This window comes from Rhynchophorus ferrugineus, unplaced genomic scaffold (genome assembly GCF_030347505.1).
Source record: "Rhynchophorus ferrugineus isolate W39M unplaced genomic scaffold, kcgeb_rfMv2 rfM8, whole genome shotgun sequence".
Lineage (NCBI taxonomy): Eukaryota > Metazoa > Arthropoda > Insecta > Coleoptera > Curculionidae > Rhynchophorus > Rhynchophorus ferrugineus.
The window spans coordinates 15,662,035-15,940,486 of NW_027472587.1; the positions used below are offsets into that span (position 1 = coordinate 15,662,035).

At 34.6% G+C, this 278,452-nt stretch overlaps 37 protein-coding genes and 1 long non-coding RNA gene across 68 annotated transcripts; 20 read left to right on the forward strand and 18 right to left on the reverse strand.

The window, feature by feature from the left end:
• The first annotated feature begins 7,997 nt into the window (after positions 1-7,997).
• LOC143201527 (uncharacterized) lies at positions 7,998-9,395 on the forward strand. The gene is made up of 5 exons (XM_076412654.1): positions 7,998-8,006; positions 8,074-8,122; positions 8,178-8,392; positions 8,451-8,766; positions 8,827-9,395. Exons 1-5 carry the CDS (start codon positions 7,998-8,000, stop codon positions 9,315-9,317), a joined length of 1,080 nt encoding a protein of 359 aa, XP_076268769.1. The 3' UTR covers positions 9,318-9,395.
• Positions 9,395-10,205, reverse strand: Trs33 (trafficking protein particle complex subunit Trs33). Its single transcript, XM_076412151.1, has 3 exons — positions 10,032-10,205; positions 9,916-9,977; positions 9,395-9,860 (listed from the first exon to the last, which is right to left on the reverse strand). Exons 1-3 carry the CDS (start codon positions 10,116-10,118, stop codon positions 9,533-9,535), a joined length of 477 nt encoding a protein of 158 aa, XP_076268266.1. The 5' UTR covers positions 10,119-10,205; the 3' UTR covers positions 9,395-9,532.
• A 65-nt stretch (positions 10,206-10,270) lies between these two features.
• On the forward strand, positions 10,271-22,638 carry Hph (HIF prolyl hydroxylase). Of its 3 annotated transcripts, none has more exons than XM_076412148.1 (5): positions 10,315-10,479; positions 10,592-11,544; positions 19,116-19,286; positions 20,972-21,134; positions 21,634-22,638. In XM_076412148.1, exons 2-5 carry the CDS (start codon positions 10,708-10,710, stop codon positions 21,666-21,668), a joined length of 1,206 nt encoding a protein of 401 aa, XP_076268263.1. In that variant the 5' UTR covers positions 10,315-10,479; positions 10,592-10,707; the 3' UTR covers positions 21,669-22,638. The 3 variants fall into 3 exon arrangements, with proteins under 3 accessions (XP_076268262.1, XP_076268263.1, XP_076268264.1); XM_076412149.1 differs by having other exon boundaries at positions 10,333-10,455; XM_076412147.1 differs by having other exon boundaries at positions 10,271-11,544.
• On the reverse strand, positions 22,498-24,723 carry LOC143201225 (DNA polymerase epsilon subunit 2). The gene is made up of 8 exons (XM_076412146.1): positions 24,586-24,723; positions 24,373-24,535; positions 23,925-24,316; positions 23,750-23,869; positions 23,316-23,696; positions 23,075-23,258; positions 22,841-23,017; positions 22,498-22,786 (listed from the first exon to the last, which is right to left on the reverse strand). The coding sequence occupies exons 1-8, from the start codon at positions 24,654-24,656 to the stop codon at positions 22,676-22,678; spliced, it is 1,599 nt and encodes a 532-aa protein (XP_076268261.1). The 5' UTR covers positions 24,657-24,723; the 3' UTR covers positions 22,498-22,675.
• A 66-nt stretch (positions 24,724-24,789) lies between these two features.
• LOC143201227 (putative cardiolipin synthase (CMP-forming)) lies at positions 24,790-26,036 on the forward strand. The gene is made up of 4 exons (XM_076412150.1): positions 24,790-25,193; positions 25,244-25,381; positions 25,438-25,653; positions 25,710-26,036. The coding sequence occupies exons 1-4, from the start codon at positions 24,822-24,824 to the stop codon at positions 25,965-25,967; spliced, it is 984 nt and encodes a 327-aa protein (XP_076268265.1). The 5' UTR covers positions 24,790-24,821; the 3' UTR covers positions 25,968-26,036.
• A 501-nt stretch (positions 26,037-26,537) lies between these two features.
• Positions 26,538-29,907, reverse strand: LOC143201229 (DNA excision repair protein ERCC-6-like). 2 transcript variants are annotated; one of them, XM_076412153.1, is made up of 3 exons: positions 29,617-29,769; positions 29,405-29,567; positions 26,538-29,353 (listed from the first exon to the last, which is right to left on the reverse strand). In XM_076412153.1, the coding sequence occupies exons 1-3, from the start codon at positions 29,626-29,628 to the stop codon at positions 26,601-26,603; spliced, it is 2,928 nt and encodes a 975-aa protein (XP_076268268.1). In that variant the 5' UTR covers positions 29,629-29,769; the 3' UTR covers positions 26,538-26,600. The 2 variants fall into 2 exon arrangements, with proteins under 2 accessions (XP_076268268.1, XP_076268267.1); XM_076412152.1 differs by having other exon boundaries at positions 26,538-29,567; positions 29,617-29,907.
• A 99-nt stretch (positions 29,908-30,006) lies between these two features.
• LOC143201232 (spastin-like) lies at positions 30,007-30,933 on the forward strand. Its single transcript, XM_076412156.1, has 2 exons — positions 30,007-30,582; positions 30,639-30,933. Exons 1-2 carry the CDS (start codon positions 30,147-30,149, stop codon positions 30,797-30,799), a joined length of 597 nt encoding a protein of 198 aa, XP_076268271.1. The 5' UTR covers positions 30,007-30,146; the 3' UTR covers positions 30,800-30,933.
• Positions 30,934-31,283: 350 nt separating this feature from the next.
• LOC143201234 (prolyl hydroxylase EGLN3-like) lies at positions 31,284-34,632 on the forward strand. The gene is made up of 3 exons (XM_076412157.1): positions 31,284-31,483; positions 33,204-33,366; positions 33,934-34,632. The coding sequence occupies exons 1-3, from the start codon at positions 31,316-31,318 to the stop codon at positions 33,966-33,968; spliced, it is 366 nt and encodes a 121-aa protein (XP_076268272.1). The 5' UTR covers positions 31,284-31,315; the 3' UTR covers positions 33,969-34,632.
• Positions 34,633-34,869: 237 nt separating this feature from the next.
• On the reverse strand, positions 34,870-37,027 carry LOC143201230 (DNA polymerase epsilon subunit 2-like). The gene is made up of 8 exons (XM_076412154.1): positions 36,890-37,027; positions 36,677-36,839; positions 36,229-36,620; positions 36,054-36,173; positions 35,618-35,998; positions 35,377-35,560; positions 35,143-35,319; positions 34,870-35,088 (listed from the first exon to the last, which is right to left on the reverse strand). The coding sequence occupies exons 1-8, from the start codon at positions 36,958-36,960 to the stop codon at positions 34,978-34,980; spliced, it is 1,599 nt and encodes a 532-aa protein (XP_076268269.1). The 5' UTR covers positions 36,961-37,027; the 3' UTR covers positions 34,870-34,977.
• A 70-nt stretch (positions 37,028-37,097) lies between these two features.
• Positions 37,098-38,340, forward strand: CLS (Cardiolipin synthase). The gene is made up of 4 exons (XM_076412155.1): positions 37,098-37,497; positions 37,548-37,685; positions 37,742-37,957; positions 38,014-38,340. The coding sequence occupies exons 1-4, from the start codon at positions 37,126-37,128 to the stop codon at positions 38,269-38,271; spliced, it is 984 nt and encodes a 327-aa protein (XP_076268270.1). The 5' UTR covers positions 37,098-37,125; the 3' UTR covers positions 38,272-38,340.
• Positions 38,341-38,842: 502 nt separating this feature from the next.
• LOC143201236 (DNA excision repair protein ERCC-6) lies at positions 38,843-42,213 on the reverse strand. 2 transcript variants are annotated; one of them, XM_076412162.1, is made up of 3 exons: positions 41,922-42,091; positions 41,710-41,872; positions 38,843-41,658 (listed from the first exon to the last, which is right to left on the reverse strand). In XM_076412162.1, the coding sequence occupies exons 1-3, from the start codon at positions 41,931-41,933 to the stop codon at positions 38,906-38,908; spliced, it is 2,928 nt and encodes a 975-aa protein (XP_076268277.1). In that variant the 5' UTR covers positions 41,934-42,091; the 3' UTR covers positions 38,843-38,905. The 2 variants fall into 2 exon arrangements, with proteins under 2 accessions (XP_076268277.1, XP_076268276.1); XM_076412161.1 differs by having other exon boundaries at positions 38,843-41,872; positions 41,922-42,213.
• Positions 42,214-42,259: 46 nt separating this feature from the next.
• spas (spastin) lies at positions 42,260-45,534 on the forward strand. 2 transcript variants are annotated; one of them, XM_076412164.1, is made up of 6 exons: positions 42,260-42,887; positions 42,944-43,114; positions 43,224-43,334; positions 43,636-44,153; positions 44,210-44,449; positions 44,503-45,534. In XM_076412164.1, exons 1-6 carry the CDS (start codon positions 42,452-42,454, stop codon positions 44,914-44,916), a joined length of 1,890 nt encoding a protein of 629 aa, XP_076268279.1. In that variant the 5' UTR covers positions 42,260-42,451; the 3' UTR covers positions 44,917-45,534. The 2 variants fall into 2 exon arrangements, with proteins under 2 accessions (XP_076268279.1, XP_076268278.1); XM_076412163.1 differs by lacking the exon at positions 43,224-43,334 and having other exon boundaries at positions 42,282-42,887.
• Positions 45,535-45,985: 451 nt separating this feature from the next.
• Positions 45,986-57,915, reverse strand: LOC143201235 (putative Rho GTPase-activating protein CG5521). 3 transcript variants are annotated; one of them, XM_076412158.1, is made up of 24 exons: positions 57,617-57,875; positions 57,443-57,553; positions 57,035-57,052; positions 56,586-56,979; positions 56,127-56,533; positions 55,723-56,072; positions 55,503-55,663; positions 55,212-55,446; positions 54,834-55,154; positions 53,683-54,262; positions 52,608-52,888; positions 52,384-52,551; positions 52,029-52,328; positions 49,868-50,018; positions 49,603-49,808; positions 49,361-49,549; positions 49,118-49,300; positions 48,800-49,064; positions 48,573-48,745; positions 48,249-48,512; positions 48,031-48,189; positions 47,843-47,970; positions 47,566-47,789; positions 45,986-47,031 (listed from the first exon to the last, which is right to left on the reverse strand). In XM_076412158.1, exons 1-24 carry the CDS (start codon positions 57,720-57,722, stop codon positions 46,841-46,843), a joined length of 5,565 nt encoding a protein of 1,854 aa, XP_076268273.1. In that variant the 5' UTR covers positions 57,723-57,875; the 3' UTR covers positions 45,986-46,840. The 3 variants fall into 3 exon arrangements, with proteins under 3 accessions (XP_076268273.1, XP_076268274.1, XP_076268275.1); XM_076412159.1 differs by lacking the exon at positions 57,035-57,052 and having other exon boundaries at positions 57,617-57,915; XM_076412160.1 differs by lacking the exons at positions 57,035-57,052; positions 57,443-57,553; positions 57,617-57,875 and having other exon boundaries at positions 56,586-56,733; positions 56,793-56,924.
• On the forward strand, positions 50,381-51,998 carry LOC143201239 (katanin p60 ATPase-containing subunit A-like 2). The gene is made up of 2 exons (XM_076412169.1): positions 50,381-51,284; positions 51,335-51,998. The coding sequence occupies exons 1-2, from the start codon at positions 50,506-50,508 to the stop codon at positions 51,951-51,953; spliced, it is 1,398 nt and encodes a 465-aa protein (XP_076268284.1). The 5' UTR covers positions 50,381-50,505; the 3' UTR covers positions 51,954-51,998.
• A 29-nt stretch (positions 57,916-57,944) lies between the features above and the next one.
• On the forward strand, positions 57,945-59,807 carry Zpr1 (zinc finger protein Zpr1). The gene is made up of 7 exons (XM_076412170.1): positions 57,945-58,144; positions 58,196-58,448; positions 58,505-58,662; positions 58,726-59,011; positions 59,103-59,263; positions 59,313-59,582; positions 59,633-59,807. Exons 1-7 carry the CDS (start codon positions 58,004-58,006, stop codon positions 59,753-59,755), a joined length of 1,392 nt encoding a protein of 463 aa, XP_076268285.1. The 5' UTR covers positions 57,945-58,003; the 3' UTR covers positions 59,756-59,807.
• Positions 59,808-59,812: 5 nt separating this feature from the next.
• Positions 59,813-62,554, reverse strand: Nop10 (Nop10 ribonucleoprotein). The gene is made up of 4 exons (XM_076412172.1): positions 62,414-62,554; positions 60,126-60,203; positions 60,032-60,074; positions 59,813-59,969 (listed from the first exon to the last, which is right to left on the reverse strand). The coding sequence occupies exons 2-4, from the start codon at positions 60,177-60,179 to the stop codon at positions 59,872-59,874; spliced, it is 195 nt and encodes a 64-aa protein (XP_076268287.1). The 5' UTR covers positions 60,180-60,203; positions 62,414-62,554; the 3' UTR covers positions 59,813-59,871.
• On the forward strand, positions 60,457-68,411 carry LOC143201242 (serine/threonine-protein phosphatase 2A 56 kDa regulatory subunit delta isoform-like). Its single transcript, XM_076412171.1, has 4 exons — positions 60,457-60,761; positions 60,848-60,898; positions 65,241-65,409; positions 68,282-68,411. The coding sequence occupies exons 1-4, from the start codon at positions 60,759-60,761 to the stop codon at positions 68,314-68,316; spliced, it is 258 nt and encodes an 85-aa protein (XP_076268286.1). The 5' UTR covers positions 60,457-60,758; the 3' UTR covers positions 68,317-68,411.
• Positions 68,378-76,969, forward strand: LOC143201238 (serine/threonine-protein phosphatase 2A 56 kDa regulatory subunit gamma isoform-like). Of its 4 annotated transcripts, none has more exons than XM_076412166.1 (9): positions 68,378-68,549; positions 68,608-68,797; positions 70,230-70,370; positions 71,086-71,285; positions 71,346-71,680; positions 71,738-72,074; positions 72,130-72,416; positions 72,472-72,605; positions 74,907-76,969. In XM_076412166.1, the coding sequence occupies exons 1-9, from the start codon at positions 68,520-68,522 to the stop codon at positions 74,921-74,923; spliced, it is 1,671 nt and encodes a 556-aa protein (XP_076268281.1). In that variant the 5' UTR covers positions 68,378-68,519; the 3' UTR covers positions 74,924-76,969. The 4 variants fall into 4 exon arrangements, with proteins under 4 accessions (XP_076268281.1, XP_076268280.1, XP_076268283.1 ...); XM_076412168.1 differs by having other exon boundaries at positions 68,417-68,549; positions 72,472-72,652; XM_076412165.1 differs by lacking the exon at positions 70,230-70,370 and having other exon boundaries at positions 68,390-68,549; positions 72,472-72,652.
• Positions 76,970-78,122: 1,153 nt separating this feature from the next.
• yata (N-terminal kinase-like protein yata) lies at positions 78,123-84,638 on the reverse strand. Its single transcript, XM_076412174.1, has 12 exons — positions 84,224-84,638; positions 83,906-84,169; positions 83,629-83,852; positions 83,487-83,577; positions 83,110-83,424; positions 82,832-83,053; positions 82,534-82,762; positions 81,732-81,923; positions 81,512-81,676; positions 81,299-81,450; positions 78,984-79,130; positions 78,123-78,933 (listed from the first exon to the last, which is right to left on the reverse strand). Exons 1-12 carry the CDS (start codon positions 84,335-84,337, stop codon positions 78,631-78,633), a joined length of 2,418 nt encoding a protein of 805 aa, XP_076268289.1. The 5' UTR covers positions 84,338-84,638; the 3' UTR covers positions 78,123-78,630.
• On the forward strand, positions 84,630-85,818 carry CIA30 (complex I intermediate-associated protein 30). The gene is made up of 4 exons (XM_076412179.1): positions 84,630-84,985; positions 85,046-85,290; positions 85,339-85,524; positions 85,580-85,818. Exons 1-4 carry the CDS (start codon positions 84,754-84,756, stop codon positions 85,802-85,804), a joined length of 888 nt encoding a protein of 295 aa, XP_076268294.1. The 5' UTR covers positions 84,630-84,753; the 3' UTR covers positions 85,805-85,818.
• A 42-nt stretch (positions 85,819-85,860) lies between these two features.
• Positions 85,861-94,024, reverse strand: pic (DNA damage-binding protein pic). The gene is made up of 17 exons (XM_076412173.1): positions 93,805-94,024; positions 93,500-93,648; positions 93,182-93,444; positions 92,837-93,125; positions 92,627-92,780; positions 92,235-92,570; positions 92,016-92,173; positions 91,784-91,962; positions 91,517-91,680; positions 91,140-91,455; positions 90,960-91,083; positions 89,158-89,323; positions 88,933-89,100; positions 87,717-88,058; positions 86,577-86,852; positions 86,283-86,509; positions 85,861-86,093 (listed from the first exon to the last, which is right to left on the reverse strand). The coding sequence occupies exons 1-17, from the start codon at positions 93,863-93,865 to the stop codon at positions 86,040-86,042; spliced, it is 3,426 nt and encodes a 1,141-aa protein (XP_076268288.1). The 5' UTR covers positions 93,866-94,024; the 3' UTR covers positions 85,861-86,039.
• Positions 94,025-95,108: 1,084 nt separating this feature from the next.
• On the forward strand, positions 95,109-98,376 carry DMAP1 (DNA methyltransferase 1 associated protein 1). Of its 3 annotated transcripts, XM_076412177.1 has the most exons (9): positions 95,109-95,179; positions 96,512-96,723; positions 96,782-96,948; positions 97,002-97,220; positions 97,273-97,368; positions 97,429-97,626; positions 97,710-97,851; positions 97,909-98,063; positions 98,127-98,376. In XM_076412177.1, the coding sequence occupies exons 2-9, from the start codon at positions 96,516-96,518 to the stop codon at positions 98,232-98,234; spliced, it is 1,293 nt and encodes a 430-aa protein (XP_076268292.1). In that variant the 5' UTR covers positions 95,109-95,179; positions 96,512-96,515; the 3' UTR covers positions 98,235-98,376. The 3 variants fall into 3 exon arrangements, with proteins under 3 accessions (XP_076268292.1, XP_076268291.1, XP_076268290.1); XM_076412176.1 differs by lacking the exon at positions 95,109-95,179 and having other exon boundaries at positions 96,383-96,723; positions 97,698-97,851; positions 97,909-98,071; XM_076412175.1 differs by lacking the exon at positions 95,109-95,179 and having other exon boundaries at positions 96,386-96,723; positions 97,698-97,851.
• LOC143201250 (DET1- and DDB1-associated protein 1) lies at positions 98,293-99,477 on the reverse strand. The gene is made up of 4 exons (XM_076412181.1): positions 99,304-99,477; positions 99,110-99,248; positions 98,993-99,054; positions 98,293-98,936 (listed from the first exon to the last, which is right to left on the reverse strand). Exons 1-4 carry the CDS (start codon positions 99,304-99,306, stop codon positions 98,847-98,849), a joined length of 294 nt encoding a protein of 97 aa, XP_076268296.1. The 5' UTR covers positions 99,307-99,477; the 3' UTR covers positions 98,293-98,846.
• A 229-nt stretch (positions 99,478-99,706) lies between these two features.
• Positions 99,707-101,060, reverse strand: LOC143201248 (supervillin). Its single transcript, XM_076412178.1, has 2 exons — positions 100,045-101,060; positions 99,707-99,987 (listed from the first exon to the last, which is right to left on the reverse strand). The coding sequence occupies exons 1-2, from the start codon at positions 100,949-100,951 to the stop codon at positions 99,761-99,763; spliced, it is 1,134 nt and encodes a 377-aa protein (XP_076268293.1). The 5' UTR covers positions 100,952-101,060; the 3' UTR covers positions 99,707-99,760.
• Positions 101,061-101,345: 285 nt separating this feature from the next.
• Positions 101,346-109,570, forward strand: LOC143201251 (protein mini spindles). 4 transcript variants are annotated; one of them, XM_076412184.1, is made up of 30 exons: positions 101,346-101,464; positions 101,529-101,597; positions 101,659-102,052; positions 102,114-102,340; positions 102,396-102,553; positions 102,611-102,837; positions 102,894-103,088; positions 103,145-103,325; positions 103,386-103,646; positions 103,705-103,900; positions 103,960-104,110; positions 104,165-104,412; positions 104,473-104,693; positions 104,748-104,914; positions 104,971-105,190; positions 105,248-105,427; positions 105,485-105,616; positions 105,670-105,866; positions 105,922-106,169; positions 106,238-106,475; positions 106,537-106,866; positions 106,919-107,112; positions 107,175-107,363; positions 107,423-107,558; positions 107,621-107,800; positions 107,862-108,043; positions 108,102-108,441; positions 108,501-108,777; positions 108,854-108,967; positions 109,021-109,570. In XM_076412184.1, the coding sequence occupies exons 3-30, from the start codon at positions 101,684-101,686 to the stop codon at positions 109,170-109,172; spliced, it is 5,910 nt and encodes a 1,969-aa protein (XP_076268299.1). In that variant the 5' UTR covers positions 101,346-101,464; positions 101,529-101,597; positions 101,659-101,683; the 3' UTR covers positions 109,173-109,570. The 4 variants fall into 4 exon arrangements, with proteins under 4 accessions (XP_076268299.1, XP_076268297.1, XP_076268300.1 ...); XM_076412182.1 differs by having other exon boundaries at positions 104,473-104,914; XM_076412185.1 differs by lacking the exon at positions 101,346-101,464 and having other exon boundaries at positions 101,534-101,565.
• A 529-nt stretch (positions 109,571-110,099) lies between these two features.
• On the forward strand, positions 110,100-112,269 carry calypso (ubiquitin carboxyl-terminal hydrolase calypso). 2 transcript variants are annotated; one of them, XM_076412634.1, is made up of 3 exons: positions 110,100-110,868; positions 110,940-111,844; positions 111,905-112,269. In XM_076412634.1, exons 1-3 carry the CDS (start codon positions 110,349-110,351, stop codon positions 112,118-112,120), a joined length of 1,641 nt encoding a protein of 546 aa, XP_076268749.1. In that variant the 5' UTR covers positions 110,100-110,348; the 3' UTR covers positions 112,121-112,269. The 2 variants fall into 2 exon arrangements, with proteins under 2 accessions (XP_076268749.1, XP_076268750.1); XM_076412635.1 differs by having other exon boundaries at positions 110,133-110,862.
• A 1,439-nt stretch (positions 112,270-113,708) lies between these two features.
• Positions 113,709-121,831, reverse strand: LOC143201252 (protein mini spindles). 3 transcript variants are annotated; one of them, XM_076412187.1, is made up of 29 exons: positions 121,767-121,829; positions 121,629-121,699; positions 121,176-121,566; positions 120,893-121,119; positions 120,680-120,837; positions 120,397-120,623; positions 120,145-120,339; positions 119,893-120,073; positions 119,572-119,832; positions 119,318-119,513; positions 119,108-119,258; positions 118,806-119,053; positions 118,521-118,741; positions 118,300-118,466; positions 118,024-118,243; positions 117,787-117,966; positions 117,598-117,729; positions 117,348-117,544; positions 117,045-117,292; positions 116,737-116,974; positions 116,348-116,677; positions 116,102-116,295; positions 115,851-116,039; positions 115,655-115,790; positions 115,417-115,596; positions 115,180-115,361; positions 114,782-115,121; positions 114,451-114,727; positions 113,709-114,377 (listed from the first exon to the last, which is right to left on the reverse strand). In XM_076412187.1, the coding sequence occupies exons 3-29, from the start codon at positions 121,542-121,544 to the stop codon at positions 114,217-114,219; spliced, it is 5,805 nt and encodes a 1,934-aa protein (XP_076268302.1). In that variant the 5' UTR covers positions 121,545-121,566; positions 121,629-121,699; positions 121,767-121,829; the 3' UTR covers positions 113,709-114,216. The 3 variants fall into 3 exon arrangements, with proteins under 3 accessions (XP_076268302.1, XP_076268301.1, XP_076268303.1); XM_076412186.1 differs by having other exon boundaries at positions 113,871-114,377; positions 118,300-118,741; positions 121,767-121,830; XM_076412188.1 differs by having other exon boundaries at positions 114,212-114,387; positions 118,300-118,741; positions 121,767-121,831.
• A 949-nt stretch (positions 121,832-122,780) lies between these two features.
• On the reverse strand, positions 122,781-124,392 carry LOC143201253 (uncharacterized). 2 transcript variants are annotated; one of them, XM_076412190.1, is made up of 4 exons: positions 124,265-124,392; positions 124,128-124,175; positions 123,800-124,077; positions 122,781-123,742 (listed from the first exon to the last, which is right to left on the reverse strand). In XM_076412190.1, exons 3-4 carry the CDS (start codon positions 123,950-123,952, stop codon positions 122,897-122,899), a joined length of 999 nt encoding a protein of 332 aa, XP_076268305.1. In that variant the 5' UTR covers positions 123,953-124,077; positions 124,128-124,175; positions 124,265-124,392; the 3' UTR covers positions 122,781-122,896. The 2 variants fall into 2 exon arrangements, with proteins under 2 accessions (XP_076268305.1, XP_076268304.1); XM_076412189.1 differs by lacking the exon at positions 124,265-124,392 and having other exon boundaries at positions 124,128-124,264.
• A 990-nt stretch (positions 124,393-125,382) lies between these two features.
• Positions 125,383-128,519, forward strand: Bdp1 (transcription factor TFIIIB component B'' homolog Bdp1). Its single transcript, XM_076412191.1, has 4 exons — positions 125,383-126,075; positions 126,197-126,390; positions 126,443-126,678; positions 126,742-128,519. The coding sequence occupies exons 1-4, from the start codon at positions 125,487-125,489 to the stop codon at positions 127,970-127,972; spliced, it is 2,250 nt and encodes a 749-aa protein (XP_076268306.1). The 5' UTR covers positions 125,383-125,486; the 3' UTR covers positions 127,973-128,519.
• Positions 128,431-129,782, reverse strand: Secp43 (tRNA Selenocysteine associated protein). Its single transcript, XM_076412192.1, has 5 exons — positions 129,623-129,782; positions 129,212-129,569; positions 128,883-129,157; positions 128,731-128,827; positions 128,431-128,674 (listed from the first exon to the last, which is right to left on the reverse strand). The coding sequence occupies exons 1-5, from the start codon at positions 129,659-129,661 to the stop codon at positions 128,553-128,555; spliced, it is 891 nt and encodes a 296-aa protein (XP_076268307.1). The 5' UTR covers positions 129,662-129,782; the 3' UTR covers positions 128,431-128,552.
• A 458-nt stretch (positions 129,783-130,240) lies between these two features.
• Positions 130,241-143,820, forward strand: Dab (DAB adaptor protein). Of its 4 annotated transcripts, none has more exons than XM_076412195.1 (14): positions 130,241-130,569; positions 130,628-130,990; positions 131,049-131,263; positions 131,319-131,462; positions 131,525-131,665; positions 131,718-131,930; positions 131,984-132,335; positions 134,288-136,117; positions 138,041-138,262; positions 138,309-138,612; positions 138,673-138,878; positions 138,937-139,182; positions 140,164-140,589; positions 142,157-143,820. In XM_076412195.1, the coding sequence occupies exons 2-14, from the start codon at positions 130,954-130,956 to the stop codon at positions 142,645-142,647; spliced, it is 4,827 nt and encodes a 1,608-aa protein (XP_076268310.1). In that variant the 5' UTR covers positions 130,241-130,569; positions 130,628-130,953; the 3' UTR covers positions 142,648-143,820. The 4 variants fall into 4 exon arrangements, with proteins under 4 accessions (XP_076268310.1, XP_076268311.1, XP_076268312.1 ...); XM_076412196.1 differs by having other exon boundaries at positions 138,324-138,612; XM_076412197.1 differs by having other exon boundaries at positions 134,336-136,117.
• A 508-nt stretch (positions 143,821-144,328) lies between these two features.
• On the forward strand, positions 144,329-146,711 carry LOC143201261 (putative RNA-binding protein CG14230). Of its 3 annotated transcripts, none has more exons than XM_076412207.1 (7): positions 144,329-144,575; positions 144,629-145,236; positions 145,291-145,485; positions 145,535-145,749; positions 145,801-146,063; positions 146,166-146,423; positions 146,479-146,711. In XM_076412207.1, exons 1-7 carry the CDS (start codon positions 144,377-144,379, stop codon positions 146,664-146,666), a joined length of 1,926 nt encoding a protein of 641 aa, XP_076268322.1. In that variant the 5' UTR covers positions 144,329-144,376; the 3' UTR covers positions 146,667-146,711. The 3 variants fall into 3 exon arrangements, with proteins under 3 accessions (XP_076268322.1, XP_076268325.1, XP_076268324.1); XM_076412210.1 differs by having other exon boundaries at positions 146,178-146,423; XM_076412209.1 differs by having other exon boundaries at positions 145,804-146,063.
• Mad1 (Mitotic arrest-deficient 1) lies at positions 146,705-152,432 on the reverse strand. The gene is made up of 8 exons (XM_076412206.1): positions 151,611-152,432; positions 151,338-151,554; positions 151,148-151,284; positions 150,911-151,093; positions 150,297-150,488; positions 149,908-150,241; positions 148,363-148,656; positions 146,705-147,206 (listed from the first exon to the last, which is right to left on the reverse strand). The coding sequence occupies exons 1-8, from the start codon at positions 152,055-152,057 to the stop codon at positions 146,818-146,820; spliced, it is 2,193 nt and encodes a 730-aa protein (XP_076268321.1). The 5' UTR covers positions 152,058-152,432; the 3' UTR covers positions 146,705-146,817.
• Positions 152,433-152,721: 289 nt separating this feature from the next.
• Sps1 (inactive selenide, water dikinase) lies at positions 152,722-155,095 on the forward strand. Its single transcript, XM_076412212.1, has 3 exons — positions 152,722-153,161; positions 153,410-153,814; positions 153,877-155,095. The coding sequence occupies exons 1-3, from the start codon at positions 152,859-152,861 to the stop codon at positions 154,387-154,389; spliced, it is 1,221 nt and encodes a 406-aa protein (XP_076268327.1). The 5' UTR covers positions 152,722-152,858; the 3' UTR covers positions 154,390-155,095.
• A 521-nt stretch (positions 155,096-155,616) lies between these two features.
• On the reverse strand, positions 155,617-156,359 carry LOC143201264 (uncharacterized protein C15orf61). Its single transcript, XM_076412213.1, has 3 exons — positions 156,083-156,359; positions 155,850-156,033; positions 155,617-155,800 (listed from the first exon to the last, which is right to left on the reverse strand). The coding sequence occupies exons 1-3, from the start codon at positions 156,212-156,214 to the stop codon at positions 155,673-155,675; spliced, it is 444 nt and encodes a 147-aa protein (XP_076268328.1). The 5' UTR covers positions 156,215-156,359; the 3' UTR covers positions 155,617-155,672.
• Positions 156,360-156,600: 241 nt separating this feature from the next.
• cyst (rho guanine nucleotide exchange factor 18 cysts) lies at positions 156,601-190,237 on the forward strand. 7 transcript variants are annotated; one of them, XM_076412199.1, is made up of 25 exons: positions 156,601-156,971; positions 173,094-173,369; positions 173,428-173,604; positions 173,862-173,967; positions 174,757-174,928; positions 174,980-175,140; positions 176,546-176,662; positions 177,372-177,438; positions 177,499-177,610; positions 177,669-177,748; positions 177,810-177,916; positions 181,097-181,153; positions 181,216-181,459; positions 181,517-181,727; positions 181,810-182,351; positions 182,408-182,565; positions 182,623-182,720; positions 183,210-183,230; positions 184,211-184,389; positions 184,456-184,716; positions 184,779-185,065; positions 185,120-185,300; positions 186,621-186,894; positions 186,947-187,218; positions 187,280-190,237. In XM_076412199.1, the coding sequence occupies exons 1-25, from the start codon at positions 156,932-156,934 to the stop codon at positions 187,484-187,486; spliced, it is 4,407 nt and encodes a 1,468-aa protein (XP_076268314.1). In that variant the 5' UTR covers positions 156,601-156,931; the 3' UTR covers positions 187,487-190,237. The 7 variants fall into 7 exon arrangements, with proteins under 7 accessions (XP_076268314.1, XP_076268315.1, XP_076268316.1 ...); XM_076412200.1 differs by having other exon boundaries at positions 176,558-176,662; XM_076412205.1 differs by lacking the exon at positions 156,601-156,971 and adding an exon at positions 158,097-158,224.
• A 24-nt stretch (positions 190,238-190,261) lies between these two features.
• LOC143201262 (tRNA (adenine(37)-N6)-methyltransferase) lies at positions 190,262-192,193 on the reverse strand. The gene is made up of 4 exons (XM_076412211.1): positions 192,033-192,193; positions 191,157-191,972; positions 190,869-191,100; positions 190,262-190,810 (listed from the first exon to the last, which is right to left on the reverse strand). Exons 1-4 carry the CDS (start codon positions 192,101-192,103, stop codon positions 190,610-190,612), a joined length of 1,320 nt encoding a protein of 439 aa, XP_076268326.1. The 5' UTR covers positions 192,104-192,193; the 3' UTR covers positions 190,262-190,609.
• A 24,516-nt stretch (positions 192,194-216,709) lies between these two features.
• Positions 216,710-218,344, reverse strand: LOC143201265 (uncharacterized). The gene is made up of 3 exons (XR_013006919.1): positions 217,930-218,344; positions 217,765-217,873; positions 216,710-217,670 (listed from the first exon to the last, which is right to left on the reverse strand). It is a non-coding gene; the product is annotated as an uncharacterized LOC143201265 (long non-coding RNA).
• Positions 218,345-278,452: the final 60,108 nt, after the last annotated feature.

The following is a 278,452-nucleotide window of genomic DNA, read 5'->3' on the forward strand; positions in this document are numbered from 1 at the left end:
TTTCTATATAAAATAATATAATATCTTTCCAAAAAACATTTTTTCCAAAATATGAATAAAGTTCTATTCTTATTTTACCTCTATATAAAATAATATCATATATTAACAAAAACATTTTTAACGAAATATGAAAAAAAAGTTCGATTCTTATTTTAGCTCTGTATAAAATAATATCATATATTTACAAAAACATTTTTCCCGAAATATTAAAGAAATTTCTATTATTATTTTATTTCTATATAAAATAATATAATATCTTTCCAAAAAACATTTTTTCCAAAATATGAATAAAGTTCTATTCTTATTTTACCTCTATATAAAATAATATGATATATTTACAAAAACATTTTTAACGAAATATGAAAAAAAAGTTCGATTCTTATTTTACCTCTATATAAAATAATATCATATATTTACAAAAACATGAAAAAAAAGTTCGATTCTTATTTTAGCTCTGTATAAAATAATATCATATATTTACAAAAACATTTTTCCCGAAATATTAAAGAAATTTCTATTATTATTTTATTTCTATATAAAATAATATAATATCTTTCCAAAAAACATTTTTTCCAAAATATGAATAAAGTTCTATTCTTATTTTACCTCTATATAAAATAATATGATATATTTACAAAAACATTTTTAACGAAACATGAAAAAAAAGTTCGATTCTTATTTTAGCTCTGTATAAAATAATATCATATATTTACAAAAACATTTTTCCCGAAATATTAAAGAAATTTCTATTATTATTTTATTTCTATATAAAATAATATAATATCTTTCCAAAAAACATTTTTTCCAAAATATGAATAAAGTTCTATTCTTATTTTACCCCTATATAAAATAATATCATATATTTACAAAAACATTTTTAACGAAATATGAAAAAAAAGTTCGATTCTTATTTTAGCTCTGTATAAAATAATATCATATATTTACAAAAACATTTTTAACGAAATATGAAAAAAAAGTTCGATTCTTATTTTAGCTCTGTATAAAATAATATCATATATTTACAAAAACATTTTTCCCGAAATATTAAAGAAATTTCTATTATTATTTTATTTCTGTATAAAATAATATAATATCTTTCCAAAAAACATTTTTTCCAAAATATGAATAAAGTTCTATTCTTATTTTACCTCTATATAAAATAATATCATTTATTTACACAACATTTATTCCAAAATTTTAAAGAAATTTCTATTCTTATTTTATCTCTCTATAAAATAATATTATATATTTTCAAAAACACTTTTTCCGAATTATTTAAGAATTAAATATATATTATATTATAGTATAATATAATGATTAGGTTTACTTGCATGTTTATAGTATCTTAATTGAAATACGGTATGGTATCAATTAAAAAACCCTTTGTGTAAAAAGAAAATGCTTTTATTATCCTACAGCTACCTGGTATTAAAGGAAATTATTTTATTATATTGTTATGACATATAAATATGGTGAGTTTTGGGACTAAGTTTCATTCTCTATTCAGAATTTTTCTCGAGATAGTTATACTAGTTAGTGTGAAAGTTCATTTGCAATAACAAAACAGGAAACATGGATATGGTAAGTTATCTATATCACCTACTACGTCTTCTTCAAATCTAACCCTTTATGATGGTGCAAATTTACTTCGGTTGAAAGAAATTAGAGCTAAACCCTTCGTGCTTTATTTCTAAAGTAATTGTTTCAATTTTAGTTAAAACTTGATGTTGTTTCTCCGCGAAAATGTGTTCCCGTACCATCAGTGAAAGAAAATCGGACAACTGGTAAGTAAATCGATCGTTATTCTAAGGAAATTAGAGTAACAGAAACCGTAAATTTTACAGAATCGGTAACTAAGATGACTCCGGATAAAAAACTGCTGGAGGTGTTCCCCCAGACCTCACCAGTTATCAGTAAGAATTCCAATATATGCAGTAGGAGATTCTTGAGGGAATTATTAGCGACCATCGCTAAAAAACCGATCTGTACGGTATTAGACCCCAGCAAACAATGCTCCTCTCGTGAGTATAACACTTCGCCTACGGGAAACATCAAGAAATCCCTCCAAAAACATGATGATTTGCTGGAGAAGTTGGTGAAGGACAGCCTCACCGAAGAACAAGAGAAATACAGAGCTGTAATTAGCGAAATGCAGCGTTCTTTCGAAAGTGGCTTGGATGACCCGACGTCTACAGTCACCGCCGCATCTGCACTTGATCCGAACGAATCGACAGGGGAGGAAATGTCATCCACTAGTGAAATATGCACCTTTATCGAAGGCGTGTTGCCGAAAGCGTGTTCCACTCAGATCGAGAGCTCATACTTCCACTTGGGCACTCTGGATTCTTCGAAGGTATCGTTCCAGACCGACATTTCCGAACAGAGCCATCCCGCGTCCTCCTTATTGTCATCGAAAAAGATGAGCTGCCCCAACTTCATGACTCTCTGCATGTCCAGCACGTCCATAACGAAAATGATTGAGGATATCTCGAATACCGACGCCAAGAACAAAGACCAGAGGCTGTACGTCGAGATCAAGATCGCTAAACAGCTTTTGGATTTCTTGAATTACGGCCAGGACCATATGCGAGATTTCATTGGGGGTGCCGCTCACCTGGAGGCAGAACGGATACTGGTTTTGACGGGTAAGTGCAACATTTCACGACAACGAGTCGGTAAATTAACGAAATCCGGTTACAGAAACCAAAATCGAGATTCTGCTGGCGTCTAAAAACTCCCAGAAATATATCCAGCACGACTACACGACAGAGGTGACCCTCACCAACCTAAAGTGTCATATCAATAGCTATGAGCCGGCTATTTCATCGAAAATCTATTACGTCTTGGTCATCAGCCACCACGAGACAGTTTACGCCACCAGAATCATGAGACCGGACAATGTGGGCTGCATTGAGTTCCCCGGGACCTACACCTACAAGTCCAACTCGATGGAAAGCATAAAAGCCGAGTTATTCTGCGTTCGACTGAATACGACCAGTAAAAGAACCCTCAAGAGGTTATTCGGGAAGAAACCTGCCCATAATTTCAAGGTCCCCCTCATGACATACTACGGAGAAGTGTCCATCGAAGTTAGGCCTACCAACAGGGGACATTACATCTTTAACAAGCCAGGCGATAGTGTCAAACCTGACATATTATCAGCTTCTGTCAGCGTTAAAGATAACCCAACCAGCAAGATAAGAAGATATTCTACGCTCACTTTCGAACAAACCACCGAAGAACACAGCCAAAATGACATGGAAACTGTAGGGGTATCTGTTCGGAAAGATCGAATGTATTATACTTATCCACCAAGAAAACTGAATTTCTGAGAGCCCCACCTAACAATCACCGGCCTGTTGTACTATATTATTTATTCTAAACAAAAATAAAACATTATTCTTTCGTTAAAAAATAAATTATGTTAACAAATTTACGTTTTTTGTTATCAACATTGATATATTTCCTATATAAAACCCCGAATGTTACGGTTTGACGCAATTAATCAACATGTCAAATCAAGTATGCCTTGCATAAATAAGCTGTATGACGCTCTATACCTCAACCTTCAAAAACAATTCATAATTATTTATGCGATTTAAAATAAAGCTTACTTTTTCATAGTTCGTTAATAGATAAATTCACTTTACCTATTAAAAATGCATTGATATAAAAATCCGAATATTATATATTAATGTATTTAACCGTCAAGTCAAATCAAGCAAGCTTTATGTGAATAAAGCACCTGAAGTTGCATACATCAACTTCAAAAAAAAAATTCTAAATCGAAAAAGCAAATATATAAATTGATTTAATTACCAACAAATATTATTTTATATGTTTTCTATTTGAGAAAACAATTCATTTATTAACCTACAAATAAAAGGGAGAAAATATAAATATATTTCATTAATCGACATGTTAAGAAATATTGATATATTTGGATACTTAATTATTACTTTTGGATAAAATTTAATTATTTATTTAAAATTAACTACCAAAATACTCTAAACCTTTAAACTTAAGTATCAATTTAAAAAAAAATAACATGTAACGAAACAATCTATAGAAATCGATTTGTGCTAATATTGGTCGACACTGTAGTAAATGTCAACAATACAAAATTATTCGAATCTTTTCTGATAACATTAGAGATTATAAACCGGCCAGAATTGTAAACCTAAAGTTTAATTTGGATGTTTTATTGTATCGGCTATTAATAGTTAATAAAAACTTCAACCTTCTAATATCTTCTTCTTAAAATGTATTTTTATGTTTTGTTTGAAGAAGAAATGTCGTAGGTTGACATTAAAATTGATAGATTGTAAACATAAATAGATCAAATAAAAAAAAAGCTTTTATATGGATTTTCAAAAGTAATTTAACACAAATATAAATATATTGAAAAATGTTCTATACTCCAAAGATCATTTTTATTAATTTTGTTTGTTTTTTTATGGTATTAGCACAGTTACTACAAATTTTCTTTCTCTATTTTTGAATGTCGTAACAGGTAAGAAACTATTAAACCAAATGCTATCAGACTGGCATTTCTTTAATGAGATATATTAATTAATCACAATTTCAAAAATAGTGTTGTACTTTGCTAAATTAATCTAATAATAATATTTTTAATTTAATAAATATATTTTAATAGCCAAATTGAGCTCTCTTAAACTATTTTTAAAATATATTTTTATATTTTGCTTGGAGATAGTACATTCAATATTGATAAAATGTAAAAATAAATAGATCAAATTTTGAAAAAAAAAAGATTTTGTACGGATTATTAATAATAATTTGGTACAAATGTAAAAATATCAAAAAATATTCATAGATCACTTCATAGATCATTTTTATTAAGTCTTTCTTATGGCATTAGTAAGAGGTCAATTGAAAAGTCCCCGGTCTATCATAGTAAAACACATTTTTTTGGCAAAATATTTTTTTTATTCAACAAAATTCCCTTCAATTGTGATACACTGATTATAGTGACCCTCCAACTTTTTGTTACCAGTTTTGTCATTTGCTTCAAAATATGCCTCAGTTTCGTGGATCACCTCTTCATTCGACGAAAATTTCTTCCCAGCGAGCATTCTTTTGAGATCTGAGAACAGGAAAATAGTCGCTGGGGGCCAAATCTGGAGAATACGGTGAATAAGGAAGCAATTCGAAGCCCGATTGATGAATTTTTGACACGGTGCATTGTCTTGGCGAAGCAGTACTTTCTTTTTCTTCAAATGCGGCCGTTTTTCGGCGATTCCGTCCTTCAAACGGTCCAATAACGCTATGTTATAGTCGCTGTTGATGGTCCTTCCTTTTTCAAGGCAGTCAATGAAAATTATTCCATGCGCATCCCAAAATACAGACGCCATAAACTTGCCAGCCGACTGTCGCATTTTCCCACGCTTTGGAGCGGGTTCATCATGTGCAGTCCACTCGGATGACTGTCGACTGGACTTCGAAGTGAAATGATGGAGCCATATTCCATCCATTGTCACATATCGACGCAAAAACTCGGGTTTATTACGCTTGATCATCTTCAAACACTGCTTCGAATCATCAACTCGTCATTGTTTTTAATCAAAAGTGAGCTCCCGCGGCACCCACTTTGCATAGAGCTTTTTCATACCCAAATATTCGAGAATGATATGATGGACACATTCAGTTGATATCTTTAGAGTGTCTGCTATTTCATTCAGTTTCATTTTACGGTAATTCAAAATCATTTTCTGGATTTTTGTAATGTTTTCATTTCACCACGTCTAAACTTAGCATACCAATCCTTGATGGTTAATTTTCCTTTCAACTGCATTTTTTCGCTTCAAAAAGCAATATTTTATCAACACACGAAATTCCTTTTTATCCATTTTTTCAACAATAACAAAAGTTGCTTCACTCAAAATGCTATAATTCACAAACTAATGATCCGACAGCTGCCAAATTTATACACTCATCTTTTGAGGGTTAGGGCTATCTAAAAAACATACGGATTTAATTCTAGTAGCGCCATCTATGTGTCAGACCGGGGACTTTTCAATTGACCTGTTACAGTTAATAAAAATATTATCTCTTCTATTTTGGGATTTTAAACAAAAATAATGAAGGATAATTTTTGGCTTGCTATTTATTCATTCGCAGTCTCGGTTTTATATAGACTAAAGCTCTTAATAAATAAATTATTTTCTCAGAGCAATTAATGAATAAAATTAATGTATTTTTCTATATATCAACTGTAACTAAACACTATATTAACAGGCAAGAAGTTGTAAATCCAAACCAAATCAATATAATGCTATCAGACTGTCATTTTTTAAATGTATTAATTAATAAGAATTTCGAAAATAAATTCCATAAAACTATAGAAAAAAAAAAGTTTTACTCTCTATTTTCATAATTACAATAGTTTTAAAATACTTGGTACCATCCTAAGCCAACACTATAACGGAATTTTAATTTGTTCTTGCATAATCCAACAGTTTTAAAATGTTATCGAGGATTGTTTTCCTCGAATTTGGATTCTCAGCCACGTAGGGTTACGTGACAAGTAGCATGGCTCAAGGAACTTGAACTCGAATGAATTACCCTACAGTTTTCTTATATATAGATAAGTATTTTTAACACTCTATAGCCCCAAAATAGTACATCTTTAAATATATTATTTCTGGTACTATATATCACTACATGTTATGTCAGAGTTATTCAAATATATATTATATTATTCAATATATATATAAATAATAAAATAAATATCAATCAGTAACAATTAACAAGTCAATTGAAAAGTCCCCAACCTATCATAATAAAACACATTTTTTTTTTGCAAAATTAGTTTTTTTTATTCAACATATCCCTCCAGGGATGATTATAGCGACCCTCCAACTTTTTGATACCATTTTTGTAGTACGATTTCTCCTTTGCTTCAAAATAGGCCTCAGTATCGGCGACCACTTCTTCATTCGACAAAAATTTCTTCCCAGCAAGCATTCTTTTGAGATCTGAAAACAGGAAATAGTCGCTGGGAGCCAGATCTGGAGAATGCGGTGGATGGATGGATTTTTGCCATCGTTTTCACTAACTTGTGACACGGTGCATTGTCTTGATGAAGCAACACTTTCTTTTCTTTTAAATGAGGCCGTTTTTCGGCGATTACGTCCTTCAAACGGTCCAATAACGCTATATAATAGTCGGTGTTGATGGTCCTTCCTTTTTCAAGATCATTTTGTGGATTTTTAAATCTTTTCGTTGGTAACAACTTTTCCTTTTGGGCGTCCACTGCGTTCACCGTCTTCGGTGGTCATTTCACCGCGTCTAAACTTAGCATACCAATTCTTTATGGTTGTTTTTCCTGCGGCAGTGTCCGGAAACTCGGCCTCAAGCTAGGTTTTTGCTTCAACTGATTTTTTCCCTTCAAAAAACAATATTTTATCAACACGCGAAATTCCTTTTTATCTATTTTTTTTTTCACACTAACAAAAGTTGCTTCACTCAAAATGCTATAATTCACAAACTAATGATCCGACAGCTGTCAAATTTACACAGGCATCTTTTGAGCATTAGCGCCAGCTAAAAAACATATAGATTTAATTTTAGTAGCGCCGTCTATGTTTCAGGCCGGCGACTTTTCAACTGACCTGTTATATATATTCATAAAATATCCAATAATACATTACTATTATATAAACATACAATTCTAATAATAACTGTAATAAACTAGTAATTAAGGATGTTTACTTTTCGACATTTTTGTACCCTAGCCTAAACTATTTATTGCATTAATATTGCAAGAAATAATGTATACTACATTGTAAAAAATGATTACTAAGATAGGAACCCTAATAAAACTGTTTTTATTCCCACCCCAGAGTACCTGTCATTAGATCTCTATATAAATGGTATTTTTGCAAAACTATCCCAAAAAAACTGTGTATTACCTCTTCTCATATTTTTAAAGTTTGCTTCAAGTTTTGTTAAGACACTTTTCATCCTAGCCAACCATGGAAACGGTAAGTTCAGTTTACCATTAATGAAACCTGTGTTTAAAACTTTTTTTAATTGAAATTAACCGTGCAGCTAAACGAGAAAAAACAATTGCTAGCTTCCAATCAAAATATCGATCATAGTAAGTCGTAGTAATTTTCGTGTTATTACAATTTAAATTATATTTAAAATTACAGGCCAATATTCACTTAATTGCCGGGAAAATAATAGGATAAGCCTATTAAAAGTTCTTCGTAGTTTTTTTGGTAACCTGTCGAGAAAGTCGACTCCCCCAGTTTTGAGAGCGAATGATGAATTTTATTACTCCTTCTCAAGAAAATCTCTTACCGCTCAAAGAAGGAAAACAGAAAAACATCATTTAAGTCAAGACAAGCCTCCATCATATGAACAGGTCTTACCCAGAAATTGACTAACAGGATTATTTAACTTGTTAAAATTTGTTTTATTAGGAATCTTGTGATCCGAATACCGTAGCTGTAAATAGTGTAAATATTTCTTATTTACTTGCTGCATCGAGAAAAAGTATCCATAAGTTCAAAAGAAAATCTCTCCGGGAAAAGCAATTCCAATTTGATAACCCTTGCTCGCCAGGCATGTGTAAGAATGAAGTGCCACCTATCGATCTGAGAGAAAGCGATAAAACAAAAGAACTAGAAATTATAGTGGACCAGCTTGTCAGTTTCCTCCACTATGGCAAAAATGGATTGACTAACTTCATCGGGAGTAACCTGCATTTGGAGACCGAAAAGATGCTAATACAAACGAGTGAGTATTAACAAGAATTATATTTCCAAGTTTAATTAAAATACGCCTTTTTAATTTTAGAAGTAAAACGCGAAGTAAATCAAAACACAAAAAAATATATCAATTGTCAAGATGTAACCGAATTGACTATAAGCGACGTTGCATGCCATACAAACTGTAAAATAAAAAAAAATTGCACAGCCTACTATGTGCTAATACTGTTACACAATAATACAATTTTCACAACAGAAATGTCTAAGCCAAACACGTCCGGGTGTATAATATTTGATGACTCATATACCTACAAGAGTCCTGATACATCTTTTGATATAAATGGGAAACTTTACAGTATTGAAATCAAAAAACCTTCGTCAAATAAATTTATGCTGTTTTTTACTAGAAAAAAGACTGTTGTATCTTATGATCTTCCCATGATGAAGCTTGTCAGAGAAATTTCATTCACTGTACAAGACGCAGGATATCAGGAATTTTCCTTTCAACCAACCACAAAATGCAAGAAGAAACCATATAAAATGGCAGCATGTTTTAAGATTAACAAGACCTTGTTATAACAAAACAATATTTTTGTAATTTATGTTCAAATACTTTTCAATAAATATATTTTTCTACTTGGAATAAAAATATATAATTTAAAACAAGGTTTTATTAAAAAAAAAAAGGATAACAGTATATAAATCATAACATGATTTGTTTTCTTACATGGAATTAAAGTGTTTATACTTAAATGTGTAATATATCCTATAGCTTCAGGTTTATATTAACTGATTCAAGTTCTTTGAACCTGAATATGGAATTTACATGATGGTAAGCTTTGAACTTCAGCAGTGACTAGACATTGAATACTTAAATTTGCCAAAGATCCCCTTATTACACCACAGGTAAAAGCTACATATCTAGGGGCGACCTCCAGATACTGTTTGCCGTTAGATAACCTGCTTAAAAACCTAAACATATTGTCTTGTAAAACATAGACACCCTGGTGATTAGTCCTTAAATTATCTATTTGTTTTTTATATATAACCGACCAAAAATCTGTACATATAAATTTCATAGTGTCCAATTCATCCTTAAACCGAGGCATTTCTTTCGTCAATCTAAAATGTGTTTTACAAATATTCATAAGCAAGACTAACATATGTATTACAGTACCGTTCAATTATACGATATCCTGTAGAAAACCCAATATACTCTAAGGTTGATAGGTCTTCGTCCTAAAAAAATAAAAAGTACAGTATGAAGATGACGAATATTATATAAATATCCACCTTTTTCTCCTTCTTATCATTATTTCCAAACGTGTAATTTACGATTTCCGAATGGAGTAAATCAAACAATATATCATCAGCCATCATACAAATATATACCTAAGTTTATGTTTTTGAAAATTAAAAAACAAATCGACAAACAGCAATTTTGACTTCTTCTTCATTTGCTTTTTGCGAAAAAAACAATTGGTACGAAAGCACCATAAAGTGGTCTTTTATGAAAAACTACGCCTAATCTTAGAAAAGAAGAGTGACATGTCGCATTTTGACATTTCTATTAATAGTGATAGAAATATTAAATTTTTTATAGCAATTATAAATTTGGTGCATTACTTAAAAAACGTATGAATGTGTAAACAAAAAATGTGATTTGTTAGGAAGAAAAAATCCAAGAAGATTGATGACTAAATCTGTTTTTTGTTAAGTAGGTGTATGTAAAGCAAAATAGGTCTGTAAAAATTGTGCTATTTACTGTGGTGTACATTGTAGCGATATTTATTGGAATACAGTTACTTCGTCGTATCACGCTATAAATATCTAAAATAAATATTTGTCATCAGCTGTTTCCCGGACAGTGGCTCCATCTATCCAGATAAGCGCAAGATAGCGAATTAAATGCCTGTGAACCGCATGTCAGAGGCGAACGGGTGGTACTTAAGGTGCAAGAATTTGAAAAATGAGCTCACAGTCAGACGCACGCTTGGTGGGTTGTAACGTTTGCGGGTTCGGAGAAAATTTACTTCGCTGTGCCCGTTGTAAAGTTACGTTGTATTGTTCAAAGGAGCATCAAAAAAAGGACTGGAAAAAACACAAGGTGAACTGCAACACACACATATCGAGTTCGTCGAATTTACTGAGTGAACCCGGTGGTAGCAGTTCCGTTGAACAGAGATACGGTCACACATATCACAGTAACAATTCGACATCTATACCCATCGAGGGCAGTTCAGAAAGTGAAATATTAAGTGCTGCAGGGGAAACCTTAACCCTGGCACTGAATAACAACTTCGACGAGAAGAGTTCGACTGAACGAGCCATTAAAAACGCGAATTCAGCCATGCCCATCGCGGGAGAAAACATTGTTCAGCCCAAACCCAAAGGTTTAAAATATTTCCCCGAAGTATCGCTGAACAACAGTTCAGCACCATTCCAACACAACATTGAAGACGATGTAGTAATGTGCACGAACATCATACAAGATTTAAGTGATTATGGTTTGTGTGTTTTGGACAATTTCCTAGGATATGAGGAAGGCAAGAAGGTGTTAGCCGAGGTGCTTCATATAAAAAACAAAGGCGCTTTAAGAGATGGTCAGTTGGTGTCCACGAAAGGGAAAGCGAAAGAAGACTTAAAGACAATACGTAGTGATAAAATCTGTTGGGTGGACGGAAAGGAAAAAGACTGCCAAAACATCGGATTCCTCATAGGAAGGGTTGATACGCTTATAACCAGAGCCAACAGGATGGTAAACAATGGAAAATTGAGGCAGTACAACATCAATGGACGGACAAAGGTAAGCCGTTTATTACTATAACTAGCACGACTCTACGGAGTGATCGGTTTTTCCATTTAAATCGTTCCTATGAATCAAAACCATATGTTTGTTTACAAACACACATTGTTCCGAGAAGTTTATTAATCAATTCCCTGCGATTATCGTCAAATTGCTAACGAATATTTCAAGTGCCGTGATTTAATATTTAATATCATTTAATAAGCCAGAATTTAAATGTTGTGTTTACTGTAGATGTTGACATAAAAGAAAACAAGTTTTTGCGAAGAAAAATACATTGCAAAAACGGTGGAAGGGATCGAATTGGCGGCGGGATACGGCTTCGTTCGCCCAATCCGGCAAAATCAAGCGCGTCTAACGGCCCCGTTATCAGTAAAATGTGTCAATCCGTGACCCAATTATTTATTTACATTCCTAGACAATCTGACCCTCCGGAACATCCATTCACCGAAACGATCTTACGTTTCTTCTTCTGGGCCCGTTCAATGGGAAAAAAATAAACGTGATCGAGTACCAGCGCACGTCGTCATTCGCCGCGTTTGCCAACTCCGGCTCCGCCCACATAGACATCTTCCATTTCACTTTCTCGCATTGGCGAAACGTCACTGACTTGGGCGGTCGCCTCAAGGGCATGTGAGGCCGGTCACGTACGCCGACGGCTGAGAGAAACTGATACGAGGCTTATTGAAAAAGTCAACGGAATAAATATTTATAACGGGCCGTTTCTCAAAACGAAACGTCGTCAGGGAATAACAATGCCGGGGAAAAACAACAATATCGGCCTCCACAGTTAAGCAACGCGTTCAATCTGTTTGACGTTTCGTTAGTTTGAATCTTTGCGATGTTAAAAATTCGCATTTTACATAACCTAAAACGTCATATGATTTGAATATGTAAATATTGACAATCGAGTAACCGTTGCAAACTGTTATATCAATTTGAGTTGGCGTCGTTATGTCTGTTGTTAATTCTCCTAATGTTCTGGATGATTATCATCAGTGTAAAGTCCCAAAAACGCATTATAACCAAAGCTATTTTAGTGTGAAACCTTGGAATTGATCGAGGTCATCGTGTACAAGGATTTTACTACAAGTTATATCCTCTATACACCGCGGACTATTTCCGAAATAAAATTATTGAAGACTAAAAATGTCAGCGAATATGACGTGAACATATTATACTGACCTCATTTGTTATAAATGTCAATGAACTACTAGATTTTCCGTACGTATCTGAAAATTTGCGGATTTTAGAAACGAATTCTATCCATATTCGAGCGAGTCCCTTTTTGTCAACCCGATCATGCATTACAAGGTTAAAAATCAAAATTATATCTCCATTATGGAACAATCATAATTATCAGGGCTCTAACGATCTGGTAAGCCATGCTATCTGAATGTGAACGTTCTCTAATTGCTATCATATGCGAAGAAAGTGATATCCTACGCGACCCATATTTCGTATCTTCAATAAAGCGGCGTTAACAATGAATTATGTAGTTTTTTTTCTCGTCGTAAACCTCGAGTCTTTACTTCCTGTTATTGAATCATCCGTCTGTAATGTTTTTACAAGGACTTTCGGAACCCAAAGTCCTTGGTATAACTACTCAAAACGCGAGAATTTATATTTTTAAAACGTTTCGAATAAAATCGCAACAAATGAATCCATAGCAAACTTTCATTATAGTTGAATGAGCGAAACAATCGACGTTTCAATTTAGAAAATTAGCGGAAGCGATAATACAATCGATTTTCTTTTTTTTTTAGATAACATTCATAGACGACGTGATCTCGCTATTCCTTATATCTTTTACAACGTTTTTAAGTAATATATTTACGATCATAAATAATAATACTTATGATCTGAAATGAGATTCATAGATTTCAGGATCTATTCAACGATCTGGTTTTTTCTGGTATCTGAGAGAATTACGAGTTTGCAGAATGACATAGCGTTTTACGAGTTTAGCCGCAAAATTATTGTAGTTTTTTAAAACCATTATTTATATCGATAATAGATTGGTACAATTTGAGAAATATCTTAAAACTATTTGGTTGTTTTGTACATAACAAATATTCGAGGGAAAAATAAATTCTTCTTCTTTCTACCATTCTAAGACTAACGCGTACATATTTGATTACTCGACTAGGAAGTTTTGATGCATCCACCGTATAGACCGGACCTTGCCCTGTCTGACTGTTATTTGTTCCGGTCTTTGGTCTGGTGTGAAGCAGGCTACAACAGAAGCGCGTGAAAAATACTTGTTTCAGTTTTTCGACCACACAAATTGCATAGTGATGGAATTATGGTTGTAGCAGGCAAATGGCAATAGGTCGTCGATCAAAACATTTTCAATTTCCATGAGAATAAGTGAAATTGCGTTAAAAAAAACATCGACGATTTGTAAAAGCCGAGTTCTTAAAATATATTTCACAAATTAATGACATTTTCATTGTTTTATTTTGCACACTACACGATATCTCCGGATTACGTGACAAACGATATATTACACGATAGATGAACAGAAAACCATTCAATTTACACCTGTCTTGATTGTTGTGTTTTGAGAAAAACCCAGATGAGTGGTCTGATAATAATCCGCGGTTTTATCAATACGTGTATTGACACTCGTAACGCGCTTTATTTATAATTTTTTAAGGTTATGTCCCGTCATCTTATCATCCTTCTTAATCTCGCCATTATTTTAATCTCCCTTTCGAGTGTATAACCTAGAAAAACGTATAAACTATGTTATGTTTAAACAAAAGGGTGTCTAGGCTTACGTGATCTCGTCGATAATTTTCGAAAATCGAGCAACAACGGTTGAAAAGCGATTTGTCATAGTTGCCTTTGGGTTTTGCGTGTGGAATATGTGGTTGGCAAGGTCGTTGTTGATTTTTTCGTCTCCGACATTGCAAAACTGTACGATGGCGTGTATTTTTGCATCTAATTAATTTTCCATGATAGCAGATTCGGTCCGATGATAGAATGAGGTCGTAGCGTCGGTTTTTGTGGCGGGAGAGACCGTTACGGCTATAGCGAAATTCGGACGATCTACGTGACTGAATGAACGCAGATACCTTACACCAAGTATATTTCGGCGCAGAATTATCCAATAGTGAGGCGATTGCAACACGTTTTTTTTCCGCATTAATCATTCCTCCATCAATCGGATTGTCATTGAAAACATTATTTACCTTTCATCTTTTTCTAGCGCTCTCACTCCGGCTAATTGCGATTATGAAATGGGCAGATGCACGAAAAACATCGATAGAAGTCCTAATTGAGAGCATTTTTTTAACACTATTGATATTTCTGGTTTAGTCAAATAAAATATCGATATAACAGGTCAATTGAAAAGTCCCTGGCCTACCATAGTAAAACACATTTTTTTGGCAAAATTAGTTCTTTTTTATTCAACAAAATTCCGTTCAAGGGTGATACACTGATTATAGGGACCTTCCAACTTTTCGATACCACTTTTGTAGTACGATTTGACCTTTGCTTCAAAATAGGCCTCAGTTTCGGCGATCGCCTCTCCATTCGACGAAAATTTCTTCCCAGCGAGCATTCTTTTCAGATCTGAGAACAGCAAATTCTCGCTGGGGGCCAGATCTAGAGAATACGGTGTATGAGGAAGCAATTCGAAGCCCAATTCATGGATTTTTGCCATCGTTTTCACTAACTTGTGACAGGATGCATTGTCTTGGTGAAGCAGCACTTTCTTTTTCTTCAAATTCGGCCGTTTTTCGGCGATTTCGTCCTTCGAACGGCCCAATAACGCTATGTATTGTCGCTGTTGATGGACCTTTCTTTTTTCAAGGTATGAACGAAATGAAAATTATTCCATGCGCGTCCCAAAATACGGATGTCATAACCTCGCCAGCCGAATATTGCGTTTTCCCACGCTTTGGAGTGGGTTCATCGTGTGCGGTTCACTCGGGTTTGTTACGCTTGATCATCTTCAAACACTGCTCCGAATCATCAACTCGCCGTTGTTTTTGGTCAAAAGTGAGCTCGCGCGGCACCTACTTTGCACAGAGCTTTCTTATATCCAAATATTCGTGAATTATATGATGTACATGTTCAGTTGATATCTTTACAGTGTCTGCTAGTTCATTCAATTTCAATTTACGATCATTCAAAATCATTTTGTGGATTTTTTAAATGTTTTCGTCGGTAACAACCTCTTTTGGGCGTCCACTGCGTTCACCGTCTTCGGTGCTCATTTCACCGCGTCTAAACTTAGCAGACTAGTCCTTGATGGTTGATTTTCCTGGGGCAGTGTCCGAAAACTCAGAATCAAGCCAAGTTTTTTCTTTAACTATATTTTTGCGCTTCAAAAAGCAATATTCGAAAAAACGCGAAATTCCTTTTTATCCATTTTTTTATTATATTTAATGTAAGATGTAATTAATTAAAATAATTAATTTTTTTTTCATGACTTTATTAGCAATTAGCCGAAAATATTCTCGGAAGAATAGAAAATATTTTTTACTTCTTACTATTGGAGTAACTCGCGTGTCACTATCAAAGTTATTCTGAATTAATCAATGATTTTGATGATTGTGATTAGAGTTTGAGATTGTTGCAGTTTTGCATTGCTTTTCTGGTTTAATTTCACCAACTTACATATTCCACATGAATCAAACGAAATCGTCGATACTTGGTCTTGGGATAGATTTTTGGTCGACGTGTGTCCATTTGCGTACGTGCGACTAGACAGCTCACGCAAGGCCCAAAAAATCGATCGATGTTGTTACGGCACTAGCGCGCACGAAACCAAGCAGGCCGTGGCCGACGTGATTTCATTAAAATTGCGTTTGTTACCCGACGTACGGTTGTTTCTTTCGTCGAAAAAGGCGAAATGTTCTTCGTTCTTTCCCCCATCGTCTCTATTGAGGCTGCATGATCTTTTATGGACGGAAACTGGCTGACGTTTTAAGGTCGAGGCTGCTGAACTTGTGCCTGAAGACCTTGCAGCCATGTTATTAATTCTATATTTAGTGTGATGTTTTAAAAAACCACATCGCATTCGATATTAAAAGAGAACTGGTTAGTTTTTTTTGTATTTCCTTGATATTTTGGTTTGCATGATGCAACTCCCTAAGTATCGCCGATATTTCCGTGCTAAATACCATGTAATCTTTTATTGATTCCCGTAAACTGAAATAATCTATGCGATTGATATATACAACCCAGATAAGTCGTTTCCCACCAGGTTAGTGTCACGACTGCACCGACGATGACACGTCCGGGAGTTCAGGGAGAGATGCGGAACGTCACGTAACCACAACCGTCGGAGATCGATGAAAGTAGCAACCCCGTCAAGGACCGTGATTCGGCCGAATGCAATTGTCAATATCGAGGTGTTTCTATGCTATTCGGAGATGATTTTTTGAATTGTTTCACTCGCGCTGTCTTTCCAACTTACATTAAAATAAACAAATTACTTTTGTTTATAACGTTTAAAATTAAGACGTGTTTGAAGACCTAACTTGAAAACAAAAACATAAATGTAAATAGAGTTAAGTAACAGTTGAAATAGGGATATCGACCGCGAAAAAAATATCATTACTAAAAAAAATTTATCCCAAAATCTTATTTTTAAATTATAGTTAATTTTTGGTAGTATATTATATTTTTATTGCATATTGATAGTAGCTATTGTTGACAACTGTGAGAAAAAAATGTCATCTGTAACGCCGGTATAACGTTGAGTTAGTTAAATTTAATTTAGTCGGGCATAGGTTATGTTTTGGTATTAGTTTCTTCTTCTTTTTATTTCAACACGTAACTGGCAATAGTACCAAGTGTCATCTGCGTCGGTTACGTCATTCTCATTAGGGGTGGTGGCCACCGAGAAAAAAATCGATATATTGTTTTCGATATTTTAAATCAAATATATCGGAGAAAAAAAATCGCAAAATATATTGATTTAAAAATTATTGAACCTTCAAAATTAAGTACCAATTAAACAGTATATATTATTAAAATTTTTTTAATGTTTAAGAAATATCGGCTTAAAAAAATATCAATATATTGGCCAAAAATATATCGATATTTTTTTCAAAAATATACTGATACCGATATTTTTCGGCATCCCTAGTTCGCATTATTAAATTAAAGTGACCAAACGCCTAAAATCAAAAAACAAAACAAGATGACGGAAACGAAATGACTGCTTTCCTTTAATGTAACTTCGACAATCTTGAAATGTTGGTGATTATGACAAAGGAATGACACTCCTGCCACTTGTTCGGGTGTTAACAATATTGAATATTTGATTTACGAATTATCGAATTTAAATCCAAATCGAGCCACTGCAGATTAACAAGTCCATTGAAAAGTCCCCGGTCTGACACATAGATGGCGCTACTAGAATTAATCCACATGTTTTTTAGTTAACCCTAACCCTCAAAATATGTGTGTATAAACTTAACAGCTGTAGGATCATTAGTTTGTGAATTATAGCATTTTGAGTGAAGCAACTTTTGTTATTGTGAAAAAAAAAAAGATAAAAAGGAATTTCGCGAGTTGATGATTCGGAGCAGTGTTTGAAGATGATCAAGCGTAATAAACCCGAGTTTTTGCATCGATATGTGACAATGGATGAAACATGGCTCCATCATTCCACTCTGAAGTTCAATCGACAGTAATCCGAGTGGACTGCACATGATGAACCCGCTCCAAAGCGCGGAAAAACGCAAGAGTCGACTGGCAAGGTTATGGCGTCTGTATTTTGGGATGCGCATGGAATAATTTTCATTGACTACCTTGAAAAAGGAAGGACCATCAACAGCGACTATTACATAGCGTTATTGGACCGTTTGAATGACGAAATCGCCAAAAAACGGCCGCATTTGAAGAAAAAGAAAGAGCTGCTTCATCAAGACAATGCACCGTGTCACAAGTTAGTGGAAACGATGGGAAAAATCCATCCATCCACCGCATTCTCCAGATCTGGACCACAGAGACTATTTCCTGTTCTCAGATCTCAAAAGAATGCTCGCTGGGGAGAAATTTTCGTCGAAAGAAGAGGTGATTGCCGAAACTGAGGCCTATTTTGAAGCAAAGGACAAATCGTACTACAAAAATGGTATCGAAGTTGAAGAGTCGCTATACTCAGTGTATCACCCTTGAAGGGAATTATGTTGAATAAAAAAAACTAGTTTTGCCAAAAAAAGTGTATTACTATGGTAGGCCGATGAGTTTTCAATTGACCTGTTAGGGATGTCTGCCGCAGAGAAATATTTTGTTAAATCGATATTTTTTAAAATAAATCTAGTACGGAGTATATATATATATATATATATATATATATATATATATATATATATATATATATCATATGTTTATATATTTAATTATTTATATTACTTTCTTTGAAAGAATATCGACCTAAAAAAATCGATATTATACCTTGCAACTAAAAGTTCGATACTCTGTACTATTATCGATATTTTTGAGCATCCCTATTTCAGATGACTTTTAAACTTGTAAAATTGATCAAACAATATGTAAAATCATCAATCAACAATCAATCAATTGTTTTTTCTCTTTTGTTTTAGGCGATGGTAGCGTGTTACCCGGGGTCGGGAGCACACTACGTGAAGCACGTAGACAACCCAAACCGGGACGGCAGGTGTATAACGGCCATCTATTATCTTAATCTTAACTGGGACGTGCACACATGCGGGGGACTGTTGAGGATATTCCCCGAAGGATGGCGCGAGGACAAGGTAAACGAACACTCGCGATAACCCGATTTATTTATTTATTTACTCGCTCTCGTATAACGACTTACGATTGTTTTGGTTTCGTTTGTTTACTGTTCGGAGCCCGTAGTTATCTGTTCGGTCGAAATCAGTCGGCGTACTTGACAATGCCGTGATTTTTTGTTGGGATCTTTATATTTTTCTATGTGATAGGATGTTAATCTAAGATATCGTCCAGTTTTATTTTTTCATTTGTGAATTAGAAATTATACTCGTGCGACGTATATCTTGTGATCGCACGTCTTCTCTTCCCATTTCCTAGCTGGCAACAGCACCGATTGCCGTTCTCGGTACTTATGCTTTCTCCGTCTCGTATAGGTGGTTGTATAATAACGGGTAATGAATGCAGCGACAACTTTTTCATTATATTTCCCATCTGTTAAGCAACCTCGTTCAGGAAGCGATAAAATGCCGTATCGCTATTTAGAGTTTCACTTTACCTATGTAGGAATTTGAATACAATCCCCATTAATTGATAACTAACTACCTGACTGTCGGTGAAATTAAATAAAACGTATTGATATGCTTAGAAATTTTAGTTATAATAGTATCTTCTTCTTTTTGTGATACAATAGCTAGCAATAGGACTGAGTGGCTCTCTGAACATTTATAGCCCATATAATAAAACAGTCCATGCACGTAATCGAAATGTATGACGTCAATACGTCACAATGTTGCCGCATGAACTTAGAATTTTGGTTTACTTTTGCTAGTTTATAACTTCTAATTATATAACTAACGTTTTAAAGAATTTTGTAGACATTTGGCAACATGATCCAATACTATTTGGACGTTCTGGTTTTAACAAGAATTTATAAATTTATACAAACTGCAGTTGGCAATATATTCGACATCATCTACGATGTGCATGAGCTGTTTTATTTTAGGAGCTATGAATTTCAAAATTTCAGTTTTTTCTTCCTTGTTCCAAGCTCTAGTTGGCAATATCAAGGATATTGATCCTGATTGAGATATTGATTATATTCTTTTTTTTTTTCGTTTCCTAGCTGGCAAATAGTACCAGATGTTATAAAATATAATGAAAAAAGTCTAATACGTAAATTTTTCTCATTATATTTTGTCATACTTGCTTCTCCATGTTAAGAATTTCATATCTAGTCATTATAATTTCTTTAAAGGATTCCTAGACTAAAAGTTTTCTAACTAAAATCTAACACTATGTAGAAAATTAAATTAGTAGAATAGTTCTTAGATTTTTTTTAAACCTCAGCTGGCCATAGTACTGTTTTCTCTAATGATGATCTATGAACAGAAAAATATATAGGAAATAATTTTTACATTTTTGCCTTTTTAAGTAAGTGATCACTTGTATGAAACTGTATCACTATCCAAATTACTCTTTTAAAACTTGTATTTATCTCACTTTCGTCAGGATTCATTCAGAAATAAACAAATAATTATTTTATTGTTGATGTCTGTGAAAAGCCAAATGGCGTCACGTCGACATCTAACATCGAGTTTGGCGATTAGATAAATTTAGTTTAATCATGCGTAAGTTATGATTTTTATTAGGTTGTTCTTCTGATTGAATTTTTCTTTATTTGATCATTTTCCAGCATCGATCTAATTAGCACTGCACCGCTGTAGCCTATTTAATATTAATTGGATTTTTTTTGTTTGTGTTTAAGGTTGCCGACATAGAGCCTCTTTTCGATCGGCTATTATTCTTCTGGTCAGACAGACGAAATCCCCACGAGGTACAACCAGCCTTCGATACGCGCTACGCCATCACGCTCTGGTACTTCGACGCCGCCGAGAGGGAGGAAGCAGTACGACGCTACGATAAGGAACGTAAGTATCAGCTAGCCTGTGTTTGGGATTTACACTTAAAAAAACAAAAAACACGCTTGGAATCTTATAGGAAACATAGTTTCAGCGATTTCTCAAGAAAGAAAGAGTTAATAAATGCTTAAACAAATTTATTTTAAATATTACAGTAAAACAATTGCGTATATATGTAATATCGTTATATTATGTATATATTACCGTACACGCAACTGCAATAACTCCCTATTAAAAAATAATACGAATATGTGTAGAGAACATGACTGAAAGAAAAAGAGATGACTTAAGTTACTAAATATTACATTATTACGCCCAAAGAAAACTTTTTTTTTATATTTATTCCTGTTTAGAAGATAGATAAGAACGAAACAGTCATAATGGACAAACAATTAACATAGTCCCACAGAACATGTACTGTGAGTTTTGCGTGATTTTTGTTTTTTGCTGTAGTTTCTGAACTATCCATCACTATTGGTAAATTGAACATTGCATTTATCATGTGCAGGGTTGAGTATGGAAAAATCGAGTACGTCGACCTGACTGGCGGCGCCCAAGCGTCAGAAACTGGTTTGACCTTGGAACTGACACTGGGGCGCGTACACGCAGTGTGATGGCCCCAGGGACTCACCGCTACATACTGTACATAATCTTTTCGTACTGAGAGCTGTTATATTTGTAAATTAGCGATTAGTGTAAGATATGTGTGATATTACAATACCGCTGTTTTTTCAGTCTTTAGATACGCACCTGTAAATACATTTTGCAAATAATCCGACAGGTATAAGTATATATAAATAAACAAATAACAAACGAATCCCGGCGCTTATTTTTTTCATTGCCGGGGCTCGGTGAGGTGAAGTGTGCGCGTGGATGTATGTGTGAGTGTGTGTATGTAATCAGTACAACACTAAATAGGGAGCCCTCCCTGTACGGTAATTTTGTTTTACCTATTAACGAGATCACGGCATTCAATTTTCCGAAGACCCGTGGCATGTCTGTTATTGAAATTAAAAAAAAACTGTAAACCTTATATTTATATATATTTACAATTGTATATGAAAAAGTACTTTAGACAAAACCGATATTTAGTATGCTCTTTTCACACAAATTCAATATATCGTAAGAGATATTTATTCAATTTGTGTATAAAGTATTAACTAATTTTTATTATTTTATCCTAATAAAACGATTTAGATCCAGTAGGCTTTTACTTCTCCCCTAATCCTTTGTACTTTTTTCATTTTCATAGAAAAATAATCAAGCGAATGCAAGCATTGGCACTTTATAGTTCTTTGCGTAACCCTACGGCATACCCCAATTTATTTGTCAACCAAAGGATTTTCTTATTTAAAGTAACAACAAAAAAAAACACGGTAAATCATACTTATATGTATTTACAGTTATATCTGAAACTGATATTTAATGCACTATGCTGGGTATTTAATGTGTGTAAAATATTGACTTTTATTTGTATTATACATTTTGTCTTAATAAAACAACTTCAGATCTGGTAGCCTTTTTTTACTCCTTTTTATCTCACCTCAAAATCAATCCTCCATCGCGTCGTTGACGTCAATACAACAATCGACTATGGCTTCTTCTATACTGTTAGTGGGATAATACATTTTAAAGGAGAAATCGCCGCTACAAAACTGGCCCTAACAATTGAGAATAAGTAGAATGTTAAAAGCCTATCAAACAAAAAAACTTACGGGATTCATGACAATGCTACTTTTATAATGGTCTTTAAAAGCCTCAGATCGATCGCCGACCACTACCAAATCTGGTAAAGGGTACAGAGAAAAGCAGTAATCGAAATCCCAGTGAACTGTGGAAGCGTTCAGACTCAGTGGTGTCAAGTGGCCTTGACTAATGATGGTTCTTGTTAACTAAATAGAAAAAAAATTCATTATCGCCTTTCTCGAAAATAAACAACCTATACTAACACATTTCGGGATTTCCTCACGTATAGGCTTGTGTAAACTTCCTTGTAGCATTTTTGCTAAAATATCTGACCTTAAAACAACGATCTCTTTAGTACAGTATTGTATTCTGCAAGGATTCGTGGCAAATGTTACATTAGGTAAAATTTTTTTCACATCCGCTGTTACATAATTAGGTAGTTCCAATCTACAACATACCGTTAAAGGACAAGGTAATCTTAATTTAAAAAAAAACACCAATTACCTAGGTAAAATATGAGGTGTACAAGGATCCGTCAAACCAGGAACAAAAACAAAATGACTTACATTGGATATCACTGAATATTTTACAATAATCTCTGCCAGTCTTTTAAATAATTTTTTTAGAATAGACATCATTTCACAGCCGTGGGATTCACATAAAAAATTTCCCATGAATACAAATGCTACTGGTGGCACAAAACTCTCCATTTGCTCAAAAAGCTTTTCCAATTTCTCAAAAACCTGTGGATGATCAAGCCACACATCTGACAAAAACACTAACATTTTATCCTTATTCTCTAACATTGTATTCTTCAATTTTTTGGAATCTTTTAAAGGGACATCTGAAGGACCTCCAAAATAATTCAAATTTCCAAATGTATGTCTGAAATTGTACTTGTAAACACCAAAAAAAACAAAACAATGTTCTTTATTTACCTTGAAGCCAAATGGTCCTCACCAGGAGGAAGGATCATAGTTGACACATGTAATATTTTGTCTTCATAAAAACCATTAACTAAGACAAAAATATTCTCTGCATAAAATCCTGGATGATATCTATAATAAACAATTATAATCAGAAATGAAATAATAAAAACAAGAAATCAATTACTTTGCATGAACTAAATCCAGCTCTACTATTCCTGTAGGATCTTCAATATAATATTTTCCTTCTGCAATTTGAAGCAAAGATCCTAAAATAAGTGTCCTATCTAATTGTACCTCAGATAGAGTTAATAAATAATCAACTGTCTGTAATTTAAGATGATTTTTTTCGTCATTCAACAAAGTCTGAGCAAATGTACGTTTAGTTCTTTGAAGAACAGAAGAATATCTATCCAGAAACATTTTTGCTTTGACATTAGCATCTGCCAACAATTTACTCTTTTTGGGATCAGGTAAGTATATCTTCCTATCTTGATTGTAATATAATTTTGGAAAATCAAACGCCCTTATTACACTAAATACTGTTTCATTATGTTCATAACCAGAATGTAAACAAACCTAAAATAAAGCAATACAAAACTATTCTTATCATTTTATCAAATCCTTAATTGTACCTCAATAGTTTTGTCTATATGTTCCTTTTCGATACTATGACCAGATAGACACTGTTGTTCTAAACTAGTACAAATATTTTTGATAGTTTCTTCAAAAACATCAGCAGAATTCAAGTCAATATTTGCTTCGAGAAATGTATCAATTAAATGGGAACAAAAAGCACTGAAAACATTATAATTACCATACATTTAAGAATTCCAACAGAACAATACCTTCTAACGTTAAATCCATTAAGTTTAAGAGCATTTTGTAATTTCTTTTTAATTCTATCTGCATTTGCCATTTTTGTTCGGATAAAATTAACCTTTAAAAATATATTATTTTCGCGCCATATCCTCTTACTTATAATATAGGAACGAATATACTACAGATTATAAAATATTCATTTATTGGAAGAAGATCCCATTTTAACCCTTATATTCAAAACTTTAATTTTTTAAAATGAATAATGGACATCCTTAAATATCGTTCAGTGTTGCTTAGGATTTTGTATACCAAAGATGTCAGTCAATTTAATAACTTTTTATGTAAAAGAAATATTATCCAAACGAAATTATACAGATGTATGCACGAAATTGTAAACGATAGACGATTGCCGAAACTATTAAGAACTTATAACTATAGAATATATTGTACAAGTTCCAGCCATGGACAAACTAAATTTTCAAAACATAAAGAAGAGCTTAAGGCCTATCTGGAACAAAATAAGGGTAAATTGCGTGACACTGAACAGAGGCTTAAGGAAAGGGGCAATATAATACTGCAGGATATTAAAGATACAAAAACTAAAGTTAAAGAAAAAGTAGAGGAAATAGTTGAGGTAATAATAAGTGGTTGTTTTTCTGCAAATCAACAAATAAATATTTTTAGAAAGAAAATATTTATACTATACCGAATTTGTTATGTGTTTCAAGAATGGTAGTGTCCCCCTATTTAGGATTCCTAATAGTTCAAGGTAACTTTCACTTTGCTCTTGGAGTTTTAGGATTTGCTGCAATAACAGACCTGGTATAATAATTACCAGTATAAATAGTATGTTTTAAATCACATATCTAATTTTTTAGTTGGACGGATGGATAGCTAGGACATGGGAAAGTCAGTCTTCAAAAATGGGAAGTTTCTTGGACCCCATGGCCGATAAAATTTTAATTGCAACATTGTTCCTAAGTTTAACTTATGCAGATCTGATTCCCATTGCTCTAACTGGATTGATCATTACAAGGGATGTGTTATTAGTTATAGCTGGTTTTGTGATAAGATATATATCACTGCCCCCTCCAGTTAGTATCTTGCGGTTTACTTAATATTAAATTTCCCCTATATATTATGTTTTTAGAGAACATTTGTTAGATATTTTGATGCAACCCATGCAACGGCTCAGTTGGCTCCTACATTCATCAGTAAAGTAAATACGGCTGTTCAGTTACTGTTAGTGGGAACTACACTTGCTGCTCCTGTTTTCAATTATATAGATCATCCAGCATTGCAAAGTCTGTGGTATATAACAGGTGGTACTACATTAGCTGCTGGCTTGAGTTATGTATTGTCAAAAAATACTTATAAGATGCTAAGGAAAACTTCCATTAAAAAATAAATTAATGGGCAAAAATTGTTATTTTGTTGAAAGGTGAAATATTTTTTCAATAAAGTTTTTCATCAGTTATATTGTTTGTTAAATTAATCATATTTTAATTTTTTTAACATTCAAAAAATAAAATATATAAATACAATAATTACACCTCCAATATTTAACTTAGATATTTTCAAAGGATCGAGCATCTGGTGTTTTGTTGGTACTTTATATGTGACACGGATTGTCTACACAAAAAAAAATTATTTATTTATTTGATATTCAATCTTGTCATACTACCTTTGGAATTTACCAAGGACGCAAAAAGTTAGTGCCTCAAACACACTTAAAAGTATATATCTATTTAAGGGCTGATATTTGAATAATTTTTTCCTTTAAGTATATGGCGATGATGAGGTGTTAGCTGTTTGCTCAAGTTGTATATTGTCAAAAAATACAAGGTGTGAGGAAAAACTTTGTTTGAGAAACCAAAATTAATGTTTTTTTAGAAATTAATGTTAAAAATAGTTTTTTTTTATTAAAGATCAAATAGTTTAAAAAAAAAGTTTTATTATTTAGTTAAAAGAAAAATAATTCTTTAACAGTTTTTTATTTAACGTACAAAAAAAATCACATATTTAAACAATAAATTAGTAACTACCATCTCCAACTATTCAATCTAGATTTTTTCAAAGCATCGAGCGCTTTTTGTGCTTTCTCGTCGGCTTGTGTGCGGTCTTTCAAACTGCTAGGTTTTTTCGAGCCATTTAATACTGATTCGTGTTCTAAAGCACCCGCAACTCCCTTTTTAGAAAACAAATGCTCCAAAATGAAATTATCATTGGTAACAGACTTTTCCGTTTTCAATTTTTTCTTCTCTCTTTTAACGAGACCCTCGACATCTTCACCGTCAATTCTCCCAGACGTGTCGACCGATTCCTTGTGTTTTCTTTTATTACACGTCTGTTGAGTTTCCGTTATTTCTTCTTTTATTTGCCCTGACGAACTCGAGCAATTAACGGGAGGTATTTTATTTTGTAATTTGTGATGATAAAGACTGGCTGTTTTTGAACTGTGTTCCAATGCTTTATCAAAACTGATGTTTGTAGTATTATCATCCAGTTTATTAGACTCTTCCTCTATTTTAGGTCGAGCTTTCAATCTATTGTACTCAATTAATTCCGGAGCTGATAAACTCTTCAATTTTTGTTTTTCTTTCAGTTTTTCCTGCCTTTCTTTCTCCAGTTCGATTTGTACATAAGTTTTCTTCACTTCCCCTTTCCCCATGTCGCTTTCGCCTGACATATTTCTGGCGATTCTTTGAGCTAACGCTTTCATTTGTTTGATTTTGTCTTGACTGAACTGGACTGCTTGATCCGCGTCTTCCGCTTCGCCGGATTTTGGTTTCCTCTTGCGCGGTTTCTTTTCCTTTATTTTTTCCTGGATTTTAACGCGCGACTCCCTGAAAATATTGGTCGTTTCCGGATTGGTTTCGGTGGAATCCGGCAAGGAGAACAGATCGAACAGGTCCGACGATTTGAAAAATTTATTAGTTGAAGGGTCCACCAGTACTTTATTGCTCAACAACTGTTTCCATACTTGTCTCTGGTACATCTTCTCTTCCACAGTACCGGCTGATATAAGCCGGTATACCGTCACCGATTTGTTCTGACCGATTCTCCAAGCTCTCTCTCGAGCTTGACTATCGGTTGCCGGGTTCCAGTCTGGGTCATAAATAATAACTCTGCTGGCGCCTGTTAGATTAACGCCCAAACCTCCAACCCGCGTGGTCAATAAAAACACGTCATAATCGTCGCTCTGGTTAAATTTATCGATAAGACTCTGCCTAGAACTGATACTGGTGGTACCATCCATTTTGAGATATCTATATCCAAAGTTTGAAAGGAACGACTCGAAAATTCTTATCATGGACCTTCCTTGAGAAAACAAAAGGGTCTTATGTCCCTGTTTCTTCCATATTTTCAACAATGCTGATACAACAACCATTTTACCTGACCGCTTATAATACCCAATGTTATTATCAATGTTTGTTTCATCACAGTCCGGGGATTGGAGCATATGTAAATCAGGATGATTGCATATTTTTCTCAGGGCAGTAATGGCAATCAACATGTTGGCTTTTATGGCATTGTCGCTTCTCCACAATCTTACACCTCTGTTCAAAATCGCGTTAACATGCTCACTCATCAAATAACTTAAATACAAGTCCCTTTGCTCCTTAGTCAGAGCACAAAATAACACTTGTTCACTCTTATGGGGTAACTGTATGTCATTTTTCACTTCACTTTTCATCCTACGCAGCAGGAAAGGTGTTATAACATTTTTTAAAGTTGACGCAACAGAAAGGGCAGTTGCTTCTTGCATCGGACTAGAATTGGCAAAACCACCTTGCACTATAGGATTGACAAAATGTTCTGTAAATGTAGCCAGAGAACCCAACATTCCTGGATTAGTAAAGTCAAACAGACTCCAGAGTTCTGACAAATTATTTTGCATAGGACTACCAGTCAGCATAATCCGGTGGGGTGTACGAATTTCCTTGACTGCCAGTGTTATTTTTGCCAAGGGATTTCGAATTTTATGACCTTCATCTAATATGAGATAATGCCAATTGTAATCGCATAGGTTACCTTTATATTTTAAGATACTGGCATATGTGGTTACAATAATACCCTTACTCTTATTTATTTCATTAATTAGTTTTATTTTATTGCCTTGATAAGTTCCAGATTGATGTAATATAGCTACTCTAAATTCTGGTGACCATTCATGAAAATGTGTTACCCACTGATTGATCACTGTCGCCGGACAAACAATAATTGTAGGACCAACACCAACAAATTTTCCATGTTTTGATATAATTTTACTAAATTGAAGTGCATGCAGAAAAACAATAATTTGCACAGTTTTTCCTAAACCCATCTCATCACCTAATATACCACCTGATGGTTTTTGATGAAGACCCCATAACCATTTTACAGCATCTTTTTGATACTCATACAATTTGTTCCATAATGTTTTAGGTACCTTGAAGCCACCTTTAATTTTTTTATAACCATTAATTTCTTCTAAATCATCTTCATTCTGAATTCTTTCCAAATCATTCTCTACCTTGTTATAATATTCATTAAGTCTAGCTTTGTAATTAGACTCTAAGGCATCATCTTTAATTTTTGATTTTTTGAATTGGCAAGTTTTGTCCTGACTTTTTCTCTTTATCGGTTTTTTGCTTGTTCTATTTTTTACAGAAAAGGGCTCATAATCTTCATCAGATAATTCGCCAGCACTAGGGATGTAATCACTTTCAGATCCATCTGTGTGGCCATTATAAGTAGGATGTTCTATAATACTACAGCCATCATTCTCCAAATTAGATTTATTTTCATTACCTGATGAAATATTTGCTACAAACTGATTATTATTTATTTGTTCATCTTTACCATGTTTTATTTCTAATTGGGATAATATCCTATCAGTTGCTTTGTTCTCATGACTTTCTTCAACAAATATCTCAAGTTCCTTTAAAGCTTGTTTTTCTAAAGTTTCCTGAGATCTGCCCCAAAGGGTGATTCCTTGTGAAACAAGATTTTGTAATTCCTCATTCTGAAACAGAGTATTTATTGAATGTACCTAAAAATGTACACATACGCACTTGCTGATCCATTCTGTTCAATTATAATGCACAAATAATCAAATATAGAAACAACATTATTAAAAATAAACGTATGGAAATGGAATTTAACATATAGGATCTTAAATGTTCAAAAACAATATTTTGAGAATATAATGACATTGACATTAATGTCCTCTTCTTTTTGTAATAAGACTACATTTTTGTATCATTTGATATTTTTGAAAACAATTCAATAATTATATTCCGGAATACGTTTTAAATACATGTGCTAATTAAATATTAAAACATTTACTTTATCAATTTGAATATACTGGAATTACTGGATACTAGTGGATGAGTCATAGTTAAAGACATAGGTTTTTGTATCAGATAAAAAAAGGAGTTAGAGTTTATCTGTCAGTTAAAGTTGGTGTATCAAGTTAGTTGTTATCAGTTAGTTGTTATCCCTCAGTTATATTTTGTGTAAAGCTGGCTCTTAGTGCTTAGAGCCCTATTTGCATTTGTGTAATCGCGCAAAATCGCGCTTTGTTAAATGGCATGGCCTCCGAATGGTACGAAAAAGTCAAAGTGGTAAATCTCCAAGTAAAAAATCAAGAAAAAGCGATCCCGATGCTACAAATGATGTGATGTTTACCACATATACCAGAGGCTCAGTTCACAAACGAAATCTATACATAGTTTCATTCCCGATCATATTCTTGTTTACGATTCTCCGTTCTTTGTTGTACCAGATCTTTCTTATACTTCGTTTCGTTTATTGTCGTTCGTCGAATTATTTCGTTCACACTCGGAATGATCAAATTAACTCGAATGACGAAATCGAACGAAACAGTTGTATTTTAGTCGAGGAAATATCAGAAATGGCACAGGTGCGAAACTCCGGACCTGGACCAGGAGACCCGCTTTTAGCGAAACAAAAACACCACCACCGAAGGGCTTTCGAATATATTTCTAAAGCGCTGAAAATCGACGAAGAAAATGAAGGTTAGTAGTGGGTATCTCCTTAATTAGCTTGCCACCTCTGAGATCGAATTTTTCAGGTCAAAAAGATTTGGCAATAGATTTATATAGAAAAGGCATCACAGAATTAGAACTGGGTATCGCCGTACAATGCTGGGGTGGACGTGACGTTCTCAGATCTCAAAAGAATGCTCGCTGGGGAGAAATTTTCGTCGAAAGAAGAGGTGATTGCCGAAACTGAGGCCTATTTTGAAGCAAAGGACAAATCGTACTACAAAAATGGTATCGAAGTTGAAGAGTCGCTATACTCAGTGTATCACCCTTGAAGGGAATTATGTTGAATAAAAAAAACTAGTTTTGCCAAAAAAAGTGTATTACTATGGTAGGCCGATGAGTTTTCAATTGACCTGTTAGGGATGTCTGCCGCAGAGAAATATTTTGTTAAATCGATATTTTTTAAAATAAATCTAGTACGGAGTATATATATATATATATATATATATATATATATATATATATATATATATATATCATATGTTTATATATTTAATTATTTATATTACTTTCTTTGAAAGAATATCGACCTAAAAAAATCGATATTATACCTTGCAACTAAAAGTTCGATACTCTGTACTATTATCGATATTTTTGAGCATCCCTATTTCAGATGACTTTTAAACTTGTAAAATTGATCAAACAATATGTAAAATCATCAATCAACAATCAATCAATTGTTTTTTCTCTTTTGTTTTAGGCGATGGTAGCGTGTTACCCGGGGTCGGGAGCACACTACGTGAAGCACGTAGACAACCCAAACCGGGACGGCAGGTGTATAACGGCCATCTATTATCTTAATCTTAACTGGGACGTGCACACATGCGGGGGACTGTTGAGGATATTCCCCGAAGGATGGCGCGAGGACAAGGTAAACGAACACTCGCGATAACCCGATTTATTTATTTATTTACTCGCTCTCGTATAACGACTTACGATTGTTTTGGTTTCGTTTGTTTACTGTTCGGAGCCCGTAGTTATCTGTTCGGTCGAAATCAGTCGGCGTACTTGACAATGCCGTGATTTTTTTTTGGGATCTTTATATTTTTCTATGTGATAGGATGTTAATCTAAGATATCGTCCAGTTTTATTTTTTCATTTGTGAATTAGAAATTATACTCGTGCGACGTATATCTTGTGATCGCACGTCTTCTCTTCCCATTTCCTAGCTGGCAACAGCACCGATTGCCGTTCTCGGTACTTATGCTTTCTCCGTCTCGTATAGGTGGTTGTATAATAACGGGTAATGAATGCAGCGACAACTTTTTCATTATATTTCCCATCTGTTAAGCAACCTCGTTCAGGAAGCGATAAAATGCCGTATCGCTATTTAGAGTTTCACTTTACCTATGTAGGAATTTGAATACAATCCCCATTAATTGATAACTACCTGACTGTCGGTGAAATAAAATAAAACGTATTGATATGCTTAGAAATTTTAGTTATAATAGTGTTATCTTCTTTTTGTGATACAATAGCTAGCAATAGGACTGAGTGGCTCCCTGAACATTTATAGCCCATATAATAAAACAGTCCATGCACGTAATCGAAATGTATGACGTCAATACGTCACAATGTTGTCGCATGAACTTTGGTTTACTTTTGCTAGTTTATAACCTCTAATTATATAACTAACGTTTTAAAGAATTTTGTAGACATTTGGCAACATGATCCAATACTATTTGGACGTTCTGGTTTTAACAAGAATTTATAAATTTATACAAACTGCAGTTGGCAATATATTCGACAGCATCTACGATGTGCATGAGCTGTTTTATTTTAGGAGCTATGAATTTCAAAATTTCAGTTTTTTCTTCTTTCTTTCAAACTCTAGCTGGCAACAATATATAGGATATTGATCCTGAGCTTATACCACTTTCACGATAATGATATATTGGTTCTATAATTTTCGGGAGTATCAAAACATTTTATTTTTAATATTATCTTCTTTTTTTTTTCGATTCCTAGCTGGCAAATAGTACCAGATGTTATAAAATATAATGAAAAAAGTCTAATACGTAAATTTTTCTCATTATATTTTGTCATGCTTCCTTCTCCATGTTAAGAATTTAATATCTAGTCATTATAATTTCTTTAAAGGATTCCTAAACTAAAAGTTTTCTAACTAAAATCTAACACTATGCAGAAAATTAAATTAGTAGAATAGTTCTTAAATCTTTTTTGAACCTCAGCTGGCCATAATACTGTTTTCTCTAATGATGATCTATGAACAGAAAAATATATAGGAAATAATTTTTACATTTTTGCCTTTTTAAGTAAGTGATCACTTGTATGAAACTGTATCACTATCCAAATTACTCTTTTAAAACTTGTATTTATCTCACTTTCGTCAGGATTCATTCAGAAATAAACAAATAATTATTTTATTGTTGATGTCTGTGAAAAGCCAAATGGCGTCACGTCGACATCTAACATCGAGTTTGGCGATTAGTTAAATTTAGTTTAATCATGCGTAAGTTATGATTTTTATTAGGTTGTTCTTCTGATTGAATTTTTCTTTATTTGATCATTTTCCAGCATCGATCTAATTATTTAATATTTTAATTGGATTTTTTTTGTTTGTGTTTAAGGTTGCCGACATAGAGCCTCTTTTCGATCGGCTATTATTCTTCTGGTCAGACAGACGAAATCCCCACGAGGTACAACCAGCCTTCGATACGCGCTACGCCATCACGCTCTGGTACTTCGACGCCGCCGAGAGGGAGGAAGCAGTACGACGCTACGATAAGGAACGTAAGTATCAGCTAGCCTGTGTTTGGGATTTACACTTAAAAAAAAAACAAAAACCACGCTTGGAATCTTATAGGAAACATAGTTTCAGCGATTTCTCAAGAAAGAAAGAGTTAATAAATGCTTAAACAAATTTATTTTAAATATTACAGTAAAACAATTGCGTATATATGTAATATCGTTATATTATGTATATATTACCGTACACGCAACTGCAATAACTCCCTATTATAAAAATAATACGAATATGTGTAGAGAACATGCCTGAAAGAAAAAAAAGATGACTTAAGTTACTAAATATTACATTATTACGCCCAAAGAAAACTTTTTTTTTATATTTATTCCTGTTTCCAAATCTCAAATTTGTAAATGATAAAACTAGTAATTTAGTACTTATTGCATATCATAACTATAGAAGATAGATAAGAACGAAACAGTCATAATGGACAAACAATTAACATAGTCCCACAGAACATATACTGTGAGTTTTGCGTGATTTTTGTTTTTTGCTGTAGTTTCTGAACTATCCATCACTATTGGTAAATTGAACATTGCATTTATCATGTGCAGGGTTGAGTATGGAAAAATCGAGTACGTCGACCTGACTGGCGGCGCCCAAGCGTCAGAAACTGGTTTGACCTTGGAACTGACACTGGGGCGCGTATACGCAGTGTGATGGCCCCAGGGACTCACCGCTACATACTGTACATAATCTTTTCGTACTGAGAGCTGTTATATTTGTAAATTAGCGATTAGTGTAAGATATGTGTGATATTACAATACCGCTGTTTTTTCAGTCTTTAGATACGCACCTGTAAATACATTTTGCAAATAATCCGACAGGTATATATAAGTATATATAAATAAACAAATAACAAACGAATCCCGGCGCTTATTTTTTTCATTGCCGGGGCTCGGTGAGGTGAAGTGTGCGCGTGGATGTATGTGTGAGTGTGTGTATGTAATCAGTACAACACTAAATAGGGAGCCCTCCCTGTACGGTAATTTTGTTTTACCTATTAACGAGATCACGGCATTCAATTTTCCGAAGACCCGTGGCATGTCTGTTATTGAAATTTAAAAAAAAACTGTAAACCTTATATTTATATATATTTACAATTGTATATGAAAAAGTACTTTAGACAAAACCGATATTTAGTATGCTCTTTTCACACAAATTCAATATATCGTAAGAGATATTTATTCAATTTGTGTATAAAGTATTAACTAATTTTTATTATTTTATCCTAATAAAACGATTTAGATCCAGTAGGCTTTTACTTCTCCCCTAATCCTTTGTACTTTTTTCATTTTCATAGAAAAATAATCAAGCGAATGCAAGCATTGGCACTTTACAGTTCTTTGCGTAACCCTACGGCATACCCCAATTTATTTGTCAACCAAAGGATTTTTTTATTTAAAATAACAAAAAAAAATACGGTAAATCATACTTATATGTATTTACAGTTATATCTGAAACTGATATTTAATGCACTATGCTGGGTATTTAATGTGTGTAAAATATTGACTTTTATTTGTATTATACATTTTGTCTTAATAAAACAACTTCAGATCTGGTAGCCTTTTTTTACTCCTTTTTATCTCACCTCAAAATCAATCCTCCATCGCGTCGTTGACGTCAATACAACAATCGACTATGGCTTCTTCTATACTGTTAGTGGGATAATACATTTTAAAGGAGAAATCGCCGCTACAAAACTGGCCCTAACAATTGAGAATAAGTAGAATGTTAAAAGCCTATCAAACAAAAAAACTTACGGGATTCATGACAATGCTACTTTTATAATGGTCTTTAAAAGCCTCAGATCGATCGCCGACCACTACCAAATCTGGTAAAGGGTACAGGGAAAAGCAGTAATCGAAATCCCAGTGAACTGTGGAAGCGTTCAGACTCAGTGGTGTCAAGTGGCCTTGACTAATGATGGTTCTTGTTAACTAAATAGAAAAAAAATTCATTATCGCCTTTCTCGAAAATAAACAACCTATACTAACACATTTCGGGATTTCCTCACGTATAGGCTTGTGTAAACTTCCTTGTAGCATTTTTGCTAAAATATCTGACCTTAAAACAACGATCTCTTTAGTACAGTATTGTATTCTGCAAGGATTCGTGGCAAATGTTACATTAGGTAAAATTTTTTTCACATCCGCTGTTACATAATTAGGTAGTTCCAATCTACAACATACCGTTAAAGGACAAGGTAATCTTAATTTAAAAAAAAACACCAATTACCTAGGTAAAATATGAGGTGTACAAGGATCCGTCAAACCAGGAACAAAAACAAAATGACTTACATTGGATATCACTGAATATTTTACAATAATCTCTGCCAGTCTTTTAAATAATTTTTTTAGAATAGACATCATTTCACAGCCGTGGGATTCGCATAAAAAATTTCCCATGAATACAAATGCTACTGGTGGCACAAAACTCTCCATTTGCTCAAAAAGCTTTTCCAATTTCTCAAAAACCTGTGGATGATCAAGCCACACATCTGACAAAAACACTAACATTTTATCCTTATTCTCTAACATTGTATTCTTCAATTTTTTGGAATCTTTTAAGGGGACATCTGAAGGACCTCCAAAATAATTCAAATTTCCAAATGTATGTCTGAAATTGTACTTGTAAACACCAAAAAAAAAACAAAACAATGTTCTTTATTTACCTTGAAGCCAAATGGTCCTCACCAGGAGGAAGGATCATAGTTGACACATGTAATATTTTGTCTTCATAAAAACCATTAACTAAGACAAAAATATTCTCTGCATAAAATCCTGGATGATATCTATAATAAACAATTATGATCAGAAATGAAATAATAAAAACAAGAAACCAATTACTTTGCATGAACTAAATCCAGCTCTACTATTCCTGTAGGATCTTCAATATAATATTTTCCCTCTGCAATTTGAAGCAAAGATCCTAAAATAAGTGTCCTATCTAATTGTACCTCAGATAGAGTTAATAAATAATCAACTGTCTGTAATTTAAGATGATTTTTTTCGTCATTCAACAAAGTCTGAGCAAATGTACGTTTAGTCCTTTGAAGAACAGAAGAATATCTATCCAGAAACATTTTTGCTTTGACATTAGCATCTGCCAACAATTTACTCTTTTTGGGATCAGGTAAGTATATCTTCCTATCTTGATTGTAATATAATTTTGGAAAATCAAACGCCCTTATTACACTAAATATTGTTTCATTATGTTCATAACCAGAATGTAAACAAACCTAAAATAAAGCAATACAAAACTATTCTTATCATTTTATCAAATCCTTAATTGTACCTCAATAGTTTTGTCTATATGTTCCTTTTCGATACTATGACCAGATAGACACTGTTGTTCTAAACTAGTACAAATATTTTTGATAGTTTCTTCAAAAACATCAGCAGAATTCAAGTCAATATTTGCTTCGAGAAATGTATCAATTAAATGGGAACAAAAAGCACTGAAAACATTATAATTACCATACATTTAAGAATTCCAACAGAACAATACCTTCTAACGTTAAATCCATTAAGTTTAAGAGCATTTTGTAATTTCTTTTTAATTCTATCTGCATTTGCCATTTTTGTTCGGATAAAATTAACCTTTAAAAATATATTATTTTCGCGCCATATCCTCTTACTTATAATATAGGAACGAATATACTACAGATTATAAAATATTCATTTATTGGAAGAAGATCCCATTTTAACCCTTATATTCAAAACTTTAATTTTTTAAAATGAATAATGGACATCCTTAAATATCGTTCAGTGTTGCTTAGGATTTTGTATACCAAAGATGTCAGTCAATTTAATAACTTTTTATGTAAAAGAAATATTATCCAAACGAAATTATACAGATGTATGCACGAAATTGTAAACGATAGACGATTGCCGAAACTATTAAGAACTTATAACTATAGAATATATTGTACAAGTTCCAGCCATGGACAAACTAAATTTTCAAAACATAAAGAAGAGCTTAAGGCCTATCTGGAACAAAATAAGGGTAAATTGCGTGACACTGAACAGAGGCTTAAGGAAAGGGGCAATATAATACTGCAGGATATTAAAGATACAAAAACTAAAGTTAAAGAAAAAGTAGAGGAAATAGTTGAGGTAATAATAAGTGGTTGTTTTTCTGCAAATCAACAAATAAATATTTTTAGAAAGAAAATATTTATACTATACCGAATTTGTTATGTGTTTCAAGAATGGTAGTGTCCCCCTATTTAGGATTCCTAATAGTTCAAGGTAACTTTCACTTTGCTCTTGGAGTTTTAGGATTTGCTGCAATAACAGACCTGGTATAATAATTACCAGTATAAATAGTATGTTTTAAATCACATATCTAATTTTTTAGTTGGACGGATGGATAGCTAGGACATGGGAAAGTCAGTCTTCAAAAATGGGAAGTTTCTTGGACCCCATGGCCGATAAAATTTTAATTGCAACATTGTTCCTAACTTTAACTTATGCAGATCTGATTCCCATTGCTCTAACTGGATTGATCATTACAAGGGATGTGTTATTAGTTATAGCTGGTTTTGTGATAAGATATATATCACTGCCCCCTCCAGTTAGTATCTTGTGGTTTACTTAATATTAAATTTCCCCTATATATTATGTTTTTAGAGAACATTTGTTAGATATTTTGATGCAACCCATGCAACGGCTCAGTTGGCTCCTACATTCATCAGTAAAGTAAATACGGCTGTTCAGTTACTGTTAGTGGGAACTACACTTGCTGCTCCTGTTTTCAATTATATAGATCATCCAGCATTGCAAAGTCTGTGGTATATAACAGGTGGTACTACATTAGCTGCTGGCTTGAGTTATGTATTGTCAAAAAATACTTATAAGATGCTAAGGAAAACTTCCATTAAAAAATAAATTAATGGACTAAAATTGTTATTTTGTTGAAAGGTGAAATATTTTTTCAATAAAGTTTTTCATCAGTTATATTGTGTATTAAATTAACCATATTTTAATTTTTTTTAACATTCAAAAAATAAAATATATAAATACAATAATTACACCTCCAATATTTAACCTAGATATTTTCAAAGGATCGAGCATCTGGTGTTTTGTTGGTACTTTATATGTGACACGGATTGTCTACACAAAAAAAAATTATTTATTTATTTGATATTCAATCTTGTCATACTACCTTTGGAATTTACCAAGGACGCAAAAAGTTAGTGCCTCAAACACACTTAAAAGTATATATCTATTTAAGGGCTGATATTTGAATAATTTTTTCCTTTAAGTATATGGCGATGATGAGGTGTTAGCTGTTTGCTCAAGTTGTATATTGTCAAAAAATACAAGGTGTGAGGAAAAACTTTGTTTGAGAAACCAAAATTAATGTTTTTTTAGAAATTAATGTTAAAAATAGTTTTTTTTTATTAAAGATCAAATAGTTTAAAAAAAAAGTTTTATTATTTAGTTAAAAGAAAAATAATTCTTTAACAGTTTTTTATTTAACGTACAAAAAAAATCACATATTTAAACAATAAATTAGTAACTACCATCTCCAACTATTCAATCTAGATTTTTTCAAAGCATCGAGCGCTTTTTGTGCTTTCTCGTCGGCTTGTGTGCGGTCTTTCAAACTGCTAGGTTTTTTCGAGCCATTTAATACTGATTCGTGTTCCAAAGCACCCGCAACTCCCTTTTTAGAAAACAAATGCTCCAAAATGAAATTATCATTGGTAACAGACTTTTCCGTTTTCAATTTTTTCTTCTCTCTTTTAACGAGACCCTCGACATCTTCACCGTCAATTCTCCCAGACGTGTCGACCGATTCCTTGTGTTTTCTTTTATTACACGTCTGTTGAGTTTCCGTTATTTCTTCTTTTATTTGCCCTGACGAACTCGAGCAATTAACGGGAGGTATTTTATTTTGTAATTTGTGATGATAAAGACTGGCTGTTTTTGAACTGTGTTCCAATGCTTTATCAAAACTGATGTTTGTAGTATTATCATCCAGTTTATTAGACTCTTCCTCTATTTTAGGTCGAGCTTTCAATCTATTGTACTCAATTAATTCCGGAGCTGATAAACTCTTCAATTTTTGTTTTTCTTTCAGTTTTTCCTGCCTTTCTTTCTCCAGTTCGATTTGTACGTAAGTTTTCTTCACTTCCCCTTTCCCCTTGTCGCTTTCGCCTGACATATTTCTGGCGATTCTTTGAGCTAACGCTTTCATTTGTTCGATTTTGTCTTGACTGAACTGGACTGCTTGATCCGCGTCTTCCGCTTCGCCGGATTTTGGTTTCCTCTTGCGCGGTTTCTTTTCCTTTATTTTTTCCTGGATTTTAACGCGCGACTCCCTGAAAATATTGGTCGTTTCCGGATTGGTTTCGGTGGAATCCGGCAAGGAGAACAGATCGAACAGGTCCGACGATTTGAAAAATTTATTAGTTGAAGGGTCCACCAGTACTTTATTGCTCAACAACTGTTTCCATACTTGTCTCTGGTACATCTTCTCTTCCACAGTACCGGCTGATATAAGCCGGTATACCGTCACCGATTTGTTCTGACCGATTCTCCAAGCTCTCTCTCGAGCTTGACTATCGGTTGCCGGGTTCCAGTCTGGGTCATAAATAATAACTCTGCTGGCGCCTGTTAGATTAACGCCCAAACCTCCAACCCGCGTGGTCAATAAAAACACGTCATAATCGTCGCTCTGGTTAAATTTATCGATAAGACTCTGCCTAGAACTGATACTGGTGGTACCATCCATTTTGAGATATCTATATCCAAAGTTTGAAAGGAACGACTCGAAAATTCTTATCATGGACCTTCCTTGAGAAAACAAAAGGGTCTTATGTCCCTGTTTCTTCCATATTTTCAACAATGCTGATACAACAACCATTTTACCTGACCGCTTATAATACCCAATGTTATTATCAATGTTTGTTTCATCACAGTCCGGGGATTGGAGCATATGTAAATCAGGATGATTGCATATTTTTCTCAGGGCAGTAATGGCAATCAACATGTTGGCTTTTATGGCATTGTCGCTTCTCCACAATCTTACACCTCTGTTCAAAATCGCGTTAACATGCTCACTCATCAAATAACTTAAATACAAGTCCCTTTGCTCCTTAGTCAGAGCACAAAATAACACTTGTTCACTCTTATGGGGTAACTGTATGTCATTTTTCACTTCACTTTTCATCCTACGCAGCAGGAAAGGTGTTATAACATTTTTTAAAGTTGACGCAACAGAAAGGGCAGTTGCTTCTTGCATCGGACTAGAATTGGCAAAACCACCTTGCACTATAGGATTGACAAAATGTTCTGTAAATGTAGCCAGAGAACCCAACATTCCTGGATTAGTAAAGTCAAACAGACTCCAGAGTTCTGACAAATTATTTTGCATAGGACTACCAGTCAGCATAATCCGGTGGGGTGTACGAATTTCCTTGACTGCCAGTGTTATTTTTGTCAAGGGATTTCGAATTTTATGACCTTCATCTAATATGAGATAATGCCAATTGTAATCGCATAGGTTACCTTTATATTTTAAGATACTGGCATATGTGGTTACAATAATACCCTTACTCTTATTTATTTCATTAATTAGTTTTATTTTATTGCCTTGATAAGTTCCAGATTGATGTAATATAGCTACTCTAAATTCTGGTGACCATTCATGAAAATGTGTTACCCACTGATTGATCACTGTCGCCGGACAAACAATAATTGTAGGACCAACACCAACAAATTTTCCATGTTTTGATATAATTTTACTAAATTGAAGTGCATGCAGAAAAACAATAATTTGCACAGTTTTTCCTAAACCCATCTCATCACCTAATATACCACCTGATGGTTTTTGATGAAGACCCCATAACCATTTTACAGCATCTTTTTGATACTCATACAATTTGTTCCATAATGTTTTAGGTACCTTGAAGCCACCTTTAATTTTTTTATAACCATTAATTTCTTCTAAATCATCTTCATTCTGAATTCTTTCCAAATCATTCTCTACCTTGTTATAATATTCATTAAGTCTAGCTTTGTAATTAGACTCTAAGGCATCATCTTTAATTTTTGATTTTTTGAATTGGCAAGTTTTGTCCTGACTTTTTCTCTTTATCGGTTTTTTGCTTGTTCTATTTTTTACAGAAAAGGGCTCATAATCTTCATCAGATAATTCGCCAGCACTAGGGATGTAATCACTTTCAGATCCATCTGTGTGGCCATTATAAGTAGGATGTTCTATAATACTACAGCCATCATTCTCCAAATTAGATTTATTTTCATTACCTGATGAAATATTTGCTACAAACTGATTATTATTTATTTGTTCATCTTTACCATGTTTTATTTCTAATTGGGATAATATCCTATCAGTTGCTTTGTTCTCATGACTTTCTTCAACAAATATCTCAAGTTCCTTTAAAGCTTGTTTTTCTAAAGTTTCCTGAGATCTGCCCCAAAGGGTGATTCCTTGTGAAACAAGATTTTGTAATTCCTCATTCTGAAACAGAGTATTTATTGAATGTACCTAAAAATGTACACATACGCACTTGCTGATCCATTCTGTTCAATTATAATGCACAAATAATCAAATATAGAAACAACATTATTAAAAATAAACGTATGGAAATGGAATTTAACATATAGGATCTTAAATGTTCAAAAACAATATTTTGAGAATATAATGACATTGACATTAATGTCCTCTTCTTTTTGTAATAAGACTACATTTTTGTATCATTTGATATTTTTGAAAACAATTCAATAATTATATTCCGGAATACGTTTTAAATACATGTGCTAATTAAATATTAAAACATTTACTTTATCAATTTGAATATACTGGAATTACTGGATACTAGTGGATGAGTCATAGTTAAAGACATAGGTTTTTGTATCAGATAAAAAAAGGAGTTAGAGTTTATCTGTCAGTTAAAGTTGGTGTATCAAGTTAGTTGTTATCAGTTAGTTGTTATCCCTCAGTTATATTTTGTGTAAAGCTGGCTCTTAGTGCTTAGAGCCCTATTTGCATTTGTGTAATCGCGCAAAATCGCGCTTTGTTAAATGGCATGGCCTCCGAATGGTACGAAAAAGTCAAAGTGGTAAATCTCCAAGTAAAAAATCAAGAAAAAGCGATCCCGATGCTACAAATGATGTGATGTTTACCACATATACCAGAGGCTCAGTTCACAAACGAAATCTATACATAGTTTCATTCCCGATCATATTCTTGTTTACGATTCTCCGTTCTTTGTTGTACCAGATCTTTCTTATACTTCGTTTCGTTTATTGTCGTTCGTCGAATTATTTCGTTCACACTCGGAATGATCAAATTAACTCGAATGACGAAATCGAACGAAACAGTTGTATTTTAGTCGAGGAAATATCAGAAATGGCACAGGTGCGAAACTCCGGACCTGGACCAGGAGACCCGCTTTTAGCGAAACAAAAACACCACCACCGAAGGGCTTTCGAATATATTTCTAAAGCGCTGAAAATCGACGAAGAAAATGAAGGTTAGTAGTGGGTATCTCCTTAATTAGCTTGCCACCTCTGAGATCGAATTTTTCAGGTCAAAAAGATTTGGCAATAGATTTATATAGAAAAGGCATCACAGAATTAGAACTGGGTATCGCCGTACAATGCTGGGGTGGACGTGGCGAGGTCTGGGAGAGAGCCCAGCGGTTACATGAGAAAATGAAAACAAACTTAGTTATGGCTAAGGATAGGCTGCAGTTTTTAGGTATTTATCATATGCCTTATATCACACTGTACATACATTCTGACACGATTTGTAATAATTTTGTCCCTTGTTATTTTATTTTTTGTTTTATGTAGTTGTTTATTTATAGAAAATATGGAAAATCTTCAACAATTGGAGTTTGAAGCTCAGTCAAAAGAACCCTCCCCTAAGTTATTTAGCAATATACCCACTCTCAAAGTTCATGTTCCTAAACCCTCAGGTACACTATAAATTTTCTTGTGCTTCGTACAAATCCTATTAACATGCCTTGTGTCTATAGCTTAACAGAAATTAATCCCCAAATATATTTTTTAATTGGAAAAGGGTTGATTAAGCTTCATGGTTTATAGTTGCATGTTGTATAATTATATTGCCTATGTAAATATATTGTTTATTTTTGTAAAATATCAAATAATATATTGGCATTTTTGAGATAAGATATTTTCGGTGGCGATACTGATTGAAATATTTGTCGTGCGTGTTTCATTGGTTTCATAAGATTATTTGATTTATATCTTTAGCTTCAGGTCGAAAATTGACGGTAGCTGGTAAGCGTCCCGCCAATTCCACTCTGTCAAAGAGTCAGACGCTTCCCAGGTCGATGGGTTCGCGTTCTGCACCCATTCAGCCAGTCAGGCCATTTAATAAAGTGTCATCAACACCGCCGGCTGTCAAGAAACAGCTGTCCATACCGGGCAATGTCGGTTCGCCGGCGAGGAGAATCAACAGTAACAGTATCAGTACCGGAGCGACCAGTAAATCGACAGTCCGTGGAAGATCGCCGACATTGAAAGGTGTGGACCCCAAATTAGCCCAATGCATTCTGGATGAAATCGTGGAGGGCGGACCTCAGATCCAGTGGGACGATATAGTAGGCCAGGAAACGGCGAAACAGGCTCTCCAGGAAATGGTTATCTTGCCATCGTTAAGACCGGAACTCTTTACCGGCTTGAGAACCCCGGCAAGAGGATTATTACTATTCGGACCACCGGGTAATGGGAAGACGCTGTTAGCAAGAGCAGTCGCTACCGAGTGTCAGGTAATATTGAGATCTCATTGTTTTATCAGCTCATGCGATCACTTGATAATTTTTAGGCTACGTTCTTCTCAATTAGCGCGGCTAGTTTAACATCAAAATACGTGGGGGACGGTGAGAAAATGGTGCGAGCCCTGTTTGCTATAGCCAGAGAACTTCAACCATCCATCATATTCATCGACGAAGTGGATTCTCTTCTGTCGGAAAGATCGAACAATGAACATGAGGCCAGCAGACGTTTGAAAACCGAGTTTTTGGTCGAGTTCGACGGGTTGCCGAGTAATCCCGAAAACGAAAGGGTAAAAATCGAGAAAAAAGTGGCTATTGTGGGAAATTAACCAGATGATTTTAGGTTTTGGTGATGGCGGCTACCAACAGACCACAGGAACTGGACGAAGCAGCTCTGCGGAGGTTCACGAAGAGGGTCTACGTGACTCTTCCCGATTTAGAAACTCGGATGCGGCTATTAAAGAAGCTACTGGCGAAACAGGGTTGCAGCTTGACGGCGCAAGAATTGAAAAGGCTTGCCACCCTCACTGAAGGATATTCCGCCAGCGACCTGACGGCCTTGGCCAAGGACGCGGCCCTAGGTCCGATAAGGGAGTTGCAACCCGAGCAAGTTAAGCAGCTGGATCCCAGTGCCGTGAGAAGTATTACGATGGGCGACTTTTTGGATTCGTTGAAGAGAATCCGCCGCAGCGTCTCGCCCCAAAGCCTCGTCGCGTACGAGAAATGGTCACTTCAATATGGCGACGTATCATTATAGGCATTCCACAGAATTTCTAGTTACCTTTTCCGTTTCGTTGTTTTTATCTGTGATAATATACTTTGTGTGTTTGGAAAATGTGGAAAGAATCAAAATCGATAACGTCGAGGCCATCATAGTTGGCTAGTTGCCGTACGTAGCGTGTATTTGGTTACCGTTTGCCCCCATATAGTAGCACATATATGTCAATTGTTTTTTTTTAAGTACGGTTGTGTTGCACTGTTACGATTTTTTATTAAGTTATGTTGTCAAGAATACGCAATCCAAGCTGCATCGTTAACGATTATTTAACTCGGAGATAGTGCCGACAATCAGTGAAGTTTATAACATGAGCTATTTACTTTCCGTTGATATTTTGTTAGGACGTTTTGGACCAATATTGTAACAATTGGCGGACTGCTTCTTTTCTATCAAATTTATATTTAATAAAGTACATTTTAATAAAACATTAACAAGCCCACTTGTTTTTTTCAAATGTCTACGTAAAGATTTAAAGATTACTAACCTGCGAGCTATTTTGTACAGGGTTATTAAATGGATATTTTAAATGAGCTTCTATGCTTTATTTTATTATATTTTATAAAGTTTTAAAAATACAAAAGGTACTTTGTTGAAAAAGTGTATTTCTTTCAATAAATTAATCCTGATACGCAAAATACTAGTTTCAGCACAAGCCAGGTAATTAGTACATGAATACATGCTTTTTTAATAAACTCATTTATTTCATCTTATTAACGTCTATAAGATGATTTAAAAATATATAGTGTATTATTGACAAATTGTAATTTCAATTGTCGAGAACAAACTATTTAATTTCGTTGCCAACGGGACGTCAACAAATGACACATGAGTGTTTACTTAAATACCTATGAAATAATTTAAACAATTACGAATCTGCTATACATATTTAATCAACAAAACAAGCTGTTCAATAATCGGCTATATTTCTAGACAAATAGATTTTTAAAACAATATTTTTTTAACAAGTGAACTGTCAACACGACGATAATAGATGCCCCAGGATGCTAGACTTAACCGAAGATAAAATTGTAATTAAAAAGAAATAAAATAAGGTGGATCTGTGAAGTATTTATTATATGATAATTATATAAAGCTTTCAAAATAAGTACTATACATCTTATGATTAATAAATCATAGACAAATATAACAAAAATAATTATTAATACTGTATAATATTCACAAATACGATTTCATAAACCTTAATTTTAGTATGAAAATTTTCCGAATCGAAGGTAACCAGATTAAGGTTAAAACATCGACTGATTTCCTGAAATGTTAAGATACGCGAACGGAAAAAACATATACAAGGAATGCCTGGAGAGTGTTTTAATAAAAAGTAAATAGCAGAGTTTCAGATATAAGACTGAATTGAGAACGAAGTATATTTAAAATGTCTTTTTGCGTTTTATCGAAGGGTTTTTCACCCGATTTTAAAATTGAAAACTGCCATCGTGCTGTAGCGGTTGCCGAATTAAAATTTGTCTATGGGTGTTCAGTCTTAATTCTGATATAAAAAATATATGTATATATAAAATCTATGTTATAAATGCACATAAGTTATAAATAAATAGTTAATAATAAATAATGATACATTTAAACAATATTACGGGAAAATTATAACAAATAACAGTCATTTTAAAAGTAGATATTAATGGAAACAAGTAATAGTTTATTAGCCTACAATTAGAAACGGTTGCAGTACCAATATAACACACTATTAGATAAATAATTTTACGGTGTACATACAAAACTGGGTTCTATCTGCATCAAAGACCTATCCAGCGCCGGGTTCACCATTCGAGCAACTCCATCAGTCTTTCGTAATACCCCACCTCCTATCTTCAACAAGGCTAAAAAAATACTAAGAACTTTTTTTTTCTTAAGTTATACAGGCGATTTAAATCTATTTCCTCCTAGTCATTTGTATGGGACTCTCGGGAGGCGAATCCGCAGAAGACTGGTCTTGCTTGGAGGTCTTCTTCGAGCTCTTCAGATTGGTGCCGAGCTTCTTCAACGGCCTGGGCGATATGTTAGACTCGACGTTTTGGGAATCGGCCTGGTACAGCCAAATGTTCCTGGTCGAGTCGAGGCCGCCTGCGATAAACATGTCGTTCGTGTATTTTGACGTAATGTTACCAGGAGTGTGAAAAAATAATCCCTGTATTTATTTAATTGATTATATAGTTATTATGTTGTTCGATAAGTTTTCTCAAGCAATTTCTTGATTTGAAATACATTATTTTATAAAAATAAATCGTATTGAATGAGTTGTTGACCTGATACGACATGAGAACTTGCTGCTGCCGCTTTTTTAAAGAAACTTGTTGATTTTATTTCTTATTTGTTCTCCTATTTAAATGCATTGAAAACATTTTTTGCGAAAACACACACATACTGAAATGATGCTACTTGGTGCCAAAAGTACTCGATGCTATTTAATACACAGTAACAAGACCTATTGTAAATCCTTTAAAATTAATTTACAGGCCCGATAAATAGGGCGAAAGATACAGGGGACTCTCAGTTGGAGGGCGTCACTGTCACACTTTGTTCAGTAAGCGATATTTTGATACGTGGATTACTTTTTTACATACCTAAAATATTACCACCGATAGTGTTGTTACTCACCTTTATGTGGATGGCTGTGAGAATCGAGGAGGGCAGCTGCCAGCATGGAGGAATTATTGCTGCACGAGATACCATCAAGACACGAGACGTTCGCAGTTCCGGGCGGGTAGAATGGGCTTGCCGACGGCACCGGGCTGTAAACCTTCGAAATGAACTCTTCGTACGTCGAACTATATTTATGTTTCGTTACTACGGTGTCTAGGGAATGAGCCCTTTCTTCGTAGCTAAAAAAAAATTGGATTTCCCATTTGGTATAATGCGTCGGGATGTTACTCACTATTGTTGGTAATATTGGTAAGTCGTCCTCTTTGCTCTGCTGGCGCATATCGCCGTCGCTCTTACCAACCCAGCCAGAATGTTGCTTTCCACTATAGCCTCGTTAAATAACACGCCAAAATATGAAACCTACAACAGCGATCTCAAAGTAGACAAGAGCGCACGGCGAAGATACCGAACTCAACTTACATCCGCTTTACAATTAACCGTTACTCTATTTAAATTATTTCCTAACGGATAAATTACTAAAAGTATATCACAGAATTCGGTGGGAATAATGTCTCTCCTATAATCTCTACTATGTTCTGACCAGACAATGTGAACCTCATCGTTTCCTAAGTGCCTTGTCTACAAACATTACCCATATTCAGGACACAATTGTTTATCCGAAAGGGAATAGTACTTACCTTACTAAGTACAGCTTCGGGACTATCCCCAGGCATTCGCGTGGCTACGTGAAATATAGCTTCCAGGAAACTGGTGGCGACGTAGGGGGCGGTCATACCTGTCGACCCTTGCTTTTGTAACCCCCCCAGGAAACCTGTATGGTACTCCAGCTCTATTTCCCACGCCAAAGCTGCCAAGAACTGCTCGTATGCGACGCTGCCCGACTGATTTGACAGAATAGAGTTTTTGTCTTCCTGACCCGGAGCTACATAAATTACGGCGAACTGAAACAATTCGATGAGATTAGACCGATTATCTTCGGGACCACCGATCGTCACCATTACTTTATGAGTTTCCCTGCAACTCTGACCGTCGAGATTTCTCAGTTCCCTCAGCAGCCTGTCATTTTTGTCTAGGAGGTGGACTTGCTTTCTCCTATCCCAACCGGACAGGCCCAGCTGGGAGAATAACAGACGACACTGTTGAAAGGAGTTTTCTTCAACGTTTTCAAACAAATCTAAAACATGATTGATATAGAACGGTGATATTTAAAACCCGACTGTAACTTTACTGTGTTGCAATGATGAGACTTCAGAATAAACGCTGTCTCGTCTCGTGCTCGCTTTAGATACCGGTTTGATGACGGGTTTCCCCATCATCGAGCTGGAGTGTTGGACTACGCGCGCCTCCTCTACCTCCACGTTCTTCTGACTCACTATGGAGGCTATGACTTCCTGTTCCAACACTGCGCAGATGGGCGGGGCGGCCGGTTCGTTCAGCTTGATATTGGGAAATTCCAAACACTCGGGGCTGGTATGTCCTAAATACTGGAGCAACTGCAAGCAGACGCGAACTGAGTGATTGCTTTCTTGGGAGAGGGGGTTCTTACGTCGTCCAATTGATCCAGGTCCGGAGCAGCGTTAGTTAAGTCTGGTAAGACATTGGGTGGTCGATGTCTCATCGCCCGCTGAGGTAAATTCTGAGGGCTCAGAGCTGCACACATTAAACTCTCGGGTTGGGTGTTGTTAGGCGTATTACTTGCGGACCAAGGGTCTGGTAACTCGTCTTCACTCTATATAATGAAACATAATTTACTATTACTGAATATAGGCAGGTAGTGAACACGACTAACCTGTTGACTACCTTCGGGCAGTCGGTACAAAATCGAGGCGTCCCAACAAGCTTTCCCCGATATATCCCTAAGAAGAACGCGTACTTGCTTGTCCGCCGTTACCAATCCAGCTGTTGCACCCCCTCCAGGGGAGTCCAGAGCGGGAAGTTCGATAAGACTGGCGATCACATTCTTGGACATTATAAACGACTAAAACCAAACAATAAACAAATTGCGTCGGTATGATTTTACACCATACTCACTTGGATGTTAGGTACGGAGAAAATGCTGTTGGACAGGTCATCCGAAGAAAGTTTGGGAACGTCATCGTTTTCAGCCACCATGGAACTGAGCCGGGCAGCCCCGATGGCCATAGGAAAATGACCCAGGTGATTGACCAGATGAGCTAATACGGTTTCCGCGCACAGTCTAACGGCTTTCTGACATTCCAGCGGCTTCGACTGACTTTCTGTAAACGATAAAACCTCATTGTCGGCGTGAATACTCGAAGAAGTGATTTTAAGTCACCTTTAGTTGGTGAACGTTCGACTAATGTTGGTGAACGGCCGTTATGAGTGTTGTCCGGTGATATATTCGGATCGAAATCATCACTGATGTTCGATTTTCTGTTAGTTGAACTGGTTTTATTCGGACCTCCTGTTATAATTTTATGCAACACCTAGAAAAACAATTATTAAATGCATGAATCTCTTTAAAATGAGCGACTGATTGGTCTAATACTCCATAAAAGGGTAAAGGTGAATTTAACGAAACTTTCAAATTTTAGTTCAGAATCGACGAATATCATTTCAACTCATATTATTCTCTACTGCCTTTTCTATTATTTGTTTTAAAGTATATATTGTAGCAGTTAGTGACTTTTCTTATACGAGTCCATCGCTGACCTGTTGCATTTCTCTGTAATTCTTGCATTTTTGTTGATTTCCCCTTTTATACGCATTCTATATTTTTCAGTCTGTTTAATTGACATTGTTTTTCCTTTTCGTTCTTGTTTTGTGTTTAAGGATTTAATTTCTTTAGAAACCAGTAAAAAAAAAGAAACTTCAAAAAATCAATTTACCATGGAGATGGCAAAATAACATTGCCATGGCAACCTGTTAAATCAATTGTTTGTGACATTAGCGCGGTCGTTGAGACAGGTGAAGATGGCAAACGTGTGTATTACTCCGAAAAACAGTTCCAGATTACACCAGACCAGTTTGGAGAAAATCAAAAACGAAGCCAGGGAAAGAAGAAGGGACGTTATATATTTGATACTGGGCTATCTGAAGGAGAACAATCTCGAAATAACGGCAGACTCGCTCGTTAAGGAAGCCAAGCTGGACGACAACTATCAAGCGTGCGAAAACGTGGACCTCGGCATCATCCTGCAAGAGTACCAGAGCTACTATTTCACCAAGTTCCAGAGATATCCGAAGATCGTCAGGAGACTGGACGAAAGCGAAACGCGAACCAACCAGCGAGTACCCAGGGGTAAAACGGCTAAAAAATCAACTCCACCTCCAGTTACAAAGAAAGAAGAACCCGCAGACAAGGATGCGGGATTTCAGTTCGAAATCACGTCGTATAACGGCAACGAAAATCCCATTAGACAGAACCGATCTACTTCGAAACTAAATCGCTCCTCTCCGATGATGTTAGAATCGGACCAGTCGGAAAGCAAGGATTCCATCAGGGACCAAATAACAAATCAAATAATAAGTACGGAAATCGGAGTAAAATGGGAAGATTGTTTAGGCTTAGAGAACACAGTGGAAACTCTCAAAGAAGCTGCGATATATCCTCTCTTTTATCCGGAGTTATTTCAAAATATTTCGCCATGGAGAGGAGTATTGCTTCACGGACCTCCAGGCACGGGGAAAACACTGTTAGCTAAAGCCCTGGCATCCGAATCACATACAACATTTTTCAACGTCACTAACAGGTAAACCTCCATATTTCCTTTCGACTATTATACTTAAAATACTATTTCAGCGCATTCATCAGTAAATGGCGAGGGGAATCAGAAAAAATGATAAAACACCTCTTCGATTTGGCCAAGTACCATGCTCCAAGCACCATATTTTTCGACGAAATCGATGCCTTGATACCAGGACCGCGGGACGTCCAACACGAAGCCGCCAAGAGGTTCAAGAGCGAGCTCTTGGTCAATTTGGATGGAATATCATCGAACGACGAGCACATCATCGTACTGGCATCGACGAACGCCCCGTGGGATTTAGACAACGCCCTGCTGAGAAGGTTCGATAAAAGGATCTTGATCAACATGCCGGATAGTTTGACGCGAATCGCCATACTCAAGGAATGTCTTAAATGTGTTGTGGTGGATATATCGGCGCAAGAATACGCCGAAATAGCCAATCTTACCGACTGTTATTCGGGATCCGACATAAAAACATTGTGCAAGGAAGTCACGATGTCTGTTATAAGAGAACGTATAAGAACTGGTCGAAAAAATAATGACGTCAACGACAAATGTCGGAAAATTAACTTCGCTGATGTTAAAACGGCACTACAAAAAGTACGACCTTCGGTCAACGCCTCGGTCTGTAGGAGGTATTTTCAATGGCAAAACGAACATGGCTCGACTTAAACTCACCCTAACACTATACCGTACGATTTAATATAAATATTTTTATATCACAACGATTCAGTTTTATTTACTCACCATAAAGACCTGCAACAACAAAGAACTGGCTCTATTTTCGCCATATTCCGAAGGTGCCAGCAATCTCTCAGGTCCCAGTTTCATGCACCATTCCCCCAAACAAAGCAGCAACGCGGTACACAGTGATCTATCGCTTTCCGTAGCGTTTGGACCTAACGGCGTGTTCCTCAGTAACGTAGAACACAGTTCCGTGATAACAGCATTAGCGGGCCTCGGATATCGGGTCCATAATAATCCCGCGTGATCGCAGAGCAAAAATAGTAGGTCGCTCGCCAACTGAGCGATGATTTTGTTGTTGAACTAAAAACGAAATGACATCGGTATCGTGTATTGGTCTAAAATTACAGGGAATCACCTTCAAAGCTGACAGTAGCACATTTATCGCCTCCACGACCTTAGGATGGAATGTATTGTTGGTCAGTTCCTTGTAAATAAAAATTCCCAGACCGGAAAGAGCTATGCACCTCGCTTTACCCGAGAGCTCCTTGCATCCTACCCTCAGTAAAATACTGACCACATGCTCCTAAATAAAGGTCGATGTTATTTATTTGATATATATTTGCGGTCGGACTAACTTACCTTTATGTCGGGACAGTTATTCATGATATTTATAGATGGCTCTATTTGTAGCACGGATATGGAACTAATGTCGTCAGGTAAACTCAGGAGATTGGTTAGTATTGATACGGCCTCTGTTCTCGGTATCGAGTCATCTTTATCCGAATTATTTAAAATCTCATTACAGGCGTGAACTACATCTAAAAATAGCAGCGATGATCCGGGCAGTTGCAACGACAGAAAACGGGGACCCAAGTACTTGATCGAGGTGTTTTTGGTCGCTTTTACTGGCCCTGTTAAAGCTAAAACAATAAAACACTCGTTAGTTTGGCACAATCCAAATCTGACCATGTTAATTTTGAGTTGCCGCCAAATGATGCCCGATTTCTCAAGCAGGATCAGCTAAATCCTCGGAATACAACTCGATGGTAGACTAAGTTGGAAACATCACGTTAGACAAAAAGCAGAGCAGATTAGACTCAAAGTCAAGCAACTGTACTGGTGGTCGGAAAATACTCTCAACTTGACCTAAAGTTAAAGAGATTGGTTTATGAGTCAATCACAAAGTCAATTTGGGCCTATGGGGTGCAAATATGTGGTTGCAGTAAGAGATCAAATCAACTAGTAATCCAACATATCCAAAAAAAGTTCTACGATTAATTACCAATGCTTATCGCTACCTAACCAACGAAGAGCTGCACGATGACCTCGAAATCAAGTGGATACACGAAATGATCCAAGATCTCGACTTAAAATATATAATAAGATTGCTAAATCCCAGCTACATGTAAACAATACAGCCACTGGACAACACGCAGGAAATTAGAAGATTGAAGCGAACCAAACCACACGAACTAGTTTAGTGAATAAGGGTATTTTTAACTTTAGCTGAAGTGGATTAGTTTTATTTTAATTTGGAAAATACATACTATCTATTAATCCCATACTCGCATTACTTGTGTATTAATGCCAGTACAACAGAACAGTAGTAATAAATTAATTCGTAAATTAAGATTGTAATAAGCATATCTAACGTAAGATGTAATTAATTTAAAAAAAGTTTGGTACAATCTTCCTTATGTCGATCAACACTCACCTGCGTGTAAGAAACAATAGAACTGCGATAAACAAGTTCGGTATTTCGGGTCACAATTCAATATGATCGTAATAAAGAGCCGGAGGGCGTTCAGTTTCCCCGCTTCGTACTTGTCGGGGAGGCACAGAGCCCCCGCGCACCACGGCAGCACCAAAGTTATCGGGGGCACGAGCTCGGGCGCCTGCGGGGTACTCAAGTTGTCCATGGAGATGCCCTGGTTCTGTTTGATCTTGATCAGGATGTCGGTCAGGTTGATCAGATACTGGAACACCTGCGCATGGTGTCTGGGATCGGATATTTGGTTGACGTCGCCCAGGGCGCCCAGCATACGCTTCCAGAGGATGACGGCCACGTCCGGGAGCCATCCCCTCACCGATCCGCCGCACACCACGCCCCTGTTCTCGCCCGAGGCCTCCATCGAGTTGTGTTCGGAGAGGACGTCCAGCTGGATCGGTGAATCCTTTATGGAGTTGCTCTCGATGCCGCTAGAGGGCGCGGGAGACGGAGACCTGGTTCTGTCCGTCGATTCGGTGTCTTGCGGCACCATCACTTCTAAGGATCTAGATCTCCTGTGTCTAGTCTAGGGTAATAATGACGATATATAAATTGTGTTTGATAAAGAAGTATCCAAAATAAACCGAACCTATTTTTTAATAATATATACCCTTAATTTTTAAACAAAGAACACTCGATAATCCATATTTATCACGATTTAATTTTCGGTATTTCTTGAAACCTCAACAACATTGGCAAATCACAGACTAATTCTGAATCACTTCAACTAAGTTTCAAGCGGTTCTCCAAGGATGACCTCCTTAATTTTTTAATTGGTTATGATTGTGGAAAAGAGAAGAGAGTTTGTTATCAATTCGCATTTGATATTGAATTTGAAACGGTAGAACCGATCAAATACCTGAGTTTTCTAGCATTATTGAAGTCTTAGCTAGCACTATGATTATCTAGCATTATGAGTTTTGAATCAAAACTTCCTAAGATCGGTTTCTTTTGGATATTCCCTCGTATCGAAGTAAAGTTAAATAGTAAACCTTTTTATATTTGCCTAATAACTTTGTTTTGCTTATAAATGTCAATATTTTAAAATGTAAATCAAGCCACATATGGTGTTTTAAAACTATAAAAATGGTACTTACATATTTATGTCTAACCACCGTCCGCCTCTTCAGATTTAAACTGGTCTCGCTGTAACTCCTGGTCAGTCCCGATTTATGCCTCTTGGATACGAACACGTTCCCGTCCGGCAACGAGGAATCCTGTCTGGTCACCGTCGGATGGGTGTCCGTTTGGGCGCTCGAAATCATCGACGGATTGTTGTTGCTGTTGCTCTCCGGTCGGGTCACCACCCTCCGTGTCCGTTTCGACTTTTGATCGTTCAACCTGTCCAGGGGCAGGTTGGTAAGGTCTAAATTGTAGACGTGCCTCGCCAGGACCCGCGTCAACGTCTCCATCGTTTTCTGAAACACGCGACGAATTCAGTCGCCTAAAATCGCGACGAAACGGCGAGAACTCACCGCCCATTCTTTGATGAGGTCATCCCAGCTGGTCAGAGACGTTAAGACATGCAAAAACCGGTCCCAGAGTTCTCTTGATATGGCCACATTCAAGTTGGCCTTGATCCAAGTCACGATGAGGGTTTGGAAAATGGCCGGAGCTAGTTTACCTCCTAGCGTGGCGATCTTTTTCTTGGGAGGCGTTTCGCCAAGGACTAACGACGTTATTTGCAGTAACACCAACAATAGTTGTTCCCTGAAGATATTAGTTAAAGTTGAAGTGATTATTCTCTTTTGTACTGTTATTGTTACCAAGTATTACTGTCCATCCTAACATTCATAACCATATAGCGATAAATATTAAGTACTCTTTTACACGCATCAGTTTGCTCCTCAAGCAATTTTGGAATGTTCGAATTTACCTCTAATAAAAACACATTGGCCGCATGCGTCATGAATAACTGGTATAGATTCTAAAATATGCAGCAGTGAACATCACTCCATGAAAAAGAAAAATCCATTTATCAATTACCTGCATTCCCGCTCTAACCAGCAAATTCTCCTTATGGATAGCACCCAAATAAGAATCATTCCTCAATCTACCAGTTCTGCCATTATCAGAGTCCTGCTGACTCCTGACCAAGTCGTCTGGCGGTTCAAGCACATAGAGCGGAAGTTCCGCCATATTGCCCTGTATCAAGTCCTTGTAAACCTGGATGATCTTCCTCACCGCCACGACGTGAGTGAAATTCAACAAGAGCGCTTGACGGTAGATTTCATGGATGAAATTTACATTGTCTCTGTTACAACACAACACATCTTGGACGATTTGGTGTATGAGTTCTTCATCAGTTGCAGTTTTGTTAGTTTGAATAGATATATCTAACAAAAAAAAGATATTTTACATTAATAAAATAAAATGATATTGGCGTTTACTTGAATCCAAGCTGGGATGAGATGATTCATTATTTTCGTCATCGTGATTTGATGATGGGTGAGGCGTAACCCCAGTGGGTGTATTCTGATTTTGTTGGTTCTGGGACCCTTGATGATCCACAGGTCTTTTTGGATGGTGCATATAATTTGTTAACCATAAAATCAATGACACTCGACAAAAGACGAAATCAGTTTCATTTTCCATTTTCCTTAAAACTGGCAATTCTAAATTAGGTCTATACAAAGAAGTCTCCATGTTAAAGCCAGGACATATCTTTGGTAAGTAGTACGCTTTGAACTGCTCTAACAGAAAACTGAAACATCTGTGATGATGGGAGCTTTTATCCTGCCATTCAAGCTTGATAACTGTGTGGATCATATTATCCAAGAGACATTCCAAATAAAATCTTCAAAAAGTATGCAATAAAAAAATAGTTTAATGAACAGATTTTAAAATACCTGCTAGGATGTTCTGGTAATTTTTCTCCACTGGATGGCAGTAATATTGGAAGCATTTCTGGTGCACTAACAGGCAACTGTGAGTCATGGAATATACTGCCAGATGTATGTGTTGTTGAAGTGATAATATGGTTATTGAAACCAGGTACTAAAGAAGCAAACATTTTATGGACATATTCTGGCGCATTATCATTCAGTGCTTGATACCACATCAGAAAATACTTGATCCCCTGTCTTCTCAATCTTAGTGAATTGCTGGTATGAAGCAATTTAGCCAACATACGTCCCAATGAATGTAGCTGCCATCTTCTATGAATTAATTCTGGCAAAAGGCATATAACATGTTCTAGAATCCAAAGGGTGCAATCCAGCTCCTCCTTATGAGCTTTGTGAACTAAAAAATCTAAAGTAAGCCCCAGTCTTCAGATTATTCATCTCCTACAACTTACCCAAGTGAAAAGATATTTCTGTAAGCCCAAAAGAAACAAAACATTTATATTAGTGACAACAATTACAAAATAATGTGATAAAGCATTACAAGTGCCTACTGAAATAATAGAATAAAAAGAAAACTGTAAAACATTTAGTAAAACCCACACCTAAAAACAACATAATATCTCTCATGTATTATGTTAATTAAAAACACCTCATGCAAAATTAACCACCACAAAAAAATTTTCATCATTAAAAATGATTAGCCTCTCAAAAATATAGAGTATTAAATGAAATTTTAATGAAACTACATTAATTCTGTCACATATAATTGTAATTAAATAAGTACAGAGCATTAAAATTATAAACATTGTATATACAGCATTAGATGTGAGTCATACAGCTAAAATCTCCAATTCACTTACCTCTTTGCCTAAGATTTGATTCCATTTGAAGGAAGCTTTCATAAAGTATACTATATATGTGGCTAAAATTGGCTTCAAATAACCCTTTGGCTTCAGATGTTTCCACATTATCTAATCAACAAGCAACAATTTTCTTAATATGAAATTGTCTTACTAATACTGAATAGTACATACCTAAAATTAATTTTAAATGTTTTATTCGTGTAGCTACGTCCTTTTTGGGATCCTGAAGTTTAATGGTCGATTTTTTTACATCTACAGGATTCTTTTTGCTAAACATTTTGACTTGATATTTAATGTAACATAAAACAAACGAACAGAACGACACCCTAATAACTGTTTGGTTTTAAATTGTATTCAGACATGATAACACTTAAATAACAGTGGATCCTACATTTTTTTAAATACTCTAATTTTAGTTGACGTCTTCTGTTTCCAAAACACCATAATGGAAATAATTTGACACATTTATTAACAGTTGTCAATATCTTCTTCTTTGTTTACTTATATGAATAACTTCACATGAACTAAAGTCAAACTTATTTTTTTTACTATATACACATGAATTTATTTCGGCTTTTTACTATTTTTGTTATCAACAGAATGGATGCGAATAAGCCATTATTTCGAGATTTAACAGCAGATGATCCAGATCCTGAAATTACTGTTATAGAATCTATGTGTATGCATTGTCATGGCAATGTATTTTATATTCAAATTCATGTTACATTATCTGTAACAATATGGTTTTAGGGCGAAACAAAACTTCTTTTAACCAAAATACCGTTTTACAAAGAGGTTGTTGTAATGTCATTCACCTGTAATGATTGTGGCTATCAAAATAATGAACTTCAATCTGGGAGTATTATACCTGAAAAAGGCATTAAAATTACTTTTACTGTGAGAAATAAACATGATTTATGTCGACAATTGGTTAAAAGTGATCATACGAGTATCAAAATACCAGAATTAGATTTTGAAATACCTGGACAAACACAAAAAGGAGGTAGCTACACATAAGTATTTTTATTGTAATACATTAATGTTAAATAAGCTTTATAGAGGTAACCACTGTAGAGGGTGTTATCAATAGATGTATTACTGGTTTAAGTCAGGATCAGGAGGCAAGAAAGGAACAACATCCAGAGGCTGCTGAACAGATTGATATTTTTATCAAAAAATTAGAGGATCTTAAAGAAGTGGAGAAACCTTTTACTTTAGTATGTCTAAGAATATTTTTAATTAAGAATGTTTTATAGATATCTTGTTTAAAAATATTGTAGATTTTAGAAGATGTGTCAGGTAATAGTTTCATAGAAAATCCCAATGCTCCAAAATTGGATCCATTCTGTGTGAATGAATATTTTGAAAGGACCAAGGAACAAAATCATGCCTTGAACATATTTACTGAGGAAGAGGTAACAGGAGATAAACCAATAGAACCATCCATCTTACATCCTATTAAGGAAGGAGAGTTCACCCTTGAAGATATAGAGGGTGAAGTATTACAGTTTCCAACTAACTGTTTTAATTGTGGTTCCCCTTGCCAGACAAATATGAAAATGACTAGTATCCTTTTGATGTATTTAAAATAATTTATTTTTTAAATTTGGATTATACTGATCAAAGTATCTATAGTTTAGTTCCTATTAAAATTTAGACATTCCCCATTTTAAATCAGTAATAATCATGGCTACCACATGTGAAGTATGTGGGTATAATACAAATGAAGTCAAATCAGGTGCTGGTATTGAACCAAAAGGTGTACTCATTGAGGTAAAAGTTAAAAACAAGTTGGATTTAACAAGAGACGTTTTAAAGGTAATCAATGCCCATCCTCATTTCAGTGCAATCAAATCTGTTTTTATAGTCTGAGACCTGCCATTTAGAGATTCCTGAACTTGAATTACAAGTAGGCCCACATGCACTAGGTGGGCGTTTCACAACTGTAGAAGGACTCCTTTTGGCAATAAAAGATCACCTAAATGACCCTTCACATTCACATATTTTTGGTGATTCTGAAGAAAAGAAAACCAAAGAACAATTTGAAGCATTTCTCAAGAAGTTTGACGATATAATTGGGAATAAATTGAGTGTTACATTAATTCTTGATGATCCATGTGGGAACAGCTACATACAGGTTAGTAAAAATAATTTACTCTGCTTATTCTAACATAATTCTGTTTGCAGAGCATGGAAGATGGTGATGAAGCCGATGATCAGTTGAAAATAACACATTATCAAAGAACATTTGAACAAAATGAAGAATTAGGTCTTAATGATATGAAAACAGAAAACTACGAAGAATCATAACAATAGTTTATAATAAAAAAAATTCATGAATAAAAAAATGTTTTAATATAAACACCATTATATTTTTTGTACAATTTTATTAACAAATTAAACATAATTACATTACTTAAAAGCTATTAATACACAGGCTCAGGAGTTTGTGTTTTTAGAATGCCATACCGGCTCTTTATAATTATTCTTTCTTTAGAATATTTATCCTCTGGAGAAAATCGAGCTATAAAATATGTTTATATTAATAAAACTTAGTTTATGAGAATAAAAATTGTTTTATTTTACCTGGATGTGCGGATTGAGTAGGTTTTCCATAAGGGTCAACTTTCTGTAATAAAATTTATGAAATAAAATATTTCCTAAAATATAATCAAGTTACCTTTAGTGTGTAAATTCTATTGCCACTCTCATCCAGATAGTACATTAAATACATTTTGAGTTATTTTGATAATACACGCTACAAAGCGAAAACAAAATTAAAAGGTTATGTGAAAATTCTACTTCTCTACTACTTTTAGATAAAATAAAAAACAACACTTAAAATATTTAAAGTTTTATGTACTTATATATACCAGTATGTATAATCAGTTAAAGTAAATAAATAAAATAAAACAATAAATCTATAAACAAAATATAATGTTGTTTGAAAATAAAAAATTTAGAAATGTATATGATGGGTGGCTACAGTCGCGATATCTATTGTTGAGTTTACGATTTAAAATACTTGTCAGTTCAATGGCAGTTATGTCTTTTACCTAATGAAAAAATGTTCAATGTTATAGTTAGTTCATTTTAGTATTTTTAGTGTTATATACATATTCGTTGTACATTTTTTGAGTATTTATATTGTCAAGTAACTTAGTTTTTACGTCCCATTATTAATGAGCTTTTAATTAAACTTGAGGGAGCAACTGAATGTTTGACGCCGTGGCTATTCATGTTTTGTTAATTTTTTATTATTCTTAGAGGAATTTGCATTTAATTTTTCGATTCGAAAAAGCGAATTTGAACAATGGTAAGTATATACCCAATAGATATACAATCAGAATACAATAGGTAGCTTTGTGTTAATTAAGATTTCTGATGGATGTGTGTTTGTAGGATTCTAAAGCCAAAAATGAAAAGGGACGTAATGGGGAAGGTGATGGCGAGGTATGTATTTCCCTGCATACTAATTGTTTGTTTTAATCGTGTTATGTGCATAGATGCTTAATATTACATTGTTCTTGTACATTATTAGATATACAGTTATTCTATTCTATTTATCATATTACACAATTGTAATGTTTATAAGAGTCTGTAAAAAATATAAACAGAACTGGAGATAAATATTAATAACCAGAAGGCTGCCAAAAGAGTGCTGACATTCTTAATTAGATGACATGCCATAAGATAATGAATATATTTTTATTAAAATTCAGAATACCACATAAGCACAGTTATTAATTATATGAATGTGTTTAAATTATGTAGATAGATTTCAATATCAGAGCAATATATTTACATAATTAAATATCAAATATAGAGTTGTTTATCTGTGTAATGTTTTGTGTGCGATTTATATAGCAGAGAATTTATTTTAGGGGCTAGAGTTGTTTTGATTTCAATTTTTATGTGATCTAATCTCTGGTTTTCCAAAACTGTTTCACTAGAGAGGCATTATAAAATAGATTTGTTTATGTTATGGAATGTAATTGGACTATCTAATGATCAGTTTTGTTCATTATATTTGAGTTCTGTAGTGATTTCAGTATGACATAACTGTGATAAAAAAGTCTATATGCGGTGGACCACGATACAGTCTCAAAGATTGTCACACTTTTAATTCATTGTCCAGTCTTATTAGACTTATCTGTAGTGCCTAAATAACTAGATTTAATGTTATGTGTAATTGATAACGCAGATTTTTTTTAGATTAATATTTAATTAAATACAAATGTTTTACTATAAGGAGGTATTAGGAGATCTGTTTATGATACGAAATATGTTGGAATTTCTTATAGACCGTCCAAAGATCAAATCTCGTTCATGGAATTCGCGGAATCGATATTAGCCCAAAATGTTTCCACTGTTTTCGCTCAGAGCCCGAGAGATTAAGACAAATATCGAGTGAGCCGGGGGACGGAGTGCCGTGGCGCCACCGACGCTGGCGAAAAATAAAAAAAGCGAATTCCGTTTTAAAAATAAATCGCGAAAAAACTCGCACGGACGATTTTCGGATTGCGTAATGGTGGCGGGTCCGATTTTTTCCTCTCTATTTACATTTGGATCGCGGACATTTTTGGCAACCGTCATTGTTTATGTTTTGGAATGCTCGTCGCCGAATGCAGCGCCGTCCCGATGGTCACGAGAATTTTAAAAAATAATAAAACCGTTTGACTCGGCGGCAGCGTTCGAATGCACCAGTCCGTCTTTTAATTTTAACCGAGTGCGAGATCGTAACGCGCGAAGCCAGACCTACCCGGCACCTTCGTTCGCTTGTTTATTGGATTAAGAGGAGGAAAAACCCCGTTCGCGATCCGCGCGCCCGTATCATGGATATCAGTGGTATCTTCAAACGTAGGAAAAAAAGCGTGTACGACAGAGTAAGTAAACAAAAACCCGCTTATTCTATCCAAAAAATACCTGTATCTATAAACACTTTCATCTCCATAACAACGAACATACCTTTCTTTTGTTTCGCGCGACTTGAATAGCCAGCGCGACGGTTCGGACAGTGGACGATGGTTCTTCGATTTTTGTTTTCGTCAAAGCCTCCATACTAACGAATCCAAATTAGCCCCCGGTAACATTTTTCTTAAAGGCGGCACCGCTAAATACGCGGATCATCGCCGCCTATTCTAAAAATAAACGAAAGGCAACACAACAAAAACAAAACGGAATCGCGGGGGTAGGGGAAGCGAGCAAGCGGTTCGCTTAAAAAACGCGGCTATTGATTTTTTTTCGAAGCCAAAATTTCTTTAATTAATCGTTTTGGATTGTAATTGCTCGGTGTCCCATGTTTTTTGTCCCGACGTGCCTTTTTTCGAAACCGTCCCAATAACAACGTTTCAGTTAACTAGCCGTTTTTGTATATACGTTTTTATCGCTTTAATTTTACATGTAATTACTGTTTTCATTGTCGTTTTAAAGGTTTTGCATTTACACTGCGCGACGTAAAGTTGGATATAAACACAAGAAAACTATATGGCTTATTTTATAATATTTTTGTTTTATATATCGGGATTTTTTTTTGTTAAATTTAAGTTTTATTGTAGTAAATCGGTACAATTATTTTATTCAAAGTATTGTACATCGATAGCTTCTACTTTTTTCCTAAATTACAGACTCTGTCTAAAAAAAAATTATTTATCTTTTGGGGATACCAATCGACCCATTTTTGCTATCTTCATAAGATCTGAAGCATTACTCAGACAGGTTACGACTCATATGTCAGAACTAGTAGTAGTCATAAGGGGTAAGGTCTGGAGAATATGGTAGCACTTTCCATTTTAATGTTTCCAAATATGTTTCATTTCATTCTTGGCTAAAACGCATCAATTATAGTCGATAGCCATCCGTCGAAACCAGTATTCACATGTCGAAATCGATGGAGCATAGTTGCCATAAGCTTCACACAGTTTTCACACAAATTTGACCTCGACGAAATAACATATTGAAAAGTGAGGCTTCAACGTGAAATTGACACACGATTCACTTCACAGAGAAATATATAGTAATATCTGTCCGCTGTAAATCCTTTAATATTAATCTATAGGCCTGATATTAGTTATGTGGAAAACTTTTTTAGAATTTGAAGGTAAACAATATGTCTTTTCAAAATAAATTTCAACGAAGTCTTTAAATGAGCAAAATCTCAGTTTTGGCCTCTTGGAATGGAAAATAAAAACAATACAATACAATTACATGAATGTATAATCTAGACATTTCTGCATCTACAAATATTTTTTCCAACAATTTTTTATTGATTTTTAATTTAGCAGCTTGGAAAGATATCTGGACCTTATCTTCTTGCAATAAATCTTATACCATTACACGGATAGTTCTGACATTGACATAAACAATTCTTCTTTCATTCCTTTCTTTCATTCAGAAGTTAAATCAGTTAAATTAATATATCAATCAAGGCATTCACAATTTTAATATGAATTGTATTCTTTTTTTGTGTTTAATTGGCCTGTTGGGTACTTATTAATTTTTTAAAAGCTGATATTTATTAAATTAATTATTAAAATTATAGCACATTATAGTATACCTCTAAAAGCCATTTATCAGACATAAATAAGTATAGAAATTAAAATAAAATCAAGTATATTATATTTAATAACGAGTTGAGTAAAACGGTGCATATTATATAATTTTAGACATATATTTGCGTTTTAAAGTTATTTATTACTATTTGTTTTATCTCTTACGACACAACGAAACAGATAGTACTTTATAGTATTGTGCATCTGCCCATATATTTGAATAAAAACGAAGTTGCCTGAATAATGCTGTGATATTTCGTTCTTCATGAGACGTTTTCACGGGGATGGCGAAATTTAAAATAGAAAATCGTCGAGATGCGGACAATTAGCGATCTGTCGCGCCTAATAACCCAAAACGCTTACGGCTACATGAGATAATAAAGAACCGAAAATATACCAGAAGACGTTCGTCATCAATTATACACGAACAATAACGGTTGATAGCCAGCTGTCGCCTCACGGAAAAACAACGATGCCATCTGCTGCTTAAATATTAGACGTGTATCAATAATGCCGGAAAATAACTTGTTTCGGCTCTGGAGAAATTTCATTTTTCAAGAAGGCGCCTCGGCATACACGAGACGCGACGCTAAATTTGATTTTTCCCACACTAACACTCCGGCCTTTACTGTTTAAAACAGACGTATTCGTGCTATTTATGCCGATTTTGTTTATATATTGCAATAAATCAGGAAAAATTTGTCTTCACCCGTCGTCTTCGCAATTTCCTTAATATTTCCTAATTATTTTTATCTCTTTTGGATACTATTTTAGTTAGCAAACAACCTATGGAACAAAAATGTCTTAATTTGGCCAATTTGCATTCATAATTTAACAATTATCATGTTCACTGCTTATTTAATTGTTAACAGTGTAAACAATTTTTAAATATTTTCTAAATGTCTAATGGTTCTTATCTGTGCGACAGTAATCCCGATGATTTTTTGATTCATTCTATTGTGTTGAAATCGTTTTTTATAAATAGACGCGAAAAACAATTCCAAGTCAATCCGGTCGGATATCATTTGCATCAAACCATAATTATTTTTGGAAATCGTGATATAATAGCACTAGAGACACTTAGCGTTTACATTTGTTCTTATCAATGATTTACAAGCCATTGATGACTTTAACTAATTTCTTCGAGTTTACGAGGATGGTTGTTATTAATGCTTTTTGGATAACACTGTTGCCAAATTTAACAATTTTTCATAAGATTTAATTAATCGATTGAATCGTTCCAGCCCAAGAATAACCACATCCAGGGTCCACCGCCGCCCACGCCTCTCAATAAGACCAAATTGACGGCCGGTACCATACAAGGACCCCTCATCAAGAAGGATAAACGCCACTCTAGTTCCCGCTTCAACATAACGAAAAACAGGGAACTGGAAATGCTGCCGCCTCTGAAAGGTACGTAGGTTTATTATTTCTTCGCCAGGAGTTGGTGTGTACTGTGTATATTAAAAAAAAAACATTTGACATGCTGGTAAACGAATTGCCGGTGGCATTTTTTTCGATCTATTGGCAGCGACCGTGCATTTTCGCTCAAAAAAAACGACTATTAACCTGTCACGTCAAGTGACAGCGATAACCTGTAATTAATCATACTATTGCGTACGAAGTTGGTTGTCAAAAAGGACACTTATTTCACACAATTCCTAGTGCAGCAGCAGGACAGTGTGAGTTTGTGTCCGTCTGAAGTCTGTGGCTTCTTTTTTATCGACTGTGAAAGGTAAAAGGAGACATTGTTCGAAACTCAAACAGGTGGCGCTTGCGCTTAACCGGCTGATACGAAATTGCGGGGTTGTCGGCTTGTGCAAAATTTAATGGAATGTCAGCTATTTCCGTACCAACAAATCTCACTGTAGACCGATTTTTTAATTTAGAAAATTAGGGAACAGGAAAGTAGAGATGTTTTAATCGTCGTCTTGGAAAAGGACCCGATAGTTTTACCGCTTATTCATCTATAAATTCGCGTGGGGTTGTCGGGATAAACCCGAAACTAGATCCGGCAACGCCGCCGGGGTAATAATCTATACCCTCTTTTCTAGTTTCTCCGGTTTTCCCGTTCCCTTTCGTTACAATTTGCGATTTGGGTAGATCAGGACCGGTGGGTAAATCCAACGAATCCGGGGCGTAACCTAAAGTTAGTGGTGGTGGTGCCGATTAGTAAAACGGGAGAGAAATAAGTCGAACGGGATTGAATCCCGTTTCGATCGCCGTGCCTAATCGCGACGACACCGGTTCAGCTGTCAAAACCTTATTTTGTTTTCCTTTCCTTGCCGGAATCAAGTAGGTCTTGTCGTGTTGTTTGATACTAGGTGGCTTTTTGTTTTATTTTGGCTTGACATTGTTAGGTGTACATTTAACGGTGATGAATGGTTTTAATCTAGTGTGCGGCAATGTTATAGACGCCATATTCAAATTTTTACAGTATATCTTAATTGACAATAATACTAAAATAATCAGAGAGGTGTTCACTCTTTCCCGAAGTTTCTTGTTTATTTTGACGCGTACTTTCGATATACTTAGACTTGGCGGACATGTAAAGTAACATCGCTTTTTCGGTCACCTTCATAACAACAACTTCATTTGACATGTTATTATTGCTGGAAGTTTCCAGAAATCAGCTAATATACTGTGTATCGTAGTTTTTTAGTTCTTAATTGCATTCGTATGTTATGTTATTGCAATTACAATAGCGACGTATGAGATAAATTGTCATAAAATTATTTCCACAGCACACTGAGCAATAGCACAATTTTTAAATGTTTTTGGTTACGTTGGGAGTATTTACGCGAATGTCATTAAATTTCAAAATACATTTTTTTTTGTAATTTTATGTTTATCAATGCTGTAGTATTTGCTTTGAAAGAGATTACATATTCATTTGAAAGATGTGAATGAGCCGTCGAGAATTAAGTAATTTCTGGATAATGATAACGAATCGATATGGCCATAAATTTGTCCGGGCTTATTTTTAGCTGCAGTTGACGAACCTAACTAACTGACCTTTAGACGTTATACCCCCGACGCGCTTTAAATATTTTAGGCTTTTTGTAGACTTTTTTCTTCTCCGAAGAACTGATTTTGTTTCAAGACATGTGGTCGCAGCCAACTACAATGGGATATATGGGAGGCTTTAGCCAGGAGGATTGTTTAAGGATTAGGAATTGTTGATAATAATTTTCGCAGCGATAACAGTCCCATTCGGTTTTTTGCCTTTGGCAAGACGGGTATAGAACCGAGGTACTTATTTTAAGCCCTGTGCGTGACATCATCTAGTTTTTTATTTGGGTCAGTGATGCACGCCAAAAGTAATGTGATATACGCATGGTATTACGGAAAACTGTGTAGTAAAAGACCAAATCATATGTTTTAATGAATTTTAAATCACCAATTCAATCAGGCCAAGATAATGATAATCCAGTGTAAATTTGGTATTTTTGAACTACTATTATCTATTTTACACTACGGTTTCTTTCAAATATATCCGTACAATCTAAAATTATTTTGATACTTACTGCTAGTTTCATTTATCTATCGTTTAAAACTCAACTTACATTCTGTCAAAAAAGCGCGTACTGAGAATTGATCATTACAAAACTTCGTTATGTTGTATGTTGGATACAAACATTGCAAATAAAGTTTCGCTTTTGATTGTTATAGTGCATTTAACAGATTTGAAGACATTTGACAGATTTGCCTTGCTCTAATCTGTTATCAGTGTCTTCAACAGAAGTTATAGCCACTACAGTGAAGCAAGTAACTACTAGAAAGCAAATTTTCGCAAAAAGAAACTTCTCGAAAGAAAACTCTCAAAACAATGCATTATTTCACAAGGCTATGGTTATGAGCGATTTACGCTCAAAAAAACTCAACGAAAACCACCATAACAGGTCAATTGAAAAATCCCCGGCCTACCATAGTAAAACACATTTTTTTTGGCAAAATTATTGTTTTTTTATAATTTTAACATATTTCTCTTCAAGGGTGATATACTGATTATAGCGACCCTCCAACTTTTCGATACCATTTTTGTAGTACTATTTGTCCTTTGCTTCAAAATAGGCCTTATTTTCGGCGATCACCTCTTCATTCGACGAAAATTTCTTCCCAGCGAGCATTCTTTTGAGATTTGAGAACAGGAAATCGAATTATTACTCTTCTCAAAATTAATTTTTATGGTGATTTTTTGACAGAATGTAGCTGTGAGCTTTGGCGAATCTGTGAAATCAAGAGCCGATTTCAACTTATGCGATTTACGATAATGTTTTTCCAGTACCGAAAGGAGATATTGATATTCGAAAAACGTAAACAAAGAGAGGGGCACTCACCAATCCCTTACCATTGCCAAGGAGATACTCGAGAGCTTATGTTATCCAAAGGCGGATGAATCCTCCCCCTTCGCACCCTCATTCCCTTATAGCACGAACCAGCCCCCACCGTCAGCCTATGTCCGATATCAGAGCCCCTCCTCCATCCACCGTACCCTCAACCGCTATGCCTTGGTGAACAGAATGGTTCATTCTTCTGCCATCTATCAACAGGTACGGTACTCTCACCAAGTTCACGGCCAGGGACGTTAAAAAATTATTCGTTTTGAAGGGTTGGCAGCCCTACCCGTACACGCAGGCAGCGGGAGGCATTCCCAAGTCTCCGTCGTTCCACAGCGGTCTCGATTTGTTGGTGGCCTCGGCCAGCGTAGACTCGCTCAAGGCCCAGACCCTAGACGACCGGAACATGGCGGACTCGCCAGGGTTCGCCCAGAACGGTCTGTCGCCGAATGATTTTTACGGTTAGTGACAGTTTTCACGAAAGAATTTCTGAAGGAAACACGTTCGAATTGGACCGAAAGGCCAAAATAAAGAGAACTTAGAAGGCGACCCTTACCATGATTGGCCGAGATATATTACTAAAAATAATTTAATTACCATTAATGATTCAATCTGAGATTTACAAAAATTTTATTGCACCTGTAAATTAGTAATTTAAAGCTTTTTTGTTCAAAATCGGTGCAAAATGTTTTATTCAAACTATTGTACGTCGATAGCCACTATTTTTTCCCATCTTTCAGGCAATTTACGTATTCTGTCTCGAAATCTTTTGAGGCTATCGACGAATCGACCCATTTTCTGCTATCTGAATGAAAAGTGAAGCGCCGCTTGGCGTTAACATTTAAGTCGGAACAAGTAGTAATCGGAAGGACCGAGATCTGCAGAATATGGTGGGTGGGGTAGCACTTTCCATTTTAACGTTTCAAAATATGTTTTCTCTAGTTTTGCAATATTGTCGAGCGAAGAATAACACTGTTGTGTCTTTGCTCGTATTCCGACCGTTTTTGGCTCATAATATACCACCAAATAGGGACCATTAGCTTGGAGTCATAAATAGACAGCTTTGTCGTTGAAGCATAACCAGGTGGTCCCCACGATTGTTTCCCTTTAGATTATACTAATGGATCCACTTTTCATCACTGGTAACAGTACGATACAAAATACCTTTCTGATTTTGTCGTTCAAGCAGCATTTTGATTTTGATAAAACTACCCGCAACGCTCTTTGTATTCGGCGTCAAAATAAACACTTTTGAAATTCACATGTTAAAATCGATGGCGACACGGCATTCGATGACCTTCAACCGCCTTTTTCTTCAAAATGAAGTGAAAAAGTTAAACTTCCCGCAAATGCGATTTACTCGGTACAAATTCATACAATTTCACACATACAGAAATGTGAACTTCCGGAATTAATTTAGTTACAAGTACCGTATGCGATTTATACACAGTAACACTGCTGTAAATCCTTTAAAATTAATTTATAGGCCTAGTACATTAAAAATACTTAATAACTATATAATTCTATATATATCATGATAACTATTAGATACTTGTATTCTCTTCTATATAGAAAACATTGACAGGCCAGGCACAAGAGTATAATTTCGGAAGACAATAGCCTACTTTGATTACAATAACGAACATTTTGTGCACCGTGACTTAATGCTGATTTCGTCCAGTCAAATTTCTACATTCTCTATATTTATAGACCGAAAAAAATCGTAAAAGTAAAGTCGTAAAGTCCGTAGTTCAAACGTGTTTCCAATCAGCTATCAATCCGGCTGATTAAATTAAGGAGTTAATTATCGTTGTGGTTCGTTTAAAATAAAACCAGCTCGAAAAATCGAGATATGCGCTGCGGCCTTGTTGTATCGTATGAACATGATTTAAGGACTGAACGGGAATGATCAGGTATCGCCGTCAGATGGCAGTAAAAACGGCTTAGACCGGAACATGACCCCGACGCCCGGATCTAGAGCCTCCAACGTCGAGAGAGCACAGACACCTATCAAACAGTTGCCCCTCTTGAAAGGTACTCCAACCAGTCATGTGTCAAGTGTTTTTTTTTAATTATCGACAAACGAAAAAAACTGCAGGATTTGAATAGATAATAACGTATTACGTCGATAAGACAGTAGTTTTGGCTTTGCCTAATTAATTTTATTAGTTTTGGCAATTGATATATCAGTTTGGCAATTAAGTTAGATTATGAGCGAATTTTATATGCGGCAGTTAAGGTCGTCTACACTGGGGCAGCATAATACAATAGCAACCGATTTCGATACAATAAAAAGTTTATCTTTGTTACGAAACGTTCTTGCTTGTTGCTTGCTTAAAAAACCAAACCAAAACTTGAAAGCCTTAGTGCTAATACAAGCTAATCTTTATTTAGATCACATAATAATTAATTTCATCTTTATTCTTCTTTAGTGCTTCAGATTTGTTTTCGTTATAGCAATATAATAGTCATTTAAAGTTATAAAACAAGCGACAGTCCTTAATAAGGTTTCTATTTATCACAATGAACAACTAAGACGAATAAAATTGGAAGTGCAAATATTTCTTGGCGTTAGTTGTTGGGAAATATTAGCCTAGTGTGGACGTTCCTTTACTTTCAAGTCATTATTCACAGTCAGAATTACTCTCTTAAAATCCGACGTACTTGATAAATATAGAACAAAATCTTGCAGTTATTATTGAAACAAGATACAAGTATATATTCACGTAACTCATGATATAATCTGCAGAAGCCGCACCGTCAGAACGCGAGGAACTTTTCATTCAGAAACTGAGGCAGTGCTGCGTACTGTTCGACTTCGCCTCGGATCCCCTATCCGATTTGAAATGGAAGGAGATCAAGAGAACCGCCTTGATCGAGATGGTGGAGTTCGTCACCCAGAACAAGGCCGTTATCACGGAGAGCGTCTACCCCGAGGCCGTCAACATGGTAAGTATGTCCTTACCGGTCTCCTCGACATCGTCGAACGTCACGTACTGTCTTCCGTAGTTCGCCATGAACCTGTTCCGGACTTTGCCACCGTCCTCCAATCCCAACGGTGCAGAATTCGATCCGGAAGAAGATGAGCCGACGCTAGAAGCCGCCTGGCCTCACCTCCAGCTGGTATACGAGCTGTTCCTGCGAGTATTGGAAGCGCCGGATTTCCAGGCTAACATCGCCAAACGGTATATCGATCAGAAATTCGTACTTCAGCTCCTGGACCTGTTCGACTCCGAGGATCCGCGCGAGAGAGACTTGTTGAAGACGACCTTGCATAGGATATACGGGAAATTCTTAGGGCTACGAGCGTTTATCAGGAAACAGATCAACAACGTCTTTTATAGGTTAGTAATACTTACCCTATACCCAAAACTCGAAATAATAACACCGCTTTTTTTTAGGTTCATTTATGAAACCGAACATCATAACGGTATAGCGGAATTACTGGAAATTTTAGGTTCCATCATCAATGGATTCGCGCTTCCCCTGAAAGAAGAACACAAGGTGTTTTTATTACGTGTCTTGATGCCACTACACAAGGTCAAGTCCCTATCGGTCTACCATCCCCAGTTAGCATACTGTGTTGTTCAATTCCTCGAGAAAGACCCGTCGCTCACCCAGCCGGTGATTAGGAGTCTATTGAAGTACTGGCCGAAAACCCATAGCCCCAAGGAGGTAATGTTCTTGAACGAGTTGGAAGAAATCTTGGATGTGATAGAACCTGCAGAGTTCCAGAAGGTAGTTGAGTTCCATCGGTGCGCGGAATGTGTTGTTTAAAATGCCGTTGTTTCAGATAATGGTTCCCCTGTTCCGTCAGTTGGCCAAGTGCGTGAGCTCCCCCCATTTCCAGGTAGCAGAGCGGGCTCTGTACTACTGGAATAACGAATATGTGATGTCTCTGGTTGCCGAGAACGCGACTGAAATTTTACCCTTAATGTTCCCGAGCTTGTACAAGAATTCGAAAACCCACTGGAACAAGACCATCCACGGTCTGATATACAATGCCCTCAAGTTATTCATGGAGATGAATCAGAAGTTGTTCGACGACTGTACCCAACAGTATCGACAAGAAAGACAGAAGTATTTTAATTGTGGGAATCGGGAAGTACTGGTTAAACATGGTGCTGTGTTACAGGGAGAAAGAGCGCCAGAACCACCGTTTGGAACAATGGGACCGGGTGGAGTCCCTAGCGATGTGCCGGCCGGAATACCAAATAGTGCTCCAGAAAACTGGCGGCGACTGTAATAATCTGATCACCAGTCCTGAAGGTGAAGACGATGTTAATTTAGATAATTTAGAGCAAGAAGCGCTAGAGGTAATTTTTTCAAAAGCATCCTGCTTACATTCTTATTCTATTTGTACATAGTTAATAATATATTTTACGTTTACGCGATGCGCGGCCTATTTTTAGACCATTTCTCTTTGGTCGTCATCGTCATATTATTAGATCTATTTGCTGAATGTTTTACATTTGATCGGTAAACCGAGGACATGCATAATTTTTAAAATATCCCACCTCTCAGCGCTAAATCGACGACGTCAAGTGGTGTGTTTGAACTCCACTACTGACTTCCTTCAAAATTTAACCCGTCCCATCCCACCTCGGCATCGATTAGTCACCAGAAATTCCTGTTTGATGTTCTGTTACGGCTAGAACATTTTCAATCTCTAGTTACGCATACTTTTTTTATTTTTATAACGAATAATCATACAAGTGCCGTACAATAAGTTCTCATATAAAGATAGGAACGCAAATGGCATAAAGCCATTGTCCGTACAGTCATCCTCTTGAAATTTCAGTGATTATGGCGGATGTTATAATATTTTAAAGTATAAATGGTTTTGTTACGGTGTAAATATGAATTTATTTGAATTACATATTCTCCATTACCGTTATGGTTGAAAGACTATGGTTTCTGTTTGAAAAACTGTTGGAGGTAGCTTAATTACAAGAGCGATCTCAAGGAAGTCACAACAAATAATGATCAGGGAACTCTGGACCACCCAATAGATTCATTAAAGAAGTTTGTAATTATAATATTTCAAATTGTCTTTGGAATCGAGAAAAAGTTAGAAACACAAATGTCATAAACCGCTGTAAATTGAACTTATATTTTTTTTGTCATCAAAACTGTACAGCTGTGTACCTGTATATCCCACTCTCTCAAGATTATTTTTCCATTTTCTCACCATTCCGTGTGAATCCCAAAAAAAAACGTCGTCGTTTCTTGACCGATTTCGCCGTGTTTGCTTTCGTTAGAATTCGTTGGACTTTAAAAAAACACTGTTTTGACTAGTATTTTATATTGGGACTGTTGTAGTACCTCTACACGGAAACTGATGATTTATATGAAAAAAGACAGAATTCTTGCAAAATTCAAGTTTATTTCATTAAACTTTTAACAAACAGCCTAGTGAGTCTTGTAAAACATTATACAGGGGCGGCATCTGTCGGATTTCTGAGGACATATTGGCCGACCCTCGTAACACATTTTAATATAAATTAAATGAAATTTTAGCTATAAAACCATAACTGTTTACTCGAAAATCTCCACTGGTTCTGGTTAATCTCCATCAATTAAACGACGCTATTTGTTTAATTAGAAACCCTGAAAACTTAGTCGTATTCGTTAATCCAGTGTTGATAGTTCTGACCCGAAAAGACACCGAGAGCAGAAATATTTAAGTCGATTAATTGATATTATTTATAAGAGTTGCTTAAACTTTCCATCGCCTATATTTGTTTCCTGGTTTCATGTGCGATTGCGGTGAAGTACCTCTGTAGAAACCATAAATCAGACATAACATTGAAACCTCTTTGCATCAGTTCCCTAAAGTATTACTATAGAAGCTCCTTATTCTCGGTTATTTATTTTTAATTCGGGAACCAGTCGATACATTAAAGTATTCAGTTAACTCATCTATCTTTTTATGCATTTTTCTTATAAAAAGCGTAACTGAATTGATATTAAATATTTTCTGGGTCTGCGCATACACATTTCAATCAGTTGTAAATTATAATTCAACGGTTTTTATATCGTTACCCTTTCAAAAACAAATTGGATTTTAAAAAACAGAGCCATATATGATTAAAGTTTAATTGACATATTACTTTTATATTGCACTTTCTTCTACGCCACCCATGATGTAGATTATATTAGGCATATTTTTTCCGGTGGTATTATTTATTCCACTTATTATAATGCATATTTATTGAAGGAATGAAGGAACAGCCGCAGCACTCTTTAGGTTAGAGTTGTTTAATTGTATTTACATTGACATATAACAACGGTGTCGACCAGTACCAACACAAATCGAATTTTATGGACCGATTTGGTTACATGTTCGGACGCATCATACATCATTCTGTCTTTTTAACTAGGGTCCGAATTTAAAAGGGATTTTACATTTTTATAAACTAAATTTGGCAATGCGTATTTACGAAACGAGAATAAAGAGCTTTTACGGTATTTCGATTGTTTATATATTTCAAATAGTTCGGCCATGTTTACGCCTATTCATTTGAGCTACTCTGAAACGAATATTACAAGAACACGTTTAATTTATAGGCGAAGAAAACTCGTAACAGCAACAAACCGTTGGTACGTCGCAAATCGGAGCTGCCCCAAGACCAGTGCACCATCAAGGCCCTGAACGATCACAAGAGAGCGGACGAGTACCTCACCACCCCTCCTGACGTCAACAAATGCTAGTCATACATTAATTTTAGCAAGCTTAGTGCCAATTACGATCACCAAATAATTCGGTCATAGCGTCACACAGTCGCCGTTTCAGTCACGACAGGTCTGATACGTTCGGAACGTTAGTGCCTAAACTGGAATCGAGTTTACGGTAACCGAGTACCGGAATTTTTGATGATCGTGGAGTACGTGTAGGTGTGGAGACATACAGGTATTTGGGAATAATCGGATAAATTAAAAATACCACCGCAACAAAAAAAAAACAAATTTGAGTACAACTTAAACAGTTGAAAAGGATTTTCTTGAGAAACCAACCAGAATTTTTTATATAGATAAGGGTATACAATTCCAATCATCGCTTCGTTCCCTTAGCCGTGACCCTAACATGATACTATCAATAATCATTTATACAAAAACAATAAAAGCTATTGTATATATGTGTCGTTGAAACGATTCCTTGCGAATTTGCGAAGTACAAAAACAAAAGTTACGGTCATGGCTAGATGGATTATGATTTTTTTTAACTCATAGTAATATTTAGACCTATTTTTTCTATATTTTAATCCCATTGGTTTATATTGAGCCAAAAAGAGTCTTATTACTAACAATAGGATATTTTTAATCAAAACTAGGTTAAGGGGTAGTTGTAAATGTTGATAAAGTTAATATTAAGAACCATGCTAGAGTAAGTTTTTTTCATTGTACTTCTCTAGAACTAATATAGATCTATAATTTTTCTAGTCTTGTCTAAATTAAAAGCGAAATATGAGAGATTCTTGTACAGGTACTAAAAACAGACATCAATACATTTTTTTTAACGGATACTATATTTTTGCTCGGTTATAATATTAAAAAAAGGGAAGAGATAATTTTTGGCTCAATAATCGCTGACGAGTTTCAGGCGTCGCTCTGTAATTTATTCTCTTCGCGTTATACAGTATCTAGCATGTAGTACAAGTATTTTCTCTCAGATAATATCTGTATTTCTATTTATTTCTATATACCGTATAAATTATTGTTAAACCGTCTTGTAACGATTTTGAAACTACTGTGTTTATTTTATTAAATATCGTTTAAGGAAGCTCAAATGTTTTACTGCATTAACTGTTGGCAGTGCAGGAGGGGGAGGACGTGTGCACGATAAGTACAGCCGTTTTACAGGGTGATCGACATTGACTGGGCCATATTAAAATTAGCATTGTTATAAAATTGGTGGATGCGCCGAAAATTGGTTTACTAGTAAAACACATTTTATATATTACCAAAAAACACGAAAAGGCTTCACTACTAGATTCAGAGCTGCCCTGTTTTCAAAGTGATTTAAACGATTGATTTATAAAAACCGATAATAGGATATACGTTTTATCTATAGCCGAACTACAGGGTGTTATATGCTGGACGTATGAGTTACAGTGTTAATTTACTCGAAACGCATTATTATTTATTATCACCGTTGTTTTTTTAAAGTATTGTTCTTGTCCGAAGTAACCTATACATACATATAAATATAAATAATTTTAATTTTGTATATCAGTTTGAATTTATGTATATTTTGATTGTAATTCGATTATTGGCGATTGATAATGATTCGAATTAGATCTGAGGAGAATCGGCAACGCGGGATGATGATGATTGATAAAAGAGAGACGGGGGAATCGTCGTTAGGAACGTAGAAAACGTTGCTTTAAGTGTTTCAACTGAATTTAAATGAGATACAATAAACTTAGGTCTAATATCTATTATGTGGAAGTACATTCAATAATTAGCATTTAAGGTGTACGAGTTACGCGGTAAGATCTAAAAAAAATGAAGAAACACTCTGTATAGTACCGTTAAGAAGTTGATAGTGTATTAGACAGTATTTTTTTAATGTACAGCTTTGCTTTATGATGAATATCTATTGAATATAAATAAAATTGTTTTAAAATGAAGTCGTATTTAATTTTCGAACATTATTTTTCATAGATACCCACCGTTTTCATCTAGAGAATCATAAGGTTTCCTTTAATGTTAAAGTTGATTAATTTTTCGACCCTGGTTGTTTTTACTCATACATATTCCCTTATTTATCCCACATTAATTAAATACAAATTATATTTGATCCATAAATCACGATGTACTGATAATAATTGAAAAAAATGGATGTTTTATTGATGTATTGGCATCTAGTACAACCAGTGCTGGTCGTTTAGATATGCCGCTCAATCCTACCACTTAAATGATTGTTTTATATAACACAAATATCGAAATGTTTTAAAATAAAATAGGTATTTAATCCTTCATTATCCCTTAGCAATTAAATGATATTCCTACCTCAATGATTTGTTTGATTTACTTTTTATATATTTGAGACTTGAGTAACACTAATGGTAATTTTTTGAAATGGAAAAATTTTAAACCTCATTCATTTTTACCTTGACCTAACCATGCTGGACCTTTGTTAAATTGCTGAATAATTTTGTGAATTATTTTCCTCCAAATATGTACTAGATCGTTCAAAAAAAAAACAAGATTTTTGAAATTCGACACAATATGGTACTATTTATGATGCGAGAATCAAAAAGGCTGTTAATATATAAAATATACCTATTCTTTCGATGAATAACTAGAAGTCAAAGGTAGCAAGCAATTCGATTCGGCTGGATGTTGTAAGGATTTACTGAATCTCTAAGTTGTCTTGGAGAATACGCTGTCATCTTTAATAGCTTAAAGAAAAAAAGGCCTGATATTTAACATTAAACCTTTATTTACAATCGATCTAAATAAATGTAGATAAAAACTGTATAAAACAAAATATATTAGGCTTATGTATGTTCAAAATACACCTCTTTCTTGGATGAAACTATTTTTGCACTTATAAATTTATGAAATGCATCCTATGAGAATAGTTCGTCCCTAGAATTAAACTTGGTAAATCGGCTGGATATTGCAACGATGTATATTAATCTACTTAATTTTTCAGTTGTTTTGAAGAATGAAAGTTAATTTTTTCTTCACAAGGTTTTTTGCTGTCACAAAAATAGTTTGTATAGAACCTCCATCTTTCAGCTTGAACACAGCTTGAAGAAAAAAAAAGGCTTGATCTTTAACATGAAACCTTTATTTACAATGAATCTAAATATATGTAGATAAAAACTGTATAAAATAAAATATATTAGGCTTATATAGTCTAGTGTATTTAAAAACAAATGGAAATATCCAATGGCGTAAAAAAATTACAAAAACCAATAATATTGTCATCGGTAAACTAAGAATATCTGCTTATAGAGTTAATAATGCCAATCAAGGTTAGAAGTGAGTCAAAAAAATGATTATGTACAATCTGAACGCGTCATCATTTTAGGCCTATATTGAAAAAAAAATATTTAAAATATAAATTGAACACGGATCATGTAATATTATATTGAATATTTTTTTTAATAGTAAATATGTAAAAGTGAAATATTATATCTCATATCATATCATCGCATATAACCCTGATTATTTGATTTATTCTCATATTAAATCGCTTTCGCACCCTTGATTATGTGGTATTCCTCTTATTTACATGTTAAATGGCGTAGGGAAGCAACGATAGGTGGCGCGCGAAGCATTAAATTTTTTTAGCTCCCAGTTTCATGGGTCCTCCGCCAGTCGATCTGTTCGCCCTGCGCGCCTCAAGCTCCTTTTGCCGCAGCAGCTTCTTTTCCTCGCGTTTCTTCCGAGCGTCCTCCAGCTTCTGGTTGCCCGTGCTGGAGTTTTCATCGATCGGCTCGAACTCGGTGTCGTCCCATCCGGATGGCGGTTTCCGATTGGTGACGACCGGCTTCTTGTTCTCGGTTTTGAGCGGTATTATCGGCGTGGTGTCGGTCGGGCTCCAGGCGCTGGATGGTGACGTCATGTCGGCTTCGACTTCCTGTAACAGAACCGATTTAGTAAGGGACTCACAGTGTCTCGCAGACATACATGTTCCTCTTCCAAACTACCCCATTCCTCGTTGTCCCAACCGTCTGTTACTTTGACACCGCCCGATCCGGACGGTGGGCTAGTGGGATCGCTCTGAGTTCCCGTAATACCTCCGCTGCCGCTGCTGCTTGCCATCTGACCACCGGTCTATTACATAATAATCAATATAACAGGCTCTACTCTGACAATCAATAGTATTAAATGTAAATAACTTAATAAGAGAATTAAACACAAGTAGATACTAATGCATGAGAGAGCTCAACAACTGTAACAATACAAGAAAATAAATCTATTGGGTGTTGCATATATTCTACTTCTTTTCATTGTATAAAAGCGTTTTTGAGAAAAATTAGTAAAATATACATCAATCAAAGTATTTTCCATAATTTTCTACAACTTTTTCCCATCCTTCTGGCAATAAGATACGGTATCGTCTTGTTCAAAATAATCTTCGATCATCGATCGATTTGTGCACCTCTTTAGCATTTCGAAAACGTGTTCTATCCAAGCCATGTTTCATAGATCTGAACAAGTAATAGTTAGACGACGCAATGTTCGGTGAGTACTTTGCGTACGTCAGAATGTGTAATGTTCGAATAGTCTATCCTACGCACCGTGGAGCCGAGCGTTATCATGCAAGATAATGACTTTGTCCGTCATTCGCCATTGCTGGTCCTTTTTTTGCAGTATTAACTCGTTCAATTCATTCAATTGATGTCTGTAGGTCCGCTACACCTTTCTGATGCTACTTCCTTTCTGCCATGAATATGATGATGAACTGATGGCTTTTTGCATTTGGAATTGTAGTAGAACCACTTATAATCCAACTAAACTCATCTTTTTTGCAATATCCTGAACATCTTTTCATATTCTCAGACGGTTCCAAGAGCAATGACTACGTGAGGGCAGCCTTTACATTGGAGATGTCGAAAGGACACGCTTCAAGCTTCCCGTTTCATCGAGTGTATTGACCGCTGAACTGTTTGTCACGTATAGGGCCCTGATCTCAGTACTAGATGTGCAAGACAAACGATTAGTTATCACCTCCGATTCAATGAGCTCCTTAAAGTGCCTCCAATCATATCTACCTCTACACCCGCTAGGAGTGCTTATCCATGAACGGCAAAACTATTACCTTTATGTGGCTCCCTTCTCACTCTGGGATCATTGAAAATGAAAGCGGATTACTTAGCCAAGAAAGGGGAGGGATCTTACTTTACTATTTTACTTTACTAGAATCTTTAGACATCTAGACCAACTCAGGATGGGAAGAAGACCACCACTGTGCGTCAAATGTGGTTCCTCACTGTCTATCAAACACATACTAATCGTATGCCGAAGATAAAACTTGCAAAGACGGTTGGTCAACCTGGAAGAGGCGATGGATCAGTGTCTTAGGCTGGACAGTCTGATTAACTTTCTAACCATAACAGGACTACTACTAGAAATATAATAATGTGCATCAATGTAAGATCATACATGTTCGTTTGAATTCTTTGTATCTTGTATCCTTATCACTGTCATGGGTTGTGCGAGAAACTCATGAGTCAACTGTAGCATAGTAGTACGATTTTACAAATTCTACTTGTCATATTGCAACATGTACCCTTTATTTTACACTATATCTGTAAATAGACACTAAATAGTCCCGGAGGCTGATGGGTTTATAATTGAATGAAACTGTTAGAACGGACATTTTCAGTCAATTGGTATGAAGCCATTTCCCCCTTTGGGATCTTTTCCATCGCATTTTTAGTATCAACATCAGATTCATCAACTGTTAAGCTGTCTGAAATCTTTGAAAGTTTCCTAGGTTTTCATCCAATAAGTGTTGCAATTCATTGTCTTCGAACTTTTTTGGTCCTTCAGAGCATTCTTTGTCACTGACATCAAAATCACCATTTTTAAATCGTTGGAACCATCATTAACAATCGGGACATACCGCCTAACAGAGACAGATAACAGATGACAGAAAAGCATAATTTTACAAAAGTGTTTAATGCTTATGATAAACAATGATTTGCTTAACAAATGATTAGCGTCTATATGCACTGAATAACAATACTTAATGGAAAGTTTTTGTTTTATGCCAGAGGAATGTTAAAAACTATTGTACTAAATGTTAAATCAATAGATACACATACAAAGATAAAAGAGTAATATATCGAATAAAAAAAAACAAATCTAAAATGGACTAGCACAACGAGAATGAAGAATGAAGATAAAAATGAATGAAGGCAAGATTGAAATACATTTGCAATAACAGAGATGAAGACGAGGAAGAACATCACTTTCATAAATGAAAACAAACTCACCTCTATATCACCCCAATTATCATTGTCGCCCCAATGGTCATAGTCATAGTCCGAAACCGATTCGTTTCCTCTGCTACCGTCCTCATGTTCAAGGGAAGTCATGGACGTGACGCTGGAAGTAGTGGTTGATATGCTGCTGCTGGATGGTTGCTCTGGTTAAGAAATATATCGTAAATTAATGGCAAGTGAGTAGAGCGAATCGACGCGAGATACCTAACGAACCCGGCTTGTTAAGCATCTTATTGGCGAAGGTGTTCATCGATTTAACGGTGTCCGACTGGCTCCTGTAGAACTTGGCCGTAACCGCAGTCACAGCCCAACCGGCCCAAGTGGCAGCCGCGTTGCTCAGGCTTGGTGTCGCTGTGTTTACGTCTGCTTCTAAACAATGACGATCGTTTTAAATCACTCTATCCGATTCCCGGACGCTACCCACCCATGCTCTCCCGCAAACTGGGATCCTCGGATACCTTCTCCAGTTTCCCCAAAAAGCCTTTGATGGTGCGGAACACGGAGTCCCTGACGGACTTTTCGGGGTCCAAGGTGAGATGGCATAACGCGGGCAATATCCTCTGCGACACTTCCGCCAAAAGGTAGTATTGTTGAGTGGCCGCTAAAGCTAACACACCTGGAACAGATGACTGCGATTATCGGAGAAACTTGGCATATAATCTTATATTTTATCGATGACACAGTCAATAGATACCTAAAAATATTTTTTACAATATAAATACCTTTAGTTAGTAATTCTTAATAAAATAAATAGTTTTTCTCAGAAACTCCCTTTTTATTTAAACGTTGTTAACTGATTAAACACAAACGTGACATTTTGTTTCTGTTAAATCATAATTCTACAATATATTCGGACTGTTTAAATGGCAACACAGATTTCATTCTTTCTGTATAATATCGTATTCATACAATTTAAAATAAAAGTAAATTATTTTCGCTCATTCCATTCGTCTAATACGTCAAAGTGACATATACGAATTTTAAGAGACAAGAAAAAATATCGGACGGATGGTACAGGGTAATACTGAATGAATCGAATCCAATTCATGGAGAGCATGTCATTGTCTGAAGTCAAATGTCATTGTCAAAAAGTCAGCATCTGACGCTGCCTACTTTTTGAATATTATTCATTTATTTATATCCAAAGTTAGTTTGTTTTTTGGTATCAAAGCGAATTTTTATGGAAAAAATATAAAAATTAATTTTTAGATATGATTTTAAAATACCTGCGTTTCTAGCTGGAGGAAATGGATCCCTCATGGCTCTGATAAAAGCTGATATTAACACTTTCTGTCTTATCTGAGGATGTAAATGGTGAGCTATTTTGCCCAGACACACAGTGGTGTTAGTCCTGATGCCACCTTGGTCGTCTTTAGCTTGTAACCGGGCAAAGTGCCTCAGTATTTCTACATTTAAATTGTTGTAGTTTAACTTAGGAGCTAGATGTATCACAGACTAAAAAGACAAAAAAAATTTATGTACTTAAATAAAACTAAACTCAACCAGCTGGATGATACGACATACTTTGACAGTCTGTTCTCTTATAGTTGGATTGGTGTCCATAAATCCGTGAGCAATTTGCGGAAATATCTGATCATTTACTGTACCAGCTTGCAAATGACCAATGAAATGTTCTAATTGTTGTAGCAGACGTGACCTAGTAGCTCTGTCGTTGCTACCAAACAACTTCACAACACATGGCACTATTTTCTTTTGGTATTCGCCCTCGTCCAGGAGCCTGCCCAGCTGAAATGATATTTTTAATGGAACATATTCCCTCACAATATCTACCATTACTATACTTTAAACATAGGTGCTAAAACGGCAGATCCAGCATCCCCATACTCGAACGCCGTGATTAACTGAGGCAGAATTTTGTGTTTGCAAATATTATCTGGGAAATTGTCCAAGTGGGGAGTTAGGTTGGAGAAAAATCGATTCTTCTCGTTTTTATCCTTGATCTGTGTCTCCTCTAAGAACAACAAGGTATCCACTAAATCATTTTTGAAATATCCACCCAATTTCCTGCACCTCGTGATGATATCGGCTGGGTTCGGCCGACTTTGCGGATTCGAACCAACAAGTTCAGAATACAAATTGGTTAATTGCTTGGGAATCTAAATTTGAAAAAATATATTTATGAATCATTGGCTATATTTCTTTGCACTGATAGCCCCACCTTTTCTGAGTTCCTCAACGAACCTTGTTGATATAATGGTCCATTAAAAACCTCCCATATAAGACAACCTAAGCCCCACATATCTGAAGAACTATTAAAAAGTGTTAATCATATTTTAATCATATATATGCCAACTACCAACCATTTGGTGATAGCACGCTGTCTGCCTGAATCATTTTTTTCTGGAGGATCATACACCTCCAAACATTGTGTAACCTTATAAATTGAAATATTATTTTCTTGTGCGCTAGAAACATACTCAACACCCCCTAACTTCCATTCGCCAGAGGTATTGACAAACACCGACCAAATATTAACATTATTATGTCTCAAACTGCCATCATTATTTAAAAAAGACAAAGCCCTCTGTTAAAAAAAATATGTAATAATACTGACACTTTCAACTATTTTTAACTTACAGTGATTTGAAATATTCCCCAGGCAACATAGAGTTCTTTTTGTGGCTCTTCCAGAGGAAGCTTCTCTAGATGAGTTAATAAAGGATCCACATGCTCTGTAACCAAATACAGGACTTTATCTGTCTCTAAACTATCAAGATATGTAAGGATGCTTGGATGACGAAGAGTTTTCAATCTTTTTACTGCTGCTTTGGCTATATCAAGCTGTGCCTCAGACCCACTTTTAATGTCATATACAAAAATGGACACTTCTTCATTAGTACCCTTAAAATAAACCGTAACATTAAACAGAACAAAATGAACTTGATTATAAAGCACCTTCTTTTTTCCATTATGAAGGGTCCAGACATTTTTATTTTCATATCCAGAAACTACCTCTCCTATTTCGAAATTAAAATCTTTGGAAGGGTCTCGTCCGAAAAAAGCCCACATATTAAAATTTCAATTCAAATTTCCAATTATACATCGAATTAAATTATTTACAAAAACACGGTATACCTAACCTAGAGCTATTAAAGTGAATAAACGGTACACGTATACGTATATGACAACTATTAATTTACGTTGAAAATAACCATGTTTCTATAAATACCGAAATCAAAAACATTTTATAAATTGTATGTAGTTTGACTTAACGGAAAATATTAATGTTCCAGTGAATATTAACATAAAAAAATTATTTGTGGTATCGGCAGTATCGAGTCACATCCAGTTAAATGAACTGTCAGAATCAGCTGTTTATTTGATAATAGGTCATTTATTTATTGTATTTAAGACTTTTCTAATTAATATACGAACTAACCGATGATTTAGAGAATAAAGGAAAAATTAGATTAAATAATAACATAATGGCTAGATTAGTAAAAAACATTGTTTCGAATTCATTTTTACTGTTGAACATTAACAAAAGATGCATTAGCACAACTAATAAAGTGTACACTTTCCATGAATCTGACGAAAAAGGTGGTTATAAAGACACTAGGCCTTATCCTTCCTTCACGGAAAGAATCAAAATGGGTTTTAATGGACTGAAAACGGAAATCGCAATGTGGAAGGAAGAAATACGGGATCAATTCGAAGGTCTCTTTTTATATATATACAAGGTTAGCATTGGTTATTTCTTAAACTAGAGATTTTTAGGTGACCCTGTTATGGTGTTTCGTCCAGGTGAGGTGGACGTGGTATGGAGGTTCCAGGATAAATCTTCTCTTGACCAATGGATTGTAACGTCAGACCAAGACCATAAGGAAGGTTTCAGTAGTTGCAGTTTAACATTGAGTAACTGTGGAAAAGGCTTGTTTAGTGGGGAATTATCAATGAGAAAGCCTAGAGATGGAAGGGTAAAGAGAGCTGGATATTGTAATATAAAAACTATCAGAGCTAGAGTAAGTAATATTTTTTGTTTGTATTCTAACTAATAAAAAAAACTTCAGAAATCCTTTAAAAGAGAGACGTATCTAGACTGGACTCCATATAATATGCTAGTTATGAAGATAAGGGGTGATGGAAGGTCTTATTTATTAAATGTGCATACCAAAGGGTACTATGATATTACCTGGAATGATATTTACCATCATGCTTTATTTACTAGAGGAGGTCCATACTGGCAAATAGTTAAAGTATGTTGATTTGATTAGGGGTCTCATAAAACTAACATTGCTAATTATTTTGTAGATACCATTTTCTAGATTTTTTTTGGGATCTAAGGGCAGGATTCAAGATTGCCAGTGTGCGATACCGCTACAACAGGTAGTATCTTTTAGCATCACCGCCACTGAGAGGTATGCGGGAGAATTCTCTCTAGAAATCGATTACATCGGATTGGAACACGACCCAAGTCACACCGAAGAATTTGCATATGAAATGTATGCTTTACCAAAAGGCGTCGCTAATACATAAGTGTTTTTATTGGATCAGTTGTCTTATTTAAAATTAGTAATAAGTTCTATACAGACTTTAAGAAATACAAGTACCACTTTAATACTGGTAATATTTACAAGAAACTAATTTTATGTATAATACACGAAATATAATTTACATCCAAAAATTGTGAAAACAAATTGAAAACAATTAACCTATGACATTTCAAAATAAAACATGTAAATCACTTAGCGGTGTTGTGGATCGAAAAAAACTAATGTATTCTAGTTAAATCTTCTACTGTTTTGATCAAGTGCTCCACGGTAACCTAAAACAAACAAAAAATAAACATTGCAATAAACCGGCGAAAAACCAATTTATATATGTAAATAAAACAAATGAATATTTTTTTTATAAACAAATTAATAATATTGATAGCAGCTCATATGCCACTGATAACTTGAGGTTGAGCAGTTTTGATTAGATAATTATGACATAATTGTAGTATAGTACATACCCCTAAGTTGTCTGCGACCTCCTTCATTTTTTCGGGCGATAAATCCAGAAAACTCTCAATCAGATCGCCATCGATGAAACCCTCGCTAGTTTCAGTCTTGATGTCGGTGTGGAACGCCCTCCAAAACGAGTGCTCTATTCTACCCACGGACTTGATTGTGAAGGCCAGTTTGTTCTGCAGCTCCTTGAGAGACTCGTAGAATTCCTGCGATATTTGAGTGACCAGACCTAGGACCGGAAGTACGGGTATTAACGGAACCAGCAAACTCAAAGGTCGGTTGAGCGTTTCAATTACCGATTGCGCCCCCTACTGTTCCGAACAGTACGCAGCCTCTGGTAGGCGTCGACGTCTCCCCAACGTTTTGCATCACCAACGATCCGTGCCTGAACACGTTGATCATATCACCGACGTGAAAATTCCCCACCTGATCCATCTGCGACCTCTCCTCGTCCGTGGTCGCGGCGCTGTCTTTTTGACACACGAACACGTTGTAGTTGTTCTCGGCGCCCAGGAAAATGTCGTCGTCCAGGAACTCGACCGCCGTCATCCAATTGGGATTAAAATCTCGTGCTGAAAACGAGCGACACTTCTAGATAGAAACTTCGGCGCGTGTTTCAGGTATGTGAAAAAGTAATCCAGCGTTTTCTTTTGCATTCCGTATATTTTGTTTCGAGTAAGCACCTTAATCAACATTAAAAGAATATTTGGCACTATATATTATAGACAGATTCGGTCTGGTTTGGTTAAAATGAGACGGAAACATCCGCACCGGATTTAAAACTAATTTTACATTTTTGCAAACTGCCTTTGACAGTATACTCGACGTCATCTACGATGTGCTTTGACTGTTTTATTGAAAGGACTATAAAATTTGATTCGTTTTGGTACTAGTCGACACTGTTGTCAAAGGTCTACAAAATTCTCTAAAACGCCAGTGATAAGAGGTTACGAACCGGCAAATGTAAATCAAAATTAGTTAATACGGCAACTAAGGACGTTCGCGAAGAAAAATATCGATAGCAAGCCCTATTTTTCCATGCCAAATTAACGTGAAGGTAACAAATCTCCGAGGGGGAAGAGTAAAACTTAGCAAGAAAAATGAGAGCCTACTATGCTCGTATATTTAGGCTTACTATAATAGTTATCGTCCGACAACTTAAATTCCTGAATTCTAATTGAAGATGAATGCGATTTGTATCGAAAAAGCATCGTAATTTCAATAAAGACTTCATATTCTCAATATAAATATCATAACCTCGAAACAATCAAAGTGAGTATTTTAATTCTTAAGGAAATCATGAGTGTGGGAACCAAGATGTGAAATATTACATATTATTTTGGTATCAATAATAATGTCTAAATGGTAATTTGAGACCAATTATGCAAAAATGCGGATTACTTAATCACACACGTGTTATGAACGAGGCTCTGTACCTATCTCTTCGAAACTCCCCTCCATCGTCTTGTACTGCAGTAGGGTCATGCTGCGCATGAGATCCCCGACCAAAATGAAGTCGCCTTTGGTTTTCAGGTACAGCGACACGATATTATTAAAATGCGAACACTCCAATCTCAACTCCCTCTCGGTGGTCCACTCGAACAGTCTCACAGTGCTGTTGATGCTGGCCAGCAATTTGCCATTGAAGTCGGCTAACGAGTAACACGCCCCCTTGATCTCCTTCTCCGACACCTGAGTTAGCTTATTGTCGTTCCACTGGAAGATGATGATCCTTCCCTGTTTCGGTTCCGATTCCTCGGGATTCACTGTCGCGGTACCTAGAGTTTCCGTTCCATTTGATCGGCGTACATTTAGAGAGCGATCGTTATTCTGCGCACTCTGTTCGCTCGGGCATAATCAGAATTACCCTTCGGGCATGATCGTGTATTCCTCGTCGATTCATCCTTTATCGACATTTACGACGCTTTATCGGAGAGGGATAGATATAGAGTATATTTTTAATAATAAAATTTAATAAATAATAAAAATTGATCCGCTAAAGAGAAAAATAGGCAAGCAGAGATATTTCCTGACTAAAAATAATTTAATTACTTGTTAAATGATTAATCTCATATATTAATGTGTTCTTCAATAAAATTGTCATATTGTTTAAGGAAGAATTAACCAACCAAGTAGTTAATTTATAAATGTCCTTCTTTCCTTCTTCAAACATTATTAATATCCAATCACTAACATAACACCTACTAGTAAACACCCAACATACAATAATGAGCATAGAAAAAAATAATGAAATAGCGGCAAACTTTTATTATTAGAAATATACTCTCAGCGATCTAGTACTCTCAGATACAGCGTAGTAAATAACAACCATAGGGTTGTCAAAAAATTTCGATATTTCTGGCCGATATATCAGATATCGATATACTTTTGGCATAGTAAGATATTTTTTAAACATTATAAAAAGCCTTTTAATTAGTTGCAATAAACCTTTAAAACAATATTTAGAGAATATCGATTTTTTTATTGAGACAATATATTAATATCTTTATGATTTCTTAATCATATCGATATATTTTTTGTAAATTATGGATATTTTTCCTAGTCGTTGAATAACTGAATCGGCGAGGAATACACGATTATACCCGAAGAGTGATACCGATTATACTCGAACGAGGCCACCGTAATACTTACCGACAACGAAATACGCATTGGGGTCGTTTCCTAGGTTGCACGATATTAAAGACATGCCGTATTCCTGCTGCATGAACTGATGCGCGGCCAGTACCTCGAACGTGTTTTGATCGATGATGAGCAGATTGTGGACCTCCACCTCCTGTCCGTACTCGGGTGCCACTCCCCCTGTATATAAGTGTTTTTATTTAAAAATTTTATTTTCAATATAACCGCCTCATTTACCTGCACTGGTCGTGACAGAACTACTGCCGCTACACTTACTCATAGCAAGGGTGGCCACACTACTGGATACCGTCACGGCTTGTGTCATGGTAGAAGCACTTTGTCTGGCCGGGTTTAGACCCGTAGAGTCTTGAATGTCTATTCGACACGTCAACACACCAAACATCTGCAATAAAACACGTCAAATAAATGTTTTTTGGTATATTTTCTAGTCTCATTTTTGATCTATCTGGACGGGACATATTGCTTAACCAACCATGGTCCTCGGCATTAAGCCTACCGACTGGCGAGTGACCAACTTAGAGATCATCCCGGAAGACTACAGTCTTATACTGTCCGACACCTGGGATGATTTTCCTCGTCGGATGTTGCACTCTGGCCTAATGCATAGTCACAAACGTAAATTTACGACCATGCCCCAGCACGATTCGAACCCGCGACTATAGTAATAGTCGCCTTGATCCTTGCGCCAATCAAGCCGGAAATTAATAAAATTCTGTTAGTTACAATGATCTAACACCTATCTTTTGTAAATTCTTCAGTATTTTCAATGTAATAAAATAAATATTTAATTAGGGCGGGTACACTAGTCCCCAACATGAATCGGCTGTACACCATTTCAAACAATAATATAACCTTTTCAATTTTATGCCATATTTGGGTGGTAATGTATGGACGTCATGATTTAAACCGCAATCTTATCATGACTACATATAACGAACTACATAACGAGACTTATTTAAAAACATCATACGTTCATGTTGTTCTGTGTATGAAGTATTGTGTAAAATGCACGTATAGGGTGAGTCACCTGATTTTTTAAAACCCTCCATTAATACCAACTGCCCTACATTACCTTCCTACTAACCAGCTATTGATTTATTAATAGGAACGTAAATTTATTTAAGTAATATAAAAAACTCACTGCCGACTGAAACACCTATAAGAAGGTGATACGCAAAGTTAAAAGAATATCCACCTGCTTAGAAGGTTTCAAACAGGCTGTTCTTCTGATTAGGATTCGGCCCAGGTTTTCGTAAAATGCTTATGAAACAAAAGTGAAAGAGAACGAAACCGTATTAAGAACTAGTATTAAGCAGTCTCTGAAAGTACTCATATTACCACCTTTTATTATATATCAATATAGACGAATTTCATCTAAAATTGTTACACGAATCAATGAAGTCGGGTTAATCTGAAAAGGGGTGGATGACATCAAAGATTGTCCTTGTGAGATTCCGTTAGAGTAGGTAATTTTAGTATCCTCGCCGATATATCAGTCCACAAACCAGTTCTCTCCCAGTGGACTGATATCGAGACATGAGATTTCTACATTCAGGACAGTCTCGCTAAAAAAACGTGTTTAGCAGACAATAAAGGAACAAGCCGTAGTTACAAAGCATTATATGTAAGTATACTATGTATACATTCCACAACGTATACGTACCGATTTAAACGTGGTAATTTCGATGTCAATAGCTAAGACACCTCGTTGGTCAAAAAAGTCCAAAGACAATGATTTGCAAGATTTATTGGACGAAAACCTAATTCAAAATTTCCCTTAAATGACTTGTTACTGATGCGTCTACCCTAATATGCGTCCTATTATATTTACATATCATTGAAAAATCATAGTAACTATGTAATTAATCATCGCATCATAGTTGACTGTTTATTATCTTTTCCCTATCCTTGAGTAATGCCCAACTCGTACAAAAAAAGCTAACAGTCGTGGAAAATAAAGCAACTGGGATCTGATAAGACAATAAGAATCTAATGGAACAAAAACTTGGATTACAAACCTGGCTGCTTTCTTGATACGCTATTTTTCTGGGAGATTCCTGTAGAGGTATGGTCCTTATATGCAGTTTTTGTATTTCGTCAATGGTACCGATGGTTACCGAAGTGGCTGTGGCTAATGCCAAGCTGAAAAAGTATTCGTTCGTTAATATCCGCGGGGGAAACTGCCACGCAATCCATACCTGTCCGGATAGGCCTCGGCGTTTAGGGAGCACATCTGATTCACCTCCTTCAAGTTAACGTTGGAGAACACCAGCTTGTGATTGGACGAGTAGATGACGGTGGGTCGGTCCGAACACGCGAACACGTTCGTGGAGTTCAGAGACCGGAACGTCCGCAAAATGGTCGGCTGTGTGCCTAGCGTGACCTTTTTCTTGTCCCTCAACAGTCCCGCCTCCTTCTGCAGAGAGAAGTAGTACATGGAACCGTCGCCCAAAGCGCATAACAGGTAATCGTGTCCCTCGAAGGTCGCCATCAAGATCGATCTCGGCATTATATCTAATTAGATCGGGGCGGGGTTAAAACAAGAGATATTCTATTGTGCCGAAGTAAGATTCACCTCCTCCGAGTAGTTCCTTGTGAGATTCTGTTAGAGTAGGTAATTTTAGTATCCTCGCCGATATATCAGTCCACAAACCTACGGCCACTATATCCGAAGATGTGGCGTTCTCTCCCAGCGGACTGATATCGAGACATGACACTTCTACGTCCAGAACAGTCTCGCTAAAAAAACGTGTTTAGCAAACAACAGAGGAACAAGACGGAGTTACAAAGCATTATATATAAGTATACTACGTATACATTCCACATAATACACATAATTTACCCCTTGAGGATGAGTTCGTTCGGATGTATTTCCAAGTAATACAATTGGTTACCCGTGGACACCACGACCTGCGTGGGGTTACAGGCCACCACGATTATATTTTTCTCGGTGGGCGGATTCCACTCGGACACCAGGGTCTTGTCCAGGACGGAAACCAAGCGAGCAGAGACGGGCGTGATCTGAAATAAACTCGGTTTCGTTTTAGTGGAAATTGGCGAGGAAGCCAGCGAACCTGTATGAGTTGATCGTGGGCCACGTTACCGCAGTAAAAGGTCTGGTGGTCGGATGTGAAGCCGGGAATGTCGGTCTCCTCGACTTCCTCGCCGTTTAAACTCAGGATGCGGGTCTGACCGACGAATGCCAGCACTAATGTGTCGTCTACTTTCGCGCCTAGGATTTTAACGATTTTTTTTGTAATTTGCAGCGTTCCAGTACGTGTTTCGTTTATTACCATGCAAGGCTTGCAAGGCCCACATCCCTTTGATCCCTGGCAGATCGATCGATGCGTGCTCCTGGATCCCTATACCATTCCTGATGATTCTCAAAGAGCCCTCTTTGAAGGCGCCCGAACAAGTGACTAATTGACCCTGATTTTGGCGCTCTAAATCCACCACGCACATGTCCAAGATCGGTGATAAATTGGTGAAGGTTTCCATTGCGGTCACGTAGGATCCATTCTCGTCGGCCTTTGTGTTTAACTTCACCAACTGAGAATCTCCTAGTCTGGACCCGATAAACAACACTCCATTATCTAGGTAAGTTATGCACTCAGGTATAGCAATTTCTCCTAAAATTTCTTTAAAATTACACTATTCTGTTATAGATTCAGCAGAAAGAACTTACCTAACATTTCGACTTTGAGATCTTTAACAACTTCTTGCCCATCGCCTCTGTTTTCAATTTCCAAAAACAACATAAACAAATGTCCCGCCATATCACCCAATAAGTAACGGTACCCATTAGGATCCACTCGAGCAAAACAAGTTATAGTGCTTTGCTAACAACACAAGAACATATAGTAACACGATTCTCATATAAAATATACTACATTACTTTTATAACAGGTGGTGCCACAACAACCGAAGTAATACCATCATGATACAGGATACTTTCTTGTCCTATAATAATAGCACCACCCAGGGGTGATGGCACTGGTATGATAATAGATGCTTCGGTTTCCACATTATCCTGCCTCCAAGGCGTTTTAACAAACTCCTTTTCCCTTAGTGATATCTCATGCGTCTTTACATGTCTTCCATTAACATCCTGATGTATCAGTATTAGAGTGGGGTTTGGGCAACCATGCAGAAACTCCACATCATGAACTTGTAATTCATCCATTCTAAATTAGTTACAATAATTTAGATAAATCCTACTTGAAAATTAAGTTGTAAATACCTATAGTTTGTTGCCTTCAATTCATAGTTATCCTTCTCCAGTTGGATAATTTTAAACAAACCATCATATAATCTTAAACCTATCACTCTTGCCTTTGGATCTATAACAGCCAAAATGCCTGTTTCAGAAGGTTTTCCAATTCGATCTGCAACATTACCATGAGCTTTGGTGATTATATCTAAATTATCACCATCGCTCACACATTCTAATATCATGGCATTATACCGGTAAGTAACAATAAAGAGTAAATCCTTCTTCTCATGCTGAAAAAATTCAAAAATAGATCATCAGGTATTATGAACATCAAACATTTTCTACCTGTGGTCTAAACAGCTTCATTACAGCAACTTTTCCATATAGACCTATTTCTTTTATAGGCCTCAAGCCTTCTGGTGTTACCAAATATGTATCAAGTCTATTATTTTTAGCGACTATAAGGTTTAAATCTGTAGGAGAAGTAAAATTCCCTAAAATAACAATAGTTTAATAAATTACTTCATCTCAGAAGTTAATCATATTTATTGATGCAGGTAAATATTTATATTTTATGTTTTTATATGAATATTGATTAACATCATAAAAGGCAACAAAAAATAATATATCTTTGTAGATGCAGCATGTACCTGTAACGCATGCAGTCACTGCAGTTGGTTTATGAGCAGTAACAACGTAATGAAATGCCATTTCCTTGAATAAATCCTAAACGGCGTTTTCGGGTAGTTTTCCAGGCATAAATAGTAAGCCCGATTCGATAATATTTGATAGGTACTAAACATATACCGAATTAAAACCCTCAAATATAGATTAGACTGGTTATGGTTATGGAACTCTGTGCTTAATAATAGCGTTGCGAAGTATCGATGGAGAGCAGTCGATAGTCAAAATCGATTGAAAATAGTTGAATTGTACGAATCCCATTCCCTTATTAATTCTGGTGGATGGTAGATCTGTGCTGTAGAAACTGTTCATTTTAAGTGTCATAAGTAATACAGAATCGTACCTTCTCATACACATTTTAGGAAAGTACTAGTATTCTTATACTCCTATAATATGTTATGTAATAATTATAATATATAATGTCATTTTGTGTCTTCTAAAATTATTTTAAATATTTTAGTGTTCCTTGGATTTTAAAATTCTGCCGTATTAATGTAAAATAAAACATAAAACCATATTTTTAATGTTTAATTCCATATAAACATAAATTCGGCATATTATTTTCAGTGAACGCTAGGTCGCCAAAGCTAGAACGCTAAAAACTAGTCAGTACAAAACTAAACTAATAAAAACAACTAACAGAACTAAACTAAACTAGAAATTCTGTCTAATGAAACAAAATTAACAAATAAAACATTCGAATAAATAGTCGATACAAAAAATTTAAATTCAATTCAACATCTCTATAGTCGGTATATTCGATAGTTCCCCATGCAAATTTATGTACATTATAATTTAGAATTGTTTTACAAACAAAACAAAACCATGTTACATAAATCGGCGCATTACTTTCAAAACCACGGCTACATTGGCAAAGAACGATAAAGTAAACTAGTCGATAGGAAAAACTAATCAATTACTAAACAATCTTAGCATGTTTTCAATCGATAATTCTCAACGATATTTCAAAACAATTATGTTTGCTAAGATCGAATTTTTGTGTTGTCTCATATAAACTCCTCTTCTATACAGTGGAAATAGAAGATTTTCTATGAAAGAAGATCTGCATAGTATCAAGTCAACATTTTATTGTTATATCCACAGAGTACAAGTACAGATTTCTGTATTCTATGATGATTCTATGGTTATATCATAAAACACACAGGAATTCTCAATATTTTGTGGATATATCGTAGAAAAAAAATATGGATATTTTAATAATTAATAATTATGCTCATGGTAATGCTGCGGATCGAATGGGAAAACCTGAAACATATATTTTGGCTGTTATAGATCCAAAGGCAAGAGTGATAGGTTTGAATTGAAGACAACAAACTATAGGTATTTGCAATTTAATTTTCAAATAGGATTTATATAAACCATGGTAACTAACTTAGAACAGATTAATTGCAAGTTGAAGCTTATGCATGGTTGCCCAAACCCCCTTTGATACTAATATATCAGGGCATTAATAGAAAATATGTAAACATACATAACGTATCACTAAGGGTAAAGGGGTTTGTCAAAATGCCATGGAGGCAGGATAATGTGGAAACAGAAGCATCTATTTATAATACCAGTACCATCGACCCTGGGTGGTGCTACTATTATAAGACAAGAAAGTATCCTGTATCATGATGGTATTACTTCAGTTGTTGTGGCACCACTTGTTATTTAACTCTTAGATTTTACCATAATAAGAGCGTAGCAGTAATTTTGATATGTATCATACATTTTAATCTTTTTGTTCTTTACAATATTCTTTTGGTAGGTTTTCTCCATACTAACGTATACCATAGAAATGTTTTAATTATCCATTAGACAATTTTCACAATAACATTGTAAACATAATTATAACTTGCCTCCATACGTTTTTGTGTTGAACAAGTATGTAAAATATTAACAGACTCAGGCTTTCAGCTGTGCTGCTCTGCTTTCATTATGAGGAAAAAAAGAAAGAAATTTAATACATCATTACTTATTTAAATTGCACTAAAAAAATATGAAAAGGGGAAAAAGTACTATAGACAATTTTGATTATATATATTTAGCAGTAGATATTGTGTTCTCAATAAGATTTTTAGATATTAAGATATTTTATTATTATATTAAGAAATTTTAGATTATAACATTTTTAGATCAGAATTTTTTTATTTACATTTAATTATTTTTATATTCATATTTCATTATATTCAGCATTTTGATATATCATAATCTTTTTAATTGTATAGAATTTTATTTTAATACATTATTTTGGGAAATTATATGAGTTTTATTTAATTTTTAATTGGTTAATAGGGTGTGACGTCAGAAGTTGGTCACGTGATAAATATGAAATTCTCATGCAATGAAATGCCTTAGTAAAATATTCTTTTTACAGGTGCCTGTAATGCTAATTTAAACTAACCAATGAAATACAGCGAAATGCTGTTCTTAGCGCCTTCCTGCTGAGACCACGCAAAACAATTGTGAAATTATAAGTATTAACACTCTATACATTACTCTATCATAACCACATAAACACACAGAGTACTATTACTATATATATTTATAAACACCTCTAATTTTGTGACAGTAACCTTACTAATACTAAAATTTGTTTATATAGCTGGACGGAAGAAAAAGACATAAATAATATACGGTATAAAGGTTGTTAGTATAATAATTTTCTAGCACTATGGCGGACGTTCGTGATATTATGGAGCTGGAAAGACCAGCGACTCCAGAAATTACTCGGGAATCTATATTGGGAACTGACAAACCAAAAAAGAAAATTGCACCTACAACAAAGGTTTCAAAGAGGCCAGAAGGGATGCATCGCGAGGTTTTTGCCTTGCTCTACAATGATAATAAAGATGTTCCTCCATTATTTCCTTCAGATACTGGTATAAATTAATCAATTAAGTACTTACTGTTTATGGAACGTCAATACCTATATTTTAGTTGGTAATGGCTATAAACAAACAAAAATTAAATTGGGCATGAGAAAACCAAGAAAATGGAAATGGATGCCTTTTACTAACCCTGCAAGAACAGATAATGCAACTTTTTATCACTGGAGGAGACCCAGTGACGAACCTAAGGAATATCCATTTGCCAAATTTAATAAGGTCTATTGTGTTTTTAATATAAAATATCAAAATGTAACAATGTCTTCTGTTAGAAAGTAGATGTGCCTACATATACAGATGTCGAATATCAACAGCATCTAACTTGTGATTCTTGGACTAAAGAAGAAACTGATCATTTAATTGACTTGGCCCAAAGGTTTGATCTGAGATTTATTATTATGGCTGATAGATATGATACAGAAAAGTTCTCCAAACGTTCAGTAGAAGAACTCAAAGATAGATATTATAAGATTTATGGTATTTTGGCAAAGGTATTTAATATATGTATTTTTAAAACTATTTATGCAAACTGATGAACTGTAGTTAAATGGAGAAAAGAAGATTTATACCTATGATGCAGATCATGAGAAGAGACGAAAGGAACAGCTAAAAAAGTTGTATGAAAGGAAACCAGAGCAGGTTCGTAAATGATCTACATGTCCAAAAGTTGACATATACGTAAATTACATGTGGCTTTAGATTGAAGAGGAACAATTTCTGATAACAGAGCTGAAGAAAATTGAGGCCAGAAAGAAGGAGAGGGAGAGGAAAACTCAGGATTTACAGAAACTGATCAGTCAAGCAGATATCCAGAATGATACCCCGCGGAAAACGGATAAAAAAATCCCCAAGAAGAAGCTAGCCAATCCATCAAGACCATCTAGAGTAGACACCAACGTAAGTTTTATCAGTATAATACCAAACGCTCTCGGGGAATGTGTGTTAATAATATTGCTGGTCCTTGACAGTATATCTTACAGGCTGTGGAAACTGCAGGTATAAAGTTCCCCGATTATAAGAACAGTGGCGTATCTCTCAGATCTCAAAGAATGAAATTACCAGCCAATGTGGGTCAAAAAAAATCGAAAGGCATCGAACAGTCTTTGCAGGAGATGGGTTTGGGTATGAACACTGTGAGTTATATTTCGAATTCATTCTTATTAACTAAATTCTTTCCAGAGTTAAATCCAACGCCCACTGAAGATGTTTGTCAGCATTTTAATGAATTGAGAAGTGACATGGTTCTGTTAATGGAGATTAAGTCGGCCCTGGGTACCTGCGAGTACGAACTGCAGTCACTTAGGCATCAGTACGAAGCTTTAGCTCCTGGAAAGGTACATAAGTAATTCAGGTTTGATTTGTGGGGTGCTTTGTATATTTTTAGTACAAATTTTTAGACGTTGGTGATTCCTCCCCAGCTCACCAGTTCCGAGCACGAAGGCAAAGTCGCGGCCGGCGAGATAATTGACGTGGTGGGATCTCCTGGTACGCCGCTGAACACCTAGCTAATGTTGTTGACACTGCGTATATAATTTGCCGATAATGATGCATATTAAAAAACTATTCTTAGATGTAGGTTTTATTATATATGTTCAATGATTTAGTAACTGTACAAATGATTCAAATAAAAAGTATCTTTTAAACATACACTCTAAGTCTCAGTTCTTGATATTTACTACTTTCTTGTAAATACCTATTCCAACTACTCTTTCTCACATTACCAAAAGAAAATCATTAGAATGGAAGTCAAAGGCTTTAAAGAATATATAAAAATGTTGACTACATAATACACAGCATTAAAAAATAATAAAAATACTCCTAGATATGTAAGGTATTAAATCTTAATTACCCTTAGTAATATCAAAAACAACCTATTAGAATATGAGAAAAGCAACATGTGATATTCCATGTACAAAAATGGCAGAAACCAATATGTCCATCATAGTTAATTCACTGAAAAAATATTTAATTTACATGAGTTTTAATTTTCTTTAAATAACAACTTTATGACATATTGCATAACTGCCTGGAAAAAGTAAAACAAAAAAACATTTGGTATATACAAGTTACAAGTAATGTAACAACAGAATTAATATATATATCTAAATACTCAACTTTCAATCTAAAATACGGTTGCCATCAAGCCTTGGTCTTTTCCGACTTGGTTCTGGATCTATTGGTGTTATTTCTCTTTTCTTGGTAGCATTCTAAAAGACAATATGGTTCACTCATTGTTTATAGGTACATATTAATTTCAAGTTACCTTTTTGTCCCAATGTTGTTGCATGTACTTTAACAATATACCGGTTTTCTCCGTCACGATAACTAAAATAAAAATATAAAATAAATATATGAACAGATCAATAGGATATCACATCACTTTGTTCTGCTGGATAATCTTTTGTGGGTATATAGACGGACGGTCTTTTCGAGGATGATCGGTTACCGTTATCCACGTGGAATTTTGAAAAGTTGTTTTCGTTAAATGATGGTAATCCTGCTAGAAATTTAGCCACGGACTACAAATTCAACGGTCAAATAGGTGATACATTTTCGCTTAAGTTAATTATATACCATTTTGTACGATTCTGATTGGGAGATGCGTTCTAACACAAACGACTGCCACAGTGCGTACGCACTAATAGTGAAATTATGCCAGACAAATGCAACTCTTTAAATAGAATTGAAAGAGAACAACACAAAAATCAATAAAAATATCACTGATCACAAGTGCACTAACATGAAGCTGTCACTCGATGACATATGCAACAAAAATAAAATACCCCTGCAATATACCGAGCACAAAATCCAAACAGTAATTTTAAACATCTGTATTTGCTAATCTTACATATTATATATTTTAAGCTCTATTGTTAAGATATTTTACAGTAAGGTTATGTATTGATTTGGAATAATGCCAGATATCAAAGAAAGAAGATCAAAGTTGGACTTAATTTTTTGAAGTGAATCAACTGTATTATTTAGATAAATCTATATTTACTGATATGTAGTATACAAATTTGATTGCATTTTAATGACGGTCTCTCCATTGTGGAAATAATTGTTTGAACTCTTGGGGTTCCTTGTAGGCTTCAACAATTGATACCTTTATATCTATATTACATTTTTGTGTTTTTTCTTTGTGATAGTTATTCAAGAAATCCCTGGACATCTTCTGCATAGTCTGGGAGTCGTCATTTAACTGAGATATATTTTCCCACAGCCATATATCATAATAATTATCCAATAAAAAAAATGCTGAAAAAAAATGTCAAAAAAACCAGATAAAATAATTAAATTATTATATAAAAATACCTGATTTTAATGCTGTATAAAGATGACTCTGTAAGAAGGGATATGGGGACACTTTATTTGGAAGCTTTAAAGGATATTCTACTTCAGTGGATGTAAAATCACCACACACATTATTGAGATAATACAATTTTGGAGTCCAATGCCTGTGGATTTCCATATTTACTGCACTATTTATATCATATAGAAAAGGTCCAAGAGCATCTTTGAATGCCTTTGGTTCTTGGCCTTCCCCACATTCACTTATGGAAAAATTAATCCAGTCCTTTTGCCAGGTTTTTAAGAGATTGTGTGGAGCACATGCTTTTATATAATCTTTATATTCTTCAATAGCACTGTACCCATGCCAATATATAAAAACAGACATCCTGGGGTTCACCAATAAGAAACTTGTTCTGCTTCTCAAACTTGGAGTCTCACAGGGGACTTCATATAAATGAATATCATCTGGATGCTCACCCCTGATGATAAATAAATGGGGTTTAACCCCATTAAAATCTGATTCTTTTCCATTTAACATTATACATTTCCTTTGAAAGCCATGAAAAAATAGTGGTATCTCACTCCACTGCGTTAATCTGTCTACAGGAAAGTCTTTGTCTACATCTGGTGGCAATGGACAAGAAGCTTTAACTGCATTTTGACCAGACCAATAATATATTAACATTTTTTTAACAACATGATTATCCAGTTGCAAATCAAACCGCCACTGAACAATATAACATTCTTCATCAAAAATAATACCTACATGTTCACTTTGCACTTTTATAAGTTTCCCACTGTCTATTTTCCAACAATTGAAGCTGTTTGTCTTTTTAATTTTATATTCATCTTCATTTAAATGGGTTGAACTAGGCCTGGCTATCTTGATAAATTCCACAATTAAATTGGTACCGTTGGTTTCAATCATAATAGTATTTTTATATATCGAATATCGTTATCATTGTAACCTTCAACTAAAGTTTTATTATATAATTTCATAGTTAATTAACATGTGCTAATATGGAAACGCCACTAAAAACAGTGCTTTTAATCACTGATTATAATACCGCAAATATATGCAATATTTCTATTCATTTTGTTTATTTTCAATACGAAATATTAAAATCAAAATATTTAAAAATGCATTTTCTGAACATGCTAAAAACTAATAAAAACTCCTCTTTAGCAATTTTTCCTATTAAAATAATATCATTAATAAATATTTATAAAATGAATATCCTCTATTATTTCTGATTATATAATAACTATTTTTTGTTTTGAATTTTATTTAACCCGGTATATTAAAAAGTAACAGCTGTTTTACTTTGAAGTCGGTCTCTGGAAATGTCGGTTAAAATAGGAAGGGAGAAAAGTCAATTTCAAAAATTTGACAATAGATGTTTTCATGGCGTTTCAGGCTATTCTATTTGAATCAAAAAAAGTAGGAAGAATTTGTAGTTTTTATGTATTTATTTTTAAGTATTTTACATTTATTTTTATTGCAGATAAGATAATTGCAACCTCTCACGCATATTGAGATTGGTAAATAAAAATTAGTCATCTATTCCTTTTTGGTACATGAATCATTAGTTTTTGCCTATTAAGGGTAATTATAATAATAATATTTATTTTAAGATGTTAGACACATAACTGACACGACATGGAAGACGAAGAATATAGGAAATTACCAGCTGATGAAAAGGTGGTACATAAATTGTGGAAAGCTAGAGTTTGTGGATACGAAGAAGTGACAAAATTGTTTCGACAAATTGATGATGAAAAGTCACCAGAATTTGGTAAATACCTTGGGTTGGTTAAAAAATTCGTTACTGATAGCAATGCAATGGGCCAAGAGAAAGGCTTGGAAGCCACATTAGCATATGTGGAGAATTATGCACATGCTGGTAAAACAGTCTCAGAAGTTATGTCAGGTGTAGTGACAAAATGTATGGCAGCATCAAAGACCAAAACAAGAGAGCTTGCTTTACAAGTTACATTGATGTATATTGAAATTGAAAAACATGAACTGGTAAATAGATACAATAACTGTTACTTTACTTTGTTTTTATTATTTTTGAATTTTATTTTAGGTAGTTGAAGAATTAATTAAAGGAACTGAACAAAAAAATCCAAAAATTGTGTCAGCTTGTATACAAGCTTTAACAACAGCACTAAAAGAATTTGGTATTAAGATAATAAGTCCGAAACCAATGATAAAAAGAATTGGAGCACTTTTTTCTGACCGTGATAAATCTGTAAGAGATGAAGCACGACTCATGGTTATTGAGTTATACAAATGGATGGGACCTAGTTTAAAGTAGCAGTTTTTATATAAGTATAAGCTAGTTGTATCTAAATTTGACCCATTGTAGAAATCACCTCCAGGCAGCCAACTTGCAGGCTGTTCAAATGACTGAATTAGAGACAGAATTTGCAAAGTTAGAAGGTCAAAAAGCTGTCCCTATTAGGTACATTAGATCTCAACAACAAAAACAGGCTAAATTAGCTGCTGAAGCAGTAGAGGCTAATGGTACACACAATACTGATTGAATTTAGTATTAAAGATGTTATTTGAAATATTTTCAAGGAGATGAAAGTGATGATGAAGTTGATGATGTCCCTCAGGACATTGACCCATATGATCTAGCAGATCCTGTGGATATTTTATCTAAATTACCAAAAGATTTTTATGATAAGTTGGAAGCTAAAAAATGGCAAGAAAGAAAAGAAGCTCTGGAAGCTTTAGAAACACTTGTTAAAAACCCTAAACTTGAAAATGGAGATTATGGTGATGTTGTACGGGCTTTAAAAAAGGTTTTATAGGCTGATCACTGTTTCCATGGTAACTTTAATGTAAATTATTTTTGTAGGTTGTTCAAAAAGATTCAAATGTAGTGTGTGTTGCACTGGCAGGTAGGTGTATTGCAGGTCTTGCATTGGGATTGAAAAAGAGATTCCAAACTTATTCAGGAGCTTTAGTGCTCTCATTACTTGAGAAATTTAAAGAAAAGAAGCAGAGTGTTGTTTCTGCTATTAGAGAAGCTGTTGATGCCACCTATCTCACAGTAAGTCTAAGTACCTGATGTTGTAAGTACAACTGTTTAAAATATAATTATTTCAGACCAATATTGAAGCAATATTAGACGATGTCTTGGAAACTCTAAACAATAAAAATCCATCTGTTAAATCAGAAACTTCTTTGTTCTTAGCAAGAGCTTTTACTAAAACCTCACCCTCTTCAGTTAACAAAAAACTACTTAAAGCTGTTACAGGAGCATTAACCAAAAACATAAATGAATCTGGTGTGCATGAAATTATTGTGGCATTGACATCTTCATTTTTATAATTCTCGTAATTTATAGACCCAGCCGTAAGAGAGGCGTCGGCAGAAGCTCTAGGCACTTTAATGAAACTGGTTGGAGAAAAAGCTATTGGACCTTTTCTAGCAGAACTGGAGAAGGATAATCTAAAGATGAGTAAAATTAAGGAGTTTTATGAAAAAGCGGAAATTACAGTTAAGACTAGCAGTCCCAAGAAAGCAAGGCCGCAAACGGCGCCACCAAAAGTATCTGCTCCAGCTAGTAAAGAATCCGCGCCAAAAGCTGCAAAAAAACCTGCTGCCGGTAATAAGTACACGCATTTTATCGTTTGATATAATATTACATATTTTTGTTCTTACAGTTGCTAAGAAGAAGGCTGCTGCAGTTTCGTCAGGTTCAGCTACAGTAGTAAGGTCAAAGGGCGGAAAGGCCGGACCAAAACCGCCGCAGAAGACTATCGAGAAAGAACTGGAAGATGGTGAAGTAGAGTCTATTATGGAGGATTTGTTACTTAGTAACATAGCTTTAGAATTATCCAGTCCCCTCTGGAAGACAAGGTGGTGAAAATCAACATTTTGTTTAGTATTTTGTTCAAATTTTTGTTTGAATTGAACAGGTTATCTTCAGCTGAAGAAATTATGTCAAAAGTTCAGGGTATGAATGGTCAAACAATTCCAACTCAGGCATTCGTAAAAATATTGATGAAAAAACCAGGACTCAAAGACACTAATTTCCAAGTATTGAAAGTGAAATTGGATATTATAAAGGTATATAGTTTTTGAATTTCTTTCGGCATGTTAAAATCTTTTACTTTTTTGCAGTATTTGGCCGAAAATGGAGTATTTTCCACGACGACAGTGGACTGTTGTATCAAAGACATTGCTGAGAAATTCGGAGATGCGAAAAATGGAAACATTGTCATCGGAACAGTAACGGCTATGGCCGAAGCAACTTCATTCGGCCACGTTTCGATCGCCGTTTTAGATTTTGCCTTTAATCAGAAGAGCCCTAAAGTACAGCAAGAGGTTTTGAACTGGTTAGCCGTGGCTTTGAAAGAATTTGGAGTAGCGTAAGTCAATAATCAGTTTAATTCTCAAATCTGAACTTCAGATAATTTGTTTTGTTTCAGAGGAGTCAATGTAAAGTCATTAATAGATTACTGTAAAAAGGCCCTTGGTTCCACCAATCCAGGTGTTAGGCAGTCTGCGGTGTCTTTCCTCGGCATTATGTATCTCTATATGGGTTCTTCGTTACATGTGTTCTTCGAGAACGAAAAACCAGCGTTGCGGGATCAAATCAACGCAGAATTCGATAAATACGAAGGGAAAACGCCACCCACACCCACCAGGGGTACGCTTAATATAATATTTTACCCAAGAACTAGATTACTTATGTTTGTTGCAGGAGCCGTGGCCAAATCAGCAAGTAGCAATAGTTTGGATGCCGGGGAAGACGACGAAGGGGGCGGTGAACCAGAACCGATTAATATCCAAGATCTCATACCGCGCGTGGACATCAGTGGCCAAATCAGCGATGCTTTGATCAATGAGTTGGCTGATAAAAACTGGAAGGTATTTGGAAAACATTCTCGATATCGCGACCGAAATTTAGTGAACGTTCTCTTCAGGTCCGAATGGAGGCGTTGAGCAAAGTGACTAATATTATGCAAGAAGCGAAATTCATCAAGCCAAATTTGGGTGATTTGCCGCAAGCTCTCTCCACAAGGCTTACAGACAGCAACGTGAAAATCGCCCAGACTACACTAAACATTTGCCAAAATATAGCCAAAGCCATGGGACCAAGCGCTAAACAACACATTAGAACGTGGTTTCCGGGATTCTTACAAAGTATACGCGCTTTAACTTGACTGCCGTTGCGGATATTAATTTATTTTTATTTCGCAGACTTGGGTGACAGTAAAGCCTGGATGAGAACCACCGCTTTGGAAACCATAGCCGCCTTTTCCGAGCAATGTGGTTACAAGGAATTCTTCGAGGGGGAAATGGTCGGGGACGCGTTAAAATCCGGCTCTCCGACCTTGAGGACAGAGCTGTGGAGTTGGTTAGCGGAGGTTTTGCCGAAAAGTATGAGTAGACTCACCATATCCACTTTATTCGCCTCTAATCGTAATTTTTACATAGTTCCAGTGAAATCTGTTCCAAAAGAAGAATTAGTAGTTTGTATTCCATATTTATTCAACAATTTGGAAGATCGAAATGCCGACGTCAGAAAGAACGCGACTGAAGCCATTTTGGGGATCATGATTCATACTGGTGAGAAGCATTTTGGGTGTTATTTTTCGGGAGAGTTATATGTTTCTATACAGGTTATGAGTCTATGGTTAAGCAAACGGAAAAACTGAAGCCCGGCTCCAAGACTGTGGTAATGGCCGCTTTAGAGAAAGCGAGACCCAATTTACCTGCCAAACCGCTTCCGAAGAAGTCGTCGGCTCCTCCACCTGAGGAAAAGACCATTCGAGGTACGAAATCAGTCGCCAGCAAGCAGAATGCCGTCAAATCCAAAGTACGTTCGTTCATAAATCGATACCGTACAATCTCCATTAGTTATATTTCCATAGGCGGCAAGTGCCCCGTCCAAACTTACGGCCGTAACCAGTCGAAAGAAGGAAGAAGATTTGGATACATCTCCGCTCTTGGTGGTTAACAATCTTAAGCACCAAAGAACCATTGATGAGTCTAAATTGAAGGTTTTGAAATGGAATTTCACACAGCCCCGCGAGGAATTCGTCGACCTGCTCAGAGACCAAATGGCAGCGGCCAACGTTAACAAAACGCTTACAGCCAATATGTTTCACAGTGATTTCAGGTAAAGATTAGACGTTTCACAAAAAAAACACTAAAATAAAAAACTAAAAAAAACATGGCGTGTTACAGATTCCACATTAAAGCTATCGAGTCTCTAATGGAAGATCTACCCGATCACAGCGAAGCTTTAATCTCTAATCTCGATCTTATATTGAAATGGCTCACGCTAAGATTTTTCGATACCAATCCCTCAGTGTTACTCAAAGGTCTTGAGTATCTTCATTCTGTTTTTAACATGCTCATCGAGAAACAGTACAGAATGTTGGAAAATGAAGGTTCTTGTTTCATACCTTATCTGGTTTTGAAAGTGTGTTTTTTTTAATGAACTAGAAGAAATGAAATAGTTTCAACATGGTTTTCTTTAATAGATTGGTGACCCGAAGGATTCTGTAAAGAACGGAGTCAGAGCTTTGCTGAAACAAATCAGTGGCGTATTTCCGGTCAGTCGACTTTCCGTTTACGTAATGGAAGGGATAAAATCAAAGAATGCCAGGCAGAGAGCCGAGTGTCTCGAAGTCATGGGATCGATGATCGAAGATTACAGTATAACAGTGTGCCAACCGACACCAGCAGCGTGTCTTAAAGAAATTGCTAAACAAATTTCCGACAGAGACAATTCTGTTAGGAACGCCGCATTAAATTGCACGGTCCAAGCGTACAATATTGTCGGCGAAAAAGTCTACAAGATGGTCGGCAATGTAAGTTTAATTTACCAGAGTGTCGTGTACCGCATTCGACGGAATTTTATAGATTTCAGATAAAGATATGTCGTTGCTGGAAGAGAGGATTAAACGGGCCAGTAGAAAATCGGTTGTGCCAAAAGCAGCTCTTAACGTCACCGTTCCCATTCAGCCGCCTAAAAATGAAGCACCGGTCAACGAAACCATCGTCAAGAATGAAGATGATCAAGATATAGAGGAAGATGAAGGCATACCTGTAGTTACGTAAGTCTATCGTGTCCCAACAGTTTTTTACTGATTGATACTCTAGTCAGATTATGCTACAGACTTCCACCTACAATAGCACCGGAACCACCGAAGAAAGAAGTCGAGGGACCTTTCAAGCTGGAATCGCAGTTCATGAAGGATCTTGACAAAATCACAATCAAATATGAAAAAATCGGTATCAAGAAGATCGATACCGAATTTCTGAACGAAGAAGTGAAAATGCCGTCATTCTATGACGATAAAGTTAAGTAAGTGATTTCGTGAACAATGTCGCGATTTTCCTATTTAAAGAATTGTATGATCCCAGGATAATGCCCTTGTGGCCTCCCAAACCAGTCGTTGCTAATAAATATGGCGCCCATCACGGACTGAATATGATCGATCCTGAAGTTATGAAGATTATCAAACTGATAGCTGCCCAGAACCTAGCTATTGGTTCAAGGGTATGATGTTTATAGTTGTTCTAAGCAAACTATGATTTTTCATTTTGTATCATTTTCGATAGGGTTTAGCGCAGTTTCACGAAATGATGAACAATTCTGTTAGAGGTCAGTCCTTTGCTCCTTATGAAGAGGAGTTTATAAAAGCCATCATATCCTTACTGGGTTATTTGAACACTTTGGATCCGGCCAGTGATACAGCGGTGGCACGCACTTATCGTGATTTGTTCCGCAGTATGGATTCAGTAATAATTTCACCTAAATTTAATATATAAATTCTTAATTTTCGTGTAATCATTTTTGCAGTTTTATCAGAAGCCTCATCTGGGCAAGCATGTATCAATGACCGCGCTGAAGGAACTCACAAAGCAACTGATTATTTTGCTGGTCGAAGGAAAACTGGAAAAATGCGGCGATATTTACGTAAAAGCCGTTAATGTTAGTTGCGTAAAAATCCTGGAACAATCTGACCATACTGCTATCCTTTGGTATGCCTTCGAATTATCTGTCTCTGAATTAATTAACCCAATGCCTCTTATGTTTTAGCGCTTTAGTAAAATTGATTACGGAATGCATTAGTGACGACAGCAGCCCCGAGAGACAAGTTGATTTAGTGATGAAGTGCATTTGGAAGGTCATAAAGCTGATGCCGACCTGGGGCGACCAAGTCGACTACGAATCCGTGCTCCTGGAGGTTCACCTATTCCTGATCAAATTCCCGCCGAAATGGTGGACACAGAGATCTGTCGACACACCACTTCGAACCATCAAGACCATCCTCCATTCTATAGTGAAGATTCAAGGCGCCAACTCGATGCAGTTGCTGGGCAAAATCCCAAATCCCGCCGAATCGGAGATCGAATCGTATATCTTACGTCTGTTGAAGGTCGGTGAACGAAAAATCAAAACCTAAACTCGACGACCTATTTACGAATACGTTTTCAGAGCCACAAAATAGCTCAGGCTCAAGACGTGCCGCTGCAATCTCAACGGAGAAGTCTCTCCAAAGCTAATAACATTATGCTGACGGAGATCTTCGAGAAGATCGGCAGTAAGGAGGACACGAAAGAAGGACTGAATCTCCTATATGATTTTATGCAACAAAACTCCGAGACTGATATCGAACCGTACATCAGCAAATCCAGTAAGCTGTTCCAGGATTACATCAAGACTGGCCTAAAGGAGATCGAGAACTGCCGAATGTCTAAAGTACATAGTACCGGTAAGGTATTACGATAAACATCTGTTATCTATGTCTCGAGTAAGTTTGTTATTTATATCTTAATTGGAACTTATAGAAATCCTACTAAGCAATCGGACTGACGGAGAAATAGACTTACGAGAGAAAACCCCCGAGTATTACGAAAAACGACTGTCCAAGTGGTGTCAGAAATATGGAATATCTAATAAGGGTAAGATATTGTTGCCAATATAAACATGAAGAAAATTAATCTGTGCCTTGTAGATGTTGTAGTAAACGAAGAGGGTCTTAACTTCGAAGAACGGACCCCCGAATATTACGAAGAAAGACTGGTCAAATGGAATCAGATCTGGAACGACTTGATGGGTGGAAAGCATGTGGATCCTTCCAGGTGGCCTCTACAGCCAACTGAATAGAAATCGACGTAATCCAGCATCAATTTGTTTTTATCTGTTTTTCTCCACGTTGTTAGATATTGTTACATATATGTATAGCGTATACTTTTCGTAAAACGTTAGATTGTAAACCCATAAAGTAACAAGAAAAAGTTTAAAAACTCTTCTAATCCCAAATTAATCTATTACAAATCGTAAAAGCCTAACGAATATTTACCAGAGTTTCATTCTTACACTTTTACTTCATTGACTCTCTATTGCTGTTATCCACTGGTTTCGTATTAATTAATTTATCATTAGTCATTTTTATACCACTATTTTTTACGATGTTTTACGTTCTCTATACTAGAATAATTTTTAACTAGTATTATGTGGTTGTTTTCTTGCAAATACTTTAATAAAATTGATTAATTGCTGTTTTTTTTTTCTTTTAATTAATGCGGTAATAACGCGTCGATAGAAACAAAACCTCGCCCCGTCCATTCTTGTAACTGGCCTGGCTCACCTAACCACCTTTTTGAAGAATCATTAATTACAACACTTTCACAATAAATGTATAGTTCATTAATTTTCTATTATAAAATTGTAATTATTATTGCGCCTATCTTTTATACATTTGAATTATTTTAAATCACACGTACTTATTTTGTTAATGAAAAATTGAAATGGTAAATGAAAATTTTATTGACACATTTAATGTACCCTTTTGTCCTCAATTATATTCTGTATAACAGATATCTTTTGCTTAGCGACATAACATAACTGAGCGAGTACATTACATAGCTAACTATATTTTGTATCATCAGTAAAAAATTGTTCACAAAATATTGATATATATTATTCAATAAATTTCTCTGTATTTTGTGGTATTGTTGCAGCGTTCATTTAACATTTGATAAAACAAATAACGGCAAAATTTAAAATAGCGCTCTCTATCGCCTAGACAACTAAACTAGTTCAGATATTGGCTTCTTCGAGCCGTTTAACCTAAAAGATTTTATAAATTTCTGATTGTTTTGTCACAGATTGTATACCTTCGAGGAAAATTTAAATAACCCTATAATATTTAATAGGCGATAGTTCAGTCACATTTATTGTCTATGCATTATGTTCATTATGTTCAGTTATTTAATCTAGTCTATATAACTATCTATGTTAACCTATGTTAAATAACGATACACAAAAAAATAAAAAAATATGCCTGTTGATATTAAAGAATTGACTGAAGGATGGTTGGAATTAGAGAGTGATCCAGGGCTATTTACCCTTCTTTTGGAAGATTTTGGCGTTAAAGGTGTGCAAGTGGAGGAAATTTATGATTTAAACAAACCTCTGGATAGCCCCGTTTATGGATTTATTTTCTTATTTCGTTGGGTGGAGGAGAGACGATCACGCAGGAAAGTGGTAGAACAGACGGAGACGTTTGTGAAAGACGAAGATGTTGTTAATAATATTTTTTTCGCCCAACAAATGGTGCCGAATTCCTGCGCTACTCATGCTTTAATTTCGATCCTTTTAAATTGTCCAACTATTCATTTGGGAGAAACTCTCCAGCGTCTTAAAGCCCATACCCACGGTATGTCTCCTGAAAACAAGGGTTGGGCTATAGGAAACACTCCTGAATTAGCCTGTGCACATAATTCACACGCTATGCCCCAAGCAAAGAGAAGATTGGAAAAAAGTAGTGGTGTATCTACCGGGAGATTTACAGGTAGAGGTGTGAATCATTCCCCTAATTGCTATATTTGTTCATAACATAAAAATATCTTCATAAATTTATTATTGTAGGGGAAGCATTTCACTTTGTGAGTTTTGTCCCGATAGGGAGCCGCCTTTATGAATTGGATGGGTTAAAGCCCTTTCCCATAGACCATGGACCCTGCAACGATCAGGACTGGACCGACAAGTTTAGAAATGTTATTCAAGACCGACTGGGTATTACTGCGGATGAGTATAATGAAATACGGTTTAATTTAATGGCGGTTGTTCCTGATAGACGTCTAGCCATACAGCACAAGTTGAAAATGCTGCGAACCAATAAACAGATCGTGATGGATGCTCTTCAGCAAATCGTGAAGATCAAAGATAAAGGTGGCGGCAAAAGTGATCAGTCTTCCGAGAGCACCAAGTCCATAAAATCTGAAGAAGTAGGTAAAATAGAGAGCGATGAGGTGAAACCTAAAGTAGAGGAACCAATAAGTTCACATAGTAACAGTAACATGACACTTTGCCCTTTGGACTATTCAACTCCATTAACAATACAAACATCTCCAGCTCCTAGTACATCCGGTACAGATACCCCGTCTGATATAGGATCAAGCTCAGCCTTTAATTCGCCCACTCAAGGCTGGAACTGGGCTACGACGGCTCAGAACAGTCCTAATTCCCGAGACCTAAAGAGATTCGTCGTGTTGAGGATGGCCGAACAAGAGAAGAACAACAGTGGACATAGTTCCATTGAGGAGAAACCAAGCCGACCAACAGAGAAAAAATCCAGTAGTGGTGGCATTCACGCCAGGGTCCATACGAGCGATGGGGATCCCGTAATAGCCGAGAAAAAAAATCAAGATATCCTGGAACCCCATACCTTCGCTCCAAAGGACTTACTGGCCCTTTTGCGCAATTTAGAAAATGAAATTTGCCTGTGCGAAATGAGTTTAAAAGACGAAAACGACAAACAAAATAAATATAAGGTAAAACCCTCCGTTATAACATTATTTGTGATGTCTTAAACAATTTTGCCGCACTTCTAGATCGACGATTCAAGACGGACTCATAATTACGATGAATTTATATGCACCTTCCTCTCTATGCTAGCCGAACAAGGTAAATTAGCAGATCTGGTCGAACAGAACCTGGTAGTTCCGAAAAGGCCCAGCACTGGCGTGCCTACACCGAAGAATAACAAAGTAAATAAAAAGGAAGTGAATAGCACTACGAAAAAAAGAAAAAAGGAAGAGCCAAAGTAAGAAGGCGGCGATAAATAATTCAGCAACAAAATTGTTTCTTAAAATATTCAATATTCCCATAGTGTATTAGTTTTAAAATATAAAAAAAATATAATTATATAAAAGTTTATAGTTATTGTGGCAACAAATACATATTTTCTATGAATAAATCACAATATATGTTCTTTAATAGTATAGTTTCCTGTCAATTCAAAAATTAAATATCTGGTTGCCATAGCAACTATAATAAGTTTGAGATTCAATGTTAATTTTAATTTCCACAATGACAACATCGATACATCCAAATGACGTTTGATTCGAAAAAGTTATTTAATTTAATGATATAAAATATAATAAAAAATTCTTTTTACGGGTTCGATACTTTCATGTACAACTATCGATACTTTCTTGAATAAATGTCGATACGTTTTCATCATCCCTAGTTAAGTAGCAATATTTGCTAGGGATGCCGATAAATATTGATAGTCTTTATCGATATTTTAGATAGCCGAAATTATTCGATATTAAAAAAAACATATTTCTTACACATTACAAAAAACCACTTAATTATTTTTAATAAATCTTTTTTACTTAGCTATAAGGGCTTATTAAAAATATCAATAAACATTACAAAAAATATCAATATTTTTTTAAAATATGGAAATCGATATTTATTAACAATACCGAAAACGTTCTAATATGATTCTAACGAAATATCATTAGTTTTTCCGGTGGCTGACACGACGTCAATTGTTCTTTTTCAGTATTTGAATGTAGCATTAGTAGATTTGAATAATATAAATTAGAAATTGATTTATTAACAAAATGCCCTTTACAAAACATACAGAATATATTTCAATTTTTTCTTGTGTCGTTTTGGGTTTTTTGAACTTTAAATTTCTTTTATTCATAGATCTTTTTCATCCTTTCAAGAGTAAATTATTCATTGCTTTAAGTTGAAATACATTGTTGTTTATGGTAGATATAATTCAAATTTTCCAGTGCAACTTTAGTTTTTCGAATTTGTTCATTCATTTTACCAAAAATTATAAACAGTCTATATAATCCATATTAATTTAAATTCCTCGGTACCATCTCATACAGTTCATATCTCTTATAATAATAATAGCCCTCTTGATATGTACGTGTTTATTGTATTATTCATTGTCTTTATATGTCATTGACTTCGTTTGTGTTTCATTATTTAAAGTATTATTGCAATATACGTCTTAAACCCGCTAGGGTATTTTATTTCGAATCTAAATATCTTATCTTACATTGCAAGATAATAAAATAATATGTAAATATAATACATTCATGTAGGTTTAACTACATTATTTAAGTTAGAAAATCAGCAAAGACAATTAATGAAACATTAGTAAGATAAAAAGACTTATTTATAAAGTTTATTAAAAACTTAAAATATAAAGACTTATTTAAACATTAAAAGGCAAAACAATACCGAATTGATATCTATTAAAATACTAGTAACGATATAACATTAAACATTAAAAGCGTAAAACTCGAAGGTCCTAAACAGAGATACAGAAAGGTTTATAATAAACTAACACAATCGAGCATAGACAGCCGTAAAAAAAATAAGTAAAAATGTAATCAGTAATTTTTATTAAAATGTTACAATTTGTGATGGATTAAACTTTTAAGCATTTTCCTATTACTTCCACTACTACTAATACACGGTGAGTTTTGATTATTTTTCTTATAATCATTAATTTTGATCAATTAACTATTAGTTAAAAGAAAAAATAGCAATCAATTAATGACTTTTATTGAAATACTTAGGGTAACATAAAAAATAATATAAAAAAACTAAAACATCGTTAAAAAAAATGGCGGTAAAAAAGACGAATCATAAATTAATAAATACAAAAACAGCAATGGTCAACAGAGTAAAAATGTGTTCGGAAAAAGAAACTTCAGTGGATGTTCATACTTATGCATTTGCAATTTATAGTAGATTTAATTTATATTAAGTGAGATTTTAAACTTTTTCCTGTTTAAGTGTTCATCATCTAACGTTTACGAGAAAATGGACGCTATACAACAATATTTAACAATACAAGGAAAAACAAACTGATACTAGATCGCCTCGATCTTTATTCTGTAGGCTGTAAAGGCCACGTGGAGTGATCCACCTTTTTGCCAGCCATCAAATCATCCCAGATCTGACCCCATCTGGCCAGTCTTTCTTCGAAATATTGGGGGGTTTTCTCTTCTAAGTCTATTTCTTCATCAGTCCGATTGTTCAATAGGGTATCTACAAGTCACTATTGAGATATGTATAAATTTACTCGGGGCCTATACGATACTTGTTCTTTACAATATCTTACCGGAATTAGCCGCCTCGGACGACCGGCAGTTCTCGATTTCCTTTAGGCCGGTCTTGATATAATCCTGGAATAGCTTACTGGATTTGCTGAGGTACGGCTCGATATCGGCCTCGGGGTTTTGTTGCATAAAATCATACAGGAGATTCAATCCTTCTTTCGTGTCCTCCTTACTGCCTATTTTCTGGAAGATCTCCGTCAGCATGTTATGATTCGCCCTGGAGAAACCTCTACGTTGAGATTGAAGAGGAACGTCCTGGGCCTGGGCTATTTTATGACTCTGGAAACAACTTCGCGAGTTAATCATCTAGCGTCTTTGTTTTCGTTCACCGACCTTCAAAAGACGTAAGATATATGACTCGATTTCCGATTCGGCGGTATTGGGAATTTTGCTAAGTAGCTGTAGGGAGTTGGCTCCTTTAATCTTGACAATGGAGTGGAGGATGGTCTTGATGGTTCGCAGGGGTGTGTCGACGGATCTTTGCGTCCACCACTTCGGCGGAAATTTGACCAGAAATTGGTGAACTTCGAGCAGCACAGATTCGTAGTCGACTTGGTCGCCCCAGGTCGGCATCAGCTTTATGACCTTCCAAATGCACTTCATCACTAAATCAACTTGTCTCTCGGGGCTGCTGTCGTCACTAATGCATTCGGTAATCAATTTTATTAAAGCGCTAAAACATAAGAGGCATTGGGTTAATTAATTCAGAGACAGATAATTCGAAGGCATACCAAAGGATAGCAGTATGGTCAGATTGTTCCAAGACTTTCACGCAACTAACATTAACGGCTTTTACGTAAATATCGCCGCATTTTTCCAGTTTTCCTTCGACCAGCAAAAGAATCAGTTGCTTTGTGAGTTCCTTCAGCGCGGTCATTGATACATGCTTGCCCAGATGAGGTTTCTGATAAAACTACAAGAATCAATCGTTAGGAGTTTATTTCTGAAATTTTCGTGAGATTCATTACTGCATCCATGCTGCGGAACAAATCACGGTAAGTGCGTGCCACGGCTGTATCGCTGGCCGGGTCCAAAGTATTCAAATATCCCAGTAAGGATATGATGGCCTTTATAAATTCCTCTTCATATGCTGTGAATGACTGACATCTAACAGGACTGTTCATCAATTCCTGAAACTGCGCTAAACCCTATCGATATTGATACAAAAAAATCAGATTTTTCTCAGGACAAGCACAAACATCATACCCTTGAACCAATAGCCAAATTCTGGGCAGCTATCAGTTTGATGATCTTCATAACTTCAGGATCGATCATCTTCAGTTCGTGATGGACGCCGTATTTGTTAGCTATGACTGGCTTCGGGGGCATCAAGGGCATTATCCTGCAACCGTGAAAAACCTTCAAATAAGAAAATCGCAACATTGTTCACGAAATCGCTTACTTGACCTTATCGTTGTAAAATGACGGCATTTTCACTTCTTCGTTCAGGAAATCGGTATCGATCTTCTTGATTCCTATTTTCTCATATTTGATTGTGATTTTGTCCAGATCCTTCATGAATTGCGATTCCAGCTTGAACGGTCCCTCGACTTCTTTCTTCGGTGGTTCCGGTGCTATTGTAGGTGGAAGTCTGTAGCATAATCTGGCTAGAGTATCAATCAGTAAAAAACTGTTGGGACACGAAAGACTTACGTAACTACAGGTATGCCTTCATCTTCCTCTATATCTTGATCATCTTCATTCTTAACGATCGTTTCGTTGACCGGTCCTTCATTTTTAGGCGGCTGAATGGGAACGGTGACGTTAAGAGCTGCTTTTGGCACAACCGATTTTCTACTGGCCCGTTTAATCCTCTCTTCCAGCAACGACATGTCCTTATCTGAAATCTATAAAATTCCGTCGAATCTGGTACACGACACTCTTGTAAATTAAACTTACATTGCCAACCATCTTGTAGACTTTTTCGCCGACAATATTGTACGCTTGGACCACGCAATTCAATGCGGCATTCCTAACAGAGTTGTCTCTGTCGGAAATCTGTTTGGCAATTTCTTTAAGACACGCTGCTGGTGTCGGTTGGCACACTGTTATACTGTAATCTTCGATCATCGATCCCATGACTTCGAGACACTCGGCTCTCTGCCTGGCATTCTTTGATTTTATCCCTTCCATTACGTAAACGGAAAGTCGACTGACCGGAAATACTCCGCTGATTTGTTTCAGCAAAGCTCTGACGCCGTTCTTTACAGAATCCTTCGGATCACCAATCTGTTAAAGAAAAACATGTTGAAACTATTTCATTTCTCTAATTCAGTCAAAATACACACCTTCAAAACCAGATACGGTATGAAACAAGAACCTTCGTTTTCCAACATTCTGTACTGTTTCTCGATGAGCATATTAAAAACGGTATGAAGATACTCAAGACCTTTGAGTAACACTGAGGGATTGGTATCGAAAAATCTTAGCGTGAGCCATTTCAATATAAGATCGAGATTAGAGATTAAAGCTTCGCTGTGATCGGGTAGATCTTCCATTAGAGACTCGATAGCTTTAATATGGAATCTGTAACACAACATGTTTTTTTTAGTTTTTTATTTTAGTGTTTTTTTTTTGTGAAACGTCTAATTTTTACCTGAAATCATTGTGAAACATATTGGATGTAAGCGTTTTGTTAACGTTGGCCGCTGCCATTTGGTCTCTGAGCAGGTCGACGAATTCCTCGCGGGGCTGTGTGAAATTCCATTTCAAAACCTTCAATTTAGACTCATCAATGGTTCTTTGGTGCTTAAGATTGTTAACCACCAAGAGCGGAGATGTATCCAAATCTTCCTCCTTCTTTCGACTGGTTGCAGCCGCAGGTTTGGAGGGAGTACTTGCCGTCTAGGGAAATATAAGTAATGGAGATTGAATGATATGGATTTACGAACGAACGTACTTTGGATTTGACGGCATTCTGCTTGTTGGCGACTGGTTTCGTACCTCGAACGACCTTTTCCTCAGGTGGAGGAGCGGACGACTTCTTCGGAAGCGGTTTGGCAGGTAAATTGGGTCTCGCTTTCTCTAAAGCGGCCATTACCACAGTCTTGGAGCCGGGCTTCAGTTTCTCCGTTTGTTTAACCATAGACTCATAACCTGTATATAAAAACATAACTCTCCCGAAAAATAACACGTAAAATGCTTCTCACCAGTATGAATCATGATTCCCAAAATGGCTTCAGTCGCGTTTTTTCTGACGTCGGCATTTCGATCTTCCAAATTGTTGAATAAATGTGGAATACAAACTACTAATTCTTCTTTTGGAATAGATTTCACTGGAACTATATACAAATTATGATTGCTGGTGAATAAAATGGATATGGTGAGTTTAGTCATACTTTTCGGCAAAACCTCCGCTAACCAACTCCACAGCTCTGTCCTCAAGGTCGGAGAGCCGGATTTTAACGCGTCCCCGACCATTTCCCCCTCGAAGAATTCCTTGTAACCACACTGCTCGGAAAAGGCGGCTATGGTTTCCAAAGCGGTGGTTCTCATCCAGGCTTTACTGTCACCCAAGTCTGCGAAATAAAAATAAATTAATATCCGCAACGGCAGTCAAGTTAAAGCGCGTATACTTTGTAAGAATCCCGGAAACCACGTTCTAATATGTTGTTTGGCGCTTGGTCCCATGGCTTTGGCTATATTTTGGCAAATGTTTAGTGTAGTCTGGGCGATTTTCACGTTGCTGTCTGTAAGCCTCGTGGAGAGAGCTTGCGGCAGATCACCCAAATTTGGCTTGATGAATTTCACTTCTTGCATAATATTAGTCACTTTGCTCAACGCCTCCATTCGGACCTGAAGAGAACGTTCACTAAATTTCGGTCGCGATATCGAGAGTGTTCTCCAAATACCTTCCAGTTTTTATCAGCCAACTCATTGATCAAAGCATCGCTGATTTGACCACTGATGTCCACGCGCGGTATAAGATCTTGGATATTAATCGGTTCTGGTTCACCGCCCCCTTCGTCGTCTTCCCCGGTATCCAAACTATTGCTACTTGCTGATTTGGCCACGGCTCCTGCAACAAACATAAATAATCTAGTTCTTGGGTAAAATATTATATTAAGCGTACCCCTGGTGGGTGTAGGTGGCGTTTTCCCTTCGTATTTATCGAATTCTGCGTTGATTTGATCCCGCAACGCTGGTTTTTCGTTCTCGAAGAACACATGTAACGAGGAACCCATATAGAGATACATAATGCCGAGGAAAGACACCGCAGACTGCCTAACACCTGGATTGGTGGAACCAAGGGCCTTTTTACAGTAATCTATTAATGACTTTACATTGACTCCTCTGAAACAAAACAAATTATCTGACGGAAGTTCAGATTTGAGAGTTAAATTGAATATTGGCTTACGCTACTCCAAATTCTTTCAGAGTCACAGCTAACCAGTTCAAAACCTCTTGCTGTACTTTAGGGCTCTTCTGATTAAAGGCAAAATCTAAAACGGCGATCGAAACGTGGCCGAATGAAGTTGCTTCGGCCATAGCCGTTACTGTTCCGATGACAATGTTTCCATTTTTCGCATCTCCGAATTTCTCAGCAATGTCTTTGATACAACAGTCCACTGTCGTCGTAGAAAATACTCCATTTTCGGCCAAATACTGCAAAAAAGTAAAAGATTTTAACATGCCGAAAGAAATTCAAAAGCTATATACCTTTATAATATCCAATTTCACTTTCAATACTTGGAAATTAGTGTCCTTGAGTCCTGGTTTTTTCATCAATATTTTTACGAATGCCTGAGTTGGAATTGTTTGACCATTCATACCCTGAACTTTTAACATAATTTCTTCAGCTGAAGCTAACCTGTTCAATTTAAACAAAAATTTCAATAAAATATTAAACAAAATGATGATTTTCACCACCTTGTCTTCCAGATAGGGCTAGATAATTCCGAAACTGTATTACTAAGTAACAAATCCTCCATAATAGAATCTACTTCACCATCCTCCAATTCTTTCTCGATGGTCTTCTGCGGTGTTTTTGATCCAGCCTTTCCGCTCTTTGACCTTACTACTGTAGCTGAACCTGACGATACAGCAGCAGTCTTCTTTTTAGCAGCTAAAAGAACAAAAATCTCTAATCTAATAAGAAACGATAATATGCGTGTATTTATTACGGGCAGCAGGTTTTTTTGCAGCTTTTGACGCGGATTCTTTACTAGCTGGAGCAGATACTTTTGGTGGCGCCGTTTGTGGTCTTGCTTTCTTAGGACTACTAGCTTTGACTGTAATTTCCGCTTTTTCATAAAACTCCTTAATTTTACTCATCTTCAGATTATCTTTCTCCAATTCTACTAGAAATGGTCCAATAGCTTTTTCTCCAACCAGTTTCATTAAAGTGCCTAGAGCTTCTGCCGACGCCTCTCTTACAGCTGGGTCTATAAATTACGAGAATTATAAAAATGAAGATGTCATTGCCACAATAATTTCATGCACACCAGATTCATTTATGTTTTTGGTTAATGCTCCTGTAACAGCTTTAAGTAGTTTTTTGTTAACTGAAGAGGGTGAGGTTTTAGTAAAAGCTCTTGCTAAGAACAAAGAAGTTTCTGATTTAACAGACGGATTTTTATTGTTTAGAGTTTCCAAGACATCATCTAATATTGCTTCAATATTGGTCTGAAATAATAATATTATTTGTATTTTGTGTTTGTAACAGTTGTACTTACAATAACCGGTACTAGACTTACTGTGAGATAGGTGGCATCAACAGCTTCTCTAATAGCAGAAACAACACTCTGCTTCTTTTCTTTAAATTTCTCAAGTAATGAGAGCACTAGTGCTCCTGAATAAGTTTGGAATCTCTTTTTCAATCCCGATGCAAGACCTGCTATACATCTACCTGCCAGTGCAACACACACTACATTTGAGTCTTTTTGAACAACCTAAGAAAAAATTTACATTAAAAAGTTACCATGGACACAGTGATCAGCCTATAAAACCTTTTTTAAAGCCCGTACAACATCACCATAATCTCCATTTTCAAGTTTAGGATTTTTAACAAGTGTTTCTAAAGCTTCCAGAGCTTCTTTTCTTTCTTGCCATTTTTTAGCTTCCAACTTATCATAAAAATCTTTTGGTAATTTAGATAAAATATCCACAGGATCTGCTAGATCATACGGATCAATGTCTTGGGGAACATCATCAACTTCATCATCAATTTCATCCCCTTAAAAAAATGCAAATAACATATTTAATACTATATTCACTTATTATAGAGGGTACCATTAGCCTCTACTGCTTCGGCAGCTAATTTAGCCTGTTTTTGTTGTTGAGATCTAATGTATCTAATAGGGACAGCTTTTTGACCTTCTAACTTTGCAAATTCTGTCTCTAATTCAGTCATTTGAACAGCCTGCAAGTTGGCTGCCTGGAGGTGATTTCTACAATGGGTCAAATTTAGATACAACTAGCTTATACTTATATAAAAACTGCTACTTTAGACTAGGTCCCATCCATTTGTACAACTCAATAACCATGAGTCTTGCTTCATCCCTTACAGATTTATCACGGTCAGAAAAAAGAGCACCAATTCTTTTTATCATTGGTTTTGGACTTATTATTTTACTACCAAATTCTCTAAGTGCTGTTGTTAGAGCTTGTATGCAAGCTGACACAATTTTTGGATTTTTCTGTTCAGTTCCTTTAATTAATTCTTCTACAACCTGAAACAAAACATTAAAAGAAACAAAATAAACCAACATCCATTTTTGTAATTTACCAGTTCATGTTTTTCAATTTCAACATACATTAATGTAACTTGCAAAGCAAGCTCTTTTGTTTTGGTCTTTGGTGCGGCCATACATTTTGTGACAATACCTGACATTACTTCTGAGACTGTTTTACCAGCATGTGCATAATTCTCCACATATGCTAGGGTGGCTTCTAACCCTTTCTCCTGTCCCATTGCATTGCTATCAGTAACAAATTTTTTAACCAACCCAAGGTACTTTCCAAACTCTGGAGACTTTTCATCATCAATTTGTCGAAACAACTTTGTCACTTCTTCATATCCACAAACTCTAGCTTTCCACAATTTATGAACTACCTTTTCATCAGCCGGTAATTTTCTATATTCTTCGTCTTCCATATTGGGTCTATTATATGTATATCTTAAAATGAATAGGATTATTATAATTACCCTAATTGGGAAAAAAACTAATGATCCATATACCAAAAAGGAATTTTTGGTGAGGGCGATAGATTTTTCAATCTCAGTATTTAGTCATGCTGCAATAATCTTAACTGCAATAAAACAAATAACTATAAATGTTTTAACGGCAAATACATAAAAACAACAAATTCTTCCTACTTTTTTAATTCAAATAGAATCACCTGAAACTGTAGTTTTCACATCAAATGAAACAAGGGAAGGGATTGGTTCCTTACGCGCATGCGCACTTCAATCATTTAAATTAGTATTGTGCATAAACGAATACTTAAAATACAATAAACATTTGAATTCCTTATAATACTTTTAGAAAATTAAATGATTGATTTATTATATTGGTATTAAATTTTCTCAGTAATAAATATTTACTACCTGCCGATGCAACTTATATAATTAATATATTTGAAATAAGAAAATAGACAAGCCAGAAATGGATACGGAAAGTATGATCACTCTGTAAAATATCAATAAAATAAATTTCATAAGGTAAAGAGATATTTTGATAATGTACTAGTTTAAAAAAATAGAATGTTTATTTTAATTCTGGCTTCTAATAAATATTTTCTTTAAATAAACCGTGGTATATTCCAATAACTGTATTAATTCTGTAACTGTCTTAAAAATTTGGGAACGGTTGTCTGTCAAAGTAATCATAGAGCAACCTACCGTAGAGGTAACTGTACATATATAATTATACTTAGTTTTTCAATCAAAATAAGTGTAAGTTATTCTGGAGCACAATCGATATAAAGTAATTAAGAAAATCGATTTCAACAATTCATAATAAATTCGAATACGTTAGTTATTTGCAACTCTCAATGTAGGACATTAAAGTTTTGAGATGTATATTTTCTATGTTGTACAATTTTCTTTTATAGCAATGATTAAAACACCTTGACCTAGGTAATATGTTCGCTATAATCGAAGTCGATTATGTGGCTCAAAATTGATTAATTACAGTTTAAGTATACTCAATATTGTATTTGTATTGCATATTAATTTTACTAAATATCCAGCTTCAATAAAGTTCGCTAAGCCTGGGGCATATCCGTATCTGTGGTGGTATATATTCACTATATAAAAATATGAAATTTTCCGAAATTCCAGACGAATTTCCTGATTATTTCGTTATCTATTAAGGATAATGTATACACATTTTATTTGAAAATCCACATTAAATAAATCAGAAATGTATTTGTCATAACTTCATAAAGAAATAAATATATGTATATATATCAAATTTAATCACAGATAATTTAAAAGGACTAAAACTAAACGCCGAAACACATACTGTAGGTAGGTGGTAGATCTGGTATATTCATAATGTCAAAAACATCATTCTGGTAATACTTCTTGACCTCTTCTGACAAATCCTCTTCTTTGGAGTAAATGCTTTCATCTATAGACTGATTGACTTTGTGTTGACCACCAAAGATAGATGATGGATTGCTCTGAACACCTATCGAGGTAGGCTGCGCATTTGGCGAATTCGCAAATACATTGCTTTTACTGCCGAAATCTATTGGTGTTGGTGCAGACTGGGCAAAAATATTTTGTGGTAGAGTTGGTGACACTTGATTCTGATTTGAGAATATATTTTGTTGAGGTTGAGAAGCAAATATATTTTGATTTGTTTTGACAGTATTGAAGGGTGATGTCATAGTATTCCCTACAGGAAAAATGTTTTGGCTGCTCTGAGTAGCAGCAGTACCGCCGCCAAACACATTGGTTGGCTGTTGATTCGTTGCAAAAATATTGGGGCTACCCTGATTAGCAAATATGTTACCCTGGGCTTGGTTTACAGTGTTGTTGGCTACATTTGAAAAGATATTTGGCTGAGTTAGACTTTGTGGGGAACCACCTCCAAATATATTTGTACTGGCCTGTTGAGTCTGGAAGATGTTCCCTGTATTTTGGGTGGGAACTACATTAGATTGATTTCCAAATATGTTTGAGGTACCAGTATTGCTAGTAGCAGATGTTCCGAATGTGCCACTTGTACTCGATGCAGGTGAATTATAAATTGATAGCAAAATATTAATTACTTCTTGGCTAGGATTTTGCAAAGCTCGAACTTTTAATATAACACCTTGAAGAAGGTCTTGCAATTGCTGGGTCTAAAATTAAAAAATACATACATCAGACAGTTATAATATCACATAAGTAGACTTTACATATTGAGCAAGATTTCCACTTTTTTGAGCTTCATAATAACTAAGACGTATCTCCTCAGAACTGGTATCGTCAAACCCAGGAAAGGCTGGCTTTTCTTTAAATGGTGCATAAGAAGAGAACAGCCACTGTCCACCTTTCTCAGCCAGAGTCATGTCGGTAACGACAGATTTGATCAGAGTATTAACATCTACGGAATTAGGTGGTCTAGCAGGCTGAGCAGGATTTCCAAAACTAGTTTGACGCAATATCGAAGTGGATGAAAAATTTGTATTGTTACCTAAAATAAGTTCGTTTATTTATGCATTATGTTTATTTGTATAAACATACTGGGAGTTTGGTGCTCATTATAACAGGTATTTCCAAATTTGCAAGTGCCTTGAAGAAAATATTTGCAGACAACCATTTTAAATATTTAACACAAACATAAATAATACTTATTTTATAATTTTATAGGTTATGCTTACTTCCTAATTTCTATTAATGTTTTTATTGTACTGGTAAGTAGTACATAATCGCATTACATCGATTATAAGGTAAATATGCAAAAAAAATCAATAGTTTTAAAATAGAGCATTAAGTTTTAACTTAAATTTTTCCCCCGTTATCAAATTTTTGGAAAATTTGGTGTATTGTAGGGACGCAGAAGAAATATCGATATATAATAATTTTTAACCGATTTTTTTTCAAAGTTAATTAAAATTAATTTTTAATAAACTTTTAAAATTGATACTTAATTTCAAATGTTTACCAAAAATATCACTAATCTTTGAAATATTTAGAGAAAAATATATTTTTTCAGACTAATAATTCACTGGTTTTCTATTTTCTTAAAAATATCGATACATATTTTATAAAATATCGAAATTTTTTATATTAGCTGAAATAAATATATCGATATTTTAAAAATTATCGTAAGCGTTATCGATATTTTTTAAATTAACGGTATATCGAAATATATAGGATATTTTTTCGTTGACCAATACCACAACAGACTGCGTGGATATATCTATATTCTTTTCACGACCGACACCCCTATTGCAGGGTCTCCTATAACGATATTTTTTCATTAACTATCGATTTTTTTTGCCGATATTTTTTTGACCGTTAGATCGATATTTTTATTAAAAAATAAAAAAAAATATTGTTATTAAAAACAAATTAAAGATATTGCTTAAGCATTATAAAAAATATTCCAAAATTGGTATTTAATTTTAAAAGTTTAGTGCATTTGTAGTATTTAAGTTTAAAAGTTTATTAAATATATTGCATTTGTGTATTTTTTCATCCATATCGATATATTTTTTCAAATATCGATATATAATAATATCGAATGTTTTTTTTCGCCGCTCGATAACCTATTAGAAGAGTGTCATATATTTTAAATCTTCTTCACTTTCTTTTCTCGGTTGTTATATTGTACTGTTTTAAAATAATGGAGATAATCGAATTGTAATTCCATAATTTTCTCATATTGATTTGACATTGGTGAAGCTATGTATGTAGTTAACTACAAGTTGATTTATTTATTTATTTATATATGATATCAGGAGAAATTTTTCGGTTTGACGTCTAGACATGTGGTTCATTTCTAAGAATTCAGTTTGTTGACGTTTTGCCATATGGCTGTGAAATATGGACGGTTGGGGTTAAGCCTATGAATTAGTGAAAATTTAATGGTTGTTGAAAATGACTTCAAGAAGGACGAGAATTAAAGGCATAGCCAATATACCCCAGCGAAAAAAAGCAACTCCTACCGACGATAGAGAAGCTAGAAAAGAGGAAGCGAATTCGAAGGGCTCATTAGACACTACCCAAGATAATAGAGCTGTAAGTTCTTCTAGCAATGACACCCAGCATGATATTAAGACAGACGCAATAGATGATTCCACCGGAAGCTATGGTGAAAAGTTTAATAAATCTAATATATGTGATAATCAAGATATAAACAATGAGCAGAATACGATTGATTTAAAAAAAACAACAGATTTTCCTAACACAGGTGAATTGCCTAGCGCACAGGCTAACAATGCTAGAAGGAAGTTTTTGAAACCAGCAATAAATATTAATGTTGCTACTAAAAGACGATTACAGGATAACAAAAATGGGGAAATGGAGGATTCAGATCAGCTTTCAAAAAAAGTTTTGGTTGAGGATGGGGAAGAAAACATTACTAATGGTCATGTTATTGAGAAGAATCATTCAGATATGGTATTAAATGAGACTAATCTCTTTTCAACAGATATACCTGCATCTAGAACATCAGTTGTGACATTTTGTATGTACTTATAGTTTTTAAGTATTAGCGCTATTAAGGTAGTTCTCGATTTAGCTCAACTAAATTATCTTATTAGTAGGAACTGTTGCATCATATTATATAAATTAAATTGAAATTTCAGCACCGAATATTAAACACATAGTGCCAGATGTTCAGAGCCCTTTGGACTCAGATTATTCAGTACCACCCTCCAGTCCAACCAAATACAATAGGCGCGTTAAGGCGGTACCAAAGTTGAAGCAGCGAAAAACCAGTTTTAGCGCTAGCGAATCTGAGGATGAGTCCAGAAGGAATGGACGGATACGAAATAATTCTGTAAAATAGTGGAATGTATATTTTTTCTGTATATTAAGTGCATTATTTTTAGGTTTGCTCTGTGGCTTCCACAATTGGTCCAGATCCACCGACTCCCTTGTCTGATAGTATGAATACTCGAGAAGGCGCTCCTGTTATACAAAAGAAAATATGCAGAACCGATCAGTCGAGAAAATTGGCGGAGGCTCGCAGGGAATTTCAAAAAAAATTTGGCACGACGAATCCAGATAAACAGAAGTTGAAAATGATTGATTTAATATTTTATAATCCCTCTACAAATCCTATGAGGTATGTATATTGTGTGGCAGAACCTACTGGGCATTTTTGTTAAATAATAAATTTCATTTTTAGTCAACAAGCCAATGGTCAAATTCTGCCTGTAACTGATAGTAACCAAAATGAGAGCAATATTGAGGAAGTCGTGGAAGAGGAGGCTGTCGACGATCCGACAAAGGAAAATAACTCGGACAACGGCGTTCCCGTGCCCCAAATAAAAATAGGTCCATCCGGAGAGATTATACTGGACGAGAAAAGCTTGATGGTGGAGAACGCGGAAGTGACCAAGCAGAAACAGAAAATTCAAAACTCGGAGGTAGTAGACGGCAATTTCGATTCCGGCTACGGGATCTACACGAGAGCCGTCCGCTCGAAAGACTGGACCCACAAGGAGACGTTGCGTTTCTACAAGGCGCTGAACCTTATAGGAACCGACTTCACGACCATGTCGAAGTTGTTCCCGAAGCGATCCAGACGCGAACTGAAACTGAAATTCAACAAGGAGGAGCGCATCAACCGCCAACTGATCGACAAGGCCATCATGCAGCCGTGTAGCTACAACTTCAGCGAGCTGAAGCGGGAGATCGAGATCGAGGAGGCCGAGGAAGCGGCGGTTCAGAAACTGAAGGAGGAGGAGCTCGAGCAGCGCAAGAAAAACAGACAGTCGAAGCGGGGCCGGAAACGGAAGAGTCTGATAGACGCGGAGCCCGGACCCGAGCCCGAAAGAGATCAATCGCGGACGCTGTCTTTAGATACCGAGCGCGAGATCGTCTTGAAACCTCCCGGTCCCAAGAAATTGAAATCTTTAAACATCACCAGCGTGTTACAGAGCGACAGCGACGCCGACGTGTCCGATCTGGAGACGCAAAGCGAATGCGACGACCAGGATGTTATTTTGCCGGCCCTGCAGCAGACTCGTTCCGGTAGAATGCCGAAGAGCATTCAGAGATACTCGACGGAGGCCGAAACGTCGGCTGCTAGAAAGGGCAGGCTCGCGTCTCTGAGCTCTTACCCGGAATTGAACTCCGACAAGCTGGTGCCGGGTTCCGTCGTGCTTATGTCCGAGGACAATAGCAACGATAAGTACAAGGTTTATATGGTGACGCCGGAAAAGACGTTGACTGCTTTGGATCTGAGCGAAGACGTTGTCTCGAACATCATAAAGGGGAACGAGGCGATAGACGACGAAATCGTCATACATCAAAACCAGGAAACCAACATCACTATACCGGCCACGCCTCCTCCAGATGTACAACAGATCCAAAACCAAACAGTTACCGAAACGGGAACCTATCTGATGCTTTGAATTGTTTTGAGTTTTCTTTTATGTTTTACTAATACCAAATTTGTTGAAGGGGACAAGCGTTACTCGATCACATTGTGATATATCGATGTAAAAAATGGCCAAGTGGATAAGAGTGTTTCAATTTGTTTCTGACACAACAGAATACATTTTATCCATCGTGCTTCAAGTGCTTTTTATATAACCAGATCGTTGAGAAAGAGCTACCTACAAAATACAACTTATTGTGTAGGCCAGAGAGAATCTAACACCTATTAAAGAGCTTACAAAGCCCGAACAGGAAAAAGAGAAATCTAGAAGCTGAAAAAATATCTTTTGCGTTCTAAAAATAAATTACAAAACAAAATAAACAATTGTTGAACAAATTGAATTGAAGTAGGTTTTGCTTGCTTCACCAAAAAAATTGAAAAAAAAAAGAAAACCAAAATGGAGGATTTAAGAGTTAATGTTAAGAAATAACATTTTTGCATTTTTGATATTCTTGTTATATATTTATTTATTTATATTAAGAAATGTTACTGCTTGACAAATATAATAATTAGAAATGAAATGTTTTTTTTGTTATTTTAAATCCCAGTGGGAATTACAAAACTTCGACAATTTCACAAGGTAACCATTTTGAACTTTCTATGGCGTCCCACAAATTACAATCTTGTTCTACTTTTTCTCTGTTTAGCTTCTCTACATCAAGTGGTAATGAGTGCTCTGTAAGAATGTTTTATATATAGAATAGTTAATATAATATAAAAGAAAATACTTACCAATTAATTCTAAATCATCCTCTTTCTTCATGTCTTCTTGCTGTGTCATGTAAGCACTGTGTTGCATAGCGGCTGTAGCAGTTTGGTCATAGTAGCTCTATATAAAATAATGGTTTGTATATATACTCATATTTAGTTCACTTTATTCTTACTTGTTGCCAATTGGCAGCATAATTTTGCCAATAAGATGGATCATAATACTGACTGTAACTTGTAGTATCAGTTGTGGTTACTGAAGTAGAAGTTCCATTTGTTGTTGGTGTGTCTCCAGCACCTTTGGGCTTAGGCACAGCATTACAAATTTTCAATGCTTTAGTACCCAAACCAACATAGCCATTCATAGTTACTAAGCTATCTTTCATTTCATCCTCACTGCCAAACCTCACAAATCCATAGCCTCTACTAAAACCACTGTTGTCCAAAATAACTAAAAAACTGTTAAAGTAAAAAAATATCAGCAATTGTCAATGATAACATTTACCTTTAGCTGTCTTAATTGTATTGTACTTTGAAGAAAACACTCTGTATAAATTATAATCATCTACATCTGGACTCAAATCACCTACCCATACCGAGAATTCTCTATCGACAATCTGTCTTCCAGGATTGTTACTAGCATTATTTAGCCTGAATCGTACAATAGGATTGGTACCAGGTATTGGCTTAGAATTAAGTTTATGCATAGCATCAATTGCTTCATCATCATTAGCAAAGTGAACAAAGCAATATCCAGCTGGTTCTCCGGTAAATTTATTTCTCATAACTTTAACGCTTAAAGGATTCTCACCCATTTTTCTAAAAGCATTCAATATAAAGGTTTCAGTCATATAAGGCTCCAACTAAAAGATCAAAATTAATTATGTGAATATTCTAAATGTTTTGTCTTTTTTACACTGCCCATCCATAATTGACAATGTACCATGTTAGTCATGTTTGCGAATTTAGCTTTAAAGGAACGAACAAACGTTTTGTTTATATCACACTTGTTAATAATATAGGTTAACTTAGCGATGACAAAAAATATCGATCTATCGATATATTCTGAAAAAATAATTATATTTTTTCCGTTGTATTGATATTTTTTGAACCAATATTTTTTTAAACCAAAAAGTATCGATAAATGTTTTGCAAACTATCTCTTTTTTATACTTTTTGCAAAAAATATATCAATATTTTTTTAAAATACCGAAAACGTTATACTAAAATATCGATATTTTGATTTTCTCGATGGCCAACGTCCCTAGGTTAACTTAGAGACTTCTTCTTATATGTTTGTTTGGAAAAATTGACAATACTCTACAGATTTGCTTTTTATATAATTATAGCTTTTTTATTTACGGATTGATTTTATTTAAATCAGGATAAAACAAAATGTCTTAAATATATAAAACTGTCTTATTTGTGTTATTATATAATCTATGGCGCCATTTTGCATCGTATGTGTGGTGCAGAATTAGCTAAGAGAAACTCTATTACTCTATGGAATTAGCCATTGAAAGTTAAAAGAAAAGGAAACGTAATTGTAATCTGTAGCTAAGAGATAATACTATTTTTTGTGCAATAAAACAATAATTCCAGTTACGTTACTTTACTATAATAACTTTATGGTTTCGATATAATAATGTTTTTAACTTCATCGCTATAAAAGCAATGCAACTTATATAATTTTTTTGTGATTATAAATTTGACATATTATTGTCAAATAAGGTAACTTTGAGCTTTGGTATTTGTTTATATTTTTTATATTCAAAAAATATTTAAAAATACATGTAATTTTAAATAGTTGCACATGAATGGTTGTAAAGATAAATCACCGTAGAAGGCAATATGGTTTAAGATGTAGGTATGATAATTTAGATAATAAACATTTTTTTATTTGTTTAAATAATATTTGTAGTTGTACAACCGCCACTAACGAATTAAAATAGTTACATCATGTTTAATGGCTTTACAAATGAAATTAAAATGAACTATTCAATCAATAAGTTTTGTTAAAGAATTATTGAGCATGTGCAGTATATCTACCCCCTCAGTTTTGTCTTCCCACCCTTATTCTCAGTCAAGAGTAGTTGAAATCAATAAAGAAAATTTGTATATAAAAAGCAATATATACAAAATACTATGGTAATAGTACAATTGAATTGGTGAAAAATTGAATGGTTGCTCTGTTGGCTAATTTAAAGAGGTATAATTTAATATTTTGGACAAAAGGCTATTAACAAGATGCAAACTTTAAGAAAGAAAACAAGTCCATTGAAATGTGAGTGGGTGTAATTGTATTAAATATTAAAGCTTGTAAGATTTTGTTTATATTACAGATAAGAATGAAACCACAAGATTTTTGGGGGATGGTGTAAGTTTTAAAGCTAAACTAATAGGTATTTTGGAGGTGTCTGAAGCAAGAGGTGACAGAATGTGCCAGGAAGCACTTAGTGATTTAAAAATGGCTATAAGAGCGGCAGGGGAGCATAAACAGAGAATAACTGTGAATATTGCTATAGATGGTCTTAGATTAAGAGATGAGAAAACTGGAGTGAGTTTTTCATAAATGTAAATAATGCATCATTAAAATATGTAACACTTTTCAGGATTGCCTCTACCATCATCCAGTGCATAAAATATCGTTTATTGCTCAGGATATGACTGATTCAAGAGCATTTGGCTACATTTTTGGTTCTCCTGATACAGGACATAGATTCTTTGGTATCAAAACTGACAAAGCCGCTAGTCAGGTTAGGGTTTATGGTGATTATATAACAACAGGTGCATAATAAGTACCACTATTTTATCACAGGTTGTAATTGCCATGAGGGATCTATTTCAAGTAGTTTTTGCTTTAAAAAAGAAAGAAATTGAGCTTGCCAAGCAACATTTGGAAAAGAGCTATCTTCCTACATCACCACTTTTTTCAGATAGTTCTAGTGTTAGCTCTAAGGTAAGGCATAATTTGGATTTTAGAACCTTGCTGATAACATTATTATTTTTAGCCCTCAGAGAAATTAAAGAGTGAGCATAAAGCTAGCAGTAGTGTTGCTGATAGTAAAAATTCTGGTACAGCAGTGGCTGACCTGGTTGATTTGGAATTAGAGTTGAATAGTTTGCAGCAGGGCTTAAATCAAATGGAGAGAATAACACCATCAGATCCTTTTGGCTCAAAAGATGATCCGTTTGGAGATAGTTTTATCAGTTACCCCATAAATGTAAGTACTGTGGATATTTTATCAGTGTCACATATTGTTTTCCCAATTGTTAGAAACTGATTCTCCCTCCGCCGCCATCATCTACCAGGGAGAGATCGAGCCGGACCTCCGATTCCAGCATATTGAGCACCAAAACCCCACCAAACACGGCGGCCAGCGTAGACAGCGGCACCGACTCGCTGTTCAGCTCGAAGACAAATAAAGAATTCACGTTCTCCCAAGATTTCAACAGTTCGCACGAGGAGCCGAGCAGTGGCGACTGGTTCACCCCGTCCTTCGGCAACAGAATCTTCGAGGAACCGGCGCCCCTGGTGACGACGGAATCCGTCAAGGACGAGAAGCACGAGGCGGCCAAGCAGGAGATTATGTCGCAGTTCGATGTCTTCACCGAGCTGGATCCCCTAGGTATGTTTGGTAGACGTCGGAATGACACTCAGTTTAGTTTGGTTTCCTTCTGTTCCGTTTTATCATTGTTGATTTTCAGTATATTGATTTTGATTATTGCATCGTGCATTATTGGGTTGTTTCTTTTGTTTTGATTCCGAGGAGGTGGTGACGATATTGTTGATGAATATAAAGATTCGGTGGTAAAGGGTCTGTTTAACGAGTACGTCAAAAGCTTTTTCTTGGAGCCGTGTTAGTTGTGGTTCGAACTTTGTACATATTTTATCGTAATATGCTCAGACAAAACCGAGGTTTTGTGTTTTGATAAAAAAATAACCGAAAATGTTCTACGGCACGGTTTCAGAATATATTAAACCAAAGTCGATGATGTGGTTCTACGCGGGAGACAACGAAAAGGTTGATTTTACTGGTATTTCAAGATTCAGGAATATGACGTTGGTATACTAATTTCGTTATCACAGTCGCCTGATGTAAATCTAATTCAAGACGTGTTCAGTGTGAAGTTCGTCAGAGTTCTGGAAGTAAGTCTCAAGTCTGGACTCTCGGGCGAACGTTGTCGTCAAACTCTAGAAAATTTAGTATTATGTCCAAATAAATATACTTGGGACCCTTGTTCCTTGTTCGATGTGACTCTTGGAATGGCCGATACATACCAGGTGTACCGGAAAGTCATTACCGTTTTTTTTTTCGGATGAAACTACATGATTTTTAAGCAAATGGGACAATTTATTTATGCAAAGTATTGGCCATTTGGTTCTGTACATTTTGCCCATCTTTCAGGCAATTTTTTGATGTCATCCCCAAAAAACTGTTTGTCCTTTGATCAAAACCACTTTTTGAGACATTTTATAACCTCTTTGAAATTGACAAAGTGCTGTTCAGTAAGCGCGTGTTCCATTGATGCGAAAAGTTGATAGTGGGACGGGGCAAGGTGTGGTGGGTGCGATATATCTCCCATCAAAGTTCTTTCAACATGTGGTGTATTCGGACCCATTCTGGACGTTTTTCGATGAATACATGGTTCAGATTGATCATTTGTTATCGGTAGCGATTACTATTAACTGTTTCACCAGGTTTCAACAGTCCGTAATACAGCACGCCACTCTAGTTCCATCAGACTTGCGACCAAAACGATTTGGCTTTGGAGTCAATCGGCTAGCTTCGTCAGGTGAACTATGGCTTTTGCGCTGAGGGTTTTCAAAATAAATCCACTTTCCATCACCCGTCACTATTCGATGCATGACTTTCAATCATTTGCATGTCATTCAATTGATGTGGTTCCGATTTTTTGGATATTCTCGATTGCTTGGAAGTTTGATGTCAGTAGTATAAAATGATATGTGTCCAATATTAACATTGCATATTTAAGTCTAGCGACATCTGTTAGAAAAACTGGTAATGACTTTTCGGTGCACCTGGAAATCTTTCTTGCTGGTCTTTCTCGGAGTATTCTATGAAATCACAGGAATTCGATATAAATTCCGAGAAATCGTATAGATAGTTGGTGATTGGTGTCATAGTGGTGTAGACCACCTCACCGGCGCATTAAGTTCTTCTTCTTCGACGCGTTTAGGCGGGGAAGCCCTATCGAGATAATTTCGTTAATACTTCATTAACAGCTTCTTTCTAAAAAAAGTTGATATTACCTATAGATATCTCCTTTAAATAACGACAATTTAACAATAAATACTGAAATAAGATTGGATATAAGTTTTTATGATCTTCATACAGTAAAGAAAACGGCATCTCTCCATCCATCATCCTGCACTAACACATTTCAACCTTACTAACTATGAAAATCTACATATCTGTGGTAAAATAAAATACAAGACGTTTTGTTTTATTCGTTTATTCGTTCTACACGTTTTTTTCGTTTTCGTTCTGTGAGTAGATAGACGCAAAATCGAACCGAAGTCGACGCCCGAAAGAAAAACTATTTTATTTTACCCTAGGTACCGGTAGAAGTAAGCCATATATTGATAAGAAACATTTCTTTCAAGAGCTGAAAAATCCCCCGAAAAAGGCCCTTAACGAACTGGCGTCGACGTCGAACAGTTCGGCCGCTCAGGACCTGTTTAATATTAACTTTAGCCAGACGGCGGCGACTAAGACGACGTCCGCCACCACGACCACGACCGCGTCCTCCACCACCATCTACACGAACACAACGAACATCTTCACGGCCGATCCCTTCGGCGAGGACCCGTTCGTGAAGGAAGACCCGTTTGCCGAGACGGACTTCTCGGGGCAGGACCCATTCGAGACGGAGTTCGCGACGCAGCAGGTCGGCAGGGACCTGCACGCGATCTTCCAGAACAACCTATCGCGGTCGCCGAAGACGGGGGCGACGGAGGGCGCGGGCGGGCCGAGTAGCAGTCCCAGGACGGTCCAGTTCACGAAGAGCGGCACGTTCGACGACAGGAAGTCGAGCTCGGAGATGCTGTCCGAGACGGAGAACGCGCCCGAGCCCCCGCCTAGACCCGCGGCCACCCTCACCCTCGGGGAAATACAGCCGCCGCCGTTGCCCCCGAAGAAACAGGGCGATATCGTGCTGAAGCCGCCGCCGAGGCCTCCGCACACCGAGGATAACCGTTACGATTACATTGAGAAGTTCGAGCGGGAACAAAAGGTGCTCGACATCAAGAGTATCCTGGACAACACTCCCCCGTTGCCCGTGCCTCAGCGAAAGTCCAAGTTCGAGTCGGACTTCACGACGCCCCCGGAAAGGCCGAGGAAACAGAATCAGCACTCCAGCGATGAGGATTACCTCACGCCCATATCATTCCCGGACAGTTCGGAGAGTCCCGGCGTACTACTGCCGCCTCCGCAGAGGCACGCCAAGAAAGAACAGCAACAGGCTCAACCGGCGGCGGCGACGGTGGAAGCTCCAGCTGTCGTCAAAGACGATCTGAACAACTCCCTGGAGGGTTTGGACATCACTCTGAGCCAGCTGACACTGAGCGGGCTCAACGACCTAGCCAGCAAGCTGAAGATACCCCCGCATAAACTAAGCAATATGACACTAGTTCAATTAACGAATTATCTATCGACATTCATCAAGGCCCAGTCGAAGACGAAAGATACCCTGACCGCGGATAACGTCTTCCCCGCCTTTCAGGCAGATTTCTCTGCCAACTTCGATAACGCGACGACCAACAACGCGGACGCGACTTACGACCGCTACGCCGTCTTCCGCGAGCTCCAGGAGGAGATCAAGCAGACCAAGATCGACACGGAGCCGGAGCAGATCCAGGAGGAGAAGGAGCGTCTGGAGAGGACGGCGTCGATCGAGTCGCAGCACACGGGCGACAACAAAACGTCCGGCGAGGATAAGTACGCGGCTCTGAGGGAGATCGTCGAGATCGAGATCAAGCAGGCGGAGATGAAGAAGGACGAGGTGAACCGGAACATCATACCCCGCGACGAGACGCTGACCAAGGAGGACACGCTGAACGAGGACCAGGACAAGCGGGTGGAGGACATCAACCTGGCCAACAAAGAGCACAGTATGAACGAAGTTCCTGAGAAAGATATTATCTCGAAAGACTGCATCATCGAGTACATGATGGAGAGCAAGGAGACCAAGTCGGCGACGCCGGAGAAGTCGCCGTCGAGGTCGCCGGTGATGAAGAGCCCGGTGCCGATTGCGGTGACCGACGTCATACAGTCGAACGCTAGGCTGACGTCCGGATCTTTGTCGGACATTTTAAGTGGCAGCTCCCCGGAGGTGGACAACACTGGCAGCAACTCAGACGTACCTAAGAAGAATTTGGATCCGACAGGTAAGAATTATCAGGTTCATGAAAAAGTAATCCATATTTTTAAAAAGTTTGAACTATCGACTGAGAAACATTGGAAACAATCAAACTAGTCGATAGTCAAAAAAGTACTCGACTGAAATAGTAATTACAGACGAATAGATATAGCAGACGGAGATGTGCGAGTTCCTTCCGGTTTTAATTTTGATAGAGGAAAAGACGGATATAATTGCTTCGATCTATGTGCTAGGGATGTCGTCCACGGAGAAAAATAATAATATTACGATTTTAGTAACAGGCCATTTGAAAAGTTCCCGGCCGACCATAGTAAATCACATTCTTTTGGCAAACTTAGTTTTTTATTCAACATAATTCCCTTCAAGGGTGATACACTGATTATAGCGACCCTCCAATTTTTCCATACCATTTTTGTAGTACGATTTGTCCTTTGCTTCAAAATAGGCCTCAGTTTCGGCGATCACCTCTTCATTCGACGAAAATTTCTTCCCAGCGAGCATTCTTTTGAGATCTGAGAACAGGAAATAGTCACTGGGAACGAGATCTGGAGAATACGGTGTATGAGAAAGCAATTCGAAGCCCAGTTCATGGATTTTTGACACGATGCATTGTCTTTGTGAAGCAGCACTTTCTTTTTCTTCAAATGTGGCCGTTTTTAGGCGATTTCGTCGTTCAAACGGACTAATAACGCTATGTAATAGTCGCTGTTGATGGTCCTTCCATTTTCAAGATTGTCAATGAGAATTATTCCATGCGCATCCCAAAATACAGACGCCATAACCTTGCCAGCCGACTGTTGCGTTTTCCCACGCTTTGGAGCGGGTTCATCGTGTGCAGTCCACTGGGATGACTGTCGATTGGACTTCGGAGTGAAATGATGGAGCCATGTTGTCATATCATCCATTGTCACATATCGACACAAAAACTCGTCAAACCCTGGTCCGAATCATCTCATCAAATCGCCGTTGTTTTTGATCAAAAGTGAACTCACGCGGTACCCACTTTGCACAGAGCTTTCTCAAACCCAATATACTGGTGAATGATGTGATGTATATGTTCAGTTGATATCTTTAGAGTTCTGCTATTTAGTTCATTTTGTGGATTTTTTAAACGTTTTCGTCGGTAACAACCTCTTTTGGGCATCCAGTGCGTTCACCGTCTTACGTATTCATTTCACCACGTCTAAACTTTGAAGCATGCCAATCTTTGATGGTTGTTTTTCCAGGGCAGTGTCCGGAAACTCGGCATCAAGCCAAGTTTTTGCTTCAACTGTATTTTTTCCCTTCAAAAAACAATATTTCATCAACATGCGATATTACTTTTTTTTCACAATAAGAAAAGTTGCTTCATTAAAAATGCTCTAATTCACAAACTAATGACCCGACAGCTGTCAAATTTATACAGGCATCTTTTGAGGGTTAGGGCTAACTTAAAAACATATGGATTTAATTCTAGTAGCGTCATCTATGCGTCAGGCCAGCGACTTTTCAATTGATCTGTTATATATATTCGTATATATATTTCGGTAGTTAAAACTTACTAAACAATATTTATTGTAAAATTAATGTTTCAGATTTTTATTTCATGTTTTTTTTTTAATTATAACTTTTATTAACCAAAATATTCAAAACATACACTATCAAAAGGTAATTTTTCCACGCTCTACAATGTGAAACGCAACTACTTCATATGAAAGCTGCACAGGCACGGAATAATAACAAAATAATTTAAGGTTATTTCTTTCTTAATCGTCACAATTAGTTTTGTGTATATAGATGTTATCAAAAATGTTAATATACAAATGAATTGTCAAAATTGTTCTTAAAAAAATGTTTTAATTTGAAATGCTAATAATAATTGAAATTTAAAAAACGTGGATTATTTTTCCTTTCCGTTTTTAGAGCAATCTTTAGTACGCGGTTTTTTTAGGTGAATCCTGGGCTATTTTTGATCAAAGCAGTGCCAACATCGAAAGCAAAGAAAACCTAGGGGCTATCCAGAGCGAGGAGGGCATTTCCCCGTGGTCCAGTGACTCGAAGGAATTCGGAAACAAGTCGCCGACCGACTGGAAGAAGGAGCCCAAGGGCGGCAAGAGGTGGAAAAAGAACCGAGAAATGGAAGACTGGTGGGATACGTCGGTGGATCCGGAAGGTAAGCGTTTAGGGTACGAGGTCACGTGACGCAGCGATGTTCATAGGTCCGTACTACCCAGCTAATCGGCGGTCTACCGATTCCTACGAGGATGAGTACTACGAGTGCTACGACAGGCCCCGCAGGCGAAGACAGGGTGGTGGAGGAGGAGGAGGAGGAGGCGGTTGGCAACACGGCAACCAGCAAACCGGCGGTCATTCCTCCAGTTCCAGGGACGTCAGTCCGTGGGAGGAGGAACCCAGGAGGCGGGAGGGCAGGCCTGGCTGGGGCAAGCATCCGAGAGGACATTCGTTCGAGCGGCACAGAGACATGAAGCACGTAGACAGTTGGGATGATGACGATGATTACGAGTAAAGAATTGAGTCTAACTCGTGTTTAAATTATAATTGAAATAAATTTGCTCGGTGTAGATACGACGAGGAACATAGATCCCGAGGTCACTATTTCCCAAGGCACGCGTCCAAAGATATCGATCGACATGGCGGTGGCGGAGGCAGAGATATGGAGACTGATAGGTGGGATGATTATGGAGACCGGAGGTACAGGCGTAGACGAGAGAGCAGTAGAGAACCAAAAGAAAGCAAGGACCGTTGGTGTTGTCCGGATTGGGAGCAAGGTACGACTCCACGGGATAATTTATTCATCGTTTAGTACAAAATATTTTTTATATACAGAAAAATCTGGACGATACCCTGCCAGAAGAGGTAACATGCCAGATCGCCGTGAGAGGTACGACGAGAAATACAGGAGCAGCCGCGAATCTCAAGACTCGCCCTGGGAAGATGAGTACTCAAACGACATAGAAGACTCCCATTCTCCTCACTACGTCACCAAGAAGACCTGGAAACAGAGGCCTAGTAGTGCGTCGGAGATGGACAGGAAGACTGGAGAGATCAAATCTCGACATTATCTAGGAACAGGTGATTTGACGCTCTTTAAATTTTGTTTTGTTTCTGGTTTTCTGGCACCTGGCAATGTATCGATGAATCACCTCCATTTTGTTTTTGACATTTTGAGATATACTGTAACTGGTGGCGTTAAGTGGCGTAGAAAAATCGAAATGGGAATGCAAGAAATGTATTTTTAAAGACATTCTGCACCCCATTGTTTAAAATTTTTGTAACAAATCATTTTCTAAAAATATTTTCAGCTTTAAGATTTCTTAAAAAGCCAAGCCGCTAACTCTTTTGCGGTAAGATTTCCATCGAATTCAATGTTTCTTATTTGTCAATGTTATTTATTAAGTTTTCTTATTTGTCATCAAACACAGTTTTATATGTAAGGGAGGAGGAATCAATCAATCAATCTATTTTTTTGTAGGATAAGAGGTTCATATTTAACGTTTGATTTACAGTCAATTATTGTCCAAACTTTAACTTCATAGTGGTTTTTGGTGTCTCTACTGTCCCACAAACAGAGAAAACTACAATATTTCGTAAAAAATCCCTGTAGTCCAAGCAATATTGCAACAACTTTTAAATCAGCAGAAACTTTTCAGTTGTATTCTTTGTATTTGATTAAGTCTAATATTAGTTTCATGTTTTCATACGTTTCTTTTAAAATTACTGAGTATGCTATAGGTATGGAAGGACATTGGCTGCCGTTGTGGAGTAATACAGCTTTTAAGCATACCTGGTATTCACACTATTACTAAGAAACGTGACGTGTTAGACACCCATATCACTAGACAATGTTTTTAACAATGGAATAGGGAATTCAAAATACGTAATCATATTTATGTTAGAAAAATTGCTAATGTATGAATTATGTATGAAGAAATTGTCATACAAGGTAGTTGGGCATGGTGTAAAGAAGTCATAGAGCATCAGTAAATGCTTAAACAAGGATGATAAGAATAAATTCCTGGATCTGTTAATTAGAACGGATGGTTTTGTTCGCAGGGGGGAGCGATGGCGAAAGAGACCGACGTTACAAGGGCGCTCGGCGGTCCAGAAGCCGCGATTCCCAATTTAACGAGCATCGACACAAGTCGGACGCGGTAGGTCGTCCGTCTCATCGCCTGAAACCGCACAAACCGCTCGACACCGACTACCTGGAGATGCCGCCCTCCAAGAAAGAGTTAGACATGGGCGACAAGAAGATGTCGTCTCTGCGCAGGAAAGCGAAGGAGAGCAATAGCGTCGGCGAGCCCATCGTCAGCACCTTCCCCAGGAAGGCTACGGCGAGGGCGAAGTCTCTGTTCGACAACGATTTCTTGCCTTCGGACGAGAGCCCCATCATCAAGGACAAGGACGGCAAGTTCAAGTTCGACAATGACTATGAAAATGCCGAGAGCGATCTGCCCGTGCTCAACAGGTCCATTAAAGGTATTTTCCTGATAAAGGTGGCATCACAAGAACTAGCGCCGACACGGGTAGATGTCGCGAATGGTAGTATTTGATGATGTGTGAGAGGATGCTTTCCTACAAAATGATTAGGCAACTTATAATGCGTATAAGAGACCGAAACAATATACTAGATAATAATACAGTTCTTGTCCTGCTGTCCTTTATATTAATATTATTACAAGTTAACATCAGGCAAAATTCGTTCTAATAATGATGTCCGTCCTTTGGAAGCAATTTTCTATATAACTTAAATTTAAACTTTGATTAGTATTTATATCGCATTCAGTTTTGTGTATGTGAGAGAAAAATTTACTTCAAGAACATTGAGAAATGTAGAGATCGAAACAAGAACAATTTTCAATATAATCCTTTCATTTGTTTCACAGTTATAATTTAGGTACTAGCGAGCGCGCCCTGTGTTCGAAATCCGACCACAATTTATAAAATTACTCATGTTTCTCTTATAGACTAAAGATAATAACTTCAAAATGATGTGTTAATATTGATAAAACTTTTGTTTTATCAATGTTTTGGCAATATTTTCAATATAAGACCAGAAATATATTTGATACAATAACATTAATTACAGTAACAAATGTCTGTATATTAAAATACATGAAAACTATCTTAAGAACTAACACCCACTAATTTTTTTAAACGCCATTTAATTAAATCTAATTTCCATAAGTTTTAATAGCCAACAAAGTGTTTAATAAGTTTAAATTACTACATCACTGAACATTATAACAAAAGCATCATGAGTAACATTATTTTCAGAACTGTAACAACTTCAGTGCATCAGGTATAAGTATACATGAATTTATTATTAAAGCAATAACAAACACAATTATTTTTTACAATATATAAGTTATATTAATGTAAGTCATTTACAATCATTAAATGAACTATTACTTCTAAAAATGTTGGTGTATAAAGTAAGTAACATGTAACTTTATCATTTTATGATATAATCATTTTATGTAATATTCTGAAATCTCACCGATACAGATAGCTCAACTTTAATTCGTCTTCTATGGCTTTCGTTAATCTACTGCTTTCTATTTTGCCAGGTATCCCACATGAGGACTAAAAACACAAATGAAAAATTAAAAAATTAATTTTATCTCTTCATGCACAAATTATTGTGTTTATAACCTGCAATTTTCTGCTTTTTCCTCAAAAAGGGAAAGAAAATTTTCACTAAGCTTATTAATATATGAATAACTTGTTTTTTAATTCCTTTAATTATTTTGAATATTTCAGATCCTTCACGTAAAAAAACTTTAATAATGAAGCTTTTATAGGTGATGATAATTATGACAAATTATTATGTCAATTTTAAAAATTAATACATTGATTAAATGACGATAATGAAATATTTAAGCTCAAATAAAGAAACCGAAGCGGTGATAGACATTTACTTCAGTTAATTAAAATTACGTTAAAATATTGAATTTGAAATATTCTGCTATTCTGATTAAAAATTGTCCAGCCTACTATTTCTAGATAAAAAAAATTACAGAAAGTATTAACGCGCTTTTTTTAGGTTTGAGACAACAGAGTCTGTTCGAAAAAAGCCAGTTGCGCTTGGACAAGAGCCTGAAGGACCGCCGCAGCGAATCCTTCCAGGAATCAAAGGTATCGCCCCGATACCAGACGAAACCCAGCAGCCCGTTCGAGGACGATTTCTCGCCCAGCGAGAAGCCGGATCACGGCGCTCCCGAGGGCAACGGCATATCGAGCATAAAGGAGGAGCCCGACCTGCCTGAGGAGGAGGAGGAGGAGGACGACTCGTTCGGCAAGGCCCGCGTCAACCCGGCGTCGAACGGTCGCAGGAAGATCCTCTACAAGAACCGCCTGTCGGGCCGGACCGATGTCAATTTGAAAAAGTCTGGATCTGTAAATATATTCTCGAGGGAGAACGACCCGTTCGACGACGAGTTCTTCAGCGGAAACGCGGAGCTCGAAGAGACCCAGCGCGATTCCGAGCTGAGGTGGACCGAAGAATTCGAGGACTCGGACAACGGTAGGAAATAGGCGGCTCAGTTATCGAAGGGGACGGGGACACTGTTCGTCAAGAATCTCTATTTAAAACTATTAGCTAGGCAAAATGGTTTTAGTAAATTATACAATTGGACTCTTTGATCTGAGGCAGTTTGAAAAATTATCCGTTATGAAAACGGACGGACAGGTCCGGTTTTAGGTTGATTCTTCTCTGCGTCAATATGGACGAAAGATCACGGGAACGTCAGGATTACGTCATTTTATAGAAGCTGAATTTTCTTTGGTAATACACTATAATAGGTAAGAGCAATTGGCTATTAATTGCAGTAATGAAAGAACCATCAGGCTATAACCTGAATTTTTGATGCAGTTTACGAAATATTTTGACATTTTACGTTCTCAACTGTCAGACGTTATATAATGGCAACCCCCCGTCACACCGTTTTAAAATGTCTTAAATTATAACTGTCATTTTATAGTACCTAAGTTATGTATATTACTTGAACTAGTTTTCCAAGCAGTCAGGCGTTTTTGAAGGACCCACTCGATTTGAATTTCGTCAGAAGAAACTCACTTTATCACATGCTTTATAGAATGGCAAATTTTGGTTTGACGTTTGCACAAAATATAGATAATTATTCTCAGTGTTTTGTGAACGTTTGCTACCTTTTGTCAATCACAGCCGTTGCGATCTATTTTTGGTTTTTAATACTATACTATTAATCTTAACTATAATAATGTACATCAGCTGAAAAAATTAGCTTTTATAAATTAACTTGTAAATCTAACGTTTACAGGATCTTGAACTAACACAATTAACAATGTAAAACTTCGCATTTCGTTTAATTAGCATTTAGCCACAATTGATTTAGAAAATATCAAAACGTGAACATACATGTAGGCGATTTTTTAGACTATTTTTCAAGCTGACCTCTCATTATTTATTGTTATACATGTAAAAACCCGATGTTCGGGTATAGGATGGTGTACTTAATAAATTTTTATGTAATTAATAACATCCACTTTAAACAAAATGCAATTTTATATAACGGAAATGTTATGAAGTATTAATTTGTATACATCTACTTTAGGCGTGTATGATTTTTGAAATAGCCTCGGTTACATTTTGTACAGTTAGATATTTTATTTTAATTCTGAATTGTGATACTACCTCGTTTTAAAATATATTATTTCGATTTTGTTGAAGTCGTTTTTGTTCAATAATTTAACCCTTAAGTTTTTACCCCTTTTTAAGCTATTTTCGGTACACTCGGTTAGGTTTTAATCGTTCCGATTTTAAACAAGATAGATAGGTATATATTATATTTAGATAATGCTTTAAAAATATTTATTTAATATAATCCCTTTCTAGCATAAAATCTCTGAAAAATAATAAATGTGTTTTTTTATCAGAAATGTGGGTATTTGCGAATAGTGTCATTTTAACCCGCAGATATATTAAATGTATCCAAAACCATCCCATATTCCAATGTTTAAAATTCAAAATAATATCACAATAAAAATGGAAAGATTAGGGGTGTTGGCAGCCGAGACCCTTACAATTAAGTAGGGACCCAAAAAAATTGATATATCGATATTTTCTGAAAAAAATTATTAAAAATTGGTTTATTAAAAATTTATTCAGAAAAAATATCGATATATCGGCCAAAAATATCGATATTATTTCTGCCTCCTTAGATCACAATATCCTAACCCAACTAAAATGTTAGGCTAGGTAATAAAGCATTTTCAAAACATAAAAATGAAAGCTGAAAATCAGAGAATATTTATCAGCGATTTACCAGAGACTTTAACCGAAGACGAGCTTAGAACTACGTTCAGTAATTATGGCCAGGTATCGTCTATTGAGATTAAAGAACGTAAAGAATTGGGCCCCAAAAATAAGTCTCTGTTCTTCGCATACATAAATCTGGTCACCGACCACTCCGATCTAAATAAATGTAAGTATTAATCGTGGCGGGTTAGTTTAGATGTAATGGGTTTGTTTTTGTAGGTTTTAAAGATATATCAAGTCAGAAATGGCATGGTCAATATGTTCACTTGCAAATTGCAAGAGAAAGCTTCCTAGAACGGTTAAAAAGAGAAAGAGAAGAAAATCTAAATAATAATAGTAAAAATGAAGAAAAACCACTTGTTCAACATCCAAAAATTATACAATCCCCAACCTCTAAACAGAATGGTCAAGTTAATAAAAAAAAGACTGTGTATAAAAGCAGTTCTGAGTCAGAGTCAGAAGAGGATGTCAAAAAACCTGTCAAGTTACCACAAAATAACACAAAAAAGGCTGTAAATGAAAGCAGTTCGGAATCAAGTTCAGACTCAGAGCCAGAAAAGGATACTAAAAAACATCTGAAACTACATGAAGTTCTTAAGAATAATCAGATAGATATTGTTATTAAAAATAATAAGCACAAATATATTGATAAGAATACAGGTTTAAAAATTCCATCTGTGGGGAAAAAGCCAATAATAGAAATTACCAAAAATAAAGCCACAAAGAATAATACAGAGGCAAATATTAAAAGGCTACAGTCATTGCAAAACATGAAGAAAGGCTATAATATTCAACAAAATCTTATCAGAGAGGCTTTGTCTAATGTGGTTAGTAAATTTTATTTTATATTAGAAATCTCTTAAAGACAAGTTAATTTACAGGACAATAAAGCTAATAAGAAAATTGTTTTTAATGGAAATAATAAGGCAGATAGCTTAAGTTTAAAAGGAGATACAAAACAAAATAGCCCTCATCAAAGGTTGTTATTTGATAATGATTCTGAAAGTGAAAATGAGATTCATATTGAGGATAATTTTAAAGTCAAGGAACAATTTCAAGGAAAAAGTGGTCAAAAAGTAATGTTGTTTAGACATAATTTCACTTCTTTATTACATAATGTTTTAGCTCCTAGAATTGCAATCCAAATACAAAAATGATAAGAGATTTAAGCTAGACGAACGGTTTATAGAAGATAAAGATCAGGATGAAGCGATGGAAACAGAACCAAACTTAGAAGAAGCTTTAGAGGCCGAAAAAGACACCCAACTGAAAATATTAGAAGAGGTGATAGGGAAGAAAGTTAGGAGAGAGCAGACGGTGGAAACAAAAAACAGTGACAGGTACTTGTTTTCTTTAATTAATATAAGACCTATTTGAAATTGAATTTTCAGCAGTGCAAAGAGAAAAACGATGAGAAGATTCGATCCTACTCAACCAGAGCACATGGATCTGGAAATAAAGGGTACAGAAACCGGTAAAAAAATCAAAACGAAAGAGAAAACCAAGCCCGAAACACGCACCGAAGTGGAAACTAACATACCCGAAGTATCGAAAGAGGTGTTTTATCGAGTCACCAACGACTTGAAAGAAACATTTGAAGATAAAGAACAGTTCAGTTTATTGGGCGCGTTCGGAAGGGCCGACAGTGACAGAGGTTGGAATTAAGTTTGTTTTATTTAAATTTATGTTGCTGGATTAATTCTTTTTTCACTTATCCATACACGTCTAAGATTAATTTAATTGGAACTTGAAATAGAATTTTTTTCAGAGGCGGACAAGGAAGAGGAGGAAGGGGCAAGTAATGGATTGTCGTTAAATTCAAGTTCCATGTTAAAATCAAAAAATCCGTTTAAATATGATTCTTCTGATGATGAAGATGAAACGGAGGATATCCCACATAAAAGCTTGCCAGGGGCACAAGTTCAAAGTACCGAGGCTACTGCGAATAAAAGTCAAAAGTCGATATTTTGGACGGAATCGTTTTTCTTTAAAAACGATGACTACAGATTGCAAGGTAATTTTTTGACACTTTTTGCATGGTACTTGTGACGATTTTATTCATTCCGTAGAGGGAGCGGACTTTTTAGAAAAAATTAAAGGAGAGAATCGGGAATTTGACAAAGTCAGAAGAGAATTAAAAGGAATAGTGAAAGCAAAAATACGGAATACGGCGCGAAAAAACAAGATGTTCAAGAAGAAATTGGGCGGAAACAAGAAAAAATCACAGTTACGAATAAAAAAGGCATTGAAAAGGTAGCGATACTATTTTGTACAAAATCAAAACAAAAATACAAATTTCTATTCACTACATCTTTAGTGTATTTATTAAACCTAGAACTAAATATCACTAAAATATCATTCAACACCAATAATTTATTAAAACGTATGTATAAATCGGGCCAAAGCCTTTAAAACGCTTTGGTCATGGTTTTTTGATTGAACAAGTCCATGGTGATGGCACTCAAGAATACCGGAATGGAGTTCTGATGGATGAGGTGCAAATCGATCATGGGCCCCAGATTAGCGCTGAACTCGTTCTCCAACAGGTTCAAGTCGCCTTCCGGATTGACCTCAAAGCACAGCTGGTCCTCTGCACGCAGGGCGTACATGCTTCTCAACTTGTAGATGCTGGAGTTTGAGGGTTTGTCGATCTTGTACCCGAACAGCATGTAGATAACGTTCCTGAAGTCCTGCATGGAGGATTTGAAGTAGTCTTTGAGCCGTTGACTTTGTTTCTCGTTGTTTTTGATTTGTTCCTTTAGTGCCTGCACTTCCTTGGGACATATCGATATATCACCTGGAAATATCAACATTTACTAAGACCACAAATACAGAGAAAATAGAGATTTAACTTTATAGGCAACTTTTGAGAAATATTTCGCGACGTCCAATATCTAGATGGCACTACTTTGAAATAATTACTTATGTTAATTATTATGCTAAGAGCTGCGAAGTCATTTGATTGGTTCATTTAGTTTCTATAGTGCGTTTGTTATTTATTTATTTTGAGTGTCATTTAGGGAAGAGTGTCTTCAGTTTTACGGCTTAGTAATTAAATTATTAGTCATTAGAATAGAATTAATTGGTAGTACGATATAAGTATAATGGATCCTCGATCTAGGAAGTGTTGTGTACTATCAGAGCACATGGATTCAGGTATATACATCTATCAATATTCAGCAGTTTCCATGCTGTTTCTTTTTTTTTTTATGTTTCATAAGTTCATTTTTGTTTCAATTTGTTTTTCAAATTGTTTTATTATACTGTCAGTAGGCATTTGAGTTATCTTTTATTTCATCATGCAATATTGCCACCTTGATAATGTAACACATTTCAGTGTGATATAAAAAAGTAAATTTAAAACCTTTTAATTGCGCAGTACATAAATTATTTTGCAGATAAAATCTTTAAAATAATAAGGTATGCCATATACTTTTGGATTCAACAGGTAGACTGAATTTTAACAGGGAAAGACTCAAAGTTTGTTTTCAGTATAAGAAAATAAAAAGACCAAACTCTAATAGATCGGCTTACATTAATGGCACTAAAGATAAATGAAAAAGCGAAAAGATGGAAGAGAACATTTTGAAAGATTTATATGTATATTTTTATTTAACAATTTTTTTTCTGAAATTAAATTGTTTTTTTATTTAAACTTCATTGGTCAATGAACTGTGGAGATTTAAACTGATGAATTAGATTACTGGAATGGGTGATTATAACCCCATCTAGATATTGGACGTAGAGAAACTTTTCTGCAGAGACCCCTTAGTTCTTAGTGTGTAAATCACTGAGTGACCGCAATTTGAAGGTTAGAGGGTTCAAATTTACTCTATGTTAAGTAATTTTTGACATTTGCTTGCCATTACTATTAGTGTTAAGTTGTGAAAAAAGTGGTGGAAACAGAAATGTAGCTCCTAATAACGCTTTTAGAAAAGAATGAATCTGCTTACCGACAGCACTAGTTTCGGCGCCCTCCTCCATCTTTTTGAGTTTACTCTTCAACTTGATATTCTCCTGTTGCAACTGTTCAATGAGGATTGCCTTTTCCGCGGCGCACTGGGAAAGAGGATTGTTGGCCAGGTGAACTATCTGTCCTCCATGATAGGTGTCCTGACCTTCTAATAGCGACTCCAATCGAATCTCCAAATTATCCTTCTGTTCTCGCAATAGTTTGTTCTCATCCCGGGCCTTGGCGAGGTCGTCTTGCAATCTTGCTATTTGTTCGGCTCTGACGGGGGCCACCTCTGAAATATCCGATTAGATTACACTGTGTGATAATTTTTTTTTGTTATATCATTAAATAAAACGGCTTTTTTTGTTAAATTGTACCTGCTGAATATAAAATCTTTTTATTTTTTTTTAACACGTACCATTTTAAAGTTATCGTAAGTTAAAGTGCTATAAATAAACACTGTATGAAAATTATAGGTCATATTTATTTATTTATTATTAATTTTATAAAAAAAATAGTAATATATTTACAAATAGGCAATGAAGCAAAATAGCTCAGGTTTAAGTGGTCAACAGAAAAAATGAGCGATATATTTCCCCTTGTGAACAGTAGAATCCTCTTTCCTTACAAACCAGCAGTAATCTGCTAACATTTTAGCATTCCATTTTCCTGGTTAAAGCTCTTCTATCTGTTTTATGTTCTGGTGAAACAAAGATTAGGAAAATCGCAATGGGAATGCAAGAGATATATTTTTAAAGACGTTCTGCACTCCATCTTTTTAAATTTTTGTAACAAACCATTCACTAAAAACATTTTCTACTTTAATATTGCCTAAAAATCCATGAATTATTTTCTTTAGCGGTAACAAAGCTGTTAACTCTTTCACGGGAAGATTTTCATATTAGAATTAATCGTATTTTATAAGCTTTCTTATTTGTGGACCAACAAAAATGCCTTCTTTTAATTTAGCATCACTTAATTTAGAGAAAACAGTTTTCAAGTACAAAAATCCTTTGCTTTTTTTAACCATTGCTTTGACAACATTTTTCATTAAATCAAGTTTTATATGTAAGGGTGGAAGAAGCACATTTTCTTGTCGAATAAGAGGTTCATATTTAACGTTTGATTTACCACAGTCAATTCATTTGGCCAATCTTTAACTTCATAGTGGTTTTTGATGTCTCTACTGTGCCACAAACAGAGAAAACTACAAACATTTATATTGAAATAAATAATCCCAGTTGTATTATTCGTATTTGATTAAGCCTAAAATTAGTTTCATGTATTCATACGTTTCTTTTAAAATCATTGAATATGCAATAGATATGGAGGGATATTGGCTACCATTGTAGAGTAATACAGCTTTTAGGTATAAATAGTATTCACACTATTACTAAGGAACGTGACGTGTCAGCCAACCATATCAATAAACAATGTTTTTAACAATGGAATAAGGAGTTCAAAGCACAATCTTATTTATGTTAGAAAAATTGTGCCACACAGTTCTATTAATGCAACGGACCTTAAAAACAAAAAATAGTACCTGTGTATAGCTGGGGTTGAGCAGTCTGCAAGTCGTTCTCCAGCTTCGCCACTAAATCTCGATAACCATCCACGATTTTCTCCAAGTTGTCGATTCGTTCTCTCTGACTCTGTATCACCTTTGAACCAGCCGCCTCGTTGGTTCCACTGTCGACGATGGTGAGGTCCTTCTCGTACGAATCCAATTGTAACCGGTAACTGTCTCTTTCGCGACTAACCAGAAGCAGTTTCTTCTGCATGCGATGGATCAACAGTTGTTTTTGGTCGCCGGTGACTTTTAGGTCGTTGAGCAACTTTTGATTCTTCTCCAATTCGGATTTTGCCACTTTAGCAGCCTGAAATAGTGTTATTTACTATAAAAGAACAAGACTCGAAATGATAAATATTTACGTGTTGTGCTGATTTGAGCTGCGATTCAAACTCGACTTTCTCAGCGGTCAGCGAAATTTCTTGCTGCTGAAGTTTCTCAATAGAGGATCTTAAAAGATGTGGCAGCACTGAATCACTTTCGGTTGTTTCACAAAATCCACGGGCTACAGCTCTCCACTCGTTTAAGTACATTTGATTTTGAGAATCTTGTACCTTAGAATAACACTACATTAGATTAAAGATTCACTGCCACCATGGTTATTTTATACAATTATTTTTCTGCGTTGAATTGAAAGTATCAACAAACTGTATGGAAAAACTTAGATATATAATTTTTGATTGAATTAAAGGATAACATTTGTGACAACAGTATTGCTGCTAACCATACTTTATAATAATGTATCCTATCTATTTTTTTATACTTATTAAAACTAAGTGAGCAACAGAATCAGTTAAGATTTATTTATACTTTATAAGGAAATACTGCAAATAAACTGGTTCATAGTTTAAGAAATAGATTAAAAAAAAAACATTATGGTTACTCATAGTTAAGACAGTTGCAAACACGCAAAAAAAATATTGATAGAAAAATTACTGTATTAGATTAAAGTATTTGTTATAAATAAAAAATATACCTGTAAATCAGCCACTTTTTTCTCCAGCTCTTTGTGTTTAGTAAGACGTGACCTTAAATCATGCACCTCCTCCTCTAAGAAAATTTTGTTTTTAATGTCACCCTTCATTCTAGCAAAATCTTCCTTCAGCCTTTCATTTTCTCTTTCAAGTTCGATGTACCTTGCCAACTTGTGAGCTTGGGACTGAAAAATAAAGAGTGTATATTATACTTCGTACTTTATAATGTTGCTTCTTACTTTAGCTTGTTCCTGAAATTCTAGGTAATCTTCTTTGGCACTTTCTAATAATCTCAGTTGATTTTTTGCTTTTTGAAATGCTACTTCTTTCAATTCCATGTCAATTAATAAAGTATTTTTTTCTGACAATTCTTTAGCTAAAATATGAATTATGTAGCTTATACTACAACAACTGATGTATTTTAATTACCCAATTCCGATGCTAATTTCTTTTGAGCCTCTGCATCCTCTTGGGCTGCCTGCAATACTGTTTGAAGTTCTAAAATTGTCCTTTTTAATGCTGATGATTCTACACTATCTTCTAACTCAGCAGTCTGTGACTTATCCTTTAAGGTTGCAACTTCACTTTCTAATACGCTAATTTTGGTGTCATTTGAGGTTTTAACTGTGTTGAAGTTATCTTTAGCCTAAACATTAAATATCTTAATTCATAAAATACAAAGATTAGAATATAAATAAATACCTCAGCTAGCTCTTTCTTTAAATCAGTTTCTCTTTTTCTAATTGTTTGTAGCTGTGTCTCTAATTCTTCAATAGACTTTCTGTCATAATCATGTTGTCTTTTAAGGCTCTGAGTTTCATTGTCAAACATCAATTGCATTTCTTTCCGTACATTATGCATATGTTTTATCCTATTTTCTAGATCAATGATTGTGTTTCTAGCTTCAAGAAGATCCGCTCTCAATCTCCTCATTTCCCTTGGGGAGCCCACATATGATAGATCAAAGTTATTTTCTCTTTTAAAGCGTTTAACAGGTGTTTGGTCTTCAATACTGCTCTCAAAGGAAGTTGTACTAGCTGAACGTTTCAATGGGGACTTGCAGTCTTCAGTTTCGGTGTTGTTACCGATCGTTCTTAAATCGTTAACCATCTTGACAATAGTTTCATTTAACTTTGTCGCTTTGCTCATGATAGGAAGCGAAGTAAATGCCGCTTAAATTCGTTTTTATCGGACCTGCATATCTATTAAAAACACTTCGACATTTCGAAAAGGTAACTTTCAAAATCGCAATAACAATATATTAAGAAAAAAATAGACGCCAAATATAACCTATTATTTTACAATTATAAACCGACTAAATTGAACATTTTTGGGATCGCACACTATGTTGCCATTTTACGTGAAATTTGAATAGGCCTAGTGCAAAATCCTATTATTTACAAATCACTTCTAATTTTGATTATCCTAAAATCATGCACTGTTCTAATACAATTAATATTACATGTATTTTTTGTTTAAATTATATTTGAAATACCAAACAATTTCAATGGAAATTAGTAATTATTTTAAGTATTTTATAACATTGGCAACATCGGAAGTAAATTACTATTCGTTCGACCTAAAATATTTCATCAACAATTTCATCAAACAGGACAAAAATCACTTAATGAAATACTGTTATGTATAATAGAGAAGTAGATTCCGTGTAATAGAATAAAAAATGTGAAAACTTTCATAAGAAAATACAGGCTAAACAAGAAATGTTGTGGAAGTTTCTGGAAAAACTTTTGACAGTCACTGGACGATATATCAAACCAATAGGGACCTTTCGTTACCATGGCTTCTGCGCAGTTGTTTGATTACTGCAGTGGCACCGAACGCCATTTTGTGAGCGTCGGGATTGTTTGAGAAACGCTCTTGTGTAGCCAGTGTTTTTAACACGGTAGTACGAGTTTAAATTTCGCTACAACTTGAAAACAAAACGCCGGTATGGGAGATTACCAAGTCGCTGGTGTTCAACAGGATGCTCTGGGCGCCGTTCAGCTGGAACTCGGCGGAAATCCAAATGCTCTCGCATTACGCCGGCCTTTTGATCCATTGGCTCACGACCTGGAGGCCAGTTTTAGATTGACGCGCTTTGCCGACTTGAAGGGTCGCGGTTGCAAAGTGCCGCAAGAAGTTTTAAACAAGTTGGTGGAAGGTCTTCAGCAGGATTACAACAGTGGAGGAGATCATGAACACCATTTTATGCATATGGCTATTCCGCGAATTGGTATCGGCCTTGATTGTTCAGTAAGTGCATGAGCGGTCAGTTTTTTGTTTTTAGAAATAATGTATTTCCTCACTTAATTACAAGTTTACTTTAGGCGGAAATCGTAAATTGTTGTGCGGATAATTTTTTTGCTTTGTAGTTATTTTTGTTTTGGTGTTTTGACAAATCATCGTATATTTTCATCAAAAATGAAGTTGTTTTATAAAAGTAGGTTTATTATGTTTAAACGTCAAAATTGGTGTTTGGTAAATATTTTTTCTTTTTAAAGGTTACTCCACTTCGACACGGAGGCTTGGTGTTGGTGCAGACCACCGATTTCTTCTACCCCCTGGTTGATGATCCCTACATGATGGGGAAGATTGCTTGTGCCAACGTTTTAAGCGACTTATATGCTATGGGCGTAACTGAATGTGATAATATGTTGATGTTGTTGGGTGTTAGTACGAAAATGACAGAAAAAGAAAGAGATGTTGTCATCCCTTTGATCATGAGGGGATTCAAAGATTCTGCACTGGAAGCCGGTACAACTGTTACTGGTGGACAGACAGTTGTTAATCCGTGGTGCACAATAGGAGGAGTTGCCTCGACGGTTGCCCAACAGAATGAATATATAGTTCCAGACAATGCCGTGGTTGGAGATGTACTTGTTTTGACAAAACCTCTAGGAACTCAGGTAATTTCCATATACAGTTGAATGGTATTGTTGAAGTAGCTGATTTGTTTTGGTGGTGTTAGGTTGCAGTAAACGCTCATCAGTGGCTGGACCAGCCAGAAAGATGGAATCGGATTAAATTAGTTGTCAGCGAGGAGGATGTCAGGAAGGCGTACCACCGAGCCATGGACTCGATGGCCAGGCTAAATCGTATTGCCAGCAGGCTGATGCACAAATACAACGCCCACGGAGCCACAGACGTCACCGGATTCGGGCTGCTCGGCCATGCTCAGACGTTAGCTTCCCATCAAAAGAACGAGGTCTCGTTCGTCATCCACAACCTGCCGGTCATCGCGAAGATGGCCGCAGTGGCGAAGGCGTGCGGAAACATGTTCCAGTTACTTCAAGGTCACTCGGCGGAAACGTCAGGCGGATTGCTGATCTGTCTGCCTAGAGAACAGGCAGCTGCTTATTGCAAGGACATTGAGAAACAAGAGGGTTATCAGGCGTGGATTATCGGTATCGTGGAGAAAGGTAACAGGACGGCCCGCATCATTGATAAGCCTCGAGTTATCGAAGTTCCTGCAAAAGAATAGGTTGGTGGGGACTCTAACAGTCGTACGATTTAAACAGAAAAAATATGTATTTTATACTGGTGACTTCGCCGTTAATTTTCTAACCGCCACGGTCACACGAACGCCACACTACAGCTTCTAAGTTCATCACTTGTTTTTAATCAGTCTCATATAGATAGCATTTAGTCCGTTTAAAAATTCCTTTTTAAATGTTACTGCCCCATGAGGACAAGGCAGTATTTGGCGCTGTATCAATGATAAAAAGAATCCCTTTTATTGATTACTCTTTAGGTTTTAGTTTTTAGATTATTTGTAAAAAAAAGTTAGTGTTTTTTCATATATTTTCTCCTCGTCGTAGGTAGCGTAGAAAATTATTTGGAAATCTGTATAATAATTTTTAGATATATGTATTATTCCTCGGACTTTACGTTTAAAGTAAAATACATCATATATTTTGGTTCATAAATGTCGTCTTTTTTATTTTATTAACGTTCTATTACCATCATCATGATTAATATGTCAACCCTGTCGTTGCATGGCCGGTATTTAACCACAAGTAGGTTACAATACTTAGCTTAGAAACTGAGATACCATCATTAATTACTCAACTATTGTCGAGGTGTAGTGACCACCGAACATTTTGGATATAAACACTGTAAAAAAACTTGTTCAGTAGATAATCTTAAGTGTTTCTTTAATAAATTCTAATTTTTGATGATTTATAACATATGGTTTTTTGCCTTTTTTTTATATTTGACACAACTTGTCCCTGTTTTTAATCTTATCCTTTTCTTTTAGTGGGTTGACAACAATTATAAAAAATCTCAAATACATAAATAACCAAATCACACACTATGACATTAAATTGAAGTATACTAGCAAGCTTACCCAGGAAACATCTGATTATATTATTTCCAAAAATAAAAACAAATTGAGTACCATATTTTATTCAAAAATGAGTAATATGATCACTAATTTAACTAATAAGTGACCTGTAGTTATTTGACAGATATAACTTGATAGAATGATTTTGTGGATATAAATATACACAAGCTGAATTTATATCAACTATGATAGACGTTTAGAACATAGTGTTTTCACTCAAACTTGACACTAAACAATTTATAAAAGTTCTCATCTGTTAAACAAGTTTAAATGTTTAAATACCGAAACCGATTTTTCCTCTTTTCAGATATGCCTAGCAGGCTCTGATGACTATACACTCAATTAGAAATAAAATGGCAAATATCAGCCAATGTTTGAATTGTATTTGTCAATAAAACCTACACTTCTGAAAAATCTGACTAGTATAAGGAACCTTTGTCTTCTGGATATAAAAAATATATCTCTATGTTGCCTTTGTCTGTATGCACGATTTCTCTGTGTTTAATTAAATATATAGCGGCAATGCCATAGGCCAAACAGGGCAGACCTGAAAATACCTCAAAAAATGCTTATATTCAACTAATTAACATCCTTACCTAAGTTAACAACTTTGATCGCGCGAAAGAATGCGTCTTCAATGCTCAAATCTTGATGCGCTCTTTTCGAACAGTGATATTTAATATAAGGGTAACACCCGGTTCTTAAAATGTGATAGTTTGAGTTGCCTACTTTCCAATTAAAATGCGACTTACCCCACTGGTCATCTCGGATGCTACTATACTAAAAGCGTAAAGTTATTCGGCTTTTTTATGATATTATCAGGTCTTACTTTAATAAAATAGGACGTCCAAGGCGGCTCGTTGCATTGCATCAAATAACGAGACAGCACTTCGGAGGAAGTAGGTTGATACATTTTATTTTTTGATTTAAAGAGATTATTTATTGGCATTCTAAACACCATAACGAAATTTACAGCTAATTATTGCTAGTCTATTAAGTATGTCGACGCCTCCAGTCATTAAGTATTGCTATATCCATTTATAAACTTACAATATATTTAAATGAAGTTAATTAGTATTTAAGAAACACATCTATTATATCAGCTGGTTTTGACGTCAATTCGACGTCGCGACATCTAGCTTGAAATAGCCCAAAACATTAATTTAAAATAAAATATTTTGAAACTATTTAATATTTTAGGTAATTAAGGGTTGTCAGTCATTAGAGGGAAATTACTCTAATATTCGCTTAAATTATCGAATAAAGCCGAAAAAATGGATTAAAAGATTTAAACTAGGCGTTTAAGAAACTACACTCTGTAAAAAAATGACAAAAGCAGTTAACTATCATAACATGGCTGACTTCTTGTAGAGTGAAGAGCATAAAAGGGAGTTTAAACTATTTCGAACGGTTTCTTTTGTTAGTCGTATGGTATTCTGTACAGTGATATTGTCTTAAGCGATTCAATTATGTTCGTCGATAGTTTGAATGGACGATGGTGATTTTTTGTGCTTTACACACGGTGTTCTCAAATGATGTTTTTATTAAATATTGTTCAATGACCCTACCTATTGTTAGACAATGTTCTCCTAGGTTTTCTTTAGGGAACGTATAGTACTTATAATATATTTTCTTGTGGACTGAATGGAATTTCCATAGATTCGCCGAATCTTTGAAAATGGATAAAGAACAAGAATTAATAATACCCCTGTCTTCAGGTAAGTTTAAACTATAATATACTTTTGTTTGTGCTAATATAGGACACGTTTTATAAAATGCTTCAAACATAAAATATATTATTTTTGTGGTGAATTCCATCATTATTTTTTATACGCTCCTATACAGTACTTGTGAATATTTTACTGCATTCAATATTTATTTATTTTGTCATGTTTTACTAGGTTTATTATGTAGATAGTGATAAGAAATGTGTTAGGACCGTAAAAAATAATAAACTAAACCAATGTGTTGTTGTCTATCATGATGAAAATTGTAATAAAGTATAGGTGTAGCTGTAAATAAAAACCAGAAGGTGTGCCTATTAAACGTTCCGACACAATTTTCGCCTGGTATTTAGGAAATTTTGTTACACATAATGAAATCAAGTGTGCTATTCTATTAAACATTTCTTCCTTTCAATACAACAATCTAATTCAATCTTCGTCAGGGTTGGGGTTTTTCTTACTGTTTCCAGTTATCATTGACACATTGTTTTATTCTCGTTAGTATGGTAATTCAAGACTGGTACACTTGGTCAATGTTTTTTAATGTGCATACGTACGAAACCGTATTTATTTACGCTTTATGGGTCATTGGTAACTGTTTATATAATTCCGATTGTTTCTGTGACAGGAACGTTCAAGTTAAAATTATATTTCAGTCGTTGATGTAATGAAATTCGACCTGGTAAAAGGTTCGAATCGAATATGAATTGATGATTTGTGTTAGAATTATTTTATTAAGTGGGAATGTAATAAATGTTGTGGATGAATTGATGATTTCTTTGTGTTTTTTTAGAATTATCGGTCTATTTTGACTGTATTTTAATTTTTCGCGAGATCAAAGTGGTTTATCATATTGTCGTTAGGGGTTTATTTTACTGAGCTTAATTATAGTTTGTCTGAGCGTTTTTTTAAAATATCGTTTTAATTGAAATAAATGCTGGTTTGGTCTAAGTGTTGTCGAAATTCCCGCCTTATTTGGTCTAACGACCTTCTGTATTATTCTGATCACCAGCCCTAGCCAATTGTTCTACCGGTTGCTTCACAGCGTTGTCGAGCAGGACGGCGCGCCGCAGCTGAGGGCCCCCAGGGCGCAGCCGCAGCTCTCCATCGATCGGGAGCCCCGTTTGTCACCCGGCCTGGGCACGGGATTCGCCAGTAGTGTCCCGAAATTCTGCGGTGTTGTGTGACGATCTCGATCGAAGTCAACAAGGAAGATTTCAGATCACTGAGGGAGCTCCGTACAACAGGTACAGGTTTCCGTGGATTTTGCGTCTGTTGCTTTTTTTGTTTTATTTTTATTGCACCTCGATTTAGACGGTCCGTTGTTGTTGTGCATGTTCGACGTTGTGCGGTACCGTCCGAGACCGTTTCTTCGTCGTATCCCATTTTTGTTTTTCACATTTTCTTTGCACCTGCATTTTCAGTTCGTTGTTCACTTTTTTTTCCGGCACGTTATTACGTAATAGTGTGCGTTTTAATTAGTTTTTTTTCGTATAATTAGCTGAACTGTCTAGACGGTAGGCTAGGTTTAGAAACGTTTGTTTTATTGCAGGACGAAGGAGAACTGATTGAAAAGTAATAATACGCCACTAATTTTTTTTTACTCATCCTTAATTGTTTTGGAATTATTGTCATTTGAATTTATCGCTCAATTTAATCATTCAATAATTTTTTTCTTTAACGCCTACTTGATCTAAAGTCATTAATTAATATTTATATATGCGTGTCTGATGTTTTATCGCGTTGTAACTGTTATGCTTCATCTAGTTTTATTTATTTTCTTAAGGAAATCACTTATTCATATTTGCTTATTTTAAGAATGCTGATTTTCTTGCGAACAATTTTGTTTTCTGTTGTTTTGCTATTGATTCTTGATATATTTCTCTTTTGTTTCCTTTCTTATTTAAAATCGACAGTCTATTATTATTTTTAAACGAGTACTTTCTTATTATTACTTTATTAATTGCTTTTTTGTAGTTTATTTTTATTATTCTAATATCGCAAACCAATATTTCACGTTAACCATGGATTGTTGCCTCTCTGATTTTATTTTAGTTTTATTTTCAGGAAAATATTGTTTAGATATGTAGAATTCATGTTGTTATGAAGCATCAGTATACCGACGATTATTCAGTTCCCTGTGTATTGGTGTTCATGTCTGCGCGTTATCTAATTTAACTCGATTTTTGTCACCGAACGTGAATTCGACAGGAACAAGTCGATTGTTTGGATTTTTGGAATTATTTAAATAGTCTTTTAGAACATTTTATGAATTTTTGCCGAATTAAATGATGTTATGCTATTATACGCAACAAACCTGGTTCAATAAAATTGTTTTTGATATCGTACACCAACGCTGGACGTCATACATCGATATGGATGTGGTTGTGGCGGTTGTATTGAGATTTTGGTTCACTTGGCATAATTTTCTTGTATGTCTGAATTGTAATTGCCTTCTCCTTATAAAGATTTGCTATTTCAAATATATATTGACAAGTAGTCTGTCTAGAGATAGTCAGGTGTGTATACAAGGAATTATATGTCGGACAGAACAGTAAATATTCACCTGTATCGACCGTCTAACAATAAGGATGTAAACCGAGGAAGTAAAAAAAGCAACAAGGATTATGTATCGGTGAAGATATTCACAAAATATTCAGTGATTAAAGCAATAAGCTTTAACAGTACGGCTTCGATAGAACGAATCGTTTTGAATATCTGGGATTAGATTCATTAGTAACAATGAAGAGGCATGAATGAAAAGGTATGCCGAATAGTAATCAAGGATGGTGTATGAAGCTTAGGTGTTGAGAAAAAATGATGTGAAGAGTTAGTGTCTAGGATAGGAAGGTTTTAAGATTTTAATACACAGAAACATTGTTTAATATGTAAAGGTATAAAGAGATGCTTAGGAGAGGGAGTTTCATGTGGTAATATCGGATGAAGAATTTCTCAACGGAGAAAATCTATGAAGATGATAGATGAATAATAGGTGACAGAATTTATATGTATTTCGATTTTTTCTTCCACAGTGGTATTAGCATCAGTTCTCTGTTATTACGTGTCAGTTTGCGAGGCTCAACATTTGACAGCTCTGTTTGTTTATACAATAATGATTTTGAGGATTTCGTCAGCAATCTCTTGAAGAAACACCGACTGTCAAGTAAATTTGTCATTTTTCAACTTCCATCTCATCGGACAGGTATTCCTTACAGCATGTATTTGACATTAATGCTATCTGTCAACGTCAATAGTTAGCCATAGAATAGTATATAGAGTGTTAACTGAATACATATAATTTAATAATTGTTTTGTGTGGTCTTAGCAGAGAAGGCGCGCCCGACAAAGATAATAATAATATATTATACAAATAATTTATATAAATAAAAAATAATTAAATGTAAATATAAAGAGTTGCAACCTAATTAACACAACACATCTTTTGGCAAATATAATCAAAATTGTCTATAGCGCCTTTTCCCTTTTTCGTATTTCTTTACTTAACCTATCTTGGTTAAGTAGTCACAAGCCATTCGGTGAAATGAACACCGAAGACGATGAACGCACTGTACACCCAAAAGAGGTTGTTACCGACGAAAGCATTTAAAAAATCCACAAAATGAACTAAATAGCAGAACTCTAAAGAGATCAACTGAACGTGTACATCATATCATTCACGAATATTTGGGTATGAGAAAGCTCTGTGCAAAGTGGGTGCCGCGCGAGCTCACTTTTGACCAAAAACAACGAGTTGATGATTCGGAGCAGTGTTTGAAGATGATCAAGCGTAATAAACTCGAGTTTTTGCGTTGATATGTGACAATCGATGAAACATGGCTCCATCATTTCACTCCGAAGTCCAATCGACAGTCATCCGAATGGACTGCACACGATGAACCCGCTCCAAAGCGTGGGAGAACACAACAGTCTGCTGGCAAGTATATGTCATCTGTATTTTGGTATGCGTATGGAATAATTTTCATTGACTGCCTTGAAAAAGGAAGGACCATCAACAGCGACTATTACATAGACATATTGGATTGTTTTAAGGACGAAATCGCCGAAAAACGGCCGCTTTTGAAAACAAATAAAGTGCTGCTTTACCAAGACAATGCACCGTGTCACAAGTCAGTGAAAACGATGGCAAAAATCCATGAATTGGGTTTCGAATTGCTTCCTCATTCACCGTATTCTCCAGATCTGGCTCCCAGCGACTATTTCCTCTTCTCAGATCTCAAAAGAATGCTCGCTGGGTAGAATTTTTCGTCGAATGAAGAGGTGATCGGAGAAACTGAGGCCTATTTTGAGCGAAAGGACAAATTGTACTACAAAAATGGTATCGAAAAGTCGGATGGTCGGTATAATCAGTGTATCACCCTTGAAGGGAATTATGTTGAATAAAAAAAACTAATTTTGCCAAAAAAATGTGTTTTACTGTGGTAGGCCGGGGACTTTTCAATTGAGCTGTTAAACCTCTATAATGTAATACTCTATGTTTTCAACTTCCCTTCCATCTGACATCTATTCTTTACTACATATATTTGACATTAATATTATCTGTCAACATGAAGAACCGCTAGCTTCATCAGTCTCAATGTAAGTTTTAAAAAACACTCCACTGATTACGGATGGGTATTTTTAGAAGAATGAATAATAAAATGAACGATAACTATTTACCTAATAGTTTATTCCCAAGTGGAATCAAATAAACATGGAGTATGGTTTGTATAAATCGCGGCGTCTCTAACAAATTTACCATAATATTTTATGTAGTTTGTTACGTACCGAACCGCAGTTAATGTTTTAATTTATTGCCTATATTCCGAACAGCAGCTCTACGTCGATATCGGCGATTTTAAAAATATAAGACCGCCTGTTAACCCGATATCGTCGATTACTAACCGGAGAATTTTTATAATTCCGTTGAGTTTTTTAACACGCGAACCCGCGAAACTTTTACCGACATCAATGATTGACATTTGAGCGAGAGCGACCAGTAAGCTTACTCGCCGGATTTTTCCCATCCAAAAATTATAGTAGGCACCGGATTTTTTTCTAATTTTTTTATAGGCCTGCGTCAAACTTCCCATCAAAACAGGCAAGTACGGTTCGTCTTCGAATGAATCAGGCTAGCCGTGGTTTGTTTGTTTCAGAGTTATTATTATTTTTGACACATTAAACTGACAATATCGAATATTTTATTTCTGTTTGCCAATTAAAAGTTATTGGCGTTGGACAAAAAGTAATTTCGGTTTTTCTGTATTATTAAACGAAGGACTTTATGCCGCAAAACTACGACGTTATCGGCGTTAGTCGTCCTTTGACCTTTGAAAATGTCACGTTTTTTTCTTGCAGTTTACGGTCGCCTGCGACTGTAATGTATTGTTTTTTTCGCCGTTTTTTATCCCAATGAATGGTAACCTAGTTATTAAAAACGTTGAAAAGTTGGAACCGATAAGAATCGTTGAATGAGTACACGTTACAGTGCCCGAAGGGTTTTTTTTATCGTGCGGTGTTTTCATTTGTTTTTTTTTAAATTACTATTTTAGAACTTGTGGGTTTTTGTGTATAATTTTCTTGAATTTAAATATATGTACTTATATGATGGTCTTGTGCTGTTAAACAAAGAACAGCCAAGTTTCTGGAGTTGTAAAATCGGACGAATATGGTGTATGTTGCAACAATTCGTTCTTTAATTTACCGATTTTTCTGATGATTTGTGCATCTGTGCGAGGGCTATGTGTACTATCTTTTTTTTGAAGCAAAAAGCTGATACAAACACTTTTTCCTGATTTTTTGAGGTGAACTCGATTTTGAGGAGGTTTATAGTTACTGCATAGCTTCGTGTTATAAACCACTATTAAGAATGGTAGACTTACGTACTTTACTTGAATATATCTTTGATGACAGGACGTACAGAATATTTTTATAGCTTCTAATACGTTCTAATAAAGAATGCTTTTAATTTTTTTAAAGAAATTTTCCTTATTTCCTTTTTTAGTGAGTTGATACTGTTTTATTTATTGTTTTATTATTTTATTTATGGTTAAGTTGCAGTGATTCTTTATTTGTATGCCTGATAATACAAAATATGTGAAAAGTAACGAGCAAGATTTTCGTTCTTCTTGGCATTATTGAACCCAGTGGTTTTAAAAGCCGAAAACTATCTTTGATTTCATGAAAATGGTGCAATATATATAGTTCTTTTAATAAAACAGCCAATGCATGTCATATATGATGCGGATTTTTCCTTCTTATTTTACTCTCCCTAAAAAGAGACAGAATGCTATCTGATGCGTCGGAATATGTAACGGAATGAGCCTGTAAAATTCGGTTTGATAAAAGTTCAATTCTGGAGACTCATGGTATGTGCACAAGGATTTAAATTTGCAACGTTGCTAGATCTTGCAAATTATGCGTACATTTGAATAATATAAATTTAAAAAGTTTCTGTATTTTAACAAATTTTAATAAAAGGCTATTATAGCTTTAGTCTTTGGATTTGAAGAGGCATATTAACATAAAATAACTAGATATATGAGCTATGTGCTTTTAACTAATAATAAATGATCGGGGACGTCCTGTCGGTGTAAATTTTTGTTTTCAACGATTCATTTCAGGTCAGATTATATCGGTTTTCGTTGTTTCTCTTCGCCGGTTCCTCGGGGACTCCCGTCCTCCGCCTTCACCTCGTCGTCGTCGTCTCCGCCGTACCAAGCAAACAATATCAGCTCCGGAACCCGGCCTTGACCCATTTCGTTGCCGCGCCGAAAGTTTTCCGTGGGAAAAACGTCGATGAAATATTGATGTGGCACACACGTCTTCCTAAAAAGCGACAGATTAAGCCCCGCTTCGGTTTTATTTTCGCCGGATTGATGGCCCGGACCGCCGCTATCAAAGGTCTCCGAAGGACAACGATAGATTCACGTCCGACGCCGTTTGATTTATGGCGGATTTTTGATTGGTCGCCGGCCTGGGCCGCCGTACCGTAACCCTTACGGGTCGGCAGGGGCTAAGTGACGCGCTCTCGCCGTTTTCACCTAGTTTACATTTTTTTTTCGGGGCGCTTTGTTTCGACGCGACCTAATCGCTTTTATCCGTCGGGAGCTTCAGCTTTGTGTTACGAATATTTTAATTGATCGATGTTACCAGGGTCGATTTACGATTGCTGAGATCAGGAATTGAGAAGTTCAAATCAAAGAACCGATCTAACGTCAGTTCCGTTACTATTTTTCAATATCATTTTACGCCTGAAATAAAAACACAGGTCAATTGAAAAGTCCCCGGCCTGACACATAGATGGCGCTACTTTTTAGTTAGCCCTAACCCTCAAAAGATGCGTGTATAAATGCGTGAATATAAAAAACTAATTTTGCCAAAAAATGTGTTTTACTATGGTAGGCCGGAGACTTTTCAATTGACTTGTTAGTCTATATAAAGTATTATAACGCATTTTAGTTTATTTTACTTCGATATGTAACTGTGAAAAATGTTATCAAATATAATTTATTTTAACATTACGGTACATCTAACGCATATGTTATCGGAGGACTTAAAACTACAATTATTTAAACAGCCACAATAGTTTATAGGTTAGAGTTATTTTATTCTATTTACGTTCAAAGCCACCTATGGTATACCTAGTAATAATAGTATACCTAATTAATAATGGTTCATCCAAGTAATGTATTTTATTTTTATTAGAGAACATTTTCAAATTCGTTCGTCGAAACTTTCTGATATCTCTGTATTTCTCATTAGTTTCTTCTGTTATTACCTGTGTACATTTTTCTTCATAAAATTAGATTTAGCCACTGCATTCTCTCTAATGCATTTGCCATATCTGCAAAACGGTTAGTATTTATTTTCTTGTTGTAAAATTTAACGAAATGCTCATATATCTTCTGAACAATTACATACATATCTATGCACATACATCTTTACGATACGATTTTCTTCAGTTATTCTATATTAATTATATACTCACCTTTACTTGTTTGCACTCTCATCACCATGTCTAGGTAATGGTCAGCATTGAGTCATAATCCCACATCCAGAAAGTTTAATTCAAGTAAATAACTAAGCGGTAAATATTTATAACTATTATATATTTATATTATTTGCGATTTTTTTGAGGGAACACAGAAATATTGTATTAGTTACACCATTTTTTGTAAAATCATGGGAACTATTTATTTAAAAGTCTTAAAGAAGCTACTGAAACTATTCCAATTAGTAGCGACAGCCAGATCTTAATTATTACACCGTTTGTTATGTCTTTTCAACAACAGGAAACAAACCTCACCCGGTGAGATATTAACCAGGTCAATGTTTAAAGAAATCCATGTTTACCGTGTTATGTTTGTGATCATTTCACTTGTTTCGCTTGTTTCAAATCGCCAACGCCTCGGCCGCCAAACAATCGCCGATCGTTTACTCTGGCCCGCTTTGTTTTTTTTTTCGAGAGTTTCAATTCAATTAACGCGAGATCGAAATTAGTGGAAAAAACGATTTCGGGAATGAGAGCCTAATGAAACGGAGGCGGCGATGGCGTGTTTTTCACAGGAATTCGTAAATATTCGGTCGCCTACTTGATTGCGGGTCGCGTTCTACCCCCCTCGTTAGTTCGTCGTCGGGTGATCACCGCCGCCGTTTGACGACGTCAGTGATAAGGTTGAGGTTCGCACTTTTCTTATTCCTTCGTAATCCAATTATTCCGGGCCTGTTAAATGAATAAATTATTAATTTCGAATCGGTTCTCGGTGTGTTTGTTTTCTTTCTTTTTTTTTTTTTTTTGAGATCAGTCTCGATATTGATTGAAATATTATTGGTTGTAATCAGAAAAGGCAAATTCTGCTCAAAATAACGGGTAGTAGAAGATTTTTCGTTTAAACATATTGATATAGGTAAAATTCTTCTTCTTTTAAGTTGACACAAATGTCATTTATACTGTCTTATTATTGTGCTTGAGTTTGTGGTGTTTACAAAATGCATTTTCTTAAATTTTACACTATTGCTTTGGGGGAATTTCTAACTAAAACTCAACAAACCCTTCAAACCACCGTGGTATTCAACTAGAATGTCTTCGACCAGGTTCTTTCTCCTTTAAACACTCAATTTATTACTTTGAGGGATCTATTTTCGGTCGACACAAGACAGAAATAAACTATTAATGGCGAGAATCGAAATCGTTTTGGGGAAATGTGCCCGAACATGTTTTGACAATGGGATTACATGTTTGTATAAATGTTTTTCTTTGAAGGTCGATGCAGTAACCTCCAAACACTCCTCCGTCTGATGACCGTTCGAATCGGAACTTGCGAAACTCTCAATAGCCAAACTTTCTCCTCGGCGAGAAGAACGTATTAAAATAAATTGCGATATTGTGTGTTATGCTCTCACCGTACAAGCTTGTTAATTCCTCGTCCGAACAACAATGATGAAGCGAAGCTCGCGGCACCGAAGATAACATCGACTAGGGCAACTGTTAATGTGATTCCGTTGAGAATCGGCCGAACAAAAGAATTGTTGTTGGTATTTAATGCGTCGAATAAAGTTGTTCCCATGTTTTCCTTATTTAATTAAAACTACAGACCCAGTGTCGGTAGTTGGTAAAGAGGACGCCGGGTCGTTACGGAAACCAGAAGATTGTTTACATATCGACCATGTCTCTCATTCCACTTTCACGCAAAAGGAACTGATCATCTAAAGAGATGACTTTTGTAATTAACGGGTCTGAGAGTAAGAAGGATCATTGAGAGGTTGGTTGACTGTCACTTTAGCGATGGTGATTGTTCTAATAATTTCTTCTGCACAGTAAACTTTTACCCATTATCAACAAAGATAACTATGTGGTGGTTATGGAGATGAACGCTTAAGCCAATAATTATCGGTCACTCGCTGAAAATGTCAATAAAGTGAAGAATAAAACAGCTTTGAACCATTCACATAAGACTGGATATCAAAAGAAACTTAATGCTTGGTTTACACATGAACTAGCAGTGAAACATTTAATAGATCAAATAAATGTTATTACGTAAGACTATAATATGTGAAAAAGATGGTGGTCGTAGCTTGGGACTAGTACCAAGGAAGGTGATGCTGTGGTTTTTGGTGGCACTGGAAATGAATTGTTCATCATAGCTGCACCAACCTGGTCAAACCATTGTCTGTCTACTATCTATATATTGAATATTTAAATGTTTTCCGTCTGCTAGGGTGTTCTTTGACCGGAACATTGAAATAATCACATTTGGAGTGTCGAAACTACGTTTCGCGTGTTGTTATGGTTGGAGCATGCTTGCAAAAGAAAAAAACAGCTGAAAGTCAGGTGAGAGCATGCTCTAAAATTAAAATCCACGGCCGCCAGGTTCGAAATTACAATTCCTGAACGTTTACGGAAGCAGCTCGATCATGCGGTTTAGTTCAAATTCTGTAGCTTGTAAATCCACCCCTTGATTCCATGGCTGGATAACGTCACGTACCTAGGTCTCCACTTCGACCGACGGTTCGGTTGGCATTCCCAAATCCAGAAAGCAATCCAGAAAAGTTCGAGGATAGCAAACCTGCTATCTTCTCTGATCTGCCCTTCTAGCCTACTTCCCATCTCAATCAAATTCTTATTTTACAACATGTTAATTCGGTCCCTACACCCAACCAGCTGAAACGGCATCAAGTTTTCCAAAATAAGCTCCTCAGGAGAATCTTAAACGCTCCATCGTTTGTCCGAAATAATCAAATTCATAGTCGATGATTCCACAAACAGCAAGTTCTCAAGTTCTTCTGAAAACGCGCTTGTTCGCGAGCTCGTCGACATGTTGGGAGCTTAGCACCGCTAACCTCCCCCTTTTCCAGGCTGAAACGACCTCATCCGTCGCTGCAGTCAACTTTTGCCTGCATATGATAGTATCCAGTCGTGTGTTAACTCAAGTTCGCGACTCAATAGAATCGCCGGGTCCTCGTGCCCAATAACGACAGCCCGATCAGGTGCTCAGGCCCGGGTGCCATATCAAATTTAATACAGTAGTACTAGCGATCCACAGGGGTCAACTGTGAGGCGGTTTCGGTTTAGTGTATTGGTAAGCCCAGAGGCAGTCCCACATAACCCGGTCCAACTTGTCACTCCAGGACAAGTCTCCGCGACCAGGTATGCGTCATGCATTCCATCGCCTGGTTTTTAGACCAGAACAAAAAAATCTAAAGTTAAAAACATGCGAAGCGTGGTTTGTCTTGCACATCAATTGAATGACAGACAAATGGAAAATGGAAAAATCGCCTGAAAGGCTACTTCAAAGGTATGATCGCAAGTCATTTCTGCATAGAATAATGATGTGAATAATCATGGTCATCACCTGGCGAAGCCGGCCGATCGACTCCAAGGCCAAATCGTTTTGGTTGCAAGACAATGCTGCGTGTTTGGTGGGAGCAGGCTGGTGTGGTGTATTTCCAACTGTTGAAACCCTGTGGAACAGTTAATAGTGATCGCTAGTGATATCAAATGGTCAATTTGAACCATGCATTGGTCAAGGAACGCCCAGGATGAGTCCGAAGACTCGGTAAAGTGATTTTACAGCACATATTATTGCACCCGCCGTACTTTCCAGACCTTGCCCCGTCCGACTATCAACTTCTCATATCAATGGGACACGCGTTCTCAGAGCGGCACTTCGCCAGTTCCGAAGAAGTTAGAAAATGGTTCGATGAATGGTATTGCTCAAAGGGGAAACAGTTTTTTTTTGATAGTATCCATAAATTGCCTGAAAGATGTATAGCCAGGTGTATAGAATGAAATGGCCAATACTTCAAATAAAGACGTTTTTCCATATTCCTGAAAATTATGTAGTTTTTTTTCGTTATAAAGAAAAACCGAAATTACTTTTTTTCTCGAGTTTATATTTTTGTTTACGTACATTCGAAATGTCATTCATGTCATTTCCAAGATAATGACACGCTATGTATCAGGCTAAATATAAATATTCGACTATTATTTTTAGCGGTTCCGAGAATATCGTTTTTCCGAAATTTTTTTCGAAACAATCCAAAATATTCGGTACGATTCATTCTTGCCGTTAGTGTATACATTCATACATACACACGACGAAAATATCACTAATTTAATGAGCGTCAACGAGTGATTCGGGTCGTGTAAGCGTCGATTTTCGTCAAAACAAGCGCTGGACGGCCATGACTGCGACGAAAAAGTTGTTTGTCGAGACGGACTGGCTTCCTTTTCATCTCTGGAAAACTCGGTCGGTCCCACGAGGCAAGAAGAAAAACAATTTTGCCGACTGACAAAGGAGAAGGTTTTTTTTGTCTCCTCCAATAGGAAAACTTGGTCGTGAAACTTACTGAATATGTATTTTTATCAAACACATTAGTATTAATTCTTAACGGGAATAGTGGGATGTTTTCTTCTTCCCTTCCTTCACATTTTCTACTCGTTTTTTTGTTCCCTTTTTTATTTGTTTATATCTGCGATGACAAAAATATTTTGATATACTGGTTTACTAATTATTTTCAAGTAATTGTTTATTTGCCTCATAATAAGCCTGTCACCAATTGCTGTCCACTCGGATGACTGTCGATTGGACTTCGGTGTGAAATGATGGAACCATGTTTCATGCATTGTCACATATCGACGCAGAAATTCCAATTTGTTACGTTTCAATATGACTAAACAATGCTCAGAATCATCAACACGTTCTTGTTTTTGGCCAACAGTGAGCAAACGCGGCATCCACTTTGAACAGAGTTTTCTCATAGTCAAATGCTCATACAATATAAAACCAATACGCTCATTTGATAACTTTACGATGTTAGCTAACTTCACGCAACTTCACTTTTCGATCATTCAAAACGATTTTGTCGATTTTTTGATGTTTTCTGATGTTACCACCTCATTTGGACGTCCACTTCTTTCTGCATCATCGGAGTTTCTACGACAACGTTTGAAGTCAGCAAATCAACGTTTTATTGTTTTTGCCGATAGAGCGGAGTCCTTAAAGACTTTTTCAACCCATTGCGTCGCCTAAACGGCATTTTTCCCATCAAGAAGCAGTGTAAAATTAAAACACGAAATTGTTTTTAATCCACTGTTTCGGAAATAATAAAAGTAGTGTCACTTTTAGCACAAATAACTCACAAAGTTGTGAGTAGAATATCGTGAAATTTTAAGTTTTCTTTTGAAAAAACTAGCGCCATCTATGTGTAGGCACGGGGGTTTTCAGCTTATGTGTTATTTATTTACCACTTATAATATTTTCTAACTTACTAATTCTCACTACGCCATGTAATCTATTCAAAATAAAACAGTGAATTCACGTCTTTAATATGTCGACAGTATTGTCTATCGAAAATTCTAAATTCATTTTAAAATCATACATTACTCATTTCTCATTTTATTATAGCTTAAAAGAGATACATCGCTGTCTGATACGTTCGAACACGTAACCTATAAAATTCGCCTGGTTGTCAAACGTTTGCAAAATTCTTCAAAACATTAGTGATAATAATAATTACAGGTTAAAAACCGGCAAACGTTGTTTTGACTCTTTGCGCGTGATTTGGCAAATTTAAAATTGCCGCTTATTATTAGTCTAATTGAAAATGCTGGAACCATTAGATAGTCAGAGTCAGAAGATTACGTCTCTAATCAGTTACCTCCAAGAAATTGACATCTGAAGAATATTTTCCTTATTGTTTTTCTGTAATTTACTGATCTATTGGTGTTTCTTTTGTTTTAATGTTTTTCTTTTGTCATCTTTTATGCAAAACTGTCAACTGTTGTATCTAAAAGTTTTATAAAAATATGCTTAATAAAGTCAATTTGTTTGTATACAACAAAGCTTGTTCATTTTCTCGACTGGTTTAGCACCAATTTATTATATATTTATGGACAGCGCGACGATAGAAAATGAATCATTGAACCGAAAAACACCGAGCGGGATAATTTGATTATCTTTTTACTAATTTTAATGTCTGTTGATATTTTAAAAGAAAATAAACAAGTGGTAAAATGATTGGTGATATCGAACAATGCGTAATAACTTATGTGTTTATATGATTAATAAGTTAGTAATACTGGGTAATTTTCATTTATATCTGTGTATAAATAAAAATAAAAGTTAATTGTTAAATCGGTGAAAATAATATAGTATTAGTAAATTAATAGAACAGACAAAATGAATTAGACAAGATGCATAATATAATAGTAAAAATATTGTAATGTATATAATATTTATGGAATTTTATTTGGTTTTTCAATAACTAAAAGTACTAAGGAAGGAAGTGTATAAGACTTATTAAGTTTCCTTGAAAAAGAGGGTTACATTAGTAAGTAATGATGCTCTAAAAGTAGTGTTAATTCATAGCACATAAAGACCTATTAGTTTTATTTAAATTTTCATTTTCACATAAATGGTAATAAAAGCAATAAAATTGTTCAAATCTTGTTATAGAAGGTAGTATCGTCTTTAGCTTCCTCCATCTCTCCGCTATATATATATATATATATATATATATATATATATATATATATATAAAGCTCTATATATATATATATATATATATATATATGTATGTATGTATATTTGGAACTGATTAATGAACTTTGGTGGTCAAAACTGGCAGTCATAAAGCTGATTTTTGATTAATTGAATTTTCGCGTTAGGACGACCATTAGGAAAAATGGAATGCATATTTGTGACGTTCCCAAAACCAATTAAAATTTTACGAGGAAACCGCCTCGGTCAGCACCGCCTCGTACACAATTAAATCCTATTTATTTGTTTGCTGGCTTGTTTTCTCAGGTGCCCCCTTTTTCAAGTCAGAATTTCCAGGCGGAATGTGATCCAAGTTATGTATCGAATTTTAGAGATATTTTGGGTAATCAAGAACGAGAATTCCTTCCAATAAAACAGCCAATGCACGTCATCAACATCGTCGAACGTATTGCCAAATTCAGTTTATAAAAATGTAAAATCCCTGGTAAATTCGGAGCATTTTCTTCTTTTTATTTTACTAATTAACATTACATATTTTTCATCCCTTATAATATAAAAAATGTAATATGAAGCACCTTCTATAAACATATTTCATTTAAAAATAATTAAAAGAAAAGAGAAAATAAAACAATACGTAATTATTTTTGATTATATAAACACTACTATAACAAACCAAAGTTGGAATTCTATTATTTTAAGTTTATATATTATATCTAAGTTATTTAACCTTTTATAAACATATTTAATTTTAAAAGGAAAAAAAAGAAAATAAAACAACATGTAAGATAACAAATATAATTTATTTATCAAAAATAAAAACAAAATCATCCATTTATCTTTAAAATTATTCAATATATTAAGATTAACAAAAATCTGCTTTATTTCTTCCTTTACCCATGCTTTGGTACTCGTAGCGTGACTTTTATGTTTTGTTCCTCTGGAGTTCAGTTGGTTTGCTTGCTGAATATAAAATAATATATTATATAAATCCTTACGAGTCGATAAATCTAGATTTATCAACTTTTTTGTTCATCCAATATAGCATCCATTGGAATTTTAGCAGCTAGTTTGGTTGCAATCATATTTTTAACTGATTTTAATAACTCACCTTTGATACACTCTTGTGAATTCTTGGTCGATTATGCTCAAATTTGCAAGTAGTTATAGTAGCTTTTTTGACAATATTTACAAATCAATTATTTATCCATTATTGCCTATCATTTATGACCAAGATATGAACAGTGTTACAAGAACAAATAAACTATAAATAACGAAATTCTTATCCCTACAAAACAAACCTACCAGTGGCAGGGTCAAATTCAAAATAACTTGTAGTTCGTTGGATTCTATCTCTCGATTGCTTGTAAATGACAACGTCGCAAAATCAGGCGGAAACTACCGAAGTTTATCGAATACCTGTTAGGATGCTTCAGAAATAGCCACTACTTTGGGTTTTCGCCATAACGACCTATCTGACAGCGCTATCTATTATCAAAAACAAAGGTTATTGAAACATTACTTATTTTTCATAGATCAGACATGAATTTAGAGTTAAGTTTTGCACGGCCAAAAATATATACCAATATTTTGCATTAAAACATTGATTTATTCGTAGATGAATGCGGCGCAAGCGGTGGAGAGGCGGACAGTGACGAGGACGTCGTCACCAGCTACCCCCAGGTGTACAGCGCCGTCTCCGGTGAGTCCGACGCGATGCTGCCCACAGCGCCACGGCCTCCAGCCGGGCCCCTACCCACCATAAGCGTGACGCCTCACTCGCCGGCAGCAGCCCCACGGGCGTACGCTTCCGTTCTCGAGGATAGTCTCCAGCAGGTGCGGGAGCTGCACGAGACCGTGCAGCTGATGAGAAATGCCACGGCATCGAGTAGCAGTAAGACCCTACGAACATTCCAAGCCGACGCCCGTACTCAACGTCTTTCTTTTGACAGATTACCAACATAATCCCCGAGAATTCGCTGCGTTCGCTCTGAACCCTCTGCTCGCGCAAGTGGCTAGGCTCAGCGCAAGCTGTCCGATACTCAACGAAGCTGGTCAGGAGCCGGAGATTTTAGGTGGTTCGTTGGGTTCTTCGCCATTACATCAACCGCCCAGTCGCAAAGGAAGTGGTAAGCTCGTAACCATCATGTATGCTTAGTTTACAGTTAAAATAAAACAAAAGCAATTGTTTTATTTACTTCATATTTTTTTCATACATTCTTAGACACTTCTCTAATGCAGAAACATAGAATTACATGTAAAACAAGGTTATATAACTAACACTTTGACCGCTGTAACTGCTATATATAGTACTGTCCCATATCTTTACCGTAGTAAGGATGGAACAGCATTATGTGAACTTTTTAAAATATGCTAACATTTCCAGGTACTCAAGACTGGCTGTCACAGCCGGAGACCCAACGAAGAAAGTCATGGACGGCCCTGGAAGATTTGTCTGGAACCGGGAAAGTCAAACATACAAGACAAAGGAGGTAAGATCGATATAATCAACTGGTGGTTTTACCATTATTTTTGCGCAGACCAATAAAAATGTTTGTAAATACTTTTTGAATTCATTCATCTAAATCTTATATGAAATACCAATTTTTATTGATATTGTATTGTATGAAGTGATCAACTACAATCATCCATGCAAAGCCACTGGTGTTGTTTCTCCATGTCTTTTATATCTTGATGTAATCGTTGTCCTTGCTCTTCGCTCAGACCATGTTTTGACAAGTAGTAGACTTCAAGGTTCATGAGGCAACTTACAATAAGTTTATAGTTAGAAGCTTTCACATTACACAAAAATTTAATCCCAGTTTCCTTAATTTATATCCAAGTCTCCTTTTCTTTTCTACTGATTTTTTTCCAAGTTGGAGCCACATACACCAATTTACGAATATCAGACCCAACAAGATATAGATATATAGATCAACATTAATCACCTTTAGGCAAAGTTTTTACAAATTGTTTCATTATGCCAAGTTGTATACCTAATAGTGATGGATGAATCTTCTTGAGATCTACTGAAGTTTCATGCAAAATGTTCTTCTTACTGGACATCAAGGTTTTTGGATCAATATCGATCAAGTACTCTGCTGTCCCACTTCCATATCAAATATGGAAACGTTGTAGATCCATTTTGTTGACCAAATTATTGAAGTTAAAATGTGAGAAATTATCAAACAATATTAAAAAGGTTTTTTCAGCATTGGTCTATGCTATACAACATCAAAACAAGTTCCTCTTTACCGTAAATGTACTTCTCTTTTCGACAGTATATCCCTAAGTTCCATGGAGTCGGAAGCGGACGAGTCATCGCTCATCGACAACGTGGACGGCAGCACGGTCAGACTGCTAGGACCGGACGCCCCCATCATCATCAGGCACCGAACCCGAGCCTCCACCGGCGGCGCCAGCACTCATTCTCTGAACGAAGCGGACTTACAAGTACTGTCCCCGTCTTTTTCTAGTTCCGCTTATCGATCGTTCGAATTTCAGAATGACTTCAACAAGATCAAGGCTAAGCGGGATGCCGAACAGCTACGGCTGTTGCCTCAGAGGCTCCCCCTACAGAAATCGGTGTCCACGCCATCGATCATTGCCGTCAGGGACTTGGCGCCCGAACCCACCCTAGCCGGCGGCCAACCTACCCTACCGATGTGAGTTAACCGACAATTTACAATTGTCATCGTTTTTTTCTTTATCAATATTTTTCGACGCACATTGACACATTCAGTCACGTGTTTTATCATGTTACCAGAGGAATGTTTGAAGATGATACTCAAGTGGTTCAATTAAAATTTAATTAAATAACATTTTTCATAATCATCTTTTTGTTAGAGATTATATAGGATGAGCCATCATATTTGTAGTTTATTAAAAAAGTGTTATCAGACAATAAGTCTTGATGCGGTTGTCCAGACAAAAATGAGGCTGATACCGCTTTTGGCCACAGCCAATCAAGCATAATAACGCATTAATGAATCAGTGTGACATTTGGAGCTGTTTAAGCCAAATAAATAGGTTTTTGTTATTGGTGGATGAAATTTTAGAGTGAATGAAATGTAGATACCTACTGCACCTCTGAATCAAACACATTTTTAACTCAGTGGAGGGGGAATATCAATGGAAAACTTGAAATGAGAGATGATTCTCTATATTCTAAAATAGATGTCCCGCGGTAGATGATATAGAGATTACATTAAAAAAATCATAAGCAAATTTATCAAAAATATATCATTGAATAAAACAACTCTGTTCTAAACTATATGCATGTATAGAGTTAATAGGGCTCATCAAAAGGAAACCAACATATGGCCAACCCTATATAATAAAATAATCATTTTATTCTTGATATTAAACTGGTTTTTCCTTCGGAGACCTTTTGAAACATATTTCAGAAAAAAATTAACTTCGTTTATCGTGTTAAACTTAATTTTCAAACATTCTTCAGTGTTTTTTTGTTGATTAGCTATGAGTTTTTACGTTAATCCTCACTTTAGTATGCACATCCATTTTTAATATATTTGTTTTCGAGAAGAGACTGATTCTCAGCTTGTTATTTTTCGATTTAATATAAGTGTCCTGCATCTTGTAATGAGAAAAATTCGTCCTATCCGAAGAACATTTATTTTAAGCAAAAAAAAATAATGAAAACAGCCGTGTTTCTGTCAGAACAAAACGACTTATTTTTTGGAATCGTTAATGATTTATTTATTTTAATATCTGACGTGCAAAAATAGCATTTCATTCATCATATTTCCCAGATTTTTCATTTGGATTATTTCACATTTACAAATCTACAATACATACATTTCCATAATAAAATATACGCATATTTTGGGGATTATATTTGTTAAAAATTTGGACGAACTTTTTTTTTACTTGATAGTTTTTTTAATATATAGAAAACATTCTGAGCTTATCTATACTGTTTTATATAAATATTGATTCTACCGATCTTAAAATATGATTATCTCCTTAATTATTATTTTAATTTAATAATCTGGGACATATATAGTCACCTTCACAAAAAATAAGCTAGAATGTATTGCATGTGCTTAGCTTGATGTCTAGGGGCAGACCCAGTGGTACCGAGAGTGAGACTGAAGAAGAGGGCAGTCGTTCCAGCCATACCCATTACGATATCAATTACAAGGAACAGTTCAATCACCTCCACAAGTAAGTACCGTCCCTTGCTGCATGCTTAGCTCGTGTTTTTTTTTTCCAAGCTTTCTCTTTGTATTTTCTGTGTCATATTTTTTGCATCGATCTTATCTATGAAACTTTTTTGTGATGTTTTCTCCGTCTATTTTTGCTATATTTATTTATGATCTTTTTTAGGTAACTTCGATCTTCTCTATTGTAGACCATCTTCTCTTGTAGGATCTAGAGATATCTTATCTCATTTGTTTCGTTTAGATACTCTGATATACATTGTACAACTCTAAAGTTAGCATAGTAAATTACATTGATAGTTTATTGATTATAATTTTGAGTGGTCTTTAATGTATGTTATAGTTGACCTATTAAGTGATCCAATATATTCCAAAATACTTTTAATTGTGGTATTGTTCAAAAATATCTTGGTCAAAAATCCAACGGTTGTTTTTTGAGTTGTACTGTGTAATTAAGTTATACAATCTTTATACTTGTTGTATAATGGTGTAAAACGGGGTGTGGCTAGTTCTGAAGCCACACCCGCTGTCACCAATTGGTGGGTCACAATGTAACCACGCCCACTAGATCTAGTAATTTAGGGCATGCCTTCAAAATTATATATCATAAAAGGTTGTATTTCTTCTATTTTCTTTAAGTTATCGTAATATATAAATTATATATCTACTCGTACATGATATGTTATTTATATATTTGATTCATACACTTTCAGTATCGCGTACGACCGTCACATCGAAAAGAGGAGGAAGAGGGGAAGTCTGTTTTTCAGAAAAAAGAAGGTAGTAACAATGGCGTACTTGCCTCGATTTGTCGATGACTGATTGTTACGATTATTTTAGGACAAAACCAAGAAATTCACCCATCAGTGGGTGTCTGCTTGCTACGGATCATCACAGACATGCGACATGTGTACCAAGCCGTTAGGCAACAAGCCTGCTTTGTATTGCGACAGTGAGCTATGACCCAATTCTTTGATACAACTTAGTTTTGATGATTTCCTCGTTTACAGCGTGTGGTACCACAGTGCACCAGAATACCTGCAAAGACAGCATCGTCGAATGTATAAACGTTAAAATAAAAGGTGCCAAAGTAAGTGGTCCTCATTATTCATCAGTAAAAATCATCCAGCGTCATCCAACTTTTCTCTTAGAGCACCAGCAAACTCAGTGGATTCGGTGTCCCTCTGACGTCCAGTAAGAATCCGTCATCCAAGCGCGGATCGAACGCAGTGCCAAACAGCATGACCACGTCATCGAGGTAAGCGTAGGAATCCGTTTCTCTCTTTTAGTTTGAATATTACTTAGAATATCCGCGAGATGGCACGACAAGCCGAACCGAACGAGATCCGAGTGTTTCGGGATCATTGACTAATATGCCAAGACCTTTTTCAGTTGCTGTCATGCGCGATATCACGATCTGTCGAGGTTCATTTGTTTTTACAGCGCTGTCTCGAAGTACAGTATTTCACGAGAATTCGTAAAATTATGTCGTTTTATTCGGATGACCATAACCAATGAAATTTCTGTTCTCATACTGATGATAGTTTCTATTAGCTTTTACACGCTTCTGTTGCTTTCTGTATTATCATATTGCTGACTGCTATTGCGAGTATCTTTTTTAAATATGATATAATGATATGATATTTTGCCTAGTATTGGGGATTTTTGAAGCTAACTATTGTCATATTTGAGTGGGTAATTAGGCGTGTTCAAATATTACAGGACATTTTTGAAAATCATATATGCATTTTGGTGGACTATCTGAAGTACATTTTTCACTACTGAATGTGAAATATTATTTCCTATTTTAAATGTGGTAATTTTTTTCCATGAAGTCTACTATTGGAAATGAAACAACCTAAGTTAACTCTTTTTTCTGATTTTAAATAGATCATAACTAAGCTGAACTAGTCTGATCTGAGAGGTTATACAAAATAATGTTGTAGGCGTGACTAATATGTCCAATATCAGTGATTGGTAAGTGGGTGTGGCTAATTTGTCAAGCCACGCCTCTAGTTTATCCTTATACTTTCTAATAATTTTTCTCAGCGTGTTAATACCCAGTTAGGATCGTTCATTTTTGGACATTTTTGATTTCAGGAAATATTTGAATTAACCAATAACCCGAAGAAGCATCGTTTGCTAAATACGAATATATGTTGCTTATTGGCCATTTTTCTTCCAATGTTTCCAATTAAAAATCTGTTTTTTTTAAATTTTAGTTTTTGACAGTTACTAATTGGAATAAAACGTCAGAATTTGTAGTTAGAACTTACATTCTCTGTGTCATGCTTTTGACATATTCGAGACGCCGATTGTATATTGACTGGATATTTGGAAGTGACATAAATGTACTTAACATGTATAAAATATGAATTATCTGTTCTCTGTGTAGAAATTTGAAATTTGTGTTATATATTTACTATATATTATATATATTTTTTAATTTGAATTGATTTGTGTTTTAGTAGAGTTGGCGAATTGGCATGTAACAGAATATTTTCTCAGAGACTTCCAAATAGTTCTTGTACTTGTTGAAACCTGCATTGTTATCTTTCTGCGAAACTATAGCGTCTATTTCGATGTATAATTTCTGTTCGACAGAATCGAGTTAATCGTTAGACACTAGAACATAGATACTAGATACAGTAAAAAAATAGTTTGATGGTAACGAAACAAGCAAATGGTGATCATTTTTATTTGTGTATATATTTCGAGTGATATTACTGAATCCCTTGGTATTATTACTGTTATTTTTAAATGTTGTTCGTTACTTTACACCTGCACAATGATGGGTTTTCGAGCTGGGCCCCGAGGTGTAAGGTAAACGTTCACTATACATGTCGTACTCACAATATACTGTTTTCTTCATCTTCCTTTTCATCCTGCTATGCTTCGTAGCCTTTCTCGCTTCTTATGTTTTGTGTGTGTATTTATTTCAGTAGTTGCTCATATTCTGGCGATAGGAATGTTGGTGTAAATATATCGAAATGATGTTGCCGGTCGATGCCATCTGGCGGCACAATGTTAAAGGCTCGCGTATCATTCGATATATTTTGAATAGCTTTTCATCGACTCTAACCACAACATCGACGGAAAGCTATTTTATTTGAATGTCTTTGTGTGTTCTGTTTGGTAAAGATATGATACTGATAATGGGTGTGGCTAATATGTTCCCCACCCCTCCTTTATAGGAGGAGCCAGCTGTGCTATTCGCCATGGCGCAGGGTCGCCACCAAACTGGGAGTGAAGTAAGTTTCCTAGCCTAACCTCACCTCATCCTCAGTCATTCTGTGCACGCCCCTTTCTATTTCGCCACCGCTGATTGGTACCATTCTCGCTTTTTGGACGATTTTGGTTGGACAAATGGAAAACGTTTTAGTTCTAGATTCATTTTATTGGAGCGAATTTGTTGAAGAACAGGACGTGCTACTCCAACTCAAGAAATCCCAAGTTTCCTACGCTTCGGCGATTTCTTAAAATAATTAGGTGTGGTATTTGATTATAGGGGAAGCTAACATTATTTATAACTTTATATTCAGTGAAACAAATCACTTATATGTGGTTTTGAAGTTAGTCTGGAAAAGTGGACATGACCTATTAGACTTTTCATTCTTTAAAGAGATGTTTGATTTTTTAGGTATTGTTCAGGTAGATTTGCCAAGCGTATGCGGACCTTTTGGAGTGGTTATAACTTATCTGTTTTTCATTGTATGCAATCTTGTAATCAAATAAATTTGGTTAGTTTGATTTTGACAAAGTAATTCATAATTACAGGTCACATGGATTTGTTGCCTTTTGCATAAAAAGCGTAATAATTGATTTTTAGGGAATATTGTTAGTTTTTGCTTTAATTCAACATAACTCCCCTTCAATTTTAGAACGATAGAAGACTTAACACGGGCTGTATTCGCGAGGATACAAATAATAAACTTCAGCTATTATAAACTATTTAGAATTAAGTACCACACTTAATTTAATTATAAAGTTATAGTTCTTTAATATAAACTCTGAGATTTTTTGATTTGAGTGGTATCAGACTGTCTAAAAGTTGGTCAGCGTTCTAACACCTATTTATTGATATATAATGTGACAAGTATATGCGATAAAAGTAGTTTGATGATTAAAACGCTGACGAAACCGAGACTGTCTGCTAGGACAAGTGTTCAAAAGTCTGACTAACATATCAATTCAGTCGATAGACGATTTTGTTTGGAACTATCTCTATTTTTACCTTTCTTAGCATGTAAGGCCGAGCTCATCCACCTCTCTGTTTATTTTTTTCGTTGTCTTTATTTTACGCTACTACCCTATACACGAATCACGCAAGGATGTGAAGTTTTATTTTGATTTTCGTTGTACTTTCGAATACCCATATTATGCAAGTCCGTTGGTGCGCAGTCGAAATGTTTTCTCATCGAGTCCGATGATGTTTCAGCCAAATTCTTTGCGACGATAAGGATAGCGATGCACACGGTCATCATGACGCCACCAAGTAAGTTTTGTCGCGCGAATGTCTGTCTGGACTTGTTTCTAATCCAATTTTGATGGACGCAGCTTTGGTGAAGATGTCGCCCTGGTTCAGTCGGAGTTTCTGTCGGACACCACTGTCACCGCTTCGGATTTGTGTTCGGATCTTAGCTTGGGGCTTCACGAGAACGAGCCGGATACTTGGACGCCGCACGCCGGCAAGGAAGTGACCAGGAAAATGAAGGATAAGGAAGTGAAGCGACAGGAGCACATATACGAATTCATTCTGACTGAGAAACACCATTGCATGACATTGTTGGTCATGCAGAAGGTAGGCGGTGATTTCGACGAGGGGTTTCCGGTGGCTTTTTCAACGAGATTGTTGTAGATATTTGTCGAAGGACTGCAGAAGTACTTCAATTTGGGCCCGGGCTTAGAAAGAATGTTTCCTAGATTGGCGGATCTCACCGAACTTCACCTGGGACTGCTGTCGAAGTTAAGACAGAGGCAGAGGGAAAGTCCCGTGGTCAACTCGATCGCGGATATCCTATTGGAACAGTTTTCAAACGAAAATGCCGCAAAACTGAAGTCGGCTTATGGTTAGTATGTGTTTCGAGTTAGATCTATTACCAGATGTGTCGTAATTTTCCTTTGTTATAAGTACCATGATTTGTATTACAGGAGAGTTTTGTAGCAGACATCGAGACGCCGTGGAAATGTACAAGTACTACGTGCAAAATGACGTCAAACTCGAGGAATTCGTCAAACACTGTCAGACCAATCCCCTGCTGAAGAAGAAAGGTATTCCCGAATGCATCCTGTTCGTCACCCAGCGTCTGACCAAATATCCGTTACTGATCGAGCCCTTGATCAAGACCAGCAAGGAGAACCGACAAGAGCAGGAGGCTCTGCAGAAAGCTCTCGCGCTGGTCAAGGAGATACTGGTCGAGGTCGACGCTCAAGTAGCTAAGAAGGAGAAGGAGGACCGGAAATTGGACATCTACCATCGGATCGACGCCAAGTCCTCCACCATCCACCGCGGTCACAAGTTCAAGAAGTCAGACATACTGCAAGGGAATCGTTCGTTGAAGTTCGAGGGCGTCGCCATGTTGATGCAGGGCCGGGGAAAGATGCAGGTCGTCCTCGTCATTGTTCTCTCGGACGTACTATTCTTTCTACAGGAGAATTCCAACAAGTACACCTTTTTCACTCCGGAAAATAAGGCAAGTATCGCGTCCCCGAACACCTGCATCGATAACAACGCAGTTCTTCTCCCTAGGCTGGAGTGGTATCACTTCAGAAACTCCTGGTTCGCGAGAAGGCGGGCCAAGATTCACGAGGCATCTATCTGATTTCATCGAATCCCGCCGATCCCGAGATGTTTGAACTGAAAGTCCACAAACCGAAAGACAAACAGGTCTGGATACAGGCCATCAGGTGAATTAACTCGAACTAACTGTAGAAACTCGTATCTAATACCTCATTGTTCCGCAGAGAGGCTGTCCAAAGTTGTCCGGAGGAAGACGAAGCCGCCAACGTGTCCGCGGAAGATAAACAGCAAGACAAACAACACCATGTCCGCAATTTAATTGGTGAGCTTTTTTATATTTGATGTGATTTTGGTGGAGGCGCTAATTACAGTTAAAAGTATCCATATTTACATTCAATATAACTCCGTTATAAGAAACATCATTAATTGATAAAAAGAACGTCTTATTTTGTCCCAATTAGAACTCAACTTCAGACCAAAAGGTTTTTTTAACAGTTTTGGATACTTTTAGCTGTGTATGCGGATTACACAGCTTGTATATAGTAAGAAGTGTATAATTATCTTAAAAATCCTCTACACACTTACCCTGTACAAGTTGGTACTTAGTCAAACAAATCCATGAAACTTCTTCGTGGTTCTTGTAAATACTCTCCACATTTGACTATTTCATTCAGGTGGTTTTTACGAATCGTTCTTCGTAAAAATCACCGATGGACGTTTTCGTATAAATTGCATGAAAACTACGACGAACTATCTATCATCGAACGCCATTAAAATTAGTGTATATTGTTTTGTCATCTGTGCTGTACAGAAGCTGATACGGACATCGAAGGTAACCATTCCAAGTAGCGTAACCGTGCATGTTTGCGACTATTTGCAACCCGATCAGTAATTCTTTTGTTCCTGTATCTCTTCCATAAGTGCATGTCATTCTAGGTCATACCAATTTTACCAAATGGATAGAGGTTACTAAATAGTTTGGGTGTTTATGGGTAGTTGGGGTATTATAGGGTGAGTGTTTAGTTTGAAGGATTGTCTTGGAGTGAATAACCAGACGTTTAAAAACATCAAATAATTAATACTAATAAAAACGTCAAAAATAAATTGATCGTAATCCTTAGTATTTTTTATTTCATTTTACAGTTTTATTATATATGGTATTTAGTAAATATTAAAACAGTTAATATTACAGTATAACAGTTCATACTAACATGTTAAATTTAATGAAATATGTTAAATTAAATAATGAGTAGATAAAAAAAATCTAATAAAAACTTCTTTCAATTACAATATATCGAGATGTGATCATAATCCTTACATGTTTTAAATAACTCTGTATTTTTTTATAAATAAATTCTTGTACTAAATAATAAAACGTTTTAAAGAAGCTGTTATAAAAATAGGGGTTTTACATTGTGTGTTTAACATATCTTCATAAAAGGTTTTTTATTTTCAAATTAATCTTGTTCAGATTCGATAATTCATAATTTTTTAGTATCAGTTTGATAAAAATTCAGCAGTTTTCGGGTGTATACGATTGATATTTTACCTAAAAAGGACAAGAGAGAGCTTCTGAGATGGCTTGCATGGGAAATATGGACGAGATCCATATTGAATTATCAAAAAATATTGGAAGCTTGTTTTAAAGCAGTGTGACACCGATTTATTTTTGATATGTTACTAATCCCGTTTCATCCTGACTCACCTGATCATCAAAAGTGTTTGTTTCCTATTTATGCATGTGGTTATCGTTCTTGTTACTATACGACGACGGATTGATACAAGAACGTGACCATTTTTGTCTGGTTACAGCTTTATTAAGACAAAACGATGTAGAACAAGCCCTACTCTTGGAGGAGAAGATGCATCTGCAGCTACGACTTTTGGAGGCTTCGGGGCTGGAACCTCCATCGCCGCCAACCTATCGACACTTGGTGAATGAGAATGCTGACACAGGTCTGATGTGGAAGGAAGTCTTGACCGCTGTTCAGGTAATTTAATGTTTTCCTCGAATCTAATGGGCCGATGGAATCTGGTGTTTTTGGTTTTTAACTCAGGAAGTAAGTCAGCTGGCTAGTTCTCTCTACGCTACCGGTACCAACTTGTCGAGGAGCGTCAGTTCGGCGGGAGAACACCACAGCGAAACTTATGTCTCACCCATTCTACCGAAACGTGCCGAAACATTTGGCGGCTTCGACAATAATCAGGCGCCACTCAAGGTCGTCGCAAGCAAGAAATTGCTGCAGAGTTCTATCGGTGCCGCGCCAGCCACCTCACCCGATTTTGAGAATCTGAAGCCTGGCGATTCAAGACTGTTTGTAAGTTCGACTATTTGGCGCGTTCGTTGAGTTTGTTTGTCAAATATTCTGTCGGTTCGCAGGAACGGTTGCCTTATAGAAATTGTGTGATATCTGGAAAACCTGTAATAAACGGATCATCTGTAAATAACGAAAGCCAACAATCGCCACAGCAAAACCAACGACAACAACAGCAGCAGCAGATCCAAGCGCAGGCCTCCCAGCCGCAGGTGCAACAACTCAACGCGCCACCCGACGCCCCGGCTTTGTTGTCGCTGGGTCGGGAACAACAAACTGCAGCTATCCAACTCAGTCACTACGTGTATACATTGCTGTGCATCATATCTCAATTGATGACTACCAACGGAAGGTATTCTAAACCACTTTGCACTGAACTTCGATATTGATTTCGTTACTCTGATAGTTTACAAGCTCAACTGGCAAATCTCAAAGGCTCGGATAAACAGTATCGACACAACCAGCAACTGGAAGAATTGCGGAACTTGCAGGACAAACTGAGCGGAGAGAAAGCCTCGTGGGCCGCCATGAAAGAACAGGAGGAAAAGGAAATTGAGGAAAAGCGACAGGGATTGCTTAGATTACAGGTAATCTAATAGCACTATACACTAGATCAATAGTAATTAATAAATGACAATGAAAAAAAAATGGGTTTATAAATGAGTAAATAATAAACATTCTTAATAAGTTCTACATTTGATTTTATGTGTGATTGGCAAAAACCAACTCAATAAAAATACATAAAACTTTTACATAATAGTGATTTCTTAAAATGTAACAAACTTCCATATATAATTTATTTGTCTTAAAATAGAGTCCAAATATTTAAAAATAAACAGTTTTACTTTTCCTATCACATTCAACAGAAGTTTGTCTTATCAAACTTCAATTATAATTCCCCACCATGATTTCAGTGTACTGAATCTTCAAACACCAGAACTGAGTAAATATCATTTTTTTAACCGCGATGCTAATAAAAATTTTTGCAAAATTTAAATCTCTTATTAAGTGATTGAGATCTTCAGAGTTGACAAGGTGTAGTAATTTTGGTTTACATTCAATACCGAATTCTGAATGTACAGATACAGATGAAGTCCGCGTTGGATTGCTACCTTGAGAGAGTAGTTGATTTTTCAATACTGGAGGAGCAGGTTCATGTTTTTTTTGTGTGGGGTATTGGAGCGTATGTTGATGGTAGATCAGGATAAGATGTTTTTGAATGTTTACCTTTAAGTGGATTTATAATGCAAAAATAACAATTTGTGTGATGGTCACTTGGTTCTCTCCAAATTCTTGGCACTGCAATCTTCATTGTTCTCTTTTCACCAGCCTATAATAAGACGTAATACATAATTTAATGAATGGTTCCATACAATAAGAAAAGAAAATAAATTCACTCTCCAGAACATATCTGCAAGAGTTATATGACACATGTGGAGTCCATTTTTTGTCTTGACTTTTAAGTTTTCTCTTACTTTAATAAATTCGCCGCAAATATAGAAAAATGGACACTAAAGAAAAACACTACCCCCGTCCTCTTACATCTCTTTCGAAAGCGACGGTTCGCAAAAACCGACACTAATTAACTTTTTTGGAAGCAAATATTTTCGATGTGTCGCATTTATTATATAATTTTGCTTATATGACTTATTACAATATGACTTATTCAATTTTGGTTTTTATTTTAAGGAACATAGAGAAATTAAATAAATATTGTAACAAATTATAACGTAAGAGTTAACCAAATATCGTTAATAAACAGAATTATATTTAGCAATGTGGTTTATTGATAACTTAACCAAGGAGTGTATGATAGGTCAAAGTAAACTTAAACTGATGCATTTTACGAGTTGTTGTCATCATACAGATGAATATTTTTCCTACTACCTTTCTAATGTGATTTCCAGGAACAAGTACAAGCTGAACAGAACGACATAAATCAGCAGAGGGACCAGCTATATCGAAAAATGGAGGTACTAACCAGTCAGGGTTTGTTGATTTCGCCGAACGTTGCAATTCCTGTTGCTGGTCAGTTGGACGATAGCAGCAAAGATAGTTCCGAGGAGAGCAGTCCCCAGTCGTCGGATACGTCGTCGGCGACCTCGGCTCTGAGCTCGCAGAGCTCCATGTCCCACCTGACGTCAGTCGGCGAGAAACGCAAGGAAAGCAAATGGGGAAAGAGTGAGTTAAAATTAGCTCGCTTGGGCTTTGCTTCAACTTTTTTACTCTGTAGGTAATACTCAGTCCAAACAGTTACCACTTAATCTGATATCAGCGACGAACCAGCAGAAAGTCTCCCAAAACTTACCAGTGAAACAACAGATACCCCTGAAGCTGGCGTCGAGGCTGAGTACGGGGGGTTCCGAGTCCAAATTGATGTCCAGCGGTGGTCCCCAACAGATACTACCGTTGAAACTCAGCCAGGATGAAAAAATTCGACGAACTAGCACCGCCGGTTATCAGAGGTTATCGGAAAATAGTTTCAGCCCGCCATCAGAAGAATCGGTGAGTAACTCCGGATATAATCATACATACGCTTTAATATTTACACCAATTTTTGTCCTAGACACCAACAACACACTCGCATTTTCGCACGGGCTCAAGCCCGGCTATGATGCAGCAGTCGCCGCCCTCCTCAGGGTCTTCCAGTCAGTGCCAGAGTCCTAGCAGTGCCAAAGCTTCACGAACCCATACCTATCCGAAACTACCTGACAAATTCAAGGTTAGAGGGGAACAGCCTCTCTCCCAAGACGAAGAAGTGATATATTTCTGACGACGTTGGAAAGCCACCAACTTCCTCACTTCATTAATAAAGAGCAAGGTGTAACAGAAACCTTAAAACGATCACATAGTTACAATGAAGTTAACTAGCATGACGAGTTTTTGCACAAAGCCTCCGTCTGTCTCTCAGTAGGTTGAATGTTCAGCGTCGATAAAGCCAACGACAACAAAAAAACATCGGAATGCTTGAAAAAAATCATTCAATGAGGCTGTGGTTTAGATGTAGTAGCTGTTTTCGTTTTTGTTGTTTTGTTTTCCGAAGAGAAATTACCCCTGATTTAAAAACGACGTTTTAAAATTACCCCTTTCGACTCGTAGAATTTGCGAAAGAAAGCATTCTTTATGGACGCTGACGACTAACATGTGCAATAAAAATGGTAATAAAGGTTGTTTTATAGTTGATAAGTTTAGATTTAAAGCTACATTTCTCGAAAAGCAAATTGAAACTATTTTGGGCAGGTTGTTTTGACCTTGAAATTCAGTCCGTATTACGGATTGTTCCTTCAAATTGCTGTAGTACGAATATATTTTTAGGAAATAAGAATCTCTGACAATACCAGCTCAATGTCTCTTTATCAGGCTAGTCATGCTGTAATATGCAAGTCTGTGTCGTATAGATTGTAGTAGATGTCGTTCTTTTTCTTTTGTTGCACATTATCGCCAATATTCTAGGGAATCGTTTTAGATCATACAAGCCCATTACAGAATCCCATGACGATCGCCTGTTTCTCCCTTGATGTCTCTTAACATTCAATAATGATTCAATAAAAATTGTTCAATATTAAACCATGTGATTATGTGCATCAGTGTGCGTGTTGGAGACATCGCCAATTGCTCTAGTAGGCGTTTGTTTTTGTGTACTATCGATACACCTGGGGGGGTTTAATCGAGCCCCCTCCCATCTCTATTTTTCGATTCATCCATTATGAGAGTAATTGGTAGTGTTAATACTAAAAATTCTGTGACAATACATAGCGATACTCTCCTCCTGTATACCCCCTCACCCCCTTAGATCTAAGATTGTACATAATGGTATTTCAATTTTCCCCAGACACAAGCTTCCTTCATGTTGCAGACAACGTTCTTAATCAGTAAAAAAAGCGCGACGAAGAGAACGCAGAAGGAATCACACGGTTTTCGTTCACCCACTGTACAGTTGGGCGCGTTTCACTCTATTTTAGATTCAGCCAAAAATATTTTTAATATATTCGAACACGTCTTTCATGTCTTTACGGAATGCAGTAGATTATATGATGACTTGTGTCTTATTAGATACCAAAATTATACTGAATATATTTAAAGAAACATTAAAAAAAACATGTTCAGGATTAATGAAGATGATTAGAGTGTAAAACTAGTTTTAATGCACGTGATCTATTTTTTACGAAAAAAAAAACGATGTTAATGTTTCAAAGTTGAGAAATCTTAGATTGATTGATTTTAGATCAGATACTGTTATATTTTATATAAATTCTATTTTTCCACAACACACGAAGCTTGTAACGACTCTAATTCTATGCGGTTAAGTATCAGTTCGTTTGTTTGTTTCGAAACACAAAAAAGGGCCTATCTGTCTGTTGAAACCTACCAGATTTAGTAGCTGTAAAGTGTATTTTTATATCTATTTTTCTTACGTTTAGATAATCAGGAACTTTTAGGAAACAAAACTTGACGGAGGAGTAGAGGTCATTAGATAAAAGGTTTCTTCTAACAAAAAAAATCAAACGAATATTCTCTTTAGTTGAGTAGAAGATAATGTTTGTAAAAAAAGTTGCTCATTTTTTCCTATTTCTATACATATATACTGTATGCTTCCATTAAAATGCTATTTATATATATATCAACAAATTCTTGTTGCCAAAGTTTAGTCTCGTTTTGGTGATGATAAAGCAAGCATGACGTAATAATGTAGGTTTCTTCGTGTTTTCTTTGACTCGAAGAACGGTTTCTTTACACTTAATTATAACTCTATATTAATAAGTATACAGTTGTTTGCGGCTAGAATCATTTGTTTTCTAGTCGACCTTGTTGAAGATATTTTCGAATATCGTTTTTCAATTGTTTTCTAGATTACCGATATGCTATTACTTGTTTCGGTTTTGTTTGTTTTTGCCTTGAAATGTAAAGTTCAACCCCCGTCTCACGTCAGACATGGGGGCGCGTCAGTATTTGCGATCTGTAAAACTACTGCAATAACATGAACTATATGTCGACTGAGTATCTTGAAATGTAATTTTAAGGAGTATATATTTAAAATTATACCCTTTTGATGTTCAATCGTCGATCTTAATGGAATATTGTAGGTCTCAGTGTTAATCAAATCAGTTTCGACTAATATTAACTTGTATTTATTGTTGACGGCTCCTTTTCGTTAATGATGTTTCGTCTGTGTTAACCTTTATTTATTTTAGACTGCCGTTTCTTAACTTATCGTTATACGCACGCAGACCCAAACACTCCACAGCTTGTAAAAAGTTTTTGTTTTAGAGCTGTTTATAAATCGAAACGTGAATAATTCCCTAGATTGTATTATTTCAGTATTTTAACATTATTATAATTCTACGACTCATTTACGTAACATCACTAGTTATTTATTTTTTGTATACACCCGTATTTATTGTTTTTAACATTCCATATTGTGTTTAAAAAATGTCTTTTTTTCATCAAAAACAAAATATTGTAATAGAATAATAATCTGTATATAAGATAACTGAATGTAAATACATTTTATTCAAAATAGAAACGTTTTTTATTTGCAATCAAAAACATTAGCTTAAAAAAATTAGTAGTTTATTGGCAAAAATTTATACGAAGAACAAATATAATTAATAAACAGAAAATCTAGTTATGTTTCACTATTCAGCTCTGACCCAATCAAAACAGTAAATATTAAGAATCTAGACAGCTGATAGGATAAAATATCATGAGTAATTTCTGAAAACAATTGTTTTCTGTGATGCTAACTAGACTTTTTTCTTATACATAAGAGTTATTATATAACTAAACAGTGAGTTATTTCTAATCAAAATTGAGTTAATGTAACTGAGAAAATCTTGATGATAAATAAAAAACATTGCACCTGTTTACTCAAAAAATATTAAAACTTATTGCACTTTTAGTCATCACCCTCTGCTTGTCTTTCATTCTGAAATATCTGGTAAACAATAACAGAATGGTCACCATCGTTAAATTTACAAGATACATATAATTCTGCTATTCTAAACACATAACAATGACCTCCCCATCTCTCTCTTAAATACACAGATCTTGGGTCCTCCTGCAATACATTCGTGATAATCTTTTGTTTCTCTTCACCCTAGTGAAAGTAAGTTCATATTAATATCAATTGTACTAATTATGTTATCTGTGATCACCTCTGGACCTAACTCCTGTAGCTGGGATATCGCTCTTTCTTTAAAGCTAACATTTAGTCTAGATACAGGCGCATGATCAATCCAAGATGGAATACGGACATGTCCTGATGATGTGCTTGGACCTGATGCGGGAGCTCCTTGAATGGGTACTGTGTTGTTGGTACTTTGTGTGTTGGTTGATTCCTCTTCTTCTCCATCAGGAGCTTCTCTTTCTCCAATTCTTGAGCTGGTTCTGAAATTAGTTTTTGATGTAAAGTAACTTGATGCTCTTAGGTTCCATGATGTTACCTATTAAATGCAATCTCATTTCTAACACTTCCTGGAGAGTGCACCTCTAGGTTTTGGTTTTGTCTTTCATTTTCCTGACCATCCATCTCTCTGGTGGAAGGAGATGGTACATTGGCTCTGCTCTGCGATACATTTTGCAACTGGGAACTATCAAATGCAATTTCTTCTGTTAAAGAATTATTTCTGGAACCATTATCTGACTCTATGGTACTATCCATCATATCACCACTTCCACTGATGTTTAGGGTGTTACATAATCCTGGATTATCATAATGGGGGATGTAAGGTTTTATATCAAATACTGGTGTTTGATCTATCATGTCAACACCACTAAAATAAATTACTCTATCCATTATTCTATCAATTTTCACCAAGGATAAACCAATAGGACATGGACGGTGTGGTGATCTAGTAGCAAAAACACCAGTTCTGATCCCATTTAATCTTGGAGGTGCTACTTTTGCTCTCACATGTGTAGCTTCATTTTTATGAAAATGGAATAATATCCACATATGAGAAAATTCTTGTAGCCCTTCTAAAGCATGATAAGGATTTGTAAAAACCTCTTTATTCAAGGTAAGTTTTGCTATAGTATCTTTACAAATTCCCGGTTGTCTTGGTGTCCCTCTTTTCTCAGGAAAGTGCGTGCTTATAATTCCTATTGGTTTAAATTTGAATTCATTGTTACCCTCTGTAGTAGAGTTGTTTTCAGTTTCATATCTATTTCTACATTCGTTACATTGCCATCTGTCTAGCGTTAAATAAATATTTTTAACGTCTTTTTGATGTACGTGGTTTAAAGCGGACAGTTGTTGCCTTAAAATATATTGTTTGTTACATATTATATTTAATATACAGTTATACAGTATCACATACCGAAGGTTATGTATTTCTCTCCTTGCTAATAAAAGCTGCTCCTGCAGTTGTTCGATTTTTTTATCCGTCATATTTCCAATTAAAAAACAAATATTAGCTTTTTCAAATGTATTTTTATTTATTATTGTAGTAATGAGGTTAAGTTTACTAGACAGTTGACAGCTTCCTCTTAAAAATGTCTATTTTTGTAATAAATGTTTTGAAATATATTTTTTTGTAAATATTAGAATGCTGACTTTTAAATGCACTGATTAATATGTGATGTTGTTAGTTTCATGTTTTTATTCTTTTGAGCTTGCCTAGAACTATATAACGTGTTTTCATATATAACAAATAATGCATAAAAAGCCAGATTTATTCAAAGAAGGAATACTGGCGGGATTTTTAAAATAAGCATACGACAACATCGTTCGAAACAATATAATTTAAGGACATAAAATATTGCACAATAAATTTGCATTGTTTAACATATTTTTTACCTTATTCTAACGATACTTCAGCATGCAAATTTACAGGCGGAATGTTATTTCGGATGGGTTTTAGAGCGTTTAATAACAGGCACCGCTTAACTACGGCCTGCGATTTTATTAATATCATCCATTTTTCCTTATTTCTCATTTTAACTTGAAGAGGGATTGTTATTTGCCTCATAATTTTTGGTCGAGTAGAAGCACGATTTTAAATGGCCATTAGACTCGGGGAGAAAGATTAAAATAAACTTCTATTAGATTATAAAGTAATTTCCTTGTTTTTAAGTAGGATTTTTTAAGTTTCTTTTGATTAAACTTAGTTAATGAGTATAAAAATTAATATCATAAAAATTAGATAAACTTTGATTGATTTTTGTTTGATATTTCGTAGTTTTATTCTGTACAAAAACAAAAATAAATAGCATCAAATTGATTTAGGTGACATATGTCAGAATGCGATTTTTAATTTCGTCTTCTTTGTATATAGTGAGTGATTAGTTATTCAGTTTATACATTATAAAATAACAAAATAATATCGCATTTAATATTAATTAGCAAAAGGATAAGAGCAACATAACTTATATTACACGATGAGTTACATTTATCTTGTTAGGGTTGGATCAATTGAAATGTCAAATTGAAACTGGGTCGTGTACTTGGCTGTAAAATAACCTGTTCATGCTTATAGCATAAATTTGGAATCGCCCTAATTAATTAAACGTAATGGACAATGAACATTGATGCGGTACGTATCCTGCATATGAGATTAATTTATTATACAATTGTACACTATGTAATTTTAAATTTTATAAGATTAAGTTAATAACTATCGAATAAAAGTCATTTGTCATTTAAAATTACAGATAAAACATTAGTATTATATTTAAAAACAAATGAAACTGAAAATGGAAAGTATATGTCCTAAAATTTGACAGAAGGTGACAGTAAGTGTCATTAACTATTAGCAGTCAAAAACGAATCGGATTAGTTCGTCATATAACCGCATTTTCAATTCATTTGCGCGAACTTGCGTCTAAATTAAAAGTTTTTCCATTATATAAATTGCAAATTCACTTGCTGCCGGGTGAGCATACGAACTACATATTGCAGGAGTACAAGATGTTTCAAAGTTAATTAAGCAGATTCGACGAGTTAATGTTATCTTCAAGGAACAAATTACCTTAAGAAATTCTAGTGGGATTTTTAATTAATGTTGTCTTTTTGTTTGCGGTTTGGAAAATAGGTATTGTTTTATTTTTATGTTAAATATTTTTAGTATGCAGTGGTGTAAGACGGGTTTTTCTGGATATCATCGTCTGTGTAAAATAATTAAAGTAAAAGCGTCTGATTTTTTCGAGTTTTGACTCTAGTAAATGTCATTCGTCGTCGTTATTACTTAACATTATGGGGGATATTGTTCCAGCGTAAACGTACATTAACGGACAGAAGACGGACAATCAACTTAACGTATAAAGTACAAAGACATAAAAATGAAAGTGGAAAGAAAAACCAATTAAACCGAGTTTTATTCGGGGAACCTTGCTCGTCCCCGTCAAAGCGGCGACGAGAGATAGAAACAATAGATTCGGGCTGGGGGAAACGTTGGGTAGCCGATGATTATGTGTTGGCGTGATGCAGCGTCCTGGACGGACGGGGAAAAAGTTTTCCGGTATGCTCGTATTGCATTCGTACGTTTGCTGGTTGTGCTTCGATTCGGTTTGGCCGTAAGTTGAAATGTGTTTGATTTTTGACCACCTCAGAGAAATCGTGAATGTATCCACGTATTGTTGTTAAATTTATGTTAAAAAGGAATCAAAACCCTTTCGATTTTAATTAGATCCTTACCGATTAATATACCCGACCTTTCCTTAGTTTATGAACGACTGTTATCGAATACCCATGGCCTACTGCGTCATTTTAATATTCCCTCTCGACTTCATTATTCTTATTATGGCATTTCTTTCTCTTTTAATACAAACACTCTGGACTAACGAACCTACCTCTATAAATTTAACTGAGCTATCCAAGTAAACATGACGTAATTAGGCGATCGTTTCCTTTTTATGCCCTCATAAGCCGGTGTTTACGTCACAGCCGATTATTTGATCCCGTAACGTAAAACTTTACGGTTTTTTTTTTCGTTTCATTTTTATTATTTCAATTTTACTACCGGACAATTTCGGACATTTGTCGTTTTCGAATGAACCGTTTGAATTTAATGTTCCGAATTTCAAAATACACAACATTTCGTCTCGATATAAACGTATAGTCTATTCAAAGTTGTTTTGTACATACGTCATCAAGATGTTTGATGTATTGCCTGTCGCATTTTGTAAATTCGTTTTAGAATCGGACAATATTTTTCTTGTCATTTTATTTCACTTAAAAAGAGATACAATGCTGTCTGATTAGTTCAAACGCGTAAACGAATGAGCCTGTCAAAGTCGTCCGGTTGTCAGACGTATGCAAAATTTTTTAAAGCTATAGTGATAAGAGGTTATAACTCTAACCAATAAACTATTATGGCTGTATAATTAACTGTAGTTTTTAGATGTACTATAATGTTAAAATAAATTATATTTAATAACATTTTTGTTCAATCATTTTATTTAGATTAAAATTTTGTTTATGTCAAAGCCAAACTGAACTAAAACTCAGAGGTGACGCGCCGACATTTTGACGTCACAAATTTAGATGACGTATGTACTAAATAACTTTGAATAGTCGATAGTAGTCATAACCTTTCGAAAATTTTGAACGAAAACGTCAGCGTCAAAATTGTAAAGAAGTTAAACGGACGCAATTATAACCATTAAAAATAAAATTAGATAAAAAAGTTTAATATTTGTAAATATAACAATTGTTAAATTAGATATGATTTTTTGGAAATGTCTTCACAAAACGCCTGTCCTCTGGTGACAAAATTTGGTGTTCATTTCCTTTTATTGGTCTCTATTGTGTGTTTAATGTAGAGTATAACTGATATTTGACAGCTTCTTAACATTGTTGTTGTCATTAAATTTATTAAAATTAGTATTAAATAAATTTTTACTGCATAATGATTATTATTAAAATAAAAAACATATAATTTTGGGTGACTTATTTCAAAATACATATTGTATTATTGGTTGCCGTACCATTTACAAAAGCATATTTCATATCAAGCATTTCTAACCTAAACGGTCGGCTTTTGATGTAAAATTTTTAATAATATAGGTTAGGATCTTTTTGACGTACAATATATATATAAAATGTAAGGTTATCGACGATCAAACGATCCGAAAAAGGAATTGGCAATGTTGTGGAGCTGATCGACGAAGGGAATGACGCGGGGCCTTCGGATCGTTCAAGAAAAGTCTCCTCGACTACTTGATAAAGTTCGAGCTTCGGTAGAAATATCTCGGGATAAAGGAGGGCAACATCAATAGGGCTTTGGGAAAGTTTTCAAGTGCCTTCTTTTTAACTTTGATATTTATTGGTTTTAATTTTGTTCATTTGCTTTTCGATCTCGTCCTTGGGCAAGACGAAGCGAAGTAGTTTATTTTTGGATAACGGGCTCTTTATTGTCCTCCGACATAAATTGCGATGTGATTGATTTTAATTCGATATATATTTTTAAGATTTTAAACGTCATTTTGTAGGTTAACAGTTATTTTACTTGAAGGACATCGTTGAAGATGCTTTAAGAGATTATTTCACAGTTCTCAATACATATTAAAATTATTCTAGTGCCGATAAAACTCAAAATGAAAAAACCCTATTTTATATTTATAATAAAACTAGCGCTGGGAACTATCGACTGAAAATAGTCAAAACAGTCGATAGTTAAAAAACTAGCGACTGATAATAGTAGTTACTATTTTCAGTCAAATGCACGGTTCGACTGTTTTGTTCAATTCGTGATGTCAGACGAAGATCTATGAACCCTTTCCTGTATAAATTGTGAGAGAGGAAAGGATTTATGATATTTGATTTGACATGATATTTTCCAATGATGCATGCAATATTAACATGCAATTTATAGTTTAATTTTAATTGAACTAGAATTACTTTTATATTTGAATTTTCTGTAGTAGAATGGATCTGCAAAAAGGAATAGAATTTTTCTATGGAATGGTTATTCCATACCCCACAAATGTTTTATCGAATTTTAATATGTTAATTGCTATTTTTAAATAATATACTATAATTAATATAGACAATACAACAGAACTTAAACGAAACCTAAAAACTAAAAATGTACAGCAACCATAAGTACTAAATAAAAATTAAACATATTCCTAATCATAGAAAAAAAAACTAATCCATGACATAATTAAAAATGATAAAAAAACAAGCTCATCTTGTTGGTTTACAAATTGTATTATATTATTTTGTATTAATGTATTTTATTAACACCCTTGTTGAAAAGGGTATCCCGATTAAGAAGCTTTAAGCCAAAATATTGTGCCCTTGAAAAAGGCACTTTACAAACAACTTTTTAAAGGGTAACAAACTATTTTCATGTAGTATAAATGTATAAATTCATGTAGTACAATCACATTTTGCTATCACCCCATTTGGACCCCATTTTGTGTTTAAACGTGTCAAGTATTTTCATGATTTCTTCTTTTACATTCTTGTAAATAATAATATATATAAACACAACTGCTTTATATAAATAATTGTATACGTACCAAATAAAAGCAATGCTAAGTCATACTTACATCCTTAATCTAGCTTAAACTAGCTAACTTGGGTTGTTCTTCCAAAAAAAACTACGTCTGGTTTTTATTTTCGCATATATACTGGATACACTATGCTTTTGAGGATGTAGATACATTATAATCAAGTAATAGTGATTATATTTAAGACATTGTGTCAGACACACAAAAATGGCGTCGTAAACAAACCGAACCAAACAATCGCGTTACAGAAATGGGCCAATCAAATGCCTTTGTAGGCCAATTCAAATGAACCAATCAAAAAAATGGTCCCAGAGTCAGCATTGAATGACCACGCAAAACATTTCCTCGCTTTCGCCTATTTATATACTCTGTGGGAATGTTCTGTCACTGGTTGAAGAAATGCTGGTTTATTTCGATATTAAATGATACATGTGGTCTGTGGAAGTGGTACTGCTACAAGGCGGTAAAGAAAAGAAAAGACTTCTTTTACCAGACTGACCGGCTAGAACTAAATGGTCTTCGGCTGATGTTGGTTCGGGTTCGGGGTATGATTGTTTTGCGGGCGACAGAGACCCTGGGTTACGACTGGGACTGTCGCAGTTTGTTTACTACCGGGGTTTATGGATGGGTAGAGATTTTTTCAAGGTGTTGACGTGTTCTATGGTTCCTATGGAGAACCTCACCCTGAGCAAGAGCGAGACGTCGTCGTGGTGGTCTTTTATAGCCGGGAACCTCATGGTACCAATCCACCGGCGTTGCCAACCTTTGAACTTGCTGTACGTGAATGCGTGAAGGGGTCGTAGCAGTCGCTACAACTCTATGGTAAGTATTTGACGCCCGTCATGCTTGACTATTATTCTATTATTAACATTTTTTATTCAATATGGGATGCCTTATTTTACAACATTCTCTGTTATTTACGACGACCAGAGACCAAAATCATCTATTTATATTTCAATTTCGTTATTTTGTGGTTATGTTCCACTCCCGTTTTATAGCTTTTTTGTTTTCACGTTCGGGGAACAAAAGAAAGTTGTAAATTAAGTGATTTAAAGGAAATATACTAATCGGCCTCGCCGATTCCCATAAAAACACCCCGGCTCCTATTAGATATCATATTTGGGCTTATGTCGTTTTTATGGGCCCATAACTAAATCCTCTCGACTCGACGGTGCGTATATATCGTTGACAAAAAGCCGAGATGTAAATGGTTCTTTAATATACGTATACGACACATAAAGTCCCCGCCGAAAAGGAGGAGAGATACTCGACAGTAATAAAAATCTTTATTCTCGATGATCGTTAACTATTCTTGGAGTACGTAGCGGCCAAGTTGTGGGTTTTATCGTCGAGGATGTTATAAAAGCGAGGAACAAGAACGTCAATATGAATTTTATTCGTACGGCTTGATGCGTTTTATATGAGATTGATGTCCGATATATGTCCGTGTCTACCTCATTTTAATAAACTCCTCGTTTCGGCCGAAATAAAAATCGGTATAACTGTATAATTTAATTTTTAGTTTTTAATAAATTGTCAATATTAAAATCCAATTTGTAAAACGTCACGATTTGTAGGTTAGTATGACGTTTAATATTTCTGACAATTAGGTAACCAGAGGTAACCGGGGGTGTGCAACTCCAATGACAAGTAGTGGGGTAAAGTTTTGCTTAGTTCAATCATTCGTGGCGCTGACAACGTGAATTTGATTGGTTAATTTAAAATAGTTATGTAGAAACCTATAAGGAAAATACTTTGCTTTGATTGGTCTGTCATTTTGCCTGATTATTTTGTGACGTCACATTTATTGGCCAATAGTATTTAAATGAAAATCAAATTTAATTATTAATTAAAATTAATTTATTAAAATAAAATCATATACAAATATACATAAGTGTAAATAATATAAACATATATAAACAAAAAGCAAAAAACAAGAATTATGAACTCTATTCTAGGCAAAATTAAAATATCTATAATTCTTCTATAATGCCTTCCCATATTTGTTTAGTGCCATCAACTTTATGGGATCTATTAGAGTTCTAACTTATCTTGAAATATTGAAGGTAAACTTTAAATGCTTCCCTGTTATTGCATTAATTTCATTAAACCAAAAATACAATCACACCTCATAATAACTTAAAATTTGGTCTTGAAAATCATTATGGATTGGACAGTTGAAACACTAAAAATTTATGTGTTTTTTAAAGATTTTTAGATTTTAGAGTATTTAATCTGTTGAACTACTTGATATAGAATGTAGACAAATATTGCATGTTGTCTCTTTTTTAAAAGTTTTGTTAAATATCTGAAGTAAGACAAAAACACAATATTAGACTCTTGTTTTTCTCAGAGCAAAGTTCTCTGGGAGTGAAAATATATATTCAACTGGTGATTTAACAACCTCAAGTGGTACTAGATCTCCCGTTAAAAAAGAATATAAGTTATCTAACATGTTCATCTTCTTTACAATTTTCTCCGGGAGAATGATGTGAAAAAATTGAAGTGATGATGTGCCCTTTCGATTTCTCGAATATACTAGGTAAAGGATGCTGTTTATACCTCCATGAGCCCTAATAGATCCAACAAAATTCTTTAAGCAATCTTGGTTAAGATTTGTTAAACAAATGTAGTTATTTGTAAATTTAGACAAAATAGATTTCTTTACACTTTTTTATTCTTTATTTCACTGCTATTTTAGATAGTCTATATATAAAATAAGCAGAACTATTTGTTAGATATTGAATGTATGGTTCTTCCAATAAAAGAGCCATGCGCATCATAGTTGAGATTTCTGTTGATACTGGTGGACCTGTCAAACCTCTGCAAAATTCTTCAGCGAAAGCATCCACAAGGTGTCACTAGAAGTTAAACATTCAGAGATTGAGAGTGGTTAAGCAATTACAGATACTTTGATAAAATCAATTTATAAACAAAACAAAATATCTAGATTAATTGTTACTGCATAGTTCATAAAAAAGAAAAAATACCGACCGTAAAAATGCCGAAGGAAAATACCGTAAAAATATCTTAGTTTTTTTCTTATACTTTTGGAGTTTTTGCTGGCAAATAATTCATTCATTAAGTTCTTATCCCTAAGGTATCAAAGTTCTTTCGTTCGGATATTGACGAATATCTACTAAATAAATAAATACTATTTTCGAAAATATTTATCCGTTTTTAAGCTCATGTAATATTATGGTATCATAAAAAATGTATAGAAGAAAATATTTTACAGTTGTGTACAAACCTAATTAGTTTAAAAGATTGCAGAAAAAGAATGCAGAAAACAATTAAGCATACATTGTGTACATAAAAAATGTTTTTCCTAATCACAACCGGGGGTTATTTAATCATAAAGGCCTCCTACAATACATCGCCAAGAGCCTATATGATTAGACCTGAAGATGGGCCATTCTTCGCACGTCCGCTGCTCATCGCTTATCGCATTGACGTATGCTTTTAATTAAAATTACTTTTCATCCCGATTGTTTATCCACCGACTTGATGGATGTGGTTTCCCTGGCGGTGCCCTAAAAAGCGCCAGGGACCGTTTATTCGGGCGTTGTTCCTTTCTAATCTCCAACAGCAACAAATGTGCCAAATTAAAAGCAAGATCGGTATTTTGATTTCCGCCATTCGCACATTTATTGTTCGTTGTAGCCTCGAACCGGATTTATTGAAGCGTAAGGGCCTAAATCTGGTTATATACGCGCAAATGCTTTTGTTTTTTTTTAATATTAATGCGCATATTAACAAAAAGTCAAAAACGATCAAGGTAGGCTCACCCGCATTTTTGTTTTGAATTGTCCTCTGTAATAATGGTGATCTCGGCCTTCAGGACAAACGTGTTGACTGAACACAAACCTCATAAATGGTAGGCCAACAGAAAAAGATATTGATATTATTGCTAATATACCAAACATAACTAAAAGTAAATAACTAGCATAAAATAATAATTCATACTGCTGCTATTCTTGAACTTTTGGGGAAACCAACCCTCCCACACCGGTTTTGGTCAATATGTCTGCAGCTTTAACGGAACATTCAGTTATCATCGTTACTTTCCTTACGTAAATATTCAGGACCTTAGGTCCTCCTAAGATGATACAAGATGAGAAATTATTGAAGGAATAATGCGAAAAGCTAATTTTCGGTGGCGAAGTTTGCTTTTATTTAGAAGAATTGTTTTTATTTTTACAATATAAATAAATAGAAATATTTTTCATTTTCTACTAATTTTTCCGATATTTCTGGCAAGATGGCAATACCGTGTGAGAAGAAGGATGTTGTTTAAGTAATAATTCATTTTAGCACTTTTTCAGCGTTTCGCAACCATAGCCAAACCATGCTGCATAGATCTGAACTAATGGTAATCAGAAGGCGCTAAATCTGATTCGTAAGCTGGGCGCCTCAGAATATCCTTTAAGAGGATCACTTTGCATCTATTACTCGCAGATACTGGTCTTTTTTGTTACAATATGTAGTTGAATTTGTTCATCTGACATCGCAGACATGTACAGTAACAGCTTCATTCGGTTTTAGTAGCTCATAATACACTACACCTTGCTGATTCTGATTCGTAAGCTGGGCGCCTCAGAATATCCTTTAAGAGGATCACTTTGCATCTATTACTCGCAGATACTGGTCTTTCTTGTTACAATATGTAGTTGAATTTGTTCATCTGACATCGCAGACATGTACAGTAACAGCTTCATTCGGTTTTAGTAGCTCATAATACACTACACCTTGCTGATTCTGATTCGTAAGCTGGGCGCCTCAGAATATCCTTTAAGAGTATCACTTTGCATCTATTACTCACAGGTACTGGTCTTTTTTGTAACAATGTGTAGTTGAATTTGTTCATCTGACATCGCAGACATGTACTGTAACAGCTTCATTCGGTTTTAGTAGCTCATAATACACTACACCTTGCTGACCTCATCATATACACAGCAAGACTTTCTATGGCCATGAATCCGCTTTAGTATCGATACGAAACTCTGTTCAAGGTAAAATTAGATTGGAAGGAAATCATATAATTTGGGCAGATTGTAATTTTGTAAGTGTTATTTTGTAATAGTAGTGTTTAGTTAAAATATGGTTCCTCAAAAATAGGGCACAGAGATGTCTTGTCGAGAGATAATATTTAACAAAAACATTAATATAGAAGTAAAGAGCACTGTGAAGAGTTTATTGTGAAACCTATGATGTGTAGCACTTATACCACATTTTCAATTAGTAGTCAGTTTGCTCTCATTTACTATAATTTAACATAATATATCTTAACTGCGTTTTTTCACATTGAAATCGTAAAAATAAAAATTATTACAGCGACTGTATAAAAATATGCTTGTACCCTATTAATCGAAGGAAAATTGTGTTTTAAAAAATCGGGCGTTTACTTTTCGGAAACACGCTAGTAGAGGGGCAAAAAACAAGAGAAACTAGAGCAAAAAGGGGCTTAAAAAACGTCCAAATTGCTTCCTTTCGAGCCGTTGTCCTTATGAATAAAACATCTTTTCGTAGGCTTTTTATCAATGAGAAACAAGGTCGAAATTAGAATTATTCGTCGTGCGGTTATGCCGGAAAATTACCATAAAATTATAATGTGTATTTTATCTACCGTTTGAGCTGTATTCATTATTGAGAGTTGTTGTTGGAGTTATAATTTATCTTATGTGCGGCTACAATTATTTAATAGAGAATTTGTAACTGAAGATACACATTCTTCATCTACTTACGAAGACCAAACCACTTTCGCACCATACTCGAAGAACCTAAACGCCAAAAGATATTGTTTGGCTGCTTTTCTGGATATATCTCAGGCTTTTGACTAAGTATGGCATACGGGCTTGCAGGTTAAACTAAAGAAACTTCTCTCTCATCCGGACTATCAGCTACTAAAATCGTATCTCACTGAAAGACATTTTATTGTAAATCAATGCGATGAACATACCGCATTAAATCCCATATATTCAGGAGTTCCGCAAGATACGGAGTATACGGCTGATCTACCCACCACAAAAATAACTACTGTGGCAACATATGTAGACGATACAGCAATCTTGGCATCCCATGAAGATCCAGTCACAGCATCAATAAACCTACAAACCCACCTGGAGCAAATACAATTATGGTTGAAGACATGGCGCATTAAAGCCAATGAAACAAAATCCACGCATGTAACGTTTACCCTGCGTAGAAGAACATGTCCATCAGTGAATATCAATCATCGTCAACTCCCCCAAGCAGAGCATGTTAAATATCTTGGTATGCACTTGGATCGACGCCTAACCTGCAAGGAGCACATACTCTCTAAACGGAAACAACTGGGACTAAAATTATATCAAATGTATTGGCTCATCGGGCGCAAATCCAAGTTATCATTAGATAACAAGGTATTGCTGTATGAGTCTATACTCAAGCCCATTTGGGCATATGGAATCCAACTATGGGGTACCGCTAGCAAATCTAATATATCCATCATTCAGCGGTTTCAAAATAAGGTGTTGCGTGCCATTTTTGATGCTCCGTACTATATTTCAAATAAATTGATACAACGCGATATTCCTCTAGAACCTATAACGAGTGTAATTCAACGTGTTTGTGTTAAGTACTTCGAAAGAGTGTCAGTGCATCCCAGTGTACTCGCTAATCAGCTAAATATGCGACGTGATATTGAAGTGCGTAGACTAAAAAGTTTAACACCACCTGATCTGATTACTGGCCATATGTAAACTTTAGAATAAGCTTTAGAATAAGATTAATTAATTAAGATAATATTTTATACAGAAGATTGCTTAATGAAGTGATTTTAAACATGCCATGTATATATAATATGGACATAAGAAATACTTATTGCCAATAGGGCAATAAGCAATTTTTCAAATTTTACTGTTTGTAAGGCTCAATTTTGTCTATATGTAAATAATGAATTTACTATAGAATCAATCTAGTTTGCAAAATTAAATAAATAATAGCATAGATACGCATCTGGTTGGAATTCGTCCAAATGCCTGTTCGGTAGTTTGACAATATTCAGAACTACATAACTTGTTCATTAATATCATATAAAACCAGTGAATAAAAACAATACAACAATGTTACGGCGACAGGACTGTCCTCCTACTGCTGCGATACTCACGATTTTAAATCCTGCTGGGCCATAGATGCACTTTAGGTTTCTGATTGTAATTATAGGCAACAATGGTCTTTGTAGGCAACAATGGAAATGCCGACAAGTAATTACCATCCCAGTCACGCCCGTAACCAGGCTGGGTAAGACCGGATGGTCTCTAAGTTGGTCACTGACCAGTCGATAGGCTTAATGCCGAGGGCCGTGGTTCGGAGCACGTAGGTCCTGTCCAGATAAACTCTCATTGGCAAAAAGGATACCTTAAAAATATATAAGAAAATACAAACAGTATATCCAAATCAATCAATCCAATAAAACTTTTTAACTATAGTACTGACAAAGCGTTAATTTATAAAGTCTTTTTTGTAATTCGATTTCATTACTTACCCTTCCATTAAGATGAAAATGAGCCTCAGCCTAAAACAAGGTGTTGGCAATTGATAAAAGGTTTTCCACTGTCTGTTTTACGAGACCAAGGCTCTGAGTGGCATGCTGAGATTGTAATTCTTGTCCCAATAGAATTTTCAGGAAAGCTTCAGGTTTTTGTATAAGACTCACTGTAAACTTGCTGAACGTGTTGCTTAAATGATTTCAAACTGAAATATTCGGATCATTAAGAAGAACTTTCCGAGTTTTTGTACTATTCTTGATGATCTTTGCCTTTTCCCGTATTGTTTTCGATCTTTCTGACTCATTTTCGAATAAGAGGAATGCTTGGCGCATTATTTAACCGGCTAAAACCTCGAATATTCGCCTATAATCACCCGGAAGCAGATAGGGTTGATTTTATAGCCCTTGTCTTTGTTGATACTATTTTGTACTATTTTGATATCTATGTACTATTTTGTACTATTTTGATATCTATGTACTATTTTGTACTATTTTGATATCTATGAATCTTAAATCTTCTCCAAGTTCTCTCAAAAATAAAATATAGCACTAAAATATAGTGGCTAAAATCTCGATTTTATTGAATTAAGCATTTGGGTTAATATGCATTCAATGTTCAACCAAAGCTGTATCATATTCATATTCTTCACCCGTGTACTTCATCCTGTCAGTTTCTTTTATGTACATACCTGTTACCTTGCCACATATCGACGCAAGGATTCCGATCTGTTACGTCTAAACATGGCCAAACACTGCTCAGAATCATCAACACGTTCTTATTTTTGGTCAACAGTGAGCAAACGCTCATGCAACATAAAACCAACACATTCTTTTGATACTTTTACGGTGTTGGCTAACTCACGCAACTTCACTTTTCGAATATTCAAAAGGATTTTGTGGATTTTTCTGATGTTTTCTAGTATTACTGCCCCCCATTTGGAAGTCCACTGGGTTCTGCATTATCGGTGTCTATACCATCACGTTGGAAATCAGCAAACTAATGTTTTATTCTTTTATTTTTTTATTTCTGTTGGAGCGAAGTGATTATAACGCTATTTAAGCCATTTCTTCGCTTGAACGGTATTTTTTCTCATCAAGAATCAGTGTAAAATTAAAATACGAAATTGTTTTTGATCCATTGACTTTTTAGCCCATGTGTTATTGTGTGTGTTTCTTTAATACCCTTCCAATCAGGTCAGTTCTTACTTCGAATAAACCCTTTCTGCAACACCTTAAACAATCCAATAAATCCATGTTTTTCCCTCTTTACCTCGTCCATGATAGTTCCCCCCCTTATCAGATTGATTAAAGCCCATCCAATTCTTCCCCGACCGGCCATTTTACCAACCAACACACGATTTATTTCCGTTCTACTAATAGAAATCGAGAAATCGAAAATAAAAAAAATCTATTCCGTTTTATTAATAATTCAGGCCGCTTAATAGGGGGGATGAGGGGCCGGATCGACTGGGAAAATACCACGGTTCGCCCGAGGGGTCCCATAAATAAATCAGATATTCAATTAAAGCGAGATTAAAAGAACGAACTCGAATGCATAATACCAGCGACAGCCGGACAAGTGTCTGATAGAATTTTTATTTGCAATTTGGAATTATGGTTGATGTTTTGGCTTCGTGCGGTCCTGGTGCTTTCGATTTAATGTTATAACGGTTTTGGTTTTTCAATTTTTATCAGTTCATTTTAAAAATATATTTTAAAGTCTCCTCTTTACCAACCAGGGTTTATCTGGATAACGTGGCTTCTGTTTAACGTGGGCTTCGAACCACGGTTCTCGGTGTTAAGTCTACCGACTGGGGAGTTACTAAGTTAGAAACTTAGACTAACTTAGAAATCAAACTAAGACTAACATCCGGTCTCACCCAGCCTGGTTACTGGCGGGACTGTGATCATTTTTTTTTGTCCGATTTCACACTCTTACCTAAGGAGAATCACAAACGTCAATTTACGACCACGCCCCAGCAGAATTCGAGCCCGCGATTATAGCAACAATAGGAGGATCATCCTGTCGCCTTTACTACTGCGCTAACCAAGCCGGCTTATCAGTTCATTAAACTTAGCAGCAAAGTTCACTTTTAAAACATTTATAATTTATTTTTTGTAAATTATTATTTAAAAATATTCCCCAATATATATCTCTATAAAATCGCTGTCATTTGTTGGCGAATGTTGTTTAAAATCGGCTAGAGTCTTTGGATTACTGTTAAATGCTATAACAATTGAGGGACAGAGACTAGTCCGCAATGATTATTCAGTATCAACATCTTTTCACAATAATTTTAAATGCTAATGAGTTATATTTATGAAAGTTTTGGAGTTTTGAACCTACATACTCTCTTAGCACTTGTATTATATATTATCTCAAGTTAGTAAATATTCTGATAGATGGCAAAAGTTCAAAGTTCCAGCTGATAGTGAAATAATACCTGGACGAAGAAATGAGTACATACAGTAGCCAGAACGAAATTTTCAAGCACAAGCCCTTTTTTCACAAGCTCTGCGCAAGCGCACACACTTTGTTTTGTCACTGCTGTTGAAAATCTGCTGCTGTTTAATCTAATATATTTTTCTTTTTTTTAAATCGTTAAAACTTTAATTAATTTTTTTAATTCTTTATGAAATATTCTAAATTAGATACTAATTTTACATTCTAGCCTTCAGAGTAGTAGTAATTAGATTATTAGTCTTCCACTATTCTTGCATCTTGCAAAACCCTACCTAATTTTTTCCCTTTTTCTAATTTAACTTTCTTCAACTTTCGCTCAACAAACTCTAGTAAAATTTTACCTATAAACGATCGTTACTAAAGTATATAATGTTGAAAGGAAATGTCTATTTTTTATCAGTTACTGTAATTTTTGCTACTATTTTTGATATTTATGGGGAAAATCCCATTTATGAAATTACTACTGAAGAGACTTGGTTGATTATTATTGTACGTTTATTACGAATGGATAGTTAGTTACGACAAAATGTGATCTCGAGGTCATCGTGCAGCCCTTCGTTGGCTACGTAGCGACAAATATTGATAATTAATCGCTAGTAACTTTTTTTTGGTGGCGATTTTCGGATTATTATCCCCTTTGATGTTTTGCAACCTCATATTTGTACCCCATAAGTTTAAATAGGCTTTATAATTGACTGGTAAATCAATATCCTTAATTTTAGGTTAAGTTTGAAGTATGTTCCGAGTAATCAGTACAGTTTTTTGATTTTGTGTCTGATATTCTATGCTTTTTGTCTAACGTGATGTACATTTAATGTACTGGACATATTATTAAACCAATGGTAATGTACTTAATACCATTGAAGGGATATAATTTGAAAAAAATCATTCATCTACAACGGGATTGGGATTCTTTGCAATAGTATTAAACCCTTGTTATTCCACAACATCCAAAGAAAAGGCCCGGAAAAATCTCTCATATTTAAGGGCCCTTTTTACTCTATCAATAATTCAGGGGGATTAATAGAGAAGTATCCCCTGGGAACGAGGAAATAATAGAGAAAAGAATAGTTAGTTACGACAAAATATGTATAATCGTTATAATTATCTTTAGAATTACTTCTAGTACAATTGTATATTATTTCGCTTATACTCTTTGCATAATATTCTTGTATATGTTATAGTAAACTTTGTATAACATAGTAACAGTAATATTCCCAATATTTATTGCCTCCACGCTTTTCTAATAGAGTAGCCTTATTTGATGTTTTAAGGCAGAATCTTCTAAAACGATTTGATTTCGAGGTCATCGTGCAGTTCTTCGTTGGCTACGTAGCGACAAATATTGACAATTAATCGCTAGTAACTTTTTTTTGGTGGCGATTTTCCGATTATTACCCAGTTTGATGTCTTGCAACCTCATACTTGTACCCCATAAGTTTAAATAGGCTTTATAATTGACTGGTAAATCAACATCTGTAATTTTAGGTTAAGTTTGAAGAATGTTCCGAGTAACCAGTACAGTTTTTTTATTTTGTGTCTGATATTCTATGCTTTTTGTCTAACGTGATGTACATTTAATGTACTGGACATATTATTAAACCAATGGTAATATACTTAATACCATTGAAGGGATATAATTTGAAAAAAATCATTCATCTACAACGGTATTGGGATTCTTTGCAATAATATTAAATCCTTGTTATTCCACAACATCCAAAGAAAAGGTCCGGAAAAATCTCTCATATTTAAGGGCCCTTTTTACTCTATCAATAATTCAGGGGGATTAATAGAGAAGTATCCCCTGGGAACGAGGAAATAATAGAGAAAAGAATAGTTAGTTACGACAAAATATGTATAATCGTTATAATTATCTTTAGTATTACTTCTAGTACAATTGTATATTATTCCGCTTATACTCTTTGCATAATATTCTTGTATATGTTATAATAAACTTTGTATGACATAGTAACAGTAATATTCCCAATATTTATTGCCTCCACGCTTTTGTAATAGAGTAGCCTTATTTGATGTTTTATGGCAGAATCTTCTAAAACGATTTGATTTCGAGGTCCTCGTGCAGTTCTTCGTTGGCTACGTAGCGACAAATATTGACAATTAATCGCTAGTAACTTTTTTTTGGTGGCGATTTTCGGATTATTACCCCGTTTGATGTCTTGCAACCTCATACTTGTACCCCATAAGTTTAAATAGGCTTTATAATTGACTGGTAAATCAATATCTTTAATTTTAGGTTAAGTTTGAAGTACGTTCCGAGTAACCAGTACAGTTTTTTGATGTTGTGTCTGATATTCTATGCTTTTTGTCTAACGTGATGTACATTTAATGTACTGGACATATTATTAAACCAATGGTAATGTACTTAACACCATTGAAGGGATATAATTTGAAAAAAATCATTCATCTACAACGGGATTGGGATTCTTTGCAATAGTATTAAATCCTTGTTATTCCACAACATCCAAAGAAAAGGTCCGGAAAAATCTCTCATATTTAAGGGCCCTTTTTACTCTATCAATAATTCAGGGGGATTAATAGAGAAGTAACCCCTGGGAACGAGGAAATAATAGAGAAAAGAATAGTTAGTTACGACAAAATATGTATAATCGTTATAATTATCTTTAGAATTACTTCTAGTACAATTGTATATTATTCCGCTTATACTCTTTGCATAATATTCTTGTATATGTTATAATAAACTTTGTATGACATAGTAACAGTAATATTCCCAATATTTATTGCCTCCACGCTTTTGTAATAGAGTAGCCTTATTTGATGTTTTAAGGCAGAATCTTCTAAAACGATTTGATTTCGAGGTCCTCGTGCAGTTCTTCGTTCGCTACGTAGCGACAAATATTGACAATTAATCGCTAGTAACTTTTTTTTTGTGGCGATTTTCGGATTATTACCCAGTTTGATGTCTTGCAACATCATATTTGTACCCCATAAGTTTAAATAGGCTTTATAATTGACTGGTAAATCAATATCTTTAATTTTAGGTTAAGTTTGAAGTATGTCCCGAGTAACCAGTACAGTTTTTTGATTTTGTGTCTGATATTCTATGCTTTTTGTCTAACGTGATGTACATTTAATGTACTGGACATATTATTAAACCAATGGTAATGTACTTAATACCATTGAAGGGATATAATTTGAAAAAAATCATTCATCTACAACGGTATTGGGATTCTTTGCAATAGTATTAAATCCTTGTTATTCCACAACATCCAAAGAAAAGGCCCGGAAAAATCTCTCATATTTAAGCGCCCTTTTTACTCTATCAATAATTCAGGGGGATTAATAGAGAAGTATCCCTTGGGAACGAGAAAAGGGTGACGGGCCGTCGTAAATAAATCAGCGTTTCAATTAAAGCCAAATCAAAAGACGACGCCCCAATAAATAACACCATAAAAACACTGGATTTCTCCGGGGTTGGGCGGGAACAACACTTTCTGGAATTCCGATCGATTCGCAGCTTCGAAAACGTTCGGTTCGAAATTCGAAATTGTTACGTATGTAAAGTGAACGTCAAAAAATGTTGTTGCGTAATGGGAGCTTTTTCGGGTGCAGTTACGCGTGAAATTAACCAATCATGCGAAGAGATTGGAAAAATAATATATATGATTGATATCAGCGCAAATACCGCGTTCTACAAAAAACGTTGTTCATTGTACTTCATTTGAAAATATGGAGAAAAATAAAATCAAGATCAAAGGATGTATTGTCAGAATATCTAATACATGTTTATTTATTATTATTATTCTTCGGCGTTGTACATAACTTGTAAAGCGTAGGAAACATATATATCATATATCGTAGAAATATACATATCACCAATGTCTGCCCTAACATCTTGAATAAAAAAAATAACTTCAAAATTAATTTACACATCTCGAATAAATAGACAAAGCCGGTTCTTGATAGATACGGATGTTGAGAGAAATACTTAAAAAAACAACCCATTTTCATAGCACTAGAGCTATAGAAAACTACAAGTGTCAAGCTATGAAAGAGGCGCCTTGTTGAACGTTGATATAAAACATAACTGATTTTTCTTATATATTACAAAGCATTTAAAAATCATTCTTTTTCTGTTCCTATTTTTAGACATCATTGCACCAATGTTAATAAGCATTTGAATACGCAGTATAGCACGTAGACAGTGACCGATATACTCTGTTCAAAATAACAGTGAACTCACGTCATCAAAGTATTACCTGCCGCAATGTGTGAATTCGTTTCTCATTTTATTCTAGTTAGAAAGAGATAGAAAAATGTCGTCCGGTTGTCAAACGTCTGCAAAATTTTTCAAAATATTAGTTATAATAACTACAGGTTATAAACCGGCAAATGTTTTAACGCTTTGCTTGTTTTGACAAAACGGATTGTTATCAGTCACATCAACAAGAACGAGATAATGGAAGCTCCTTCTTGCCAGTAAAATTCGTTAGAGAGCACTTTTACTGTTAAATATTAAGTATAAAAACAGTGAGTAGTTTTTTCAATATAAACGTAATTTAATACAATTATTTTAGAGTAAACTGTTAGTCCGAAAAGTTTCCATATAGAACTTGGAGATATGTAGCTCTTTGAGGGATATAGAACATCCCTTCATACACTGTTATTTCAATTTATGCATTTAAATGAGGCATGGGTCCAATGGGACCAATATACCTAATGATCACTCATGACAAGATGATAATAAAAATAGTGTTATGACAATAAAAGTTGATGGGAAAAGGTTAACGTTGGAATAATAATTGATTAGGTTTCATTAGTCATAACATTTATTAATAATTTTTCATACATTTTTGGTCAATTATATATATATATATATATATATATATATATATATATATATATATATATATATATATATATATATATATATATATATATATATATATATATATATATATATATATATATGAAGTTGAAAATACTTTCGGATCCTCATTACTAAAACAACGTTTTTGCCTTTCGCCGTTTTACAACAGATACTGTTTCGCAACATTAAAAAAGTCAAGGAAAATATTTCTGAGTAAATTAGGAGAAGTTTAATGAGTTTTCCGCGTAATTTTCACTTGTTCAGGGTCTAAATAAAGTTTTCACGCCAGCAAAAAAAACTCTAAAAGTTCTCTCGGTGTTTATAAAAGGAATTTGGCCACATACATTTGATTACAACGACGAAAGTATGGTTAAAAAAATTATTGTAACATAAATCCTCCGCCATTTTATTTGTATTTTTGTTTTTTTTGTAATTATTGTATTATTAATTTATGACATATACAAACTAGGTTTTATGATTTCGTAGCTATATATTCACTAAATATTTTTTACATTTTATATATATATATATATATATATATATATATATATATATATATATGAAGTTGAAAATACTTTCGGATCCTCATTACTAAAACAACGTTTTTGCCTTTCGCCGTTTTACAACAGATACTGTTTCGCAACATTAAAAAAGTCAAGGAAAATATTTCTGAGTAAATTAGGAGAAGTTTAATGAGTTTTCCGCGTAATTTTCACTTGTTCAGGGTCTAAATAAAGTTTTCACGCCAGCAAAAAAAACTCTAAAAGTTCTCTCGGTGTTTATAAAAGGAATTTGGCCACATACATTTGATTACAACGACGAAAGTATGGTTAAAAAAATTATTGTAACATAAATCCTCCGCCATTTTATTTGTATTTTTGTTTTTTTTGTAATTATTGTATTATTAATTTATGACATATACAAACTAGGTTTTATGATTTCGTAGCTATATATTCACTAAATATTTTTTACATTTTAGCGTTTATTTTTATTGTATAATCCACAAATAAGAGTTCCTTCACCATATTATTTATATTTTAAATTTATTTGAATTACGTAGTGTATTTCGTTACAAGTTAAGATCACGATCCTTAAAATTAACTCAAATTGTCCTAAAGATAATACGCTCTACTTATTAGGTTCATTTATGTCCTTGTTTGAATTATATATAACCATTCGAATAAAATATATAGGCGGTAGGGCTCTGACTGATGGAAATAATAAGCCCACGCTACTATAAATAGGCTTGTGGAAAGTAAATCAACGGAGACCCATAGAAAAGCCGTAATATAAGGCAAAGATATAGAGTTTATTTGGTACCAAACTCGCTAATTTTGTTAAGGTCATTATTATAACTTTGCGGTACTGAATTTGCCTCAATAATAATGTTAATTATGAATAATTCTCACATAATTTTTTTAGAATTTTAGCATTGGTTAGAGTTTATTCTACACTCAGTCCATGTCTCATTATTTTTATTAAAAATAGTCCCGTATTTTCCTTAAACATTTTTCAATTTTTTTCGATATAAAGTTATTCTATTTACATAATTGTAATATAAAATAAAATGGTGAAGGAACCGCTAACTTTGAAATATTTTTAAATTTTAGTATTTACTAGAGTTTATTTTACGTTCACTGAATGTCTCGTTATATTCCTTAAATATATTCCCGTTCTTTTAGTATGAATACAATTATATTTATAGAATTGTAAAATAAAATAAAATGGTGAAGGAACCGCTAACTTTGAAATATTTTTAAATTTTAGTATTTACTAGAGTTTATTTTACGTTCACTGAATGTCTCGTTATATTCCTTAAAAATATTCCCGTTCTTTTAGTATGAATACAATTATATTTATTGAATTGTAAAATAAAATAAAATGGTGAAGGAACCGCTAACTTTGAAATATTTTTAAATTTTAGTATTTACTAGAGTTTATTTTACGTTCACTGAATGTCTCGTTATATTCCTTAAAAATATTCCCGTTCTTTTAGTATGAATACAATTATATTTATAGAATTGTAAAATAAAATAAAATGGTGAAGGAACCGCTAACTTTGAAATATTTTTAAATTTTAGTATTTACTAGAGTTTATTTTACGTTCACTGAATGTCTCGTTATATTCCTTAAAAATATTCCCGTTCTTTTAGTATGAATACAATTATATTTATAGAATTGTAAAATAAAATAAAATGGTGAAGGAACCGCTAACTTTGAAATATTTTTAAATTTTAGTATTTACTAGAGTTTATTTTACGTTCACTGAATGTCTCGTTATTTTCCTTAAAAATATTCCCGTTCTTTTAGCATGAATACAATTCTATTTATAGAATTGTAAAATAAAATAAAATGGTGAAGGAACCGTTAACATTGAAATATTTTAAAATTCCAAGGTTTGGTAGAGTTTATTCTAAGCACGTTGAATCTTTCTTGATTTTTCTTAAGGTTTTTCTAGCTTTATTAACCTAAGATTGTTCTATTTACAGAATTGTGAAATGAAATAAAATGGTGAAGGAACCACCAACTTTGAAATATTTTTATATTTCAGCGTTTAGTAGAGTTTATTTTACGTTCACTGAATGTGTCGTTATTTTCTTTAAAAATATTCCCGTTCTTTTAGCATGAATACAATTCTATTTATAGAATTGTAAAATAAAATAAAATGGTGAAGGAACCACCAGCATTGAAATATTTTAAAATTCCAGGGTTTGGTAGAGTTTATTCCAAGCACGTTGAATCTTTCTTGATTTTTCTTAAGGTTTTTCTAGCTTTATTAACCTAAGATTGTTCTATTTACAGAATTGTGAAATGGAATAAAATGGTGAAGGAACCGCCATCACCGAAATAGTCTCGCTGTTATCGAGAAATACCCATCTGTTGCTGGATCTTGATATTGGAGAGCGAGGCAACTATATCGCCTACGTATACAACGAGCAATTAAAACCCATCCTACAAGTATTTACCGGAGAATAATCGTCATAATTCCAAAATGGTCTATTACCGCATATCCCCGGCAAAGTTTGGTCAAACTAAATTTTAAAGCCAAAAGGAACGCCGTTCAAATCCGAATTTAATATTCGGGCCGGCCCACTAAATACGTATTTTGGACAGGAGTGGGGATTATCTGCTAGAGACCCGTAATATTTCGCATGGTCATTACATCATATCCAGGGGCTTAGCTACGACTCAACATTTGCATATTTAATAAGTAACTTTATTCGCTACGACGGGAGTTTATAACGAACCATTTAGAACGACGCCCCCTGTTGACGGCTGGGGACACTATGGCGGCCTGGTATCGGCACAACGACAAAAATAGCGTTGGTTTTGTGAAATATGATTAATTCCAAGAGAAACTCGGTTGAAAGTCATTGTTGGAAATTAATGATGAACGTGTTAGTGGCAGAAATAAGTTTGCAATCAATTATCAATAACTAAAATTATCAGTTGTAAAACATAAAGCTTCAAAATTTGACATCTGTCATAACATAACCTTGAACTAGAGTGTCTCCAGTTTAAATCTATGAAGGTGCTGTAAATAAAATAAAATGTTTTCAATCCAATATATTGTTTTTTATATATTGTCGAATTCTAGTTTGTAAAAATATTAAATTCGTTTTTAATTCGTATGGAATTTTCACTTCTTATTTTATCCTAGTTAAAAAGAGATGGAATGCTGTCAGGTGCGTCGGGAGATGTAACCGAACCAGTGTATAAGATTCTATTTGGATTGGTACTGGTGGGCCATGTTGCCAGATGTCCGCAAAATTCGTCAAAACTTGGATTTTTATCTTAGTTCTCAGTTTTGACGACATGAAAATAGTATTTTACAAATATAAGGCGACTTTACACATATACAATAGAAATAGTGATGGTTTTCAATAAAATACACAAAATCAAACTGTTTTTTTTTAATTAGTATGGAGTTATTCCAAATTTGATTAGTCAGTAGAATGTGACGTCAGAGGTTGGTCACGTGATACGTCAATATGAAATTCTCAAGCAGTGAAATGTTTTCCTAATAAAATATTTTCTTTACAGGTGCCGGTAATGGTAATTTAAACTAACCAATTCATGTAGCGAAATAACGTTCTCAAGGCCTTCCTGCTCAGATAACGCAAAACAATTCTGAAATTATTTGTATTAAGTTAACACTCTATATATTACTCGATGAACCAAACTGAGACAAACAATCGGGTTATAGGAATGAGTCAATCAAATGCCTTTGTAAACCTCTATCTATACTCTATGACACATACTGAAAAGTGAAGCCTGTCACTGAGGTTTTAATATGATGTTGGTTACAAATGAACCCGATGCGATTTAATACACAGTAACACTGTCTGTTATAAATGCTTTAAAATCAATATATATATATATATATATATATATATATATATATATATATATATATATATATATATATATAGGCATGGTAATTAAAATCGAAACCATAGAATAAAGAAACTTTCCCGTGTGAGGAAGCCAGGGGTGTGCAACTGCAATGGTAAGTAGTGGGGCAAAGTTTCGCTTAGTCCAATTATTGGCGGCGCTGACAACGCGAATTTGATTGGTTAGTTTAAAATAGTTATGTAGAAACCTGTAAGGAAAATTTTGCTTTGATTGGTCTGCCATTTCCCCTGATTATTTTGTGACGTCACATTTATTGGCCAATAGTATTTAAATAAAAATCAAATTTAAATTTTAAAATTAACTTATTAAAATAAAATCCTATACAAATATACATAAGTGTAAATAATATAAATATATATAAACAAAAAGCAAAAAAAAACAATTATGAACTCTATTCTAGGCAATATTAAAATATCTATAATTCTTCTATAAGGCCTTCCCATATATGTTTAGTGCCATCAATTTTATGGGATCGATTAGAGTTCTAATTTATCTTGATATATTGAAGGTAAATTTTAAATCCTTTCCTGTTGATATTACATTAACTTCATTAAACCAAAAATACAATCAAACCTCAGAATAACTTAAAATTTTGTCTTGAAAATCATTATGGATTGGACAGTCGAAACACTAAAAATTTATGTGTTTTTTAAAAATATTTAGATTTTAGAGTATTTAATCTGTGGAACTACTTAATATAGAATATAGACAAATATTGCATGTTGTCTCTTTTTCAGAAGTCTTGTTAAATAGCCTGAAATAGGACTAAAATACAATATTAGACTTTTGTTTTCCTCAGAGCAAAATTCTCTGGAACTGAAAATATAGACTCAACTGGTGATTTAACAACCTCAAGTGGTACTAGATCTCCCGTTAAAAAAGAATATAAGTTATCTAACATGTTCATCTTCTTCACAATTTTCTCCGGGAGAATGATGTGAAAAAATTGAAATGATGAGCCCTTTTAAAAATTTCTCGAACATACTAGGGGAAGGATGCTGTTTCTACCTCTATGACCTCTAATAGATCCAACAAAAATCTTTAAGCAATCTTGGTTAAGATTTGTTAAACAAATGTAGTAATTTGTAAATTTAGAAAAAAATAGATTTCTTTAAGTTAATAAATCCCCTAAAATTAGCAATTAAATTTATAATTGATGGCACCATAACAAATATTTTCTTAGCAAGGCATTCAAATTTAAATATATAATTCCTCTACTATAAAATGATTGAACACTGATTGTTCTAAAAAGTTAAAGTATTGCAAATATGTTAGGGATATTTTACAATTAAAAGTAGTATTTATTACTACTAATTATCCAGTTATATTAATTATTACCTTCTTGTAAGACTTCTTTATGTAGAGACATCACACTGACAACATACGCACAACTTGGTAGATTAATTGAATTTTATTACTACTAACATCTTCATAAGTTTTTGAATTTCTGCAAACAAACAATATATAAACAGACATGTAGTAGATAGATAATTTTATATGTACCTGATAAAACCAATGATTCCTGTTCGTGAAGGAAGGATAATTCTAAATTTTACTAATATGTCCATAACAAACACCATGACGTTGATATATTTGCATTGTGGTTTATCCAGGTAACTTACTACTATTTACTTGATCAACCCATTTTTGGAAAGGAGCGAGATCATTCTTTGGGAAACGATGTCTAATTTCCGCAGTAGAATTTTACCCCGGTACACTACATCTTTTACTACACTGACGTATTGTCATCAATTTTTATATTATTACCCCATAATAATTAATGTAAAACAGAAAATATGCACAACGTAAAACGAAAATTTCGTGATCTAAACAAAAACCATAACCTACAAACAACAAACATAAAAATGGACGCCGATAGAAAATGCTGATTTCACACAATTTGATCGACCAATGACATTTCATGTTAGTGGCGGCACCTGGAATTTAAACTGCCAATCACAATTTGCTATCGCAGCGCTACAGTTGATTGAACTAAACAAAACATTTCCCCAAGGTCGCCTATACCGTAAAATTTCTATTTTTTCTATGGAGGACGATTACGCATGCGCTGTATGACAGTTAGTTACAGCGGGAAATTTAAAAATGTGTAATAATGTTCTTCTAGAAGGCAAGCAGTATATTTTCGATAACAGATTATTCACTGCATTTCAATAAGGATAGGCTGAGTTATCTGTAAATGAATATATAAATTTCAAGTTAGAACGTCCATTTTCTAATAATAAACATAAGTTTCTTATTATATACTTACTTTTGGGTCTTGTTGGGGTCTCCTATATATCTATCAGCCTCAAAAAACTTATGTGATTGTTATATTGCCATTGAGGGCATACTTTCCTTGTCTTGTAGTAAAGGTAAAGAATCTCAATAAATATTGCTTAATTATTTCAATGCAATAAATCATGACTATTTAACAAAATACTTACTATTTAAATTACAAGTAGGAATTACATCTTGTTTCAGCCATAGCTTTCCACATTTTGGTCTATAGTCTTCAAAAATTTATTACAAACTAATAAATTAGTTCGTCAAAAATTATTACAAACTTTCCTGGACCTACATAGGAGATCATAAGAGACCCCCCTAAGGTTTTCTTTTTATTATACTAATAAATTAAAATACACAGAATAATCTATTCAATAAGTAATTCTTAAATATATATAAAAACACATACTGAAAAACTTATCGTAAATAAACAATACAAATTATATCACCTAAAAATGGCCGTTAATTGCTTAGGTTAGAATTATTAATACCGAAGTCGAACGAGAGAGAAACACACATAAACCTGGTGCATTTTCAGTTACATTTGGCCGCGTAACTTTTTCTATATAACTTTCACTTCTAAATTTCTTTATTCTATGATCGAAGCATTCATCATGTAACAATACTGTCGTTTACTGTCAAAATAATCGAAAACAAAGAGGCGGCGAGTAAAAATACGTTAAACGCTTCGAATCTACCACTTTTTTGCCACTATCCATTACCGAAATTACCGTCCCGACGGGGCAGGAGGGGGGCTGGCGCTCGAAAGCTAATCTCTGCTACTTTTTCCTGAGAGAGTCTCCCGCTACGGGAATCGCGCACCGCCGTCCGTCCAGCCATGCGTTAATTGACATTAGCCGAAGAGAACGCGACCGTTTCCTCGGCACCGCCAAGCAGAAGAATATTTTCCAACGACTGAAAAATCGGTCGAGTCGGTCGCGTACCCGGTTAGAGACAGTTTTAAGATTAAAATGGATCGTTTTTCGACGAACGCGAGAGAAAAAAACGGAAAATACATCAGGATAGAGTTCTTTTTGAAGAGTCGGAATCAAATATTGGATCGGTAAACACGTCTGACGGCGAGGATGTAACAAATAACAACTATGGAATGGATGATAATTAGTTCGAAGTTTGTTTGTACGTCCAGGCCTGGAAAGAACTAAATGAACTCCTTTTTTTGACTTGAATCGGCCTGGACCGTTATGAGCGTTAATATTCTTCGAAAATCAAAAAAAACCAAGTCGAATTTAAGATGTCTGTGTTTGTTTTCCAGTCCTGAAACTTTAAAAGAACTATTTTAATATCTAGTCAAATAATAGGCGTGATAACTAATTTTGAAAATAATTTGAATGTATTAAACACCCTTAATACCTTTTATACCACATTCATTTTCTCTTTCTCCACATAGTTTTCTTTCTTCAGCCACACACTTTTTGTAATAAAATAATCATAGAGAAAAAGCTTGCAGTAGAAGGAAATTTTGCTTTTTTGTAGAAGTCTCATATCTCAAGTAATAAATAAATATAGTTTATACAATAAAATATGTTATATGCTTTTAAAAATTGTATTCCTTTGAAAGCAATGTCTGAAAGTTACATTAGACCTCTTTGAGGGTTATCTTTAGACCATTTAAATCCTATATTTCCTAATATTGTATGGAGGGAGGCCTTACATCACTCAAAGAGCTCTATCTCTGACATTTCTATTCTATCAAATTATTTTTATGTAATATAAAAAACTATTAGTTCTAAATTTCAAATGTTACGTGTCATTAAATGATGAAGTTTCATGGGAATACTGACGATTCGTTTGAAAATTGTAATTATTTTATTAAAACAAATAAAGAGAGGTGAAATTGAGCGAATTACTAGCTTCGTATTGTTTTACCATCCACCGTATAGCCCAGATCTGGCCTCCATTGATTAGTGGCCAGTCTTTACAGACCTCAAAAGAATGTTCCAGATAAAGACGTTCTAAGGAAAAAACTATTGAAGGAACGTTGGACTGGATATATAAATATATAAATAATATAAAATTTATGTCCAAAATTTAGCTCTAATTATTATCACCAATGTTTTGAAGAATTTTGCAGACATTTGGCAACGTGGCCCACCAGTACCAACCCAAATCGAATTCTATAGACTCATTTGGTTATATGTTCCGACGCATCGAACAGCATTCTATCTCTTTTTAACAAGAATAAAATGAGAAGTAAAAGTCTTGACGTCATCTATGGTTTGTACTGATTGTTATATTCGACTGAGTTTCAGCTGCTGATTCAACTGAGCATATAAAATTATGAAATGATGACATTTAATTGCAGCATTTAATGAATGAATTAATTTTTGATAAGGAAACTTACTTTAAGTTTTAATTAATTAATCTTACGAGTTGAATGCTTGGAAAATGATTTGATAAACATTAGGAGACCCCGTAACATACAAATATTGATGATGCAGAATTGGAAGTCCAGAAAATGGGTTTGGAACAAATATTTATATACACAAATACAAAAAATAAAGGTTTAAAAAAAAGGGATCAAAAAGTTAGATTAATGTTGGAATAAATGACGAAATACGAACGTTGGAAAAAAGTTAAAGTTGTTTCTCTTACTTAGTCCAGAGTTGTTTGTTATCTTAAGATCTTTATTATATAAAGTATTAGTTTTTAAGGTACAAAAAGTAGCAAGTTTACTCAATACAATACTGATCAATTAATTTGTCCGGCTTTATTTATCGACACCATGAAAAAAGATAAAAGCTCGCTTTATCTTTCACTACATTGGGTCCGTAAGAAGCATTAATGGTAGCCTGTCAATCTAGGAAATCGGTTCAAATGCCCTTAATACCACTAAAAACATTAAGTGTAATTTTTCTCCCTGATAAACTACATTTTTTCTCGCCTCCGTGGCCCCACTGAAAACATTCTATTATCATGCCTCGACAAAAATCTATAAATATGCCAGTGATTGATTATAAAATCTAATCTGATTTTCCGTCTAACAATTCTTTTGGAGTCGTCCCTCAGGTGGTGCGGTTTTTGTATCTGTGATAACACAGGCCCAAGATAGAAAAACAATATCTTCTCTTTTTCTCCCTCCCTCTCTCTCTCTCTCTCTCTCTTTATATATATATATATATATATATATATATATATATATATATATATATATATATATATATATATATATAAATTACGGTTAGTCCCGCTAAAACAATAGAACAGCTGGCCCGAGATCATGTTAAACGGGACTCAGTTATGAGAAGAATAATTAATTGATGCTTATTTTGGTGGAAGAAAAGAATCAATAGAACTTCAAAGGGTAAAAACAAAAAAAACAACATTGCTAAATCTGAATGTATGGATAGAGTTCATGTATATAATTTCAAGAAATATATAAAAAAGAAAAAAGGTTCAAGAAGGACAGTTCAGACGCATTATATATTATTCATTTAATTCTGTTTCTGTTTCAAGTATTTTTAATACGGCAATATATATTTCTTCATATTTGTTAAAGTATGGAAAGTAGAATAAACATGGAGATTGAGTATAAAAATAAGTAGTAGGTTGTATTTCTCAATATATTTTGTAGATATTGCATTGAAATGTTAGTACTATAATTTTCACTTTTCTATGGTAGTAACCCTTGGACTTCGAGAGTAAAAGACTAACTTTATGTAATAAAATCATTCTTGTTTCCAGCATGAAGAACAATATATATGCAACTAATAATTAATTAATGCTATGACTAACAAAATCTAATTAACTGTCATTTCAACGTTTACTTTTTTATATCAACTTTTGTTGTATATATACATTATTTTTATTATCACCTTTACATAAGTGATCTAATGTCTTATTCTGAAATATCCATGTTTCATCCATAAATACATACATTGAACTAATAAGTCTTCCTTGATTTTATTATATGCTTTTAAAAACAGTGCTCTTTTAAAAGAGACGTCTGGAAGATTTATTAGACCTCTTTGTGGATTATCTCTACATCATTTAAATCCTATATTACCCAACAATATACGAGGGATGTACATCCCTCAAAAAAATGCTGCATATTTCTAAGTTCTCTATGGATACTTTCCAGACTAACGCTTTGTTCCGAAATAATTGTATTCAATGATCTTTAACTGTTTTTATCTATTTCACGTATTTGTTCTTTGATAGAGCTAACATCAAGGTGATCTTTATTCGTCGCTCGTTTCATATGAGAACGGTTTATATTGTTTTTAATTTTTTGAGATATTTCAGTAACTGGGCCCATACTAATATTCATTGTAGCTGCAATACAATAAAATATTTTCAATAAACACGGCAGCAACTTACAAACTACGATTGATAATATATTAAACATCTTGAGAGCGTGAGATCACTGTTATATTGAATAGACATCAAAGCTTTATTATTTAACGGCGTTGCCTGAAAAATAGTTCAAAAACAAACAGCCCGAACCGTGTACACTGCTGTAAAGTTTTCCAACGATAAAAGCATGACGACAAATTGACAAATCAAGTAATTCTTTCCATTTCCGATTTGTCGGGGAACAAATTGGAATTCGAAGAACAAAAATAAATTAGGAGACGGCGAGGAAACGGTGTCCTTTTTGTTGTTCTTTCGACAACAACGTCAGAGGTGGGAGAAGTGGACGGTTTAACGGAGAATCTTCTCCCCCTTCTATATAAATTATTAAAATGTTTTTCTTCTGACACTAGATCTCATTTGGAAAAAAGCAAAAATGTATTATTGATGAAGAATATTCACCGTCTAATTTTTTACAAATAACAGATCAATAGAAAAGTCTCCGGTTTACCATAGTAAAACACATTTTTTTGACAAAATTAGTTTTTTTTATTCAACATAATTCCCTTCAAGGGTGATACAATGATTATAGTGACCCCCCAACTTTTCGATACTACAAAAATGCACAATTTGTCCTTTGCTTCAAAATAAGCCTCAGTTTTGTAAGTAGTGAATGTGAAGATTGACTTTATACACCATATGTGTTAAGTTAAAATATCATCCATACTCTCGGCAGAATTAACAACCATCTGGAAGCCTCTATAGATTATACTGGAGGGTTCAGTGATTGGTTAATTCGTACTGATTCCATGAGTATTGTTCTGGTAATTGAAGATGCATTTTTTAGACACCATATTATCGTTCGCGTTGTCGTCTATGATAGGAAATATAAATACATTATAAAAACAGTTAATAGTAAAATAGTATATTCAAAATAAGAATTGTCTGCGTATTGGGTGTTTGGATGATTCCTGATAATTATTTCACTTTAACGAGCTATTTATTGAGAAAAATTGATACAAAATATATTAATCCAAATATTTCCCGTCATTTTCTACCATTTCCCCCATTTTTCATTAAAAAATACATCGTTCCAGCTTTCTTTGTGTCTGACTTCAAAATAACCATTTTTAAATGGTTGAAATCAAAATAAACCATTGGGATATGATGAAGCAGCGTCACCAAGAGTTTCTAGAAATGTTAGATGGACTTCGGCGGCAGATTTCTTCAAATTAATCACTATAAGTAGTAAGTGTGAAGAATGACTTTGTACAAGACATGTGTTAAGTTAAAATATACGTCATTTATTCCACATAAGCGTTAAAACAAAATTAAAAACCACAAAGAGCTTTCCCGCTCCGCAATTTATTTACGATTTCTGAAACGAGAGCTCGGATCTTTCCATATTACTTTGTCCGACAATTTGCCTTAATTTAGATTTAGGTTTGGAACCTTCACGCTTTTGTGTTTTGATTAAAGCCGAGGAAGTTTTTTCTTGTCGTTTGTGTTTGAAAAATTAAAGGCCGCGCCACGATGTTAAGTTACGGTTTCGTTCGTCGAAGAGGCAAGGACACTTAGCGCCGTACCAAAAAAGTTTCGGGACGAGGGAAAAAAGAAAGTTTTAAATTAATAATTGGCAATTATTTGGTGGCCCGTGTCAGTTTTTTTTTCTAGTTACGTCTTTGATGTCTGTCAGAACATAATTATTATGATTTTAACGTAGATCGCAAGTTAAGAAAGGAAGATAACATTGATATATTAATGGAGCTATTAAAAACGATTAGAAAATATATCGCCATGTTATAGTTATAAGAGTAGATAAGAGAGATGATGATTTAAGTAACAGTTCAATTCAAAAGTCCCCGGCCTACCATAGTAAAACACATTCTTTTGGTAAAATTAGTTTTTTTATTCAACATAATCCCTTCAAGGGTGATACACCGATTATAGCGACCCTCCAAATTTTCGATACCATTTTTGTGGTATGATTTGACCTTTGCTTCAAAATAGGCCTCAGTTTCGACAATCACGTCTTCATTCGATGAAAATTTCTTCCCAGAAAGCATTCTTTTGAGATCTCAGAACAGGAATTAGTCGTTGAGGGTCAGATCTGGAGAATATGGCGAATGAGGAAGCAATTCGAAGCCCAATTCATAGTCATCGTTTTCACTGACTTGTGACACGGTTTGTTGCATTGTTTTTGTGAAGCAGCACTTTCTTTTCCTTCAAATGCGGCCGTTTTTTGGCGATTTCGTCCTTCAAACGATCCAATAACGCTATGAAATATTGGTCTGTTGATGGTGTTTCCTTTTTCAAGGTAGTCAATGAAAATTATTCCATGCGCATCCCAATACAGACGCCATAACCTTGCCAGCTGACTGTTGCGTTTTCCCATGCTCCGGAACGGATTCATCGTGTGCAGTCCACTCGGATGACTGACGATTGGACTTCGGAGTGAAATGATGGAGCCACGTTTCATCGATTGTCACATATCGATGCAAAAACTCGGGTTTACTACGCTTGATGATCTTCAAGCACTGCTCCGAATCATCAACTCGTCGTTGTTTTTGGTCAAAAGTGAGCTCGCGCGGCACTCACTTTGCATAGAGCTTTCTCATAACCAAATATTCGTGAATGATATGAAGTACACGTTCAGTTAATATCTTTAGAGTGTCTGCTATTTTATTCAATTAAATTTACGGTAATTGAAAATCATTTTGTCTCTTTTGGGCGTCCACTGCGTTCACCGACTTCGGTGTTCATTTCACTACGTCTAAACTTAGCATACCAATCCTTGATGGTTGATTTTCCTGGGGCAGTGTCCGGAAACTCGGTTTCAAGCCAAGTTTCTGATTCAACTGTATTTTTTTCCCTTCAAAATTCCCTTTTTATCAATTTTTTTCACAATAAGAAAAGTTGCTTTACTCAAAATGCTATAATTCACAAACTAATGGTCCGACAGCTGTCTAATTTATACACACATCTTTTGAGGGTTAGGGCTAACTAAAAAATATATGGATTTAATTCTAGTACTGCTATCTATGTGTTAGGCCGGGGACTTTTCAACCGATCTGTTATATTGAGCAGACCTAAATCTGGATATGACGTTCAAAGATAATATTTGTGCTAAAAAAACCATCTCATTTGTCTTGAGTTTTTTCGTCTTTATTTGTTTAAATCATATATATATATATATATATATATATATATATATATATATATATATATATATATATATTCATTAAAAATTAAAATGTTTACAAATTGGAATTACTGTCTTATGTTCCAAAGCGAATTTATGTATATGGTTTTTAAAAAACTAATTATTGATATATTTAGAGCACCTTTGCATTCTGGTAAAACTATCTCTTAGTTCCGGTAAACAAAGAGAAGTTTGTCGTTCATTTGATTCATTAATTATTTTTTCGTATCAGCAATGAGTCAGAAATGGGAGTTTAGTCCATGAAATATTTTACTGTCAATTCTTGTGGAACTCAGGATTTTATATCAAAATATCTAAAGGGCGAAAAAAGGAATATTTCCAAAGACGATTGAAACTAATTGAATTGTTATTTTTACTATGTCTTGCTTTCGCACGAGTTCCTTGAATTAACAGAAACATACAAAGTCTATCCAAATCATTTTATTATGTTCTCTAGCAGTGAAATTTTGCGGGTTCTACAGGAAACTTCCTTAAATCCACACTGTTCAATTTAGAATTATAATGCCAATGTGTTTATCTCCGATCATCAACAATTTTAAGTAATAATGATGACTGCTGGAGATTTTTAAAATCAACCCAGAAGACATCCGGTCTTACCCAGCCTGGTTACTGGAGTCATCGGGATTATTTTTCTTGTCGAATTTTGCACTCTTACCTAAAGACAATTATAAATGTTAAACAATCCTAAATATAGATTTACGGCCATGGCCCAGCAGGATTGGAACCCGCGACTAGCGCAAAATCAGAAGAACCGTCCTGTCGCCTTTACCACTGCGCCAACCAAGCCGACTTTATTATATTACTATACACAAAAGTAGAATACAATTTCATTTAACTCATGGCTTATGAGTATTATTTCTCTTTTTCTTTTATATCTTTTGTTCTTAATTATATTTCTCTCATGGGGAGTAATATTATAAATACCGTTCGAAAGAAATATTCTAGATCCTTTAAGGCCTTTGTAAATAATTGGACTTTGTGGACAAATAATTTTCTTCCCCAAATATATCAATAATCATCCTCCTAACAGTTCCGAGCAAGAACCCTGAAGATTTTCCTCGGTCCATCCCTTCCAACGAGCATCGCTATTAGCCAAAATAAATGCCACTACCCCACTCTTAATTAATTCCGAAGAAATTCACGCCTGAAGACCGTTTACCTTTTAACGAGATCGCGCGTTTCTTTTGTTTTCGCCGAGGCTCCGGACCCCTCCGGGAGGAGGGGGTCTTCGGAGGAGGGGGGCGGGTGATTGGCGAGTTGGAGGGACCGTTCGAAACCTGCGCGCTTCATCTCGCCTTTCTGCCTTTTCGTTCGCCGAATGGAAACTGAGCGGAATTGTTGTCACTTTGAAATGCGGCCCTAATAGTTTTAAAGGGCTTAATTTTGTCCGAGCCGGATTGTAGAGGATTTACGTCCATCGAGGATCAACTAGATTATTGACGGTGTTCTTTGTAAGCCCGCTTGTTATTGTCTGGACTTTTTATCGATCTGTCGTCGCGAACGACGACGATTTAATTGATTTGGAACCGATTTTGTGAGCTTTGAGTCGGTGGCGTCATATATAGAGGTGTAGCGACCTTGAGGCATGTCGAATTTTACATTGTGGAATAACGGTCTACAAAATACTCAGAAATATAATCCCAGATGTTGAACACGGGCGGGGTGCCAACAGCGCCAACTAGAACCCGATAACGAATAGCTTGCGGCAACCCCGAGACGTTTATCTGGGATATTATTGAAGGGTATTTCGGTCATTCAGTGCTCAACCCTCGTTTGGTTTGGACGTGCCACCATCGACTGCCCAAGCCTCGTTATTATGTGTATTTTTCTCTTTTTTTATATTGCCAATAAATAACGGTCACATAATGTAAACACCACTGTTTCATTTCGTTTTACCTCCATTAACCGAGCCACATCATTTACCTTAAAGAGGATAGAAAAATAATATGATCATATAATGTACTACTGCTCGGTTTACATGTTATATCTTGTAGGTTATTTAATAAAATTAATCAACACCTGACACCTGTTAGTATAGGGCGGGACAAAAGTCCCGCTACTATTGACGCAATTTCCACTGAGTGGCAATAATGGAACGATTATTTTCAATCAATATTGTCACTAGTTCTGCTCGTTCTTGTTGCGTATATGTATCCATAACAAAATTTGGACGTCTACAAAACACAACTATTAAAACGAAACTGAGCTAAACGCCACATAACCAAGATGGTGCGCAATCAAAATGGTAGCGTGACTTTTGCCCCACCCTATAATACCAATGTTTCATATCCAATACTCCAAAATATATGTTGGAAGTTTACGTGAAAGAAAACTGAAACAATTTGAATAACATCGTCATAATTCAGTGGCTTCACAACAAATTACTGATCAGTAATGAGTGACCATAGAACCGCCACCGAGGGTTTTCCATCATGTCAATGTTGAGGCAATCCAGATTATGGATAACACGGTTTTGACAAGATATCTCAAACCTTTTAATCTAGTGTAACATGGTATATTGTTTAAAACTCGTTATAAAAATGTTGATACATGACGAAATTATTGTTTTATCATAACGAAATTGTATCTATTCGCTTTTAATTGGTTAATGAAACATGTTTGAAGATACAATTTTTGTTTTTATTTAGGCAATTTACGGAATTGTCATTTGAAAATCATTTTTTGAATATATATATATATATATATATATATATATATATATATATATATATATATATATATATATCAATAAAAATAATCAATTTTTTTAGTAGGTGTTATGTCTGGTGAATATGGTGGTTGGTGTATCCAATTCAAACCAAAGGTAATCAAATATTATTTACGCTGCAATTGTGTATTTGTTTCTTGAAAAAAAAAGGGGATTTCTTGCTTCCGCCCATATCCACGAACAAAATAATATTACCCAATTTGAAATATGTTTATCAAATTATTTGAACACATTTATTTTCTAAGGAAATATAAATTGCTTGAAACCAAAACTAAACGTGGAAACTTATGTGGATAGAAATTGGAGAAAAATAAACTCCATTTAAGGAAAATTTATTGAACGTCTCTGTACGTCCCTAATAAAACCGGACCTTTTTTTGTGTAACATTTACGACAGTTTTGTAACCTCAGTTTACATTTAGTGGTAATCTTTATTCTTCCTGTTTCATTAGAACAGAGGAGTCCATATATCAAAACCCAAAATAGAAGTTCTTCACTTAGCGTTGTATCAACATTTTAACGAGCCACGATTTGACTTTGTCACTTCAGAGAAGAACCAATGCAGTGGATTATTTATTGTTCTTATAATATATTGCTTTAAAATTCATTATATCGGAGTCATATGTTATCTAGTTTTAAGAGATTTTTAATAGATGTACCTTGGAATCGAAAATTGAAAGATTTCTAAAATATTGTTGTAAATGATAACATCTGTCTTGATTTCCTGGCTATGTTCGGATGTTGCTCCATTAGGCCAGCTATAGTTATTCAGATTAATATATGAATATGAATTGCCTGTTTTTTGCTTACAGTATATTTAGATTTTAGAAGTCAGCTTTTAATTTAATTTGATGTCTGTTGAACATAGAACACAGAACACAGAGTATATCATTGTACCAGATATAATTCTAAAAGTTGTTAAGATATTTCTGCATTAAATTCTGGTTAACTTCAGATTTTATTAGTAAATGAAGTTCTTAACAAAGCACAACCCTATATAACAGATAATAAATAAGTTAATTTGTGCACCAATAGTTAAAATGAATGCTTTATAGAATATTAACAGTTCTAAAATAGTTTCATAGAATTTTAATTCCTTGTTTGTTGGCGAGTTGATACTTCCTACGTGGGATATAAGACGAAATAGAAAGCAATAGGTGAATGAAAGCCATAGAAGACAAATTTAAGATGAGCTATTTGTAGGGCGAAAGAAAATAATGTAATAAATAAACGAAGAACGATGCAATTTTATTTAAAAATTTAGGTATAGTCCTCATTCTTTTAACCAGCCTGGTGTATTTATTGATTTCGCAATATATATTTTAGGTGAGAAATATGGATAAAAAATAAGGATTGTATGATTTCATAAATAATGTAATTAAAATATGCAGGAGTTAAAATGAAATTATCTATATAATTTGCATAGATGTAACACATAGGACAAAGAGAAGAAATTACGAATTCTTAAGAGTATATTTGTAAACATTTTAAAACATTGATAAATAATAAGGTGTTGATTAATATCATAAGTGATATTATAACATTTTATTCTTTGAACCTTGTATCAATTATTTTGGTTATTTATTTTATAGAAGTTTTGTAAAATCAGTAGTCATTTTAATGTTTGTAAATAGAAAATATGTATTAATAAATTGTAAAAAAAAATTACTTAATTCTGTTCGTCATTACTTTAATATACATGCTAAAGCCAAATATCAATTTTGAAATTGTTTATTCATATATTCTCTGTTTTGTCTATGTCTATGTTTATAACATAAAACTAAAGAAAGATCCTGTATCCTGTATACCTGTATACTTATATATTAAGTTCTGAAAATAATCTTACTTATGATATTTTGTTATAATATTCATGGTGTAGTAATTTAAATTTATCAATACTTGATTATTGACACTTATGGAAAATAGATTACTGCCAATAGCGCGCAGCAGTGTGTACAATTGTATCGGCATTATCTGAAGACTATAGGTGAGTCATTTACATGCTTGGTTTCGTTTTTTTCCTTTTTGATTCATATATATTACAGAACTGCATGTGGCGAGAAAACATATTGATATGTCAGGGCTCTCTGGTCCTAACAGTGGAGAAATAGATATGAAACGTGTCATAATTTTACAGTAAATATTCAGGTAATCGTATTCCAATTTACATCTTTCGTTTGTTTGTTATAAAAAGGTAACTAAAGGCTCCGTCCAAACCTATTTCCAGAGCGGTTATCACCGAACATGTTTTGGAAATACGAGAGGAGAAGAAGGCAGGAAAGATAATGAGAAAGCACTGTAAAATTGTACATACAAGTAAGCACAAAAAAAAAAGAAAAGACACTATTTATATATGCAGTGCAAGTCCTGGATATCCTGGTTACTGTTTAGACTGCACAAAAATTAGTCATGAGTGACCTCTTATGATTTATCTGAATATGTTTTTTTTTAATTTTATGAGTTTTAGTGAAAATTTGTATATATATATATATATATATATATATATATATATATATATATATATATATATTCTAAGTATTAGATCCCAGATTGGCAGTGAACGTATTAATTAAGTGCAACTTAAAAGATAGTGAATGTTAGTTCTTGAAAATACTGTGAGCATAAGTTTCAATAACATATCATTTTTAAATTACTTCTTTTATTATTATTAGTTATTTATTATAATTAGTCTTTTTACTCTATTATGAGATAAACATAATTAACTTAAGACATTGTGGTCGAATTTCGACCACAAGACGATCACTAGTCTTATTATAAAATTCATTTTATGGTTATAAATAACAGTTAATTGTAATGAAACCTTCTTTAATATTTAAAATCGTGTTTAGTCTCTTATCTCTGAGCTTCATATAAATCTCGCAGCAATATGATTAGTGCAAAGGTCTTGTCGTTCTCCATGTTCGGAGCTACGTTTTAACAAATGACGGACACGGAATCAATTATTCAAATTCCGCATCGTCGGGCGAATTATATATTCGAATTTCGGTTTCCAAGCGGGCGTGAAAAAAATCGGAAAATCGCCAAAATTTATTCTTAAATATGCTACCGGTTTGAAAAATTTAATTTAAACAATAAACCCGGCTAATTCGTCTTGCCCGCTTGGCGGGTGCTTAAATAAAGAAAAAATTATTGAAAAAGGGTTAGTAAAAGATATTCTTTGGTTTGTATAGCTGATATGTTAATTCTTCGGCGGTTTTTTCGCTCCTTGTTTTGCTGAACGTGGGATTTCTGATAATTGATGTTAATTTTTAATTGCTTTTTGTTGGAAGGAATGACTATGATGTATAACAGACTCATCATGTTCTTTTATTTAACACGAGTGTAATGGTATGTAAAATTTGGGTATAGATAATCTAGTAAATATATATTTTGTGGGCATATTAATAAGGTACCAGTATAAAAGTTCCAACTCTAAAATTATTGGTTGACCTCTTACTCGCTATAAGCACAATACGTTAAACCATTTGTTCAGTTGACACAATACACCTTGCTGGTCCCACTGCTAAAACACAGTAAAACTTGGCTCATGAATATTTAGCTCCGTTGTCGATGTGGATGCCTTTTCTGGATTAACCCATGACTTTTTGGGATAAGAATTGTCATAATAGATTCACTTTTAATTACCAGTCGCAATACGTTATCTAAAATTCTTGTTTTTTTCGCTGGTAAACAGTGAAATTACAAAATTGAAACCATACTCATTTTCCTTCATTTTGGATAATTCCTATCGTATGTAAACGTCTGGAGACAGCTGATTCATCATCATATGTTAAGTTGTCTGAAAGTTTTTTGAGATTTTGACTCAGGTCTTCCATTCCAATAAGTTCTACAATTCATTCCCTTTGAAGTTTGTTGATGCTCCAGATCGTTTTTCATCATTAACCACAAAATTACCATGTTTAAATAGATGAAACCAAAACCAACAATTGAGATAGCTTCTAAAACTGTTTGATGGGTTTGGAAAGCATATTTGTTCAAATCAAATACTAGTTGGACAACTGTTATTCTGGTTTTGGAAACGGTGAATTCACGTCATATAAATATATGACGTTAAAGCGTCGCAATGATCATTTTGGCTTTGGTATATAACAAAATTCTATTCTAGACAAAATGGCGAAATAAAAATGTTATCAAATATAATTTATCTTAAAATGATGGTGCATCAAATGCGTATATTATCGAAGGACTTAAACTAGAGTTAATTATACAGTAACAATAGTTTGTCGATGTACATGACCTTTTTTCAGTCCTATATCTAAAAATTAAACTACATAAAACGCGATTAAATATTTCGATGACATTTACCAAGCAATAATATAATATAATTCACTTTTTAACATGGTCCTTAATTATAACCTTTGTCGATGAATTTGTCAGGATATTTTCCACCACTGTACCATGGTATGGGGCATTGTCCATAACAATAACCGATGGTTCCTCCAAGTATTTTAACGGATGATTTTCAAATTATAGTATACACATGTTATCATTCCTTTTTCCATGGTAGCTTCCCTTTTATTTCTATGGATACTTTCCAGGCTAATTTTCCTCTGAAATAATTTTTCTTCCTTCATTTTGGATAATTCCTATCGTATGCAAACGTCTCGAGACAGCTGATTCATCATCATGTGTTAAGTTGTCTGAAAATGTTTGAGATTTTGATTCAGGTCTTCCAAAAACATCGGAAAATTGCCAAAATTTATTCTTAAATGTCCATGGTAGGTTCCTTTTTATGGCTAATTCAAGATTATATTGTTTTTCAGTTTTCGAGACATTTTAATTTCACTATATATAGTGAAACTAAACAATCAGCTTCACTAAAGAAACTAACATATCAGTGCAGCTTCAATACGTAATAACTTACTATAACGCTTATTTTGTAACGTATTTTCTTGGCAAGAGGGGACCTTCATTGTCTCGTTCCTTTTAGAAGTAACTGACGCAATATGTTCCTGACTCTGACGTGAGTTCACTGTTATTTTGGATAGGCAATAATTGACAAAAGAAGGCAAAGCATGCATTAGGTGTTAAAAGTTTCTAAAATTATCTCTAATCGATGAAAATTAATTTTACAGCAGCAATTAAAGAATTTGAAAAGGATTAAAAGGTTTGAAATGAGATATACAGGAAAAAAACTGGGACTATAGGAAAGTAAACATGCTGATCCTAAATTAAATCCTACAGTCCATCAAAATTAAATGGATACTTGGTGTCATAAATATAGAATAAAATAATATGTGTTGGTGTGAAGTATAAACAAATATAAACGATTTACTTCACGAGCTTTTATCGGTCGAATAAAGCCAGAATAGATGTCCTGCTTGGAAGTCTGGTTCTGAATTAATGGCAACGTACAATCTGGCATAACGGTTATATTAAGTAATCGTTTTCTCGAGTTTGCCATTCAATATTGGTGTTCCAGTTAGCAGTCGGCCGAACAAGTACTATTATCAAGCATAATTTAGAATTTGCGATATCTCCGAAAGAGAATGGGCCTGGAGTCACAATCCGGGGAATGGCGGTCATATTGCCGGATTTACTGTCGGGAAGCCGCCAGGATCGGTTTGTAATCGAGACGATTTTTAGATAATTCAATTATTGATGGTTGGGTTTTGGTTGTTTCGATGAATATGTAAGGGTAATAGTGGTATTGTTCTATATGTTATAAAAAGCAATTTATTTCGAAAAATTGGCACAATATATGTTAATCAACGTGTTTCCCATCATGATCTAAAACTTTTTCCCATCTTTCTGGTAAAATGGTGTGGATGGAATGTTGTTAGTTTGACAGCCATCAATACATTTTCGTACTTCTTCAGTATTTTGTAACTGTGTGCCAATTAAGCCATGCTGCATCGATCTGAATAATGCTAATTAAAAGACGTTATGTCTGGTGAGTACGTTAGGATCGGTAAAACTTTCTATTCGAGCTGGCCTTGCGTCTGTCACTTGCAATTGTCTTTTTTCCAACAATATGTCGTTTAGTTTGTTTAATACATCTACACTGACAGATTCATTCGTTCTATTTCTAACTCGTAAAACAGGTCAATTGAGAAGGCTCCGGCCTGACACATAGATGACGCTACTAGAATTAAATCCATATGTTTTTAGTTAGTCCAAACCCTCAAAAGGAGCGTGTATAAATTTGACAGCTGTCGGATCATTAGTTTTTGAATTATAGCATTTTGAGTGAAACAACTTTTGTTATTGTGAAAAAATGGATAAAAAGGAATTTCGCGTGTTGATAAAATATTGCTTTTTCATGGCTCCATCATTTCATTCCGAAGTCCAATCGACAGTCATCCGAGTGGACTGCACACGATGAACCCGCTCCAGAGCGTGGGAAAACGTAACAGTCGGCTGGCAAGGTTATGACGTCTGTATTTTGTATCGAAAACCTGTTATACTACACCTTGCTCATCCCACCATATGAACTGTAAGATCTTATAGCCATAAATATTATACTTCGTTATAAATGTATAGATGAATTTAAGTAACCCATGACATCTGGCACTTGAAATTGTAGTATTACTTTTCATCGCCAGTTACAATATGCCGCAGAAAACTCTTCTTTTTTGCCTGGTAGCAGTGCAACCGTAATGTAGACATGCTTCAAAATTCAGTCAATTCGTATGGTCGTCTTTAGCAATGGGCATTGATGTTTGAGTTCGAATTTCGTACATTTTTGGTCTTGAAAATGTGTTGGCCCTATAGGTCCTTTCTTTTTACTGTTATTAAATAACCACTTTTAAAATCATTGAAACCAAAACCAAATATTGGAATATGATTGAGCAAAATTACTATAAGTTTCTAAATTTTTTTGATGGGCTTTAGTAGCAGAGTTCTTCATCAAAGAAAAAAGTAATCAATGTTAAAAATACAATTTTATTGTTCTCTCATTACGGGTAAATAAAAAACTGTTATTCTGTGTGCAGAAATATCAAAATATTCGATTTTAATAGTTAGGTTAGGTCGTTTAACTATTATTTACAGTGATCTTTTGGCTTTTAACAAATATATATCGCTGATCAAAATACATGCAAGCATCTTAAAGCAGCTGATGTGGTATTAAGGGTTGACTCATGGATAATTTGATATACTCACGTACATTTTTTTCAGGATTATAAGAATATTTTTGTTGTAAATTAGAATACAATATGACGTCATGGCAGTGGTTAACTAATTTAGATTTTTTCCGGAAACACTCAGGGTTATTCAATTTAATGATTGTCTAGTCAAATGTGCTAATTGATCACATATTTTTGTCAGTTTTGCCCATTTAATTAAATTATATTCATAAGCTTTGTATTAATAAAGGAAAAGACAAGAAAAAGAAAATTTTTGTTGCTTGTATTTCGGGGTCATTAAGATTTTTAGTAATTTTTTGTGATGACCTTGGTTTAAACGAGTATATTTTGATGAAAATAGAAGGAACTGTATAAAATTTGATGCTCAATAAGACAGTAATGTTGTTCTCCAACAAAACCGATTCATTTGTAAGATATAAGTATAAAGGGTGATTGAACTTTATCAATATTTTATAAACAGTTTTTGTTACAGTAAGAATTACGATTGTTGGTGGACTTTTTACAGAAGCTCTCCCTTAGCATGGAAGTTTTCATTGAATTTTACCATATCATATTTCAATATACTATATATAATCAAGAGAGGAGATATAGATGTTTAATTAATATACTATCTATTTAATAATGGACACAATTACATTATATCAAAACTAATTCGACTGTGTCTATTTAGATAGTTAAAACTGTTGGTGTTACTGAATACTGAGAATGTGGTCTAACTATATCCATCACAGAATGGTAAATGCAGGTTGGCACTGCATTCCTTATATGCGCGCTGGTAAAGTTGAGATTAGTTCGTATTGTAATAGTTCTGAGACAGTCTGATGGCAAAACTGTCTAATCATGTTTAATTATAAGCCAGGGGACTGCTCTCATACCTTCACTCTTTGATTAGTTCGTTCATCCTCCATTATCCAATTCTGCAGTTCTCACGGGTCTCGGCGAATTTTCATCTATTAACGGTGGGAGGGTTTGATATCTTGCTAGTAATTTTAAGATAATTTTATATAGGATAAGTTTATATGTATGCATTTTACGCTATAATAATATACAAGGTTCGATCCAAGTTATACAGGATCTTTGTTTCATTCAAAATTATCTCTATACAGTAATGTTATGTTAAATTATATGTAATATATAGTATATATAGTTTATATAGTAAATATATGTAATATATAAGTGTTAATGGTTAAAAATCGAATAGTATTTTTGTGTATCTGATATTTCGATGGCTTAATTGGCCATGATATAAGTCTTTAAAACTATAGTATACCATTTGTCAAATTTATTGAGAAATGTTGTTATCAAGGGGCTGTTCTAGTCTAGAAATATGTAAAAATTCGAATTTTTCAAGGCTTAATCGTGTAAGAATATGCCATTAAGAGCATTTTTCAAAATTTATTTATTATTTTAGTAAGGTTGCATCTAAAGCAGTTTGTGATTGTTTAACATTTGTGATTGTCCTTAGGCAAGAGTTCAAAATCCGTTAAGGAAAATGATTCCGGTCACGTCACTACCCAGGCTTGGTAAGACCGGATGTCTTCTGGGATGATTTCTAAAGTTGGTAACTAGCCAGTCGGTAGGCTTAATGCCGAGAACCGTGGTTGGGAGCTCACATTAAACTGTAGGTCCAGTCCAGATAAACCCTCGTTGGTAAAAAGGAGACTTTAAAATACATTTAAAACAAAATATTGATAACCCTCTTTGTTGATTTAAGATTGTTTCAAATTTCTAGACTAGAATTACTATTTAATATACAAATTTTCTGTTGAGGGAAAGATTTAACAGCTTTTAACATAGCCATTTTGTTTGATGTTGATTTTCGGACACAAAATACACTATTTCTTAAGCAATGTTAACCGAATAATGAAGTGAAATACTAGTGTTGGGAACTATCGACTGAAATTGACTGTCGACTGTTTAGTAATTAACTACTTTTTACTATCGACTGTTTCAGTAGCTATTTTTAGTTCGACTGATTTTAATACTTTTTACCAGTGATTGTTTCAGTCGACTGTTTTCAGCCGTTATTTTCGGTCCGACTGATTTTGTTATTATTTACTATCGACTGTTTCAGTCGTACTTTTAGTTGCTCTTTTTGGTTCTACTTGTTTCATTCTACTGATTTTTAACGTTTCCACACAACACAGAACAATTCCATTTCTTTTCACACATCCACAGAACATACAAATATAATAGTAATTCTACTTCCTTTATAATTAAATTATAAATGTTATGTTATGTATTATGATAATAGTATACAGTAATTATTTTTTTCCTTTTCTTTTTTAAAGTTAGTTCATAAAGCAATACATCATACATCTGGTATCAATTACACTACAATTAGAAAATATAACCACATATAAAATTAACTGCCCCAAGCAATTATCTCCGCCATTTTCCTTTTTCACAATTTATACAGGTAAGGATTTGTACATCTTCTTTTGACATCATGAATTGGAAAAAACCGTCAAACCGTGCAATAGTAATTACTAATTTTAGTGGTTAGTTTTTTGACTATCGACTGTTTCGACTATTTTGCGACTATCGATCGTTTCGAGTGTTTTCAGTCCATAGTTCCCAAAGCTAGAAAATATTATTAATTGAGGTAGACATCAAGAGCTGTTGCCTACGAATACGCTATTTTAACTCCCTTGGAACTATGTTATAAATGTTGGTTCTTGTTAGCTCTGTGTCGAAATAAAAACTTTTTAAACATTATCTAAATTAAGTAAACAAAAACTGAAACAAATTAGTAATATTTTAAACTGTTTTATTTTGAATTTCATTATGCATAAAAAGTTTAGCGATATCCATAACGAGAAAATTATAAAAGTTAACTATTACACTAATATCTTTCGTCTAGCCAACATTTTTATTATTATTTTTTGTTTAAATTCGTTTTTTACTAATACCGCTTGAGATAGATGATAACGGGAGATCCAGACCGTAAATTGAACATATTTTGGTTCATTTTTCTCTGTAAAAAGTTGTTCGAACTTTATTTTTTGTAATATATCAAATGTATTATAATATTGCGATAACATGAAAGATTTCATCATTTATTTAAAAAAATATTTTTGCTTTACTTATACTTTGAAATATATATGATTTATGTTTAAATTAAAATACAGTATTGGAAATATTAGAAGCTAGATAAAATATAATATTAAAAATTGACGTTCTTGCAACCACGAAAACAATGACAAGTTATTAAAGAATATATCGTGAGAATTGTACACCATTTATTTTTATTAATAACTCAGGAATAGTTAGATTCTTAGAGATAACTGTATAAAATCGTACTGTAGAGGGTAAATGATTTGTGTGCATAGACATGCGCGTAATTTGTCAGAATATACATGAGCAATAGTTTAAACTTTATGAAGAAATACTTAATACTAACTGTTTTGCAGATGTATTAAAGGTAATGCGGTTAAATCTAATTTTATGATTTTTAGGAAGGAAAATGTTCAAAGGCAATAACCGAAGATACTAAAGAGAAAATCAGAAATACATTACTTGATAAATATAATAATTAATTAGGTAGGTTAGGTCTCCAGGATATACAACAATATAAACACAGGTGGCCTGGAAAAAAGTCCAATGTAAAAATAATAAAATAATTCTAACCTACAAACTATTGTGGCTGTTTAATTAACTGTTGTTTAAGTCCTTTAATAATACGTACATTTGTCTATTATAATGCTAAATCATATTATATTTTATAACGTTATTTTTGTTTCATTAATTACATCATATTAGTATTTTGTTACGGCAGTCCAAATGAACCAAAATTTAAATTGTTGCGGCAACATTACCACGTCCTGACGTCATACATTTTTATATATAGTCTATCCAAAGTTATTTTGTACATACGTCATCTCAATTTGTAACGTCAAAACGTCACAATGTTGCCGTATCAACTCAGAGATTTAGTTCAGTTTGGATTTGACCCACAACAAAATTCTAAACTAAATAATATAATTAAACAAAATACTGGTATAAAATATAATTTATTTTAACATTCTAGTAAATCTAATGCATATATAATTAAAGGACTTAAAACTACAATTAAGGTTGTAGTTATAGTTAGAACTTTTTTCCCTACCACCTATGAGTTAGCGTTCTAGGTGCGTAGCCGTATCTCCTGAAAGCCTTATCTACCTAATTAGCAATTGTATATCCACGTAATATATTTGACTTTCATTAGAGAGCATATTTACCTTTTCGCTTAGTTCTTGTGTCCTTCGGTATAGTGTTTCTTTGTAAAGACATTTTGATATCACTGTATTTCTCCTTCGCTTGTTCTGTTGATACCTGTATATACTTTCCTAATAAAACTAGATTTAATTACTGTATATCTGCAAAATAGTTCTGAATAATTATACACATATCTGTGCACATAAATCTTTTACAGTCTACAATAAGATTTCCTAGGGTTATTATTTATTAATTATATTCAAACATTTACCGTTTTCCATCAACTTTTCTTGACATAACACTCTTTTTATTATGATCTTGCCATGAGTAACCGTTTGGTATATTGGTCTCATTCTGAAATATCTGTGTCTCATCTAAAGACATAAATTGAAATAATAAGTCGCAGCAGATTAATAAGTAACAGTAAAAATGCTGACCTCTAACGAATTTTACTAACAAGAGTGGCCATTATCTCGTTCCTGCTCAACTTATCAGGCAGCATTGTGGCTCTTTTTAACTAGAATAACATGAGAAGAAAAATACTGTCAGATTTTAAAACGAATTTACAAATTGCGACAGGCAATACATCTTGATGACGTATGTACAAAAAAACTTTGGATAGACTCTACATACAATAGGAACATTAAAAAATCAATTACTTATAAGCAAATTGAAATAGTCCACAGTTAAATGGGCGGAATTAATTGAAATGAAAGACGAGGGTGTTTTCCTTAGATTAATAATTGAACGTGATTAGACCGTGCCGTCATCTCGTCGGGCTCGAAACCGTTACAATAGGAGCAAACGTTAACTTTACTGGAACATACCAACTTCGTAGCAAAGTGAAGGTGTATTTCCCCTGTTGTGATAAATGTCGTTAGCACAGTTCGCATTATGCAGAGTCGGAGTGCCTCCGAAGACTGTAATTTTCGTCGCTAAATAAACATGGCCGAGTTAACTTGGATGTAATTCGTCGTAGTGCATTATGGCATGGAATTTGAGTCGCCCGAATTTTGCGACTAACGGACATTCACCTGGGGACGCTGAATAATCATTAGTTTGAAATAAAAATCTCACTGGTGGTACCCATAATGACTTAGTACCTATATAAGATAAATATGTATTTGTTGAATGTTTTTTAGAACACATAGCATAACCTGAACGCTAAAATCAACTCAGAAATCATTTTTATTTATAATACCATAATGAATCCGCAATGAATCTATTTATAGAATAGAAATCTCATGAATAGACTATATGTTATATTATACGACTAGTACCACATTGGCTACGTGTACACTACGGCACGAACTTCATAGTGGTGATCTAGTGGTAGTTAAAATAATATTGTAAATAGATAAATAGGTTTAGGTAGGTATTAAGCTAAATTGTGTATATAGTAGAATATAAAATACGTGTAGTAGATAGGTTAAATAAGGTTTTTGGTTATTTTTATTCAGTTATTACAACGATTATTTTACATATATTATTTTAAAACTCTTTTTTTTCTGTTAAAAATCTAAATTTGATTATTTTTTAAATTTTTAGTGGATTCCTTATTTATTTTGTGAAGCCGGTTCAATTTTTTTGTTAAAAATATTTTATTTTCTTTTAGATATTTACTCAATAAATCACGCAGTTATTTTATTAAGTATTACGATGGGTCGGCCAAATAAAGGTGAAGCCCGCATGAGGAAATTTAGGAATAAAGAAACAATTATTGGAAAAAAAAGGAACGTTTCAAGTCACGGGGTCCGCTACATAATCTTGGTCATTTGACAAATGTTCTAACCAAGCTAGAACAACAATAAAAGTTTCCCCGCCTGGAATCGAACCTGCGACCTCCGCGTGTGAGTTGAACGCCATGGAAGCAGCTATATTTCTACATATTCTCATTTAATATGGTAAGTGTTTAAGCAAAATGATCGGCTTTTGCATTGAACGACTTCCGGTCTTCCGTTACATCAGTTCAGCTCTAACATTTTACACAAATATCTGATTATTTTAGATAAAAAATATGTGGAAACGTTGTATGTGCCTTTGAAATTTGACGGTTTTCCTCGATTTCTGCCACTTTCCCCCATAAGATCCTGACTTGGTTCTAACGGGACCATTCCAAAAGTGCACTCTTTCGAATAAGAGAAGAATTTTGAAAATCGGTCCGTCATTGACGGAGAAATCGATGAAAGTACGTTAAAAAATCATACAGCCGAACATAGAACCTTCTTGTTTTTTGAAGTCGGTTAATAATCACCATCATCTTCTTCACTAGTACTGCTACTCCTGGAACTAGTACTGGATGGTAGCATGAAACCAATATGGTTCGTATACTTAATTTAATTTTTATTTATAATTAATTTATAATTATTTTGTAATTGAAATTGTATTACGCGTATCTAATGTATGATGTAAACGCTGGATTTTATTTTCTTCTTCCAAGCCAAAACAGCATGAAAGGAGTCATGTTAATATATTAAGCTTGTAAGTAAACCTTTGAGGATGCCACCCAAATCTCTTGCCGATATACGAAATAAACATCTACTTAACCATCTGTGTTTATAGTCGTTAGACAGATTTCAAGTCCGGAAACTACTCAAGCCAACTTCCTTTTAGCAAGAATGAAATGTTCCCAACTCCAGCGGCATGCCCGCATGTAAATTTATAAGCCATAGGAAAGGAAACAGTACCGATGCGTTAAGCGGATGCGTGCAAAATATAGTTGTAAAATTCAGTAATAGGGAGACAATACGTGTTAAAGTTTGAAACTTTTGAGGAAATAATGAGTCAACAAGTTTATTAATGAGCTCGTCAACAATAGAAATAAAAATTCAATTCCAATTTATGTCTTATTGCTTAGTAATTGGTTTTTTTCATGTTTATCAAGGCGAATTAATCATATAAATTTCAAAAACGAATGAATGATATATAGTCCGTCAAATAAAAGTTAATACACGTCAAGGATTACGTCGACTATACTGCCAAATGCAGTTTGTAAAAATGCAAAGTTCATTTTAAACTCTGAACCCAATTTCCATTCTCCTTTCACCGTAGTTAAAAAGAGATAAAACGTTGTCTATAAAATTCAATTTGGGTATTACACTGAGTGTTTTTTTTTATATAAACATAATTTAATAGAATTTTTTGGGAAGAAATTAATAGCCCGGGAAATATTCTTAGAAACCTTAGGAATATGCAGTTCTTTGAGTGATATATATCATCCCTTTATACGCTGTTGGGAAACATAGAGGAATTTTACTAGAAAAATGTACACAGGCGGTAATAGAACCAAATAAGGAGAAATACTATATAAAAGGTAATTACGTGGACTTGGCCTCCAGAGGATACCACTATATAAGAAAATGCGCCTAGAACTCTATCTTATTGTTGGAATTATATTTAACAACATGATTTTTGTTTTGCTACTTTATCTATATTAGTATTTTGTCATATATTAAGGTCAAGATAAACCAAAAGTCAAATTTGATGTGGCCTCACAGCAGACTATTGGTTGAGAAGTGGACGCTCTCAACAAGTGCTATGGGTTGATGATGATGATGATGATGAAACATTTTCTGCTGTTCTTCTTCTCTATTATATTTGTAAGACTTCTAAATTTTTCCTATTTTTCTAATTTAACAAACACTCTCTTTAGAAAGTTTTAATTCCTATACATCCATTATCTAAATGTTCTTGATCAATGAGCCTTGGTCATCTTCAATACTCTTACAAAATGAAATAAAAGATGCACTAAAATCCAAATAAAAGTAATTTTAATTAAATAATTTTCCAAACAAAGGCATTCAAACTACATGAGCATTATAGGACAGCAACACAGCACACTGGCCTATAAACTAATTTTAAGGGATTTATAACAGGTTATGTTTACTGTGTGTTAAATCGCATCGGGTACATTTGTAACTAAAAACCAAAGACAGTCAACAGCCAAAAAAAAATGAAGACAATGATAATTGAGAGATGATTTGAAGCTATTAGTCAATGAAACCATCAATGGGCCGGAATATAAGCAAATATACAATGGCATTATTCTTCAGCATGATAACGCTTGACCATCTGTTGCAAAATCGGGGAAAACATACTTGGAAACATTAAAATGGCAAATGCTGCTCCACCTGCCATATTCTCCAAACCTTGTTCCTTCCAGTTATTATTTGTTCCGATATATGAGTTATAATTTGTGTGGCAGTAGATCCATTCGTAGATAGCTTCGAAAGACATATCGTTCTTTCAGGATCGAACTATCATAAAGCATTATTACGCTTAACAACAACATTAATAAAAGTCCTGCTCGAAGAAGTAAAAAAAGAGAGAAATTGGCAAAACACATTTAAGGATATTATTTCCGCCAACGGTTGTCGATAGCACCACTGTCGAAAAACCCTTCTTTTCGCTTTTACCAAAAAAAATGGTTACGGTTCTACATCCATACGTGATACACTCGTCACAAAATTAGTTTTGAATTTATACTTTCCGGCGTCATTAAATTAGTATACGGCGTACCTATTTCGGTATGAGTTCTTGTCGCCGTACGCCAAAACAAACTACCCCACCTAAATCAGATTTCTGATGTGGAAATTGGTTTTATGGCGGAAACGTGGTTCGAACTTAATAAGAGAATGCAGGAGGCCAACGTGGGAAGCAATGATTATGTTTCTAAAGTTATTTATGGGTAATTTTCCGAGTTAACGTGTTGGGAAATGTTATTTTTAGGAGTTATATGTTAATAGAATTTTAATTCGTATATTATATAATTTTTTTATCCATAAATATTATTGGTATTGTTGATTTTTTTGTATCATGTCGGATACATATTCATATTACAACTTTCTCACTAATGGTTTTGGTCTGCTAACATTTTATAGCCACATTTTATAAATGTGGTTAAACTTTTATTTACTAAGAAAGGTATTTGCAAAACTTACCAACTAAAATACGTATCGGATGTTTGGATATCTGGAAAATCACCAAATGAAATACAATTTTATCGACCTATTTCTTTGCTGTCAGTAATATCTGAAGTATTTGAAAAATGCCTCTTAAATAGTTTATAAGTAACCATAGATAGAAAACATTTAATACCTGCACATCAGTTGACAAGGTACATAAAATCATAGATATTATTGAAAAAGCCTATGAAGAGAAAAAAGAAACATTTGCTCAGATATAATCTTCAACATAGCGCAAGGCTTCGATGAAGTCTGATGAACTCTATAAAATATTACCGACGCAATACGTCTTACATTCTTACATCTCAGCCAGGATGTTCAGAGTTGAACAAGAGGAACCTTACTCAGTAATGAAAGAAACAGAAGCAAGTGTATCGCAAGGCAGTCTTTTGGATCCTATTTTTACCTATTTTATACATGTGACATACCATTAAAGTAATAATATAACTAAGTGGACCCAGACATGGAGAATAAACTCAACGAGACTAAATCAGTTCACAGTGAATTCACCTACAGCCAAACTCTTCATATACCAATAAATATGAGTCAGATTATTATGTTACCTTGGGATGAATTTTGATACAAAACATCGTTGAAAGGTTCATATCAAAAAGAAAAGAAAAGAATTCGAATTAACATAATAAAAAAATATTGATAAATCCAAATTTTGTTATAATTTTACTTTCATATAAAGAAGAGCAGCACAAAGTTTCAAGCAAATCGTTTCAGAAGAACTTGCGTCAATAAAATAGTTATAATTATGGAAATAATTTCAATTTTATCTTAAGGGTTTATTCTTAAAGGCTAAAACTTTTAATATACGAAAAAGTCGATTTCTTCAAATTTTCTAGACTAAAATACTTTCTAAAGTATCGTGTAAAGTTACGCGCACTAAAAGAGTTATGTCTTGAAAATAATTTATATTTCGAAAAGTTCTCCTAAGGACCTATTTTCTTAAGGTTAAGCTTTAAAAAAATATTTTGTTTCCAAATTTCCAAAATCCTGTTTGGGCATGGATGTACGTTATTTTTGTGATTGTAATTGTAAATGTCTTTATAGGCAACAGTAGAAAATCCAGCAAGGAATAATCACACCAGTAACCAGGCTGGGTAAACCCCGATGTCTTCTGGGATGGTCTCTAAGTAGATTACTGGCCAGTCGGCAGGCTTAATACCAAGGACCATGCAGTAGGTTTACTCCAGTTAAAATTTGTTGGTAAAAAAGATACTCTAAAAGATAACAAAAAAAAGATTTTCTATAGATTAGTTATATTTAAAATGGAAAAAGTAAGCACAGGCATATGTTTTTAGCTCCTTTTGACATTTATTCCTGTTTCTGGAATTCAAAAAATCTGCAAATTTCCTCTATATGCGATGATGATAATGAATGATAAAATTATTCAGTCAATGAATAATATTGATCATAAAAAAACTGATGTTGATGTAAAAATACCCGATAACTTTTCTGCCGGCTTCCATACACCAATTTAAAAGTTGATTTCTGCTTTTGTTCGAAATAACATTTAACCAGCACTGGCGCGTAACGAGATTTTCTACTTCATCGGCTCTTTCGTGGTAAAACCGCCCCAAATACGATTACGATATGAAAGGCGTAATTATCCGGAACCGTTCGCCTATATATATGATATCCGAAAATATAGGCCGCATTTAAAAAAACTATTATCGAAACGCCGCAACGCGAATTTTTAAATAAAGCGCCCGGCTTTCGGGCCCCCGCGTAACACTATTAAACCCGCTCAAATCTGGATAACAAAGCGCATTATGGACGCGTTCGAATATTCTCGCGTCGAAAGTACCGAAAAAAAAACAGAATCAACCCCCCGCCCCCTCTTCGCGCCTCCCGCCGGCTCGACCGTCATCGATTTTCCTAGCGGTCGCGAAATCGAATCAAATCCGACAACAATTCCGTTAAATAATATTTTATTCCCGTGGCCGGTATAAATGAGACCAGGAAAACAGGAAACGACTGATGTCCGTTTTCTCTCCGTCTTTCTCGTCTGGTATGAGGGTCGTTCAGTTAGTTCTTAGATAGGGAAAAATACACCTGTGTTTTTTCATCTTGTCTTGCATCTTGTCTGCATAAGTTGGAACACATTCAGAGATAGGGCGAGAGAGAGAGAGGGAGAGACCCATTAGCCTCATGAAATTTTAAAGTTTAAAATAAATAAGTTAAAACAGCACAGTTAGTATCTTATAAAATAGAAGGAAGGAGAGAGAGAGAATGAGAAAGGGAGAGAGATACGGAGAGAGATAAGGAGGAAGGAAGAGAAAGAGAAGGAATCTAAAATAGAGCAGTTGATACCTTACCACAGAGAAGATAGAGAAAGGGGACGAGAGAGATTAAAATAAATAGAAAAAATAGAATAAATAGAGAAATTAGAATAAATAGTAATTTCATAATTATATAAATATAAAACATGTAAAAATGAGAAACATGACTTACGAAAATATAAAAAACCAATATTTAAGAGCACAGAGTGTCGTGGACTTCATCAATTATATTTTTGTATAAGGAGCTTCCGCACTTAATAGTACTATGTTTTTCGATATTTTTCGAACATTTTTTCAGCTATTGTCAAGTGAATACCTGACAAATAACTTGCAGGTATTCACTCAATAACTATTTTTTATAACTTTTATATGTTTCAGTGAAAGTGCGAGTTTGAGAGTAAATGAGTTCAAACGCAAAAGTGTAAAAATTGCAAACCTTGCAAATTTTTCTGTGCAAACATTAAGAATAATCATTGAATTTGACTACTCAGTTTAAAATCGTTACAATTATAGCTATAATAGCAAATGTGCTATGCTCTTCGTCCAATTCTGTTTTGATCTCTTTTGGCGTGAACTCTTTCTTGCTTCAATCAACATATATGCACTAGAGCATTAAAGAGGATAGTTAACTGAAATAGAAAAACAAAATTCATCGACTTTAGCACTTTTATTCCAACGATTCTGCAAGTTATGGGTTCTGTTATATGTCCCATTATATATAATGTTTAATTTTTACTTCTATGCAGGCTATTTCCTTTGCAATTATTGAAAGTTGTACTCCATTAAGCATCTTCTTAAGGTGTGAGCAGATTCATAATTCAGAGGGACCTAAATTTGAATAATAAGATCAACGTGAGGTGAGAAGTATCTAAAACTCCTCGTCAATATGAATTGTATGAATGCAAGAACTATTAATTACAAGATGGACCAAACCCATTTCACTAGTCACGACAACCAGGGCCGAAACGCTGGATTATATAACTTAACGTTGAGATATTTCCGTTAATTTTTTAATACAAGAAATTATATTTCACATATATTATATTCTTGAAATATAAATATTATTAACAAGAATTGGCAACATAGCAATATCAAATTTTAGTACGCATGACAGGCGCACTAGGAGTAGAGTTTTATTGTTAGACAGATCGAAATTATATTTAGGTTATGTCGTATTTCTACATTGACAAATGACAATGACAAGCGGCGATCCGTACTTCGAGCGTCATCTCTTGGAATGTCCGAGGATTTATCAAACGACCCTCGTAACGTCTCGCCCCTGATGGCGATCGTATCACGAAAAAAGAAAAAAAAACGAAATGGGAATTGTGGGGGGCGGTATTTCGGTACCATCAGATCGGGAGAGATGGCCGCCCTGACAAGTGGATGCTTGTTATTTGACGAATATTATATCGCGGATACGTCAACGCCGAACAGAAGAAGGCGATCGTTTGACGTCGAAATAAAATATATGGGATTCGAAGGAGGACGGATGTGGGGAGAAAAAAAAAACAAATGTATTTATGTATTGGTTCGAACCGTAATACCGTGCAGCTTTGTGTTTCTGATTTTTTTTAGAATTCGAAACGAATTTTTTTTTTCAATAAAGGCTGTGGCAATATTTATGTCACCAAAATTGATCAGATAGAGTGCTGGTAGAATTGTACACTCATTTCTTTAGTCAATAGGTCATGACTAGTAGTGATAACCTCTCAAGCGAACTAACCAATGAGATAAGAATAAACCTAAATCCAAAAATGTCACTGGGATTCAATGATCAAATCACAACAACTGCCTAGAAAAGCCATGATAAAGCTTATTAAAATTTTGAAAACAGCTTTTAGCGCAGCTCTATTAACAGTTGTGTCGAAATTATTCGAGAAAACATTACTCAAGAGAACAAGTCTAATAATAAAACAAAGAAATCTAATTCCGACAAAAACATTCAACAATCGACCAAGTCCATGGAATAACGGATAAAATTCAACGTTCTTTGGAAGAAAAACAAATGTACTCTGCAGTAATTTTAGACGTAGCACAAACTTTAAATAAAGTTTGATACCAGGGGTTGATATATAAATTAAACAAAATACTGCCAAAGCAATATGTAGATTACGCACTGCGCATCTTAACAGAACTTAAGATCGATACAGCAACAATTTCATGGCTGGATAACGTCACGTACCTAGGTCTCCACTTTGACCAACGGTTCGACTGGCTCCCATATCCAGAAAGCAATCCAGAAAGGTTCGGGGTTAGCAAACCTGCCATCTTCTCTGATCTACCCTTCCAAACAGACTTGCCATCTCCATCAAATGTTTATTTTACAAGGGGTTAATTAGGTCCGTACTCCTGTAGGGACTACTACTACAAGCTTGTTACACTCAACTAGGTGAAACGGATTTCAAAGATTTCCAAAACAAGCTCCTCAGGAGAATCTTAAATGCTCCATGGTTTGTCAGAAATAATCAAATTCATAGGGAAACTGACACTCCAGAAATCAAGCACTTCATATCTCAATCATTCCACAAACAACAACTCAGCTCCAGTTCTTCTAAAAACGCGCTTGTTCGCGAGCTGGTCAACATGCTGGGAGCTTAGCGACGCATCCCCGTTAACCTCCTCCTTTTCCAGGCTGAAACAACCTCATCCGTCGCTGCAGTCACAACTTTTTACCCCATACGACAGTATCCAGTCGTGTGTTAACTCAAGTTCGCGAATCAATAGTTAGTTTCACTATATGTTATTTCGTCTGGTCCTCGTGCCCAATAACGGCTGCCATAACTCTAAATGTAATGCAGTAGCAGTAGCGGCCCACAGAGTTCAACTGTGAGGCTGTTTCGGTTTAGTATATTGGTAAGCCCAGCGGTAGTCCCTCATAACCCGGTCCAACTCGTCACTCCAGGGCAAGTCTCCACGACCAGGTATGCGTCAAGTCCAAGCCGAGCCAGTTTTAATGTACATCCAATATTAGTTCATAAATTCATAAAAATCGCACGCAATCAATTCAGAACGAGATGCGACATCCGTTCCCATACCATACGACATACATTTCTTTATAAAATAAAGGAAAACAGGTCGCGCGAACCGTTCGACGTTCCACACGACGGCGGCACGTCGAACTGGAGGAGGTTCGGTTAGATTGCTATTTGTTACGAGAAATTTATCGTCCCATATTCGTTATCCCTTTCTTGCTCTTGCTCCAGAACTGGAATTAAACCCGGCCAACTCCGGAACTTTAACGCGCAGATTGATACATTGTTGAATATGTTCCACTAAAATTTAGTTCAAAAAGTAATTACAGTTTAGCCGCATTCGATCGTTCGATTATTATTATAATGGCTTCGGGAGAAGGTAATTTCAGGTTTTTTATACAAGTAAACATCAAGCATTAATCCGGTCCGAGGTTAGCTGTAACGCGGTGCTAGGCTCCCAGCATGTCGACCAGCTCGCGAACAAACACGTTTTCAGAAGAATTTCAGCTAAGTTGTTGTTTATGGAATGATGAGATATGAAGTGCTTGATTTCTGGAGTGTTAATTTCCCTATGAATTTTATTATTTCTGGCAAATCATGGAGCGTTTTAGATTCTTCTTAGGAGCTTATTTTGTAAAACTTGAAGCCGTTTGACCTGGTTGGGTGTAACATTTAATGGAGATGGCAAGTCTGTTGGAAGGGCAGATCAGAGAAGATAGCAGATTTGCTGTCCCTGAACCCTTCTGGGCTGTTTTCTGGATTTGGAAATGCCAACCGAACGTCGGTCGAAGTTGAGACTTAGGTGCGCGACGTTATCCAGTCATTAAATTGTAACAAACTTCAAGTAAACATTAACTTTTTTTATGTATGTTCGCCGATTTCTCCGTCAATTTTAGACCGATTTTCAGTGGAATGATTTGCTTCTTCTTCTTTCTTCTTGTTTTATTCGAAAGAGTGCACTTTCGAGGTGGTCCCATTGTAACCAAATCAGGATCTGTTGGAGTGAAGGAGGGGGAATCGAGTAAAACCTCAAATTTCAAAGGCATGCGTAATGTTTTCACATATTTTTCTCTATATTAATCAGATATTGGTGTATAATGTTACTGTGGAACTGATGTGACGAAAAATCGGAAGCAGTTCAGTGTAAAAGTCAGTTAGTTTGCTTTTAAAACAATAACCATATCATATGAGATATCGTAGAAATACTGCGGGCAACTGCTTCTATGGTGTAATGGTTAGAACGTTAAGCTCACATACGTTGTTCGCGGATTCGATTCCCAATAGGGCAGCAGCTTTTTTTGGTTCTAATTTCATTGGAACAATTGTCAAATCACCTAGACTAGGTAGAGGACCTCGGGGCCCCGAAATTTCCCTTATTTTCAATCATTGTTTCTTTATTCCCATTTTTCCTCATTCGGGCTGTACTTTTACTTGGGCTAACCATGGTAATACTTAACAAAATAACCGCCTAATTTAGTAAATACCTAACACTAACAAGAGAAAAATAAAATATATTTAACAAAAAATTGAACCGACTTCAAAAAATAAATAAGGAGCTTACTAAAACCTTACAAAACTTATATTTTTAAAACAAAAAAAAACGCTTTAAAATAAAATACGTAAATAATAATCGTTGTTATAAGTAAATAAAAATAATCAAAAACCTTATTTAACCTATCTACTACACGTATTTTATATTCTACTATATAAATATAATTTAGCTTAAAGCTACCTAAAGCTGCTTATCTACTTACAATATTATTTTAATTACTACCAACTGATAAGTTTGAGGTCAAAGTGGTTAAGTTATTACAGACAGTACTCGTAATTATATAATTTATAATTTATTATATTTATTTCAGTAAATTATGTTATTTCTAAGGAGTTATTTTATTTTAAATAGGCACTGGTATTATTATTATTAGTTTTGTGAAGTGGCAACATAGTATACGCGCATCATTGGTCAATTGTTTGCCGTTTCTTCTCATTCAGTCATTGTTCGTTAGAATGCGCGCTTTGCAGTATTGTCTAGACATTATAATATCGTCAGTTTTAATCGACTTTTGAGTCCAAAATAATCAAAAGGTAACTAATACTCCTATAATAGCACTTTTACTATGTTTTATCTACGAATTTACATTTTATTAATGGTTCGACGCTATTAGTTTTTTTACCGACTTTAAATTTTCAAATGTTCCGAATATGTAATGCTTTGGATGTCTCCAAGAAAATCTAGAGAGATACAAACGTTGTTACTGAATTCCACACATACGTAGAGATAACTAGCAGCTATTGCTGGAGTTTCAAAGTCTACCTTCTATCGAATTAAAAAGCCTTTTGAGGCAACTAGTATTGGTAAATGTGGAAAGGGACATGCTGATTAAAAGGAATATGCAATGAAGAACTATTTGGACTTGTGGAAAGAAGCATTGTCTACAACCCCTTTGGTTTAGATGATCTAAGTTAGACCAGAATAAAGAACCAGAATAAAGAATTTTCTACTTAACTAGAGCTAACACTGATTGATTATTTTTACGATGCAAATGCATTTATTTAGTTTCTTTAGAAAATTGACATCTCGTAATCAGCGAATGCTATACCGACTATAAAACTCTCGCCAGTCGACGTTTACAATATGAGCTTAATAATCATAAATTAATGATTATTTAACCAAATACAGTAACATATTTCTAGCTTCATGGAGGGAAATAAATGGAATAACTGACCGGCAGCTTCAAAACTATATCTATAATATATTTATCGACAACATATGCCGCCGTCGAGGGGTCCTCTAATTACTCATGTTTTCTGTTTTCTGCGAGAGCTGAGGGTTGCCCCGTGATTAGTGTCTCTAACGTAATGGTTGTTAACTAATGAAAGCTCCAGTTCCAAAACAATATCCGACACGTTAAATGACCATTTTATGGCCAGTAATCAAAACTACAAACAAGGAAGGGCCTCTCGGCTTTCTGCATTTACGGTGACCGGCTTTTAATTAAGGTCTTAGTCGGGATTGCGTTCTAAAACCACCTTCAACTTTCACGAAGGAAAATTGCCGGATGTTTATTGTTATTACTAAAACATATTCGTCCTATTTTATGGTTGTTTATCGTCGGTGAATTGGGTCGTCGTCCACTTCCGGGCGCTACGAGGGTTGCATTTTGTATTTCGAGATTTGATTGCGACAAGATGAATAATTTTTGAGTAAAAAGGAACCATTCCGCTAATCCCATTATAATTTGATCATTTATGTAGATCAGTAAGCAATTTGGTCTATCTCAGATTAATTTACTTATACTCAGATAACTTTACTTATACTTTTAACGCCTTTACTTAATAGTCGCTTCGTATTATTAGCATAAGCAGCACAATAAACTAGCACTATTTCATCAATCATGGGGCTCTATTCTCCTAAGTCTTCTTACTAGAATTGTATTCTCCCGAAGTTGGATAAAATTGATATTCACACACATTTTTATATTTTTCTTTCTGCCTGATGGGCAGTACATATTTCTTATGTTCTTATTATACATATACATGGCATGTAGAAAATCTCCTCTATAAAATAAGACCTCAATTAATTAGTCTTATTTTAAAGCTTATTTTAAAGTCTATGTATGTCCAATAATCAGATCAGATGGTGTTAAACGTTTTAGTCTACGTACTTCACTATCACGTTGCATATTTAGCTGATTAGCGAGTACATTGGGATGCACTGACACTCTTTCGAAGTACTTCACACAAACACGTTTAGTAACACTCGTTGTAGGTTTTAGAGGAATATCGCGTTGTATCATTTTATTTGAAACATAGTACGGAACATCGACAGTGGCACGGAGCACTTTATTTTGGAACTGGAAATGCTGAATGATGGATACGTTACATTTGCTAGCGGTACCCCATAGTTGGATACCATATGACCGAATACGCTTGAGTATAGACTAATACAGCAATACTTTGTTGAACTAATGATAACTTGGATAGATGAGCCAATAGATTTAATGTAATTTAAGTCCAAGTTGTTTTTGTTTAGATAAATGCTTCTTCCAGGTTAGGCGTCGATCTAAATGCACAGTAAGATATTTAACATCTTCTGCTTGGGGGAGTTCGCAGTTGATAATTATTAATAATGTCTGGTGTACATGTTCTTCTACACAGGTTAAATGTTATATGAGTGGATTTTCTTTCATTGACTTTAATGCGCCATGTCTTCAACCATAATTGTATTTGCTCCAGGTGGGTTCTATTCAGTTGTAATTCAGGATGAGTTTATACTTAAGTAGTAATACTTGGGTCTGTCTGTAGTTTAAAGATTTTATATATTTTTTTAAGTAGAACCTGTCATAAAAAACGCGAGTCTCCATCAAAACCCAACCAGAGTCGATAAAAATCGCTCCAACACGTCTAGATATCCATCCTCTTAATCTAAATTATTCAAATACACTTCCCTCGACGCGCTGTATCTTCTGAAACTGGTCGAGGCCTATCGATTCGACGATATCAAGCGCGCCCAGTTTATCTCCACAAATAAATTTATTTTCAATTTCCTACCGATGTGATTTACCGAATTGCAATTCCAAATTGGTGTTGGTATTAATACGAATGGCCGATGCTATTTATGATGCCGAGGGGCACTTGAAACCGATGTAGGTTTTTCCAACCGCGATTAAAACGGTTTCTCTGTATGTGTTTCGGGTTCTCTCTAATTTGTTTTAAGTTTTTTATTTAATAGCAGCCGTTTATATTTTTAATGCACTTTTAAGTTTTTTGCCAATGTTGTTGTTGTGATTTTTCCCAGATGGTTCGAAGGAGTTCTTATAAATTTTTATATCGTACCAAAGTAAATAAAAAGCTAAGCAAATTTTTTTCGCCAAATTACAGATGTTTAGAAAATTAAAAATTTTTCATAAAATGTATAATTTTTTATGAAGCTATGAAGTTCTTTTATAATTGTTAATATTCTTTGCAATATCCAATTTAACCCTTGTTTCACAAATTAATGTACTTACTACCTGTGATATTCTATTAGTGCTTTGTTACGAAATATGTTTAATAATGACCTTCAGATACCCACAGTCAGTCAAGAAATTAGGAGAATTGCAAGGAGGCATGAGGAAAGACTCCATTCTCATATGAATATTAAAATATTGCAACTTTTGGATACCATCAGAACAGGACACAGACTCAAAAGAATCAAACTATCTGATCTTGGGTAGTGTTGTATAGTGAGGTGCATATAATAAAAATACAGCAGTGCCATGTATAAACATTAATTCACCAGGGACTGATATAGGGCTGATGGGTCCTCCTAGTTCTATACCTAGATTTACGTTATCATAAAGACAAATTGTAGGTTAGACGGAAACTACTAGTAACAATGTATTAATTAAATAATTAAAAAAAAGTTTAATGATAAAACTTGAGATGGAGAAGAGAAATTAATAACAATTAAATAGTCTCTAGAACCATATAAATAACTAACAGTTCTTAAGAACAACTTCTTTGACTGTTTTATTTTCACCAAACATAATATTAATTAATTTCAAAATGAATGGATTAATGTTTATGTTATGAATCTGAAAAAGTTGCTTGTCCAAATCTAAAAATCTAAATACCTTGTAAATATATACTGAAAATGTCGTCAAATAAAATTTTAGTAACCTAACATCTTTTTTAAATAATTCTCTTTACTCTATGACAGAAATATGAAAACCACTGGGCGATCACTAGTATCCTATTAATTTTTCTAAAGTAAGTAACTATTTTAATACTCTTGCCGCAAATTGACGATGAAACGTAAAATATTGAAAAAAAAAACATTCTACAAGCTGACCGAGAAAGAAAACGACACGGAATCATATCGAAATCAATAAATAACGAACGCAACTGTTGGAATATATAAATGAAGCCGCTAAACGAAATGTCATATCAACGAGGAATGACAATAAATATTTGATATTCCCGTTTCCATTCTCGCAGCCGGATATTAATTTGATAGAAAAATATTTTGCCGGAAAGAAGGAACGGGCCCGAAAAAACTGCCTCTTCCATTAAGTCGACACTCTCTGGTCCTCGTCTAATGAAAGAAATCAACAAAAAAGAATGCCGCTTCGGTATCATTTATTTTAAAGAAGAAAAAACCTCGTCGAATTCGTTTTATGCTTACGGCAGTCCTCGTGCAATGACTATATTAAAAATAATACGAAATCAAAATGAAATAATTAATAAACATTTTGACAACCGACAGTTTGGAACTAGTAAAATCATTTCAGTGCGTCATTGTTAACTTGTTAAAGAATCAAATATATAATGAACAATAAACGATTAACAGCATGTCACTGTATGGTGTGATTTTTGTGTTTGAGGATTAGTTGGACATTATTCATAAGAAAAAATAGAATTAAATAAGAAAAAGGACACTACCAGAGATTATTAATGAAAAATGTTTTTTAAGTAGAGATAAAAGTTATACGTGTAACTTCTATAATTTCTTAATTAATTTAATCAATTGTAGTAAAGAAAAATTAAATAAATATGATTCAAATTCGAAACAACATAGATACTATTACTAGTAAAGCACCAAATTTAATAAGTCAACAGAAAGTAAACGGCGAATCATGTAACTATAAATTATGCAAATGTATTTGGTTTTAAGGATATTTTTCAATATTAATTTCGAAATACTGTACAAAGTGTTGCGGCAAATTTCCTGAGAATAAATTCACTTTAATTTGTTGTTTGTATACTACTGTTACATGTTGAAAAAATCATTGCACGATTTTCAATAGAGCATTAGAATAGAAAATTGTTAAAAAATTGGTAACAACACCCATGATAACATCCGAGACTATATGATGTAGTCAAGACCTATTCTGTGTTGTGTGTATATTATCTCACAGGTATTATTATTGAAAAAAAAATTATAATAAAATTCTTCTATTTATATATGACTACTAGTTGTTGCCGACTAACTTACAACTAGTTTCTACAATAATTTAAAAATAGGTACTTATCTAGGAATACCCTTTGATCTTTATTTAATTTCTAATAAAATAAAGGACTGTAGCACTTTTCAGTGCTTTTTTTATTATTAGCTTATTTCATTATACAGTTACACAAGAACACACGGTTTGGTTTTCTTGAGTTTGCATCCTTGAGTCTTGTTGCAAATCCCTTGAATTCCTCTATGACAGTTGGATTCCGAAGGCATTGGTGTAAGCAATTGTTCCAATAGTATTTGGGAGTATCCCTAATAATTCTTAGGATTTTTTCCTGAAATACTTGTATTATGTTTATATTACTTCTCGCAGAATATAAATTATTATCTTTTCCATTTGATATCCTTCTTCTAATAAAGTATTGTAGTGTCATCAGCAAATGTAACCGTAGTAATGTTTTCTATTTGTGGCATGTCATATATAGAGTGGTCATGCGGTAGATCTGCTTTAGTTTCTTTCATCGTTGAGTAAACTTCTTTTTTAACTCTAAACAGACTGACTGAGATGTAGGAGTGTAAGAGTTCAATGTTTTGCTGCGGCAACATTTTATGGAGTTTATATATGAGTCTGTTTTGCCAGACTTTATCGAAATTTTCTGCTATGTCTAAGATTATAGCTAAACATACTTTTTTCCCTATGTAGGTTTTTATATATGTCTGTGACTCTATGTACCTGATCAATTGTCGAATATTTGCTCAGTAAACAGAAATTGTCGTAGAATATAATTTATTTATATTTAAAAAAATTGAAAACCTCTTTGATAATTTTTTTACAAGATAGTTCTATGTTTGCAAATACATGTCGAACTTACTCTAAAACTCAATTTATTGTAATTTAAAGTGTCAATTACATAATTACAATGTTCGTATAAAGATAAAAATAAATTTTAACCGTTTCTATAATGTTACCGTTCAGCGTCTCTTTGTTTATTTTTCCGTACACCATTCAGCTCGATCCGAACCGAACCGAAGAAGCAATTAAGACGACAGGCAGAGAACGGGAAATTATTTAGAATTTGGGACGGCGATATCCGATTCGAACAGGAGCGATCGGAGCTTTCATTTCGGAACTCTTTTGGGGGCTGATCTCTATTAAATAGGTCTTCCTTATTCCGTTGCTCGCGTCGATGAAATCCCAAGAATTTATTTGTCGTCGCTCTTTGTCGGTGGCCCATTTGTTCCTGGTAATACGGTCGCCACTACATCAGTCGGGAATCAGTCGGAACCTAATTGCTTATTCCCGACCGGTCGTTTCTCTCGGCCGATTCAATCACGGCACCAGTCAATGAGGTGTTCCGTTCTACTGCTGATGTCTTCTCTGTTATACTTTCTTTATTGCTCCTAGACCGGTCGGATTGATTGTCGACTGATTATTGACGTATTTATCGTAAATTTTAGGGTTTCGTTTCGTTTTAGTGATTGATGTTTTAAATTAAATCACATTTGAATTTTAAATTGCATATTTTTATAATTTATTTTGAAAAAATTTTAAAGTAAAAGAGGATAATTTTTAACTGTAAATAAATAAATAAACAATAAAGAGAATAGAGATAATACATATAATACAGATACTACAGATAATACAGATAATACATATAAAATAGATAATACAGATAATACAGATAATACAGATAACACAGATAATACAAATAATACAGGTAATAAATATAATAAATATAATAAATATAATAAATATAATAAAGATAATAAAGATAATAAAGATAACAAAGGTAATAAAGATAATACAGATAATAAAGGTAATAAAGATAATACAGATAATAAAGATAATAAAGATAATAAAGATAATAAAGATAATAAAGATAATAAATATAATAAAGATAATAAAGATATTAAAGGTAATAAAGATAATAAAGATAATAAAGATAATAAAGATAATAAAGATAATAAAGATAATAAAGATAATAAAGATAATAAAGGTATTTAAAATAATAGAGCTAATAAATATAATAACGAATTGGTGTTAAATGAATGTCAGAAATTCAATTATGCTGTAATTTCAATAGAATTGTTCGAGATGTCGAAGGAATAAAAGGAGATTGCCCATACATGGTTGAGACCTTTAGATCAATTTGCACATATGAGCAAATTGCCTGTATCTTATTTTCTCTCGGCGAATTGGCAGCATGTGGCGGCACCGTTACATTTATACGACCTTCTGATCATACTGGAACCGAGTGTAATGGGAGAGGAGATTATCTGGATGGGAGGAAACAGCGATCCTTATCAGAAAACTTCCTTTCCTAGTGCAGATATTTGAAATTCTCTGTTGTTCTGCTTCTTAGGCAACTGAATCTGTTCGAGTGGATCTAACAGAGAATAATATTCTCTGAGAGGCGAGGAGTGACTTAATACTGTAGGTTGAGCCATGGATTTCTCCTGAGGGGGCACCTCTATCATCATGTAATGACTGATGATTGATTCTTAGCCATCTAATGATTGAATGCTGTATTTACCGTTCGAATATGGGGCTATTATACTTGGGGGAAATGATGGAACATTGCCCTTAGCTGAAAAACTTGGAATCACGTTTTCACATGCTGTTGTCAGTATATATTTGTACTTATTACTTTTTACCTTATATTTTATATAACAGATATACGTTTTTATTTTTAATATATTGTATTCGATGTACTAGCTCACATTAATTTAACGTTCATTTTAATGTTTCATTTGTTGTTCTGTTATGTCTAATTAATACATAAATCTTATTTCACGAGAATGAAGTTTCAGAGCAGACTTTATAGTAGACATCAAAATATAAATTTTTAAAATATCTAATGTTGTATTGGAAGTGGTATATAACGTTTATTGGTTTGCGTATAAAGTCTTCGATAGTCTTGATTACGATTTCTTCGATAAGGAATGTCGCTGTCGTGGGTTGATAAAAGTTACGGTCCATGCTTGATACTTTTAATGTGGAACCAAAATTTGAATGGGATTAGATACCTAAAAATATTACGATTTTGCTTGTTATTCTTGTACAAGTCTCCGGTACAAATATTTTGTTTCAAAGTAAACTAGTACGAAACGAACAAAAGAACGATTTCGTTGACGTCTTAATTAAGTTAGTTGGGAAAAGAGGCCGCCCGCAAACAAGCGATTAGAGAACGAGCAATTCCCGGCCTGATAGAGTAGCGGGCGTCTTACCAGAAACAAATAGTCAACGGCCGACGGAGAAGAAGAAGACGAGAAATAAATTATCCGGATTTCCTAGATGGCGGGCCAGAACAACAAAGACCGGCAGCGCCCTCTATAAATAGAGTCGCCGGCAAGGGTTGGCCGATTGTTCCGCCGTGTAAACAGATTAGGACGCGCGTACTCCGACAGCGGAGGTTTGCTGATTTTAATTCGCCATCAGGGTGAGACACGGCCATCTTAACAGGCCGGAAATTAATCGAATCTTTGGTCGCTCATGTTTTATTAAAGATTAAAAACTGTCTAATTTCATTATATACCTTTATTCTTAATGATCTTAAGTAATAGGTTGTTTTGTTCCCCGCAAAATATACCTTATTCGCCAGATTTGATTCTGTTTGATTTATATTTTGATAGAAAATAATACACATATTATCTTAATTATATATCCAAAGTTATTGTGAACATACGTCATCTAAATTTGTGACGTTAGGCGTCACTCATACATCTTTCTTGATAATACTAGATTTAATCACTGCATTCTCCTTAAGGCATTTCCCATATCTGCAGAACAGTTACTATTATTTCTCTCCTAACACATTTTAACCAAATGCTCATGTATATTCTGAACAATTACACACATATCTATGTACATAAAAATCTTTTATACTCTACAATAACATTTCCTACAGTTATCATATATTGTATACTCACCTTTACTTGTTTCCACTCTCATCACCCTGTCCTAGAAATTGGCAGCAATGAACTACATCATATTCAGAAAGCTTCCTTCAAGTGAATAAATATAATAAATTATTTGTCAATTTCTTTTTCATTGTGTCAAATACCTGGCAGGCTAGTTCGTTACACGTTCGTACTTACCAGACACCATTGTGTCTCTTTTCAACTAAAATAAAATTAAAAGCAAAATATGGATTCTGATACGAATTTACAAATTGCGGTGGGCAATACATTAAACATCTTGATGACGTATGTACAAAATAACTTTTTATATACTATATGTTGTTTAGATATATTCAATTTAGTTATTTTTATAAATACTATTAATATAATATATACAAAATATTATATATACCTTATAATTTTGTAATTTTTTCAATATTATTTTAAAAAGTTAAACAATATATATGTTATAAAAATAGACATAGATACATAGAAAAATAGAAAGTGAGTTATAGGTAAAATATACTGTGAGAGAGATTTCTAAATACAAAAGAAAATTACTTTCATATAAAAAAAATATACAATAATTTGAATATGACTACTTTACGTGTTTTCTGAATTATTTTATTTTTGTATTTTTTTATTTAAGTTTTATATTTTTCTAAATCGATCCTAAATCACTATTATCCCTCACAGATTGACCATCACATCTTTTGAACAGCTGGGTAGACTACCCAAATTAATATTTCCACAACCATCATTTATGCCTTAATAAGAAGTAGGTTGACCTTCGGTAAAAAAATAAAATATACATGAAATAAGCATATAATATAAGATAGATAGTTGTATATAAACTTGGTAAAAACAGGAAGATGAATAGGCATTTTCTCTTGGACCTGTTCGAAAAGGAAAGGTAGTTCTGAATTCCTCACTAAAGTGTTTTTGACATACACGCGATGACGATGATAAATTTGTAATGTGTTTTACCCAAATAATATAGTATTATTTACTTTAAACGATGTCTAATTTCTGTAGAAGGTTTAAGTACACACATTTTTGCCACAAATGAAGACATCCTTTCATATTTGATGGGGTCCAAAATGGCTGCAAACACTTGAAACACGTTGCGAATGCAGCGCTATCGATTGGTTGAACTCGGCAAGACATTTGACCAAGGTCGTCTATACAGTTGAATTTTTATTTTTTCTATGTGCCACATTCTATATAATATGTTGTGAAAAATCGTAAATAATAATGAATACGTCGTAAATCCGGAAATATCCATCGAGACGAGATACTTCATTCATTTCATGGCCTGGAGATTGGACGCGACCAGTCGAGAATAAGCAATTAGGCGTCGGATGATTCCGGACTGATGAAGTGGCATCCGCGTCGCCAGAAATGAATGGGCGACCGGCAAAGAAAGGTGAGAGATTAATTCGCGACATTCCCTTTGTGAAGGGGACAGAATGACGGAGACCCAGGTCCATAATTAAGGCTCCAACGGCATGGGTTAGGCCGCTGTATAAACATATTAGAGAGCGAATAACCACAGGTAAAGTTTACGGTTTTAATTTACTTTTAAGGGTCTGTTTGTATGTGAGTAATATCAAAATAATGTTATTTATTTATATAATTATTATTTTAAGTTTTAATATAGGGATTTTCAATAAGCACGGATCGATATTGACGGCTTATCAAGTAATAGACGTAAATTATTTATTATTCAGTCATATTCAGTCAAATGACTACGGCAGGTTACAGCATTGATCACATTTAGAGCCAAAATCTAGTTAAAAAATGATTTTACGGTTGCTCTGTTCGTCACTTATTATATACATATGACATACCACAAATATAAAATGTTACTATGTCTACATTTCCTGAGAATACCGCGATAATGGAGATATAAGCGAAGAATCAACCAAAAAATTACAACATGCAAGTAATGATATGCATACTAATCGTCTTGTATTCGAAATTCGTCCACAATTTATTAATTAATCATGTTTCCCTCGTAATATTCTAAAGAGAATTAATTAAAAATGATATGTTAATATTACACAAAATTGTTTTGACAATATTTTTACTATAAGATCAGAAATATATTTGACTAGCGACCTGCCCCGGCTTCGCACGGGTGCAATGCTGATACTAAATTAAATACACTACAGAAAAAATATGAACGTTGTATATAAAAACATAGCGGCCCGCTCCGACTTTGCACGGGCATAAAATATATATGCCTATGTCACTCAATGAAAACATGATTAAAATCGATCCAGTATTTTTGGTTCATTCATTACTGCCCTTGGCCTGCAGGCATTAAATTTGGAGTAAAACAATTCCTCTTCCCCTATACTTACTATGAAGATTTCCTGCTATCTTTGGAATATCTAAATTCGTACAATTTTTATTACATTACACATTTTTAAACGCAAATTTTAAATTTGTAATATTTCCGAAAATATTTGTTTAATTTACATGCTGTAAGGAACCATATTGATCTATATTAATTGTACACTGTATTTAAGGTACTTAATTCGATAAGGATTAATGCCGTATTGCTTAAAATAGCTTCGTAAATAAGCCATTTTCTCACGTAAAAAATAAACAATAAAAATGGTTAATGTGGGTTATTCCTAAAAGATAAACATATACCATCGCGGACTTTTTTGTAGACCTTTTCATGGTGTACAATACTGTAGTACATTAATTTGATCTAACCCGTAGGGTTAGGCAGCGTTTTTGCTAATTGCTAAATAAGCCTAAAAAAATAGGTTAATTTACGACATCACGTTAGAAACCTCTAAAATTAGCAATGTTGCCTTAGTATATTATGCATGTATTATACATATAAACCTTCCTCTTGAATCACTCTATCTATTGAAAAAAACCGCATCAAAATCCGTTGCGTAGTTTTAAAGATTTAAGCGAACATAGGGATATAGGGACAGAAAAGGCGACTTTGTTTTATACTATGTAGTGATGTATAACATTAGTTACAGTAACAAATATCTTTATATTCAAATACATGCAAACTGTCTCAAGTCTAATTTCTATTATGTTTTAATAATCAACAAAGTTTAAATTATTACATCACTGAACATTATGACAAAAGTTGCATGGATAGATTTTCATAACTGCAATAATTTCAGAGCTGCTATGTCTCCAGAACCTTATCAATTTCCACCAGTTCTCAAGCAAGAACAATTTTTCTTAGCTGTTCTGAGTTTATATTATTTATCTGGAAAAGTTTATTGAGAAAATAAGAGCACAGACTGTTATTCTGGAAATTTATTAATCTATATTAGGATGAAATTTGCATATGTAATATGTTCTCTTTCATAGTTGAATATACTTTCCGATGAAACAGGCACATTCATTTGTGGTCTTATAAATAAAATAAAATGTAACTTTATATGATCACAGTTAAATGCCAAATAGCAACTACCATAACTCTTCATAATAGTTCCAATAATACGGGAATAACCACATGTAATACAAAAACCACTACTTAAAATTAAATAAAATCATTTAATAATATCTTAACTCACTCATTTTCCCTGTTATTATCGTCTCGAATATTGAATCATTTTAAATGCTGCCACATTTACGTTACACCTATTCATGGTTGCTTGATTTGGGCATCTTTGTTTTATTGGAATTTACTTATTTATAGGTATATTATATCAAAATTCTTTCTTCGTATAGAGATAAGTGTTCTAAACTTGAACTAGGGATTTGGGAGAAAATCCAAATTATCTAATTTTTATAGTTTTAAACTATTTTTAAATTTAATTATTAGTATATTTTAACGGATGTATATAATAAATGTAATTTTTGTAAGTTAACCATCGAGAACAATCCTGGAATAAGCAATTAGGTTCCGGATAATTCGCCGCCGATTGAGTGGCGGGAGTGTCACCAGAAACAAATGACCGACTGGCAAAGAAAAGCGTGAAATAAATTATCAGGATTCTCCCAAGAAAATGAAGTTATCAATCTATTAAGTCACGGAACATCAGCACAGTTGTTTAGATATTAGTATCATTGTTTGTAATAAATTGTTTTTGATATTGTTAGATCAGTATTTTAACAAAAAAATTATGTTCAGAATTAATAGTTCGGCTTTTCATAATAGATGTCCTTGAAGTCGCACATATACAGTAGTACTTATACAGTGAAGCTATATTATAACACATTATTAGAAACGCAGTAGTTCATAAAATATCTTTAAGTGGACCGACAATAATATGGTAAAAAGACATGATCTAATGCTTTCTCTAAAGTAATCTCAATTTTGGAACTTCGGTATCACTCAAACTGAAAATAAAAACATATTTATGTAAAAATGAAGGAAGAAAATTATTTTTTGTGTTATGGACATTCATAATTTTAACAAAACTTGCGTTGATGAAGCTTGCATGGTGAAAGGGAACTAAAAAATGACCTGTTTATCCAACATGATATCTAGACTATGAAACAACAATTTGTTATTATACAATCTATTCCAGATATCTTTAGAAATTGTTATTAACAAGGGCTAAAAGTAGGTTCTAGCAGCATGTCCCTATCACCTCAGAAAAAATAGTAACATTTTTAAGAAAGTTATTTTAAAATAATATTTTAATCAATGTTATTTTCAATTTTTCATTTTCCTGACGCCACTAAAAGCAATTTTTTGTCAGATCATATAGTATAGTTATTTTTTCTGACTTTCTAAAGTGTTTTCTAAAGGTTCATAATTGGATTTAAATTCCGCATTGGTACCAAGGACTTGGTCATCATATAATAATGTATTATGCTCAAATCCTTTCAGATCCTTAATTCATTCAAAAAATTCGAAAAAATTCAATTATTTCTACTTAGGATCTAATAATATGGTTCTTAAATTATTAATAGTACTGATTATATCGAAAGCGGAGACAAAATTTTAGCATCCACTTATAATAACGGAGGTAATTCGGACGCCATCTTTTTAGGAAACGTGGAAAATACAATTTCCCCGGTGGATAGTCCCGAAGGCGTAGTAAACACTGGTTGGAATATTATTTCACTCGGCAATATCCCGCAGAACTATCAAATTTCCGACTGGATTGCATAACGTAACTGAGTAGACGGAAATTTCGTTGTCTTAGCCTCGTATTGCAACGCTGATACACTTTACTCCCTCGCCCACTGAATTGAAACAAATAAGAATGTACGTTATGCCTTTTACAATGGACTGTTATTTTTTCATTTCGAAATGGAAATAGCGCATCAAGAATACGAAGAATTATTCGTCCACCATGACTCCAACATGTTGATTTATCATATCCTGCTAAGAAATTTAAATAGTATTAATGTGCAAAATGTCTTACGATATATCTCGAAATACTTCATAGTATTTTCCAACCGCGAAACTTTACCGACACAAAAAAATAGCCGTATTTATCCAATATTTATTTTCCTCTAATGCGACCAAGAAAAACAGTGGCAATGCGGGACTTCTCGGGAACTTCGCGAACGGTTTACATCTCCGGTGGACCATAAAAACTTTCAAATTAATTACGAGTTAAACTCGGGATTATCGCCGTCTTTCCGGTTGGTGAAAAATTAACGCGGAACGCTCCTCTCCGAAGAACCGCGGTGGCCTAAAACGTCTTATTTTTCCTTATTTCTGTTTGTTCGTCGCGTATTTATCCCGTTTAAACCTGCGACATTTATCATGCTGCCGGCAGAATTTCACTATTTCTGTTTTTGGGAACTTCGGTATCAATCAAATAATCACATATTTACATAATGGTGAAGGAGCGAAAATTAAGTTAAATGAAGAGGGCATCATGAAATGAAACTAAAAGAATGACTGACCTGTTTAATGAACATGGAACCTAGATTATCAAACAATAACTTGCTATTATACAGACTATTCCAGATATCTTTAGAAATAGGTATTAACAAGGGTTAAAATGTATTAACAAGAGTTATTTTAAAGTTATTGAGTATTGAAACCAAAGGATAAACTTGTTGTAGCAATATGCCTCTATAATTTTAGAATAAAATGGTAACGTTTTTAAGATAGTTATTTAAAAAAAATATTTTAATCGGTAGGCAAGCTCTTGATTTTCCATCTTTCATTTTTCTTACCACACTAAAACTTTTTCTATACCTTCTTGTGAGATCATATAATATTGCCACTTTTTCTGTCTTTTTGAAGTGGACCATACATAATAATAATATGGTAATAAATTGTGTTATACTGAAATGAAGATTATAGTGAAACCATCAAATAAAAGGAAATATGTATAAGCTTTTAAATAACTTGTTCAATATTATCTATAAAATATTAATGTTATATAATAATATTATATGTAAAAACATATTTTAGTCGGTAGCCTCGGTTCTGATTTTTCCATTTTTCAATCACCCCACGCCACTAAAAGTTGGCCCATATTATTTTCCATTCTTTTTGTGAGATCATGTAGTGTGATTTTTTCTGATCTCTTAGGCATAGACTTTTGCTTTTGCTGATATCTAATGATGGAGAATCTTCTTGTGTTGGATTTGGCTTCGCATAAAAACTTTTTGCGACATAAAAAGACTGAATTCAAATTAATGAAACAATAAACTTAACAACAATTCATGAAATATATTTCAGAAAAATATCAATTACAATTACAAAGTACGAATTTCAACATCTAGGTTACTTACTGGATTTATCTTCCTCTTGTAGATATAAAAAATGTTCCGTGGATAAAAAACGAAGAGGTAATATCAGCCGAAAGTGGATATTTTCTAGGTTTCCGTCAATATGTTTAGCAATCTCGCATCATTTTAAGTAAATGCTGCATCTTATATTTGCAATTTGCCGTTTTCTCAATAATCCTTTTAAATAATTTGTATCACACAGAGCTTGTTAAAATTTAAGTATAACATCAGCGTCAGTTAAACAACAATGTTTCTATACGCCGGCAAGCAGCGCTGTACCGCTGTATATAAACAGGACATAAAGAGAGAAACATATAGAGTTTTAGTGTTCCTATCTTGGGGCAAATAACAAGAGATTGCATCGGTTAAGAGCCAGTTCAGCCAAATGTCGAAAATGTAAATCTTCGCCTTTTCTGCCGGGTTCGAAAAAAAGTCGATCCCATTTCGGTTCCATTTTTATCCCCATTATTTATTGATGAATGATATTCGTGGCCCAGCCGATATGAAACTAAATATGTATAGATTATGATACTGAGGACAAGTTAAAAAATATTATTCCCATTTATTCATACTGCAATAAATTCAGTTCGATGTTAGATTACTTACCTTTGTCAAGCAATTATTTTTAGTTAATTCTTACTTAAACCTATAATTAACATTTTTTATATAATGGTGAAGGAGCTAATCATATTGTTTCGCATTCGCCAATTTATAAAAACATAATTTTACTGGTTTGTGGTATATTAGGTTAGAAATAGAATATTGGTTACTTTACGGTTATTTGCTGAATATATGAAACATCAAAGGATTCCTCTGTCCGAATTATTTCCCCCGATTTCCTTCTAATATCTACAAAATTAATGTTTTTCTACGACTCTTGAACAGTTTAAACGTTTTGGCAAATACGTTTGCCAATATCGGACGAATTTACGTATATTTTCAGATTTATGCACACTCCGAGTATTTTTCAGTATTTCGCAATGTTATTTACGATCAAAGTAATAATTTTAAATAGGGAAACACATTGGAAAATATCGATAAATTTTCTTCAATTGGATTTACGTCGAAGCTATTATATTTTCACCTATTGTTCCTCTCATACTATATAAGGGGGGGGGTAAAATAATTTATAGAGGGAAGAAATAGAACGACTTTAAGTTTGAACTGGCTAAAATCGATAATAATGATATTGTTTACGTAAAATATTTTGAAATACGATTTTTGATAAATGTCCAATTTTTAAAATCTAGTTCTCTTTTCTTCTTTTTTGTTGTGTTCGTTATTATCAGGACAATTTTTGAACAAAAAAAGCTTTTGGAAGGGTTTTTATATTTAAATCGCATAATATGAAGAGTGTGCCATAGAAGAGTTGACAAAACATTGACAGATTGCCGATTATTCTTGTTTGTTTTTTTTGAATAATATATTCAGTTAAGAGTAAAAAAAAAGAAAGAAGAGGTTTACAAGTTCAGTCGTTCAGTCAGAAATAAACAATTAAAACAAGCTAATTGAAAATATCATCAAAGTCAAAGTGAAGAATCTAGAGAAGCTACTAGAAGATATACTCTATCGAGTGATTATTAAGTATATAGAGAAGCATTTAAAAATATATTCAAAGTGATCCTGACTGATTCAAACAGTTACATCACTTGGATTCACTTACATACATCGTCTGTATTGTTTGAAAATTTGAACATTCTATTTGTAATAACACTCACATCAGAGGCTGTAAAACTTCATCAAATATGTATCAGTTACCCTTAACTTGGTGGAGTATTGCTCATTAAATTATTTGATGTACAAGAAACTATTTCATAGTGGCTTTTTGCAACTTAACCATGATGCTATTTCATTGACAGTTGCTGAAGTCTTGAATTTAATTTAGAAGCCTTTTTCTTATGTATGGGTGGCATTTGATTTTGAACAAATATATACTGACATCGTGCACACTTGTACGATTGAAACCATCAGATCATATTAAATATAATTTTCCATATTATTTGGAAACTGACAAAGAAAAAAATTAGTAGGGATTTATATATATATATATATATATATATATATATATAATCTAAATAAATGAGGCCTAATCTTAAATATTATCGACAGTGTTATTTGCCTCGATATTAAGTCAACGATACTTTAAACATAATTAAAGGTACTTAGAATATGGTAAATGTTTATATGAGAGAGGTGTTATTACTGTGAATAAATGATCAATGTACAAACTATACCGGATGGTTTGCTCTTTTCAAGTTTTAACCACATTTTTCTGCTTTGGAACGAAAAAACACAATTTGACTGTTTTATCGATATATAATTATCTTAGGGACCTTCACATTATCGATACACATGTCTAATTACGACACAAAATTATTAAAATAATGACATAAATAAGACCCATACCCACATAAACCAACCAGTGTAACCAAAACATTTACATCACGCGCAGATATGAAGCGTTTTAGCCGGCGTTTAAAATTAAAATTATTCGATTGTTCTTTCATCGTAAAGTAGATTTTCAAAAATATTCATCTCGCCTATTATTGGAACGAAACGACTTTTTCCACAACCTTATATTTTCAAGAATTATAGAAACCCAGTGTCATAAAATAATTTAATAGCGCGACAATCAGATTCTAATAAAATTTCACCAGCTCCAAAGCGTAGATCCTTCGAGATAATTCAATGATGTCCAACAATCGTCAGACGAAGGCGAATAATATTTCCGAAACGGCATTGTGGACAAATCCTCGACATCATCTCCAAGCTCATAAACGCTTTATCTGCATTGCTGTAGACGACATTCGACCACAGACTTAAAACATAATCAACGGATAGTCTCTACGTACCACTTCCCGTCTCTCCCACGACCCGTAATTGTCGGCTGCGTGTTCCGACTGACACATCTCCCCCCACCCGTCGTCCCCCGTTCTGCTCCGCGACTGTGTATTTATTTAATAATATCGCTACAACTTGTAAGTCGTTTCGAGCTGAGGACCTTTGTATGCACGTAACTGTAGTTCGCAAGACGGGACATTTACGTACCTTGTTGCTTCGGGCTGCGAAATTTGAAATCATAAACAAGGCGAGGCTCTTTATTGTTCGTCGTTCTCGGCCGGGTTGTGAAATATGTAAAAATGACTTTCTTTGGTGTTAAAAAGCGAACAATATATGTGGAGTTGTAGCGACAGACTCGTTAAAATGTGTCTGATTGTTTAAATTTTTGCTATATGTTCTATAATGGATGTGAGGAAAATATTTCGTTGTTTTTGTTCAAGGTTTTGAAACATTTATCATTTGTGTAGTCTTACTCGATGACCTCTTTCTTCATTCGTATTGATCAATTTTTGCCGTTTGTTTTTTAAATCACCATAGAAGAAGGTCGGATTTAAGATTTTTTGATGTTCGAACATAATACATTATGGTACGATAACCGCTTCCTTACTTTTCGAGGGTATACATAATACATTAGGTTATGATGAGCACTTCCTTTCCATTTCAATCAAAGCTTCGAAAACATTTCTGAAGCTTTTCTGGGCTTCGACCACGATGTATTTTGAAAATTATTATTCCACATGGTCCACATTTTATCGCTCACAGTCATCGGTTTCAAGAATGACTCAATTTTGATTCATATCAGTATTGATTAATAAATGAAAATTTGCTAGGTTATCATTTTCATCGTTAATTCGAATGCAATCAAATTAGAGAGCTTATTTTGATGTTCAGTATTATGTAAATGTGTTATGCAATTCCAAATTGTGCAGAATAAAATGCCAGTTTATTTTAACATTGATTTTCAGTTAATTCGAGGGTATATCATAATACATTAGATTATGATGAGCACTTCCTTTCCATTTCAATCAAAGCTTCTAAACCATTGCTGAAGCTTTTCTGGGCTTCGACCACGATGCATTTTGAAAATTATTTTTCCACATGGTCCACATTTTATCGCTCACAATCATTGGTTTCAAGAATGACTCAATTTTGATTCATATCAGTATTGATTAATAAATGAAAATTCGCTAGGTTATAATTTTCATCATTAATTCGTATGCAATCAAATTAGAGAGCTTATTTTGATGTTCAGTATTATGTAAATGTGTTATGTAATTCGAAATTGTGCAGAATAAAATGCCAGTTTATTTTAACACTGATTTTCAGTTAAGCAATGATCATTATGAATTCCAAACAATTCTTGATCAGTTTGCGTTGTGTATTTTCTTTTTGGGAAGTTTTGATTGAGTAAATGTATGACATTACCTTTATATCTCCAATTTTGGACTATAGAATAGACCTTTTATTAGCTTATAATTAACAAAATGAAAATTTTGTACATACACAATCAATTTTTGGTCAACTTAGTGATGTCGTAGTCGGCAACATTTGTATTCAAAAGACAGCTACATTGCAAATGAATTTTCTGGCTTTCCAGAGTCATTTATCAATAATATCCGAATCGAATAACATTAGTGCGACGTCGTTCCGCGAGGCGTTAACCAGGCTAAAGCCTAAATCAGCTTCTACATCTGTAATGCCGTTCACTCTCCCACGTCAATCCCTTTACCAGCCTATTTCGTCAACTGTACACAAACGGATCTCCATCTAGTCGGCCACGGATAATATGATCCGCTGAATAAATTTGACTACCGGCCATTCTCTTGTCTCTCTCTCTCCCTCGCCCTCTATCTAGCGTGCTAAGTAAATTAAAAGCTGTACGATTCGGAAATTTAAATCAGTCAGCGATAGGCGAAGTTGAAAGTGCTCCGTGAGCCTTCCGGAGATGAGGATAATTTCCAGTTTTTGTCTGGTAAGCCGATTTCGTGTAATCGCAAGCTGGTAATTGAATATGCATATGCTGCTATCACTCTATGAGGAGTATTAAATATCTAAAATGTGAAAAAAAAAAGAAATAAAAATAGGTATATTTTTCATAATTATCAGATTGTCATGTATCTGTATTCATCTGGAAGCTCACATTCAGCCACTGGTTCTATCTAAGAAATAGTTTAAATTCCCATATATTTTGTAATATCTATTAAATGAATCTATATATATATATATATATATATATATATATATATATATATATGCTGCTTAATAAAAAAAGAGATATAATGAAATCAATTAAAAGATACAACCTTCCCATAATAAACTAATTCTGTATATTTTATAATACAATTTAAGAAACTGTAATTAATTTTTAAAACAACATTTATTATAATAACAAATTCAACACAGCAAGCATAAATAAGTGCAAAATCATGTTATTATCATCTGTGTGTCTGTATTTAAACCAAATTTTCAAATGGTAAACACATTAAGCCTTTCGTATCTTTATTTAATCTGTTTAGTTATGAATTTGAAATATGTATATTTTACTCAAATTTAATTCGAATTTTATTTATATTATGCGAAATAAGTAAAATCAATACCATTTTATCTGCAATATTTCCAAATGAATTTTAATTTAGAACAAACTATTTGCATTTACATCGCAAATCAAACAGTATATATACGTGGTTAACTAATTTAACAGCAAAATTACATATTATTATTATTATTATTATAAACTATTGAAGGGTTCTAGATTATTGTTTTAATAAAATATAGTTTAACTGTTAATTAATTTTTAATTGTTTTCAATACCTTTTTTATAAACAAAGTTCTATTTCATGATTTTTTGATCCCATTGTTATCTGTTTATTGATTTACTGGTTTGGAGACAATGTACAAACAAATTTCTTTAACATGCAAAAATATGAAAAACGATATATATATACGTACTTGATTTGTTTTTGTTAGAACCTTTTCGAAAAACTTCTTAAAAATAATTTAAAACAAGCAGACAAAAAATACCAAAATAAACAATATTTTCCAATTAGGAACATCAACAAAACCATATTCTTGTGTCTTGTCTTTGTATGAAAAACAATTTAAAACACCTAATGAAATCTAATTGCTAATTATTTCTTTGTTTTTTCTTCGGAGAAATAAAATATACTGTCTCTTACCAATTAGTTTATAATAAATCAAAGAAATAATATTAAACAAACACAACGGAAAACAAAAAATAAATAAAACGAGCGTTTTTCTCTTTACTAAATTAATTCTCTTCTACGGAAGGGGAAAATATATTGGTTTGATGAGTTTTTTTTATCGAATATATATATATATATATATATATATATATATATATATATATAATTTTAAATCAAAGTACAAAAACAGTTTAGTAAAACAAATTTTTCTTTGCTCTCTTCGAACTATCAATAGAATTAAGTAGAAAAAAGCTATTTTACTGGAAGGTGGAATCTTCTGGGCCACCACCAAAATCATGAAAGAGGACCAATAAATTACATAGAATATATGATCAAATTCAATGGAATTTCTATGCTTCATTATATAATCTTATATATTTAGTCAAAATTTAGACTTATATATAAGTCAAATTAAATAAGTTCATATAGTTCTTGAAAATGGAGAAATCTGGTAAAATCTTATTACATTATAAAATATAAATTTACATCATTGCAAGAGACTGTTATTCTGTTTTAAGAAATATTTGCGCTGAAAGTATGTTTAAACAGGACTGATTAATTTACACAGAGTTAATACTCAAAAAAAAAGATTTCATACCTTAAATTGTATAATCTTAAATATTCAAAATATATTCATATAGTATTTTGACACGAAAAAATTGTTGTGAACATTTGTAAAATTAGAAAAGGGAAATCGTAATCTATCGAATTATGTAATTTGTAAAAATAGGTTTTATGTCGGATATAATTTATTATTAATAAATATAATTTATTTTCTGTATTTTCGTTAAATTTAGTATTTTCGAAATTATTTTTAGATTTTATTTTGTTGATCGATAACTTAATTAATACACAGAGTAAGTTAGAACCAACTACAACAGCTGTTGAAGTAAAATTATTTTTCTCTTACTTTATTAAGAGAAAAATAATATACTTTATTATCCAAGGTTTAAGCAATTGTGTTTGAACTTTTGTTATTAATATATCTTCGAGTGTAAGTACATGACATTTCGTTACCAATGGAAAACTTGAAAAAACATTTTTATATGTTTTCATCTAGAAGAATTAACAGACCCGAGATGAATTGACAAAATCGAGCTCTGTAGACAAACTAAATGATAGGTGAATGTCAAACTGCGGGTCAATATAGAGAACAGTTGTGCTATCATAGGGACAAAAGATATTTTAAGAATCCTTTTAATCGGGCTTCTCAAAGGATAAAATATCTGGAAAGATGAAAATATATAATATAAAGGTAGCAATTATTTAAAAAATAATCTCGAGTAATGAGCAAAGAACGATAATTCCGAAGCGGTGATATAATTCAAGAAAAGAATAAAGTTATGTATATTGGAGACAATAAAATATCTGAAAGGTTCATTTGTTTTTCGGCACCCTGCACCTCCCCCTAACGGGATTTAATTGATGTTAACCGACAGCGTTGCTGGTCTGAAAATGAAAATTTGGTGAGGGTCCGCGGGGTATTATTAATGGATTTGTCAAAGGTTCATCTTCTTCTCTTTCCTTCACTTTAATTTCCTTTCGTTTCCGACTGATGGACAAAATCGGAGTCGTTAGGGCAAACCGAATTGGGTTCGTGCTAATATCGAATTTGTTACATCGACTGTAGTCATCATTTATATTGTTAATGCATTAAAAACAATCGTTTTCTTTAAAAGGGGTCGTTTTATTTATAGCTGGCCTTGAATATACTTCTCCGTGTAGAATGCCGAATTATATTGGTACCAAGAATTGCATTATCGCTTTTAGTATTGTCCTTCATGATCTATATATAATAGTAGATTATTAAGGAAGCGGATAAAGAAATTCAGTGAGTGGATTTTATTCTGACTCGAGTGTGTCAATGAAGAGAATGTACTTCTACTCAGTGATTTAGTTGTTGAAGATATACTTTGCATTTTCTTCCCTTTGTGCGCAATAAAGTCAAAATTACAGGTTTTTGTTACAAAATTTAAGTAGCTTTAGGCTTTAAGAGAGAATGACTATGTTTTAAGAAAAATAGACGTTGAAATTATTTGAAATTTTGATTTAACGACGTAATTTTCATTTTTGAAATCAGTTTTTCTTTGAAATCTATGTAAATAGGTGAAACTACAAATTATTTATGATATAATACAAAAACCGTAAAAAATACAATATTTTTGAATCTTGAGTAATAAAGAATCTTATCCCCATTAGGATATTCACCATATTCTAAGTGTGCTTTCACATGGGGCACACATTCAGGCTTACTTATTGGAAGACTGGTACTAATGAAAATAATATAAATAGATAATTATGTGCTATAGATTTATTGCGAAAAATAAACAAATCCTTGTTATTCAGTATTGCACTATAGTAAATATATTATACTAATTAAATACATCAATAATAAGAATTAACAAAATGGTACACTATGAACCGATATTGGGCTTGTTAATCATAGACTAGGAAACTATTTCAATAAACTATTTATCTGTTAATTAAATTTATCAGGTATAAATAGCAAGAGCGAATAAATTTCGCTACGCAAAACGCTAATGAGCCTAATGTGAATAATTAAAACGTTGTTATTTGTTCTACATCACATAGTCGGATAGGATAATCATTACTATAGGTGAAATTCGATTTATGTTTATATTAAATATATATTGCTTTGCTTTTGTATAGATTGAACAACGTCGATGTTCGTTGTACGTTTCTTCGGAGAAATAAAATATACTGTCTCTTACCAATTAGTTTATAATAAATCAAAGAAATAATATTAAACAAACACAACGGAAAACAAAAAATAAATAAAACGAGCGTTTTTCTCTTTACTAAATTAATTCTCTTCTACGGAAGGGGAAAATATATTGGTTTGATGAGTTTTTTTTATCGAATATATATATATATATATATATATATATATATATATATATATTTATATATATATATATATATATATATATATATATATATATATATATATATATATATAATTTTAAATCAAAGTACAAAAACAGTTTAGTAAAACAAATTTTTCTTTGCTCTCTTCGAACTATCAATAGAATTAAGTAGAAAAAAGCTATTTTACTGGAAGGTGGAATCTTCTGGGCCACCACCAAAATCATGAAAGAGGACCAATAAATTATATAGAATATATGATCAAATTCAATGGAATTTCTATGCTTCATTATATAATCTTATATATTTAGTCAAAATTTAGACTTATATATAAGTCAAATTAAATAAGTTCATATAGTTCTTGAAAATGGAGAAATCTGGTAAAATCTTATTACATTATAAAATATAAATTTACATCATTGCAAGAGACTGTTATTCTGTTTTAAGAAATATTTGCGCTGAAAGTATGTTTAAACAGGACTGATTAATTTACACAGAGTTAATACTCAAAAAAAAAGATTTCATACCTTAAATTGTATAATCTTAAATATTCAAAATATATTCATATAGTATTTTGACACGAAAAAATTGTTGTGAACATTTGTAAAATTAGAAAAGGGAAATCGTAATCTATCGAATTATGTAATTTGTAAAAATAGGTTTTATGTCGGATATAATTTATTATTAATAAATATAATTTATTTTCTGTATTTTCGTTAAATTTAGTATTTTCGAAAATATTTTTAGATTTTATTTTGTTGATCGATAACTTAATTAATACACAGAGTAAGTTAGAACCAACTACAACAGCTGTTGAAGTAAAATTATTTTTCTCTTACTTTATTAAGAGAAAAATAATATACTTTATTATCCAAGGTTTAAGCAATTGTGTTTGAACTTTTGTTATTAATATATCTTCGAGTGTAAGTACATGACATTTCGTTACCAATGGAAAACTTGAAAAAACATTTTTATATGTTTTCATCTAGAAGAATTAACAGACCCGAGATGAATTGACAAAATCGAGCTCTGTAGACAAACTAAATGATAGGTGAATGTCAAACTGCGGGTCAATATAGAGAACAGTTGTGCTATCATAGGGACAAAAGATATTTTAAGAATCCTTTTAATCGGGCTTCTCAAAGGATAAAATATCTGGAAAGATGAAAATATATAATATAAAGGTAGCAATTATTTAAAAAATAATCTCGAGTAATGAGCAAAGAACGATAATTCCGAAGCGGTGATATAATTCAAGAAAAGAATAAAGTAAAGTTAGAACAACGTCGATGTTATATAAATGTTAGTAATTAAGATAAAACGGTCATTTGATTGTTTAAATAAAACGATTTTGTTATAATAGAGAAGAATAGGGAAGAATAAAAGTCATATTGAATTGGTTTAAAATAGAAATCTTTATAGAAAAAACTCCTAAAATACATGTTTTTTGGTGTGGAAGAACAGAAAATTCATGTAAAATTTCTTT

Excerpts from the sequence above, each read along its gene's own strand:
- Trs33 (XM_076412151.1), bottom strand. The coding sequence starts at position 10,118 with ATGATGGCTGATGATATATTGTTTGATTTACTCCATTCGGAAATCGTA. Across the intron at positions 9,978-10,031 it reads ATGATAAGAAGGAGAAAAAG|GACGAAGACCTATCAACCTT; the intron begins GTGGATATTTAT and ends TTATTTTTTTAG. Across the intron at positions 9,861-9,915 it reads GGATATCGTATAATTGAACG|ATTGACGAAAGAAATGCCTC; the intron begins GTACTGTAATAC and ends AACACATTTTAG.
- LOC143201527 (XM_076412654.1), top strand. Across the intron at positions 8,393-8,450 it reads AGCCTCCATCATATGAACAG|GAATCTTGTGATCCGAATAC; the intron begins GTCTTACCCAGA and ends TTGTTTTATTAG. Across the intron at positions 8,767-8,826 it reads AAAGATGCTAATACAAACGA|AAGTAAAACGCGAAGTAAAT; the intron begins GTGAGTATTAAC and ends TTTTAATTTTAG.
- LOC143201227 (XM_076412150.1), top strand. The coding sequence starts at position 24,822 with ATGGACATCCTTAAATATCGTTCAGTGTTGCTTAGGATTTTGTATACC. Across the intron at positions 25,194-25,243 it reads AAGTAGAGGAAATAGTTGAG|AAAGAAAATATTTATACTAT; the intron begins GTAATAATAAGT and ends AAATATTTTTAG. Across the intron at positions 25,654-25,709 it reads ATATATCACTGCCCCCTCCA|AGAACATTTGTTAGATATTT; the intron begins GTTAGTATCTTG and ends TTATGTTTTTAG.
- LOC143201264 (XM_076412213.1), bottom strand. The coding sequence starts at position 156,214 with ATGGTGTTTAGAATGCCAATAAATAATCTCTTTAAATCAAAAAATAAA. Across the intron at positions 156,034-156,082 it reads GGACGTCCTATTTTATTAAA|TATAGTAGCATCCGAGATGA; the intron begins GTAAGACCTGAT and ends TTACGCTTTTAG. Across the intron at positions 155,801-155,849 it reads GATCAAAGTTGTTAACTTAG|GTCTGCCCTGTTTGGCCTAT; the intron begins GTAAGGATGTTA and ends AGGTATTTTCAG.
- LOC143201252 (XM_076412186.1), bottom strand. The coding sequence starts at position 121,544 with ATGGAAGACGAAGAATATAGAAAATTACCGGCTGATGAAAAGGTAGTT. Across the intron at positions 119,833-119,892 it reads CAAAAACATAAATGAATCTG|ACCCAGCTGTAAGAGAGGCG; the intron begins GTGTGCATGAAA and ends CGTAATTTATAG. Across the intron at positions 114,378-114,450 it reads GTCCGAGGCGGCTAATTCCG|ATACCCTATTGAACAATCGG; the intron begins GTAAGATATTGT and ends AGTGACTTGTAG.
- yata (XM_076412174.1), bottom strand. The coding sequence starts at position 84,337 with ATGTGGGCTTTTTTCGGACGAGACCCTTCCAAAGATTTTAATTTCGAA. Across the intron at positions 84,170-84,223 it reads TTCATAATGGAAAAAAGAAG|GGTACTAATGAAGAAGTGTC; the intron begins GTGCTTTATAAT and ends GTTTATTTTAAG. Across the intron at positions 82,763-82,831 it reads TAAGAGAACAGACTGTCAAA|TCTGTGATACATCTAGCTCC; the intron begins GTATGTCGTATC and ends TTGTCTTTTTAG.
- LOC143201235 (XM_076412158.1), bottom strand. The coding sequence starts at position 57,722 with ATGTTTAGCAAAAAGAATCCTGTAGATGTAAAAAAATCGACCATTAAA. Across the intron at positions 54,263-54,833 it reads CGGTGGTTAGACATAAATAT|ACTAGACACAGGAGATCTAG; the intron begins GTAAGTACCATT and ends TTATTACCCTAG. Across the intron at positions 50,019-52,028 it reads TGTTGTTGCAGGTCTTTATG|GTGTTGCATAAAATTATAAC; the intron begins GTGAGTAAATAA and ends TTGTTTTTCTAG.
- Secp43 (XM_076412192.1), bottom strand. The coding sequence starts at position 129,661 with ATGACTAACATGGTACATTGTCAATTATGGATGGGCAGT. Across the intron at positions 129,158-129,211 it reads TACAATTAAGACAGCTAAAG|TTATTTTGGACAACAGTGGT; the intron begins GTAAATGTTATC and ends ACAGTTTTTTAG. Across the intron at positions 128,675-128,730 it reads GGATGATTTAGAATTAATTG|AGCACTCATTACCACTTGAT; the intron begins GTAAGTATTTTC and ends ACATTCTTACAG.
- LOC143201250 (XM_076412181.1), bottom strand. Across the intron at positions 99,055-99,109 it reads AGATTATCCAGCAGAACAAA|TTATCGTGACGGAGAAAACC; the intron begins GTGATGTGATAT and ends TTTTTATTTTAG. Across the intron at positions 98,937-98,992 it reads AACAACATTGGGACAAAAAG|AATGCTACCAAGAAAAGAGA; the intron begins GTAACTTGAAAT and ends ATTGTCTTTTAG.
- Dab (XM_076412195.1), top strand. The coding sequence starts at position 130,954 with ATGCAAACTTTAAGAAAGAAAACAAGTCCATTGAAAT. Across the intron at positions 131,463-131,524 it reads CTGACAAAGCCGCTAGTCAG|GTTGTAATTGCCATGAGGGA; the intron begins GTTAGGGTTTAT and ends ATTTTATCACAG. Across the intron at positions 140,590-142,156 it reads GCTCAACAGGTCCATTAAAG|GTTTGAGACAACAGAGTCTG; the intron begins GTATTTTCCTGA and ends CGCTTTTTTTAG.
- cyst (XM_076412199.1), top strand. The coding sequence starts at position 156,932 with ATGGATAAAGAACAAGAATTAATAATACCCCTGTCTTCAG. Across the intron at positions 175,141-176,545 it reads GGCCAACCTACCCTACCGAT|CTTGATGTCTAGGGGCAGAC; the intron begins GTGAGTTAACCG and ends GCATGTGCTTAG. Across the intron at positions 176,663-177,371 it reads CAGTTCAATCACCTCCACAA|TATCGCGTACGACCGTCACA; the intron begins GTAAGTACCGTC and ends ATACACTTTCAG.
- LOC143201261 (XM_076412207.1), top strand. The coding sequence starts at position 144,377 with ATGAAAGCTGAAAATCAGAGAATATTTATCAGCGATTTACCAGAGACT. Across the intron at positions 145,750-145,800 it reads GAAACAAAAAACAGTGACAG|CAGTGCAAAGAGAAAAACGA; the intron begins GTACTTGTTTTC and ends TTGAATTTTCAG. Across the intron at positions 146,064-146,165 it reads AAGGGCCGACAGTGACAGAG|AATTTTTTTCAGAGGCGGAC; the intron begins GTTGGAATTAAG and ends AACTTGAAATAG.
- LOC143201234 (XM_076412157.1), top strand. The coding sequence starts at position 31,316 with ATGGTAGCGTGTTACCCGGGGTCGGGAGCACACTACGTGAAGCACGTA. Across the intron at positions 31,484-33,203 it reads AAGGATGGCGCGAGGACAAG|GTTGCCGACATAGAGCCTCT; the intron begins GTAAACGAACAC and ends TTTGTGTTTAAG. Across the intron at positions 33,367-33,933 it reads ACGACGCTACGATAAGGAAC|GGTTGAGTATGGAAAAATCG; the intron begins GTAAGTATCAGC and ends TATCATGTGCAG.
- LOC143201225 (XM_076412146.1), bottom strand. The coding sequence starts at position 24,656 with ATGGCAAATGCAGATAGAATTAAAAAGAAATTACAAAATGCTCTTAAA. Across the intron at positions 24,536-24,585 it reads AATGGATTTAACGTTAGAAG|TGCTTTTTGTTCCCATTTAA; the intron begins GTATTGTTCTGT and ends TAATGTTTTCAG. Across the intron at positions 23,870-23,924 it reads CTGGATTTAGTTCATGCAAA|ATATCATCCAGGATTTTATG; the intron begins GTAATTGATTTC and ends TGTTTATTATAG.
- LOC143201262 (XM_076412211.1), bottom strand. The coding sequence starts at position 192,103 with ATGACGGATAAAAAAATCGAACAACTGCAGGAGCAGCTTTTATTAGCA. Across the intron at positions 191,973-192,032 it reads AGAGAAATACATAACCTTCG|GCAACAACTGTCCGCTTTAA; the intron begins GTATGTGATACT and ends ATATATTTTAAG. Across the intron at positions 190,811-190,868 it reads TACAGGAGTTAGGTCCAGAG|GGTGAAGAGAAACAAAAGAT; the intron begins GTGATCACAGAT and ends TACTTTCACTAG.
- LOC143201238 (XM_076412168.1), top strand. The coding sequence starts at position 68,520 with ATGGTTCATTCTTCTGCCATCTATCAACAG. Across the intron at positions 71,286-71,345 it reads ACCCCGAGGCCGTCAACATG|TTCGCCATGAACCTGTTCCG; the intron begins GTAAGTATGTCC and ends TGTCTTCCGTAG. Across the intron at positions 72,653-74,906 it reads TAGAGCAAGAAGCGCTAGAG|GCGAAGAAAACTCGTAACAG; the intron begins GTAATTTTTTCA and ends TTTAATTTATAG.
- Zpr1 (XM_076412170.1), top strand. The coding sequence starts at position 58,004 with ATGAATTTATTTCGGCTTTTTACTATTTTTGTTATCAACAGAATGGAT. Across the intron at positions 59,012-59,102 it reads GACAAATATGAAAATGACTA|ACATTCCCCATTTTAAATCA; the intron begins GTATCCTTTTGA and ends ATTAAAATTTAG. Across the intron at positions 59,583-59,632 it reads GTGGGAACAGCTACATACAG|AGCATGGAAGATGGTGATGA; the intron begins GTTAGTAAAAAT and ends TTCTGTTTGCAG.
- Nop10 (XM_076412172.1), bottom strand. The coding sequence starts at position 60,179 with ATGTATTTAATGTACTATCTGGATGAGAGTGGCAATAGAATTTACACA. Across the intron at positions 60,075-60,125 it reads ATAGAATTTACACACTAAAG|AAAGTTGACCCTTATGGAAA; the intron begins GTAACTTGATTA and ends ATTTTATTACAG. Across the intron at positions 59,970-60,031 it reads TACTCAATCCGCACATCCAG|CTCGATTTTCTCCAGAGGAT; the intron begins GTAAAATAAAAC and ends CATATTTTATAG.
- LOC143201253 (XM_076412189.1), bottom strand. The coding sequence starts at position 124,203 with ATGGTTGTCTGCAAATATTTTCTTCAAGGCACTTGCAAATTTGGAAAT. Across the intron at positions 124,078-124,127 it reads TAATGAGCACCAAACTCCCA|GTAACAATACAAATTTTTCA; the intron begins GTATGTTTATAC and ends AACTTATTTTAG. Across the intron at positions 123,743-123,799 it reads GTGGAAATCTTGCTCAATAT|ACCCAGCAATTGCAAGACCT; the intron begins GTAAAGTCTACT and ends TTTTAATTTTAG.
- calypso (XM_076412634.1), top strand. The coding sequence starts at position 110,349 with ATGCCTGTTGATATTAAAGAATTGACTGAAGGATGGTTGGAATTAGAG. Across the intron at positions 110,869-110,939 it reads CGGGAGATTTACAGGTAGAG|GGGAAGCATTTCACTTTGTG; the intron begins GTGTGAATCATT and ends TTATTATTGTAG. Across the intron at positions 111,845-111,904 it reads ACAAACAAAATAAATATAAG|ATCGACGATTCAAGACGGAC; the intron begins GTAAAACCCTCC and ends CCGCACTTCTAG.
- CIA30 (XM_076412179.1), top strand. The coding sequence starts at position 84,754 with ATGGCTAGATTAGTAAAAAACATTGTTTCGAATTCATTTTTACTGTTG. Across the intron at positions 84,986-85,045 it reads AATACGGGATCAATTCGAAG|GTGACCCTGTTATGGTGTTT; the intron begins GTCTCTTTTTAT and ends AGAGATTTTTAG. Across the intron at positions 85,291-85,338 it reads TAAAAACTATCAGAGCTAGA|AAATCCTTTAAAAGAGAGAC; the intron begins GTAAGTAATATT and ends AAAAAACTTCAG.
- Bdp1 (XM_076412191.1), top strand. The coding sequence starts at position 125,487 with ATGACTTCAAGAAGGACGAGAATTAAAGGCATAGCCAATATACCCCAG. Across the intron at positions 126,391-126,442 it reads GACGGATACGAAATAATTCT|GTTTGCTCTGTGGCTTCCAC; the intron begins GTAAAATAGTGG and ends CATTATTTTTAG. Across the intron at positions 126,679-126,741 it reads CCCTCTACAAATCCTATGAG|TCAACAAGCCAATGGTCAAA; the intron begins GTATGTATATTG and ends TTTCATTTTTAG.
- spas (XM_076412164.1), top strand. The coding sequence starts at position 42,452 with ATGGTACGAAAAAGTCAAAGTGGTAAATCTCCAAGTAAAAAATCAAGA. Across the intron at positions 43,115-43,223 it reads GGATAGGCTGCAGTTTTTAG|AAAATATGGAAAATCTTCAA; the intron begins GTATTTATCATA and ends GTTTATTTATAG. Across the intron at positions 44,450-44,502 it reads GTAATCCCGAAAACGAAAGG|GTTTTGGTGATGGCGGCTAC; the intron begins GTAAAAATCGAG and ends AGATGATTTTAG.
- LOC143201232 (XM_076412156.1), top strand. The coding sequence starts at position 30,147 with ATGGTACGAAAAAGTCAAAGTGGTAAATCTCCAAGTAAAAAATCAAGA. Across the intron at positions 30,583-30,638 it reads AATCGACGAAGAAAATGAAG|GTCAAAAAGATTTGGCAATA; the intron begins GTTAGTAGTGGG and ends CGAATTTTTCAG.
- DMAP1 (XM_076412175.1), top strand. The coding sequence starts at position 96,516 with ATGGCGGACGTTCGTGATATTATGGAGCTGGAAAGACCAGCGACTCCA. Across the intron at positions 97,852-97,908 it reads TTTGCAGGAGATGGGTTTGG|AGTTAAATCCAACGCCCACT; the intron begins GTATGAACACTG and ends AATTCTTTCCAG. Across the intron at positions 98,064-98,126 it reads AAGCTTTAGCTCCTGGAAAG|ACGTTGGTGATTCCTCCCCA; the intron begins GTACATAAGTAA and ends ACAAATTTTTAG.
- Sps1 (XM_076412212.1), top strand. The coding sequence starts at position 152,859 with ATGGGAGATTACCAAGTCGCTGGTGTTCAACAGGATGCTCTGGGCGCC. Across the intron at positions 153,162-153,409 it reads GTATCGGCCTTGATTGTTCA|GTTACTCCACTTCGACACGG; the intron begins GTAAGTGCATGA and ends TTCTTTTTAAAG. Across the intron at positions 153,815-153,876 it reads CAAAACCTCTAGGAACTCAG|GTTGCAGTAAACGCTCATCA; the intron begins GTAATTTCCATA and ends TGGTGGTGTTAG.
- LOC143201242 (XM_076412171.1), top strand. Across the intron at positions 60,899-65,240 it reads ATGGGGAAGGTGATGGCGAG|CCCAAGAATAACCACATCCA; the intron begins GTATGTATTTCC and ends GAATCGTTCCAG. Across the intron at positions 65,410-68,281 it reads AATGCTGCCGCCTCTGAAAG|TACCGAAAGGAGATATTGAT; the intron begins GTACGTAGGTTT and ends ATGTTTTTCCAG.
- Mad1 (XM_076412206.1), bottom strand. The coding sequence starts at position 152,057 with ATGAGCAAAGCGACAAAGTTAAATGAAACTATTGTCAAGATGGTTAAC. Across the intron at positions 151,285-151,337 it reads GAAATTAGCATCGGAATTGG|CTAAAGAATTGTCAGAAAAA; the intron begins GTAATTAAAATA and ends TTCATATTTTAG. Across the intron at positions 150,242-150,296 it reads AGCTCAAATCAGCACAACAC|GCTGCTAAAGTGGCAAAATC; the intron begins GTAAATATTTAT and ends ACACTATTTCAG.
- Hph (XM_076412147.1), top strand. The coding sequence starts at position 10,708 with ATGAGCTCACAGTCAGACGCACGCTTGGTGGGTTGTAACGTTTGCGGG. Across the intron at positions 19,287-20,971 it reads AAGGATGGCGCGAGGACAAG|GTTGCCGACATAGAGCCTCT; the intron begins GTAAACGAACAC and ends TTTGTGTTTAAG. Across the intron at positions 21,135-21,633 it reads ACGACGCTACGATAAGGAAC|GGTTGAGTATGGAAAAATCG; the intron begins GTAAGTATCAGC and ends TATCATGTGCAG.
- LOC143201251 (XM_076412182.1), top strand. The coding sequence starts at position 101,684 with ATGGAAGACGAAGAATATAGGAAATTACCAGCTGATGAAAAGGTGGTA. Across the intron at positions 102,053-102,113 it reads AAATTGAAAAACATGAACTG|GTAGTTGAAGAATTAATTAA; the intron begins GTAAATAGATAC and ends ATTTTATTTTAG. Across the intron at positions 108,044-108,101 it reads GACCATACTGCTATCCTTTG|CGCTTTAGTAAAATTGATTA; the intron begins GTATGCCTTCGA and ends CTTATGTTTTAG.
- LOC143201239 (XM_076412169.1), top strand. The coding sequence starts at position 50,506 with ATGGCAAACGTGTGTATTACTCCGAAAAACAGTTCCAGATTACACCAG. Across the intron at positions 51,285-51,334 it reads TTTTTCAACGTCACTAACAG|CGCATTCATCAGTAAATGGC; the intron begins GTAAACCTCCAT and ends ATACTATTTCAG.
- pic (XM_076412173.1), bottom strand. The coding sequence starts at position 93,865 with ATGGCATTTCATTACGTTGTTACTGCTCATAAACCAACTGCAGTGACT. Across the intron at positions 92,781-92,836 it reads TGGCACCACCTGTTATAAAA|CAAAGCACTATAACTTGTTT; the intron begins GTAATGTAGTAT and ends TTGTGTTGTTAG. Across the intron at positions 86,853-87,716 it reads GGGGAGTTTCGAAGAGATAG|CACGAGATTTTAATCCCAAT; the intron begins GTACAGAGCCTC and ends GCTCGTTTTCAG.
- CLS (XM_076412155.1), top strand. The coding sequence starts at position 37,126 with ATGGACATCCTTAAATATCGTTCAGTGTTGCTTAGGATTTTGTATACC. Across the intron at positions 37,498-37,547 it reads AAGTAGAGGAAATAGTTGAG|AAAGAAAATATTTATACTAT; the intron begins GTAATAATAAGT and ends AAATATTTTTAG. Across the intron at positions 37,686-37,741 it reads TTGCTGCAATAACAGACCTG|TTGGACGGATGGATAGCTAG; the intron begins GTATAATAATTA and ends CTAATTTTTTAG.
- LOC143201230 (XM_076412154.1), bottom strand. The coding sequence starts at position 36,960 with ATGGCAAATGCAGATAGAATTAAAAAGAAATTACAAAATGCTCTTAAA. Across the intron at positions 36,840-36,889 it reads AATGGATTTAACGTTAGAAG|TGCTTTTTGTTCCCATTTAA; the intron begins GTATTGTTCTGT and ends TAATGTTTTCAG. Across the intron at positions 35,089-35,142 it reads GTAGCATTGTCATGAATCCC|GGCCAGTTTTGTAGCGGCGA; the intron begins GTAAGTTTTTTT and ends CTCAATTGTTAG.
- LOC143201248 (XM_076412178.1), bottom strand. The coding sequence starts at position 100,951 with ATGATTGAAACCAACGGTACCAATTTAATTGTGGAATTTATCAAGATA. Across the intron at positions 99,988-100,044 it reads TTATACAGCATTAAAATCAG|CATTTTTTTTATTGGATAAT; the intron begins GTATTTTTATAT and ends ATTTTTTTTCAG.